The sequence below is a fragment of the Ischnura elegans genome, chromosome 3, assembly GCF_921293095.1.
Source record: "Ischnura elegans chromosome 3, ioIscEleg1.1, whole genome shotgun sequence".
Classification (NCBI taxonomy): domain Eukaryota; kingdom Metazoa; phylum Arthropoda; class Insecta; order Odonata; family Coenagrionidae; genus Ischnura; species Ischnura elegans.
In genome coordinates, this window is record NC_060248.1 from 8,329,354 (window position 1) to 8,617,711 (window position 288,358).

At 38.9% G+C, this 288,358-nt stretch overlaps 3 protein-coding genes and 1 long non-coding RNA gene across 7 annotated transcripts; 2 read left to right on the forward strand and 2 right to left on the reverse strand.

Moving 5' to 3' along the window:
• The first annotated feature begins 5,959 nt into the window (after positions 1–5,959).
• LOC124155415 lies at positions 5,960–14,559 on the forward strand. Of its 3 annotated transcripts, none has more exons than XR_006864184.1 (3): positions 5,960–6,222; positions 12,734–13,713; positions 13,794–14,559. It is a non-coding gene; the product is annotated as an uncharacterized LOC124155415 (long non-coding RNA). The 3 variants fall into 3 exon arrangements; XR_006864183.1 differs by having other exon boundaries at positions 5,994–6,222; positions 13,286–13,713; positions 13,794–14,556; XR_006864185.1 differs by lacking the exon at positions 5,960–6,222 and having other exon boundaries at positions 12,653–12,866; positions 13,286–13,713; positions 13,794–14,556.
• A 1,741-nt stretch (positions 14,560–16,300) lies between these two features.
• LOC124155417 lies at positions 16,301–143,329 on the reverse strand. Its single transcript, XM_046529211.1, has 5 exons — positions 143,041–143,329; positions 109,449–109,883; positions 28,402–28,518; positions 26,521–26,654; positions 16,301–24,100 (listed from the first exon to the last, which is right to left on the reverse strand). Exons 1-5 carry the CDS (start codon positions 143,057–143,059, stop codon positions 23,663–23,665), a joined length of 1,143 nt encoding a protein of 380 aa, XP_046385167.1. The 5' UTR covers positions 143,060–143,329; the 3' UTR covers positions 16,301–23,662.
• On the forward strand, positions 34,038–64,036 carry LOC124155416. 2 transcript variants are annotated; one of them, XM_046529209.1, is made up of 6 exons: positions 34,038–34,336; positions 34,573–34,671; positions 38,980–39,271; positions 46,104–46,244; positions 57,140–57,652; positions 62,740–64,036. In XM_046529209.1, exons 1-6 carry the CDS (start codon positions 34,222–34,224, stop codon positions 63,194–63,196), a joined length of 1,617 nt encoding a protein of 538 aa, XP_046385165.1. In that variant the 5' UTR covers positions 34,038–34,221; the 3' UTR covers positions 63,197–64,036. The 2 variants fall into 2 exon arrangements, with proteins under 2 accessions (XP_046385165.1, XP_046385166.1); XM_046529210.1 differs by lacking the exon at positions 46,104–46,244.
• A 78,331-nt stretch (positions 143,330–221,660) lies between the features above and the next one.
• Positions 221,661–236,060, reverse strand: LOC124155419. The gene is made up of 3 exons (XM_046529212.1): positions 235,807–236,060; positions 235,435–235,537; positions 221,661–228,777 (listed from the first exon to the last, which is right to left on the reverse strand). The coding sequence occupies exon 3, from the start codon at positions 228,765–228,767 to the stop codon at positions 223,164–223,166; it is 5,604 nt and encodes a 1,867-aa protein (XP_046385168.1). The 5' UTR covers positions 228,768–228,777; positions 235,435–235,537; positions 235,807–236,060; the 3' UTR covers positions 221,661–223,163.
• Between the last annotated feature and the right edge of the window lie 52,298 nt (positions 236,061–288,358).

The window sequence follows — 288,358 nt, forward strand, 5'->3', positions numbered from 1 at the left end:
TAGCAGACATATGGGTCATAGCTTAAGCTTCACCCCACAATTGTGGGGTGAATGTTTTGCATGACAGGTAAAAAGGATGTATGGAAGGAGGGAGAGAATTTAGGAGGGAGGAGAGGCGATATAAGGGTGAGCGCTTGGTCAGGGAAATTCTGGGAATAGGCAGATGGAGTAGGGAGAGCGAGCGGGTGGAACGAGTCGGTATTCTAAAATTTAACAGAGAGGAGTTCAGGGCAGTTAAAAGTCGAGTTCAAGATGTTGTGTAGAAAGTGGAAGTCAGTTTTAAGCCTGAGATTATGCAGATTAGACAGGGAAAGAGAAGACAGTACAGCATCAGAGATATATTATAGATCAGATCCCAAATTTTTTACCCTAGATCAAAATTTATTATCTAATATCCTAATTTTTTTTTACTTCAAATGCCAATTTTTCTAACCCAGATCCATATTTCTGATTCCTAGTTCTAAATTTTTATAGTGTATATGCCAGTTTTTTTAAGCCTGCAATAAATTTCTTATAACGTTGATGTTACATAATTTTGCCAAGGTCCTAATGTTTTATACCTGATCCCAATTTGTTAAACCGTTAAATTAAATGTTTTATACCATATCCATATTTTTAAGACCATATAGTCCAGGAAATGAAGCTCATAAAAGTGAAAAACCTTGCAATTTTTTCAAACTGAATCGATTTGCACAAAAATTTGGGATTATACTAATTATACCCCCTACTTCAAAATCTATACTATGCCGAAGGGAGCTTTTTATTTTTTAAGGGTGAAAACTACCCCTAAAAGCTAAAACTTATAAAATTATATTTTAAAGCTAAATACGTGTAAAATGTAGTTTAAATTATTTTTATTATTATTTTTTTATGTTTGGAAAATAATTTTAAGGTGTTTCAACCCATAATAATCAACCCTTATTTGGGGTTAATGTAAAAAAGAATTTTCAAACGGAATCGATTTGCATAAAAATTTGTGATTATACTAATCATACCTCCTTTAAAAATTTTTTTCAAACCGAATCGATTTGCATAAATATTTGGAATTAGACTAACCATAATCTATACTATACCGAAGGGTGCTTTTTATTTTTTAGGGGTGAAAACTACCCCTAAAACCTAAAACTTATAAAATTATATGTTAAAGCTAAATACGGGTAAAATTTAGTTTAAATTATTTGTATAATTATTTTTTTGTTTGGAAAATAATTTTAAGGCGTTCCAACTCATAATAATCAACCCTTATTGGGCGTTAATGTAAAAAAATATTTACCCTAAAAATATAAATTATTTATCACATTGTATCTTCTTATTCACTTTCTTACTCCTTTTATTATGTAATCACTTTTTTCTCTCATGATTTTAATCACTGCACAGAAAAGATATAAGAATAGGATAAACAGAACAAGCTTCGTCATGGTAACATAAACAAATAAATGTACATTTATGTAGACATTAGTGATGGGCAAAGTCGATCATTTTAGTGATTCAATCATTTTGATTCGAGTCACATAAATGATTCAATCAATTGATTCAATCATTATGATCGAAAAGACTCAAATGAATCAAGATCGAAAAGACTCAAAGGAATCAAGATCGAAAAGACTCAAAGGAGTCATGATTGAAAAGACTCAAAAGGAATCATGATCGAAAAGACTCAAAAGGAATCAAGATCGAAAAGACTCAATCAATGGATGTAATAAATCACTTTGAATAATCGAATAAATACTGCCTCATCTGCGAAGAGCATTGGTAACGCTGATTGCTATCCATATTATCATTTCATATACTATTTTAATTGTGAATTCCTAGATGAGTAAATTAGATTGAAAAAATGAAGGAAGCAGTGTCATGAAAATATTTGGGAAGGCGAAACTGCTACAGTTTCTTAACACTAATAAAATAATTTCTAACTATAGTTGATCAAAATATAACACAAAATACACCACACAATGCATGAATCTGATCTGCAGGATAATTTTATGAACGGCACAATAAAATATAACCAGCTTTAACTTCTACTTCTTAACGTTCTCCTACAGGAGTCATCTTAATATTTTCCTTTTACGTGTATTGGTGTTATTAATACTGATAACTGCTGGAAAACATTTAAGAAAAAGATTACACAAGTATTCAGTTCTTCATAACATAGTATTTAATTTTATCACAACTATTTCTGCCCTGACGAAAAGAGATTAAGCATCAGTCCATGAACATACGTATGTTCATGCATCGGTCGTTCCAAATTTTGAATCAAACCGGAAACCGAGATGATTGATATGAAACCGGAAGTCGGAGTGATTGATGATTGATGATCGACTTGTTTAACGAAATGAATCATGAGTCATTTGATTCACCTAGTGATTCAATCTTTTTGATCGAATCGTTCATGATCGACCCATCACTAGTAGACATTACATGAAACACAATCAAACGGAGACTGTATGGCTTCCAGCCTTCCCACCACATGCATGCACGCAGGTCACTGTAAGCGAGAGCACACATACTCTCATTTGTGTATGTTTATATACATCTTATGGGTATGTGTGTTTATTTTGTAGCAAATTTGAGTGTATCGTTAGCTTCGAACGTAAAGTACACAAAGTATATGCTGATTATAAGGAATGTTATGCTCTGAATTGTGGATTTCGAATTTTTGGGAAATAAATTTGATTGGTATTTCAAACATAGCTCCTTTATTTTTTATGATAGAAAGTTCATTTAAATTGTATCTAGTAGGGTTTTTACTGACTACGAGGTCATGTGAATTAAATTTTTTTCGAGTCCTTATTTTTGAAAGAGGAGGGATTTAAGGGTTTAAATAAGGCGGAGCTCCCTTGGAAATAAAGGTTTTAATTATCAATATCTCACCAAATATTTATTGTATATAAAATTAAAGCACACCAAAATATTTGAAAATAAAGAAGCTACAATTTATTACTCTAGAATTTTTTTCATATCTCCAGTTTTTTTGAAGTTATTTTGAAAAAAGAGCATTTTTAACGAAATTGTAGAAAATGGCTTTTCACTTTTTCCTACAATTTTTTCAAAATTTAGAATTGTAAATTATTCAAACTTCTAGGATCAATTAACAATACTTAAATAAAGAGAAATACTGAAGGGCATTGATTTAATTTATCTAGTGTGGTAATAAGGAGTTGTTTTCACTGATTTTTTCGTACAAAAAAGTAGGGACTGATCTTATTTTTAATCATAACTCGCTCAAATTTCATGATAAAATTTTTTTTTTTCTCATTTAAGAAAGTTTTTTAAAAACGCTTTTAAACAGATTGCATAAGTTTTCCTCGAAAAATACATTTTTCCCGCTATTTGGTATTGAATCTTTCAAATTAAGCGTATGACAAACAATAGATAACCATCAACAAGTTGTGGCTCGGTCCGAATTGGTCATAAAGGAAATATAAAATAAGATTTTTATCAAATTTTTTACAAGCTACAATTTTGTAACTAACAATTTCCTAATAAAATTAATACTTTTCAAGTTATTTGCCTTAAATCGGCTAAAGTCATTGATTTTTTCGTCAAAAAACTGTTACTTTCAATCGCAAATAACTCGGAAAATATTAATTTTACGCAAAAAATGTAAAGAACATTTTATTCTTAGAATTTACTTTTCTATCGATTCCTGTGGTCAAAATGTAATTAAAATTTTCCACCCCCGAGATGGGGTGGAAACCACCCCCAGGGTAAAAGCGCCCGTCGGCATGATATAGATTTTGATTCTTGGTATATTCTCTACTTATTGTGAAAACTTCAAGAAAATCGATTCAGTTTGAAAAAATTGCAAGCCAAAATGCTTCATTTCCTGGACTAATATCCAAACTTTTCAACCAGAACCCAAAGTCTATAGCACTTATCTCATTATTTTAGCCCCAATGCCAAAATTTAAAGACCAGATCCCAATTTTTTTAGCTCAAATGCAAATTCTTTTAACGCAGATGCCACTTTTTTCGCCTATGTCACAATTTTTTCCCACATCCCAATTTTTATTTCTCAGTTCCCAATTTTTGTTTATCAGAGATCCCAATTTTAATAGGCTATATTCCAATTTTTGTAGCCCAGATCACAATTTTTTTCACCCAAGAAGCCAATTTTTAAAAGCCCAGATGCCTCTTTTTAAAGCCCAAATCCAAATTATTGACCCAGATCCCAAAGTTTTTATCTAATATCACAATTTTTTAGCTCATATAGCTAATTTTTGCTCTGATTTTAATTTCTTAACAACGATGACAATTTTTTTGCTCTAGATCCACAATATTTTTTCCCAGATACAAATTCTTTTTGCCCATATCCCAATTACTATAGCCCAGATCCCAAATTTTTTATGATAGATCAAAATTTTTTTTCCAATATCCTAATTTTTTTGCCTCAGATGCATATTTTTTTGCCCAGATCCCATTTTCTGTAGCCTAGATCTAATTTTTTATAGTGTAGATGCCAGGTTTTTTAGTCTGCATTCAATTTCTCACAGCATTGAGGCTGAATATTTTTGCAGAGGTCGTAAAATTTATACCAGATCCCAATTTCTTAAACTGTATACAAATTTTTCACCCAGATCCCATTGTCTTTAACACAAATCTTAATATGTATGTATTTTGAGCCCAGATGCCAAAATTTAAAGACCAGATTCCTTTTTTTCAGCCCAGGTGCCAATTTTTTAACACAGATCCCAAGTCTTTACCCAGGACTCAATTTTTTTTCCAAAGTATCAATATCTTTAGCCCAGATCAAAATTGTTTATCCCAGATGCCAATTTTTTTAGCCAATAGCCCAATTTTTCAGCCCAGGTTCCAAATTATCTCTACCCCAATTCCCTATTTTGGTAGCTTGTCTCCCAATTTTTTATTCAGATTTATTCTTTAGGCAGGTGAAGTTTTTTTTCTAGATGCAAATTTTTTTAAGCAAGATATTTTATCACAGATCCTGATTTTCATAGACAATAAGAGTGCTATTTTTTGCCCAATGCCAATTATTTTTCGCACGATGGCAATTTTTTTAGCTCAGATCCTAATTTCTTTAGCCAAGATGTCAAGTTTTAGCCTTGTATACAATTGTTTTAAACCAGATAAAAATTTTTCAAATCATATGCAAATTTTTAACTGTGTGTGCAATTTTTTCCAGACGAAATCATAATTTTATTAACCCATATCTTAATTTTCATAGCCTAGATTTCGGTTTTCTAAGCCTGCATTGAATTTCTTATAGCATTGATGCTATATATTTTTGCCAATGTCCTAATTTTCATACCATATCCCTATTTTTAAGACCATATCCAAACTTTTCACCCAGAACCCAAAGTCTATAGCACTATAATCTAAGTATTTTAGCCCCAATGCCAAAATTTAAAGACCAGCAGGGGTATTCAGTAACTGTTATTAATAAAATAATAATATTCTTAAAGAAAGAATATCATCTGCGTCTTATACGTGAATCCATCGAGATAGCGAAAAGGCCTAACAACATTAATAAGGAGGATGGATATAAACCTCAGCCGTATATGGAGAGGGTTCCTGGCCCAATATAATGACCAACGGCTATCGCCTTCCGCGAAAATTCAAAATCGGGTCAACAATGGGTAACGAAACATTTATAAGCTCGGGACGAGAACGGTGATAACGCTCCCAGTAGGAGGAGTGAAACGTTGAGTGAAAATGTTACCTGCACAGCAATACCCGAGAACCACCACCAACATTGATAAAAGAAGCTGTGAAAATCTTCATACGAAAACTATTCAGGAACTGTTTACGCTGTCGCGAAGACGAAAGGTTTCGTGACGGGATCGCGAAAATCACATTGTTGCTATTCACTAAGCCATTTCGAACATTCCGCCGCGTAAAGTTTCGTGCCTCAGCGACGGGAGTTGCGCGAAAACTGTCAGCTGTTTCCGCGGTTTCCGCCGCATAAATCAGTAAATAGCTCATGGGGAATACATTATATGTGTGTATGTACATAATACATTATATTGTGTAATGTATTAATCATGAAATAGCTGACCGTTGTTCAAGAAGACGGAGTCACTTGCTGAGAATATATTTGCGCTGCCGTGTAAACAGCCGTGTTCATTGTAGTTGCCGAAGTTGTTTCGTTTCGTGCAAGCAATTTTATTTATATTTAACTGTTTATTTGATGTAATTTAAATTATTATTGTCTTGTATATGCTTCTCATAATCTCTGTTCGGAGCACACCTTTTGGAGTTGGAGGTAATGTTATCCGTCTTCGTGGAAATATTTTATTTTTTCATATTTATCGTTATCGCTCGCCTAATGTTATATCTCAATAGTACTCTATTTATTTTTAACCGTTATCAAAGTTAATACTTATGCTGAAAATGTGTGGACGCATCTTGTTTTTAAGCACGCGCATTGTCGTTAATTCGTATGATATAAATAAGTTTAAATGTGTTCTATTAGTATGATAGCCGTTGTATTTCTCAAATTTCGTGTTGAAAACTCTGTTATAACCTCATTGATTGTTTTGTTCTGGCTTAATGCAACCAATAAGATATCATTGGCATAAACTTGGTATGTAAGGCATACATGCAGTGTTACTCTATATGAATATTAGTGTTGATGCAAATGGTGAGTTTGTGGTAGGATTCAAGCACTTAGGATACAGTACAAATGTCACTTTCAGTATTTACATAGGAGGTAAACAACTTTTAGTATGTTCATCAACATTATTTTGTTGCTTGTGGTATGAAAGGGCTCAGGTGCAACATCAATGTTAAAATAAAATGAATGAATACTGAACTCTACCGTCTGTATATGTAGTTGTGTAATATACTTTAGGGTGGTGAAGTTGGAGTGACATTACTTGCAGAAAGAAAGCTTCCATGATGATTTCAGGCTGGCGATGTATAAATATTCACAATTGTTTCCGTAGAGTGGATGTAGATTCTTTTTATCCCTGTTGCGATAGCTACTGTTATAACTAATGAAATATAAGTGATGGACAGTGAAATGATATAGCTGACAGGTGACTTGGTTTTGTATGTTTACATTAGCTCCCATATGCAAATGAAATGTGCAGTTGTTATGGCTATGTTAAAAAAAATGTCTAAACTGTGGTAAAGTAGATGCTTGCATGACAGATAGACGTTTGGAGGCATATTCTTCATGTACATTGCACAGTGGGTACAACTTCAATTACTTTACCAAGTAGTCATTATGGAGAGTATATGTACTACTGTTTTCAGTGTCATCTGTCTTGTGACAAAATATGGCTGCAGGTAGATCGTGACAAAAGAGATCTGTTTTGTACAAAATGGTTATGAAATACATCAGTGGACGTGTGTTGTTTTTGTGATATCTATCATACATTGTTTCCTGTATATTATGGCATGGCTGTTATTTTAATGGAAGAGAGAGCGAGAGTATTTATTCAAAGGCCATTATTGTGAAGGTCCCAATTAAGGAATTGAGGAGACATTCATTTTATTTTCATTGATTGCGGATAGTGGTTAGGGGATACTGTCTGAAGAGATAGATACCTGTATGTGCATTGTGCATGCTGCAGTAGCAATAGGGAATGTAGGTACTCAGTCTAAGGGAATTGACTCCCACATTCTAGTCACTTAGAATCCAAGCGTAGGGATTCATGCTTTTTTGTGAAACCTATGAAATAAGACAGCCAATTACTTCATAATGTGCTAAAGATATGTGTTGTCCCATATGACATTCTTAGAACCTATATTATTTCTATAATTACAATGTTCTCATTAGATTAATGATATGGCTACCCAATTTCCATTGAATTGTGTAAAGTTATTTATTAGAGCAATTGAATCTCGTTGAAGATGGATGGTGTAAGAGCCATTGAAGTATTGAGGAGGAGATGGCTTCATATATAACATAGGCTTCGTCTAAAGGAACTGAGGGAAGTTTCAGACCCTTTTGCATTCCCTGAAGAATCATTTCAGGGGAGATATCGGCTTTCTAAAGAAATGACTTTGAACTTAATCAGTATTTTACGCCCTTACTCGCTTCAAACAGAAAGAGCTATGGCAGTGCCCATTCATTTGAAGGTATGTCTTTGAACCACATCAACTACTCTGTCACTTCAGTAATTTAGAGAGAAATGTATATTGAATAATCAAATCTAGGTTCTGTGTGCACTGCACTTTTATGGGCATGGTAGCTACCAGAAATCCACTGGTAGCGACTCCAATTTGGGGCTTAGTCAGCCCTCTGTGAGCAGAGCTATTGAGGAGGTGGCTCAAGCCTTGAATGCTCCCCTCATATTAACTGACTGGATAAAATTTCCGCCAACAGAACTTGGGTGGAGGCGAGTGATTTTTAAGTAAGTGTGAATTGCAACAGTGATATGTAGATGCCCATGTAGTTGAGAAAAAAATTTAATTGGCCCAATAATTTTTTATAGCACTAGTTCAAACAATTTAATACCTATGGAAGACAGCAAACTATATTTATGGTTTATTTTAATCAATTATTATGAGGTAGACATTGATTCCTAAAATTATTCTCTTGAATGATTTTAATACTTAATTACCTGATGTACCAGTTGTTCCCTTAATCCAAATGAATTGGTGGTGCTCAAGGTATTCCTAAATAGGCCTAACGTTAGTAACAGATCAGGGGAAAAATGAGATGTGGCTCGGGATGTTCCTGGACTTAGCCTTGATTTCATTCCATAAGTAAGGGATGAGAAAACTAGCACTCCCACTTGTGCCACTATACCATTCATATCACGTACTTATAGCACCTCACCCCACGTAGTTTAGTCATAGCTATATCATGGAACTTACTCTACATTGACTGGTCAAGTCTCTTTAAACTACTATCATCCTATGTGCCCACTCAGCATCATATTGTTAACATGCTTGTGAAACAAACTCTTAAATAAAATAAAATATTATTGTAACTGATATCAACTTCAGAACTATTTTTACATTTAGTTTTTCTATATGGTTACTTAATAATTATTGGATGCTCAAAGGAAATAAATAAATTCAGTATCATGTAGTATTTATGAAATATTTCATTTTGATACTAGTGTTGCATGAACAAACGAATAGGCACTGACAACAGTACGGTACAACTGCACGTAAATATACATAAGCACTTCAAAACAAAATTATTATATCAGAATAAATAAAATATTTTTAGAACAAATAGGTGACTACAATTTAAACAATAGGGAACTTGCATACATTTCAGAAACAGTTGTGAGCTCCAAAATCATGTAGAAATACATGTTTGCGTTTCACAGTGAAAAGGTTTTATTACTTTTTGATGTCGTTAGCGATATTTTATTCATTAAAGTTCAAGAGAATTTTCAAATACGAGTGGGACTCGAAAACGCCCGATGATTGGCTAGCGGCAAATTGACGTCATAGTTCAGTACGAGGAAGCGAAGGAATCAATCAATCAATCAATTTATTAGTCGTTAAATGATACAAATCACAATAGACATTGTCAAAAATAATACATATATATACAATATACACTTACAAACAATGAAAAGGATCACTACATGAAAAACAAAAAGATCACATATTAAAATAATAATTGGCCCATTAGTCACAAAGACCTGTGAAGTCCCCAGACATGTATTCTTCAAAAGAATATAGGGGTTTCCTACGCAACCATTTCTGGATCGTTTTTTTAAAATTATTAGTGTCTTTTAGTTTCACCTCTCTTGGCAGTATGTTGAATGCCTTAATAGCCATGTTTTTAAAACTGTTTTTGGACTTTGACAATCTATAGAAAGGTGTATCAAGGTCTTCTTTATGCCTGGTGTTGTGTGTGTGTACATCAGACCTACTAGTCATAATTGTAAGGTTGTCTTTGGCAAATTTTAAAAGCTCAAGTATATAAAGAGAATACATAGTCATAATTCCTGACTGGAGGAAAAAAGGCTTGCAGTGGTCCATATGCTTTAGATTGAAAAGTGACCTTATTGCTTTCTTTTGTAGCAATAGTACCTTATTTGCCTTGGGAGCATTACCCCACAATATAATCCCATAGCTTAAGGAAGCAGCATAGGCATTTGGACACAAGCGACGGCTTGGTTGTGAGGCATTTCTTAGTTCCAGTACAGTGAGTCCTCGTTTAACGTTCCTGAAAAATGTGACGATAAACGAAATGACGTTAATCGAAACATATATCCCATAAGAAACAATGTTAAAAGTGAATATCGGCTTCTATACGCGAAAAAAATTTAGCGTATCATATGTGGGGCATTTTTTACGATGGGAATTCGATATGGTGGTCGCCCGGGCAACATCGTCGCAATTAAAGGATCCAACCGATGTGCATCTGAAATGTTTTATAGTTCATAACAAAGTGAGACTTGCGTATAACATTGGCGAAAGCGTATACTCATGTGAAATGTGTATTCTTTTGGCAGTCCGGTAGAGAGTCTTACGGTGAACTTATTTCCACCTCGAAGCTGTCGATGATACTTTCAACTTAAAAATACCTTGCCTGGAGGGCGACAGGAAGCTCTGAGGAAGCCAGACTATTAATGTTTCAATTTAGTAGCGATAATATAGACGAACTTCCAACACAATCTACCATCTTGTAACTCAAAACCCCGAAACCACTTCCTATTCTGCAGAAAGAATCGGTCAATCGCATTTCGATTAATATAATAAATACAACGTCTTCAGGTGTTAATAAGTTACTTTTGTAATTAGAAGGCCTTCCTAAAGTAACATTAAAATTTTAATATTTTCCAAACAGAGTCTTTAATACATTTTGGGAGCTTTTCTCACGATATATCTGAAACCTACTCTAAAGGCGAGCTCATCGTCATTGCGATCGGTTGTCACTTAAAAATTCCGTATCGGAAATCCTAGAGGGATGACCTTCGACGATGACCATGATCACCTGCACTCTCACTATCACTGGAACCCGTGGTGAAAATATCATCCCAATCCAATTTCTATTTGGTTTTAACTGGGAAAGAGCAACATAGAACTGCACATTCTTTGGACAACTTTGGGTTTGACTTTCCCTCAAACATCCCATTTCCCCTGTGGTGCACATCAGTCCTATCTTTATACGATAGCCTAACAACCTTTAAATGGATCCTTGGTTTATCCTGACAACCAACTAAATGGAAATTGCTGATCCACACGTCTTCCTCTATCTCCACAGTTTCCAAATCAAGGGCCGCGGAACATTCCTCATTGTGACTCAACTTTTCCTGAAAAGCAAGCCGGCGTAGAATAAAATCAAAGAATGCTGCGATTCATTTTTTGTGACCACCTCTGGATTCCATTCTTTTTCCATCTACAACTTCCTTTATCTTTGGGACAAGACGATGTTTAAATATTTTCATTAATTTATAACAAAATATAAGTTCTAAAAATACCCAAAAGCCATTTTATTAATCCGCACTGACGAGTGTAAATTAATGTGGAAGATGAATGCTGTAGACGTAGTAGTTTTCCTTAGGTTGAGTTGCAAAGTTCATGAAGTTGACAAAACGGCTAATTTTTCGGTGCGCGGAGTCATTTATATTGCACTGGCCGTGTCTATACATTTTTCAATTTTTTTGTAATAAAATAAATCAGAATTTAGGATAAAATTTCCTTTAAAATGACATATAGTTCATTATTATAGCATGCAGTGAAGCCAGGGTATAAATTTGCAAAGTACTGCGGCACATCATTTTGACGCCGACAGTAGAAGAAAACGCTGTCTTCTTGGCTGGCACTCGAATGCATGAGGATCAACGTTTCTCTGTATTTTCATATTTCCTCTCTTGATTTTAAACATCATGGAATTTTCTATGTCCTTCCGTAACTGAAATTGAACAAGTGCCGTAAATAATTTGAGTCCATCATAACCATCGAGAAACACCTATCTCGATTTTTTTTGTGAAGTTGAGTTTTTATTCTACGGCGGCCGAATTATCGAAAAATCTCAGTTTCAAGTTATTCAGTCAATGAAATATGGAAATATTATTTATATTAAAGTTCTTCGCTCACATAGCGCACGGGTTTATCATTCCGATTATTATACTCTTATTTTTCCGTAACGCTTATCCCGACAGACGGCATGCATCGAGGCTTTTCTTCTAATTTCCTCCGTGGGAATGCAGACGAAAATTTTTTCTGGGGTGTTATTGCACAGAGGAACAATGCACCACTTGTAATTTTTCCTTATTTCACCCATGTTCTCCTTTAAACGCAACGTGGCTCTTCCAAACCTGCAGTTACTGGTCTTGGATCTTGGACTCGTACTGAACTATGACGTCACGGCCAAAGATTAGTGGGGGCTCAGAGTAAGGATGGGGGAGAGTGCGCTTTGGCTACTGCGCATGTAGTCAAGATCCCGCATATACAGCATATACATCCCACACTTCCCACAATTCTTCCCACAAGGGATTCCCGCACTTCTTCCCACGATCACGTGGTAACCATGTTGACTACAAGAATCTGCTACTGCGCAGCCTGAAAGCGCCCTCTACCCCAATCCTTACTCTGAGAGTGGGGGCGGTATTTTTTAGCCCGCGAAACTCGGGAGACTTTTGGGAGTCATTTTCTAGGGTAAAAACTGAATTTTAAGCGGAAAAAAGTATATTGCGGTACTAAGTGTTTACTGTAGTATATCAGCATACTGTTTATAAAAAGTATGCAATTTCCCTATTATTTGCCTCCTACAGCCTTGCAAATGCCTTCTGAAGAATCTGAAACAAAGGACACACATGAATTAATTAAGTCATTCTTATTTTATTCAACAGAAACTTCCAAGCAACAAGATTTCCAGGTGTTATAGGTGATGTTGATGGCACCCACATTGCAATTAAGGCCCCAGAGGAGAACGAATTTTTATGTTTAAACAGAAAATCTTTTCATTCTTTAAATGTTCAGTTAGTAAGTTGACATTGGCGGATAGTATTAACTCTATAATTCAAAATTAATATTTTTATTAATGCTATTTTACAATGTCTAGGTTTGTGATTCCTTTTTGAAAATTTTAAATTGTATTGCAAGATTTCCTGGCAGCACACTCGATGCTCACGCATGGAGTCAGTCTGCCGTATTTAGGAAAATGAAAGAAATATGGGAGAATGGAGAGCAGTGTTGATTGTTGGGTATTAATTTAAGAAAATAATTATTTGGAATATAATATAGCATATATTATATGATTTGTTTTATATGTTGGATGATTACAAAATATTAGCTTTTTTCAACTATACTCCTTAGATCCAAAAGGAATCTTTTTGATTATCATACATAAGTCATTCAGCACTGAATATATTTAAAAAAAAGTATTATGATTGATTTTATAGGTGACTCAGGTTACCCACACCAACCCTGGCTCCAGACCGCAATTCTGCATGCCATGGAAGGTACACCTGAAGCAAATTGCACAGAAGCAAATGTGCACTCTGGAAACTCCATTGAAAGGTGCATTGGAGTACTTGAGTGTCGATTCAGGTGTTTATTGAAGCACAGAGTTTTGGAGTGTACCCCTGTTAAATCTGGTTTAATCATCAATGCTTGTGCTCTACTGCATAATATGTGCGTAAGGGCTGGTTTGCCCATACCAGAGGAGGCAGAAAACGACGAAGAAATTAATGCACCAGCCCATGCAGAGCCTCTGATAAATGATGGACCAATACTTAATAAAGCTAGAACAGTAAGACAAACTATGATTAACTGGTTACAAAATGCATAGGTGAAATACAGAGCAAAAATCTTTCTTTGTTACATTAAGGTTGGTGAGGTATTCTTACTTGATTTTGACTAATACTAGTACGATCTCGTATGTTTTACTTATTCTCTCATTTCCACTAGTGTTTCCCGCAGCAACACTGACGTTTCATCAAAGCTGCAAGCCATCAATGTCATTGCTGCAGCCTGCGCCACGAGCTACTCGCTCCTCATATTGATCCCTTGGACCTATTCATTTAAGTTCTATTTTATTTTTTTATACCTAATAATAAACCATGTTTCATACGACCAATTTCATTTTTCCTTTTTACAAAAGCATTGCCAATACTGGGGTAACACAATCTCTAATTGCAAATTTCTATTTTTTTTTCTTACTTGAATTTCTGGATTTTTTCCTTCTCCAGTATTCGGGCCTCTGACGGCTATTGGGTGTGGATTTGGAGGTGGATGGGTGTATTGGGTGGTCGCATTCTTCTATTTTGGGCTAATCTGTATGGTGTTGAACTGTTGTTTTATTGGGATGTTGCTTTTTATTCTCTGGGTTGGAGGGGCTTTCACTTCATGAGGGTGTTATCTGGAAGGAAGGAGCAAGGAGTACAGGTGGTGGATTAATTAAGCTGTCGCATTTATTCTGCTCAAAACATCACATTAATCATGGTGATAAGTTTGAGTAAATGAATGAGCATATACGTCAAGAGGATTTGGGACCCCAGTTACACCATCCACTGCCTCTTCTCCCAATAAGATACCTAAAATCTTCTCCTCTTGAGGGGTCATGACAGATTTTGGGCATGGTCCTCCCTCTGTACCTTTTACATAGGTATGTAATTTCCCTGCCTTTTCTTTGCATATCCCCTCAAATCTTGCCGCACCTAATTCACATAAGAATGAGTTAACATCTACTAATAAAAATGAATAAATCCATCTAACTAGTCTCAGAATTGATCAAGCACTTACCTTAGCCCACCTTTCAGGGGTCTTACTGGCCCCAGTGGCAGAAGAATACCGGCAACATCTACAACTTTTGATGATTTGCTTCATTTTGAACCAGCAAGTACCCGATTCAATGCCAGTTTCGTCCTAAGGGCTCCTACCTGTACTCCAAAACCTAGGCATAGCGACTTGTTGTGCTCAATCTTTCGATGTTTTTGAGCATGTAGTACCCGGCAAGCTCAGTCCACAGCCGCTGCTTTGTGGCTGCTGCCTGTGGACCATTAATTTTGTTGGTGGCCAAACCAGGATTTTCCACCATGAAATCAACCAAAATATCCCTTTGTTGGAAGGATACCCTGGTTTGACCACCAACCTCCATTGCTTCATGATATTGGTCTTAAATGAAGAAATAGAAATAGCATATTACCATTAGTTTATCTGTTATCCAGGATTTGCTTAATGAATCTTACTGTTAGTGTCATGGGTCATCTAATTTCTTCAACCATGGAAGAATTTTCCCTTGAAAATTATCACTGTTTACTAATCTATTCCACTTTATTGCGGGGTATTTCAAAGTTAAGTTATAATAGATATCAATATACATACATGAGTTAATTTCTATTGCTGCTTCAACAGAGTACTTCAATTCCAATATTTGTTTAATCATTAACACACGTCCATCAAAGTGGTATCGTGCACAAGCAAATGCATTGTAATGCCAAATTCCCCTAGTTCACTGATTTATAACCCAATTATTCATTTTATTCTTTAGTAAAAAAATAGCATTTCCGACCAACTCACCTCCAACATTATTCAACACGTTGTTCCCTCACTTAAATTTAAAAGTGGATCATGTACTTTTCATTCGTTTACGTAATAATTCATAATAGCGTTCTATCTTAGAGTAAGTATAAATACTTACTTTACGATTCTACTTACATGCTGATTGCCGCTCCATTTTTGTATGCTATGAACAATTGCATGCCGATTTTCTCTGATTGGCTCGCGGTGACGTATTGCAGGAAAACTTCGGATGTCTTCGACTTCCCCCTCTACCGCGGAGGGGAAGGCACGAAAATTTTTTCGTAAAGCATACTGAATAGCAAATTACGCGCCTTCGAATGTTTACGCGGCGTAACTACGTAAACAAAATCTTTCGTCTTCGCGACCGTGTAAAGAGTTACTGAATAGCCCTGCTGATCCCAATTTTTGTAGCTCAAATGCAAATTTTTTTTGTGCAGATGCCACATTTTTGGCCTATGTCACAATTTTTTCCCAGATCCCAATTTATATTTCCCAGTTTCCTATTTGTTTATCAGAGATACCAATTACAATAGCCCATATTACAATTTTAGTAGCCCAGATCCAATTTTTGCAACCCCGATCCCAATTTTTTGCATCAAAAGAGCCAATTTTTAAAAGCCCAGATGCCTCTTTTTGAAGCCCAAATCCAAATTATTGACCCAGATCCCAAAGTTTTTATCTAATATCACAATTTTTTAGCTCATATAGCAAATTTTTGCTCTGATTTTAATTTCTTTAGAACGATGACAATTTTTTTGCTCCAGATCCACTATATTTTTTCCCAGATACAAATTCTTTTTGCCCATATCCCAATTATTATAGCCCAGATCCCAAATTTTTTATGATAGATCAAAATTTTTTTTCCAATATCCTAATTTTTTTGGCCTCAGATGCATATTTTTTGCCCGGATCCCATTTTCTGTAGCCTAGATCTAATTTTTTATAGTGTAGATGCCAGGTTTTTTAGTCTACATTCAATTTCTCACAGCATTGAGGCTAAATACTTTTGCCGAGGTCGTAAAATTTATACCAGATCCCAATTTCTTAAACTGTATACAAATTTTTCACCCAGATCCCATTGTATTTAACACAAATCTTAATATGTATTTTGAGCCCAGATGCCAAAATTTAAAGACCAGATTCCTTTTTTTCAGCCCAGGTGCCAATTTTTTTTAGCCCAGATCTTTACCCAGTCTTTACCCAGAACTCAATTTTTTTCCAAAGTATCAATTTCTTTAGCCAAGATAAAAATTGTTTATTCCAGATGCCAATTTTTTTAGCCAATATTCCAACACATCAGCCCAGGTGCCATATTTTTTCTAGCCGAAATCCCAATTTTTGTATCCAAAATGCTATTCTTTTTGCACAGATCTTATTTTTTGCACAGATTACAATTCCCAGTGGCGAAGTTTTTTAGCCCAGATATCAATTTTTTGTCCTAATACCAATTAATTAGCCAATTTTAGAGCAATTAATAATGCCAAAAAAGCAATATCTTTAGTACAGGTTCAATTTTTTAGCCTGAATGAAAAATTTATTTAGTTCGTATCCCAATTTTTTAGCCATGTTCCAATTTGAATACCCCAGATATAAATTTGTTATAGCCCAGATCCTAATTCTCTCAGCATTGATCACATTTTCTGTAGCCATATACCAATTTTTTTTTACGATGATTGTAGCCTTGATACCAATTTTGATTAGTCCAGATCCAAATTTCTTGGCATGTGTGCTTAAAAAATTGGCCTTAAAGCTACAAAAATTGGGATCTGTGCTAAAAAGTGCTCAAACCACATCGGACCTGGGTCATCAAAAATTAGGATCTGTGCTAAGAATTTGGTTATGTAGGCTAAAAAATTTTTTGCAATGCAATTTGCAAGATGCAATTTTATAGGCAATTTGCCAATTTGTTTTCCCCAAAGCCATTTTTTAGAGCCCAAATCCCAATTTTTTTTTGCCACGATACCAAATATTTTTGACTAAATGACAATTTTAAGACCAGCTGTAAATTATTATTCCCCAAATGCCAATGTTTTTTGGGCCCGGGACCCCATTTTTTTATCTTAGATGCCAATTTTTATATTGCCCAAATCCCAACTTTTTTCAGAACTCATTCTTCAATCAAATATCCCAATGTTCAACCTACATGCCAATTTTTTAGCCCATATCCCATTTTTTTTAGCTTGGATGAAAATATATTAGCCAAGATTCCAATGTTTGTTTTCCCATATCCCTATTTTTTTAGCCAATAGATACCATTAATGCTCTTATTTAACCCATATTCCAAATTTTTTGAGCTCGAATCCCAATTTATTAGCCCAGATCCCCATATTTGTAGCCCAGAATCGCATTATATACTCCCAGATGCAAATTATTTTTAGCACAGATGTCAATTCATTTAGCCCTGGTCCCAATTTTTCAGCCCACATGTCAATTTTTCTTAGCGGGAATCCCAATTTTTATAACCCGGATCCCAATTTTATAGCACAGACGCCAATTTTTTTTGGTGCAAATACAAATTTTTTTGGCCAAAAGCTTAATTTTTATAGCTTATTTACTAATTACTTTTGCCCAGATGACTTTTTTAATCCCAGATCCCAATTTATTTGGCCCATATATCAATTTTTTAACCCAGTAGCCAACTTTCTTTTGGTCAGACATTTTTAGCCCTGTTCCCAGTTTTTTTTTTAGCCAAAATGCTAATTTCTTTAGCCCAGATCTTATTTTTTTTGCACAGATTACTATTCTTTTAACCCAGGCACGAATTTTTTGTAGCTCAGATTTCAATTATTTAGTTAATTGAATAATTTTATTTTTTGTCCTGTTTGCCAATCTTTTAGACAAGATGTAAATTTGTCGTCCTATCCCCGATCCCAATTTGAATAGCCCAGGTCCCAATTTTTTGCCCAGATGCCAATTTTTTAGTCCAGATGCCAATAAATTTTAACACAATTTAAAATTTTTTCGCCCAGGACCCAATTTTAACAGCCACGTCCTAATTTTTTTTTACCCAAATCGGATGTTTGTACCAATTTTAATTAGTCCAGATCACAATTTCTTAGCACAGGTCCTGATTTTTGATTACTCAGATTCGATGTCGTTTGAGCACTTTATAGTGCAAATCCCAATTTTAACCCAAATCCCAATTTTTGTCGATCAAATGCCAATTTTTTTTAGCACAGATGCCATTTTTTAGCCTGGATAATATTTTTTTAAACCCATGCACCAATTTTTAATCCAGGACCCAATTTTTTAAGCCAAGATGTCAAATTTTTTAGCCCAGATGTCGATTTTTTAAAACATAGATTACAATTTTTTGGCCCAGATCCCGATTTCTTTAGCCCAGATCTTAATTTTTTTTGCTCATTAGCAAATGTTTTCAGCCCAGATCACAATTTTTAATCCAGGACATTAAGCTACAAAGATTGGGATCTGGGCAACAAAAAATGGAATCTGGGCTATTTAAATTGGGACATGGCTAAAAAATGGGGATCTGAGCTAAATAAATTTTCATTTTGGCTAAAAAAAATTGAATCTGGGCTCAAGAAATTGCGATTTTGGCAATAAATCGCAAAAAATATCCTTCCTTTATGTAACCTCATGCATTACGCTTCTACCCATGCAACTGCAGGTAATGTGCAGCCATATGGCACTCTGTGGATAATAATTATTCACAAATTTCATTGATGTGTATGACCTTAGATGACCTTGGACCTCTTGGAAAATCAAATCCTTGACATGACAATCATTTTTTTACACTCATTGGTGCAATTAGCCATGTCTTCGAACTATTCATTCATCCATTACTGACTTATTCTAACAACTCATGGTTTATTTTTTGTCTTTCTCTAACGTTAGAACCCTTTTTCCTAATGCTTTCCAAACCAACCACATACTATTTCACTTTTGAGGTGTCCTTCACACCTACATGCACATTTTTCAATTGATTATCTAGCACTCTGGCCCAGTGGCACAGTGAGGGGGGGGAAAAAACCCCCCAGAGCTCAGAGAAATATTTGAGTTTAATTCATTTTACTTAATTGGATTTGTATTACTAATAGACTAGCGTTATGATTAATAAAATATGCCTTAGAAAGCGGTAAAACTCACAATTTTGTACCATTTATCTTAAAATTCGGCAAATTGCTAATCTTGCACCTACAGCTTATCCTGGTGGGTATACCATACCCCCAAGCATTCACAAGCTACTAATTTGGGAGCTACTAATACCCAAGTATTAGTAGCTCCCAAAACTCCCCCAGCCTTTATTCCTGGCTGCACCCCTGCTCTGGACCACTTTTTCAAGTGTTTAATGTTCTGATTTGGACATTGTTTCATGTGGATAGTATTTTATTATGCTTACTAGTTTTTCAAATGGAATTTTTTCCATAACATTTTAATAAATTTTATCCATGCATACAGCCTTACATGAGCAATTCCTTCTCCCAAGAAAAGGATTTTCTATGGGCTAAATGAGCTAGATTAAAAAGAAAATGACTTCATCTTGGAGTGTCGGCTGCAACTTTCACCTGTTCCTAAAGGAGACTACATATTCATTGAATCTTATCCTCCCCTAACCTGTTCCGCATCATTTTTTTATTAATTACAATTTTTGAAATCTCATAAGAAGTCAATGTCCACAGAGGTGATTTTTAAATGATAAAGCCCTCATTCTTGATACGAATAATAATCATTTATTGTCAAAAATACAACGGCTTGGCCAATTTCTTGTAAGAATCAGGCTGGTGTATACACTATCATAAGTGGCTGACATTTACATGACATTTTAACAAATACATAAAACTCTATATTATCAGGCCATCATTTATACTCATAGGTAAAAATATAACGTAAAAGTAATATCATAGTAGTAAATTGGTAAAATACATATATTTGGCATTATAGATTCCTGTATTATGCGTTCTGCTATACTAAGCATACTTTGGAAGTGAAGATGTAGTTATATGATGATTACATGGATTCCATCTTTCGCCATATTTTTTTATGTATGCATTGCTAATGAGGTAAGTACAATGGTGTATCCAAATTTTAACAAAGTACATACATAGTTTTGTGCACAACAGGCAAATATTTCACAATAAAAGTTTACATAACTGTTACAATTAATTTAAAAAAAGCAAGGAGCTTGTAATTCCTAATTATTTATTTAATTGACCATGGTTACGATGTAGAATGTCATTATCAGGTAAAAACACTAGAAAACAAACTCACACGAATGCACAAAAACTGCATAGACCACTCCCAAACAGAGTAAGTACTAGGTTTAGAGGGGAAGTGACATAAGGTGGGTGGGGGAATTCACCTTGGAAATTGAAGACGTAAACTCCCCCCCCCCCTCTACGCTACCTAACGTCTCCCTATCAGTCAACTGCAACTGCGCCTCAACTATAAATTGGAAATGTTCAATGCCTTGTTTGCAAATGCCTGTGTGTTGGTTACCATAGTCATTTGCAACTGATGAGGATGTTCAAGGTCAAAACCATCATTGGTTAAATAAAGTATGAAAAATTAAAGTCTTTACTTGATTTTCACTCACAGCTTTAGAAAATTCCATGAAGTCACCCTGACGAGAAATACCTCCGCAATTGCTGACATTGGTTCCCCACATTCACAACCAAAGAATAAGACATGCAATGTCACAAATTCTTGAGCCTACCATCAATTATTGACCAGTCAATGAAGATAGTCCATTGCTGGACATGAGGAATTCAATCTGGCCAATCCAAAGATTGCAGCTTGGAGATCTTTTCACTTTGATCTTATTTTCCTCGTGTGCTTTAATACATATTTTTCAGAAATCCATAGTAGAAAGGTCAAATGGCTTTGAAAAATTTGGAACACGTAACTTTAAAAATAATGAAAACTGAACTACATGTGAATAGATAATACTAGTTTCCATAAGTAAATATATCTGTCATTATGGTTGATGAAAAATGAAAACTTTAAATTGTAAAAATATTTACAAACATAATAAAATTAATATTAGATTCTGAGTTAAATATGATGCTTGCAAATAAGAACATGATGATATTACTTCAAACCAACCTGTGGCTAAGTAATAGTTGCTTAAAACTTTAAAGCAAAGCCAGAATTATGTAGTGGAATGGGTCTATTGGATCAAAAACCCTCCTTGAAATCTTTGGTCTTCCAACTGATCCTCCTGCAAAATGAATCTCCTCTCCAAATGCACCCCATTCCCCAAATATTTCCTCTGGCAGCATCCTAAATGAATACCATTAAAGCAAATAATAAATGAAATTTAATGGCTCTGAACTCATTTAGGAACATGCATTCAATATTAGATAGCTTCCACCAATAAGAGGTGGAAATGAGTCTGCCATCAATGATTTTCCCCTGAACATTTTTTTCAGGATTTCTAATTATAAATCGTTGGTCAGAAATGGACAGTTTTATGTCCCTTCATCAGTCTTGAAATGCAAGCAAAGTGATATGCATAAAAAATAATTTGGTACAAAAATGTACCCTTTTCCCAGCAAAAGCTTACTAAATAGCACAGCAGAATGTTTTTGAGACTGGCAGAATCAATTTTACAAAAGCTGGTTTTTCAGGCTGCATATGATTCACGCTCCACATGGAGTCCTGGGCATCCCATTTCTGCTGCGCTTAGGCACAATGTGTTGGCCATTGCTTGTTCCACATGCTCTCACACACCCTCCATTTCTGCTCCCTGAAACCCCCTCCCCAGTGGCAAAGCTTAAAAGAAACATTAGCAGAGAGCCTAGGCCAAATTCCAATCCAAATATAGGTACATACCATGTACAAACTCAAGTACATCTTCGGGGCATATTACCAAACTAGAACGTACCCACGTATGACCAAAGTGCTCACACACTGATGCAGCTGTCAATGAACTATAAATCAAAGCAAATTGCTTAGCCCTACTTTGCACTTAAGGATATATATATGTATGTATAAAATATTTATGAATAAGAATGGTGATTTTTATACGACTGACTGTCTTAGGATGGCTTAGAGAATCATTGTGTCAATAAGAAGGTTGGAGGAGTTAATTCCACAGCAGATGAAATATTTCGACGAAGAGCTTTCTGATGTAGTATGTTATGTTGCATAGATCATTAGCCAATTACAAAAAAAGAACACAAAAGAAGATATCAAAAATTTAATTTTAAAATACCATTTCAAAATATCAGCAAAGCATAGGCACAAACAAGTGCATGAAATTCAATCAAAATGTCATACACATTTATGTACTGTCAAAATTACAAAACTACTTCATAGTAAATATATGAGTCAAAAATAAGGTAAAAGCCATATTAGTATAGCTTAGGTGGACAAAATAATACTTCAAGAACAAATAATATGGTAATAGGTTTAGCTTGTGTCTGCTGTTTCTTTAGTAAGGCTGGTATAGCTGTACCAGCCGTATTATTTCCTGTTATGCTCATGAAGTTTGCCCAAAGTAGAAAAACATGACATAACTTCCTAAAATTTAGGGAAATCTAAGTACGCCCAGCATAGCCCAAAAAGGACTGGAATTTGGCCTGTGTATTGAATTGGATACGAGTGTGGAGGGGCAAGTGGGTACTTTTAGATCCACCATGCTTCCAATAGCTACCAGTAGTCAGACTCCCAAAACCTGGACCAATTCAACACAACTCGTTTGGGCAAAATATTATTCTGCTCTGCTCTCTTGGAAAAAGAAAGAGATTGGTTAAGCATATAAACATTCAAAATGTTTCACTGAATTCATTTGCAGTGCTCTCATTCTCTTGCATTAGCTTCAAGCTTCACTCACTGCCCTCCTGCATATTTCACCCTTATGATATGTGCATTCAAAGCTGCATATGTGATACACTCACTCTGAATTTGAACGCTTCCTCCCGTTAGTTATGAGTTAGGTATAATGGGGAGACAGTCCCATGCTTCCTGAGAGAAGGCTGCTCACTCCACAATATGTCCAACTGCCCAATTTTAGGCATGTAGGCATTCCTTTTACATACTGACTTACAATGAGGCACAATATTGGTTATATGTATTCTGATTATACAGTATCTTCCTCCTTAAGATGGATATATTTAAATAGATATATATTCTGATTTATAAATTTCCATCCATTTTTAATGGATATACATTTTGATTGCCATGTGCTTCTGTTCCCTATCAGTTCCTCTCACACATTCCAATTTCTATTTCTGCGCATTTAAAGTCGTACCCTTTCTCAAAGATTGTGTTCTCCTCCCAGTAATGAAGAGATCTCATATCTCGACTTTTGGAGGGACCGAGTGCATTCCATTGAGTGCACGCAATTGCTGTTGCTGCCCTTTCCTGTGCGCGCTGCCCTTGCGTGGGGGTGATGGGACCAGTGAGAGGGGGGGGCAGACGTCCTCCCACACGGCGATCGGGGGCTGGGGAGGGGGTGATGGCGCAGGGGGCAGCAGACGCACGGGCCTGTACACCGAGATGTAGCCGTTCATCCTCTCGACCCTCATGCGCTGCGCAAAATCCAGGAGCCTCAGGTGGTGCTCGGGAGTGGCGGCTCCCATGCTGCACTCGGCCAGCACCACGTACATGAACAAGTGGGCCTCTGCACCCTGGCGAAGGAAGAAGCGGATGGAGGAGAGGCCGAGCGATGACGGGAGGTAGAGCTCAATGGACCTCACTCCCGTCCACTCCTTCCACGTGTCCACCATCAGCTGAAAGTGGGGATGGAAGAGAGCATTAAGGCACTGTTGATACGGGTATACATGAGGGGGGGAAGCTAAAGATATATGTATAATTGGTAATACATACTTTATGAGTGGATAACAACTGTAGAATAGCAGCTAATGTAAGAATGTAGCAATTGTTATGTACAAAAATGTCCTAAACGAAAACAAAACCTTGAAGATGTGAAAGAGGTTTGCTATCTAGAAAACCTTCATGATGGGTGGGGCAAGAAAGAAATTTTCAGTAGAAAGGCTGTTGTGTGGCAATGTGGAGATCAAGGATAAACCACCGCATTATTATCCCGAGGAGCCACTGCCACTCCAATCATTGGAGAGGAGGGCTGTACCAAACTGATTTTAGGACTGATGACCACTGATACCAACACAATCCATTCATTATCATAGTTCAAGTTCATATTATATGATAGGCATGTGGCACCAGGGGCGCAGCTAAGAATTACGCCTAGGGGGGGTTTTAGGCGCAAATAATACATAGGGGTTTGGGGGTATTGCATACCTTCCAGGGTAAGCGGGAGGTGTGGGGGCCCTCCTTCAGAAAAATTTTATGATTAATGGTTCAAAACGGCGAGTTTTAAGGCTTTAAGAGGGATATTTGATTAATCCTAACACTATTCTATAAGTAATACCTATCCAAGTAAGTAAAATGGATTAAACTTAAAAATTTCTCTGAGCTCTGGGGGGGTTTTATCCCGCAAAACCCCCCCTCGCTGCACTTCTGTGTGGCACAATGCAGTGGAAATTATCAATGGTAAATAAGGTGTTGCAATATTTCCGCATAATTTCCACTCATTAGGCATAAATGTTGTAATGTCTAATTTAACTAATTCTCTAAGTTGTTAAAACCGTAGGTGTTGGTGCAGATAGAGCAGGGCATGAGGAAGAAGGGAGCAGAAGCAACTTGCTCAGGTAATGGGCTAGAAAGAGAGGGGTACCTTACCAACCTTACAATTGCATCAATATGATTGAATAGCCTTCTGCTTTGATGTGGTTCTGTTGGTGCAGGAAGGTGAACCCTTTCACGCCTCCAGCCAAAATACTGGCAGTGAAAGAAAACGTGGGAAACAAAACTGACCCCCCTCACCTTGAATATGTACCCACAATTTGCCTGCAAGGGGTCAATAGTAGTCTGAGGTTAGCTCTTACTCTTTCTTATGGGTGCTCTCCCAACCTTTGGAGAGCTGCCAGAGTGAGTGGAGGATAACATTTGATAATGCAACAATTAACCCTTTCGCGCCGAATGCCTCACCTGTGCAGCGAGGATTTTCTTCCCTAAACAACGAATGCCACACCAGTGCGTCCTGAATGTTCTTACCCTAACCAACGAATGCCTACGCGCCTGTGCGGCACAGGTCGAAAAAAGTGACCGTCACGGACACAATAGACCCACGGATGCGGTCGCCCCTCACGATCCGCCTTAGCCCAGTCCCATCTTCGGCCGCTCAGGTCGACCCTTTCCTATCCTCTCCACGCGGTCAACTACTGTTATTTGCAGTGTGTTTTCCAAAAAAATATTTGTTTTTTGAAATTCAATGCTAGAAATGAATTCATCTTTTTTTGCTGACCACATGGAAATTTCAAACAAAATTCTAACATTAATCTCAAAGGAGTTATAGAACAACTAGTAAATACATTAAATCCGTCTAAATCAACATTAGAACTTTAAAATTTCTGCACGCTCAGAAAAAAACACAAAGTTCATTTTGAATGTAAAAAAATCGGTGCGAGCAACAAATATTTTCATTTTATATAAATATATTTTGCATTAACATTTTAGCCAGTTGACCGCAAACTCGTGCTAGGAAGGGGCTTTTAATCCTTCTAGGGTCTGGGACAGAGGCCGAGGAAAGGGATCGGCGCCCTCTGAGTTGGGTCCAAAAATGGTTAGGGAGGGAACTACTGCCTTCAGTTGACACGAAAATGCTTCGTTCAGGGAAGTAAAGAAAACTTTCAAGAGACTCGTATTGAGGAAGAATTTCCCTGAACCAAGGTCCGGCGCGAAAGGGTTAAGAAGTTGGTTTATTCAAAGTTGGAATAATTTTGAAAAAAGGCCTAAAAAATGTATAGAGGATGGCAAATTGCTAACTGGCATCTATTACTACCAATTAACCTGCCATAAGTATGTTTATGTGACATGATTAAAGGATTACTTATATTATTATTAGTAGTGGCTCTTATTGTTATTTTTTGAAAACTTCTTATTGATTAGTGATAGGCTATCCCTCTCCTTCATCACCTACATAATTAATTCCATTCACCTTCAAGATGCTTCATTGATCCAATGTAAAACCTCACTTTTCTCACTATTTACGGATAAATGTAATAAAAATGTGTAGAAAGCCAGCCTGCTTAAAACCTTGATAATATTCTGTCAAGAAATACATGCTCACCTGATCAAAACTCCTATCGAGACTCTTGAAGCCAATTAAAATATATCCTTTGGTATCAGAATTATCACTGGTGGCAGAGGTTGATGCTGAGGGCTCACGATCAACGTGAACTTTCCTCACTTCTTTGTAAAGCCCTGAAAGAAAGCATAAGTCTCTGATAATTAATTATCATTATTATTATCAGCAATAAGATTTGTCTACATGGCTTAATGGTATTGATATTACCATTGTTTCAAATGAAAGGTATGTATATATGTCATCCATGGTTAAAACTCACTAGTGATTGAGTGTAATTACTCCCCAGACGGCACAGAATCCTCCGTATCTAATTCGTATGCAGATAGTATCCATTGACAAAAAGCGACGGAGCGGTAGTCACGGAGGATTATCTGTGCCGTTTGGGTCTCTACTTCTATTATAAAAACTTCTACTTTGTTTTGATTGTTTACGTTTAAATTTCATGTTTGTTAGATACTTCATCACTATAAATTGGCAGAAATGCTGTGTGTGTGTGCAACTATTTAAATAAATAAATAATGACATCATAGTATACAAAAAACTATTGCAAAATCAAACATAAACATGGGTGGTCTTTTGAACATGACCTAGCTATTACCTGCATTTATATCAACATCGAAAGAATTACATTAAATCTATGAATTAGAGCAGACAATTCAGAGAAAAAGTCAAAGGCTATATGTTGAGAGACATTGGGACAATGAGCATTGGGAGATCTTGAGGGGAAGGGAGCAAAACCATTGACTTACAATTGAAATTGACTATTCTCAGGAGCGAATTGTGGAAAATGAATCAATATCCTTAAAGTCGAGAGAAAAATTATATACCTCAACCCAAAAGTTGCAAATTAACTGACATGCTCTGAATGATACCAATGTAACTAGCGGCAAAGTAGTCTAAACTCAATGTAGGTACATAGGTAGTTATCGAAGTAGGTAATGATTAAATAAGTTCTGTAACATAATGCAAAAATTATCTGGTAAAAGAATAATGACCTAGCTAACTTTTACATTAAAATTATACATCGAAAAAACTGAATTAAAACATTTTGGCAACATTGCTTTTTCAATGTTCTAATATATGTGTGTCTGCCCTTTATTTCAAGTGCCAGTAAATTAAAAAATCCACAAATTAAATCATACAGAAATCTGTGCTTTTGTTATAGGGTCCAAAATCTATCAATACTGGGATAAAAACAATCCCAGAAATTTTTATCCATCAAAAATCCTTTCTTATAGGTGTGCAAAATGCAAGAAATACACACTGAAAGTTTCACAGCTTGAGTAGTTTGGGCCCTGTGTTGATGGGTTAGAGAACATGTCACTCAGGACAATTTACTTTATATGCATTAGAGAAGAAATTAAATACATAATATGCTTTTTTCCATGGCTTCTCCACTGTCATTGGTGATGTTGATTTCTTAAGCAATAATATCATTGAACAAAGCGGAAATAAACATCATTCTGTGTCATATTATCATGGATAATGTGATTTTGAATCATTCCGATGGTGTGCCAGCTACATATCAACCATAAGAGTTGGAAAAGCGAAGCAGCAGTCCTATTATTTCATTTGAGTGACCCTCTATTTCTTAGCATCTCCCTCTAACCTGGCTCTGCACCCCACATAACCACTTCAAAACCTTGAACTCTGGAAATTGATTAGATTGTTAGGAGCTCTGAATTTTTCTCAATAATTCATGAATATCTGCTAAATGACCTTTTAAGCATCCATGAACATAGATTTAAAGATACACAGACTATAATAAAACTATGTATAGACTTTGTAATAAAACATATAAATAAATTAATGAACATATCAAATCAAAACCTCCTTAGATAGATCACTTTGTATGGAACATACCTTGATGTAATACAAATTCATCGCCTAAAGGGATGTCAACATTGTCCTTGAAGAGACGCTGCTGAATTCTACGAATAGCATCGGGATGGTCTGTAAGGTGGACAACTGGAAACAACACTGTAAAAAAAAAAATCAATTAGTGTCTTTGAATGACAAGATAAACGTTTAATTTAAAAAATGTATTTTTTCCTGTGGTATCCATAATGAAGAACACCAATGGTAATTTCCACTCTTTTTTAATTCATAACTCAACAACTGAAAACCAACCAAGGGCCTTGAAAATGACACAATGTGCTGAAACCATGGATGGCCAGTTGGTGAGCGTTGAATCAAAAAAGGGGGGAAATTACCATTAGTGTTCTTCATTATGGATATGGTGAACTTCCACAAAATCAAGCCTGAAACGATATTATACATTTTCCAGTCGTAATCATTGTGAATGGAGTGACTGCGTAAAAAGATTTCAAATTGATAGATTTTTCACATTATGATCTTCTATATTATTTCTACTGTATAGATTCCTTTTTCTCAACTTGTACACAACCAAACTTTACAAATAAGGTACCAAAATGCACAGAATTTATCAGAGAACATGCGAAGGCATATCTTACTTCCTAAATATTGCTATTGTTTCGTAGAATTGGTTTTTAAATAATTTAAAAAAACAAAAACAGGTAAATATTCCTGACGTTAACGGCGCACAAACTGATACATTTGTTCATTTGCAACAATATCTCGCATTCTTTAAACAACTTTTATCAAAATGCGGCTGATTCCACATTCAAGTCTCCTGTTGATACGTAAGTATGAGTCATCATGTGCGTTTGATAGATGATAGCGTAATTACTTCCAACAGGGGCGGATCCAGGATTTCTTTCTGGGAGGGGCACAAGCAAGGCCGTATCCAGGATTTTGTTCAGGGGGGGGGGGGGCACAAGGACACCTCGTCATACAAAACGAACGAAATGATAATGGGACCGTATTAAAAATCTAGCATATTTTTAAGGGTCTGGGGGGGGCACGTGCCCCCGTGCCCCCCCCCTGGATCCGCCTATGACTTCCAATGTTGTGTTTAAAGAGGTCCTCTGACCTCAATTTGTACATGAACATTCCAATTAAATTAGTACATAAGACCCTGCCTTTTTTTTTACATTTTAAAATTAGAAACGCGCCTATCCCTCTGTGGACCTGCATTGAAAAGAGCGGGGGAAGCCCACTGGGAGTGGGCGCAGCACGCTTGTTACAATGAATTAATAAATTCCTCCAGGAATAAACAGTAAAAAAAAGAGATCTGTCAAATTGAGTTCTAATGTTTTCCATAAATCCTACATCATCATAATTGCATTGTGTTGATTTTGGCACCCACTTAAATTTTAGTGGATTCAAAAAATTACCCTTTATGTTTGGCGGTCATATCTATGGAACAATCAAATCTGTAAATATCCACATTTGGTGGTGGATCCACCATCGCCTAGTGAATGCCCGCTTAATTTTTTGTTGATATTCACTATAAATTCAAGAAAATCCATTATTTTTACTCGTGCGTATGCCAAATCATCCACGACATCAAGTGTGGCTATCCACTCTTATTATCCATTCTTACATTCGTTGATAATGCATCCATGCATAGGCGGATCTAGGGGGGGGGGCACGTGCCCCCCCCCCCAGAACTGAGGGCTCCATATATCCATGAATGCTGATGGCCTCTGAGAAGCAGGCAGCCGTGGAAACTCTGGAGGTGTTAGGCCAGTATAATAAACTAGTTCTTTGAAAGCCACAAAAATCACATTTGACCATCTGCGTTTTTGTGTGAATACATAATTGTTAGTTAAGTTGCCTTAAAGTATAATTCATGATTCCAAAAACAAAAATGATTCAAACCATCTTGAAATTGGTCATTAATTATTACAAATATTTTACATAGATTCTGATTCTCCAATGCAGTATATGTAAACTTTTTTTGGCTGACAAGGAAGTGACCGGAAAAAATGTCTATTAGTGAGAAGTGTCCATTATTCAGAGGGGGCTGCCGTCCAACACACACACACACACTGTAAAGAACAGGAGGCTTGTAAAAAAGAAAGGAGCTCCAACTTTGGCGTTGACCAATAAAGTGTTTCTCCTTTACTGTTCAATGCATTTCATTCATTTGATTTCTCAGAGCAGGCTTTTAAGAAATAGTATTTTTTCTGTTTGGATACTGCAAAATCTTTAACTTTGGGGTCTGGGCGGCAGTGAATAATAATATCCGATTTTGAGAAACTTCGAATCTGAGCCCCTGATGTTAGTGGGCAACTTTCCTGCATAGGGCATATTTGATCCAGAAAAAAATCATTTTCTATACCACCCTAGGTTATATGGGCCTCCGAAAAGGGTTTTGCCAATAGAGGGACTGCTTGGCGGTTATGCAGCTGAATTTAGATAGAAGCACCTGCGGAAAATAAATCACTGCTACTAATTTTTTTGTAATAAACAGTGATAAATAAATCATTCAAGGTCAAATTACTAAGTTTAAAGTTTATCTATAGAATTTTATGGCTTTACGACGAGTGAGAATGATCAACAAATACTGAGCGCACCAAAAATGTTGCCTGAAGTGGCGCGCGCTCACTCTCGGTGCGATATCCCGGGAACCAAAGGGCAGAAATGAAAGAAATTTGAGGTGATACTCAACAAATGTGTAACGAGTCGTTGTAAAAAACGGAAAAGTGATAGAATAATCCGAGAGTGAAAACACCTTCATTTATGTCCGAAAAACACTCAAAAATGCCGAAATTTCAAAACTTTAAGTGCGATGCGGCACGTTTTCCCGGTATCGGATCACAAAAATAATTTTCGTGATCTATTTTCTGAACAAATGGAACAAATCTGTGGGGCGTTCCAAAAGAATTTCGAAAACTTTAAAATAAGGTTTCTTAAATACAAGTTTTCTTATTGCTTTTGGTAAATAATTTATAAACTAACAATTATTGTTACATAATTTAATTAGAAAAATTAAATAACAAACAAACTTTTTACAAACTTTTGAATTTTTTGCCGCCCCCTGAAATCTTTGCCCCCTCTGCTCCACCTTAAGGTTCTACCACGAATTAGTTTCGGGCCTGACGATACCCCTCGAAATACACCTGCAATACCCGCAGACACCTACAATAGATAGCGGACAGAGTTGTAGGTCTCAGCAGTTGAACATTGAACCTTACGGAATTAAAGACCTCACAATAGCGGACACTCTATTCGAGCCCCCTTGCCCCCGTGCCCGGCTGATTCATCTCTGATAGGAAGGACATTAACTCAGGCTAAATGGACCAATGCCATTCAACCGCAGCGTCTCCTTCTTTTGGAGTTACTCAAGCGATCAAATATGGAAGAAAACAGAAGCACCAGGTACGGATGAGATCGGACGTGGATGAGGAGAGAGATAGGTATGAACTCGCATCGAACCGTGACTCGAAACTTGTCCATTCAGCGATTGAGCTGCGGCAGCGCCAAGGGGTCAACAGTGCTGCCCTCTCACTATCTCCCTCGATGCGACCTTGACCCGGAAATGCGACGCTGCTCACAATGACAATCTCCCATGTCGCCTCTTTACCTTGGCCATGGTGCACGTAAATTTGTTCCAGCATATTCCAAAGTTAGGATTAATTTTTCCCCATTACGAGGACGTGGGATTTGTGAACCATTTCCTTGATGTAAGTTTAATAAGTCAACTTTTTCAAGTAAACAGAGCACTTTAGTATGGAAGTTATAGGAAATAAAGACCAATTAATTTAATCAACGTGTATGAGCATCTAGTATTCCATTAATATTTCATACATAACTTCAGAGCACCCGTTTCCTAATTCTTTTTAACGGATCCTAGTAATAACTGAGGAGAGACTACATGTGAATCTAAAACACAGAGTCACCCGAAAAGAAACAGAAATTTATGTATTCCACAGAGAAATAAATATTCGCCCTCTCTCGCGTACAAATCTATGTCCCCCTGATTTTCAAACAGTGTTGAGTAAGATTTGTCTCTCCAAAATTAACAAAAAAACTTGAATTGACCAAGTCCTAGAACCAAATTTAAGAATTTAGTCCAAGATTTCAGGCTCTCGGCAAAGGAATTGTCATTAATTATGAAAATGCGTTCAACCATTAGCAATTTCAGTGTCATCAGGAAAGAAAATTAATGTTTATTTTCTTCAATGAATTTTTCATTTAAACATTACCACAAATTACTAAAATATACATTCAACTGTTTCACGGGATTTTATTTCTTCGCCTAGGACGCTGATCTTCTTGAAATTACGATTTTTCCACAAAAACCGGTACATATGGAAACTGAAAATACCTAATATAATTCCAGAGGTCAAATATAGCTAACCACACTAGATTATAGCAGAATATAAAAAGTTTCCACCGAAAATAAGCGCTCCGAGTAACACACAGCGGTATATCTTGAGTGTACGACAAACCTTTTTATCTGAAGAAACTACCAAACTCTCTGGTTTCCACCAGTTGACAGATCCGGGAGATATATTATTGTATGCAATTAAAAATACGTGATTAATTGTAACTAAAACAGAAGGAAAGATAGATCCGTTCCTTTTTACTATCATGAATCCAAATAACTCTTTTACTACCAGAAATAACTTTCCCTAAACTTTATAGAGGTTTTCCTGTCTTAAAATCTTAATTTCTAACATCTGCTCATGAGATCGAGGTTCATACAAAAAGAATAAAAATCCAGTCAAGATACCCAGTAAATAGGAATCAAAGAATAATGTTTTTGAGTTTCACATGCTGAACATACATAACCAAATAAACTATGCAATCATCAATCATTCTTTTTCAATCGATTAAAACCCAGGGTATATACGGATCGCCGCGACAAGTGACGTACAATGATGGATCAATATTCATTACTTTCCTCGTATCCTAGGTGGTACGCAATACCTCTCAGCAGCATCGCGTTTGAGGTCACATATGCATCACCAACAACTCATCAATCATTCATTAACTATTTTTAAACAATATTTTCCAATTACCATCTTTTCCATTTTTCCAGAAATTATGGGGGAAGCTTAATTCGGCACTGATTCAACCGATCACTCCTTCGCTTACTCGTCTCAACATTTCTCACCTCATTCCTTGGACTCATATCCAACTTTTCTTCCTTAATTTCAAATTTTGAACTATGCGGTGTCTTTATGATCTTTTTATCGTAATTTCTATTAATTATGCAATTGCAATGCGATTGCAATTTCCCCCTCATATGCATATGGAATGAAAAAGCTGAAATTAAATATGCTTCGGAAGGGAAAAGATGCATTAGCATTCGACCAATTTCGTAATCAAAATTCAATATTTTATTACAATATGCTAAGAGTACCTACGGCTAAATTTTAGTTCATATTTAAAATATTAGTTGCTGAATGCAATTAGCAAGCATCCGAAATTAGTTCTTAACTACGGTCTGACTTAAATGCCTACCTCAACTGGACAGCCATGTAGGTAGAGCAGATATAAAGGAAGGAGAATGCCTCCTATAAATGACTGAAATGTGTATACACTTACTCAAATATGTTAAAATCACGATGCTTTATTCCAAGCCTCCATCACCGCATTATGATTGTTTTTGTTTGGATGTAATGAGTGACCATGGATACGTAATCAGCGAATGCTTTTAGGCCGCGGGGGCCTATTTGCGGCAAAAATGCCATGTTGTCTAAAAGTTCCCCAGCACAAGTTGGAAAAAGTTACCATGTAGTATGGACAACGATAGAAGCAAACTGGGGGCTGGAGAATAAGGAGTAGAGGACGTTTAAAGGCAGTGCAATGGGCGAGTATTATGGGACTCCCTTGAGGAGAACTTGTAAAACAACCTGTCCCGGCTCAGCAAATGGATATTGGCCACCATGCAACACCTCATACGGAAGAAATAACGCCACCGGTATGAGTAATAGGTCACTTCTTTAATTTTGTATTAATTTTCCTACAATGCTTTTTGTTTATTTTTGTTATTTATCACATCAACTATCGTTATTCGATTGTCTTTTATCCATTCATCAACGTGTAACCATAAGTCGCGCGGAAACAAATAGTGACTCGTGATTACCCGGTAAGCCATTAATGTTGAAGATACTCATCTACCGACTGCAATTTATTACATGCTATCTGCTGTTCAAGATGCAGTCGCTCATGAGAGAGACATCACGTACTGCTCGCGCTCAACATGCCCGTATCAATCCCGAATTGCTTCAACAAGATCTAGATCCGCTGGACCATGTAAGTTCTAGTCTAAACATCTACATTTTGTAATAAATTTGATATAATTGTCACCGTTTTGCATATTATTGTATTGTTTTGACATGGACTACTGTATCTTATAATTATTATATACCTGTTTCAAAATTATACCGTACTCTACAGTAATATTTCCACTAGTTTCGAGAAGGTATTCTTCTGTGACATGCAGACAGTTTTTCAAAGCTTGAATGCACCGTGTTCCCTCCTCACATTTAGTGAAAAGTTACGTTTTTTGTAGACCTTCATCTTAAATATATTCGTGAAGCTTATGACCTTAAATAATATGTGACGTCTGGATCCTGTCAATGGAAAATCGTATCGGTTCTACGCTGAAAGCAGCACAGGGAAGAAAAGTAACACTTTAAAAAAAATCACGGCCTTGCTCCCGCTAACTTAGCAAAATGCTTGAGGATTGAAACTTTGGTTTGGAATTACATTAGCGCTCACACATCCACAGCCCATAATTATAACCTGATAGCGAGTTAAAGATTATTTGTGTAATGCATGCTTAGTATGAATGTAATGTGCATAAACGAAGTCAAATGTGAATGTGATTCTGATTCACGAATAAATTTCTTAGACTTCATTTAGAATTGTTTTACTGAAAATTAAAATTTTTAGACATTTTGTGTTAACATTCAGTGCAAGTAAAAGAAATTGCATGTATTGAATTTATGTTAATCAACCAATGATCTAAGATAAAACTACTCCCGTCCTAACGCGAAGTCAGCTATACTTATTTTTAACGGGTCTTTGTGGTCAAGCGAGTGAAAAATGTTTGATTTCATGTTTTCTGTTCAGCTGTTTCTGTTTTTCTTTTACTAATAAGAAGGTGGTAAATGTGACAACTTTCATATGCAAAAGACACTTTGGAAAATTAAGGAAATTAAAGAAAAAATACATGATTGACAATGACGATAGTTCGAAATATTTAAAGGAGACGACAGTCTTTGGCCATACCATTCACTTTTTGCCATCGTGGTTCAAGTAGGAGGTTTTTTTTACTAATTTCAAGCAATCCATGTGTGGCCTCATCCCATCCTATTAAAATGAACATACGTCGTATGAGAAATCAGCTTGCTTATGAAATAAAGAGCGTTACTGAACTAAAAGCGAAGGAAAATGCGTTTAAAAGTGGATAAAGCCAAGTAAGAGGGAAAAAAAGAGGAACGAGTCATGAAATACAAAACATATAAATGCAGCCGGTAAAATAAAATTCAGTACAATAACTGGCCTTACTCTCAAGAAGACATTCGTATTTCCGCGCCACAGAGGCAACTACTTGCTCCACACTTCCACTGTTAATCCCATTGACTCACCCCTACCATGTTTTACCATGGCTAGTGTGTTACTTTGTACTTTTGTTTTCGTTGTCATTGTAGCTATGTGTTTGTAAGAATAGGAAACGTAAGTATAAACATACATTACCCATATTAATGACTAAACAAGCAGTATCTATCAATTTATTTTTAAAACCATGCAATCCCAGAATATTTTATTCATTTTTTAATTTTTACTATTATTAATTTTATTTGTTATTTTTTTAATCGAAGTACGCCCTTCTTTGACATCATTTTTTGTAGCCAAACAGGGCAAAATGTAATGATTCTATTTTGTATTGCAAATATTTATTCATTTCATTTTTTTCATTTTAATACCATTTTCATGAATTCCTTATGGAATTACTGAAACTAGAAGGAGGTAGAAGACCGGACAGACTTAGGATACACTCATGGAAGACTGCAACTTGCAAAACATTGTGCGTTGTTTGCATTATCACCGGCGAAATGTTTCTCTAAAAGTTCTTCTCTTACACTGCTCCCGTTAAGATTCGGCACATCGAAATTCGAGGAAACGATAAGCCACGGGTTCAGAGGATGAAAACAGGTGCTTAGACGGCCAAATCCAGTATCTCTTTCCTGGCACGCGAAACCGTGCCGCGCTTCTGAGACCAATCACGGAGTGTCCTTGCTTAATGAACGATTACATTGCCTCTCCGCGTCTTATATTCTTATCGTGTCCAAATGAGATTACACCAAATCGGGAATAAAGCTTCACCGCGCCCCTTTCTTCCTTGGTCCTTGACCTACCGCAGCAGGCACAATTCCACCATCTGTCGTCCCTCCGCGCTCAAATTACACAAAAAAACGTGCGGCCTACTTCAAAGATAAATGAACCTGCGCGATTGTTGTGAGACTTTCATATTATAGAGTTGATAGATATTGCGTAACTCTGTGTAACTTTTTTCTGCGAAAGAAATACATAAAACTTGCTCAGTCTTGAGATTTAGGGAATGCAAGGGAAAGCAATTAGCAATGAATACAGGAATTTAATTCAACTTTTACATCGTGAAAGAGAAAAATACATGTAAAGGATGGTTTCCTTGCCATATAAAGGGATAAAATTTCACGGGCGAATAGTTCAAGAACGCGCTCGAAATTCAAAGGGATAAAAGGTATTAAAGGGATTAAATCGATAATGACTAATTTATAGAATAGGAAATAAGAGTGGCAGGACATCCACGCGTATTCTAAGATGCACTTTTTTATCCTCGGAGATAATTCGCAGTTAAGAATTGATTGAGAATTTGCGGCATGCAAAACCATGCCAAACACCAAAAGTCTATCTTGAAGTCAACAAATTGTACGAGAGGCAGTCGGAGCGTGAGAAATGATTGTAATCTGTTGGTGGGAACCGATTTTCGGGCTGTTACTTTCATTTTTTCTGCCAGCGGAAAATTTTTTCCAATGAATTGTCTGGAGATATATTCTAGACTGTCCTTCAACTCAATCAATGAACTAAATAAAATACAAAGGAAAGAAGTGCGATTCGTCAAGAAATGTTATGAGGGAACAGACAGCGTTTCTAACTAATGGGAGCCACTGGAGACTCGAAGACTACGCGACAAGCTTACATTCATTGAGCAAATAAGAGAAGATATTCCGAGCGACTCGGAGAACATCATTTAAGAACCCCACTATATTTCCAGATCCTACAGAAGCGATAAACGTCCGATAGGAATGGGAATTCGTTTTTACCCTGAAAAATAAAGGATTTTAATAAATGATAGATGTAACTTTGTCAGAGCGTTTCTTTTTTGTTTACAGCTGGTGCCCTAACACCCTCTGCGACTCTCCTGTTGAGGCGATTTGCATGGTAGTATGTAGATAAGCATATGTATATCCGCCAAGAAAATGCAAGCCCGAATAACGAAATATCCGATGTGTTATTTGCAATTGTATCAGTAAGTCCATCCGAATTTGGTCCGCGACGTGCGCAACTGGTCGACAGGTATCATCTCCCACCAAATGGTATCGTTCACCAATTATTATCTCACTTCCGACGTGAAAGAGTTCGAGAAATTAAGCGGGTCGTCTTGTTTTCCTGTTTTTCGATGCTTCGTCTACTTCTCGAGCTATTCGAAATGAAATCACCCGTTCCAACTCTTTAGATGATAAATTGATGACAACACCAGCTCATGCCGGGTGGGTCACCGTCTCTAAAGCTATTTCTTGGTCCTGTGCATGGGTCTCAGCTTCAATGGTCTCATTTTATTGAACCGAATGCAGCCGACGAAATCTCTCATCTGCATAAGACTTGAACGATCCACCAAGAGGTTCAGTCCTGCGAGCTATTCCTTCCATCAAAATTTCACCCTGAACAAGTGATTAAAGTACAACTTTAATGACGAAACCAACTCATGAAAAGTGAGCGGCAACTTTGTTTGTATTACTTTAAAATTATGGCCGTATTCCCGAATCTTACTCAATATTGAGCGCTCACTCTACCTCGGTGGTTCAGATCTCAAACTCAATTTCAGTTTGAGTTGGAGTTCGTATTTTTGTGACTACTCCAACTCAACTCACTTGAAGTATCCGCAGTAAAAATTTTGAAAATGATGCATTTAAATGAACTTTTTTCATTCAGGGTCTCCTGCTCATCAGAAACTAGCATTACAGGAATAAAATATTACACGTGGAAATAGTTTTAGGAGAGATATTCATTTTAAAACATGAGGCCATGGCGGCGGACATCTTAGAACTTGGCGACTCAATTTGAGTGGAGACTCAAGTAGGGTCTTGTGATATCAATGTTCCAGTCGAGTTGAGTTTTAGTCGAGATCAAAACTTGAGTAACGTTCTGGAATATGGCCTTAATTGCTTGGGGAAGATTGTTTTCCCGCTTACTTATCCTTCCCTTCCATCCACCCAATTTTTTCAATGCATAGCGTGTGAACAACCCAACTCCCTTCACGGAGTAGGTACATATCAATTTGCATTTGTGCAGGGAGCGAGGATGCGAGGAGCGGCCTGCGTCTCCGGACGCGGCCCGCGGCGGATGTGAGGGCGCAGGGCGGGTGCAGGGGGGTGACCACCGCGGAGCGGGTGCCGGAGGTGGCGTCCAGGAGCGCGGGGGGCTCGCACGAAGACTGGGAGTTGCTGGTGTCGGAGGACTCGCGGGATCCGCCCATCTACGTGAGGAAGAGCCGCGGGGGCGTGTCCGACGTGAAGATCGAGTTCGACGACGGGCGAGGCTGCAGGTCTCGGGTGCGGCTCCACGCACCCACCTCCGCCACCAGGTGAGACGATTCTCTCATTTCAGCCATCTCATTCTGTCCCGCAAGCTGCGTGTGGTCGGGCTTATTCGAACGCCGATCGTTCAATGAAAAGAGTGCGCGTTGGTGTGATTTGCCGACAGAGGGCGTTTTGGAAAGCGCCAATGGTCAAGTTGGTTTGATTTGGAATGCAGTAGATACATAACGATCTCATATGACAGTTAAAAACGAACTATCATAACGAACTGTGCACATTTAAGCTACCTCCAAGGGAAGATTCATCCAAAGTTTTCCTGGATATCACACAATTACTTATACCACTTATTTTTTACAGAGCGCGACCCTGGTTTCAATGAATTATCATAATCTTCAGGCGCAAATTATTCAATTTTATTAAATAATTTAAATCAAAATTAATTTAGGTGATTGTGTGATATCCAGGAAAACTTATAATGAAATACCACAATGTTAATCAAAGAGTTAGTGAATTTTGAAGATACATCCACCCGCACCCACATCCACCCGCACCCCCGAGTTAAAAATAAAACCGGCATCGAATTTCCAATAGTACCTATAATACCGAAGTCATTAACGCGGCCATGGTCCTTGATATATTCATTCATTCGCGTTCTTCGTCCTATGTATGTAAGGACCATGAACGCGACGATGATCGCTAAATGTCTCTTCCATAGGAATTTAGTTCGTGAATATCCATATGTGATCGTTATCCAACGTCATCAAGTGAACGCTAAATCAAATTAAAATCAATAATATTGCTTTTGAACACGCTCTTATTCTCATCTATCATTTATTTTAGTCCTTAAATAAGTTAATATTCGTTAAATTCATTTGCCTGACGGAGCCTCAGTCAAGAGTTAGCCATCTTGTTACAGTATGCCCTTTGCTAGCCTTTACTGAAAATCTTATACTTATTTCCCTATGCTACAAACTATCCGGGCAATGAGAAAGGGAGCCCTAACGTTAACCCATTAAGTTGAGTTCTTGCCGACTATTGATCGTAAAGAGTAATCCTATCTAATTCCCCGTAACCTACCTAAATAGGCGTATGGCAGAAGGTTTTTGATTTAACAAAAAAAAAAGGTGCGCTTTGGAGATATTTCACTACTGAGTCACACCTTGTAATCATTTTACCGGGGAAAAACGAATTCCTAAGTCTATCCGTTCGGCAAAATATGTATCTTATTTTCTTATTTCATCGTTTCTGTCAGACCAGAGCAAAATGAGGTTCTAAGACGTTCTCCTTGTCGCTCTGAAAGATATAAATTCTCAATTGCTCAAGATATCTACACTTACATTAAGTACGTAGCCTCTGTATCTCTAGCGGCTCTCAGCCTTATTCATATGAAAGCTGTGTAACGCTCTGTGTTCACTCGTAGCAGTTTTCGGTGTCGGTGGTGAGAAAGTACGCATGCGCAACGTAAGGGAATGTGAACATAAGATCCCAAGTGGGGGAGACTTCCTGAAAGGGAAAGATCATTTTTCTTATCCTGGACTCGAACCAGGAACCCTGGGACTCGCGCCTAGTGCTCCGAACATTGAACTGTCGTCACTAAGCAGTCGCGACGGAATCCATTCCATTCAGCTCATCACCTTTCGCATTTTTTGTTAAATATCCATGTTTTGATAAAGTACATCCGTTTCTGCTAACAATAGAATAAGCGTATACGAAACGTGAACAATTCAACACTGTTCTGTATTTATCCAACTTGTTCAAGATTCATGAGCCAACCGCAGCGCATTTTTATGATACTAACTTTATTTCACTTCAATGACAGTATTTATTGCCAATAACTTCAGAAAATGGAACGGCAATGAGCCTAAATGCCTGCAGGCATTTAGGCTCATTGCCGTTCATTATTAGGCTCATTGCTACGTGTTTACTGGGTGGTTGCAGCAAACTTTAAAATTTAGTCCAAATAAACACGTAAATGCATGAACGGGAGAATGGACGAAAAAATGCACCGTGTAACTATTCAACTTATACGAATGAACATAGAAATAGAATAGAAAATGAAATTTATTATTCCGGGACAAGTTTGTCCCTTCGGAACATATTTGGTTATAAATATAATAGAGTCAGACATATTACAAGAATAAGTAGATTTACATTATACATCGATTTCACAGAATGCGACTAAATATATGACAGGGTAGAACAAAAAAAATACATATGTATATTATCAGCACGACAAACGTATGGACTCATAAATACATCTGATTTTATTGACTTTAGCACCAGCACAATAATCAGGTAACTTTAGCATTAGCACAATAATCAGTTAAGTTACAATATTCAATTTACATGCAGCAATATTCCATAATATTTATTTTTGAATTGTCTTACATTTTTAGATTTTTTAAAAATCGCATGGCAATTGATTCCATATTTCGCAGGAGGTAATATAAAAAGACCTAGCGTAAATGGATGCTCTATGGTATGGTATGTGAAGTTCTTCCATATGGCGTGTCGGGCGTTTATTTGTTTTAGCATTATATTGTATATTTTTGTATAAATATGTGGGAAGTTCAATCGTAATTAACTTGTACATAAATGTAGCCTTATAAAGTAGGCGCCTGTCTTGGATTTTTAACCATCTTAGTTTTTCAAAATATGGTGTTACATGTTCATAATATATGAAAAATATACCTTATACAGGAATTCTGAATCCTCTGCAGTTTCAGGTTTAGTTCATTTGTAAGGTCAGAATATACCACGCAGCAATAATCAATACGAGGGAAAATAAGAGATTGAACTAATTTTTGGCGAAGAGGGACGGGGATAAGGTGTCTAAATTGCTTTAACTGATATAAAGACCCTATGCGAAATGGATTTTATGTGTTCATTCCATGATAAGGTTTTATTTAGTGTAACTCCTAAGTTAGTAACACTATCAGAAAAATCAACTTCGACACCTTTAACAATTATCTTTGGCAGGGCATCAAGTATAATTCTATTAACATAAACATTACTACCAATGATGATTCTTTTGGTCTTGCTGGGATTTAGTTGCAGACAGCTTTCCTGTGACCACTTACATATATTTCGAATATCATCATTCACCTGATTAGTGGCTTCAGTCACATCAGAGGGGTAACAGTCAATGTAGATCTGAAGATCATCGGCGTAAATGTGGTATTTGCATCTTAAGATAACTTTAGAAAGATCATTGACATATATAGCAAACAGAAGGGGTCCAAGGATTGACCCCTGAACATATGTATTGAACAGAAAAAAGAACGTATCATAATTTGATCCATGCATTTTTAGGTAACATTTTCTGGTCAACCAAAATCGTTCATTCATTTAGATATCAACTTGACGTGTTAATGTGTCTTTTGGCCAGGCCGCAAATTTTATTTTTATGACAAATAAATATATTGCTGTCGTAATCAACATTTTTCCTGACATCGTCACGAGAGCCATTACTAAAAATCCTTATTTTCAAATGCATTTTGCAAAATTTAGAGCTTGGAAGCCTAATTATTTATCGTCTCTCGACACGTGCACTGGAAAATTCAAAAGAGTAATTACGTTACTGGAATTTTTATGAAGAACAGTTTCTGCGTTATGAAGAAATTTGGTTCCTTCACAAAGTAATCATTTCGTGGACAGGTAAGAACCCAACGGGGCAATGATTTCAGAGATGCAATCTGATAAATACGTTTCCAAGTATGTTTATGTTTCCAAGTTTATATTTTACAAAGAACAATAAAATTGCACTATTAAACTCTCAAGAAAGAGAAATAAATTAAATGTTACTCACAATTTTCCAAAAATACTTCAACTCCACTTCACAACCGGCTTCAATAAATTTTGTATTGACATGCCAGATATTGAAATATACAAAATTTGTTGAAACCGATCGTGAAGTGAAATTAAAATTATTAGTCCGTATTTGTAAAATATTTCTGGTAGCTTTAAACTTACTAATATGCTATTATTCCACCTGATTAAGCGTGTAACAACTCCCTGCACAGAAAACAGAGGCTGAATATTAGAAAAATGCCCACAGCATGGAAAGTATAACTCACAGTCCCTCTTGGGCAACCTAATCGCTTTTATTTTATTACCTACCAACTTTCTTCACAGAGCTAAAAAATAAACTTACGCAATTTCACTCCTTCAACACTGAAATAAAGGTTTCATCTCAAGAAGAGTATTTGTAAAATTTGTAAACTACAAATCGTAATCCAATGCCAAATTTTGTAGATGCTTTGAATTGGTTTGGAATTGAGGGAAATAAAACGCTAACAGCTGGCGAAAGCCACATTGGTGTCATCAGAATAGGATGATATTTCGAAGTAGGCTTTTATTAGTGCCCACAAAACTAGAAATGGAAACTGGATGTCATGGTGCATAGAACCGACGTGAAATGAGCTTAGGATCGCCACTAATCGTCCGACGTAGAAAATTTATTGCCGCGATGACGAAGCGAAAAACCTTTTATCTCCAGCCTTGTTTTCGAGAAATCATTTATTCGTCTCTTGCCTTGTAGTCCGTAGTTATCTCTGTCTATCCCATGTCCCAAAATGGATTACCTAGAACTTTAGATGTGAAAAGCAGGTTTGTTTTTTCATTTTATTATGAAATATCCCGCTTTTGAGTCACCGACTCACTAGTGATTAGAATGACTCCACAAAAAGAATACAATTTACAAAAGAATAAATTGTAGCCAAATCATTCTAAAAGATAACTCCACAAAATCTAGAAAATTTTCATAGATTAAATACAAAACTAGACACAAAACAAATAAAATACTTTGGTCACAAAACAAAGACTTTGGTCATGGTAGCCACTAAAACAATATCTTCGAGTCATATTGCGAAATCTCACTTCCTAGGCAAATCAGTTATAATATTTCACGGTCCCGGACACATAAATCTTACCACTTAGAAGTTTTTTCAAAGCCCCGAAAAGACGCGACGCCGAATTGGCAATGCCGCTGAACCACGCCTTCGCTGCCAAAAGCAACAAACCCTTTGAGGAGGGAGGGAGAGCCTTTTCTTCGGTACGGTCGGACAGGAGTAAGTATCTCATGGGAAAGGGAATTTGACCGGCAAAGTGATTTTTATGATGAGGTGACCACAAATCTTGACTTCCGAGCGAGAGTGAATTCCTAACGGAGTTGAGTTACGAGGTAGTCTAAATACCTCATTTCCTCTGCGCTATGCAGTTATTTGAGTATTGCTGGATAGGACATGGATACAATTGGAAAGCAATTTTATCGCAACCATTAGATATTTCGTATTAAATATGTACTATGAAATGCCGTTGTGATAGTGTTTATTTAGGTCGTGTGACTGCTATAAGTCCTTTTTCTCATAGTAACGTTTTAGCAATGGCGACTCCTTGGCAAGGACTTACTATGAGGTCATACATACGTGTCTAAGGTTCAGCTGATAATTTTCGACTGTTAAAATATACTAAGCCTAATCCTTTTCTTCATATATATATTTCTTAATATCGTTCTTATTAACTTTTCGGAACCTGAACTATGTAAATGAGCGCTAGTGAATGATAATGATATATCAATAAAATTGCATTATGAGAAAATTTATTTTACTCTAATATTTTTGTTAAGCATTTCTATTAACAAAACTATGCACACTTTTTGCAATATTTTAACGCAACTGTATACCTTTGAGGTGATCCAACCCCAATGATTTCAATCACAAATTCCAGCCTATATTTCTTGGATCCTTTTCTTGAACATATTAACTGAGATGGATCAATGGCGGTTCAAAGCCGTTCTCGATTTCCTGGTCGAGGCTCCTTTTTCTCATTTTCCTCCACATAACGTTAAATATCTCTTACATGTGCAGCTTGAGTGATGGATTAATGCCATACGCTACAGATTGAAATCGATTTTGATTCGAGGTATGATGATTCATCGGTTGGAATGTTTCTGTCCTAGCTTAGAGGGTCGCTACTTCTAAAATTTTCACGAAAAATCGTGAGTCCATCAACCGTGAGCTTCTGCTATCAAGAGGGTCTCTCCTTGGTTCTCATCATGCTTCACCTTCGGAGGATTGAATATGATACAGTTCAAATACCTTGGAAATCGATTGGCTACCTAAGATGTATCGCAGTAAGCAGCGGCCTTCCTTTCCAAATCAGACGCTTTGTTTGTTCTCCGATGCGGGGGCCTGGTTCAGCGCCTTTATCAATTCGGCGTCAATTCCGGACTAATAGGTAATATTTTCGGTTCCTCGGTCGTAAGATTTTTGTGCCCGGGACAGTACTCCGTTCAATGGAAATAAAATAACTTGCTACATCTCTCTTTCCCGTAAAATAATCGTGATATTCTACAATAACTTTTATTAGATACAAAAAAGCAATAAAAACCAAAGACAACAAAACAATACCACTGACCATCAAGCACCACTATTTGGGATTTTCTTTCTTTGTGTTTCTTCGCTTTACATAAATTATTAAAGTAGCGTTTGGTGCGCCCAAGAGATGGAGTGATGCAATGCCTCCAAAACGTCGGCCAGGTATGTGAACAGTGACAACTCGACGCGGCTTCACCCCAAAGACCGAGATGGTGCGGTATTTATTAAAGTAGTTTCGTCAGTCACAGAATCCTGAGTCTTAATGGAGGATGAAGTCATTAGGCGAACATTCTGAGTTATTTTATTCTTGGGCTGCTGATGTGAGCTTTTGACTAGCTGGAGATATAGCCTCCGAGCGCCATGACATATTCCTTCCTTGGCTTAAATGGGAGATTAATGCGCGGGTGTCAATGGGAATGGCAGAGAGCTAAACCTGCTGAATAGAAATATTTTTCCAGACAAACGCTAATGATGATCCCTCTCTTCCGTTGAATCTCCACAGAACAACCGAAGACCAGTCATGCGGGCAAAGCGAAATTAAATCCAGCGAGATGTTCGCGGACAGCTCGGAAGAGGCGCTGGAGCGGAACGAGTTCCACTCATTGAGAAGAAGATGGTCTCTGTGGGCCGTGCACCAGTGCTCGTAAGTCCTTTCGGAGTCCGCCGTTCATCAGCGTGGATGAAAGAGCGTAATTTGGAATAGCGGCTTCCACTAGTCACGCGACCACTCACCGCGCCGAACCGAAAAAGAATTCTAGTGAGCTAAATCGGCAACATAAGAGAGACCTTTCGCACGAGTAGTTCAAGCACCTTTACACTCACCGTAACTTCAGTCGCTTTTAAAATTATTTAATTTACCTTTAGTATTATTATATAAGTTTTTCTACCGTTTAACGTAGGTTTCCACGGTGCGAATTTCTTTGGTCTGTCTTGAATTTCCCTCTTCAATTTTACAATAGGGCCACTTAATTTATTTCCTTTTACTTTACATAAAAATCCTATTTTCTTCCTCCCATTCCTCCAAAGTTCTTCACTCTAAGCACGGTGTCCAGCATCCCTTCTCCACTCATTCTAGACCCTTTGTCCCCTCCGTATCTCCTCGACGAAATTACTCAAATCGCTCACCATTTACACAACTTCATCGTTTCCTTTTTCTGCCCGTCAACTTTACCTTCTCCATTCTTCTCTACAGCCATATCCCGAAGTATCTCTTCGTACTCCTTCCTAAGTTTCCATGTTTCTACACCGCAAAGTGCTTCAAAGCTTATCAGACCTGCTTTTTCTATTAACTCCAGCATTACGATCCTCTCATCAGCTCTTTACCAATCATGAGCGTCTCCTTTGCTAACACTTCTCTATCCCTCACTGCTCTATCCGTTTCCCTCACATCCGTAGCCCAAACTAGTAAAAATAATTCACTTTCTAAAGTTTATGTCATGCTACTTAAATGCTTAACCTCGTATTCTTTGCTCGCGATGCTTTACAAAATCACATAGCTTTGATTTTCTTGTGATGGAACAGAATAAAATGGGTGTTACTCGTTAAATAAAGATAAAATTTTTGAAATTCCCATATCAAGATCGAAAATTTGACATTTTCGTATAGTCTAGTTGAATTTGATATGGAAAATGTGAGCCCCAATGGTCGGAAAATAAGAGTACATATATTTTAGAGAAATTCAGATGCTTGGAATTTAATTTTTAAGTATAGTTAAAATTGTTAAATATTTACGAAGTCCTTTCTATAGTGGAGGAGGAGTTCCTTAGTACAACGATTGCTAACGTAATCGAGGGGAGAATTAAAATTGATCATTGTAAAATAATTGACAATTTAAAATTTAAACTACCCGAAAGGTAAGCGCTACCAGTAATTTCACTATTTTAACGTTATTGTTAGGAACCAAAGTATTTGCCACAATCATATGCTGTTCCGAAAAACTTTCATTTTCGTTTCACTAGTGTTGTTCAAGATTCATGATGATTAATTTCTAGCATTTCTCACAATTACAACGCCTCGAAATTGAACACTGCTGTCCTTGTTGCGGGATCGTTAACTTACTCTTATTTACGCGTTAGTCGCAATCTTGCAATTATTTGAAAGAATTCGGTAGATGGAAGGAAATACAAGTAATGACGAAAAAGTCTTCACAATTCAGCCTGTCTGTTTTAATTTTAAAATAAAAAAAGCGAAAGTTTTTGCCCACTTTTCATTAATTGGTGATGTCATTAGAGTTCTCGTTCATTTACTCGTTTAGGGGGAGAACCATTCACTGAGGGAATGAATCGCTCATGAGAGTGAAAACGGCAATAAACTACGCGAGACCCATGTACATTGTACATACAAGGCGGATAAGAGCTAACAAGCGGTGACCTGCGCTCTATCTTTCTCAAAAGTCTCTTTATTCTCAAATCGTATCACACTTGAAAGTAAAATAGAATTGGCGAACACGCTCATTTGGTCTCTAATTGCAGACGTTGCATATTTCAATCATTTATCTTATCAAGATGCAGTTTACTTCACACTGAGTTCCAATTCAATCCCCTCTGAATAGCAAAATGTTCGTGATTCCTCGGTCTGGACTAGATAGCACAAAACTACATAGCATACGTAACTGAACTGGTTCTTACTTTGGTGCCAAGAATCAATCTTAGAGGTGACACATTACACCTAAATTCGCCATCATATGGCAATACATGGGCGTTGGACACACTTTCTACGGTTTTGGTCGTAATGGGCTTCACACATCTTTCTCAACGAACCATTCTGGCCGATTTAATGTGGCACCATAAAATTAAATGTTTTGCAGTCAATTAAATTATTAACTCTCATAATTGGATTGGGCTCAAAGCAATAAAACGATTTGACGGATAAGACTGAGGTAAACTATCCTCCCCAATGCCTCCAAAATTTTGGTAACGCGACCAAAAGCTCCGTGTATCAATAAGGTCCCTAAATCTAAATCGACGCAAATGGCTCTTGGTCTACTTAATATGGGTTATATGTGCTTCTCATTGCATCGTCCAATAAAGTATCCATAAAAATATTATTAGCATTTATATCAGAATAAATACAGGGGAGAACTATGAATTGAAATTTTTAAACAATTTTATACTAAAAACATAATTTGAATCTAATAGTAAACATGACTTTAACCATTGCTTCATATCAGGTATACTGAAAGATACCTCATTATTTTGGCATTAAAAACTTTAAGGCCGTCATACACACCACATTGTAGGATATAACATAAGGAAACTATTTTAAGTTCCTAGGCGGAAAGGAATTTCTTAAGTTCATAGATAAAAGGTGATAAAATTAAAGGTGCTACACCACAAAAGTGCGGAAACTTGAGCAAGAAGAGACTGCATCTACATGATACCCCGCAAGCCGCCTAAAAGGCGTGTGGCAGGGGGTGTTAGGACACGAGCCGTTTACACATAAAAATGAAGTGCTCTAACGAGGTTGGGTCTAGCGTTTATTTAAGTTTTTTTATGGTTCGGGGGAAAAACGAATTCACATATCTATCCGTTCGGCAAAAAATCTGTCTTAATTTATCGCTTCTATCGGACCTGGAAATATAATGTGGCTCTAATACTATGTTCTCCGTGTCGCCCTTAAAAGTATCAATTCTCAATTGCTCTAGCAATCTAAGCCTAGCGTGCAGCCTCCAGCGGCTCCCAGCCTAATTCGCTTAACACCTGGGTAACGCTGTCTATACGCCCCTAGCAGTTTTTGACGAAACGCGCAGCCTTCCTTTGTATTTTATTCATTTCGCAGATTAAGTCTTTCTACATCGGATCCCATACGCTCGCTGCATAAGACTAGAAACATACTAGATGTGGGTCAGAATGAGGATGGAGAAGGTGTAGTGGATGTGGCGGAGGAGGAACGACGAAGTGCTGGACATGGTGGGTGAGGAGAGGAAGCTTTTAGATGAGATACGGAGGAGACGGTATGGATGGTGGGAGTACTTAGCGGGGAGGGGATGTTGAAAAGAGTGTTAGAGGGTAGAATGTTGGGTAAATAAGGGAGAGGAAGGAAGAGAATAGGATTTATAGCTATGGAATGAGTGAGCCTTGTTGTGAATGTAAGAGAGAAGTCCATGAAGGGAGGGAAGATTGGCCCGGGAAATTCGCAAATTGCTCCATGTAAACCCACCTTAACCGATATAATACCTTGATAAATAATAATTCATTGACCGACGATAGAAAAAAATTGGGTTTCCAATACCAGTCAGAATTTTGACAATACTTATTATGGCGATGCTACTCAAAGAATGTAAAAAATGTTGATCGTAATTCTGTTGTGACAAAAACAAAAGATTTAAAGTTTTTAAAACATATTCGCTAATAATAGCAATGAAAATAAGGTATAGACACCAAACTACTTTATGATATACTAATAGGTAACAAAATGCGGTAATTGCATTCATACCACGTTAGTTTAATGAAAATGGCTAAAATTGGCTCATTAAGTTTGAGAAAACATTCGTTTTAAAATACTAGCTTGCTGAGTAACAGAAAAATGATTTCAAATGATTCTGCAGAAGTGTGGTTTTGGAAAAAGGGTACAAGAATTAGCCGCACCAAAATAAATACTACGGAACAAGTACGAAGAGAACTACTGGAAAAAAAAGAGGGAATCCAGAAAAGCATAGCTCTTAAATCACTAAATCGGGCACGACAAGGTCACACAAAATACTATGGAAGGATCACCCCTTCGCGAAGCGCAGAGGACGGCAGAGATCTACGTGCTTAATGAAGTATTTGCGATGGAAATGGATTGCACCTCGAACACAGGAATGAGGAGGAAGATTGGGGGAATGAGTACGTCGATTATCTTTTCCGCAGCCTTTCAGAGGAGTAATGACATCGACGGCAACTCAACTTTTGCCAAACGAAATTGAGAAAAGAACTTGATTTAAGTCGTTCGGTGAGGGAGGAGTCTATTGAAAGGGACCTCCCGCTCAACCAGAACTAAATAATGCCTTCTGTGGTGTTGTATTACTGATCGGAAAAGTACACTATCACCTTGAAATGTTTGAGATGGATGTGGTGCATTTTTTCTACATTTTCCGGTACCACAAGGTAAAGGAGTATATGTTCATTTGAGAAAATACAAAGGTAAATTAGAGATGCAAGGAAATTTACGGCTAGAACGAAAGTCGCAACGAATTCTTTTTTGCCAAGGTCTAATGAAGCTCCATAAAAAATATTTGGTTAAAGGAATCATTTTCACTATAATTGCCAATGACAATTATCGCATCGATCTAAAAAAAACATAAACACAAAAATCTAAAAAAACATAAATAGCATTTTATAAATAATTATTTTTATAAAATAAATTGGTAGTTATAGTTTCAATAATTACTACAGTAATTTCCCAAAACCAATTTAAAAGTGTGTACCCAGCAAATTTCACACGTTTTAAGCGAGCAAACGGTGATTAAAAAAGACCAGTCGAGCAGAACTGATGCGCCCTCTTAAGTTAGTGGCAATGAATTTCATCGCACAGGGTGTGCATTTTAAGTAATAAGAACAAATTCATTTAAAAATGATTGGATACATCGCCACCAAACTCAAGTAGTTTCCAGCGTATGCTCCTTCTGCATCAATTAACTTCTGCTAGTGGGCTTTCCTCGCTTATTACACTCCCTGGAAGTAAATAACAGAGATATCCTTCAGAGTATGCGTGCAAGCCGCTTTAACAGCATCCATGGACCGTGGTTACCGAGCACCAGGCAAAAAAAGGTACTGTGAAGGTGCTCCGCCCCGATCTTGCACCAGCACATATTTTATTCTTCCCCAAAGTGAAAAACGCCCTCAAAGGATGCCTCCAAGAGACTCTGAATGCTGATAAAGCGCCTCTCTCGCATTCTCCAAAGGATGAATCGGACGTTCACTTCTGGGAAACGTACGAAGCGAGTAAAGCTCGCCTGCAAAATTAATAACAATAATGTATTATTGATTATAATGGCTTCGTTACACAAGCATAGAACTCGTCATTTACATGAATAAAATGTTACCAAGATTAGCTTGCAATTAAAGCTAAATCAGTTTGATATTTTATTAACAAAGTATCTACTCACAAATAATAATAACACAGAATAAAAACCATCTTTTAGTAAAAAAAAGTGTTGATGATGTAGGAATATACTGGGGAACCTACTACAGCATTGTTGCGATGCCTCTAACAAATATCTTTTAATGAATTTATTATCATTACTAATAATCACAATGAAATGCATGCATTCAAAGAGGGAATGTCGGAATTCGCGGCGAGTGTGTTTTCATTCTCCGCGATCGTTCGGTGACTTCGCCCTGATTTCTGGTGACGCAGGCGACAAACAATGCACGCCACCTATCACCACTTCTATCTCGTTCCGTCGAAATGCCAGTCGTCCTCAATCGGGGCTAATTGGACCACTTAACCTTCGTCTATAAACGAACCGAGCTGAATGATTTCACGCGGGCGGCTGTGACTTCAATTCAGTCTCCAGGGAGAAGTCCGACATTCGCAACCCGAGAAACACGTCCCTGCCTCTTTCCCTATCTTTATAATTCACATTGATGCGCTCTCTCTCATCACGGACCCCAACCACGAATATTACAATAGATGATTGACTAGTTAGCCTTTGGAAGTGCTGTCACCCACCACGCATTTAAATGGGCTCACAAAAATCGCCACTCGCGGCACTGAAGGCAGAGCGACCTGAATTTCACGAGTAAATAAACTATAATTAAGGCTGTGAACCGAAATTTATGCTGGATTCCATACATTTTCAGTATTATTTCCTGCGAGTGAATGTACTCCATAGCAAAATTTGGTAATAAAGGAATCGCTAAACACCTATTGCCGTGCTGCGGAAGTTTCTGAGAACTGATTAAAAAGCGAGCGAATTGGCACGATAAACAAGCTTCTGACGAACGGACTGGGACCTATTCTATGAGGTCTTCTTGTACATTATCACGAATTATTTAGAATGAAAATCATGTTTAAAATTTCATTTCTACATGAATTTCTCATCGCACCTCCGTAGACGTTGCGCGTGGTGAATGTTTTGAATCCGTTTAAATGCGCGGTGGGTGACAGCTCACTTAATGGCCGGCCAGAGAACCCTCTCTTCTTTAATATTCGTGTTCTCATAATTCAAATCACAGTTCAATACGAATGGCATGAGTCGAGGAAAATATTTCGTAATCGCATGAGATTCGCCACCTTTGCACCAAAATTGAGCGCAATGCTTGGGGGCCCTTCCCAAGATGGCCGTTTCACCTGGGTACCGTCATGTATTTCATCAGTATCCGCGAATGCATGTGAATTTCAATAGGATTTATTTCATTATTCGGGCTTACTAAATATTTTAGTACGAAGGACCAGAAGTAACGCTTTTAATTTAACTTCTTAAAACTATCTAATCGTAGATACTATTTCAGGTTCGTTTTTTCAATCCGCAACTGTACCTTAAGGCAAGGAATAATTTTTAAGTTCTATACATACCAAGTTTTAGGCCACTACTGCGATTAAAGCACTCCACCCATAGAAATTATGAACAAGCATTTCACTCTTATGCTTCCGATATTTCTTCAACAAGCGAAGGAAAAAGTTGGCTTCCAAAGCCCAATCATAATTTTTGCATAAGTTCTTCTGTCGATTGTAGTCTTAGTAAGAAATACTTGGCTTACCCGGGATAAAGCCTAAGTTGACTGCGTCAGTGTTTAGACCACTAGTGCGGTTTGAGCCAACCACTCATCAAAGGTATCATGAACAAGAATTTTTCTCTGGAGGCCCGCATACTCTTTTCGGTTGCCATTTTCAACCCAGTAGTAGAAATAGACAAGAGCAAAGATATGGTGCTTTTTTGGCAAATAGACTGCGTGGAGAGTCGCCATTAGAACTCCATTACTGCCGACGTTTCGATGTCCGACTCGGCCATCGTCCTCAGGGCCATGTTTCTCATTTTTCTCACTTCTCCTGCACATGCGACCAAGGTTGAAATCGAAAAATCTCAAAACACGTGATCCCTGATGGATGTGATTGGCTCATTCCGAAGATGGCGTTTGTTTGCATGTTTTTTATTTGGATTGAAAATTTTCGCTAAATTTAATACTCACTAAGAAGAAGAGGTATGAGGATTATGATAAATCTCTTTTTTTTTAGAATTGCATGGACTAACTTCGTCCATCTTCGATGTGTCGCGTCAGCGTTGGCCTCAACTGCCCCTTACTGCGCAGCCACCTTGAGCGTTGCAATTGTTTTACTCTTGAGTTTATAATCATCTCCCAGTTTCAGAGGTAAAATATAGTTGGAAAATCCAGTGTTCAATTACTGGTCATACTGCGGCGAAGAAAAGTAAATGACTACAATCCTGACTGTAAAAGGAATGGCGAACGAGTCGTTAATCCCGTCCCTGTACCTTACAGGAGTCTTAAGTGGGTGTGTTTGGCTGTTCCATTCCGGAGACGAAGGTCGCGATTGATAAGAGGGAGGGGGAGTTGTCCACTCACACTTGAAGATGCACTTCCACGAGGAATGAGCTCATGAAAGCATATTCGTCATCGACGTAACAGAAGCTTCACTTAAATTTTCACGGCACGAGGTGGATGTGTTTAAGGGGGGTATCTCATCACGATTCCAGCGTCAACCCTCACCGCTGAATCCATGACTCCTGAGTTTTCAGGATGAATACGAACGAGGGAATGATTACCGCAAGTGCGAGAACCATTACGTCCGATTTTTGTCCGACAATAACATCGGGTCGGTTGGGAATGCCGCTCAGAGGTGTGCCTCGAATGGACTGCATTTAAGGAGATCCTACTGCAGACAGATACGTTGATTCTTGATTCCCGCTTCCACTTCGCGAGTTTATTCAAATGTTTCCAAAAATGCCCACAGCGCGGTAATGAACAAAAGACGATTCGCTGATTCTCATGATTGTTACATATTTTCATAAGATTATTTACACTCCCGAAGGATAGCATTGTAAAGTTATGAATTTGATGGATTATATGATATTTAAAATTGCTGGAAAATTTCCGGAAACACTTTATATTTCTCAACGCTCATTGGCCTAAGGTCAACTGACGATAATACACAAAGTCTGGAAACTGGTTGTTTGAAGAAAATTAAAGTCAACAATAGGTTATCAATATAAATAGTTTTCAATGGTGAATCTTTCTGCAACATTTTGCCAACAGATTCAGTCGACCTACTATCTAATTTTCCTATTTTAGTTAATCCAATCTTTCACTATTATCTTGACTATAATTAGATGTCATTTTAATTGATATTTCAACATAATCTCACCATTAATTTAAAAATATTGAATGCATCCCCTGCTATTAAAAGTAGTGTATCTACATCATAGTTATTGGAGTAGAATTTTTAAATCCATATTTTAATGCAGGCTCTCATTCAAGCAAAAATAATAATTTAAGCTAGAGCATAATTTGATTTACAAATATATATTAATCAGAGATTTTTAAGATATAATCATATATTTTATCATAACTTCGCAAATTAATGCCTTTTCGGCAGGCAAAGTACAATTTTCCAAATGAAATACTATCGAGAAAGCTGTCGGTCAAAGCGTTACAATAAAAAATGTCAGAGGAAAAATGCTAAGTGACCCACTTTTAATTTTTCATATCAAAGGATTTTGCATGAAAAAGCTGTATATTTCATGCAATGTTTCTCGTGAAGTTCTATTTGAAATTTGCATATACTTTCAAAAAAAATTTTAAAGGCCACCACCCTTTCTAACTTAGTGCTGCTTCCAAGAAAATTTTAAGGTCGATAATTTAGAAACATTAGCATTTTTAGCTTAATAAAAGAATCATCATATGAAACACAGTTATTTTGTTCCGTAAAATTAATCGGTCAAACATGTAGCCCTAATGATGATTGGGACCTAGTTGAGAATTTACTCAATTTTTAGAGCAAAAACATTGAATTGATTGGTTTAGCAGTGACACTGGGATGTAAAAAATTTAAGTACTTTTTTATAATTTACGAGTGACTTCGTGAATTGAAAACCAGTGGGTTGCAAGGTCAAACTCCGCCAGAAACTCCTCCGCTTACCTGGGCGCGGAAGCTTTCCGATTCGAAAAAGAGAGCCCAATAAATCTCGTCAATAAATTACATTTCTGGAAGGACAAGTCTCCAATTCTGTGGTAACTTTTATTACATCGTGCACCTGGTTCGTTGGCGTGTCTCCTTTCCTAAAGAACTTCTTCCTCAATTGGATGCTACTTCCAACCCACGAATCAAGCAGAATAACGGGCCTTCTTAAAATTACCACACTGGCGAAGGGACTGGCTGTTTTCCTTTTTTCCCCTTAAATATTTTAGCCAACTAATATGGCCTCACGGGATTCTTAATGTTTCCGTGGAGTGGCGCTCCAAAAACGTTTGATTTACCTAGAGTCAAACATCCACGATGATAACTACAATAGAGGATTCTCGCCACTCGCGTTTGAGGCGGCAGAGTGATCAGAATTGGAGAGGAAAATGATCAATAATCAGGAGTGTCACGCAAAATTCATATTCGAGATGATATAATCTATTGAGTTGCTAACTTTCAACACTATTTCTCGATTAAAATGCGCCCAAAGTGACTGCAAAAATCAAGATTCTACGAGACGGATTGGGTTCTTCCCTATTTTATTTTTTTGATCATATCGAGAAATCTTCGAGTACCCCCTCAAAAACAGCATCAGGATCAATTAAAACGGAGATATCGAAATATAATTACGGAAGGGATTTTAATGTAATTAAAAAAAGTTGATACAGTAATATTATGGAATTGGGGTGCAGATCTAGTAAAAAACATGGAAATTTAATTTTTACAGAATAGGTACATTATTATCCCAAATAATCTGTATTAAGGTTTACGATCGCCAAGAAGAATTTGAACTTTCAACGAGGACGGAGTCGAGAGTTCTCGGTTTGAATTATCCCAAGCTTGCTAGAACCTTTGCATTTGCGAAAAAAATTTCCGCAAGATAATATTTTCTTTCCTTCTCATCCTATTATTTTTGTACACTTCTCTTCGCCTCGGCAATCCTCCATTAGATTTGTATCCTGAGATTTGATCGAAGGAAATAAGGCTACGCATTCATAAGCGCCTGGATAATTCGTACTGGAAGCCATAATACCAGGATAATAATACCAGGATTATATTTTAAATCCTTTAGTACTGGAATGTTAACCGTTAAAGGAAATTATTACTCCTTCCTCAAAAAGTCATCTTGGAGTAATAATAAGAATATTATCAGCAGGATTTTATTATTTTCTCTATCGCCTCAGACTGGACTCTCTGGAAGTTAATTTTGACGTTGTTGAAATGAAAAACTTTGCTGTATTCCACCAATTTATTTTAATGCAAGACTAGTACCTGAGGATGACGCCGCTGCGTCAAAACTAATTTTACGCACGTTAAAATAAGTTGGAGGAATACAACAAAGTTTGTCATTTCCACGTACGGATTTTATAGTTTGTCTTTCTCCGTCATTACTGATTCGCTCCCTCTGATCCGCAGGCCACAACGGAAGAGATCGGTGACGGTGACGATCGACAGTTGCGGCACCTCGGCCACGAGCCTCAGGGGATCGCAAGGGTCTTTCTCGTCGGAGTCGGACAACGACGAGGCCTCTTATAACCCGTGCCACCTGTCCACGGTCAGCATCCACTGGTCCGCTGGCCTGCAGTCCTCCAGCAGAGGCTGGGAGGAGGCGAAGTCGCAGACGGGGCGCTGGCAAATCGCGCACGCGAGCAGCGAAGACGAGGAGGACGAGAAGGAAGGCGTCAGACCCCGGAAAGTCTCCTGGGAAGGCCAGCGAGGCTACGCCGACAAACCACCGCCCATCTCCACACATGGGCGCGCCGAGTTCGAGTCCGCGGAGACCCAGCTGGCGTCAAAGGCCGGCGAGAGGACTGAGGAAGTCGAGGGCGTCTTCTTCGAGGCGGATGACGCAGTGTGCGACGCGGAACCCATCTGCAAAGACGTCAGAGCGGTGTCCGTCACAGAAGAGGAGAGCTGGGAGGACCCGAAGTAAGGCTAGCAACATTGATTTAGGACAAGTATAAAGCATAGCTTACACGTCGCAGTGCAAAACACTGAACTCTAACAAATTTAATGCTGATACCTCCTCCCCATGTGAAGCTAAGACGCTGCGCATCTGGCCAAACGTTGATTTACGCCAATGGCCAGATTCGCAACGTCTTAGCGATGCGATGCCAGTGGCTATCTCGAGAGAGACCTCTTACATCGCGCTCCATTTCAAACACATGGGAAATCGCGCATCATTGGATTTTTTCTCAGTTAATATAATTTGGGTGATATTGAGACTAGGAATAAATACAACTCGGATCCCAGGCGACAGTTTCGTGAAATCGAAATGCCCTATCTTCTCATTGTGTTGTGAATTTTCCTATTTTTAATAGTACATGGGATTTAGCCTTGTTTGGAAGACCCGAATGGACTTCAGCACGGCTTCAACAGCTCCCTAGCGTGGCGGTGCATATTGACCAGCATTGCATTGTTTTGAGTTTAATGTCAGTATTACTATTGCACATCAGTGTACTGCTGCGCTCGACTCGTACGTGTGGAGAGCGACTGCATTGCGAAGAGAATGCTGAGAACGTGAGAAATCTAGGTTCAATCTACTTGGGTCCTGAAAGCAGTTCAACTTTAAACGCAGTGAGGAACGCAGGCTATGAACACATTGAAAATGGAAAACGTTGATTTAACCACTCACGCATAGAAAAAAGTTACTGCTTCCTTTTTTCAATTTATTGCATGTGAGGACACGAAGGCGACCCTTAATTTTATTTTATTTTCTCAGAATGATGATGAGGTGAAAATATTATTCTTTCGCAACGTCATTTGTTTTGTTTGTCCACCTCTGCCAACACGAAGCGTAATGGCCCTCCTGGGGACACATATTTTGCAGATAATATCAGGGAAGAATTATTTCTGACTACAATCATGGTGGTCAACTCCGACATTTAAAACATGTTTTTCTACTATTAGTTAAATAAGACACCGTAATATTTCCGCTGAATTTACTTTTGTGCGATGCGTTTTATTTTCAAAACAACATTTTCAATTGCATTATGTGCAGCCAAGTCCTCCTAAAATGTCTCCTTCTCCTAATCCCGAGGTCCTATGAAAATACCCTTCGTCTCACAACCTTCAACCTGCTCTTACGTACCGATATTCAAACCTCATCCTTCCTCTTCCCCCTTTCCTTAGCAGTTGGACATATTTAAGGAAGAACTTGGCTACCCTTTATGCACTTGGGTAGGTTATTGTAACAACGAAACGCGACGTGATAAAATTAATTCAGTGAAAAGCAGTGGAAATATCATGGGAAAAATTGGTTAGCATCTCCTGTGATATGTGTAAACATACGCTCACATTTTGACCCACGATTGTACAACCACAGACAATAAATAAACCTATAGATACAATCTTTTCCAAGGTGGTTAATCGATGTTTCCCCATGCGATACATCCATAATTATCGATTCCTATTGCGTTCAAAAGTGAACTGCTTCAAAAATTCGTTTATGTATCGAATCAAGATTTGCCACGTCCTCCATCGATTCGCAATCTCTTCGTAATCACACGCACAAGTCGAGCAAAATTGTTGATCATAGTGGGCAACTACAAGTCAACTTCTATATAAGAATCATATTTAAACAGTCATCTTAAGAATCCCCTATTTGAATATTCAAATTCTTGCTTCAATTACTTATGGAGAGGAAAATTGATGATCCATTTATTTTATTTTTACTTCAAGAAAAACTTCAAGTTTGCGACACGGAGAAAATCATATTACTACCCCACCGTATATCCAAGTCCGACAGTTACGAAAAAATTAAGAGAGATACCCTAACGAACTGATAGGTATGGGAATTCGTTTTTCCCCGAACAATATAGGACTTTAATGAGCGCAAGGAGGAACTTCCCTAGAGCTTTTCCTTTTTTTTCGTCAGCGGCTGGTGTCCTTAAGCCCCCTGCCACACACGTATTTAGGCGGCTTGCGGGTTATTATGTAGATGTGGATAAAAAATTTGAGCAGTTCTCAACTGATGACTGTCCAAAGTCAAATTAAAAAAAAATTAAGTTGTTGTGAACCAAGAGTCTTTTTGAGTTTACAACTCCATAGTTACATACCGAGTTAAGATAAGTTGAGTTGTTGTTAGCAATCCGAGTTATAATTGCTGCCGATAAAAAACACTTGACGCTAGAGGCACAAGTAGACCCCTTTCATGGACTACAAAACAGGGGACATAAATAGGAAAGGCAACCATCCGTACCATAGAAGATTGATTTTTGTAGCTACTTAGGGCGCATTCAAATGGGTTTTCAAGGATGTCCGCTGGACGATCCATTTATTTTCAATATTTCTTTGTATTTTATTCGAATTCTCGTGGAATAGCATGGAAAATTTACGAATCCGATAGAATATATCATAGCGAATATAAATATCGACGAACAGCCCGAATGTCCGCGAGAAAATCGGATCTCTCTGTCATTAGCGGCGCGAGTGCCACCTTATGAAGCAAACCCATTTAAAATGCGCGGCGGGTGACATTGCACATTCAGTGTCTGACCGGAGAATCCTCACTATTGCAATGTAAACGCACGCTTTACGATATCAATCCCTAGCGGGGGACTGAACGTTAAGCGAAGTCCATGGCATTTTGAAATGGCATCATTTCTGGCCTAGTTTCAAGACCGTCAGTGCATGTAAATGCTGCTACTCTAAAAATGTTTTTCATTGAAAATTAAGGTTTAGAATTGAATAATTGATTATATTAATTTTGCGAGTGGAAACAAAACGTCGAAATTCGAAAATTTCAATTCGCAGGCAAAATCAGCTCATATTGACTGCCGAATCCGTTGTAAGTCGCACCCATCGTAGAGCAGGGCTCCACTGTGCTCGTGACTGCAATACTTTTACTTTGATTCGTGACTTTTTCCCCCTTTCTGAGCAAACGGTTTCTCAGGAAGTGGGTGATCTTTCGGCAAAACGTGCGACCGCAGCATCCGCGATACAAGTCGTAGACATTTTGTTCCACGAAAAACCGCATGTCTTGAGAGAAAACGATGCGTCCGATATCATCAGGAAGCGAAAAAAGACAGATGTGGTCTTTGGTTTAAAATGAGACAAGCGTGGACCGTTTTGTGGGAAACCTCGATAGCCAGTCACCACCACTAAGTGGGCCACACAAAAAGGTTTCCTCTCGCCTCTTCACAACGCGATCGAGACAAAAACATCACTCCATATTGTGATGTACCTCACACCTCTGAACTCCATCGTTCTATATTTTTTCCTCGGCATTTCCATGAACTTTTTGATCAAAATTTACGAATTTCAAAGACTTTTACCAAATGGTTTTATACAATCGGTATAGCTTGTGCAAAACGAGGATTTCAAAAATGGATTGCGAGAATCCATTTCAAAAATGGATTCTCGCACTTCCATTTCTACTCCTTCAACCACTGCTATTTTATTTTTGATTAAGAAATAATTTCTAATTCCGATGTTAGCTATCTCTAAGGCATACACATGAACTTTCCATAATATTATTCAGTCCTAAGAGTTTCATCCACCTTTATAAGCGATTTTAGACTACTATGCGACCACGGTTCTCCAGCGCTTTTACCGTCACTTCCACACTTGCTGACCACTGTTTGCCCTCTGCCCTAGCCTATTGTCGTTAGCAGCGTCGATGGACGGAGGAAAAAAACGAAAAGTGAGCTAAGATCGTCCCATACGGCTGTCACACGAAACGAAAACTCCTCCATTAAGGATTTTATCAAGGCACATCAGTTTTGGTTAAACATTGGCAGGCATTTAAATATCAAACTAGAATGAAATTACGCCACAACGCAACGCTAGAATAAAATTCAACCACAGTGTAGGTAATAAATCTTTGACATGCACGATGTACATCTCGAAGACTTAGGTATGTACAACCAAATATATAGAAGCATGAAAGAAAAGATAGGCCAGTGAGCGAGGATAATCCCCTATGGCTGATAGACAGCGAGAGCACATTCAATTTTTCCAAGACAAGCCAAAAATTTTCAGGAGTATCCATGTTTTCCAGGGTTGTGGCAATTTAAAGACACAATTGACATACGCCCATTTCATACGATCAAACTTGGCGAAAAAATGGTTTACGAACTGACTGTAACTAACTTTTTGCTTTTCTTCTTTGTAATGTCTTCCCGCATGCTATGAGATCTTCGAGGGAGATCGAGGGCCTTCCATGGAAAAAACTATTTGGATGGCATGTTTTGTACGTTGGTTGTCGTAGTTTTTCACCAGTTTCACAGGACTGACGTAAAGAAACATGGGAATCATTTCCACACGATGGCGCCTCCAGTCTTAATAAACAGCATCGAGACGTGGGCGGTTATTCTCTATTTCCGAATCTGGATTCACGTTCAGATGACTTCGGAGATTTTGCTGAATACGGGATTGTTTGGATATTCAATAAGTGACCGCCTACGGCGCGCGAGTAACGGTTCACTTCACGGGAGTGGTTCATTTTAATTGCGTGATACTTGCTGTCTTGAGGTATGAACGACCTATTGATCTGTTCATTTGAGGATCCAATATCCCTCCGAATGTGGTCATTTCATTCGGAAATACATTATAATCCCCCATCCCCTCGGCTGAGGAAGACATTAATCATTAAGTAGGTATTCCGGGGATAGAAACACTTCAGAAAATTTTTTGTTCGATAGGACTGAAACTGTAAAGGAGGATACGTCAGTAGATGAGTGGTACCCTTAAATCCTAAGGATTAAAAAATTCCGCCTAGATACGCCTGCAAAGCTCTGTCTGTGGAAGCTCTCACTTGGTACGAATGACAAGAAATTCAGCCATGTCCGCGATATTTAACTTTCCCGTGGGTATGCCCGACCCCTGAAATTGAATTTGAAACGTTGTCATGGTCGTCACGCTGCCAAAAATGAAGGTATAGGAGCGGAAGTAATGTTTTATTGGTGTGCGCGAGGTTGGCATTGAATAAATCAGAGTGATATTTGAATTTTGAGTTTTTATAAACGGGGTTAATAATTGTGCCATGTGCAACATTTCCCTTCCTCCTTTTTCAGTGCCTGCGTGGAAGATGAGGTGAAGTCAGTGGAGGTCATCGGCAGAGGTTTGACCGGTCTTCTGATGTCCGAGAAGATGGCCGAAGCGGCAGATGACGGGGATTGGACGGAGGAATGTGACCAGGTGACAACCATGAGGGCGTCATCAGTCGAAAGAATGACGGAGTGCGAAAGAATTTCAGCGTTAAATGAAACACCAGTGGCCGAAAAAACATCAGAGGCAGATGGAGCATCACTGTGCCATAGACCATCAGTGACAGGGAACGGACAGCGTGACATGCCGGAAGTGGCAGAAATGCCGGAAGGGGACGACATAACGGCGACTGAGGGCAGCGATTGTCACACGGTGAGGGTGGTAGCCGTGTTCACGTTCGTGCTCGCCGTCATCCTCTTCTACGTCATCTCGAGCATGATTTGCGCAATCAAGTCACGTGGACCAAGAATCAATCCATTCTGAGCCACAGCTGCCATAAACTACTGCGACGACTGAGAGTAAAACGCGCGCCGAACGGCTTTCGCTCTCAAAATAAAATACATGGCATTTTTCTGGAGCAATCGTTACAGTAGGAAACATACGGTCGTCATTGAAACGGGGTAAAATCTGCAGGCTATTGTTGCAAAACACAGTTTACCCCGGCATGCGTCTCGAAAATTGGCTACGAAGGACGGATAAAAGTATCATGAGTGATCGAACAAATAGGTCATAATCAGACGTGTGTGCTCATCAACATTCCCCAATCATCCTTCAAGAGAAAACAAAGTGGACAATTCTTAAGTTAATTAAAAAAAAACAGCACTAAATTGATGACATTGAACTTAACGTTTAATGTCATCAAATAATGAACTGATGAATTTAACATATTAAATGAAATATTACTATATGTTAAAAAATATACCCTATCCAAGCTGAACTTTGAATTATGGATATTAAATCTTACTTTATTCAACTATTTGATTATATAAAATAAAAAGGGAGCTTAAAATGGCTTTATCTTCAAAACTATTCCAATTGTTAAATTTAAATGAAGATCTCAAGAAACCAAAAACTGAGGAAGGGAATTTAGCGATGAGTTCACTACAGTTCTAAGCAAGGCTCGCAAAAAATTGTCGGCAGCACATCAGAAAAGCATACGATTCTAGTTAAAACACTTTATTCCTGTAGCATCTGACATCCAAAACTTTTTTGATTATTAGACTTATTTGAAAAAACTTATTTGAAAAAAATTAGATTTTTACGCTAGCAAATGGCACTTTTGGACTGATTTTGGTATCTTGAAAATAAATATTTTTAAGGAAAGGAATTCTTTTTGACAGTCTACTTCGATCCAATTTTCCGGTAAGTAAAACGAAATTTATCAAGATGGGACGAATGAAATTTTTTAATGCTTTCCCGGTGGATTGTAATGGCGAAGGTCTTTCGGGTAACTTCCCGCGTCAGTTGATCCATCTCCTCCTCCTTTCTTTTCTGGTCATTTGGTTTCCTCCTTAAATGATGAATAAGTCAAAGTCTTGGCAAATAGGCAGGTTGGAGAAAATGGATCAACTGACCTGAGAAGTTACCCGAGAGATCTATTCCTAGATACAAGGTGTGTTCAGAATATAACGGGAGTTTCAGGTTATTGGAAAAAAATAATTATTGTTTACGTTTATATTGTCCCCTTAAAAAATAGTCCCTATTAGATAATTAATGCACCTGTAATAGGGCATATTCCAATTCTCGAAACATCTCAAACTCTATCTTTTGGATAACCTTTTGCTCTGTCAGCAATTTCTTTTCATGTCATCTAACCGATGTCCCTTTAAGTTTCTCTTTATTTTTGGAAGTAGGAAAAAGTCACACGGAGCCATGTCTGATAAATATGGTGGCTGGGGCATCGTTACAGTATTGTACTTGGCCAAAATTTCACGAAAATGCAATGAGGCGTGAGAATTGCCGAGCTCATACTTCTCTTGCACTCCATGGAAACCTCCCTTAATCAATCGAATACTTTAAACCATAAATATAATCCTAATCGTTTGCTATCTTCTATGCTTGGTTCGCATCTGTTGGTCCAGTCCGTTTTCGAGGCATGGTTTTGGTTTCGTAACTACAGATTATTACAGAATGTTAGCTTCACTTCAAGCCCCCAACCTAACTTTGATTTTGGGGTGCTTACACAATGGTAACGAAACCCTTGGGTCGGGTTCGCGGGATACACTCCTGAGGCGAGGACTATAAGCGATTAGCTTTTTTCCTCTGCCCCCAGAAGGGGAAGGACGGGAGGGAACAAGGAAAGGAGGCGCCGCGGCGCCGCGATAGGAGCCCGACGACGCCTCCAAGGAAAGGACGGGGAAGGAAGGAAGGGACGAGGAATCCTGCACCGTCACAAGGCGGGCAGGTCCTACCATCAGCGAAACCATGCGTACGCAATTGATATTCTAACGACCTTAGAGGATTATTCTATGAGGAAGAATAATCCAACGATCAAATCGTTAGATGGGTGCTTACACAGATTGCCATCTCTTCGGCTCGTGCTAACCCTCCCAGTCTTTCAGTTCCACCTTCGCCACGGTCCCTCGCGAAAGATTACCTTCCGCCCCCTGCCAACAATAGGGTGCTGCTGCTCATTATCACCAGGGCTGTATGTATCAGCAGATAGTACGTAATTTTCTTAATGGTGATGCATTTAATGATTAGCTGCGATACGAGCAGTCAGTCAGCATGGAAAAAACAATAAAAAAATTGAGCTCACTCCGAATGTATATTTAAAGGTTGCACGACATTTGCCACCGAATAAAAATGAGCAATAGTGTTCAACCGAGGAAATTCAATAGGAAATTAATTCTCATGACTAGGGCCCTTAACATCTTCAACGCTCTGATAACAGGTTGAAACATGCATCGAAAATCCACGCATGAGTTTTTCGAACTTGGTGGGTGGGCGAGGATTAAACCTGCCTATAATGCAGGACCTTATTTATAATTTACACAAAATGACTGGAAAATTATTTGGGGAAAATTCACATGTCAGTAAAATAAGCAATTTTCAAAGAAAATGTATGATTATTCATTAATACTGTGGGGTAAACTATAGGAACAAATAAAATAAATTGCGTAACGTATTATTCTCGGAAAATTTTAAATTAAATAAAAAAATCAATAAGTGATATATAAAATATAATTTTTAGGTATTTCGTTTATTAAAAAAATTAATTCATTCTATCAAATTTTTTCCATCAAACTTATTGGCGAGGGACAGGAGGATTTTTAATTAAAAGCCGCGTTTTGAGTTCAATTCTAACTCTACAACTGGATACTTCTGATCGCATAACACAATAGTCATTTGATAATTATTCAGTTACTATTTTGATCAATCAAAATCAATCGCTCAGTTATGAACTACACGCCAATGATTAAGATACGCAACAATAAATCGTGATCACTAATCATATTACAATTCCTCTTTAGGTGCATGAAGTCGGCTCTTGACATATTATACATGGTTACATATATGACGATGAAATTTACACGATATAATTGATCATACTCTATGCAATTTCGAAAAGGCACTCTTTCAGGCTGTTGGTCATTCACGTGAGGTAATAAAAACAACAATATCGTACACCTATTTTCATGATTTTAGAGGATTTTCGCACGTATTTTTACATCTAGGATCGAACAGTGAAAGTCCAACGCATTAACTAGCCAAGCTTAGAATTCCTTCGCTTTCGCTACCTAAAAAGAAAAAGGTCACTAGAAGTTTAGCCAGTAATACCAACCAGCGAGACCAGTGGATTTGATAGCTGGACAAAAGGCTGTAATCCACCATAGTTATCTGTCAGTCTTCATGACGTTAACTTGAAAACACAAGTGCTAGGAATAACCAAAGTACCTATATGAAATAGTGAATTTCACTCCGAAGTCAGAGCATTCCATCGAATTCTCCGCACGTGATGAAACAGAAATTGCGTCGCAGTGATTATTATCCATGAGATTTGCGAAATATCGGTGTCTTTCATTGTGTTCGGTGGCATTTATGTGTGACGCGCCCAAGTTCCCTCATAACTTCCGGTCGGGCCCACGTGCCCTCCCGATTCGATGTGATTGGTTGATGTGCCTGGGGGTTCTAAAATTGTTATCAAATCGAATCGTTGCAAAATGATTGTTGAGAGAGCCTATAAAAGGAGTTCGCAAATGAAATAGCAGCCGGACCCGCGCTGTTGCACCAACACCAAACACCCACAGTGCCAGTGAATGCTGTCTCGCCCGATATGGTTTGGTGAGCGAGAGACGGGCATTCCATTGGCTGAAGAGCGCTAATGGGTGGTGAGATTACAACGCATAGTTTATGGAGTCGCTTTCAAAAGACTGCCGCAAAAAATCTTAGGGCAAATATAAACAAAAGCGCTTCGCTTTGCGGCGCAGAAATCGAAAGATGAGGCCAACCACGAGGTAGATACTCCGTGAGGCTTACATTGAAGCGATGACGAAAAATGCTGCACTCGAAAAAAGCTGGCTATAGTCTCATACACAGAGATTCAACAGGAAGGTTGGTTTGGTGAGGTGAGGGTAGAGCTCACCCCGAACTAGGTCGCAAGTAAGTCGACTTAACACATTCAGGATAGGATGGCCAATTCCTTTCCCTCGAACTTCGAGGATTATGTTTCGAGGTGTACGAAGGCTTTCCCTGGGGCCGGTTAAGCACCATTGGGCCTTGTGAGACGCCCAGAATATGGGTCCATTGTGTACTGACATTTTTGGACTAACATTTGGCTAAGCACTTGAGGTCTATTCTTTGTTTGGGCTCAAAATCGGATTACCTACGTAACATATTTACGTAATCCGATTTTTAGCCCAATATCATATTTACGCGATCCGACGTATATTAATTACGGGCATTGCTTGGAAGTTCAAGTGACCTACTAGGACGCGCGAGTAACGGCTCACTTCCTTGGGAACGGTTCATTTCCATCCTGTCATTGGTGTTACCTCGATCTACGAATGACTCATTGAATGATTGACACAAAGATCCGAAAGCTCCTGAGTCATTTTCATTCGGAAGTACAGAATAGCTCCCTTTATCGAGGATCTTCAGAGCCGAACATTGTCGAACGGCACATGCGAGGCGAGAAAGGCGAGTATAGGTACCTATTCCGGAATCGTGGCAGATCGATGTCAACACGCGCGTGGGGATTACATTGGCGTCCTCAACACGAGACGCAGCGGCTGGGAGGAGACAGAAAAAAAGAAAGAGATGAGTGGCGTGTTTGCTGTCCTACGCACGCCAACTTCCCCCAGGAATTCGAGGCGGAGCCGACCAAAGAAGGAGGACACGTAAATTATGCACAGCGCATTATTATTCCCACGGACAGAGAGAGAGAGAGAGAGAGAGAGAGAGAGAGAGAGAGAGAGAGAGAGAGAGAGAGGAGAGAGAAAGAGAGAGAGAGAGAGAGAGAGAGAGAAGGATAGGAGTTGGACAACACGGGCGTGTGTAACATCTCGTTTTCGACATCGAAGGCTGAAGCCACGTGCTACACTGAAGATAGGCAGGAAATCGGATCCGACTGTTAAGGCCTTAATCACACGATCATTTTCTTTCGTCGCGAAAAGTGATCAATAGAGCGATCGCTTTTCGCGACGGGAATTTAAATGATCGCTCTGGTGATCATTTTTCTGAATCACTCTGTCCCTCCCGCCGTCGCCTTTCGCGTCACTTCCTATATTACAGCTGGTAGTCATGGGACCCGTATCACGAAAACATACAGCGTGTTTGTTTATCTATGTAGTTCCCACGATTGTCAAACGTTGCGCTGTAATCGCTCCGTCCGGACATGCGTTCGGATTGGCTGATATGGGGTTTTAGTGACGGTTTCAGAGACGGAAAAAGCGACCATACGAGTGATTAAAAATAGTGATGGGAATCAGTGGCGTAGCCAGGAATTTCGTTTCGGGGGGGTGGGGGGGAGGCCAAAACCAGGGGGGGAAATTAAAAAAAAACCGGTCACTAAGTAATGGGTTTTTAACAATTTTAACACTTTTTATAATCGAAAAAACTTAATTTATTAAAGAAACATTTAGTAAATTCCTGAGTTTTCAATATTTTGTTTTCTTTTATGAAGGACAATGGTTGCGTGTTTATATTTCGGGGGGGGGGGGGGGGGGGGGTCCGGACCCCCCACTGGCTACGCCACTGATGGGAATCCTCATCATTAGAGTGATCGCGAAAAACAATTGCCGGCGACGATCATTTGCGAGTTATCACTCTAGTGATCGCGGTAGTGATCACTAGGAAATGACGGGTAAAATGAGCGATCATTCCTTTGGTCCTTTAAAACCTATTGCTTGAGCTATCATTCTAAGGGATGGAAAAAAATGATTCTGTGATTCAGGCTTAAATTTAACAGATGCCTATTTCCACACCTTAATCTGAACGCAGAATCCTTTATTATCAACGTAAGCTCAAATTCTGCCACTGTAGCTATTTATGTATGGCAATCACCGTCTTTTTTAATAGATAACAAACTATACATGCTGCTATAATTGGTATTCAAATGAAAGCACTGCATGAAACATTTACTTTGTACGCAGTCACGCGCACGGATGAAATTCGCAATGAAACAATCAATTGACTTAGCCAAGGTTCGAACCCGGATCTCCCGATGGCCGATCGACTATACTACCAGTTAAACTAGCAATCCCTGGCTTCCCTCATCCATAAGATATTGGGAATCCGGGTTCGGAACCAGTCTAATGCAAATATCGCTTCATAGCGAATTCCATCCTTGGTGTCCATGGCATATGAATGCTTTAAGGCGGCTTCTCACTCACTCATAGGTGCGTTAATTGGTCTATTATGTATTGAAAAACACGATCAGGAGAATTATTTAGGATTAGAAACGAAAATCCCTTCAGTGGAACGTGTGATTGCGTGCGACGCCGCAGGATATTCGTCACAGGAATTAAAAATTGGATCAATAACTCGAAGATCGTAAAACGACATGAATACTTCATTGTCGTCCTTATTATTATGAGATGAATTTCGACCAAGTTAACTCGCCGACCATTTACCAAGCATGAATTTGTCTGATACCGACTGATGCCGTTGGGGTTTCTACAATAACTTGTCCATCGTAATGATAAAGTACCTATATCTCAATAAAAGTAACAGAAGCAGGCGAAATGTAGTTGAATGACATCCTCTAAGTATTAAAAGAAAATAGAGACGGCACTTTTCCACAGGTTTATTTGATAGTGTTGTCATTCATTGTCATTCCCTATACTTGATAATGACCTAACGGTTGAAACGCGTCGTACTTCAAATAAACCTGTGGAAAAAAGCCATCTCTATTTTCTTTTAATACTTATACCTATATCTCCCTATTACTGCATCTAACCTTGGAATCAAATTATTGAACTCGATGTAAAGATTTTAACTAATTAAAAGAAGTTTGAAATTAAACAACGCACACTTTATTTCATCTTACAATGACAATATAACTATAAAAATACACTACATACTAATCTTATTGGCAAAATTGCAAGCGCAGCAACAATAGGTAACTGCAATTAATCTGAAACCCCCATCCCTAAAATATGAACGACGCTTAAACAATAAACGGATGTATGACTAAATAAATACGAAAATAAATGAACATAAAATCAAACGAGGATAGATTGAAATGCTTAGCTTGTATGATGCGTAGCACGAAGAGTTTGAAGTTATCTTTTATTATGAAGTTATTTCACAAGGAAACGACTCGTGAGGAAATGAATTCAGTGAAAATAATTCAATGCCTTTTTTAAATAATAAAATATTTAAGATTCATTAAGAATTTGGTACACAAATCATTTGAAAATTTTATTCCTCTTCGCATTATAATTTTCAAATAATGCATCGTCGTCATCGCGACGCGTGAGTTGCATTGTCGAGCGGGTCGTTATTAAAAACCGATGCGACGTTGAAGCATGGAGATGGACGGAGGAGGTCAAGGGAATACATCACGCGCGTCACTACGGTCACGCTTTTTCGCTACACCCACTTAGAATCCTCCCTTACTTAGTTTAACCGGGCGGGTACTGAAGTGGGATTCACATTCATAACGTGCAGGCATTACGTATTTGAGAACATGCCCCTGACCAGACGAGAAAGTTATAACCTCTTCAGGCGAAGGCTACGAAGCCTGTTGATGGTAAAGACTGTACTTCACTTCGCCGATTGCTTGCTCTGGTTTGCTCGTCCAAGACGAGGCACGTGGCCACGCAATAGCTTAGAGGGGTGAGGGGTACGGTGCTTTGGTGGCATGCGTGTTGCCTGTGACGATCTTTTTGTCGGCATTTCGCACGCATCGGAAAACCATACAATTCATGAAATAGGCGAATTATAATAAAAGCTTACTTGACGAGGTTTCGGGAATAAATTTTCCATTTTTAATGCTTATCATATGAAAAGATAAGATGTGCAATTTACACGAAAGTAGTCTGGTATTTAAAAGTTATTTTAAAAGGCATAAATATTCAATGAAACATTTTTGCAAAGAGACTTAAAAATTAAAGTATTAATTAGTAAAATTTATGTGACATACCTTTTTTCAGTTTCTTCGTTTAATTGTTAGTTTTAATGTTAAATCAATTTGTCAAAAAATTATGCTCACATAAAAAACATAAATATACCATTTTGTCACATGGCAACTTACAACCGAACTATGCCTCTACACAAAATTTGTGTGGCATCAATTTTTTTAAGTTGTGTCTTAAATTTTAAATCTATTCGTGAAAATGTTTTGCTGGATATTATTTCAATGTAAAGTTATTTTTTAATACTTCTGTCTTATTTTAATGAAGCGTATTTATTTATTACAATTAAGTTTGAACAACGCGAAAAGTTCATGTAATCGTTGGTTCTTATCAGACATGCTGAAATGCAACCATATCGAAATATAAAGTGTCATGGGATAGGTGTCCCTGGGCTGGTGGTCTCCTAAGCAGATGCATGACGGATATTCGCCACGAGGGAAATTTCTGGGGGGGAGGCCGAAACCCCCAAAGCCAACCCAAAAGTATCATTTTTGCCTTAACATAATTTGGATCATGTATGAGGCCGCCTTAATTCAACTATAGCTTTTCACTTTGAGTCAGATTTCGATGATCATTTCTGATTGTGTCTACATGCACTTCAAACTTCCATCCACCCCGAGACTGTTTTGCGAAAAACTGTTTTGTGCATTTTATGCGAATTTTAATTTTTTTGCATTTAGCAAAAAATTACATGGCTTGAATCATATGATTCCTTCCATTTCACCATAAACTATTATACTAAATAGCTTAAAGATCTGTAGGCTCTGAAGATGCAGGCGGTAGCCAAGGTTAGGGGGTCTTTGAGGGTTTCATAACCCCCCGGAAATTTTCTCCCTTGTGACTACTGCACACATCAACTGAGGAGACCACAAGCCCTGCGGCACTTATCACCTGACTCTCCATTTTCGATACAAAGTTGCTTATATTTCAAAATTTCAGCCTATAACCAACGATGAACTTGACTAGAAGCATTATGACGGAGCATTATGAACACAAAATGCATTGATATATGACAAGAAATATTATCCCGCAACCTGCATACCACCCAATCCTAGACGTCGGCAAATATGTTCTTTATAAATGGCCTTAATCTCAAGAGTTCATATTTAAATATAGCCAAGAGGTCAAGAAAAAATAAATATATCCATTGCATGAGCAATAAGTTAAGTTTAAATAATACGAAAAGTTTCGTTGGTTATAAGCAAATTTCTCGCTACGTACCAACTAAAGTGCTTACATAGATTTACGACACGTTCGCCCAAGAAAAATAATTTTTACCATTGACTTGCAAACAACTAGACGTTTTAGCAATCATAAATCAAGCCTAGAAGTAGAACAGTCAATTAAGAGTTCCTAATTTTAATGCCGCACGCTCGCACGGCAGTTGTTTTCGGCGATTACGAAATGGGAGCGTCTGACCCTTTCGTGCAAACTACGTGAGACGGGATCACTTACGAAGGAGAGAATTAATGGAATAATTACAATAATGAGACAAGAGACTGTCTGGATGCGCACCGTGCGAAGTGGCACTTTAATTAAGCAAATCGCCCGCTTCCCCTAATTGCGGTCTGGGCCGTAAGTGGAGCCACTGTGAGATTAAAAATGGATGACTAAGCCACTATACGAAAAACGACGAAAACTTTTGACATCTGGGAGGCGTGGCATTATGAGATACTTATCTATAGCATACATCATTGCATGTGAGCTGTTGTCTCAGCTTTAATTATACCGAGTTTATCTACGCGACACTATGAAAATTAAATTACTATCTATGATATCTCACTTGTCACCCTATTGTAATGGACACTGCTCTGACGAGACGATTATTATTCTTTTATCATTACTCTAATGTTATTTTTCGAAGGAAATTATTTAATTGTTCACGAAGACAATTTGAAGCACCATGATCAATCTATGTAGCATATCCTTTATATCGCGGATGAATGGAATTGAAAATCAAATAGGTAAATGCAATCATAGGTTGGTTTAGGGGGGTGGGGGGTCACTGGGGCACGTGCCCCCCCCAGACACTTAAATAATAGACAAGATTTTTAATAAGGTTGTCATGAAGTTCGTTTTATTTTATGTTACGAAACCTCAACCATTTAATTTAATATTAACGAATTTCATAACAAAATAAAGGGAATATGTTTTACGGTGGAAACGAGACTCCAGGGTGGGATCGCAAGGATACACTCGTGGGGCAGGGACTGTAAGCGCGAGCTTTTCGCCTCTGCACCCAGAAGGGCGGAGGACGGGGAGGAGAAAGGAAGGAGGCGCCGCCGCGATAGGAGCCCGACGACGCCTCCTGGGACGGGATAGGTAAGGAAGGGAAGGGACGAGGAATGCCGTACCGTCACAAAGGCGGGCGGGTCCTACCACCAGCGAAACCAGGCAACAGCCATTGCTATTCTAACGATTTTGGAGGATTATCCTATGAGGAAGAATAATCCAGCGATCAAATCGTTAGATAATATGTTTTACAGTAATTGCTATATTTTGTTTATAATCTCGAATATGAAAAGATCTATGAGACCCATGTGCACCCCTAGAAAAAAATTCCTGAATCCGTCCCTGACTGCAATCACGAAAAATATCAGATTTATCATTGTAATGTCCACTTTTTTGAGGGAAAATTCACTCAAATGTTGGCTCCCACATGAAAAAGTGGAAATAAATTCAGAATTTAGTTGTATTTTCCTCCCATCTGGTTGGAGAGAAAATGTAATTAAATTTTAGCAAACGATTGACTCCCTTATCAATATAAAATAAAAAATAAATCTGTAATTATAATCTCCACCTGTTCAGTTAAATCAACATTTTCCTCTCGCAATAAATCCACAGCTTCCTGCTGCATTCTATGTTGAGCTGCTTCGATTTCGGTAATAATCGGAAATGGATGATCGATCGATGGATTCGTATTCATTCATGAGGTCATTGTTCACACGCATGAGTCGACCGTAATCCTGCTAATATTCGAGTGCTTAAAAACTTCCTACTTCGACATGTAAAACCTAATTGAAAGCAATTACCACCACACGGAAGTATCAAATTCCAGTCGTGGAGAATGAATGTGTACCTTGACTTTCATTAATATGAGATCCCGCGACGCACGGATTTCCCAAAAGAGTCGTCTCCATGGAAACTTTCCAATATTTACTTTTCGTCGGCGGAAATCGCTCCTCCTACGCTCCTCGAGCTTTTTTTGTTTCTCTTTCCCGAGTGTCGTCGGCCGTTCAAACAAAACACGACCGCTTTTGGCCGAAAGGGAAGATGGTTCCCTGCCATTAAAAAACGGCCTCTCCGCATTAGGCGAGGGCCTAATAGGGTGGGTCTGCTCTTAACCTCCTATTCCGCCATCAACGAGAAATTATCCGTCTCCTTCGTACGAAGTACTACGAGTCTGTGTTCGGAAATGGAAACTTGCATTTACTCCCACAAGAAGACTTCTGGCGCCAGTATCAACGAAGCTCATCATACTAATCATGAATTTCTCAATGCTACTGAATTGGTGAGGGGAACTGCCGCAAACAAACAAGGCATTTAAATTGATACGAGTGGTTTCTTAGCTTCCACTATGTCTTTTTCCGAGTTTATTTCTCCATTCCGTACGACGAGTTTATCCATAATTTTTCCTCCCCAGTTATTTTCTTCCGTGATTCATGATTTGAGTCAACAGAGAAAGCATGAAAGCGAATGAAACAAATGACTACGACAAATGCGCGTTCCATTTTTAACGCTCGTTTTCCCCAAAGTGCAACCGGTGGCGGCGGGGTAAAGTCCTCGCCTGCCAACCCGAAGGTCGCGGGTTCGAGTCCCGCCTGGGTAGGTTGCCCCTATCCAGGGCATGGATGTTTGTGATTGTTAAATGTTATCAACCCCGATGTAAAGGCCGAACAGTGCTTTTTTCGGTGGTGTGTGAAATAAATAAATAAAATAAAACATTGACCAAAATCCACGCTTATTGTGTCATTAGCTTTGCCAGATTCGGCGATTTTTTTCCTGTGAATTAATAGGTATCATACCCTCAGTAATTCTAACAGGAGGTTACTTTGGTTAGGTGAGGGTAGAGCTCACCCCTGACTAGCGGCACACGGAATGGATGTCGTGCTTACTAAGCCACTGTCGGACGAATGACCCCTTCTTTTTCGCTATTCCGCGATGGACGTATTTCAAAGCACAGCATGGAGCAAGTGACTCAGTGCGCAGTAACGCGCGTGGCTGACTATCAAGGATGCCCACCACTATACTATGAGTGATTAGAGCGTTGGATATCGGATTAGAGCATTTATATGCATTGTACCCCAAGGAATGGAATTCGCCATGGAAAAATATTTGGCTTTGTTGGGATTCGAACACAGATTCCCAACATTTCATGAGTAGAGTGAATACGTGAAAATTGCACTTTAATTTTTATTTTACCGCACTTTCAATAACAGTTTATCGCATTTTGTAGCGTCTATTTTTTATTTTCATAATGAGGTAGATGGCGATAAAATGTAGTGAAACACAGTTATATGACAAAATACAGAATATTTTAAATACTTATGCTGTATAGCAATAATAAATTAAGGAATAAGACATATAGTGGGGGAGGTGTAGCTTGCCCGCGCCCACTTGTAGTTCGCGGCCACGGAGAGTCCCAGCCAACTAGCAGTTGGCCAGTCGCTCACATGCTTTAAGCGGTGAGTGTTTGCGGAGCATTTAAACTGCGCTCGGCACAAAATGCACGAATTTTGCCGTCGAAAAGGCAAATTTGCGTAAAAATATCATAGAAGTCCAGTCATCGCATCTATGTCGCATTTATTTGCTCACATCGCATTTATCGCATTTGCGATTTTCACGCAACTCTCATTAGGGTATCGAATACCAGGTTTTGGTGGTGTGACTGACTAGCACGCCTGACCGGCAATCGGGAAATCCGGGTTCGAATCCCGGCTAAAGTCAAATATATTTTCATGGCGAACTTCACCCTTGGTGTAAGTACATAAATTTACAACCGCGCGCTTGTCCGCGGGCAAAGTCACTTGTTTCATTCGGTGCTTTTATCTATGGGTGCTGGAATCTAATCTATGGTTAATTTGTGGCTAATTTAAAAAATAAATCGGCCTTAAGGCTGTCAAGCGACGGGCACATCTATTCTGTGAGATAATCGTCTTTGGATACGCGTTTAGTTTGGGAAGCTGGTTGCCTAGCAACGGTTTCAATCCGCGTGGGGGAGCTGCATTTTCGGCCGCGATGTTTAAATGCAGAATTGAAGGACGAACGGATGGAGAAAGAGGTCGTCACTGTCTCCTCTGGCGTGGGTTCAACATCAGGCGGTCCAAACAGCATCCAATGTCGAATGGAGAAATGCAAGACCCTTGTACAAGAGAGAGAGCAAATATTAGAGTGATGCTGCACCTGATTACTCATCAAAATATTCTGCACAAGATCAGCGAGGATTTGACCTGACTTATGCACGATAAATGCCTACTATATGGAGTACTCTATCCTTTGCCAATAGGATAGTTTCCTTCGTCAAAGAAAACGAAAGGCATTGATTGCGATTCGTTACCCATTACGCATTTGTGTATTCATAATATACAAATTATTTGGTTTTAGAAATCCCAGTTTAGACGAATGTTTATGGTCAATTTTAACCTCCAAACACTTTGTCGTATAGGAAAAATAAAAGGACAGAACTTACGGGGAATAGTTACTTCGCATTTCCGATGGGACGAAGCCCATCTTTCGCACTTGAGCTACCCGAAGGCAAGAAGAAGTTTAATTTATTCATTTATGATGCTCGTGAGAGAATTTTGTGAAATGTGTCAGAAGATGAAACAATGTATCCAAGCCGGTCGGTACCGTATAAATTGACGTTGAAGTGGCTAAGTTTAATTCTTTCCTGACAGCCATGCTAAATACATCAGAGTCGACCATGTTTTGATTTGTTTCAGCTTGACTCCAACTGCTCCCGTGGTTAGGCTTATAACAACCAGCTTTTCATAGTTTTCTCTTAGGAGCTGCTAACGTGAGAGTTTCCATCAGATAACACTGAGAGATATGTGATACCGCATTTCATAGCAAGTAAGGCCGTGGTGGGGTGGAGTGAGATTCTTATAAAGGCCGCGAGGAGGTGTGCGCGTAGTGTTACGCAACAGAACCTTCCGATGTCCTCTCCTCGCCAGCTGACTGACTGTGTATAGGAGAGTGTGTGGCTGGCTAGGAGTGCCTTCGTGTAGCGGCTGCCGATTCACGAGGCTTTCCCACAAACCGAGTCACGATCACGAAGAAACAGGGTCACCACTTTCGTCCGATGAAATTTGTCGCCGTTGGATTTTTAATCGCCTTCAGAGATTTATTTAAGGTCCGCGGTGGCAGCAGCATCGGCGGCTGCGGGTATTTCTCTGACGGGTGTAGGTCAACCAGCAGATGGCTCTCAAATCGGAGCGAGGAATGTTTTCGCCATGGGTGGGAAACCACGGTCGCAATCGAGAAGGACAGCAGCGGGAGATAAGAGGTGTGTGAAAGTCACGAATATTACAATCATTACATGTTATGTAGTATTGCATGGTATGGCAAGGCAAGGTACTGGGGCGGATCCGGAATTTCCTTCTGTGGGGGCACAAGGATACCCCGTAATACAAAACGAACGCAGTTATAACGGGACCGTATTGAAAATATAGTATATTTTTTAAGGGTCTAGGGGGGGGGGGGGGCGTGTGCGGACAGAAAAACACTCTGAAGTCGTATGATGAAAGTCTATGGATGAGATAACTTCTCCCGACCATAATTACATGGCCCACAGTTCCAGGGCCGGAATTAGAACCTTGAGACCCCAAAGCGAGATAGGCAAAGAGATATCCCCACCAACCCCCCCCCCCCAAACAAACTAACCTTTAACCCCTCCCTCACCCCATAATCCTGTGTTCCCAGGTAACTTATCGTAAAAAAAAATAATTTGACACTGTAACACTGAAATATAACACTGTAATATTTTTTACGTTTTAAAATAATATTTGTTTTTTAACTTCCTATGAGAACGAAAGAAATTGAAAATTCAAATTATTTTTCAATTCTTTTTCTTGAGCGTGCGAGGCCTCAAAGCGGCCGCTTACCCCTCCTAGTGCTAAATCAGGCAGTGCATGGTCCCATTGATACACTATCAACTCAGACCAAGTTATTGCTCTTTATTACAACATTATATTTTCACGAGCCTCACACAATATCTGAACCGAAGATTTTAATAATTTCAGTACGAACCGTAAGCTAGTAATACTTAATTTTAAATTTGGCTCATGCCTTAACAGTTAAGTAAAATATAAATTATTGATTCGATATTCGAATTCTGGATACAAATTATAGGCACTAACAAGGTGCTGAAAACAATCCGCACTATCTGAAAACCTCCGCCCGGTCCTCGACGAAACGAGCAAGGGGACTGCAGTAGAAGAGGCCCAATTTCATCTTCCACGCATTGCTGATTTCTGTCGCCACTTCGGCCGCATTTTAATCGGTTTTCAAAAATATCCGCGGCGCGTTAATGCGATCCACATTTGTCCAATATTTTGCAGTATAATGGTTGTAATTGCGAGGAATAGCATTGAAAAGTAATGCATTTGATCTATCACATCATTGTGCACGTAAATTTCTGTTAATACCCCTAATTATACCTTATTTCTCCGTGAATTTCAGATCAATACGTCCGTCAGCGACACGAGTGGTGACTTTTGTAAACAAATTTAAATGCGCGGTGAGTGACAACACATTTCGAAGCCGACTTGAGGATCCTCTTTTGTAATATTCGTGCAAAAGAGACGGAAGCGATAGTAGCGCTGCCGCTCGTGAGAAAGCGGCACTAAAATGAAAGGCGAACATTCAAACGAGTTACGGAGGAGGACACGAGAGTACTGTGAACGAGGAACGTCTGCCTCACTTCTATCCGCTAACGGAGTTAAGGAAATGTTAACGGAGAAAATATTCGGCACTGTTTCTTTAAATTAAAATTTGAAAATATCACTCCCCGGACATTAACATGTTGCTAACCGTTAGGGATTCGGCAATAATTAGGGCTAGCAATATTTTATATTGCGGGAAATGAAATGTAAAATTTTATAATAATTAGAGGCGACTACAGTCTTTGTGAGTAACTTCCTTGTTTGTTTGGCGAGGAATATAAATGTGAATTTGGCGAGGAAAGTTGTTAGAAAGTAGAAACAGTAGTTTTTTAGATATCTCTTAATGTGTTGGAATAAAAACGTGACTTTAGGAAGGAGATTCGATTATATATTTCGATTTGCAATATATATTGATGTGAGGGGATTGAATATTTCATTTTTAGAAACACAGGTAAATGTTTTTTTCGCCAGAAATTGCGTTCGGTCTGGGAATAAAAATGTGAATTTAACGGGCGAGTTGAGTGGTCAATTACGTCATCAATTTCTTTGCGAGATCGAATAAATATTTTTTTTGGAGTAGGGTAGAATATTCATTTTCGCTGGCAAATTTTAAGTGTACTTGAACGGAAATGTAAACATAAGAAGGAGAGTGAAATATCTATAACAGTTAGCAATATTTTAATGTCCGTTGACTGAAATTTTCATTTAACCCTTTCGCTGCTGTTCAATCTCCGATTACATTCTCCTCTAATGCGGCGGAAAGGTTAAAATGCCTTTCCTGTGACCATGGAGCAGGTACTACCAGGATGGGCATGGTACACCCTCCGAAGGGTCGCTAATCCGGGACCCTATCCTCGACGAACTCATCCACGCAACTCCCCGAAAAGTGAACGCTCTGACTTCATTTTAAAAACCTATCAATCAATCCGATCATAGAAAAATGATTGTTTTCATCGCACTCCTGCCGATCAAGCGATCAAGTGTGTCTTTGAACCGTGTTTCTGCGATGAAAATTAACGATTTTGTTAACTTTGCCAAAAAGCGTGGCTGCGGACCACCGGAAAATGGCCATTTTATTAAAGTTAAAAAAAAAATCGTTATTTTTCATCGCAGAAACACGATTCAAAAACGTACTTGATCGCTTGATCGGCAGGAGTGCAATGAAAACAATCATTTTGTGATGATCGGATCGATTGATAGATTTCAAATTGCAGTCAGAGCGATCACTTTTCCGGAGGTAGGGCCCCCGCTGGTAGGGCTGATGAGACGGTCCTACGTGGGTGAGTTCGTCGAGGAAAGGGTCCTTGATTAGTGGGTCTCTTCGAAGTGCTTCGGCGTAAGGGCTGAACGCATGGCAGGGAGGAAGAAAAAGTACGTCCACCGCAGTCTGCCGTGCGGACGTACTAGGTACGTACACAGCAGTGAAAGGGTTAAAGCAGCAGTGTCGAACATATTCAACGTTACCAATACCTAAACTCCGTGAGACAGCGATGTCAAGGTTCCTCGTTCCAATACTTTTGTGTCGTCCTTTTTAACTCGTTTGAATCGCCGCCTTTTATGCAGGGATGCCAACTTACAGAAAATATTCGGGGAGCCCAAACCGGGGAACTTACCCCAGGAAATTTTATAAGTAGTGAGTTTTAAGTTTTTCAAGCATTTCAGAAGAGCCATGTGATCAACTTTAGAACCCTGATAACTCGATTCTCGATATTTGGACACTCCAGGGAAAAATCGACAGGCCTGACACATTTTTCCGCACACCCATAACGAATTTTTGAGGGGGCTGAGGCCCCCCTACGCCCCCTGGAGTCGGCGCCACTGCATTTATGTTAGTACCGCTTCCTCGCGCTACTATCGCTTCCGTCTCCGAGGTCATTTTCCTGAAAATGTTAAGGAATGTTCCCGTTACGGAAAGTCACTTGCAAGAGCACCTACGCAGTCCATGGGGCTTTTTTCAATCAATTATGATATCAGTGGCAGAGGATAATGTTAATTGGCCATCGTAACGTAATTGCGGCCGCACGCTTGAATCTAGCCTGCACTATGTCAGTCAGTACCACTGAAAAACAATTAAAAAGGAATGGTACTTTTTCACAAAATTTATTTAAGACGACCGGTTTCGTCGCATTGGCGACATCTTCAGGTACAGAAATCTTTGTTTTTGTTGTTATTTTGTTGTTTATTTGGTTGCTATTACGCGTTGGTAGGGGAGGGTTGCGTTGGGGTTGGAGCGTTACTCCACTTTAGGGGAATTTCCAAGAGGGGGGGTATAGTTGATAAAAATATTTTCATTCGCTAAAATTCTATTCTTGATGTGCTTCCTAATCTCCAACTCCTCCAAGCAGTCCATCCTTCTTCCCTTTCTCTCAAGGTGGAGAATTTCCGGAACAAAATCGCTCCTGTGGTCACTCTCCCATATGTGCTTCGCGAAATGCCATAACTTTTTAATTGTTTACAATGGATTTTCAAAAAGTTAAGCCTGAAACAATCGAGTTAGTTTATCAGTACCACGGACTTACCAGAAGATAAGGCCAGCCGTAAGCACTAAAACCATGCATGCATGTACCAGTTTCCAATATATCAGTTAGCATCGGAGCAGAATGAATTCCGCGAGAAAAACTCAAATCGCCGAAAATGAATGAGGAGACAGGTAGGGGAAAACCGAACAACCTCCCCCTCCCCACTCATTCAAGAAACGAGTTTATAAAAAGACAACTTTCCTCATGATCATCATCATCTCCGACCCTCGGTTCGCGTCTAAAAATAGAACCCGCAGTCGGTCGGCAGTTTCCGATGAATATGCTTATTACTGCAGCAACAGCGGATGGGCGTAGATGCGTTCGAGACGGGACTAAGGCGATCGCGCAGAAATGGAGAAGAAACGATTTTGGGAGGACGAAGACATACGTGATAAAGGTGATAAGTTCACGACACATTCCATCGTGACGCCTTGCTCATGTCATACATATCTTAGAGTAGGATCATTATCATAGCTGCCCATTTGCCATTTTGTTTCATTTAATTTCAATGCCATTTGTTTCATTTACTGCATCATTGCCTATATACTTATCACTACTTTGTATTATTACCTCTAATCATAGGATAAATCATGTGAGGAGAAATAAAAAAAATGAGCTATCGTAAAAAAATACAGACATGTTTACGTATTTTATTTATATTACCAGCAAAAACGGCACAAAGGCTTTTTCATCGGTTGACCTCAATAAATAAATGACAATAATTATGATTTTATGCTTTCCCGGCGAATAATGTGGGTAAACCTTTCTCGGGATTCCCACCGGGTTAATGTTTTTATAACGGCCAACGTTTCAAGTACCGTCTCGGCACTCATCATCAGGAGTGGCATCATCAATTGTTCAAGCGGCATTTAGGGAGTATTTAAAAGTAGTGGTAGAGGAAAAAGGGTCCAGGGAAGGAATTTTTTAAAGACATGGAGTGACACGAGGAGGGGATTCGGCGGAAAAGAGAGCGTTGATGGATGGGAAGACGGAATCGGGGAATGTGAAACAGAGAGTTATTACGTACTTATGGGGCGAGGAGCGGGGCTGGAAAAATTTATTTCAAATAAAAGTATTTTAAAAGACGTATTTGTAATACATTTGTGATTTGTATTTTGTATTTCAAATACCGTATTTTGGTATTTCCCCATTCTTAAATAAAATACTTTTGAAGTATCTCTGATCACCCTTCCGTAACATTATGCTCCAGAGATTACCCCGTTTCCGTCAGAATCGTTTACTTCATGTTTGCAACTATCCACACAGCGCCTGAAAAAGTTATATTTTTAAAATATATCTTCGTTTCCATGCAAATGTATTTTGTAAATTGAAAGGTATTTAAATACTATTTAAAAGTAGACAAGATATTTAATACGGTTATCATTACGTTTGCTACGGAGCCACAATAATTTAATTTATTATTAATAACTGCCATATCAAGAGAATATTTTTTACAAAATTATTTTGTAAATTATTTGTTGTAATTTGTTTTTAATCTTAAGTATGAGAAGACCTATCTGACCTTTGTGCCCCCCACCTCTGAGAAACAAATCCTAGATCCACCCCTGCCTAGGCCTGTATACGTATAGGCTCCCCCAGCCCCAGCGACGAGGACCATGAAAACGGAGAAGAGGGAGAACTTCGTTGGTTCGGAGAGAACCGTTGATGGTTCTATGTAGGAACATCAAATATGATAAGACACGGCGGCTAGTTATTTTAGATATCCTGAGGAAGGAGAGGATAGAGTCACGGGTGTAATATCTGAGTGTGGGGAGCCAATGGCGAGCTAGAGCAAGAAAGAAGTTGACAGTGCGGTTGAGCAAGTTTTGAGCAGTGGGGCAGGCGGTAGACCAAACTGGTGAGCAATATTCCTGCATGGGGAGAATACAACCAAAAAACATAGTTCTTAGACCTTCACAATCTTCGTAATGTGTTCCTGAAATTTTTATCATCAAAGATCACTCTTAGTGGGAAGTTACAGGAAGGATAGGTTTGTTTACAAGCGAGTATGAATGTTTCAAGGGATTGGTTTATAATGAAAACTCATATAATATTTATCTCATAGTACGTCGCACTTGTTGCATCGAAGGAAAAGACTTTTATTTGACAAAAAAAAACAATATAAGAACAAAAACAAGTGAGCGTTCCCACGTTGATGGGATGGGAAGTGTTTGAGATGAGTGAGGGAACATCTCTCGTGGTGGAAAGGGGGGAAAAGGCACGGAAACCTGATTAATTAAGATGATTTATGCGTCGGGCTTCGAGCGCACGCTTTAACATATAACGTCGCGTTTATTTACGTCCTCCCCAATGGGTCGCTTTGCGTTCGCCGCCGAGGAGGGGTCACTCGGAAACCCGTCGGTGGGGTCAAGCGAACTTCAGTCGTCAGCCGCATGGAGGCGCTCCTTCCCGAACGATCGCATCAAATAATCCGCGTGGGATCCGAAAGCGAAAAAAAGCACGGAGGATGGAATGTAGCATGGGGGAGTCGAGGAGGTTCGTAGAAGGGACGTGAGCAGTGCTGAGCACCTGAGTCACTGAGCACCCCAGTGAGCAATTACACCGCTTCACGGAAATGAATTAATCATAGCGATCAGACTAATCTGTATACAGCTAAACTCTGAATCAAGCGGTCATTTTTCTCCGTTGCTCGGGGTAACAGCACCAGTGATAGGTTAGATAGGGGCCAAAAGAGAGACCATCCGTTCCCTCATTTTCTGAATCACAAAAAAATCTCAGTAATTAAAAGGCATGCTCTTTACCTTTTATAGATATTTCACCCGAGTATTACAACTTCGAGCCCATCGTGGGGAACACATATGAGAAATATCTTTGGAATAGCCCCGAAGAAGCTAGGATTCGTCAAGTGTGTCGTGGGAAGATTTTCGGATGAGAAAGTAAAAAAGAAAAGTGCTATTAAGCACTCGTACGACCGCACCTCGAATATGGAGCGAGACTATGGGACGCGTTGCAGAAAGACTTGATCCGTAAACTTAATGAAATATAAAGGCAAGCCACCCAAATCGTCAAAAACTGATACGGGTGTACAGAAAGGGTCACAGAGATTTCAAACGAATTAGACTGGGAAGCCCTAGCGACTCAGAGGATAGATTTAAAGGTTAGGCTTAGGTTGTGAGTAAGCAATTGAGAATAGATATCTTTCAGAAGGACACGGAGAATATCATATTGGGACCCCACTATATTTCCGGGTCCGACAGAAACGATAAATTAAGAGAGATGTATAGATACGGGAATTCGTTTTAAAGGACTTAAATTAATGCCAGCCAGAATTCCATTTGAGCATTCCCTTTTACTTGTGAACGGCTGGTGTCCTAACACCCCCTGCCACACGCCTATTGCTTCCAAAGTAGTATTTAGATGTGGATATACTGATCGTACGATTGTATGAGGCTCATTGCTAATTTTAGCCGTATTGTAGTGCATTAATTTCCCAATTCCTGTAATGCATATATTTCTACATGATTATTCACATGCTTTCCTCATGAGCAATAGTCAGCTATTATTAAAATTGATGGCATTTCTGTTTCATTAAATATAAGAATATTTTTTATTTTGATGGCGCGGAAAATGCGCTTTCGCATAATCGTATTTACTTAATTGCTTTAAAGTAAAACTTGATGTGAGCATTGAGGTTAAATTAATAGGGAATTTCCCTTGCAAACAGCTTTTTTTAAATTTCCAACAGCTTCTTTGTCCTAATTTTTTCGTAATAATCTTTATGTTTCATTTTCTTTCTTGATTTAAAATATATTGCCACCAGCAAAATTAACATAAACTCGACGCATAATTCCAATCTTACAACTTCATATCTCTATCTTAAGAGCATATAAACGCTATAAACCAATTAATATTTTTAACTTTCGAGTCACGAAATTGCGCATTTGGCCATCTTGTGAAGGAACTATAGAATTGCTCTCTGTTTAAATACCTATACATGGGAAATCGCGCAACTTTGAAATTTTTTTTCAGCTCTAAAATACTTGCCACTTTATTACTTGGATCCAATACTATTAAACTGGTTTTTACGCCTTAAAATCACGAATGGTATGAGGTCGGCCATGAGAGAAGGGCTCAGACGAGCTTCATCCTGGCCCCAATTGCTCTCGTTGCGTTGCTTAGCGACCAGCATTCCATTGTTTTAGCGTTCACTTTTCATCGGATCGATTCGATAAACCTTTCTTTGGTTCTTTTCGGTGGGCGATGGCTAGTCTAGAATCTCAAAGTCATCCAATTATATTCGGCCCACCGGTACACAAGCCTTGATCCAATTCCCTCTTTCTCCGATTCATCTGACGTCGGCATCTGATTAAAAGTGGCCCTCGGAAATGTTTGGGCCATTTATACACCTGTTAGACGTCCTCTTCCATCGGAGTGAGATAAGGAAAACATTCCTGGATATCAACAGAACATTTTGGTCCACTTGATTGTTCCAACTACTACATTATATTAAGGTTATTTTTCGCCATCATAATTGGGAAATCGCGGAACTTTGAACCATGTGTTTTCAGAGTTATCGCTCGGTTAGGACGGAAAATCTTCTCATGTTATTCAGGCTTTATGGAGCCTTTGGCAGGCTTTGTTAGGACATTTTTAAAGGGGTGCTATTCGGTGCAATCAGCATTCCTGATTCTCACAGTCCTGGTTTGAAGTTTTTGCCTCGCTAAGGAGATATCGATGGCTAAGTTCTAACAACACGTATCTCAAAAATAGCAGATTTTCAGGAGAGCAAAAAAACGGATAATATTTCTTAGAAGTACACTGAAATTTAATAAAATTGAGAAAGAAGCATTAATTTGCAAACAAAGGGTTGGTTTTTGCTTGTATTTTATTTTTCAATGTTATTACACTTTGTTTAAGATACCTGTCTCAAATCGGCCGAATTTGAGATAGGTGTTGTTAGAACTTAGCCGTCGATATGTAAGGTGCAGACTTAAATTGAAGCAGTTCATCGGTGAAGGGGCTAAGTTCGATATTGCGTAACTGTCGCCTTCAATGAAATGCAATTTTTCACATATGTTTAAAAATATATGATATTTCAAGACTATTTAGTTCGATATAGTAATAACTATTGAACTAAAAGCAATGGAAGTACATGCCGAAATGCTGTGCCGAATCGATTTCTGCGTTAGCTTCCTGCCCGTTATCATCTCGGCAAATGAGAAAAAGAAACGATTAAGTCTGTTGAACGGTCTCACATTATTCTAAGAAAAGGATATAAGTTAAAAAAGACATTGAAATATTTCCGCTGAGTTCGTTTTCGCACGACGCCTTTCGCTGTGAAAACAACATTTTCAGGTGCCACTTTGTTGTGACAACGAACCATACCGTACGGAAATAAATTTTGTGGTAATTTTACAGTATCTCATTAAAATAAAAACACAGTTTGTGATTCTCTTCACTCGGGTGCTGAATGCTGCTTAGGAATCTTTCGGGAGAATTTCCCACTCGTTATGGGTTAAAAAGGTTTTACACTTACTGATCTAAAAGTATTGAATGCGTTGCTGTGACTACGAGGCGCGTGGTGCGAAAATAAATTCAGGGAAAATATTGCAATGTTTTGTTTAATTAATACGAATAACTTTCACCGCATGGCGCCACATATCATGCAAGACTAAGGAGAGGAATTCATTTTTCAGTGATTGTGAGGTTTTCCACAATCGTGAAACTCCGCGTCGGAAAGATGCGAAGAGAGGCTCTCATTAGAGAGTAATAATAATAAGCACGTTTCTGTTTACCTCGACTCAAAAGCGCCGACGACGCCTCTCTCGTACATCAATGCGAGGTGCGTGTTGTTCAAACTCTCCTGCGTGCCGCAGTCCAGCCGCTACGCTGCGATTTCTTGCGCGGGTATTCTCAGCTTTATTTTTGCTCGCAATTGCAAGCATCTTATTAATTGATTTCCATTAGAAAAAAATATTTTGATTAGACTCCGGCGCGACTGGAGAAAAACATGTTATTCTACTAATTAATATAAGACACGGTCTCCGGCGTTACTTTGTCGAACTGCTTCATCATAAAATAAAATAAAATACTTTGTTCTATTCCACGCTTTATGTTAAATAGTACGACCCGGGTTTCTGTTGATAGCATAAGGTATAGCATGATATGCAGAAACCGGGGTCGTAATATTTAAAATAAAGTGTGAAATAGAAAAAAGTATTTTATTTTGTAATTCCACTAATTATTGTCAGCGGTTCAGAAGAAAATGACGAGTGGAAACACAAATCTACAATGTGCAGTGCAGTTCGAAATCGATGAGACTTTTAAATAAAAACGTTCGCATTCAACTTTTTAAATTTTCAAACACTCAGCCATGTTATATGGATTTTGAAGAAGGAAGTTGTTTATTTCATCGGTGCAGCGTAGTGGCGTGGAGAATACGAAATAGGGGAGTTTCCCTCATCAAAGAAAACGAAAGGCATTGATTGCGATTCGTTACCCACCATTAGTGTATTCATAATATACAAATTATTTGGTTTTAGAAATCCCACTTTAGACGAATGGCAATGGTCAATTTTAATCCTCATTTGAAAAGGCCAGATTGGCGCCCATGCGATGCCACTCCACGTGACGTCACAGGGACCTAGTTTCTATACGAGTAGATAGGAGTTTTACATCGTCTGAGATTACCAATGCATGCATGAGGCACAGAGCTCAGGGAAATATCTCTGAATAAACACCTATTAAAATTACTTATGGTCGGAAAGTTTTCTTCTTTGATGAGGTATTAATAATCCTTATGTAAGCCAAGCGCTACCTGCTAGCAGGGTACTCTAAGCTACCGCCATGCTCGGCAGCAAGCATCCTGCATCTTAGCAGCGTTCATAGCCTCGCACCCTGGTGGCCTCACACTGCAGCCGCCAGACGTCACACGGGCTTTTCCCAGCATTCATACTTAGCCGTCGCGTTTTCGCGCGCTTGAAAATTTTCACGTTTCATTTAATCGCGAAAAATAGATATCGTCATTTAAAAATCTAAAAGCGTGAAATGCGTACTTCAAGAGTATTAATCTTTCGATATAAGCAGTTAAAAAAAAATTATATTGAGGCACCCTACTGTTTAGACGACAACCGATAGCTTTCGGTGGCCATACGCTCCAAGGGAAGTAGAAAATATGTCGTCTCATTTGTTCACTACGATTTCCTGCGGCTGACGCGAGGAAAACTAACGTATGCGCCAATAGTCGCTTTTACGGCTTTAGATAATTCATAGATGTCGCGTTAAACGCACTGCTATAGCGACTAACATAGTAGCGCTTAGTTGATTACCGAAAAAGACATTTATAGGTGATTTTCATTAAGCCACCTAGTTAACGTACTATTGTCGATGCTGTTTTGGTAACAAAACTTGGCGACATTGTTCCTGAAAAATGTCACTTTTCTTAATAATAATGCCCTCAGCAACAAAAAATACAAAATATTCATGCACAAAGAATAAAGGAATGTATAGCTTACCGCTGAGTGGTTAAGAACTTATCAGCAGGAAAAATCATTCAAATATATAAATTTTAGCAACATTTTCCATTTTTCATACACGGTAGGTATCCCTTTCTGTAAATACAAATTTTTGTTAATTGGCCAGTTTTTTTACGTCATTTAATTTTCATGGACATACGTAATTCCATACCATCCTGTCTTATTTTTAATAAGAGGTGAATTTTTAATTTATTTTCCACACCAATGCAAATTAAGCCAAAATGGGCAGTGTATCCCGGAAGATATTGATTCTCGTTCCAATAAAGGCGTATTAAAATTAAAATCATCGTCACGTGGTTGCACTAAAGTTTTCTTATTCTACAAATGCACAAACGCCTGTTATATTTCTTTTGTTCTCGGTATTTTGTTTACATTTAACACATGAACTCTTTAGATCATTTTATAAAATATTTATGCAGTTGTTTTGTTTTAAAAATCTTGAATATTGGAAATGAAAATCAAAACGTGAATATTTTTTTCATAAATTGAATCAAACCTTACGAGTTCATACTTAAATAAAAAAAAACAAGGGCCCATTGTTGTGACGAGCTTGAAAATATTTTAATTCCCATTATCATTTTTAAAAATTACTTATTTCGTAATAAATTAGCGGTATATTAATTGTTGCCCCAATAAATCCGAATATTTTTTCAGGAAACGAAGTTTATGTATCCAGTGGCAAACCGTTATCACAAACAATGATGCAGATAAACATTCACCGGAAGCTTTTTTGAAGCATCCCATTCAGAAGGGATGAATTTAGACGAAGCCACTCAAGCAAGCGGGATGTTCGTTTACGTTACCAAGCGATAAACAAAAGAAGGGTGATCGGACGCAGAAGGAGTGAATCGAGGGCGTTGAAACGGAAGAGGCACTGGAGTGAAGATAATCAGAAGACGCGGAAAATTTCGCGCGAACGAGAGAGTCGTGAATGTTTGGGGCTTTTGGAGGTATTTTTGGAGCGGTAAAGATGTCAAGAAGAGTTGAAGGAATTGGAGTGGCCCGGAATTGAGGAAAGAAAGATTGTGAAAGAGAGAAATGGTTGAAGATCTGTCGAGGTTCACTATGGACGAAGACAAAGCGATGGAAGATGGAATGCCTGCGTCTTGTTGAGGATTTGATTGGTGGGAATGCGAAAAGGAAAAGCAGAGCCGGGCGGAAATAATTCGGATGCCAGACGATAGGGACGATTAAAGAGATAGTCCTCCTCATGGACCGTGTCGAAGAAAGCGAGATATAGTCGATAGAAATGAATAGGCGAGGAGAGCATTCTTAAAAAAGAATCTAGTTATAGTTGAAAGCGTGAGTATTATAGTGTGGAATCAATTCATCAGATGCTACACATGTTTCTCTTCGGAAGCGAGGGTTGGACGTGGACAGGTGCAGAGAAGTAAAGAGTGGAAGCATTCGAAGTGTGGTGCTACCGAAGAATGATGAAGATAAAATGGATCGACTGCGTAAGTGATGAGGACGTTCAAAGAAGATTAGGAGAAAAGAGAAGTCTTCTAAATACCTTAAGCAGAAGACGGGAGGACTTAGTTTGCCACATTGTGAGACGAGATGATGGCCTGTTGAAAACTATCGTTGAAGGACAAGTGGAATTGAAGAAGGGCAAGGGACGTCCCCGAATGAGTTACATTGGACAGGTTATAAAGGATTTTAAAAGGAAGAAATACGTCGCTATAAAAAGGCTAGTGGATAGGAGAGAGGAATGGAGAGCTGCGTCAAACCAATCTTAGGATTTTAGACTTATGATGACGATGATGGACCATGTGAAGCATCTAGAATCCGTCAATCGCGTTGTGGAAATATCTTCGTGCGAAATAGTGAAAGAGGGTTGCCACGTTGCAGTGGCGCAGCGAGGGGGGGAGAAAACCCCCTCCCCCAGAGCTCAGAGAAATTTTTAAGTTTAATCCATTTTACTTCATTGGATTAATATTACTTATAGAATAATGTAAAAAAATGAATACAATATCCCTCAGAAGGGCGTAAAACTCACCATTTGGAATCATTTACCTTAAACTTTTTCTGGGGGAGGGCCCCCGCCCCTCCCGCTTCCCCTGAAGGGTATTCTCCCCCTAACTCCCCAGTATTAGTTGCGCCTAAAACCCCCCCTAGACTTAATTCCTGGCTGCGCGCCTGCTACGTTGCACTCTTCCGGGTGCACTTTCAATAGATCCGGCAATTGAGACGGCTTGCGCGAAAGGCTGCAGATTAATAGGTATCAAACCAATTTCACGTCATTTGCGCTCTTTTTCTAGCCTGTTATCCGTATGGCATGCTGAGAAAAATTTAATCCTTAGTGCATACTGATTAGTATTTAATGTTTTCATTGAATCAGTGTTATATTTAACTTAAACTAAATCATTAATTAATTCGCCAAAAAATCAGAAGGTATAGTAAAATAGAAACACTATATTTATTTTTACTCTTTTAATAACTTTACGAACTAAACATTGTTTTTTGCCATAACGGCATTTAAAACTTGGGTCCAACCTACCGTCCTTTTAATCCCTCATGAGTATCGCCAGCGATTTTGAAAAAGCACGGTATTGGCATGAAAAAATATCTTTCAGAAAATGCTAATTACTTAGTCCAGGGTTATTCTGAAACTTTACGCATCAAATGGTTATGGCTCAATCACAAAACTTTGAAAACAATGTTGGCAAGATAGTTATCTTTACCAGATTATTGCTTACAACCGAATTTCCAAAAACCAACTAAACCACAACCAAATCAGTGTTTTAGTCTATTTTCTATTAGTCTAACTATTTTCAGTCGGTGAAAAGTTCGACGAATCCAGTTCTGCAATGGAATAGGAAGCATAGGTTTTTAAGTACATATCCAGCATTCATTATGTTCGCGGCATGTATGTAGCGCTAAATCTAGACAAAATACAATGCCTACATGACTTTATTTCATTTATGTGCATAATTAATAGCGTACAATTAGTAACAGCTAAAATAGAATAAAATTAGGCACTCCAGAAGGGCACATTTTTGGTGGGTTTGCCATCCAATACAATAACAAAAAGATAGAATTCATTATAGCAAACAGATTTATGGACAAGTGCTTAAATTGCTATCAAATTTATCCCTTGTCAAGAGTAGCGAAAAAACTTACAATATCCTACAATACAATATGCAATTAAAAGAGCAAACCTGAACTTACCTCTATAGCATTTTCTTCACTGGTCATTTAATAATCATGTTACTCTTTATTGCTCCCTTGTGGAACTAACTTATTAATTTTATATCTCTATACTAGAATCGCCAACCAATTTATGAATACGATAAGCAAGTAATTCATTCATGCAAACAGCGATGGATGAAGTTCACAGCCATTACAAAGCAAGCAAATTCCCTTTTACGTCCCTGTGCAACAAAGAGGAACTAAATAGCCAATGGTCCAACGTGTTTACTTCACGACAATTTTGTTTCCACGTATGGGTGGGGCCGGAAAGTGACGTCACTCGGAGGAGAGAGAGACGTAAATTTGTTGCGAAATGTGACAACAGGTGAGAGGAATGAAAAATAATGAAAAAAAATAAGCGAGGAACGAAAGCGTTGTCACGATGGGTCTGAAAATATGAGAGGCTCGCGAAGGTGAAGCGGAGAAGTCAAGGCTACGAGCGAAGACGATTCGCCTGTTACTCCAGTGGGGAACTCGCAGCCGCCCGCTTTGAAGAGACGGATTTGGCGTTCGGGATCTTTGGTGTTGCCGCGAGATGAAAACGATACTACTTACAGCCAGAACTATAGTCTGGGTCTCGTTTCCTGAACTCCATTCTCGTCTCGAAGGAGACTTTTGTGTCGGCCTTGAGTCTCATTTCCCTGATAATCTATTCAGTACATTTTAAAAAACCCGCTATTATTACTTATGAGATCGTTACATTACACACTCGATAGATCAATGAAATTAATGAATATTTTAAACATATGTTAAAAATTACACCAAAGACATCCAAATGTATTCAATATCAATGGTTGTAATCGATATTTAGCGAATAAACAGCAACAAAATACAAATAATTAATGAAAGATATTGAGACTAGAAGGGACCAATTTCCCTTCAGATCACCGTCGCTTTTTGTCGTTCTGTAGTGAAGTGTCTGATCTGGGGCCGTATTCTGTAACTCCATACCGATCGGTGCGGCACCGATTCGTCGGGTGCGACGTCACACCGACTCCCGGCAAGCAGTGGTGCGATTCTGTACGCACCCGATCGGTGCGGCACCGAGGTGAGGACGGGAGATCGTCGGTAGCCGTACCGACAGCAAAAAGGTGTCGGTACGGCCACCGACTAGTGGGTTTCATGAACTCCCCGGTGCGCATTGTACGCTTTATTTTGTTTTTACCTCATCACCGAGTAAATAATGAGGTTTGCTGCAATGTTATCTTTTTCTGCCCCTTCGAATACGCCTCTATAATTCACTGTGTCATCATCTATATTAATTACCTAGACAGAAATATAAGATATTGGTTAATAAACATGAGGTTAGCCAACATATAATGACTTTATCTCATTTATGTTACCACTTTCACTCGCTTGTAATAGGCTTTATTTCTCTCTATCATCATTTATTTGCTCCTTTGACATAAAAAAGATATTTTTGATTAAATATGAGTTTTGTCGCAATGTTATCACTTTATATCACTCTGAATAGGCGACTGTTATTTCACTCAATCATCAATTTGGCGTTTCTCTCGGCATAGAAATAAGATCTTTTTATTTAAGTAGTATGAAGTTTGCCACAACGGTATCAGTTTCTTTCATTTGTAACAGGCAACTATATTTCATTTTATCGTCTGCCATTGATTCCTTTGACGATAAAAGACGATATTTGTTAATAAGTATGAGGTTTGCCGCAATATTATCATTTTCTCTCACTTGGAATGCGCAACTTAAGCATATGTATTTCACCCAATCACAATTTATTTACTTCCTCCGTCATTACACTTCTTTTAATTACACCCAGCTACATATTTTTATAACAATTCCCTAACTTGTTCCTCTAATATGACATTTACATTTGCAATTGAATCCTACGTTCACGTTCCATGGTATGTTATTTTCGTCTGCTACGGTGCCAATGGCATAACCTTCCGTTGATAACATTTAAACGGAACTTACTTAATGACAACCATATTACCAAATCATGAATAAATTGCAATATACGGAACCAATATTTAAAAAAAGAAACTACGATCTCAAGGATAGTTTCAATAATTCATTCCAGCAACAACAAACTCCATCACATACAAACTTTATTGTGATGTTGAAATATTGTTTCCTTCGATTCTGTAGGTACAGCATTACTACCACACATTATATAAGCATTGTTAACAACTTATCCAATATCGATTATCTTAATCTAGCAATAAGTCGTAATTTCCGCAAATAAAAAGATTGAGAATGATGAAAACAAACTAAGCCAATGAGTCTTCACTTGTTTTTACCCTTCTTTCATTGGTGGTAACACGTTAGATGACTTCTAACTTCGCATATATTCGGATTTTCCCTGTTTGTGAAGGAAAGGGAACCATACCGACTGGTTTGAAACCGATGGCCTTACAGAATCGCTGAAAGTGCCGTCGTCGGTACGGAAACCGTTGTCGGTACGGAATGATGTCCAGTTGGTGGGCTTGAAAGGGAAACCGACCGGTGCGGTACCGACGAAATACAGAATACGGCCCCTGGAGTGTAGCGCTTTACAATGCGGAAACGTGGACACTTAGGAAGGAGGACGAGAGAATACTGGAGGCATTCGAGATGTGGGTGTGGCGAAGAATGGAGAAGGTGAAGTGGACGGAGAGGAGAAGGAACGACAAAGTGCTGGACATGGTGGGTGAGGAGAGGCAGCTTTTAGATGAGATACGGAGGAGACAGAAAGTATGGATGGAGGGAGAACTTAGCGGGGAGGGGATGTTGAAAACAGTATTAGAGGGAAGACTGTTGGATAAACGAGGGAGGGTAAGGAAGTGAATAGGATATATATGTACCACGGTATCATCAATCCAAATCCTACTGTTGAAGTCTTTGAACACACATATCAATATAATCCCCCTAAAAATTATCTTCGACTCCCTTAGGAAATGACAGAAATTTGGTGGGAATCCAGGTTTCTCGGCAAATTGAGAGTCTGGCTGTTTTTTCGGAAGAATATTGAAAGTGCTGGTAAAAACTCTCGGCCAGGGATTGATTTGATGAGCAATTTAAATATCCATAATTTTTTTGTAACTATGAATTCTATTTTATAGTTATTGTGCTGTGTATTTGATATTTTTGTAATAATGAACACTTTTCTGTGCATGACCCTGCATTGATGCTCGGATATTTTAGTTTGTGTATGTCCCACCAAGAGAGTGCTAATCAAACACGCCTTACTTGATTTTATTGTTTTCTGTGAATTATGGAAATGAATAAATTCATACATTACTATAATTATTATTATTACCGATTATTATATAGATTGTTATTGTATATATAAAATGGTATACAAATATAATACAATATAAAATAACAAAATAATAGCAAAATATAATACAATATAAAATGGGATATCCATATTCATTGTATTTGTAAAAAGTTAAGTAAAGCAATTTACATGTTGAGAAAACTGAAATCCCTGATTCCTATTGAGTATCTAAGATCTCTGTACATCTCATTCTTTCAGAGTCATATGAACTATGGCATTGAAATTTGAGGGCATGCTTCTTCTGTCAAACAAGTTTTACTGCTCCAAAAAAGAGCAATAAGGATTATTGGTAATGGTAACCCGCGTGATCAGTGTAAGCCACTTTTTTTCACAGCTGGGCATCATGTCTGTTTACAGCTTGTATGTTTTCAGAGCACTCTGCTTTGTCAAAGATAATATAGACAGTTATATGCACGGATCTAATGTTCACAACTATAGTACGAGGAACAGAAACATTTTGAACATTGAATATTGCCGGTTGTCTTTAAATTATAACTCCTTCCATAAAGTCAATATCAGGTTATTCAACAGGTTACCAACCTTTATTAGAGCTGAAAATGTTGCTATCTTTAAAAGGAGGCTAAGGGTTTGGTTTGTCCGATATCCCCTTTACTCTATAGATGAGTATTTTGAATGTAGTTTTAATGATATTTGATTGTGAAATGTGTTTGTACACAGAATGTATTTTTATATGTTTGTAATTTGTATTGAACGACACCTAAAATGGTTTACACCATTTCTCAAGGTGAATAAAATTATTATTATTATTGAGAGGGATTATGCCTTATCAGTGGCATAACTAGGAATATGCTTTTGGGGTTTGGGATGGCCTGGTGTGGCGACCCCCTTTCGGGAAAATTTTACATACCTGTGCATACATCTTTCTTCATTTTGGCAATAAAAATTCAACTTCAAGCAAATGCAGATATTGAATTTAAAAACTGGCCTATAGCTTCAATTAACTTTTTTATTTCTCTGAGGCTTTGGGGGGCGGGGGGGGGAGATACAACCCCTCACCCCCCTTCCCATAGTTACGCCACTGGGCCTTACTGTTAGTTGAAGGGAGAAATTGGGAGGAGGAAAGGCCTGGTTAATCTGCAGAATTTAAACCTTCAACTCCATTTGAAACATTTAAAACTCCATTTAAATCTTAACCCATAAAATACTTCTATAATAATAATCTCATTGAGACGAAAAGATAGGAGAGTGAAACTGATTGGTTTATGGCATCATCAAAGAGTCTCAGCCGGATATCGCGACGGAATAATATTACCGCGAACGTTTTAGATAGTAGATAAAAAAATAAGCAGTCATCGTTCGTAATGAATCAGCCTTAATTTTCCACCAAGAATTCGAATAGCATTTCATGAATATTGATCGCTTACCGAACACATAAATACCTGTCCGACGATATTCCGCTTCCAATTGGATCGTTATTTTTTCTCCACGGTCTGCGTACGAATAACCTCGCACCGTCCATTCACGCTGGAATGAGTTGAATCGCAAAGAGCGTCCAGACAAAAAATAACGCACCCGACAACCACCACCATAAAGATTTAAACCCATGCGCTCAATGTCAAAAAGAAAAACTCAAATCAATTCTCACCACGATATTTATATGACCAGCTCTTTTTTTTAATACGCGTTTATTTTTCCCGCGGGCATTCTGAGACGATGCGAGCGGCAATAAAATCGTGAACGGGAGAAAAGGAGCCGTGGAAAAATATTTACAATCGCTTCCCCCGAGGCGTTTACCACTTTGGCAATTGAAACGACCTTCGAGGGGTCGACCGCAGAGTTTGGGAAGCTGCGAAGAAACGTCTTCGGGAAGGTTCCGTTTTGTGGAGCACTTCTTTCCTTCGAATAGGTACTATTATGACGACAACGAAGCGGAAATCAGAACACTTCAAACGCGATCGACACATTCAACGAATGATATTCGAAACGGATGCTAAATTAATAATACTTAATAAGCAACACGTATTTATTTAACAATACACGGAAAAAAGTTTAGTTAGAACTATCGAATTCTGATGAAATTTATCAAACTTTTCGGTTCAATTGAAAAATTCAGTAATAATTACCAAACCAGTTTGATTAATTCTATAAAACTGGTTTGGTAATTGTTACCAAACTGGCCATAGTAGTTCGATAAAAACTACCAATATCAAAAGGATAATAAAACCGACGTAGCGTTCACATATGAAAGATTTCCCACCCAGAAAAACTATTTTATGATTAAAAATCATAAAATCAAGAGTATGGTAATAAGTAATAAAAGTTTCTGCAAAAGAAATACAAAATAAGTGGAGGAAAAAAAAAAACGCCGACACGAAGCATTATACGTGGGCCCCCGCAAGGTAGAAACGGACTCTTACAACTAGGCTAAATCGTTTGCCAAAGTGGTAGCTTACACAAACGTCCTAATAAACTATTATTAAAAATAATCAGCCTTTGTTTTGAAATGGGAATACGGTCTACAATTTCCCTTTGCAAACTTAAGAGGAATACTTGATGCACACAATTGCATTACGTAGGTACTCCTTATCAATATCTAGTGCAGATGCGCAAGAAAACTTTATTTGCAGGCTTTTTACATCGATGTAGAGATGAATTTAACTTGCTAAGTGATATCCTTAGCATGGATTGGGTCTAGTATAACAACTTGTATCATATTTTATTAAGCATGATCGCAAATGATTATACCTTAAGAATACCTCTAATTAAAGTTTTAATGTGTCGAAATACACAAACATCTCCTTACAGCTTTAATATCCATGATGATACGCTATTCAATCATAGTCTTAGATGCACCAGCTTACGGATAACATTACAATTTAAAGATTTAATTTTAATTTAAACAAACAGAAAAATAAACGCAAACAAAATTAAAACGTTATCGCTATCACAAGTAATGAAAACAATATCATTTCTACCAACCTGTCTTTTATATAAGGCCTACTTAAGAATCTTTTAACTGCAAATGTGTACTGGTATAAACAAAAGAGGAACGACAGACCGTTCGATATATGTAAATTCTATCAAACCAAATTTGCATAACAATGTATGGTCTGATAATTTTTACCAAACAAGCAAGCACCTTCGTAAAGTTAATCATAAATTCGATAAAAGTTACCAAACTCTGAATCGTATTGAGTTAATTCAGTTATTTTTACTAAACTCTTTCGTACAATTAACCAAATTATGAAATATCAAAATGTTTGATGAAATACATCAAGAACGTTTGGTAAAATAAATCAAGTGCTTACTAATTTACATCAAAGTTTAGGTATATTTTTATCAAAACAACTCCCTGTGACACCAGTTTGATAGTTTTAATCAAATCTTTGTTTTCCGTGCAATAAAACTGTGTGAAATTCGGATCGCACTGCATGTCAGCGTCGCGAGTGACGACCTTAAGAGATGAACCCATAAGAGATGATTCGAGCGATATTTTTCCCTGTTCAAAGTATGCACTGACGAAATTTATTATTTTTTCCCATGAGCTTTAAACAATATTAGGAGAAGAAATTTAAATCCAGTTATCATGAAAATCTCTACAAAAAACGCACGCAAAATATTTAAACCCCTGCGCACAATGTAAAAATAAAAACTCGATGCTACCATTTACCCAGGAGTATAACTAGATTCACAATAGAAATTTCCAACCGAAATATTTCAATACAATACTTCCAATCCAAAGAAATAATTTGTGTTCCTTCCGTATGTGATTATCGGGCAGCATTCTGAATGACGCAGCACAGCATTATGAAGGACGCTTGAAGCATGATAACAAATTTTTTCATAGACTTGAAACTTGCAAAAAAGGAAGATGTATTTGCAGCAACATCATCATTCTTTTCGGGTTTGTGCGGCGGTCGAGTTCAGCGACATCTACATACCAACCCGTAATCCGTCTCCATCAGCGTATGGCGGAAGATGTTAATGTTAGGTACTTATGGGTTCTCGAGTCGCGCCTTAATCCCTTAAAGCCACCTTCCCTACTTGGATAGACACGTCGACTGTGTATTTCTTTACAGTATGGAATAGGGTGGTTTCCTATAATTTTTTATTACCTAAATCGAAAGATTATTACTCCTGGAGAACGTATTTCACACTTTTAAATTTTTAAATGACAATATCTATTTTTCGCGATTAAATGAAAAGTGAAAATTTTCAAGCGCGCGAAAACGCGACACCTAAGTATGGATGCTGGGAAAAGCCCGTTGACGTCATTCTGGTTCCGGCTGCCGCCGTGTGAGGTGACCTTGGGGCGAGGATATATGCGCCGCAGCGAAGGTTGCTAACAGGTAGCAGAGTACCCTGCTAGCAGGTAGCGCTTGGCTTAAATAAGGATTATTATTTCCCTATCAAACGAAGGAAACTTTCCGACCATAGACAGTTTTAATAGGTGACTATTAAGACATGTTTCCCTGAAGTCTGTGCCTCATGCATGCATTGGTAATCTCAGGCGATGTAAAACTCCTATCTACTCGCATAGCAACTAGGTCCCTGTGACGTCACGTGGAGTGGCTTCGCATGGGCGCCAATCTGGCCTTTTTCAAATGCGGTTAAAATTGACCATTGCCATTCGTCTAAACCGGTATTTCTAAAACCAAATAATTTGTATATTGTGAATACACTAATGGTGGGTAAGGAATCGCAATAAATGCCATTCGTTTTCTTTAGTGAAGGAAACTACCCTATTACCCATCTTCACTGTTGAACCATTTCTAACTTTATCAAGTCTTCTCTTTCTGCAACTGCTCTTCATGTAATCTCTCGCAGTCGTCCACAACCTGTTTATTTTTTTCCAAAATATCCCTTACCTCTGCTTCACATGTTATCACACTCTCCATCATTGTTTCGCATAATCTTGCTTTCTTTTTTCTGCAAATATGTTATTCCATTAATAAAAATTCAGAGCTATTATGAGATTTCTTCCATGCGTAGCCCGGCTGTTGATCTCTTGATTGCTATTTCTGATTTTATCCAATTAACCCCATAAGTACTTCGCTGCGGCTACCCCCTTTTACGCACTCGTTTTATAGTGGTAGATATAGTATTTCATCACTTCCTACAGTCAAGTATTCTGTCTTGCTTTTTTCCATAGTATTTCTGTGATGATAGTGGCGAGAATATTGTTTCTGAGCGACTCGCTCACCTTCGCCGTGTAACCATGCTTCTTCAGCTTCCGTGATGAGTTTGGATGCTTATCTATCCTCACTCCTCCGTGCTCTGCGCACGCAAATGACTCCGCGGCCGTCCTTCACCCTGGACGCCTTCCAACACTCATTTATTTTCTCTTTTTTTCATTTGCCGTCAGCGAAGCGGCGGCGCTCTATTGACATCCGAAAGGCCTCTAGCGAGAGAGAGACCTTACAGTCCACAGCCAACCCTTTCCAATAAACTCACATTTGTTACGTAGACATCTGAAGGTTGCGATCCCGTCTGCGGGCCCTCCCTATCTCCATCGGCCACCTTAAAGCCTAGCTCAAGACAGTGGCGTAGCCAGGAATTTCGTTCGGGGGTCCAAAACCAGGGGGAAAAATTTTTGAAAAACCGGGCACTAAGTAATGGGTTTTAAACTTTTCATAATCGAAACTTAGTTTGTTAAAGAAACATTTTGTAACTTCCTGATTTTTCAATATTTTGTTTTCTTTTATGAAGGACAATAATTGTGTATTTATATTTCGGGGGGTTTTCGGACCCCCCGGACCCTCCCCCCTGGCTACGTCACTGGCTCACGACAACTTAAATTGGCGTAAAGGCCGATTTAGGGAAAGATTGAATGGGGGAAATTAACGAAAAAATTAGATTCGTGTCTCTGTCGATTTTACAAAAAATAAAAGAAATCTGCGGCGCAATTGAAATTTAAATGGAAATGCGTTGCTTCTTCTCATCTGCCTCGATCTCTTCTCCGGAGACTACTCCATCCATTACACATTATATATATCCATACTATTTCGTCTTTTTTCATAATTCACGATTTAAGTTAGCAAAGCACAGATGAGGAGCGCATGAAACAAACGACTACGGTACTGCGAGCTCAAAACTTTTACATTAATTCAAAATTTGACCAATCCCCCACACTAATTGCCCCGTAAATTAAACAAGTACATTTCGGTGCTATTTCTTAAAAAAAACGCCGCTGTTTGCATATGAGTACTGGAATTACACCCTAATTGTCCCTAGGGTTCATTTTTTGTAAATTTATTTAATTTATTTCGACCAACTGACCTTCACAATGGAGTTGAAATCTCAAACATTTTTGTTTGTCCCGAAATTAAATAGCGTTCTTCGCCATGGAATAGTTATAAGTTGATAAAATCTCCAATCGCTATTGGAAATGTGCAATAGCTCGGAAGATAGTTTAAAAAAATAAGATGTATCTGGCAAAGCCTCGTGGGATCAATAATTCACGTTGAACCAACAAAAATAACTTTGTAAACTTCCACGGGATGATTAGTTACATGTACTCTTAATTCTATATTTAAGGTATGTCACATCAAATTTTTGAATTTGTATCTTAAATTTTAAATTTATTATTTAAGATGCATTATTATAAATATATTGTACATTATCGTTTAAAAAAGTGATCTTGTAATAAATATTAATGCATCTCTCATCTTTTCAAACAATTAGCCTTGAAAGTGAAAACAAAAATTCCTGAACGACTGAAAATGTGTTTTATACGTGCGTGATCTTTACTTCAAGATTTCTTAATTAATAATAAACAAGAGGCCAACTTCAAAAGAAATGTATTAATACTTGATAGAATCAAAAATGAACTGCGCTATGTTTAAATTGTGCTACGTTCCTCAAAGTATTCATTAAAACCGTAAAACTGGATCGAGTTTTTTTATAACAAAGTCTATTTTTGTTTATATAATGTCGCTATTCCACGAAGTTAACTCGCGAACATTTGATATGACAGTAATAATTTTCATTTTTCGACTGCAATGGCAGTCAACTTCGACGTGAAAAGCCCGATCTCATCCCAGTTCTAATAAAGTAAACTTCCTTCAATGACAGCCAAAACCGCGAAGTAGCCGTGAAATCGATTTCAGAGGAAACGAAGGCGAGAAACGATGTTTTTTTCGCAGATAAAACATTACAACCCGATTAACAGCAGGAGTGTTCTCAAGTATAAATACCAGCGTGAAAAAAATACGACCTGGAATTTAACCTTTTAATGGCGGTCGAAGGGAAAATCCGGGCCATAATTCATTCGCCGAAATTGAATGCGTGCGGTCGGTTCCGGACCCTCAGCATCCACCGCTGGACTTCGTAAAGTGGCTGAGCGCCGGGGGTTATGGGAAAATTATGAATCGACTCTATGGGCTGTTATTAGGAGGGGGCTTCACTCCCGCCATGGGCTATTATTAAGAGGGGGCTACCAGCATCGCAAAGCGATTTTATAAATAGACGACATAGGCACATGAATATATTTCGGACAACGCAGTTCACTCGATTCTAATATGCATTCGAATTTTTACATTTCAAACGGCTATATCAGAAGGCTTTAATGACAATAGCAGACAAAAACCTTAGTTGATAATTGCTAAAAAGTTAGCTGAATATCAAAAGTTGAAATTATGTGCACGATAAAATACTTGGGTCACATAATAATTTGTGTGATTCAGGAATTTGCTGACTGTGGTCTACTATGCATGAATTGAACATTTCAAAATGATACCATAATGTGTATTGTTTCGATTCTGTCGCTTGACCGGCGGTGAAAACCTCAGGAATTGCCATGAAAATGAGAAGAAAAAAAAACTCCCTTGGACCGGGAATCAAACCACGGACCTTTGGATTTCGAACTTTTCCACTGGTGGCACTGCAGTGAATTCATCACTAATTCCTTTCTCCACTTATAAGTTTTTTGAAATCTTCATTTAAATTTAACAACTGGAATAATTGCGTGGACCAAATCTATTATTTTTGGCTTCCTTTTTTATTTTATCCCACTCCCTTTCATACTGAGTAAAAATCCTATTCTCCTCCTTCCCCTCCCTCGTTTACCTAACATTCTATCTACCCTCCAACACCGTTTTCAACATCCCCTCTCCGCTCAGCACCCCTTTCATCCATGCCTTCTGTCTCCTCCGTATCTCATCTAATTAGAAGCTGCCTCTCCTCACCCACCATGTCCAGCACTTCGTCGGTCCTCCTCCTCTCTGTCCACTTCTCCTTCTCCATTCCCACATCATGATCGTCTCCTTTCTACGGACTTAAGGAGGCATAATTCATTCGTGGAAATGGAATGCGTGTGGACCATTCTTGTTATTCATCATCCGAAACTGAACTTCATTAAGTGGTTGAGCGTCACGAGTTACGGGACAAACATTCGCCCGCGGCCATCACCAAAGATAACTACATAGTGGCGAAGCATTTCGGCACAGACTTCCTCTTTTGAGGCTGCCGTCATCTTCTTCCGTCATCGAGAGAGAAAGGTTCTCGGAGAAAGATTAGGTGAGAGTGATATGGCGTGCTAAGCGGTCGTTTTGGCTCCATCTAAATGGGAAAAGAAATTGCATCCGGGAATCGCACGGCCATTTCCGCGATAACGACACAATGAATGGAAATTATTATTTCTGCGTTGAGAGCGCCTTTTTCATTCCGTGCGCTCAATACATCATTCCTTTTCTTGGGAAGAAATTTCAAAAACTCGTGCTCTGCTCGTGCATGAAAATTGTAGATTGAAATTTAATAAAAGAGAGAGTTGAGAATACTTACGGGAGAAATAATTACTTGATTCGACGGCCTTCAATCCTCTGAGACCTTAAGCATAAGTCACACGATCATTTTATTCGTCATTTCCGAGTGATCACTATCGCGATCACCAGAGTGATCACTCGCAAATGATCGTCGCCGGCAATTGTTTTTCGCAATATCACGATCGCCGAAAAACAATTGAATTGCGATTAAATATGCCTCCAATGCCCTAAGTCCGTAGAAATGAGACGATCGTGATGTGGGTACGGATAAGGTGAAGTAGACGGAAAGGAGGAGGAACGACGAAGTGCTGGACATGGTGGGCGATGAGAAGCAGCGTCTATAATTTGATGAGGAGGAGAAAGAAGGTATGGATGGAGGGAGTACTTAGCGGGGAGGGGGTGATGAGGATTCCCATCATTATTTTTAATCACTCGTCCGGTCGCTTTTTCCGTCGCTAAAACCGTCACTAAAACCCCATATCAGCCAATCAGAAAGAATTCCCGTATAGAGCGATTGTAGCGCAACGTTTGACAATCGTGGGAACGACATAGGAAAACAAACACGCTATATATATTTTCGTGATGCGGGTCCTATGACAACGAGCTGTGATATCGGAAATGATGCGAAAAGCGACGGCGGGAGTGACCGTGTGATTCAGAAAAATGATCACTAGAGCTATCACGTGAATTCCCGTCGCGACTAGCGATCGCTCTAGCGATAACTTTTCACAACGAAAGAAAATGATCGTGTGATGCAGGCTTTAGCTTAATCCTGAATCAAAGGATATTTTTTTCCTAATTCATTGTTTTATCGACCTTGAAAATGTTACGCTGTAACGAAACCATGGCAATAATTTTCCGCTATGGCTCAAGGGATTATTCATCCCATCACTTTTTCGATCCCTAGGTACGTCCCTTTTTCCGTCTCTGAAGCCATCGCTGGTATCGTTTTTCGGCCAATCAGAACGCACGGCCCTCAATAGCGATTGTAACGCCACGCTTGGTGTTTAATTGAACGACAGTTGAAATCGCGGAAAGTGGAGGAATAAGCGATGGAGAAAGGGACCAAGGGCGGACCCAGGATCATAACTAGGGGGGGGGGGCAAGCCATGATCTAGGGAGGGGGGTCAAGACAAGTTGTGACATTTTAGCATGGAAGAGGTGAATGAAATTAACATTTTAAGAAAATTATAGCAGCGCTTTATTAGTCTACGAGATTATTTCTTTGAAAAAATAGTTTTATTTTAGTTACATATCTTATAAAAAATGCATATTATTTTTCGTGGGTTTAAAGAACATTTGTTGAATACTTTCGTTTCTATTCAGTACTGATTTTGATTAAAGACTATTGCGATGTTTGCTTCTAATGGGGCATCTACCCCTCGCTAGGTACGCCCATGAAAGGGACGGTATGTGGGATAGACCGTGTGATTCGTTATCATCAACATTGGGAATATGATGGGTCATTGAGTGGGCGACCATTCTTTAGGTCCCTGAAAACCTATCGTTGCAGCTATCACTCTGAGGGACGGAAAACGTGATAGTGGGACCCATGCTTCACACATGATATTTCATATTTTAACATACACATAATAATGCCAGAGAAAAAAAATTAATCAGCCTGATAATCGAATATTTTTTTGGATTCCAACCGACTGGAGGCGCTGGTGTACTAAAACGCGTTGGCGGAAAAATTTCAAGGAAATGTTGAAAGATTTCCAATTTCCAATTGAATAAGTCACCGATAATTCTTTCTCGTTACCTATCGCCGTGCAGGCACATTCAGAAGCTGTCCCGATTAACCATGTTCACACTAACCAGCCAGTAGACGATGCAATAGTTTTTTAATGCGCATTCGTCTGTGTTGTGGGAAGAGTGTGTTGTTTGAGTTGGCAGAAGCTTAAAAGTTAAACAATGAGGACATAAATCGAAGCGTTTTTAATGATTGTGCAATGCACATTCAGAATGCTATTTGCAAGGTATATATTTTTTACATTTCTATTATTTACCTTTTATTTATTATTTAGTGATATTATTTTCACTTTTTTGTAGCAAGTAGCAATTTTTATCATGCTCAGTGCTTTTTTGTATTTCAAATATAATAGCAATACTAAAAAATGGCATTATTTAAGTCACTAGTCCTCTTACTCCGCACAATATATTAAAGCCTAATCTGGTGAATAATACGTGCTGTTCCTGAAGCCACCGAACGTCAAACGCAAAACATCAGCCGATCAGACATCGAGGCATGATGATGAGGCAATCGATGTCAGGGGGAAATGTTGGACCTACTTGGTGAGCCATACGTATGATCCCCACCGCTCACCTGCGCGTTGCCATGGGAGACAAACAAAAAACGCACGTCGCCCGAATACTCAAATTCACGCATCGCATGGGTGGATCGTGCTGAGATGATCTCTTCCGAAAGAACAAAGCCTCGACGCGCGGCCGTGCGCATGGAATGCCAATGAAGATGACTGGTAAGTATTACATTGGCACCTGGCACGGAAATTCGGCACGAATATCACGCGGAATTCATGTGCCGTCGCCGAATACGAGGCGGATCGGGCATTGAAAGCTCCTCGGGGAATTCCGACTGAGTTTGGCGCGGTTGAGTTCCATTCCACCGAAAAAGGCACAGTTTATATTAGCCGTTTTACCTCGGGGTTTCGTAACTATCTAACAGTTCACAAAAATTAATGCCCTTAGTGGGGGAAACCTACCCGCGTGGGACTAGAACCCGCGATCTTCGGTTTTCAGAGGCGACAAAAACTCTAAATAGAGAGTGATCAATAAGTAAGAGGCTTGCAGGCGAGGTCTTACCGCCGCCCCCCTCCAGGCACGTTTAGCAATGGAAATATGTCGGTCAAATCGATTTTTCGAGCGATCGATTTTTAGTCGAAATGATGAGCTCGACTTTTCAACGAAAATAGAAATCTGAACCGAAAAATCCCTTAATGGAAAAAATCTACAGTTTTTTTCAGAAGCATGTTCATTATTCATTCAAAAACACTAAAAATACAATTTGAGTCGTAGAAAAAAGGTCTATTTAGAATACATGCTTGAATTATTAGCATTGAAATCTACAAATGCATGCAGATTAAACTTTTGGGATCACCTCTTGGAACCATATGGCTTCACTGAAATTTTTCAGAAACATCAACTGATAAGGATGCTTTCTTTGACTATCGAGGGCGTGCCTTTCCAATTTTACCAGCTTTAGAAAAAAGTCTTTCAAATTGGTCGGATGACTTCATCATAGGCCGATAGTGAGGCTGCCCAAATGGTCAAGATCGGAGATGCAAATCCAGTTTGGATCGAAAATCGAAGATCATGAATAGACTTCAATTTCCTCGATTTTCGATTTTACTCGTAATCGAATTTTCCATCCCTAGGCGCGTTACGAAATTCGCAAAGGCGGTACTGCAACTGCGAATCGAAACGGAAAACAGTACTGCCACAGTTAACAAAGCCGTTATTTTGGAACGGTCAACAGTAGCTGCCGTTGACAATCTCACGGGAAATTTTCAATCGTACAAGTACCACTTTCAAAGTAAATGGAAAATATATATGTTTTAAGAAAAAAAAAACTTAAAAATTGATGGGTTTCGGCCTAAAATAATACATTTTGATATCCATTGCAATCAAGGAGACTCACGTAAGAACTATAAACTTAAAAATACTTCAATCTAAGGTAGAAAATACCTCCAATTATAAGGTTTTCTGCGCGTATACGTGATAGAGAACGATTCACAGTGAATCATTAAGGGAATTAATTGGCTAACCCTCAATATTCATGGATGAAGTGACGTTAAACGCGATATACGTATTACTTTAGATTGAATTTCGTACTTGATGCACTGACACAATATAGGCATGTATCCTGAAACTTAAACATACGATAGCATGCATACACTTAGAACAGTGTAGAACAGTGTAATGGGAGACGAAGATCCTACTCGTAGTTAAAATGGCTTTTGCCACTTCCTAGAATTTATAATACTCCGCGATGTGCACGAATCGGAATAAGGCGGGAATCAAAATCGAAAATTATAACTTTTTCACGTCTATTGAATTCATGAGTACAGTATTCTAGAGTATTCATGTATAATATATTATAATATATATATTACATGCATAATATACGTGAATCCCACATCTCTCGGAAATCTAAGAGAACGTGCACTCCAGATGAATCAATGCTCAAGCATTAAACCTGGATGGCAGAACAAGAAAGTTTATGCATCGCAAATCTTCCTTTAGTTCAATACTTACAATTAGAGTAAACCACGTATACACATGCGTAAAAAACTTAATTATAATATTAGTTCCTTGCGTTGAATATTTCAGGAATGACTTCTTATTTACCCCTGGAATCTCCGATACATTTTTCAAGGCACTATCGGTAAATCTCACAAAGTTAGAAAACCAAATATTTCGTGTACTCATACATTTATTCGCACGCAATCTGCCATTTTCACATACGATACATATTTATAAGTATCAATTAGGGGCAGTTTTGCTCAGTGAACATGATTAACCGGCCAACTCAATATGTAATATTATTTAGGACAAGAAAAAATTAACTCAAGGTGGTTGAAACTGCTCCGAGCTACACATAAGTATCCAATAATACATAAAATATTATCAAAACAAAGTTGACACATCATCAATGGCGAACAACCAGTATTACACACCCATGCAGTATTTTGCATTCATAGGTTTTCGATAGTATCAGTATAGGGGGTTCGTACGAAGTTACCATTTTATCTAGTGTAAATTTGATACCCAAACTCTAGATCTACCCACTCTAGATCCACCACTGGGTCCCAGGAATAAGTAGCTTTGCTTAAATAACGCTGTTATAGGTCTAGGTATATGTACGCTGTTTATATTTATATTGCTTAGCTATGGTTAAAATAACTGGGGACAAAATCAGAAACAAGTGCTTGCATAAAAACAGTCCACAGCCAACATACTGGCCATGGAAGCCTATTTTTTCAACATCTCTCATCGATTAGCCGCAGATTATAATGAATGTAAATGTGTGGACTTACCGCCCCTTTCGCTCGTGTGCAGAAAGGTGCCCGTCCGAGGGTCCGCCAGTTCGGGTGCCGAGAGGAGCGCGGCGCTTATCCTGGCCGCCTGCTCCGAATAGGAGAGCCTTCGCTCGAGGCCATTGGCGGAGGCGGCGGGCAGGGCGAGGGTCAACACATACGGCCTGCCCGGCATCTCCCCCGATGACCCGTTGGCCACCAGGGGGCCGCTGTTGGTGCGGTGGTAGTCGTGCGCGGTGGCCACGCTGCTCCGCCTGGGCAGCACTCCGTCCGGGTGGTCGCTGCTCGACAAATGCATCTGCACCAAGGCAGAGGAGCGGCTTATCTCGCGGGTGCAGGCGTGGCTGGCCCTGCGACGGTAACTGCCGGCGCCCTCCGCTCCGCCATTGCTCCACTCCGCCTTGCCGCTCCTCCGAGGCGACTCCGAAGGGCCACCTGAGTGAGCAAAGGAAATTTTACACGATTACATATACATAATCACAATAACAGATAGAAATTGAAACAAAGAGACAGAAACATGAGTACAGGACGATGGCCCAGTGTGGCGAGGACATGGAATGAAGGCCGCAAACACTTGGAAAAATTTCATCAGAACCGGGAATTGAGCCAAGGACCATCTGCTTTCTGGGCAAATGCTCAGACCACCGAGCTATCCGGCGTATTGTATATTCGCCCGTGGCGACTTGTGTGAATGTGAATTTCAAATGTTTGTAACCTCTATGGTTTGTTTCTTCTTTTTGGGATCAGCGTTCCCCGAAACGCATGTGCTATGTGTATCGTACTGTTTGTGTGATCGTGACCATCTTCAATTCCATTTCCTCTTCTGTGTGCGTTGAATTCTTCGTTCGTGGCGGGTCCTACGCTCAGAGCCATCTCTTGGCCGACTCATTAGGGTACATATTGGGGTAATTGGTTGAATAAACCTCCGCCGAAAACATTGGAGATAAGATTAGCTTGGATAGCTCGTTGGTCTGAGCATCTGCCCGGAAAGCAGAAGGCCCGTGGTTCGATTCCCGAATGGGGTGAAAATTTTCCAAGTGTTTTAGGCCTTCATTCCATCATCTCCACGCCACACTGTGTCATCGTCCTGTGTTTATGTTTAACTGTGAGATTCCGAGGATGCGCCCAAGTCTTAGATTGCTTGAGAAATTGAGAATAGATACCTTTCATAGAGACACGGAGAGAACATCATCTTAGAACCCCGCTGTTTTTCCTGGTCCGGCAGAGATAATACGTCTTGAGCATGTATCTAACCACTTGGGACCAATCAGTTACTTTCTGAGAGTGAAGCGCTCTACTGAAATTGCATGCATGGTTAATGTCAAAACACAATTGTGTTCAGAAATAAAAACAGTGGAGCATCTTAATTGGTCTCTTCAATAAGAGAGCGACCCGGAGAACATCTTATTGGAACCCCACTCATATATTTCGAGGTCCGTCAAAAACGATCAATTAAGAGAGCCGAACCGATTTTTCAAAATTTCCCTACATCTGAATTACATTTTTTTCTCTGAGAAACTGTAGGGTTAAAAGATTCACATTTGAAATAAGACAAGGTTTGACCAGACTCTACCGAAAAAAAGAAACCGGACTCTGTCAAAGCATTTCAAGCAAGTTTGAAGCCACCAGATAATAAATGGCCTTCAAGAGCGTTGAATTGATTGGGAAGGATTATTTTCTCACCATTTCTCTACACAAATTTTCCTGGCCCACCATTTACCTGGATTCTCCGCGAATTGCTGCCAAAGGATCATGTGTACACAAGTAGCCCCACTTTTCCTCTATGAAGCGTTTATGCCAGTTATCTATGCACTATGCACTCATAAAGTCCACCTGGGCTAGTTCCTCCTCATGACGCATGAGGGCGGCCTGCGCGACATTGGGGCGATATTGAACGATTCGTGACGGCGGAACATTAATTCCATCCAGCACATAACTGATAGAAGCCATTAAGTAAAACACATAAACCATCTTCCACAGTTCATCTATTTTTTTCTTTTTTTGTGGATAGAATAAAAATCAATAGACACCTCACAGAACTGAAGAGAGGGATCTAGTTTTAGGAGTGGGGACAAGCGTGCTGGCATGATTGGAAAAAATGGTTTGGCGTATTTCTAGTGCACATAACTTGACCTGTAAAATATCTGTAATAGGATGATTTCCTATTATTTTTTTACTGCCGGGATTCGAAAGATTCTCCTGGAGTACGCATTTCACGCTTTTAGACTTTTAAATGACAATGTCTATTTTTCGCGGTTAAATGAAAAGTGAAAATTTTCAAGTGCGTGAAAACGCGACGGCTAAGTATGAATGCTGGGAAAAGCCCGTGTGACGTCATTCTGGTTCCAGTCGCCGCCGTGTGAGGCCACCTTGGTGCAAGGCTATGAGCGCCGCTACGATGCAGGCTGGCTATCAGGTAGCAGAGTACCCTGCTAGCAGTTTGCGCTTGGCTTAAATAAGGATTATTATTACCTTATCAAACGAGGAAAACTTTCCGACCTTAGGCAGTTTTAATAGGTGATTATTAAGACATGTTCCCTGAGCTCTGTGCCTCATGCATGCATTGGTAATCTCAGACGATGTAAAACTCCTATCTACTCGTATAGAAACTAGGTCCCTGTGACGTCACGTGGAGTGGCATCGCATGGGCGCCAATCTGGCCTTTTTCAAATGGGGATAAAATTGACCCTTGCCATTCGTCTAAACTGGGATTTCTAAAACCAAACAATTTGTACATTATGAATACACTAATGGTGGGTAACGAATCGCAATCAATGCCTTTCATTTTTTTTGATGAAGGAAACTACCCCATTATAATTATGAAAATATTGATTATGAAAGTTTCCTACTCACATAGTGTCTGTATGATTTGACGCTTTCCCGGCGATTAGAATCCTAATTCGCTAAACTTCTTTTCGCCTGTAGCAGTTTTGAGGAATCACGAGGCTTTCCTTTGTATTCTACTTTGTTCACAGATTAAGTCTTTCTGCTCCGGATCTCATATGCTCGCTGCATACTCAAGGTGTGGTCGGACTAGAGCGAAATAGCTGTTGAAGCTATCAATTTACAGCCTCCACACCAGCTACGTTCATTTAACCGAGCGATTTATCCCAAGCATTTAGTTGATCATTTCGGTTCGATCATCACACTGGTGTATCTTCCCACTCTGATCGAAAAACATTCTCGCATCCTGTTCCTTATGTTTCCAGTCATGCTCCATCAATAAATCAATCAATCTTATCGCCATTATCTATAATTATCATTCCTCGTTAACGATGACTGTTGCGATTCGAATCATTAGTGACGATGACCACTATTAGTTGGCACATTCATCCGATCTCTTCCCTAATAAGCCTTTATCTCCCCCTCTCCTCTTTTCTTATAGCATTCCTCCCTCTACTCTTTTTGTCATGTACCTAAAAATTAATAGTTAATTTTAAGGTACGTGACATAGTCATTTGTCTTTGACCTCTTTATTTATATTTAAATGTGAAATCTTGAAGTTTAGGTCACTAAAAATACACATTCGGCGACGATTCGGGAATTCACTTTCTATTTTCAAGGCTTATTGTATGAGAAAATGAGAGGCACGATAAAGACAGAAGTGATCAAGCATATAAAATTAATGTAACAGTGCAATAAATGTCCAATAAAACATTTTAGCAAAATTATATTTCAAATTTGAAAAAAACAATAACGGTAAATGACGTGACATACTTGTTACATAGTAATTTAGTTTGTCCTTTATTTGCTGCATTCGTTTTTGCTAAAACAAACAAATTTTTCATAATGCTTCCATTCTCCTAATGCTTCATCAACGTAATTTTGTCTATTCTAACGCAAACTGAACTTGATCGAGTCTTGAGGTTGACACCAAAAAAATGCATCGTTGAAATTTTTTTCATGCGTTCTTCGATCGAGATGTTATAAAAAAGGCTTAAACCTCGCTTGTTATTCTAATGGCGAGCGGTTTCCTGTCCTGTTTTCGTCACTCGCGTTTCTCTCTGGCGTCCGCATTCTGACCACATCGCGGCTTCCTCTCACACCTCGTTCTTCACTCGCTCAAGTCAGCCGCGAATTCCCTTCCCACTCCGCGCGTAAGAAATATAAATAATGCGTCCGCAAAGAGTTAGAAATTCTTCAACGCTGTGTTTAGTCCAGAAAGGGGTATTCTCAGAAGAATTCTCTTCTCTTTTGGAACCCCCCACCACCACCAGGGGCACAGCTAGGAATTAAGGGTAGGGAGGGTTTTTAGGCACAACTGATAGTGGGGGGTCGCAGGGTGTGGAATACCTGCCAGGGTAAAAACGGGAGACCTCCCCCAGAAATTTTTTCAGATAAATGGTTCCAAATATTGAGTTTTACGGCTTTCCGAGGGATATTTTATTAATCCTCACACTAAGTAATATTATTCCAATTAAGTGAAATGGATGAAACTTAGCTCTGGAGGGGGTGGTTAACCCCTAACCCCCCCCCTTGCTGCGCCACTGCCAACCACAACCATGGTTTAGCACAACACCAAATATGAATTGTTGCGAGAAGAAAAATCCTTCGTTCGGGGAATCGAACCACGGACCTTTGGCTTTCCGGCAACTTCGATCCAGGAGATTTTTTTTTCACATGGCAATTCATTTCAATATTCACCGCCGTTCACGCGGCAGGCTTTTAAATATTACACATTTCCGCTTTACGCAGCTTTAGCGCAGGTTTGAGGCTATCAACCGCTTGTGTCTTCATTGAAATCATTTCTCCCTCGCGTCGCCATAGTATAGGATGGACCGCGAGGTCTATTACAATAAGCCTCGGTACAACTGCCTCGGGAATTAAAGAACTCGCATAGCGTAGTGGTCTCCGCTATGGCCCGGAAATCCAAACGTTAGTTGTTCAATCTCCGGTCCAGGGGTTTTGTTTCTCATGGTAATCAATTTATATTTCTCGGCCGTTCACGCGGCAGGCTCGAAATATTACACAGAAAAGGCAATTTCTTACTCTTTTTGGTGGTATTTTCAAAACACACTGGGTCGAAGGCTGGATAATTAAATCAGCCACATCCTGAGACACGATGAACTCATGAAAAGTATCGTTGCAGGATAGATGGAAGAGAAGAATGGCAGAGGTACGTAGCGGATGGCATACTATACAGCAGGTGATGAAGGATGTATATCAAAAGAATTATGTAGGTATTACGATATTATCCTATTGGGGAATTGAGTCAAACAATGAGTATAATCGGCAATATCCCTTTATGAAGTAAATTTTTATTCTTCTTTCATAAAATTAAGGAATTATTTGACTCTGTAACTGACCCTACGGTTTTATTATCTTCCGAACAACCTTTAGAGAGACGAGAAGTAAAGAAGAAAAGCAAGCATCACAAAGCGTGCGAATTCTATCTTCCAATCACATGGACATGGCGGTGCTGATGACGTAACTATAGTAACCATGGCAACACGCGGTCTCGCCGTGAGCACACACGTGCTCTAATGATGGCGGGGCCTTCGGGACCATGATTTGGGGCCCATGATTAATGATTGGGCGATTCACAGCGAGCCAACTCCCTTCCTCTGCGATCGTGCAAGTCGAAAATAAAACTTGGCGTAAGAATTTCTTCTCCAGATGATCAAGTGCATGCTATTGAGACTCCCAAAGACGGATTGGTACGCCTCGATGCCTAGTTCGACCTTTGGCCGCGGGGTCGCCCTCAACCGCTGAGCAAAATTGCACGTCCCTTCCGTAATGAGACTGCTGATTGATTCCCTCAATAACATCTTCTATCCTTCGTCTCATTTTCTAACCACTCATCTCCTGAGCAGCCATTCACAAGACATTTATTTGTGAGGTGACCATCTCCCTCTAATATCAGTGACTAAATAACCGAACTATTCACGACTTCACATTCCACAACCTCTCCTCTTTCCTTCTCATGATACCCTCCAACTCAGCATGTGAAATCAGAGGTAATGAACCAGTTAAAGCAAGCAAGCATAGATAACGACTTAAGGCAAGTAAGCATAGAGAACGACATGCCAGTTTTTTCTCGTGATCACAGCATTTCTCCATTGAATTTCCTCCTTCAGCGCGGCATTACTCTCTTTTCCGCCCTGTCCCTCTTCTTCACTGTTTTCATCATCTATTCCTCCATTATTTCATGCCTTTTCTCTTCATCTTCACCCTCTGTCTCCTCCTCATCTCCCATTTCGCCATCTCCTCTCCTCATCCTTTCCGACCTTCTTCAACAGGACAGCGACTCTTTATCCTTTCATGAAGCCTATTCTATACTATATACTCTCAACTATACTCCTCTCTATATCGTGGTTTTCAGCTCCATCTTATTTCAAACGCTCAATCCAAACTGTCCGTCTCCTTCTCATCTCTTCACGATGAGATTTCTTCTCCGGACCCACCACCTCTGGCACTTCCTCTCCATCCACTTCGCCTTTTCTATTCCCTTTTGCGCCTGCACCCTCTTTTGTTTCTCCTTCCTCATCGTCCTCGTATCCGTTCCTCCGAGCGCTACACGCCACATTGGACTGTCATCAATCCTTCCTCTACTATTTTCCCAGTATCCTATCATTAACTCTTTCCAGTTCGTTAACACCTTCTGTACCAGATCTATTTTCTTACCGGAATCCTCGCTTCTGAATCCGATGTCCTCCAGTGTGATTCCCAAATCGTTAAATTGTTACAACAAATCAAGTTTTTCACCCACTTTTTTGGGCTGAGCCTCAAGTTCCGTAATCTCGAATTGTTACCTCATTACACGACTAACGCCTCCTGGCGATACATCTCAACGCAGCGTTATTCGCGATCCTAATTATGGCATCCACCAATCGAGGACATGATTACGTAGATCCTCATTCCTGTACCCCCTTTCATTTCACGCATACGTTCTGCACAACAAGCCGGCTCAAAAAGCGTGTGGCAGGGGGCGTTAGGATAACAGCCGTTAACAATTACAAACGAAACGCTCCAACGGAATTCCGCCTACCATTTATTATAGTCATATTATTCCTCGGAGAAAAACGAATTCTCACATCTATCCGAGCGAACACTCTTTCTGTCCCTGAAAACCCATCGCTGGAGCTATCTCTGAATAGGGACGGAAAAATGATCGGGTGAATCAGTCTTTATACGGGACGGACTGCGGACTCCTGCATGTATTACCAGTGCTGTATGTGGGCCGGTACGGCGTTCCCCCTAAAATCCAAACTCGTTAAAAGCGTACCGGTTAAACTACCTTTAAAAATCTGTAAAAAAAATAATCCTACTGCATTTGTCGAATGGATTTCAGAAAGAAAAATGATTATTTACTTGTTCAGAGTTATCTCGTGTCACAACTTGGAACTAATTGGAGTTTGACATTAAAATCGCAGCCGGATGCATAATACATGTTCAGATAATGGTAAATGTTGGTTGGTGTTTCCCAACTACAACACTGTGTATTACACTTGGTCGCGACAAGTTATCTCATTGGCTGCGTAACGTGCATGGAGTAACTATTGTTGCGAGGAGTTGGATAGTTTCCAGGTGTACGTGTAGAGGTCACCCACGACGCGACTGCGCGAGAGACGGAGTGCGATCGTCAGCCAATGAGTGCTTCGATTCGGAAATACGATCGCCCATCATGCAAAAGCTTCGGTGGAATTTCTTTCTTGAATGCGTGTACATACATGGGCAAGGACATTCCCGAGCGTTGTCATAAAATAAGTAACTTTTTCATGAAAACACCAAACTATAAACAATTGAATGTTGAAATATACACCGTATGTCGAAATATTTTCGACTCTGAGATGGTACTTAAGACATTGTATTACTCTTGTGTAAGAAGGAAGTTGGAATATGGCTCAGTTATTTGGAAACCCTATTTAAAGAAACATATTGTAATGCTAGAGCAGGTTCGAAAGAGATTTTTAAGATTTCTATATTTTGTATTATATAATGTGTATCCGCTTTTCGAAAATTATGTTTGTTATAGTAATTTGTTAAGAGTGTTTGGTCCCCATACCCTGCAAAATAGAAGAATCATAAACGAACTTTTGTTTCTGCATGATGCCATCAATAAGGGCCTATGTTATGAGTTACTGAAGGAAATAAAAATAATAGTTCCAAATGTTAATAGCCGGTTTAAAAGAACATTTTACATATCAAAGGTTAAAACAAATTATTGTTCCAATACGCCAACACGAATGATTTGTGTACTATATAACAAAAATTTCAACGATCTAGACTTGTATCAAAAGAAATACTGCTTTGTAAAAGATGTTAAGAATATGTTTCGCGACTGTGATAGTATTTAGTTAATATTTTTCAGCATTTGTCATCATGATTGTTACTATTTTGTGGCAGTGACCAATTTATTTTAAATTTTTTTGTAGTTATATTCTTGTATTGTTCGCCCTATAATTATGTATATGTTGGGCGAACATTAAACATAATAAATAAATAAATAAACCTTCTCCCCTAGTGAAGCCAATATATTGCGCATCTGGCCATCTTGATGAGAATCTCTTGAATTCACACCCACATCTGCATTTTCATGTTACAACGGCAAGTCACCTCAATAAGCGGGGCGCGGGGGTTGTTTAGACAAAAGCCGTTGATAGATAAAAAGGAAATGATCCTACGAAATTACACCTACCATTTTTACCAGCCCTTTATTGTTCGAGAAAAAAAACAATTCGCATACCTATCCTTTCGACACAATTTCTCTCCTAATTTATCGTTAATGTAGCATCTGGAAATATATTCGGATTCTGCTTAGTGATGCTCTTCGTGTCGCTATAAAAGATAGCTATTCTTAATTTCTAAAGCAATCAAAGCCTAGCGCGCAGCCTCGGAGTCTCCAGCGGCTCCCAGCCTAATTCGCTTAACATCTGGGTAATGCTTCCTGTACGCCCGTAGCAGTTTTTGACGAATCGTGCAGCTATCATTTGTATTTTCTTAAGTTCGCGAATGAAGTCTTTCTGCATTGGATTCCTTATTACTCACTGCATATTCAAGGTGCGGTCGGACGAGTGCGAAATAGCGCCTCTCCTTTACTTTTTTAACCGAAAACCTTCCCACATTTCGCTCCATTTAAATATGTCCACGGGAAATCGGGCCATTTAAAATAATTTTTCTTGGCCCTTATCTTTCGGATGAGGCTTCGACTTGTAAGGTAAAATACTCGGATCTCAGACCACAGTTTTTTTAATCCCAAACAGCACCATTCATTCAATAAAATGTTTCGCATTTAACGATATGAAGAAATACATGAGATATTTAAATAAATAAAAAATCGTAGCACTTTTTTTTTAATGCGTACAACGCGTTTTGGCTCACAGAGCCATCATCTGGCACAAGACACTTATTACAAGACACTTTCAAGACAAGGCATTTAAATATGTCGAACTCCTACTAATTGAAGCCTGAATCTGTTGAACTAAATACGTGGGAGTCGGCCATGTCTGGAAACGCGTTCGTCGATCAAAATAATTTTGTTGTAAAATATGTGGTTTTACCTTTTCATCGTGGATTTATGCACAATACTTCTACGGAGTTATACCATAGTTCATCATCGTATCAAAATTATAATTTTGTAAATAAAATCATGACTTATCGTTTTCCAAAACCCCGTACCGTGAATTTTATTTATGAAAACACTCATTCTCGTAAATATCGTATGGCTTACTCTTTTTTTAAAGGCGTTTGGTGATGTTGAAATATATTCTTATTTCCTAAAATTCTAAACATAATGTTTTTTAAAAACTGATGACTAACTTTTCCCCAGTACTCCACTTCATAATCGACCGTAATTTTTTCTACGATAAAAAAACTATTCTAAAAATAAAAATACATTAAATTGGAAAAAGTCATTCATACGGGCATCTTCTAATCGAGCGAATTTATTCCGTACGGATAGATTCAGATGCTTGCAAAAGTCCGTCAGCAAATACTATTCCTGGTTAGTCATAGGAATTCCTAAAATCCATTTTTCAATAGAGGCAATACATTCCGCTCGCATCAAATACGCTTCGATTCCATTTTGCTGCTGTAGGCACCCGTGGTTACCAAGGAGCTTAGAAGAACATGGAGGCGACATGGCTACCCCAGGTACACAGAGAAACGAGTGGCAGAAATGGGGGTTGATGGGAAGGACTGACCACGCCCACTACGCTCAAAACATTGAGCTTCTGAACGGGCGTATATGGCGAAAACTGATGAAATTGCGGCTAAATCACGGCTTTAAAATATCACCGGTTTATTCAACTTATTTTTTTTAAATAAGTTGAATAAACCGGTGATAATAACCGGCGATTATACGGCTTTAAAATATTATCTTCAACTTATTTTTGCCTTAAGTAATTAGCAAATTATACCGTCAAGCTGGCGTACCATACATATCATAATTACTAGACTCAGAATCATTTGATGCCGCGCTTCGTAACATTTTGAATTAATGCAATGTAAATACCTAATCAGGTTATCCAGTGAAGGAGTGTGCTAGGAAATATAAAAAAAATGACTTTTATCCGACACATAGGTACTTTAATCGTGCACATTTAGATTTTGTTGGGAATCATAACGTAAACATTTTTCTGTATTATATTGAAGCCAATTCTTCTCAGACTAATCACTCAGGGCCCCTGCGCACTGGCAACTTTTTCATGGCAGCTCTAAACGTGGCCCTATCCTGACGGCAACAGTTTACTCACCCTCAAAATACGCAATTATGTAGCTGCGGAAACTAAAACATCGCCAATGCGCGAAGCCAGTGAATGCCGTGTGTTTTATTGGAACTTCCTCAAAGCGACTAAATAATTGCTTTTTTTGAAGTTGCTAGTGCGCGGGGGCCCTTATTTAAGTTAAATGTTCTTGTAATAATTACAGTACCCTAATGCCTAAATCTAATGAAAAATTGTTGGATCTGCAAATATTATTTTAGGATCGGTGTTGTTAACAGGTTGGTGAGTCGTTAATAACTATTAAACAAAAACTCCAAGAGGGTCCACTGTGAATTGAAGATAACAGGCAACACTACCTCGCATTCATGGAAGAAATGGCGGAATTATTCAAGGAGACAAATGAAGGGGATGACGCGCACGAGCGTAGCAAGATGGCCGATATGTGCCACGGGAGGCGGGGGTCTCCAGCGACTCCATATTCTTCTAAGCTCTTTGGTGGTTACACTATCGATTGGGAATAAACGCTATAGCAACGGATAAACAACATAGCTGGATGATCGATGAAAGGTTCCCTATATCAGCTACGACTGCCTACCTAACCACTCCATACAATAGGACCAACGGTGCTTCAGTTTGTAGAGAGACAGCAGCTGCAAAAGAAACTTGACTAGCTCAAAGAAGGAGAAACTAAATTATCATGCTGGATGACTTCTACGAACTGCAGTCAAGTCATCTAGTATTTCCAACAAATCACAAAAAGGCGCGGACACAGATGCAGCATACAGAAAGAGTGTAGATTCTTAAGTGAGACTTGCCAGGAACCCACTTTGCACAACTTACCCTTGTTTCAAATAATTTATTTCGTACACGACATCGTCAGGTAAAAAGCAATATCTACGTAAATGGTGATGGTGATAATGACGTAAATGTTTCTTCAATAATATATTGAAAAGCTTTGGATTCCATTATAAAATACCAACGAGGTTACTTTATTTTATCCCTCAAATGAACGTTGCAATAAAAAAAAAGAAGAGGTTTTTTTCTTCTGTTGGCGAAGGCAAATTGAGCATCATCCAACATCATATACCTTACCGTCATTGTAAAATTCAATATCTACGATTTTATTATATTTTAAAAAAGCTTTCTGAGTGATTCTCTGTCACATTGATCACCTTATTGACCACATTATATAATCCGTTTTCTGGAATTTTGAACGACAAAAAACAATGAAACAAAAAATAATATTTAGATCATTTCAGCTCAAAAATTTAGTCCTGAGTATTGCACGAGATATTTGCATAAAAATTAAATTTCTATATTAAAAATAATACTCTCCAGAGAATTGAAAACGACATTTGATTTTGTTAAATACTGTAATAATTAACTAATAGCGTCAAATATCATATATTGACAAATAAAATGATAAGCCAATCGACCTTTTTGAAATTGATGAAATTCTGATGTGCTTCACTCTACTGTTGAGCTTGAATATGCCAAAACACGCCATTTCAGGAAATTATGAACAATTACGTTTTATAGTCGTAAAACTCTCATGCTCATATCACAATTATTGTTGGGGAAATACAATAACTTCATGCCTCTAGTGGGGAACACACATAAAAGAAATATTTGCGGTTGAGCCCTGAAGACGCTACGATTCGTCAAGCGTGCTGCTCACCTTGAGTATGCGGCGATAGTGTGGGATCCGGTGCAGAATGACTTAATCCGTGAACTAAATAAAATACAAGGGAAAACTGCGTTTTTAAAGGTATTAAGTGCATTCAGTTCGTCAGTTTAAGATGGTTTACAATGGGTTCTAGTTTTCAATGAATTAGCTCTATCCAGTCGAGTCAAACTTTCGCGCAGAATTTCTACTTCGTGGTCCACTGCAGAATGAAAACGAGTTTGATGAGTTTTGAGGGATCATGAAATCGCTGTTTTTCCCTGGTATATTTTCACGCCCGTTGACATTTCTCGTACTCCTATGAAACACTGGCTTTACACGCGGAGGATTCACCGCGTCGTATAAACCACGAAAGTTCAGGGCACGCGTGAGCAGTTCCAAATATAAACTTATTTCGCAACATGGGCCAAATGATAAACTTTCGTTTTGAAACACCGTGAGTGAGGATAATTTAAGTGCAGAATTTAAATAAATTATGCAAAATAGTTAACTTTATGTGTCTTTAGTGGACACAAAACCTTCATACTCGTTCTAAATATGTTGTTAGAAGTATCATTTCACTCTCTTTCCAATTCAGATAATGAGATTCGTTTAAACACTGTAAAAAATATTCGTGTGGGCATTAGCACACTATAGTCGCGTATCTGGATCATTTGAAAACGTGATCAAAAAAGAAAATAAGCTTTCGTGATGTGGCGTCGAAGGAGGACAGAGAGCATGAGGGTTCCGGGCGAACCCTTCGAAGGATACAACGCATCGGGGACGGGTATTGAAGGAGGACACTGAAGATAAAATGGACGGTTAAGGGTGAAAAGTGAGGTATATGTATCGAAGAAGACGCCGGATTGACATCGTAATGAGACTCGGCAGTTACTTTGGAAGCATAATGGAAGGAAAATTTTCCTTCCATTATGCTTCCAAAGTAACTGCCTCCCATTATGCTTCCATTTCCAAGAAAGTGACAAGTACGACAGACAGATGAAGAAGAATAGGAAGGGAAGCCGAGATTCTGGGAAGTTAAAGGTCTTGCTTGGGAGAGATGGAGAGAAATGGAGAGCTGCAGTACAAATACCAGCATTACATCATCGTTTAATGAGCGCAAAAACACTGCAGTGCCCTGATATCTGCATTCTCTTCGGGTATTCACCGCGTCCGTTGTGTTCTGGCGACAACAGTTTCGCTGACATTGCAGTCAGCGTCTTCAGGTCGAAGGGAAACTTTTGTCGAAACTATTGTCGCCAAAACACAACGGACGCGGTGAATACCGAAAGAAAATGCAGAGATCATCTGATCAACGCCGCGAAAATCTTCGAACCTACTGCAGTGCACTATTAATTGTCATACACATACACAGAGTGAAGAATAAATATATACATAAGATAGATTTAAATGCTAAATTTCTATATATGCATAGTTGGGATAAGTTACAGCAATTTAAGTCGCAAATGTCACATGCATATAATTCATCAATAGGATAAATAGCCATTTACATGTGCCAGGCTAGATCTAGGCGTTTCGGTTTAGAGAGGCTGGCATCACCTGCCTCAGGAGGCCACCTATTGAATAGGCTCATGATTGTCATCATTAGTCTAAAATCCTAAGATTGGTTTGACGCAGCTCTCCATTCCTCTCTCCCATCCGCTAACCCTTTCATACTTTCATGCATTTCTTCTCTCTTACATCCTTTATAACCTGTCCTATGTAGCTCATTCGGTGCCGTCCCTTGCCCTTCTTCCCTTCAACGATTGTCTTCGTCAGGCCATCGTGCCTCAAAATGTGGCCAACTAAGTTGCCCAGTCTTCTCCTTAATATTTTTGGAAGACTTCTTTTTTCTATCATTCTTCTTAGCACTATGCCTCGTACTGCCTCGTTACTTACACGGTCGAACCATTATATCTTCATCATTCTTCGGTAGCCCCACATTTCGAATGCTTCCACTCTTGACTTCTCTGCTGCTGTCAACGTCCAAGCCTCGCTTCCGTAGAGAAACATACTCCATATGTAGCATATGATGAATTGTATCCTTACTACTATGCATACTTGTATAAAATGTTAAAATAGTTGCTGGCCCTGGATAGCCGGAGTGGGGTGCCTCGAGAAAATAAGCCCTCTTTCTCGTGAGCTTGGAATGAACTCTGACGCTTGTCCACGGGGAATTTAAATTAGCCCTCACATCGAACAGCACATCAAGTTCGAATTTTCACTGAATTGGCACTACCCAGTCGTGCCAAAATTTCATGCAGAATCTCCACTTCGCAATCCACCCCAGAATGAAAACGAGTTGGATGAGTTTTGAGCGATCAGAAATCAGGAACCATGCTCAGGATAGTATTGCTATGACAGAAAAATTGACGGAAAAAACACCCAGAGGTAGACTAAGGAACAAGTAGCCAGGATAGATGAAGAAGGATAGCCTAAAGACCGCTATATACGGTGAATGATCGTGAGAATGATCATGCTGAATGATCACGTGATCGTTCACAGGATTCATGCGAGGAAAATAGAACATGTTCTAATTTTCACCGAATGATCATGCGTATGAAGGTTCATTCGCGAATGTTTCCGTTGTACGCGGCGAATGATTTTATTCGCATGATCATTCCGCATGATCATTCAGCATGATCATTTGCAAGATCATTCACCGTGTATGTTGGCCTTGGGAGGTAAAATGAATTTGCTTTAGAGAGATAGGGAGATGTATAGGATTTTAATATGCAAAATACCGATCCAATCTCAATACTGCTATTTCATCTAAGAAAAATTGATGAAAAATTCGTCAGAAGAAGCCCAAGGGAGAAGAACAGATATGACAGATTAATAAGGACATGAAAGTCCTCCGGCAGGCGAAAATAACTGGCACTGGAGAGTGTGACAGGGAGACAAACATTGGGGGCCTTCGGAATGCATAAAAATCTTAGGATTACAATGCTACGAATGAAGGAACAATGTCTGAGGATATTTGGGAGTTGTCTTTACAGCGCAGCCGCGTAAAGCGCATCGTTTATTATGTTTGCTCACGGGGATTGAAAGCCTTGGTCTTCATTTCTCTAGGGATTCCGTAATCGAGTGAGAAACACAAGGCCTACAGCTACTCATACACTCACGCGATCATTTTTCGATGCCAGTGCCCCAATGCTCTTCGGAACTCCTCTCTCTCCCTCGCTTTGTGCCAGTAAAGCAGCAACGCGTCGCTCCGATCTGGATCGCCCGCCTCGTCTATAAGGCACGTCCGAAGGACACGACTCCGCATTTGGACGCACTCTCGGAGTGGACGCGGTTAATTGGGACAGGCGACTTGGCGCCGACTTCACGCCGTCCACGCCCACCACCAACACCAATCAAAGAAGAGTCAACCTCCACCAATATTTGTATACCATTAGGAACAGTATGTAAGGATACATATGAGCAGTATTGGCTCACTGTTAACAAAAACAAGACAGAATACCGGGTTAATGAAGTGATGAAATACCAGATCTACCACTAGTAAACGGGTGCATAAAAGGAGTGACCATATCAAAGCACTAAAGAGTGATATTGGATGAAAACGGAAGTAGTAACGAAAAGATCTTCAATAGAATTTCGAAGGGAATTAATATCATAGTCTCTAAATTTTATGGGGCCAACATATTGGCAGAGAAACAAAAGTTACAATATATTTTTTTAATGGTAGGATGTGTTATAACATGTGGAGCAGAGGTAAGGGGCAATGCCATTGGAGAACTAAGGAAAAAAGAAATAGGTCATTGACGACTGCGAGAGATTATTGAGAAGGAGTTGTGGAGAGAGAGGGCTTGATGAAGTTAAAAATAATTCATGGATGAAGAAGATAGTATTGGAAAAAGTCATAGACGAGGTAGTAAGGAAGCGACTTCTATGGTATGGCTACTATGTTAATTGAAATGGATGGCACAAGATTGACCGAGAAAATATTGGATAGGAGATCTCCAGGAATAATGAAAAGACCGAGAGCGAATTGGAGAAATCAGGGAATGCGGAGAGCAATGGAAAGGAGAGGAATGAGAGAAGAGGAGTGTCATGACAACGGAAAGAAACGGATGCTGAGTACAGGAAAACGACGATTATCGTCAACAGCCTGATGTATAAAAAATATGTGCATTGGAATTTCTCCAGATCACCAATAAAAGTAGCAACAAAAGTGCGATCAGAATTTCACGTGGAAATAACAATTGCAATTAGGATCGTGTACCGATAATAACAGGAGCGTAGTAGCTTAGTGGGCAGAGCTCTCGGCTGCTGACCTAAGGGTCGAAAACTGGTTGAAACCCTGAAAAAAAATATCCTCGAAGTGCGTCATAGCCGAAGGAAAGGAACTGCTGCCCTCACCTTGTCTCTTACACTCCTGATGAGGCTCACGCAGAACACGAATACACTTTGGAGAGGGTATCCACCTACTAGGCGTATGTACTTAAATTTCCCGTTTCCGGAAGTGACGTCGCGTTTTCGACTTTGGGCGAACTTCACGACCAAAGCGAGGCGTGGTTACATCTGAGGGCGTATTATACGGAGCTGTAAAGGCCACACTAAAGAAAGAAGGCGGACACGGGCCGCCAAACGTACGACTATATTGTAATATGTCTGCATGTAGAAGGACTTTTACCCTTTTCCGGCGAATGGTGGCTGTGAATGCCTCTTGGAATTTCCACTGGGTTAGGCGCTTCATTTCTGGCGACGTTTCGATGAAACACTTTTTCATTGTCCTCAGGGCTGATTTAGCAATGGAAAATACAGGCACCATACCTGAGGACGATGAAAAAGTATTTCATCGAAACGTCGGCATCAGTGGCGAAGCGAGGGGGAGTTTTTTTTGGGGAAAAACCCCCCCTTAGAGGTCAGACAATTTTTTTAAATAAAAATATTTTCATTTCATTTTAATGGCAAATTTTGTAACTAATATTAGGGGGACAGATGACTCACAAACAAAACATATCAAACTATTCACACAGCCGTAAAACTCGCCATTTTGAACCATTTATCTTAAAAATTTCTGGGGGAGAGCATCTGCACCTCCCGCTGGCGGCTATTCCAGACCCCCTAGACCCAGTATTAGTTGCGCCCAAACCCTTTCCCCTAGCCTTAATTTCTAGCTGCGCGCCTGGTCGGCATAAATGAAATGCCTAACCCGGTGGAAAGCCCGAGAGGCATTCAAGCCAATACTTTATGTTCTTAATACCTTAATTTATCAACCTAAGCTAGACCTTCAGGTTAAAATTAGTTTTTAAACATATTACACTTATTTTTATACCCTCAACTAGGAAACTTATCACCTTATTTTTGACTCTTTTACCAGGTAAGTGCGCGAGCTACCAATATTTTCGACTATGTATGTGATGTTTTCAATTGAATTTAATGCATTTCATTACGTTTAAGCCTAACTGATAATTTAAAATAGAGTTTCGCAATTAAAATGGTGATAGTCTCCTTTACTATTTTTGTTTATAAATGTGTTAATATAACGTAACGTACGACATCAAAACTGAGAAAAAAATTCAATGCGAATGACGTCATATGTTTAGCAAAATATGGGCATTGTTTGCAAGTTTAATAAGTGGCCGCCAACGGCGCTTAAGTAACAGTTCACTAACAAAGGAACGGTTCATTTCAGTCATTTTCTTGTAGTTACCTCGAGCAATGAATAATTCATTAAACGCTTAATTAAAAGATTAAAAAACTCTCCAAATGTGGCCATTCCCATGCAGAAATATTGCTGTTGTTATCAATTTTATCGGGGTCGAATAATTAATATCTGGGAGCAAAAGTGAATTCAATTTTTGCTTTTGGGGATAGAAATCAACAATTGCATGCATGGCTGTAGACATGGGTGCTTAAAAGTCGTTAGTGGATTCTTTCCCATTTTTTATTCGGTGACAAAATAGTGAATGAGGTATTTATGAAACTACCCTTCATAAGTGTACTCAATGTCTGCTCGCTACATTGAACGAACGAAGCGATAGCAGCCTCGATAGGGCCAAAGGTTGAAGGCGAGCATTAGTTACCCTCGGTCACCTTCATCAATCTGTTGCCTGGCGACTCGTCAACAAACACAGGCGAAGTTGTGTCGATGGCCACTTTTTGTGTCCCTTTCCCACACCTTGAAATATTGCGGATGAGTTCGCGAATTCTTCTTCTTCTCCCATTTTCCTCAGAGCGACGCCTTTCATCACTCATCGCAAATGTTTGCGCATCCGACGACGTTTGGAATTTTTTTTTCGCGTTTTGAACAGTATGCAGATTTTTTTCGTGTAGGGGAGATCGAAGACGGTCTAATCTTTCGGGGAACATACACAAGAAATATTTGTGTCAGGGCTCGGATAAGCTACGATTCGTCAAGCGTGTCGTTGGAAGTTTTAACGGAATAATAAGAAAAAGAGGGGTGCTATTTCGAACTCTTCAGGACACATCTTTATTATGCAGCGAAGAGAAGGGATCTAGCTCAGAAATACGTAATCCGCAAACTTCATAAAATACTACATGGGAAATCTGCGCGATTCGTCAACTACTGCTACGGGCGTACAGACAAGCGTTGCACCGATGTTAGACGAATCAGACTGGGAGCCGCTATTAAGTGAAAGCCAAGTATTTACGATGATGTAATTTGAGCGTAATCTGGGTGGAGATTTCCTGTTTTACGGTTTGATGTTTTTGTGGCGGGAATTTCGTCCGCACGACGAGAAAATCGTCCCTAATCATGATCTTAAGCGATGTGCTGCAATGGAGGGCCTACCGCCAAGATGATTAAAACATTGTTCAAAAATATGCTTGCTTCGCATAAAGATCTTGCTGTTTCCTGTCTAAATACACCTGTTGTCATTATTCAAAAAAAGATGTGTGACTGTGTTTTTTGCATTTTTTTACTCATTTATGTGCTCATTTTTATCATTTTATATCCAAATATCTTTGATCAAATATGGTGGTTTCCTATTATTTTTTATTGCCTAAATCGAAAGATTATACTCCTGGAGTACTCATTTCTCGCTTTTACATTTTTAAATGACGGTATCTATTTTTCGGATTAAATGAAAAGTGAATATTTTCCAGCGCGCGAAAACGCGACGCCCAAGAATGAATGCTGGGAAAACCCCGTGTTACGTCATTCTGGTTCCCGCTGCCGCCTTGTGAGGTGACCTTGGGGCGAGGATATGTGCGCCGCTGCGATGCAGGCTGCTGGCATGTAGCAGAGTACCCTGCTAGCAGGTAGCGCATGGCTTAAATAATGATTATTAATACCCTATGAAACGAAGAAAACTTTCCGACCATAGCCAGTTTTAATAGGTGATTATTAAGACATGTTTCCCTGAGCACTGTGGCTCATGCATGCATTGGTAATCTTAGACCATGTAAAACTCCTATCTACTCGTGTAGAATCTACGTCCCTGTGACGTCACGTGGAGTGGCATCGAATGGGCGCCCATCTGGCCTTTTTCAAATGAGTTTAAAATTTAGCATTAGCATTCGTCAAAACTGGGATTTCTAAAAGCAAATAACTCGTATATTATGAATACACTAATGGTGGGTAACGAATCGCAATCAATGCCTTTCGTTTTCTTTGATGCAGGAAACTACCCTATTGTCACTAATTTTTCTTCTCTCCACTGAGATTGAGATCTTTACCTTTGATTTTTTCGCAAAATTTCAATGGGAACATTTGATTGTGAATTTTTTTATATTCATTTATTATTAAAGTTCATTAATTTTAGTAAATTGCATTATTATGTTTCTAATGCCGCAAGGGCCAGAATGACCCACGGAAATAAAGAGAATTGAATCGCTTGCAAGGAGAACGGAAAGTGTGCCTTCAAGAGATTTTCATTGATTGATCGTGACCTACCGTAACCTCGCCGACATCTGCGATTTAAGTTGGAAACCTCTTCTAAATTAGTCCAGCCGCATTCCATCGCTATACCGACTCACTTCGGTCAAAGAATTTGAGAGAAATATTCTCAATTACGCTTATCGGCACTCTTTTTTTCTGAGAGGCCTCAATTTTTTCACCCGAAACACTTTCTCAAATTCCCCGTAATTTGACGCTGCGCTCAAAGGCACGTAGTTATCGCTTTAAAATCAACAAACGCTTAGTGACGGGGCAATTTACCCCCCAACATCTTATTTCTTTAATTGGGATTTCAAATGTTAGCTGTAGGTTGGAGAATCCAACTCAAACATATGGCACTTCATAAAGAGAGAGCGGGTCATTTTTTTTTCGTTGATAGTCTTAGTGATCTGTGTCATGGACGAAGGAAGTGAGTTAGTTACGTTCTGTCTGATGAATTGGTACGATAAAATAATAAGTATTCAATTCAGAAATTTCAATATTCAATTCAATAGAAATAATAGAAATAATAATAGAAAATTCAATATTGAGGTGAATATATTCACCTTCATCAGGAGGATCACATAGAGAGCACATAGCTAATTTTGAAAGGGTAGTGGATAAAATATAATGTTTTTATAGGAGGAAGTACTCACGGCTCTGCTCGAAGCCACTGAGTGCGTCCACTGGGTTGCGGAAGGTGGGTCGAACTCTGGATATAGAAATTATCTGTGATATACTGAAGCGAGTATACTTGTCGAATAAGCAGTCGTGAACAAAAAGCGGCGGCATTCCGAGGTGGTATGGGTCTATCCCGCTCGTCGGAAGCTCGTGACGTCATCAACTTATCTTGCAATAAGATAGGATTAAAGCTGACGAAAGAGTGAAGTGGCCGGAGTGGAATCGGAACAACGAAGTGCTGGAGGTGGTTGGTGAGGAGGAAAAGATTCTCACTGAGATACAGAGGAGATAGAAGGTATGGATGGAGGGGGTAATCAGCGGGGAGGTAATGTTGAAAACAGTGTTAGGGGAAGAATGTTGGATGGGCGAGGGAAAGGAAGGAAAAGGATAGGATTTATGGATGCAGAACGGAAGGCTTTATTTGTGTGTTGACGAGGTAAGTCCACGTTGGGAGGAGAGGCAGGCTGGGGTAATCTGCAAAACACTCCATACAAACTTACCATAACCGGTAGGACTCCTTTAATAATATTGCAATTGTCGACTCAGAAAAACCGGGCGAACGGGGTGAAAATAAGTTTTAAAAATGGTGTGAGATTTTTTTGATAAAAAGAGGCTACCGGAAATACATGTAGTTCGAATTACATAGGTTTTCGTATAATCAAAGTAGTAAAAAAAAAAATCTTACCGCAAAGTATTTAAAAGGAGGGGCCTCATTCTTTACCTAAGTTGAACGTAAAAAACACAAAAACATTAGGTTCTCTGTCTCCCTTACAGGGTTCTGTACAACTGGAAAAATTATTCCTCTCCGCACCTCTGAATCCTATATTCATTCGAAAGGTATTTTTCACTTTCAGCGAAGTTCTAAAGAACAATAAAATCTACCCACAGATGTGACCGACTCAAATGGAAAAAAACCTCGCTATGAAATCATACCGGAGAGTACAATGGAAGTTTCTAAGTCGACCATTTTGAGCGCTGCTAAGTCATCCTTATTGACACGCGTCGCAGCTAATTATTTCCTCCGCATAGTGCCCGCATTCCAACGCTCCTGTGATTGGAACGAGACGGAATGAAGGTTACGGATGCGTGTGAGTGCGTTAGCGCAGGCGTATATTTAGAGGAATAAAAGGACAGAGAGGAGTTCTTCCCTCTCATCGGCCGACACGCGAAAGTGTAACGATTTCCGAAACGGTCGAAGCAGCGCCCATAAACAGACGAATCGCGAAACCCGTCTTGCGCGAAGGTGCAGCAGCGCCTCTCATCAAGAGCGAGCGGTCGCAGAAGCGATTCCAGTCGGAGACCTCCATTCGCTCCTTTACGCATTGCATCGCTTTATGACGTCTTCCGATTGCCTCCTTCTACACTTCTTCATCCAATCCTCTTTCAGCATTCATTTCTTCTTTCTTCTCCCCATTTAATTGATCCAGCTTTCCCATCGAGCTGCCTCTCCTTCGTCCTCCTCCTTCAGATATCAACTCCAACATTAGCTTCGGGATTGTTTTTCCATTTTCCATTCGTTACACGTACCACATCAACTGCTTTTCTCTTAATTTTTCATCCATTGCGTCACTTATATTCATCATTTCCACACTCTTAATTCCTAACTTTTCTTGATTTGTCCGGCAAGTCCTCGCCCCGAGTCCAATTCCGTGCTCAATCGTGGATTTTCTGATTTTTTTGCGTTTGTGTCCATATGTCATTGTTTTAAGTTGCCATGATTACATCTTCGGCCGATAACAGGGAAGTACACTTCCCTATTTTTTTTCCTTTATATGTACATACACACTCATACACATCCGTAACCTTCATTCCGTCTCGTTCCAATCATAGGAGCGAAGGAATGCGTGCACTATGTGAAGGAAATTATTAACTGTGACTCGTGTCGGTAAGGATGACTTAGCAATACTCAACATTGTTGAATAGGAAACTTCCTTCGTATTTTCCGGCATGATTTCAATAAGATTCATTGCCGTTACATCGCTGTAAGTTATTCGTACCGTGTTAAATACTCTCTTTTTATTTTCATTAAATATTTTCTCGTCCCATAACAAGTTATTCAAAAGTGAAATTTTCATTTTTCCTTTAATACAACTTTCCTTGATAGCTGCTTTCATCGTTGTATTTTCAGCTATTTACATTCCTAGGTATCTATATCCTCCACGGAATCCTGTTTGTTGCCCTTCTTACTGAAAATATATATACTAATTCATTCATTTACACGACGCCTTAATCGTAAATATTCAAACTAAATTCAGAAGGTAGGGAAAGAAAGGGATAGGAACATATGATAGAAAAAAGGACGAGGACGACGGTGAGTCATCAACCCGCATTTTTACCCCCTGATTTTCTGGCTTTTTCCATTTACCACAGCACCGTTGTCCTCGTCCTTTTTCTATTATATGTTCCTATCCCTTTCTTTCCTTACCTCTGAATTTATTTGAAACAAAAAATATTTTCTTATCTTCATAATCTTGGGGTAACAATGAGATATGTGTTATTCCATGTCAGTCGCTCATCGGTAACTTTTATCTTCAAAACACACATATTTGCGGGAGGGAGGATAGGACGTTGACAGCAGCAGAGAAGTAAAGAGTGGAAGCATTCGAAATGTGGTGCTACCGAAGAATGATGGAGATAAAATGGATCGACTGCGTAATTGATGAGGAATTACAAAGAGATTAGGAGAAAAGAGAAGTCTTCTAAATATCATAAGCAGAAGACAGGACAACTTAGTTTGCCACACCATAGCATGGTGGCCTGATGGAAGCAATCGTAACCTGCGTCAAACCAATCTTAGGATTGCTGACTTGTAATGATGATGATATCTGAAATCTTATTTACAGAATATTTTCAGATCTCTTCCTTAATTTTTCGCGTTCAAATTGTGCATATTTCGGAGTCGTTGACTCATTCATCACCAATCCAGACTTATTTTATCTCCATCCATATGCATCGTTGAAATTCGGTATTCATAAGTTCACCTCGCGCTGGATATTAAATATTAGGGTCATCAGATCGGGAGAAACCACACTCCGTAGAGCATGAAAAAGAGGCGAAGGAAAAAATTCACGCACATCGGTTGGAATGAAAAAAAAGTGGAAATAGTTGCGGTTGACGCTCAAACGCTTTCACGAAACGTTTGATTCTATAAAAAATGTAAATAATATCATCTGAATATTTTGTTTTAGATATATAGATGTTTGCTTCGTTCGTTTAATACAAAGAGCAAGAATACAACACAATTTAAAATTACCGAAAGAAAAAGCATTTCTGACACACTCCCCCTACTGGTTTCTACTTTCTGTGAGATCACTATCAAATTCTTATAACAGTAGTTTTCCATTGGAAAACGAAAAAATACTTTTTAATTAAGACTATATCTCCCTTAAATGTTATCACTTCGAAAGAAATATACTTCTTTTCCTTGAAAAATAAATCCACATCTTGCTAACCTATTGCCGTTTCTGCTGTTGATAGGTTTTTAGCAAAATGTTTCGATCACACGTACAAGTTTGGAACATGTTTGGCATCGAAGATTAAAAATTAATCGGTCTGCATCTTTCATAAGGTGAAATTTATGAATGAGAAGAACGTACTTAACACCAGTTCATTCAACGTTTACAGGTGTGAGATAATTTATTATTTGTCAATTCGACTAACAAATATGGCCCAGTATAATCTAACCAGATTATTCGGGATGCGAAATTTACATTTATCCCAAATGCGCTTGATTATTGAATGTATGAATAAATTATTGAATCTTCAACGATAGCAAGTTACTTCCGCAGCTCCGTTGCCTGTCCCTTGGGGGACAAAAAGGATCCATTTTCACGGCTCGATAGTGTAAGAAGGTAACGATTTATATAATATAGTATGTAATTATATAGCGGAAGGAAAGGTCCTAGGTGAAAGTAGAAAAAAAATTATGATAGTGCCATTGATTAGTCCGGAAGCCCTCTGTGCGGAAAAATGGTAATAATGCAAGTCTCTGGATGTAATGATTGCTCCAGATCATGGTAATATGTATAACCTGCAGATTCAACGATATGGTATCATCTCAGCCAGATTGTTGACTTATGGCGATGAAGTCAATATCGAATGCAAAGAAAAATCAAGGGGGTGGGGCGCAAAAGATATCTTGAATTACTTTTACTTTCATCGTAATAAATAATTATCAAGTCACATGCAGAGTATAATAAATTTTTAATGTAAGTAATTTTAAACATATTCAAGGCAACGGATGAGAGCGCAGGGGAGCCCTTAAGGGATACAACGCACCGGGGCCGGGAACCAAGCCAGTGGCTCATACTCCCGATCACCCTGGGAGGGGCTGGAGAGGAAGGAAAAAGGATAAAGGCACCGCCGCGATAGGAGCCCGACGATGACCCTTTCCCTGGGGTAGGATAGGGAAGGATGGAGCGGGACGGGGAAAACACCCCAACGCTATAGAAGCGAAGCTACTTTACTTTACTACCCTACTTTAAGCGAGACCCGGCAAGCCATTAATATTCTAACGATCTTGGAATATCATTCTATGAAGAAGAATGATCCAACGATAAAATCGTTAGATACATATTCAAGACAATGCCATCCTATAATAGAAAAAAGTTACAGTTGTGGTTCTGGAATGTTTGGCAATACGAGTGGCCTCGCAAGGGGGGGGCGCCTCCTGCACCCCTCGTCTGTGTCCTCCACTGTGTGAAGATGGTGAAATGTTTCCCCGAGTACTTCTAGGAGGATAACTGTGAATCGGTCGCGCATTAAGATGCATTTCAGATAGCGGAAGCGGACCAAATTAATGATTAGTCCTCGTGGATGGATGCTTCAATCAGGGTACGGACATAAAAATGAAGAAACCCTCTCTCTGAATATGATATACTTTGAGCAGGCGTGGGCATTACGATCACGTTCGCGGAGCAGTGCCCAGGGCCACTCAAAGGACCATTGATTAACTTGAGGGCTCTCGGTGACTATGGAGCGCGGAGAAGTTTATGACCCTATGCCTCACCATCGATGAATATATACGAGGCAAAAAAAATTAAGGACATCGAACTATATGTTCTTGTGACGTGGGCAATTTATTTGAATCCTAACAAGTCTTTGAATACATTTTCAAGTATCGCGTGCGTAGGTGCAGAAATCTTTTGAGGCATTGACTGAATTCTAATGGTCTTGTCCTCTAATTTTTTTTCTAATATTCGTTTGTGATAGAGTTCGGAAAATAAAAATACCAGTATTTTTTCTAGGGATGGTCGGATCGGATACCTCGGATCCAAATATCCGCGTGTATTGCCCTTCATCGGATACATCGGATCCAAAGTCGCGGAAGACATCGGATCTGGATCCGAAATTTTAAACAATAGCTTCAGTGAATGCAACGCCCCAAAAGGGTTGAAAGAGTTCCGATTCTCTCTTCGAATGCGCCGTCGCATGCAATTCTTGTCCTACTCATGAACCGTTTTGTTTGAAAGCTCTCGCAGAGGTTACTCAGGAGAATTTCAGCCGTGGAAAATAAAAATAGCAAAATACGACTGGCACATAGTGTGACTCTTCCCAAGAGATTGAACTATCATTGGGGGAATCTCGGCGTCAGGAATTTGAAAATGCAATCGGATCCGAAAATATCCGATCCGAAAGATCCGGCTCCGAAAATCAAGGATCCGATCCGAATCCGAAAAAATCCTGGATCCGTCCATCCTTAATTTTTTCTCTTCTCGAGGTGGAACATTGACGGCCTGCATCCCATCGCAGATAAGTTGATGACGTCACGAGTTTCTGCCGAGCGGGCGTCTCCGCTTCTCAAGTCACTCCTATGTCTCACGCATCGGCCTCACGTGGTTCACTGCTGTTTTTACGTACCTACTCGCGATCGAATCGAGTTTCCAATCCTGAGCGATGGTGATCGAAAGTGGGTTTCAACTTTGGCGTTTTTTTCTACCTAAATCTTATGAAAGAATGGCTGAAAAAATAATTCTTTTAAGCTACAACTTATCTTCCGCTTCCATCTACGTCTTTATTTCATTCTCTTATGAATGCTCTATACAATAAAGTCCCATGTTGGGTTTCAGTGAGCTACACCGTGGATAATATCCTAAGAAAAAGGACCCAAGCTGTTTTTTCCAGTTAAACAATAAAGTTAAAAAGCGATGGAAATCGTCCTTCGAGGAAAATTCTCCGGTTATCTCACGTGCCGCGCTTATAACGTCGAGGTGATTTCAACGCCAACGCAATGCATTTTCATTAAAAAACAGTTAACATTAACAAACAATTCACTCTTTCATTATACAGTGCAAGTGATGTAAATAGAACAGAGCGGAACAGACCATTTAATTATTTAGTAACATGACTGCGGTGAAATCGCAACATTATATTAAGATTACATTACGTTACACATTAATTATCATGATAAAATGAACAATAGACTCTACGTGACCGGATTAATTATAAAATTATCATTTTCCTTTCTAAATTATTTTTTTGTCGAATCATAAAATCAAGCACCGTGGAATGTGCAAGTAGGTACGGCAAATTTGAGGTTCATACAAGGCCGCTAACAGCGATACTAATTGGACCAGCGAATTTTTAACAGAGAATCAGGAAAAACTTCTAAGGAGGTAGATTAAATTACCGGGCGTAACGTTTAATTAACATGCTGTATCTACAAAATACCTTGACTGTTCGTCAAGAATAGATATTTAGAACTGCTCGTTTTTTTCTGGAAGAATGAAAAGAAACGGCTCATCAAAATGGAAAGTTTAACCCAACTTTAGTAATAACTGGATTCAGTCGCTAAGATAAGTAAAGATGCACTTACAAACACGGCTGCCTGCGCACCATTTCATTTTCAATAAAATTAAAAAAAAAAATGTTTTCCAATGGCTTTTCTAGCTTCACCCCCATCATAGTGTTCTATGATGAAGGCGAAGCCCTTCTCTATTACCTAAATCTAGTTAGTTGCCCTCATAGTGGCTAGAGCCTATTCCCCTTGTATCCTTCCTAAATCGCAGCTCTTATTGAGGGACAAGTTGAAAGAGGCCATGTAGTACTTTCATACCCGTCTCTTGGATGAAATGGTTACCAACTTTTTCTCGAGAAAAATAAGGAAAATTTTACCATTCATCCTAGATCAAAGCATGGTTGATTTGGAACATAACAAAACTTCACAAGAAAGGATGCGGTGCGGTGGAAAAAAGAATTATAACAACGTGCGGAAAGGAAAAAATTACACCACGGCCCTAGTGTGCAGGTTCTGACAGCCTATTACATGATCTGAAGATATATTACTAATGGTCAAAAATTATTTTGATAGCCCATGCTTGCAATCGCACTAAAAAGATAGAAAATAAACCCCTCGAGGCCGAAGGTACCACGTTTAAATTTTAAGGAAAAAAGACTTCATGTTCAAAGTCAAAATCGTGAGGTGCATTCGCTTTACACTTGACACTCGGGGTGACGAAAAGTCGTCATCATCTAGTTGACATTTTGATTGAAGTTCTCTAATGAATATCTACAGAGAAAGAATTAGATTTTACAATTGATTTTAGACGTAATAATATTGACCTTGATGCGCAACACGTTTTTGTTTTGAACATGTAATCTTATAACTGAAAAAATTTAAACGTTAGACTTCGGGCAAAGGTAGGATGGTTCATTTTCTCTATAGGGTTCGAAAATAAAAGTGCGTGTTTTATAATTTTTTAATTTATTGTAATATTTTCTTCTTGTTGTTTAAAAAAACGTGTTTTTAGGTTAACCTTTTCATCTGTTGTTATATAATTACTCTATTTATTTCGAGTCGGATTGCGTTATTAGTTGAAAAATCAACACTCTGCGGAAAAAAATGAACGGATGCTATATTCATTACTTACAAAGTGGTGATCATTGTGTAGCAATGGAAACACGTGTAGTACAATGTTATAATAATATCTATGGGTAATACGATATTTTCGTTGATCATTACCCATAAAGTTTGAGAATAGGGTAGTTTCCTTCACCAAAGAAAACGAAAGGCATTGATTGCGATTCGTTTTGATAAGGTATTAATAATCCTTATTTAAGCCAAGCGCTACCTGCTAGCAGGGTACTCTGCTACCTGCTAGCATCCTGCGTCGTATCAGCGCTCAAATCCTCGCCCCAAGATCACCTCACTATCGATTCGATCGAGTTGATCATAATCTACTAATCCATAAGATGGTGAAGCTTGGTTTCTCTTGTTCAGCTTTAAACTGGTTCTGCTCCTACCTAGGCAATAGATTTCAAGCAGTCTTAGGACCTGAAAATAACTTATCCGCATGGGCTCCAGTATCTTTCGGAGTTCCTCAAGGATCTGTCCTGGGACCTCTGCTATTTTCTATATTTGTCAATGACATTTCAATTGCGATTAAAAATTGTAAATATATGATATATGCAGATGACCTTCAAATATACATCCATACTTCGATTAAAAACATAGCTGATAGTATTAATCTAGTGAATCATGACGTGAGAGAAATCACAAAATGGGTGGGTAAAAACCACCTCATACTGAACTGTTTGAAGACGAAAGCAATAATCATCGGTAGCTCAAGGATCCTAAACAAAATAGATTATAATCACCTTCCTCCAGTTGTAGTTGGTGACCATCAAATACCGTTCAGTGACTCTGTTCGCACTCTTGGACTAACCCTCACAAAAAAATTGTCTTGGAACCAACATGTGAACGAAATCTGTAATAAAGTCAATATCACACTGTATCAACTAAAACTGCACAAGCACTTACTTCCTATATCCACCCGTAAAATGTTAATTTCTACCCTGGTATTCCCTTCCTTTGACTATTGTAGTCTTGTTTATAATGACATGCCTAAGGAGCTGGATAAAAAGTTACAAAGGCTACTTAATTCATGTGTAAGATATGTATTCAATTTAAGAAAGGATGTTCATGTATCACAGTACAGAATCAGCCTTGGTTGGCTAAATCTTTGTAATCGAAGGAAATATCTACTCGGTGCTCTTCTTTTTAAGATTTTCAGAGAGAGAATCCCTAATTATCTCCGGGAAATCTTTATGAACAGATCAGTAACCACCCATATGTCATCTCGCAAAAATGACTATTTATGTTATCCTACTCCACGTACTAATATCTACCAGAAATCATTTCTGATAACGGGATCAAAATTCTGGAATTCTCTCCCTGAGGATCTTAGACAGAGGGGCTCCATCCATGCTTTTAAAATTAAATTGTACATGGATTTACTCAGTGGAGAGCTAAAATAAACTCCCACGAAAATACAGCCTATTATGTATCATTATTATGTATTATGTACTATATTCCGTCTGCCTATGATGTCAAATTTCAATCCTTGTTACGTGTTATTTCTTTTTTATAGGTGCGTATCAAACAACTTTACTTGACATTTTTCATGAACTTTTTGCTTTGATGAGCCATTATTTTTGTAAATTGTGTTTTTTGCTCCAAGGGTTTTTTCCCAGAGCATAATAAATATCTATTCTATTCTATTCACTTGCGCCAGCGGGAACCAGAACGACGTCACACGGGGTTTTCCCAGCATTCATACTTAGCTTTCGCGTTTTCGCGCGCTTGAAAATTTTCACTTTTCATTTAATCGCGAAAAATAGATATCGTCATTAAAAAAAATTAAAAGTGTGAAATACGTACTCTAGGAGCAATAATCTTTCGATTTAGGCAATAAAAAACAGTAGGAAACCACCTTATTCTCTAATCGAAAGAAGTAAAAGCAATAGTTACCAACGAGACGCTTCTAAGGAGACTCTTGCTGCAGATAGCGCATATTAAGATGAGTAACCGCTCGCTGAAAAGATCCCGGACTGAAAAGACCATCCACAACTCCGGAGGAAAAAACCGTCTCACTTTCCAGCTGGCCCTCGCTAAATTTCAGCGAATATTTTTCAACTATTCGAAAACTAGGCTTTAAATTGTAAGAATGATTCCACAATACCGCATTGATACAGAAATCGGAACCAAGTAATTATGTATATTAAAAATTCGTCGTGTTGAGAAACAGAAATAAAATAATTCAAAGGAAGCTTCCTTGTGAAAAAATGGTGAAAAAATCAGTTGCCGCATATGCAAAAAAACAATATTCTCTTACAGAAATAATATTCTCGGTGAATACCATGAAAAAATTGTGAATAGTAGGCTTCGGAAAAATAAAAAAGTAGAAAGAAATTATGAAGAAAGTAAGGTAGTTGGGACTCGATTTTGGAACCGTAGTATGTGAGTAGTGCACCATAGGCAATGGACCAATGGACCATGGAAACATTCAGCGAGTTCAAAGCTTAGACTACTTATGCTTAGATACCTACCAATGCTTCCACTTGTGGCAAAAGTTTGAGCGCAGATCGGCTCTGCATTAGGACTGCTACCTAGTGGAGCCTCCTATAGTAATATATACTCTATGATTGGTACCGTCTTTCAGCCAACAGGAAGCATGGCCTCTTTCAGTCATTGTAACGCCAAGTTTATCATTTTATGTCATGACAATTGTAATTACGTAAGAAACGATGGAAAAGGGGTCGGAGGTAATGACCTGAGATGGGTGAATGGTATGATTCAGACAATGATAATTCAACTCTCTTTCTGTCGCTGAAAACCTAGTATCACTGGATCTATTACTCAATTGGGGAGGAGAGTCGCAACATTTTGCCTGGAAGGATTAACAGACAAACAAACAACAAACAGAAAAGGGAGTGGCTTTACAAAAACATGTCAAAAAGGCCATCATCCGAATTATCGGGCGAAATCAGCCAATCACACGTATCGAGTGATCTCTTTTTCACTTTTCCATTTTAAATTCGGTCGCATGAGCCGAAGGCGAGCATCGCTTTTGTTCACTTTCGTCGCCATGGCAGCCGAGCCAACGGGACCACAGAGACGAGTCCGTCCAGCCTTACGGAAGTTCCCACTCGGCGCGCTTTTAAATCGGTCTTTCTCTTATCCCGCATCGAGGCGTTGGGTACAGAGCGATCCGATTATTCTCAATGTGCACAAAAGAGTACTTTGACTCCCCAAGAGTAGCTATGGAAATTTTTTAAATACACACGATTCTCACATTAATTGTCATGAGAAAATATTTCCCTGGGGATCGAACTAAGGACCTTTGGATTTCCGAGCCAATGCTCAGAAAATGACACTATCCAGTGTCCAGGTAATTTAATTCCCGTAGTAATTTTACCATGATTCATAGTTCCTAGATGTTAGATGTCCATGCGATCCACTAAGGATGGCAACGCGAGAGAATATGGGCTTCCAAGAAGATACTTCCGAAAGATTGGATTGGGAATTAAAGATCCCGCATAGCGCAGGAGAAAATCCGATCAATTTAAATTTGGCGAAATTTATTTTTATTTTAGGCTAAATATTAGCCTAGTTACCATCAACAAACAAATAATATTCATAGCAAAAAAGGTCTGTCAAAATTCTTGTATATTTTTTAATCATCATGCAATTGAGTTTTTTTATTTTATTACCGAAAAAACAACATAATAACCTTCTATGATTTAATGTGCCAAATTAATGTGGACATATTAATTCATAGCCTTGATAAAGGTGTAAACATTTACCGAAACGTTGCCAAAAAATTTGCATCTAATTCTTAAAGGCCTACACACCAAGGCACGACAATCAGATCGCTTGGAGACGCGACAGGCAACTTTTATGAAGCCGTTAAAAAGCGCGATGGGCGACAAAGCAAACTTCGACTGGAAAATCTTCTCTCCTGCAACATTCGTGATTGTTCGTAAGGGTAGTTTGCACCTGCTTGTTATAATTAGTCTTTTGAGTAAAAATCTGAAGATTCGAGCGTGATGAGTGGAAGTTTTCCACATTAGAATGCAATTGCATTAGATTGAAATGTTCCGAGATCACGAAATATATAACGACGTAGGTTTCAATTTTACTGAATCATCTTCAAGTTTGCACGTGGCTTACTACAACTTTCACCCAGATAAACGACGTAGTTGGTTTATATGTAATTTTCTGCTTGCTCATCTGCCTTATAGCCATACTGTAAATGAAAGAGCAAAATTGGATGATTGATTGGTGAAACAAGATGACGGAGTGACTTTGAAATCTAGGTTTTGATGAATTTTAAAATCGTGGAAAAATTGCAAGTACAGTAAAATTCGCTTGCAACAAGCTTCAGAGGACCATCGTTCTAAAATACGAAATTAACATTAAAATAAATAACGAAATGTGTTATGCACACGATTTCGTTATTTTCATAATAAAGGATTTTTCTCAATGCATTATAGGATTGCCGGCTAACTTTCAGTACATTGTCTTTATTTAATCAAAAAATCCGTAACAATTCGTAACCATCTTCGGACCCTTTCCATCAAAGGGCTGTAAAGGGAAGGATTTTTAAGATCAACGGTAGAAAAATGTGATGATGGCCACGCGTAAGAATAATTGATAATAAGGTGAGGAGCAGTCAAGAAGCAAATAATGCCGTCATTTCTTTAAAAAAGATGATATAATTCCCCAGAGGACCAGGGAATAGTTCGTACTAGCGGGGATATCTTTCTTTCTCCGAACTCGTGACATGGGTAGAAATTAACATTGGCGATTGTGGGAAACTCCTAGGGGCCGGTGACTCACCTCGTTACAGGCGGCATTTAGTTGCATGCGTGATCGTTATAAGCGAGTTTTACTACATTTCTTTCATCATAGTCTTTCATCATAGAGCATCCGAGTTCCCGAAGAGTATCACTCACCGAGCGTGGCCATCTCCATTCCTGGGCCGCGACCCCGCCGGTCACCCGCCAACTCGCAACTGCTGGCCCTCGCACTCCTCTTTCAGATTCGGAGACGCACTGATCGCCGCTTGTATCTATCACAACTTCACGGAACACACAAACAACACAAGGACACGCCCCCCTCTCTCTCTTAGACTCGCCGCGCGCGGCTAAGGGATCGTAGCGAAGGCGAGGAGAAGGAGAAGCAGGCGCGCGGACGGAGTGTGGAAGACGCACTTCGGTTGTTCGTGGTCGCACCGTTTCGCGAATGCGATGAAATGGAAATGTTTTTAGGAGAGGCAGGCGGTCGACTCACTCTCGCCGGGAGAGAGGGGAAGTGCGTGTGGCGATGGAGGGGGTAGGGTAAGTAGGGGAGGGAGGGAGCCGTGACGCAGCGTGCATCATTGCGTGAGAGATCACGGCCGTCGAATGGAGTCACGCGCGGGGAACGATTCAATCTTCTCGCTGAAAATGTGAGGCCATTTCATGCACGTATGTTGTTACAATGCGCAGCCTCCAAGACGATACAGGCCGAAAGAATATTCAAATATCGATTGTCATCTGTTTTAAATTATTTGCTATCATTTTGCCGTTTTAAACTCGTCGCCCAAAGAAACACGTCGATGGAATTGATTTGGCAATTGCAATTTTTCTGATTTTTCCCCCAGAATTTCAGCCTCGAGAATACTTTAAGATTCGACGCAACTGTATATCCATTTCTGGGAATAAATACCTAAACTTCCTTGTTAAATAATGCTATTGGTTAGCATGGTGCATAAATATTTCAAAAGAAATTGAATTGGTATGTAAAAGGAGGCGTACGAGAGATTTTTTTCCGACCTGTACATCTCGGTACTGTATCTTCCCCACTTTTATTAGCACGGCACACGCGAATAGCGGGAAATGCAATTCGATTGTTAACATCATGGCAGAGTTCAATTATCTTTGACTTTTATTCGTTGCGGCACGCCTTATTTTATAAACCAAATCAATTTATTTTAGAATAGCTATGCACTATAGGAATTATTACTCGTAGTATTATTTCAGAGGGAATTTCATTCATTTTTACCAGAAAACAAGAAAGTGTTTATTCGCCTCCAATTGAATTTTCAAGGCAGAACCGCATGGCCATATCTCTCGTCGCAAGACTTATTCTGTGGGCCACTTCCCTTTCATTTAAAATATCAATGCATTAGAAATTACACCAGTACTATTCAAGCGGGTTATTAGGCCATTGTTACTAGCATTATTATAAGATTACGATCGACTTCTTTTGAACGATGTGTTAATATATTGGATAAAATAAATAAAAAGATTCATGACCTATCAGTACCAATTTCTCAATATGATAATTATTTCATACAGATTTACGGAACAAACCAATAATCAACATCCCAAATGAGGCTGCGTGAGATGTGTTCGTACTATATTCCCAATGCCGCACGTCTACAAAAGAGACAAACTAATGTCAAACAGATGACAATTGGACTGCGCATGATCCAGCCTTTAAGTCCGTCCCTGACCTCTTATTTCCCCTCGTGACATCTAAGTATGAATCCAAACTATATATTTTTTCCAATCCCATCAATAATTTTCAATGAATTTTAGCATTTAAAAATTTATTAACCAACACTTGCATCATCAATGTTCAGTTCCATCAGGCGAGGGGCGAGATCTTTCGACGTAAGTGGTAGTACGCAAGTGACACAACCTGTTTACCCTCAATTCTATGTACTATTCTAGTCTTGGCAGACCCGACTTCCCACCGTGGATATCCTGAGGAGATGTGATTGAACGCCTGGTAGAAATATAGGCCAATCTATTTTGCGAATGCCCGCATGGAGCTACGTCGAGTTTCCAGCGAAGTTGTAGCTCATTTTCCACGGAGATACTGTATGGTGAGGTGGTTGCAGAATTTGATTTACCATTATTTCACTTAGTACCATTGTTAGACATTCTTATTCGAGCATTTTCAAAAAGGGCTACTAAAATATTCGGGCTTGACGGGTATTTTGGTTCATAATTATTTTTATAGGCTTCATAAAAATAATTATGAACAAACTGCTTATAACTTGCGAGCGAAGAAAAACGCTCTAAAAAAAAATTCTGTCTTTGTAGAGGAATAAAACGAAGAAAATTCCAGAATGCTTCTCTTTTATTCCAAAAATGTGCTTTCAATTACGGTAAAAAAAACATACAGATGAAAAAAAAATTGGCCGCTGTCTCTCCCAGTGCACTCACAAAAATGATGAAAAAAACTAAAAACACAAAGTTTACTTAGGTACGAGGGTCGTTCAATTAAATACTTAGAATTCCCGGGAGATTGCACTTCCTTCCACATCAGCTTATTTTCTGGATATCTTATTCTTATCCTCCATTTATTTTTCTGTTGTTCTTTTTTAATGGAATTTGGTTCTGTAGTTTGTAGTCAACGAAGAGCATTATTATTATTAGAGTATTCTACCGATTAAGGTAGGTTTGCATGGAGTACTAAAGAAGTGATCTGGGAGCCTTCCTTTCCTTCCATTACCGCCTTCTTCAATTCACTATAAGGCCTACTCCCCTTCAATCTATCCAAAAATCCTACTCTTTTCCTTCCCCTCCCTCGTTTCCCTAACATTCTACCCTCTAACACCTTCTTCAACATCCCCTCCCCGCCGAGTACTCCCTCCATCCATACCTTCTGTCTCCTCCGTATCTCATCCAAAAGCTGCCTCTCCTCCCCCACCATGTCCAGCACTTCGTCGTTCCTTATCCTCTCCGTCCATTTCACCCTTTCCATTCTTCTCTATACCCACATCTCGAATGCCGCCAATCTTCTCTCGTCTTCTTTCCTCAGTGTCCATGTTTCGGCACCATGGAGAGCTACACTCATTGAAATACATAATTGATTTCTAAGTATTTCATATTGTAAAGTATCTATATGTATAAAGTATTGTATATGAAATATGAATTCTTTATATACGTTATGGATTTTTAAACGATGTTTAAATTTCAAAATATATAAATTGCTCCCTAAATAGTGCTAATATTATAAAAATGAGTTTCACTCTATCATGTCGCCATTTGGCATCGGAAGTTCATAGCGATGTAGACTCGTCATCTCAATGCAAAAGGGGTCAACATGAGGAATTAATATTTCCCAGAAAGCAGCGCTCTTGAATAGTAAGCCAATATAGTTTCAGCTGTATCCGCGCCTTAGTTACTCTGTCGTTACCGATTTTAATGAACAACTTTCATTTGTTTATAAAAAGGATGAAAGTGAGTTTCATGGGGTGATCAAAAACTTTTTTTGAAAGGGTTAACGCCGAAAGATATCAAAGCAGAGCTGTATTAAGTTCATGTCACATCTGCTCTCATTTCAGCATCTATTTACCATTGGGTAAATGAATTTAAACGTGGCCGTACATCCAAAAAAAAAGAACATCGTTCCGGATGCACTTTGGAGGTGTCTAACCCAGAAATGATTGACCAAGTCCACGATATGGTTTTAAATGATAGATGAATAAAAGTTCGCCATGTAGTTGAGGCCACAGGCGTATCGCTACGTCTAAAGAGTAGGTCTTCGCCTTAACTAATGCATATTTGGAGGAGAGCCCGAAATTCTCTTTATGGGTGGCTTAAAATGCTTAGAAAAATGTTAATAAAAATTTGAAGAGCAGAAAGGAGATAAAGCTGAAAGATATTGACCCATTACACCGTGTGTTTCTCTACCTTAATCAAAAGACTTATTGAACGGCCCTCGTGGCGCAGCGGGGACAGTCCGTCTGCAAAGCAACCATCAGGACTGCTAGTCATTCCATGAACCCTAGCTACCAATAACTGACCTCATTTTGACTCTTTCCGAGTAAATTATTCGTAACATTGGGCGCTTTCCCATTTCATCGGTTTATTTCGATCGCTCCCTTATTCATCCCAGTTCATTCCAAATATGCACAAATACACACATTCCGGGGATAATGTGATGAAATAGAGTAAGTATATTCTTACTCTATGGTGATAATCATGCGCCATGTAACCAAATAAGCTCAATCGCATTTTTAGCAGGCTCTAATTGTAGTACTTGTAAAAACAAAGGAAAAATACTGATTACAGCTGGAATATTTTCGCTATTTTCACAAAAGAAAAAGATGTCACCTTCGCTATGACATGAGAAGAATCATTTTTTAATTTTAGATAAATTACCGGATTATAAATCGAGTTTTTAACCTAAGAATGCAGTAAGTGAAATTTTAAGTAGCTGAGAAATTTCTTCAATTAAAAATATAAGCTTTGAGTTTTCTGTATTATCTATTCCCAAATTTAGGTTCTTAAACTTGATGGGCGTCGCCGAAGATGGAATATTTTTTTAAAATTGAGAGAGCAAAAAGTATTTGTTATGAATCGCGAATTTTATTTATGGATGTCGGTTCGCAGCTCCCAAATAAATACTTTTCTCGGCATTTCAGTCGACCGCAGCCTCTTTTTGATGTAACCAACGTGAATTAATTTCCGATATGTTTTCCTGGTGAAGCGAGAAATACGGGAGAAGAGCTCTCGGGTTTTACAGCGGGTAAGGTTTTCCATCTCTCATTCCGACGTTTCCACGAGCGACACGCCCATCGTCTTCAAGGATCCAAACGCCATTCCGTCCACAACGGCCGATAAATATACGCATTCTTCCTTCCTCGAGTAACAACTATATCTTTTCTCAGCGTCTCCTGATCCGCTGGCCGTCACCCCCTGACTTTTAGGTGATGTGCAACTGATGCTGTGGTCGTTGACTCTGTTCACGGTAGACGAATGCTGCTTCTCACCAACTCCTCGCCCTCCAATACTTCATAATACTTCCCATATTTTTGTGGCTCCAAATCGATGAATTGCATGAGTAGGTTTTCTTTAATTTTCGTGAAAGTGACATAAACAGTACCCCCTTAATATACTTAACCTGGTACTTCATTTTTCGGGCAGTAATCCAGCGTTTTTACACTGGCAGCTACCAATTAGGTTGTTCGGTAATTTCGAATAGTCCACCTCGCAGATGAGCCTATTCCCGTCCTGGTGAGCCTAGTTATTGTAGTTTTACTTTACGTTAACTTTTAAATTGCGTGTATGTACCAGAGGCGGATACAGATGGGGGGCGCAGGAGGAGCCCCCCCCCCTCTTGTGGGGCCGTCCGTATTGCAAAAAACATTGCTGAACCACAACTTTAACTTTTTTGTACTTGTCATAAAATGTCAATGTCTTGTATTTTAACATAATCATTTCAATTAAAACCTTCTTAAACTTTGCATGTGACTTGATTATTGTTTATTACGATAAAAGTAAAGGTAACTCAAAGTATATTTTGCCCCTCCCCCTTTGATTTTTTCTGTAAGTATCCGCTACTGGTATGTATTAATTTAGTGTATAATGCCTTACATAATGCACATACATGTATAAAATAAAACATAGATTCCATCGTTTAAATGCGTCATTACGAGTGATTTTCAGTATTCCGGCGTTTTCGGTATTCAGGGAGTGCTCTGGTCCGATTACCGAAAGTCCACCGTAAATCGTTTCCCGACTTCACCTCCTTCGGCGTGAGAACACTTAGGGCCGGTTTTATAATGTCTGGTTAAACTGGAGTTTAAGCTAAGCGTCGGTTAAGTCCCAAAATTCTGTTTTATAATCGATGGTTAAGTCAAATCTGAGCGTTAAAGTGGTAGTCAAGCTAAACCATGGATTTCCCTTGGGTAAAAGGTTAACGTGAAGTTTAAATTGTTGAAAATGGCGGATGTTTTGAAATGCTGAAGTACCCTACGATAATATACGGAAGAAATAATCGACCAAGCGCAGCATCCTCCGTTTTTATCCGTATCTACGATATCAGCAATCAATTTCCAATATTTTTAGCACCATACTAGCAATTTAATAAGTGAAATATTTCCATAAGACCGGTGATATATCCGGAACGGACCACTGTTTTCATGCTATTCGACGTATTCTACGGTATAGGCTACGAAATCCTTACAAACATCTCAAGTTTGATAATAATCACCATCCAATAAATAATATTGTCTATTCTATGGACTGCAGTCGGAGATCGTGTGCCAAACCCCTGAAAATGTTGAAGTTATGCAATATTTGTGCCGGTGTAGAAGTTTGTTATGATTTGTGCCAGCCCAGTGAGTTGATGAAAAATATTAGAATTACATATCGGAGAAAAAGAAGGAGGTGTAACAGGAGTGTAGGTATAGAAATCTGTTATTACCTGGTTTTGCTGACTTCATCAACGAATTTAAAATGTGTCGGTGTTTACAAAGACAGTTTGAATTAGAAGAACAGCCAAGTTTCGTATTTGGCAATCGAAAGAGAGAAAAAGATCGTACTTACTGATTGCATTCTGATTTACTAGCATTTGATGTCACTATAGAATTTATAATAAATTGTGAGGATATATGTTATGAGGTGAAAGTATTTTCGTATTTCCTTTTCCAAAATATATGTTTGTCAAAGTACTACAACAAAAATTGTAGGTAAGTCCATTAACAATATCTGGTGTACGGCTTGGTATTTCTTGGAGATAAATATGTAGGAATAAGTGAGGCAAGTGAAAGATTGCGTGAAAAAGAAAGGATTTTGCACGTTTCGTACGTAATGTATACAAGATACTGTTTGAGTTTTCTTTGGAAGCTGAGAAAGGCACATTGATGCAACCAATACAGCTCGTTTGGGTAAAAAAGTAAGAATGACTGATTTGCTCCTAAGATGGTATGACATATTAATGAATTTGTTAGGCAAATGAGTCTTTAGAGTGTGGAAGTTTACTAATTATTGTACTTTTTGTGACTAAGTAATGACCTCTCATTATTTTGATAGAAAAAGATTTGGAAAGGCACCGTAAGCAAGAGAAGTCTTCTCGTCTCTGAGTGTTCTAATGTGTAGCCTTCAACGGAAAAAATTGCGACTTTATTGCCTAAGTGCTGTTCGTAGCCAAACACAGGTTATGTACTATTAAAACCTCCTAGCAAATTATCTACCATCAAAAGTAGCTTCAGAGCTATAGAATCAGTGGTGCATCTACCATCAAAAGTTGTTTCAGAGCCATAGAATCAGTGGTGCCCATCTAGAACCTCATGTTAAAATATAAGAGTGCCAATTTGGTTACCAATACTTATCTTATTTCAGGTTTGAATATTTTAATATAGTGAAAGTTAACAATTCGATACCTTATCCTGAAAATGTTTGGTTTTATTCCACACATTTGAGTCTTAATTCAAGGAGAGAATTTGGACCCTTGCACCTGAAGACTCATGGAACATCAAAGCCAGATTAATCAAAGAAATATTATTTTAAGGTTCTTAAGCATTGCCTGCTAAGGGAATATATTTATTGAGGTTCTCAAGCATTGTCTGCTAAGGGAATGTTTGAAACAATCAGAGTCAGTTGTATTTCTTACAACATTGAGCCACCTGGGCTACTCTTGCTTGCTATTGGGGAAAGCTGTTGTCTGTGTACATATGTATTTGCTCATGAGGTTGAATTTACAGGAAATGACTGCGTTCACCACCATTCCATTCGTTATTTTCCATGCTTATCAGTGACCACTGAAATTTTTTCATCGATAAGCTCTTTCAAAGTATCTTGTATGATGTTGGGCTAGTTGGAAGTTCTTCATATTAGTAAAATTAGACATTGCAGTATTTCCACTGAGTTTTATTATAATAAAATCAGTGGAAATATTGCAATGTCTAATTTTACTAATAACTCTTTCAAAGCCTTAAGTGGAATCCTTGGTATGGTTTCTTCATAAAATATTAACCCTTACTACTAATTGTCGACGTTTAACTAACTAATATGTTTAATAAGTCTTCAAAGGATAAGTGAGGACATATTCCTATAACAGCCAATTTACATCACATATCTGGTACACTCATTAGTTTCTTGGGAGTTCGATCCCATACGTAGCTTTTATTTATTTTTTCATGCTCCATCCATTGAACTGTCACTAATGAGTACATACGTTCAAAAAATCAATTAGGTATAATATCATCAACACTTATAATCATGCATGACTAGATATCTCATTCCAATACTTACTGTTAGAAGTGATCTACTCATTAAGGTTGACGTAGTTCTTTGTAACATACATGGTTATTCCATTTATTCCAGAACCATTGTCTCCCTGCCCTTGCTTGTTACTCAAAATCCTTACCTTAATCACTGTTGTCAGCATTTCAAGCTTGATATACACTTCATCTACATCATTTATATCTAATTCATCTCCTGCAAAAATTCCCTCACCTCACTTAACAGGTCTAGCAATTCCTACTTCCTTTTCCTCTGTCAATATTATCTATACATTCCTGTATACCTCTATTCTTATCCTCCTTCTGGGTCAAAAATACCAGTTCCATGGCAAACCTTACTCCATGTATCTTAACCAGACTTCTATTTGCACTTTGGTATTATGATTTTCCCTTTAATTCTCCTCTTTTTATTTATTCCAAGGATTATCTCTGTCTCATCTATCTCGCTCCAATCTGCATCACTAGAGATATATTTTAACATGCATAGCTGCAACGTATGTAATGAGAAACAGTCTATGAGAATGTTCATGTCACAAAGGCAAATTTCTTAATAGATTTATGAAAGTGGAGTGGATGCAAGGGAAATTGCTTCTATAATCACTTCATATATAGAACATGGTATGATAAAATTCTGTGGGGAAGTGGTATTATTGCATTTATGATAATGGAAGCACATACGTTAATTATAAGTGAGTGATGTCAGTGTGGTGATTTAGAGATTACTTGGTACAGCATTCAAAAGGATATCCCCCAGAAGTAGGTAGTAAAAAAATAACTTAATAACTTACTGTGGCGCCATGTAACAACATAATTCCATTGAAAACCCATATCCCAAAAAGACAGTTGCAATGAAGGAGTCATCATGATGGAATCCTTATGCTTTGCATTTGATACAAATAAATTCTTTAAATGCTATATAAATAACAGTATATTTGTACAGTGACGGATACATGGGGGGGGGGGGCTAAGGAGGGTTTCCAATTTGCTCCCCTTGGGTATCATCCACTTTACACTAGATAGAATGGTGGTTTATTTCCAACCTCCACTACAGCTGGAATTTTAACCTCACCTAGCCCAACCCCCTTGTCCCTATCCTGGATCCACTACTGTCTTTGTATAATTTAGTACTCTGCTAAATATTTAAAACATGTTCAATGAAAGCTTCATATTTTGTGGGCTGAGAATAAAAGAAAATATCTATCACATGTATAGTATAGTATTCATAAACACCACTGAGAGTTGAAATTTAATGATTTCATTCTGATTAGATATGTTTTTTGACAGATTTTTTATAAATTGAACCCAGCAACTTTAATATCTTTGCACCCCATCTCTTTTCCTTAAATCTTAAATACAATACAAGCCTTTGCTGTTGATTAGATATGAAGTTAGTTATGTTAGCACTTAAAACTTATTCTTACACAAGGTTTGCAAAAATAGTATTAACATAAAGAATAGATCCCCCATCCCAAGCTATGAGCCAAAAAGAGTTGCAATATTTGTTACAGATGCATATTTTTATAACAACATGCAGCCTACTTGTAAAGTATGAAAGGTTTGCTGCAAACTGTACATTTATTTAATAATTGGATAGCAGGAGCCCTTGAAGTAACTGTGGTAGGGTTATGCATAAGTTATTCAAACTTTATTCATTCTTCTCTAATTATAATTTTTGACTGTGAAGCTATGTTCATAATCAGTGATTTCTGAACATCCATTCAATTTAAAATGGCAATGAATACATTCTCAATGGCATTACCATAAAGACTCACAGTCATCCCTATTACAATATCAACTACACTATTGACAGCCAGTATCAAAATATGTTTCACTTTATACTTCAATGGTAGTGGCTACTTGGTGTCATGCAATAGATTTTGGTATCTCTAATGAAGAAATTTAAACTTAGTTCTGTCCCTTATTGAAAATTTATTTGCCAGAGATTATGGATTTCATGAAACATATTGCTTCTTAACAGTATATGTATATATATAATCATAAAAAAGATGAGATAATTTAAAGTTATGAAATATCTGCTAGTAGCTGACAATTATATGGCTCAATTCTTTTCGTGTCTGTAACACGAGTGGCACATGGCTGAATATACCTCCTCATTGTGAAAATTTTAATAAAACTGAAAATGCTCTATAAAAACACAAAAATCATCAAAGGAATTACCATGAATTGATTATAACAATGACATCATTGTGACAGGAGCCTCGTTATCGTTTTGATGAACACTGATGAATTTTTCTATAAGACGGTGGTTGGTTATAAAGTCTGTTATTTAAATTATGGCCATGGTGAGTACTTTGAAAACGGGAAAGGCTTTGATTATTCACAACTAACAAGTTGTCCCTAATTCCGTAGGGAACGCAGAGATTATGATAAATTAGCGTAGGGGCCATACTAACGCTTAGAAGATATATCTTACTGCAAAAGTATGATTAAAATTTATCGTCATTATGATTACATTGTAGCCTCAAAATGTTCGTAAAATCGCTCTGGTGGCCTACTCAATAGAAAACCATTTCGATTGGTTTAACAATACAAATGACCCAGACGGCACAGGAAGTTTTCGTACCTAAATACGAGGGTGGACAATCAAGATACAAAAATCGCGCTTAGGAAGTTACTTAGAAGGTTTTGTTTCTTAATTTCCTTTAATGACGAAAAAAGATGCAAGAGGACTGGCAAATTCATATGCATCGATAAAATTGTATCTCATCGATAAAACTGTATTCGGTCTGGGACTATTTTCTTTCGCGGGTGGTGCCATCTGGTGCCATCGTGCCCTATCCTCCTAGAAAGATCACATGCCTTCACAAGCCGTTGGAGATCGCGTCGTTTACGTCACGTCTCACTACATTTCAGGGATTTTTGTGGTTAAGTTAGTGAAGAATAGAGTGTCTGGTAATGTGGAAGTTTCCCTTATTCTTTAATTTCATTCACTGGGCTTCAGAAACGTGTTTGTGAGATATTTTTGTTAGAAATGCCTTTCGTGTGTGTATTGTCGGGATGTAATGGAAACTCCGGGACATATGGTTCAAGTTTTTAGCTCTCCAAAAGATCCTGAGTTGAAGAAGAAGTGCATTTGGGCGATAAGAAGAAAACATTTCACCCCTACGAAAAACTGTGAGGTATGTACTCTTTCTCGCTGTAATTATTTGGATGTAATTTTAAGTCAGAAGTGGCTATTCAGTACTAAAAATGGTGATTCAAAATATTGTAGCAGCAATTCTTTTGAAAATTCTTGCATTTTAGTTGTCTTTTTTGTATTAATTCATTCGGTAAACGTGTGGTTAAAGGAGAAACTAGGAATAAGCTGCCAAGTTTATAGGATCGAATATTGCTTCTTAGCTTGCCCTATGGTGTATTACACGTCGGCTTTCATCATTTCAAATTATCTTATGCTATAGTTTAAAACAATAAAAATATCAGGCATACAAATATTTACTATATTTACGAGCCTAGTAATTTGATTTCTCATGCAGAAATACCAAAAATTGGAAATGATTTGACCTAATAAGTTACATGGTATTTTATTATTTATTAATTTTAGGTGTGTGAGCTTCACATTGCACCATTGTGATATCAGAAAGTAATCTGTGGCCTTGGACGAGAAGACGAGGAGAAAATTCTTGCTGAATGGAAGGTGCCCAGATTGGAGGAAGGTACCATTGCTTCACTGTTACCTGTCGCCAAGAAGACAGACATTGTGGCAGAAGTGACATATTTGTGGATGTGGATTTGATTTGTGCAAGTTGGTGCAGTGATAGTGGACGTTCATCGGAGAAAGTATTGACGATAGTTTGTATGTATCGACCAGTCCTCTTTTAAATAATTTTCTATTCGAAAGAGAATAAGAGTAATTGTTTCGCTAAATTAGATGTGGGATAGAAGAGAAAATTGGAAATATTATTGTGGTTGACAATAGAAAATACATAATATATGTATTGTATTTCTGTGGGTTTTTTCTTTCCTGCCTCTTTAAAATTTCTTGCGGTGGTGACTTCATGCAAAGTAAGTATAAAATCGGAGGTGTGATCTAAGAGATAACATGTTTTATTTTACAAGTGTTTATGCTGGTGATTTGGCAGGACTTTCATATTTTTAATAGGTTGATACATTTACTGCAGTTACCTAGGGACTTTTACTCATACCAAATAATTTTTCAAATACTTTAGCGCCTGATATGGGTAAGTTTTAGTAGCTGAGACTGAACTATACGTTAATTTTTGCTTGCATTTTGATGAATTCGATCATACTAATAGCAGATGTGTCAGCAATCCTGTTTCATCGGCAATTTTTATTTAAAAATCTTATTTCGTCAGGCTTTAGGGTAAGCTTTTTAATGCTCGTGGGCTATGTGATGTCTTATTTAGTGTCAAAATTAATAAGAATTTACTCTCATTAACATCTCAAGGTTTCCAAGTAAGTACGAGCCACTTAACAATGCTGGATGCTGGTGGTGCGTGAATTAGCCGTGAGAATCTCATTTTTCGCAGAGTTATTTAAGTGGCCGAGTAAGTTTTGTAAGTTCTCAATGGGTAAATAATACTATATCATGAATTCTAATTACCATGAAAAACTCACAACCGACAAAAACTTTGTCGGTCGTGAGTCTTTCATGGTAATTAGAATTCATGATATGGTGTTATTTACCTATTGAGAACTTACAATTCATTCGTATCAAGGTTCTCGCTACGGTCGGTAGTTATCGATTGTGTTGCGTTCGATACATTTTTCGATCGTGCGAGTTACGATATAACTAATTTCGACCTAATCGATTGAGATTAGCCTGAGTGCCGTGTTCCTGCGCGCTATGTATCCAATCGTACGTGCTTAGTAGCGGACATTCACATGCTGCGTACGCGCTTCGTCGACAGGCCGCGAATGGTATGTATCCATTGACGAAAAGCGACGGAGCGGCACAGTATCCCCTTAGTCAATGGGTACTATGTACATACGAATTAGATACGGAGGGTTCTGTGCCGTCTGGGGAGAGTCTTCGTTCTCGTTTAATAAGCACAAACAAGGTTAATTTACCACTATTTCTTGCAAAGGGACTCCACCTTAATTCAATCCATTAACAAATAGTAATTCATTATACAATTAACACTTGTACTTGCCAAATATTCACAAATCGAGGCGAGTATTTTTATTTTAACGACACACTGATGATTGACCATAAGATCGTCAACGATTAAAACCGAAAATATTGGCGTCATCTTCGTTTTCAAAGCTAACCATCACTTCAAAACAAACGTAAACAATTCTTTCACCACTCTCCAACTCGATTTTTTTCAATTTTGACTTTCGTCTGTTTCACTTTTCGCGATCAATTGTTGGTATGAGAATTACAGTAGCTGCGCTTTCCTCTCGTTAAAGTTCCCATCAGCCAACCGGCGGTAGGATTTGCTTTATAAAACACAACCTCTCGTTAAACTCCACGTTACCGTAATCTCCACGTCAACTTAACGTGAGGTTTAACCAGACATTATAAAACCGGCCCTTAGCCTGCGTCTCGCAAGGTGTCGCTAAGAGAAGCGGCCCAGTTGTTTGTCGAGGGGGGGCTCACGGGACGGGCCCCTGACTGACGCCCTTTTTTCTTGACGCGAAAGCGATTATGGCCGCCATTTCGGAGAACCGGTCGGCGCCATATTCCGCGAAGGACGCAAGAATTATGAATCTCGTTAACGCCAAAATTTTCCCCAGCGGGAGGATGAGGTAAACTGCTGACTCGTAATCGCAAACCGAACTCACGCCTTCTATAATTATACCTTCCGTTCCGTCACCTTCCTGGTCAACGGCGCCTCGTCTCAGGAAGGCTACCGCGAAGGTACGTATTTCAAAGTGGTTTGAAATGTCATTTAGTTAGTTTCATGTTTTGGCCACGCGATCGCGGAAAAACCTGTTCTCTTGGCCTAAATGAGCAACAACTTTTAATGCTTTCCGCCGCATATTCTTAAAGTAAACAATGTGAGTGATAAAATCTATATTTTCGCTGGTGAGGGAAGAATCAATGTAAAGCTAATTTAAGAATCACTGGCGATTTTTCACGAATATTTTAATTCCACTTCTCGATTCGTTGCAATAAATTTCGTATCAGACGTGAAGATAGTGCAAAATATATCGAAAGCGGTCGTGGAGTGAAATGACAGTATTTACGGAGAATATCCAGTAACGTTTAGTCTAATAATATGTTAGAATTCAGCATGATTAAGTCTGAAACAACTCACTATTAAGATCAATGCAATTTTACGCAAGATTATGAAAAAATTAATAGTTACGTCTAAGTTATACCATATGCGTTTAATGAATAACAATTCTATCTCCTAAGTTTCGAAGAAGATCTTCATCATCAGGCATATTGGACGCACATGACATTGATTAGTTACACAGACTTGTTTATATTTTGAATAACTATTAACAAGTCTGTGTTTATGAAGTAATAAATATAAGAGTCCAAAATTACCTTTACGATGACAATGCCGTAGATAAAAGTGCAAGTGGACAAAATTATTGTTTGCCTTGGGTGTATGTTGTGTAAGTTTTTTTAGCTATGAAATAACTCCCCTAAAATGAAATTTTATTTTTGCATTTAAGATGTCAACTGCCCATCACTTGAAATTGTCATAGTTCTTATTAACTCCCTTCCAGATATGTCGTATTTTCTTAATCTTTTTTATTTCGCATTTAATTTAAATGTTATATATTATTGGGTGAACTTTTGTAAACATTTTATCTAAGTTGATTCAAGGCTGAGTGTGTGTATATCACTAATCATAATGAAAAATAAATAATTCTAACTTCATTGCTCCACATATTACTCCAATACACAAATATTCTACGACCGTAGGTTTCGAGAAAGATCTTCATGATATGGCACACTGGACATTGAAGAAATGATTACTCAGATTTTTTTATAATTTGCTCCACTACATACAACTTGTGCAATCATTAATTTTGTCCCGAATGGCACTTTTATGCACCGCAGTTCCCGTACAGCGGCAATTTTCAACTCTTACCCCTATTTATTCATGTATGAAAAGGAAGCTTCAACGTAAAATCAATATAATTTTGCCCTGAAAAACTCAATCATGTATTCTATCACAATTTCCGAGTATTACTGATCCCGAAGCTCTGGTATTCTATCCTTCTATGTATTCTAAAACTTTTGCGCATTTTGGTGATATTGATTCCATAGTGTCAGAACGTAGTAATGTCTTCGTGGTCACCTTTTTATAAAGTTCATTGAAATAGTGTTCAGTGTAAAGGAATTTGTTATTTTTTATGTTTCCCTTACATTTCATTCAGTCCATGCTGTGTGTGGTGCATATGAGTCTCGCATTAACTAAAATGATCGATCAACGGATGGTATATATTTTATTCTATTTGTATTGAAACTTCACTCATGTGTACCCCTAAAAATTATATTAGGCGCACCGCAATCTCGGTGAGGTCTCACAAAGCAAGCGAAATGCAAAAATACCCGTCTACATAAAAATAATCAATTTTTTAGTGGAGTAGCAATTTCACTGCAGATAATCTGGAGGCAGTAAAATTATAGCATCAAATCATAGCAATCAAATATTTTTTATTTAAAAAAAGTCGTTATAAATTGCAATGCCTCGTATTCATTTACATCACCAGTTCTTTCTTTACTTGAGTAGGAATTTAGTATGTAGATTATATTTGGGGAGCACATAAGATGAAAACGAATACAGCAATAAGGAAGGATAAATGTAAGAGAATTTAGTCCGCATAAGAGGTAGGTATCAATGAAAATCCCGTTCAAATATATAAGTGCCGGCACAAAGCGATAAAATATCAATTAAATCCATTTTTCCCTCCGTTCATGCTTATGCTCAGGAATTTTAGTTAGAGATTGCATAAATGTTTAAAAGAGCGAGAAAAAAAGGCTGAATTGAGAACATTTTGTATGATCTAAGGCTATCCCGGCGCATCAGCTGCAGATACGTTTCTCGGGTTTTCCATGTCTCCCGACGTTTCGAGCGCTTTGCTGTTCAGGGGATATTCCGAATCGGAAGATCCCCTGACGATGAACAGCAAGTCGCTGCTCGAAACGTCGGGTTAAAAGGAGATAATTAACCGGTGGAAAACATGAAAAACTTTTCTGCACTTGAGAACGTTTTACTCACGTGGATTCTGTTGGATCTTCGGAAACTTCACCATAAATCCATTCGAGGCTAAAATTTGTGTAATATGCAGCGGAATAACTTTACGGAGGGACTTCAGGCATCCACCTGTTGCTTCCTTGCCTTCGGTCTCTTCACTGCACGACACCTGTCGACGCAGAAGCGATCCCTTATCGCTTTATGAAATATTTACGGAATTAGGTGCACCCCCCACAAATATACCACGCGCAAAAAGTCATCAATTCTCCTTATCTCCCGGACTGTCTATACAATACGGTAACCGCGGACGGCTGAGTATTTTATATCAAAGCTAGTGAAGAGTCTGATCGTGCGGAAACGTGGACACTGAAGAAGGAGGACGAGAGAAGACTGGAGGCGTTCGAAATGTGGGTGTGGAAATGGAGGTAAAAAAGACGGAGCGGAAGAGGAAAGACGAAGTGTTGAAAATGGTGGGTGAGGAGAGGATGCTTCTGGATGAGGTACGCTAATCAATACGAGACAGTGCTAATCAATTGCAATACATGAAGAACTTTTTTCGCTTTGGGTGGGACAAAACGTGTATCTCCGGAGTCATTTGCAACAATAGGGCAGTCTCCTTCACCAAAGAAAACGAAAGACATTGATTGCGATTCGTTACCCACCATTAGTGTATTCATGATATACATATTATTTGGTTTTAGAAATCCCAGTTTAGACGAATGGCAATGGTCAATTTTAACCGCATTTAAAAAAGTCCAGATTGACGCCCATGCGATGCCACTCAACGCGACGTCACAGGACCTAGTTTCTATACGAGTAGATAGGAGTTTTACATCGTCTACTAATCCATGCATGAGACACAGAGCTTAGGGAAACATCTCTTAATAATCACCTATTAAAACTGCCTAAAGTCAGAAAGTTTCCTTCGTTTGATAGGGTATTAATAGTCCTTATTTAAACCAAGCGCTACCTGCTAGCAGCCTGCATCGTATCAGCGCTCAAAGTCTCGCCCCAAGGTCACCTCACTTGCGGCAGCGGGAACCTAAACAACGTCACACGGGGTTTTCGCAGCATTCATACTTTCACTTTTTTCATTTAATCCCGAAAAATAGATATCGTCATTATAAAATCTAAAAGCGTGAAATACGTACTCCAGGAGTAATAATCTTTCGATTTAGGCAACAAAGAAACAGTAGGAAACCACCCTATCGTCTGTTTTTGGCATGAAAGTTCAATTCAACAGTTCTTTGCGCTAAAGTAAATCTTATCAAGTTACAAATATCAAAAATAAATCTTGGTTAAGCCAATCCCCCCTAGGAAGAGTTCATTATCGATACTTATAGTTCTTTCCCTGCAAACCACTTACATCAGTATTCTGATTTTTTCTAGTAATGCATATAATAATATAGTATCGATAAGTATGGAGCCAAATGAATGTTTTAGCTTTATTTTTTGGATAAACTTAAAGAGAATTATGGTGATTTAATCATGGCAATTATGATAGATTCTTCAAATTGCATTCCCAGCAATATATACATTTTCCCTTGTACCCCACCTAGTGCGGTGAGCTGTCCGTACTCAGAGAGGCTGATTAGAAGCCACGGAAAATTATAGGCAATTCGGACAAGGGAAAGAGATAAGACTACATGTTCAAATATTTTCTAATAGATGGTATAAATTTCAACATTAAACTCAAATGAAAATACTTGTAAAAATCCATGCTAATAACGTATAGAAAAGGGGTGAACTGGAGGGGGATGTTAGAGGGCGGAGGAGTGGTTTTTCTTTGGGAATGGATAGTAGCGACTTTGTGTTTAGCTTCATGTTGCCCTTTCGGATCTTATCCATGTATTTTTAGGGCTTTCAATTCCCAGATAAATACGTCTCGGAGAAGCTTCGTCGGTTAAGGGCGCAATATATATCTGGGGCCATGTCTTAGTTATAATAGCACCGATTAGGGTGTGGCCCATCCTCATAAGGGTCGCAACCCTTTCTCGAGTCTCTTACGTGTGCTGCCCTACTCCTTCCTCGGCCCTCATAGCGGGGGACTACCACCCAGTCATTAACTGACCGCAACGACTGCAATTTCAAATTTTGCGACCACGAAATGCAATAAACAAATAATGTATTTGCATAGTATTTCTGCCAATCGTACGAACAAGTACGCATTTGCGCCTTTTTTTGCGATAAAAATTAACGATTCCATGAACATTGCTAGCAGACCGCCGGAAACTGCAACGTAGCATAGAAGTGGGTGACTTAGCGGGGTATTTGTGTGGTTTTCGATGATATTATGGCCATCTCGCACTGTTCATTTCCCTGCATAGCCTCCAATGACTTTATTGGAAAAGCTAGGCCTCGGTGAGTGATTGATTAAATATAAATGTTTTCGTAATTAAAAAAATTAGTAATTAAAAAACCGATAAAAACCGATAAAGGCCCATTTTTGCGGACGTAACATAGCGAGGCACAGCAAGGGTCGCAATGCAAGAATAATATTATATTCGTTTATATTTTTGACATCAAGATCAAAATGATTTCTATTTTTCTTTCTCTAGTGTGGCACTACTTGAAGTGAAGTGCTAGGCTTAATGTTAAACTGTGGCCTCTGGGAGTAACTTGTGGTATCTACTGTGGATGTCCCCCTAACCCATAGTACTTATCCTGTCCTCAGGTTAGTAAATTATTTTCCGATAAATTAAAGTTTTTTTTTCTTATATATTTTCTCACCTCGTGCAGGTTCGCTGAATCTCCTTGCGCATTATCTTCGAGATTGCATTCTCCAGTCAGAAACATATGTGTAGGAGCTCTAATGGACTTTAAACTGATCTGCATCGAACCTGTGATCTACCCCTAAGGTGTTTCTCAGAGGGGTAATGGTCTATTTGCTCTATAGATTTTAGGGTTAGGGGTTAGATTCTCACATCACACTAAAATACACACTCACATGAAAACAAAACGACATGCTCTCATCATATTAAATCACATAACCTCATTCACACATAACATTATAATCCCATCTTACCAAACCATATCACACCAAACAACATGCTCACATTACACAACATTACATGCATTCAAACACAGAAATATAACTTGTTCAACCTAAACAACATACTCTCAACAAACGGTATTACATATTCTGGTTCACACTTAATTACATTTTAATAATTACAATTAACAACATACTCCAACCTCACATACAAAAATAAGTTATTAATAATTATTTCCGGCAGTAACAAATGGGCATAACAATCAATGAATATTATGTATGGGTGCATCACTATATTTAAATTCGAGTAAAAAGAATCGCGATTATGAGATACAAAAATAGCTTATTAAAAAATTATCTACCAACTACACATACACCACGAAAATATTTAAAATAAAAAATGATTTCTCTGAATTTTTTATTGATAATAACATGAAAAACTCTCAATATGAAGAGTACAAAGTACACTGGTTTTATCAGCTGATTATATAAAGATATTTTTAACCTGTGAAACCACAAATTAGCACATGAATTAATTACATAAGTATTCCACTCAAATACAACTGTATGGTTAAATTGCATTGAAAATTACAAGGTGCGCAGTTAAATAGAAAAATGAATAATTAATGTTTCTGTAAGAATTACAAAACATATATATAGGTATTGATTTTAATATGAATTCGCACGGTAGCACATGAACTAAGAAGAGACTTGAGTCAAATATTAGTCCATCATGCAATTTTAATGCAAACATCAAGGTATATGCTCAAAAATACAATTTATTGTAGAATGAATATACGGACAATTTAGAACAGGCTGATTTCACAGCATGAATTAATATAGGAATTAAGAGCAAACAAAGACTCTGATTAAAAGAAATTAAATCCGTGGAGATTTAAAAAGGCAATCAACATTCTGACAAATGGTTATACATTTTCACCATCTGCAATAAATACAAATACGATGAGTTACCAACTGCATTAGCCAGCGCAAAGTCATGTGTGGAATCTAATTCCCCAGTTTTGCATTTTAAAAACGAATCAGCAGTTTGCAAATTAATCCGCTAATGATGTGAAAAAAGCAAGAAAACCGGCGAACAAAATTCGGGTGTTTGTTATGCGTATCTCCTTGACAACCTCAGTGAAACATGACTGTGCTCTGTTACACCCCCTCTCCACGTTGAGGACGCAGTTGGATTTGAGGGGGACATGCACTACACTACTATCTACGCAACACTACAATGCAAACAAGCACTACTTATACCATTCAAACATTCATTCCAAGTCACATTCTCTCATTCAAACTTAAATACAATGCCAGATTCACCCACAGTCAAATTTTCTCATTCATACTTTTAAAAATTATTTTTATTTGTTACAAAAAATAGTTAAATTAGCGCAGAATACCACCGAAAATACACAAAAAAGCATCAAAATGTAAAGTAAACCACTTACTCTCATTCACACTAAATCACTTTTTCCAACTTCATCTAAACTACACTCTCTCCCTCTCCATCACATACAATCATATACCCACACACAGACATCTTAACACATTCATTCACCCTGAATTTCATACCGTCATTCACACTTTATATTATATTAACATTAGCAAAAAATAAAAGACCCTTCTGTACACAAAATAACATAATCTCGTTCACACTAAAGATGTTCACCTCTACAGCATTCACACCAATTAACATAACCACTCTAATTAACGCAAAATGAATACCTACATTCACAAAAAATATATTTAGTCGCATTCATACTAAAATGCACAGCCACTATCATTCACACAAAAATAAGTTCCCTCGTTCACACTAAATAAGATACACTCATTCACATTTACATAACATACTCCCATTCATACTAAATGACATAACCGCACTCATTAACTCTAAATAAATAACCTCATTCACACTAAATTAATACTTTCTCACACTATAGCAATACTCTCTTTCACACTAAATAGCACCACAACACTCATTCACACTAAATAATTACCCTCATTCACACTACGTAATATACTCACATTCATACTAAATAAATACCCTCATTTATACTTAATAGCATAACAACACTCATTCACACTCAATAAATACCCTTATTTATACTAAATAAATACACTCATTCACACTAAATAGCATAACCACACTCATTAACACTAAATAAATAACCTCATTCACACCACATAATGTACTCACATTCATGCTAAATACATTATCAATAACAACCACATCATTCACACTAAATAACATACCATCACTCACACTTAATAATATGCTTTCATTCACGGTAAGTAAATACTCTCAATCACAATAAATAAATATCCTCAATCACACTAAATAAATACCCTCATTCACGCTGCATAACATACATCCATACTAAATAACTTAACAATAGCCACACTCATTCGCACTAAATAATAAACACTCATTCACACTGCAAAACATAACAACTCATCAAAACTAAATTCATACCCACATTATCGATAAAGATTATAATCTCATTCACACGAAATTACATATCCTCTTTTACACTCAATAAACTACTCATTCACGCTAAAGTAATAGTCTCATTCACACTAACTGATATTCGTGTACGTAGTAAAAATCATTCAATCATTCACACGAAAATAAATACCCTTATTCACACCCATAACAGAACCACATTCATACGGAACAATATAATCACTCTAATTATCACTAAATCAATACCCTCATTCACACTTAGTGGCGGTCTCATTCACACTAAAAATCATACGTTCATTCATACCAAATTGCATACTCTCAATCATACCAAATTGCATACTCTCAATCACACTAAATCAAATCATGCCATTCACGCAAAATCATAGCCATCGAATGAATACAAAATTAAATATGCATTTGAAATAAACACAAAATAAAATGAAGATCTTCATATTGATGATTGCCATTCTTCATTCTTCTCTTGAGTCTTCAAATAGTTCCTCTTGCATCTTCAACTCTTGAGGCTTCAGCTCTTCACAACGCACTATTAATATATTCTGTTCCTTATATTACTTTGCTGAGACCCTGCGTAGCTGCACATAGTCGATGTAGAGGGAATCTACGTCCATTTAATTCCTGAGGATGTTGCTTCCAGTTATGTGATTGCAAGCTGTAGCACGCCCCCTATTTGAAGAACAACGTCTAATGTACTCTACAATAAGATTTAAAGGTCTCTATACTACACATATAACGACCAACACACAGCAACTTAGCGGAAATTGATTGAAAATAAATGAATGGAATTCGCTTAAATTATTACATTCTACTAGTAACGGCACTGGATATATCATAATTGAAGAAAGCTATTTACCTGCAGTACGTTAGATCCATTTTATATATTTTTCGTTTCTAAAATGAAAATAAAAAATATATCCTTCTTCAGAAGAAAATCAAAGCAAACAAGAGGTAAAAATAATTCTGATGAAATTTTTTTCGAACGTGTAATTGTATCTAATCGGACTTTTATGGTAAGGGTGAAATGACGTAAAAAATAACATTGCCACGATAAAATGACCATTCGAATGAGTTTTCTAACCGAAGTATTATGCAAATACGAAGGAAGGATTCTGGGATAACGTATATATCTAAGATCACTCAAATTTTGTAAAATAAGGTAGGAAAAAAATTTGGCGTACAAAATGACTAATTCATATTATTTTTAGATCTCGAGGAAATAAATTAGTTGCAAAATAGAAGAAAATGAAAACAATGAAAAACTAAGTTCGTCTAGAGAAAAATAACCTCTCAATATATATAAAACAAATGAAGAACTTCCTCATCGAATGAAGGTGTAAATGGAACCAGATAACAGCTGAAAAACAGCAGAATCATCTGATAACACGATAGAATCACCACCTAACTAAGCGCTATATCCCTGGAGAGTTGGTTAAACATATGCAATGATATTTATACAGAAAAGCATTATACTAAGAATTTCACTGGAAAGTCAGGAAAAGTGGCGGAAGTCTTATTAAATATTGCGAGATGCGCCGAAAAATTAGAAGGAACTATAAACAGGTGACCGAGCAATCTCTGATGTCACAACTTTACTATTTGAAAATGGAAGTGGTAGAAAGAAAAGATTTCTCTGGTTCGGCCATGTCAATGGGATAGATAACACCATGTACCCCAAAGAGACAAGGGAATGGAGATTTATAGAAAAGAATTAAACGCCAATAGTGAATTCAAGCCGGGAAACACAAGTAGCAATAGGAACAAAGGAGCTCTAAGCAGGAAAATGGCGACAGTCATAAAGACCCTGAAATACATAGCAATTTGACAAGAAAACCGGGGAAGTGGACAAGTAAATATTGGACCTCGAAGTACTAGTTTTATAGAAAATTTAACGCGAAAGCCCACAAAGACGAATGAAAATAGTATAAGAAAATGCATAGCGTTGATTTTAATTTTTTGTTGTGTTATTTTTTTTCATTGTTAATACATAACAACAAAGCGATCTCTTTCAAATTGTCGGTCAAAATGCATCTTCCACGATACAAACATTTCAGTTTATGTTATATCACTACCTTCGTTTGGTTAAAATCGAGGATTTATTTTATTGGTTACACCGTGAATTTAACAAAAAGGAAAGAGTTGAATGAAATGGACTGAAGGAGGAGACTGTTGGTATACAAAGCAAAGCATTTTACAGACACAGGCGATGGCTGACCTGATATAATGCTGAAAGATATTGCCCGACTTCGTGTACAAAACTTCTTGCAGTACTGTAGGAGGATGCCTATAGCAAGGATAGAAACTAAATCGGTAGATAGGTACCGTAGCGATACAGGTTTAAATACCAACGCCAGATAATGAAAATGAAGTTGAAGAAGGCGTAAACGATGACATCGCGGAAGAAATCAAACAGGTTAGTGGGTAAGAAAGTGTTATTCTTTCATGGGGCTGTAATTGTCGGAGAAAGCCAAGAAGGAAGAGTCGCGGGAAAATACGGATCAATAACTCTAAATGAAAGACGAAAAACGTATCTAGAGTACATGTAACCAACGCCATGTTAAAGAATCACATATGAAGAGGGTTTGTGTGGAAAATACCTATTTAACGAACAATATTTCAACTATTGAACATTTTAGCGAAGCATAGGTTTAAGAACTAGACGAAGGCCTTTACAAGCTACCCCGGATGTAGATATCGACAGTTTTCAATTGGTAATGAAGGAGAATATCCATCGTATATAATGATAGCCATTTAAATCCATCTCATGGAAGATAGCTGTAAAACTAATTAAATTTGACTACAGGAATAAAAAAATCGAAGTTATGAGGAGAAAAGAATTTGTCCACAAGGAGCCCTCGATCTCGGATGAAGTCTTATAGCTCGTGGGGGAAGTAAAATTCAAGAGTGTGATAACGGGAGGACAGAAGTGCTAGTCCATGAGAATAACGAGATTCGTGGAAAACCATGGAAGGATAAAGAAACGTGAATGAAAAGAACTCATGCGATGGTACTCAGTATAAACTATGCCATTGAAAAAATTAAGCCGCGAATAGAATTCCGAGGCGGGGAATGATTACTAGGAACGATACTCAAGATACAATGAAAAATGACAATAAGGGAAATATTACGATCAAAAACGAAGGCAACGTTAATACATGGAATGAATATCAGAGGGAATTAGGAGCGATACAACAAAATAGAAAATTGACAAAAGAGGGAGGTGTAGTAGCAAAGAATAGTATGGGTGCCAGTGCCTAAGGATCTGAATTGGACGCCGCAATATAAGACTTGCAAAATAATTATGAGGCATCCGGAGTAGACGACATTTTTGCCAAGCTAAAATGCAGGAGGCTTCAACCCAGATCTAAAAAATTAGCTCAACTGGAGATATACCAACTGCTTTTGAGAAGAACTTCATTAAGCTTATTCCAAAAAAAACTAAGGAGCATAGAAGTGTCAATAATTCAGTACCATGAGCCTGTGTAACAGTACCATGTCAACCAAATGTTTCAAGAATGGTTACGTATAACTCACAAGGAGCATATTTGTTTTTTTGGAAACGAGGCATATAAGTTTGCAGGAGCAGTTGCAATAAAGCATCCGAGAAAACAAGATTAAAAGTAAGGAAACATTTCACGAAATACTTCATGTGGGTCTTGTTTCTTTAAGTTAGTTTGACATTGACGTCGCGGCAACGGAGAATTCAAAAGTTCATTCGAAATGTGGTGCTAATGTAGAGTGATGAGAATTTAAATGGATTGACCGAAACATAATGTGGAAGTTACAGGAAAAGTTGGAACCAAGATAATTCATTTGAAAACCATAGACGGGAAAAGACGGGAAAATTAATTCCGTGCATCACTAGTCATATCGTCCTCATGGAGACAATCGCCGAAGGAGAGGTGGACGGAAAATAGGGTAAGGGATAGCTCCGAATGGACACGGGACATGTTATAAAGGATGCGAACAAGAAGTTATACTTAAAAATGAAAATATTAGCTGATGGGAGAGCGAAGTTTGTAGCTGCATCAAACCAATCTTCGGATTGATGGCATACGATGATAATTGTGATGAAATATTTTTAAAGCTGTGATTTATGACGGATTACACGTCATAGAAGTAGACAAAATAACATTCAAATAATTCCGTAACCTATACAGCTCTATTTCTTTTAATTTCTTAGGCTGAAAAACTAATCTCTTGACTGTACTATGATAGGATATCATTGAAGGTTATTCGGGATCTCCATCGCGTCATTTTCTCTTTCAAGCCCGGCGTTTCAATAAACAAGCCGTATATCGTTATGAGGAGATGATAGAAGAGTAAGGTGTACCAAAGGGATAGTGGTGTGAGGTGCAATAAAGAATGACATGGAAGCCAGCCTCTTAAGGTCGGAATTTGTTGCAGCAATTCAGAATCGACCTCCTGCCCTGATGAAGATGACGACTCGCTCATCAAAACTGACCGGATGCCTGACCCGATGGAAATCACGAATATACACTCCAGTAAAGTCTGCGAACATTCTTATAATTTACTACAATGCTCCATCAACAACGAGGGAAGAATATCTATAAAATCGCGTGCGACACTGGTTTTGTGAAAACATTGAAAAAGTTTCGAGATCGATGGACTGAAAATTTCAAGAAACAATTGAAGCATGCTGCGAACGCGATAGGAAATATTTAACGGGTGCCAATACTAAATTATGAAAAAAAATAATTTTGCCTAATTTTTCAGTTTAGTGAAATTTGTACTTTTCAAACGTACAGTGCTCATTACTCACTAGACACAAATGATTCAGCTGAAAGTATTTCTACGAACCATAGGATGAACTGAATTTCGAATATCAACATCGACTGAATTAAAAATAGTAAATTAATGGTAGCCACAAAGGATACAATAGAAGAGTTGGAGAGATGAAAATAATTTGTATATTTTTCGGACGTTATTTAACATACGTATATTTATTTAACGGCCTAATGCCAGGAAAATTTTCCTGCTCGTAGCAGCACAATCGCAAGAGACCTGCACAAAACAATTAGGAAAAGTAATAAAACTAAATTTTACGAAAATAAAATCTAATCGATCCATTTTCTTACAATTACAACACCCTTTTGAAAAAAATGAATGGACCGACTTAACGGACATAACAAAATGATTGTCTTACCGTTTGTCGTTGTCAGTGCTCCATCAGCATCTGGATGAGCGCGTTTTTTCCACCAGCTTCCTGCCCACCCCCGCCGAAATGGCCCTCGGCAAAAGAGAGATAAAGGACAGAAATTGAATTTCCATTGTCGATCTACATGCAATACAATTCATCGCTTTGGAGGCAAGAGGGTAAGTTTGATCTAAATGGACAAAGAGTATAAGTATTAAATGGACAAATAGAGATGGAATCTATGCCATTGGAAAGGTACTACAAAAATCCATTTTACTTATCAAATAAAGTTTTTATTTATGAATTAATAATTAAATGCATAATTCAAAACAAACACTATTCAACTTTCACTTTATGAACAAATAAGAACAGTAAAGAAATACACAATAACAATTTTGTCGTGGATAAGGTTTAACTAAATTATTTCTATTGCATTAACACAAATTGAACATGATCACACGAAATTTTTAGTTAAATAAATAAATTTAACACAATGCTACGGCAAAATGGTGATCACTGATATAAAATATTTAAGGAGTGCTTGAAAATTCTAAAAACGTTAAAAAAAAATGAAAAGAGACAGATTTCATAAACTGACCTCTGCCGATACGAGTGATGCAAGACAAACATCTTTATACCAAAGACAATAATCTAAACTTATTGTTAAGAACAGAATGACGTAGATGTTGCCTTTAGTAGTTGTATAAAGATTAAATGTATGCAATACATTCTAAAAGGCAGAAACACAATTCGACTTCAGTAAAAAGTATTAAACCCACTAAGTAATATAGCAAAAATTTAATTAAATGTTAAATAGGACATGGACAAAAAATAGACAATAAAATTGGTTGCCTTAAATTCATTTTAAGAATAATTCTATATAATTAAAATAAAAACGACGAATTATGTTAATAAGATGGGAAGATCGAATTCATGCTGCAAAGGACTCTATGCACCAAATTAGTACACGAAGTAATAATACTCTGACTTACTTCCTCAAGGGAAATTAAATCGCCTTCATGATGCGATTACATATTAAAATTAAATAAAAAACAAAAAAAAATGCAGAAAAAGATATTTAAAAAATTGGATTTTACCGTTCTCAATGGAAAGAGTTCTTGGCCAGTAACTTCCTTCCTAAGGTTTCTGACGGTCTCCTTTGAAACGCCTACATTCCTTACGCCAAGTGGATGTCTTGATTCTAGCGAGAAAACGGGTAAGTACATACAAGGAAAATAAATGACCCTTCCCCCGAGGAATTGCATACGCCCCACTACAATGCACGGGAAGTCACTCTGACACAAGGAGGAAATTACCACTTTTCCATCTCAGCGACAGTTCATCCCCGTGTACTGCAATGGTTTACAGCTCATGCAAAACCTTGGATCGACACAAACAAACTAAATTTAACGCAAGCTAAAAATCCTAGCCTTACTCGACGCAATGATCACGGCCCTAAGGGCCCAAAAGCTAACCTAGTTTTGAAGCTGGGGTCCTCTTCACGTGAAGTTCTGATGACCTAGATCCTGGGGAGAGAGGGAGAGAATACATACAAGGAAAATAAATGACTCTTCCCCCAAGGAATCGCATACGCCCCACTGCAATGCACGGGAAGTCACCGTGACACAAGGAGAAAATTACCACTTTTCCATCCAAGTGACAAAGTTTCAATCCTGTATACTGCAATGGTATGCAGCTCATGCAAAACCTTGGATCGACACAAAGAAACTAAAATCAACGCAATCCTAGCCTTACTCGACGCTATTATTCACAGCCCTAAGGGCCCAAAGTTAAGCTAAGTCACTCGGTTTCCTCCTGGTTTAGTCCTCTTGTCCTAAAGTCTTCTTTCTTCTCCTCCTAAATTTGGAGGACACACGAATCACACGCAGCCATTCGTCGTTCTTACGATCAAAAGGCAATTTCGCTCAATCACTCTACGCATCGGATAAATCGCAATGTTCGCACGCACATAGCTTTTTTCTTCTTTCTTCGAGTTCTAATTGTTATCTTCTTCCTGAAATAGAGGGGGTTAGTGCACACCAACTTAAAATACAATTTCGCAAGATCCCCAAAAATGCATCACAAAAATCAAAGAAATCACAATTGCCCACATACACAGTTGCACAATACACAAAATGATACCATTGTTCTTGCATACTCGAGTTCCTAATGCCGGCTTAAATTTTACTGTTGTAGGACTATTTTGTCCCCGTATTGGTACCATTGATGTTGTCGTCGACTTTTGGAATGCTGCAAGCATTCACTTTTTACTAATGTTTTTGTGAACTTATAATTCACGAGAGCTCTCATAACTAGACCCAATTATTGTTGAGTCTATACCATTTCAATTGTCACCATAACCTTTATCTCATGAGATCATCTCTTCTCCCTTGAAATACACATTTCAAAGAGAGATATACCTTTTTATACCTCCATACCTCGATATATACCATGCTCATGAGCTTTTCTTTCATGAGGAATCCTGTGTAGGAAAGCACAATATATTCAAGGCAAAAGCAGAAATCAATTATGAGATGAAAAAACCCTCAGTGACTGGCAGCGTCCTGCACATCACTGAAAACCCCTCTTTGATAGGACATCCATTTGCTGCAAACACGCCTTCCTTAGTTCTATGAACATCTTTCATCTCCATCATTGTGTTAGTATTCTTTATGCTTTGGAGAACGGCTTTCTACTCCTGGTGACGAGTTTTCATCATCTACTCCTAATTTACAGTTTTCTTAGTTCACCCTGAAAAAAATAAAAATAATTTTGTAATTTATTTAGTTTATTAATAAAAATTATATAGTAATTTATATAATATAGTTTATTCGTCAATTTAAAAAAGCCATGTATCACCATCAAAATTGTATAAAAAATGTCTTAGTTATATGATAATTCTTTATTGCAATTTCATCGTAGTAACTAAATTTTATTAAAATAATTTCTAAGTGTTCTCGTAATTTTAATTAACTAAATCTATTTCTGATGATGTCTCCGTGTTCCTGGGATTCACCGCGTGGATTTTTCTTTATGACGACAGTTTCTCCGGTATTCCAACCGGCGTCTTCAGGTCGATGTCGGGATTCAATTTTTGCTGACTTATATTGTTCAGTTTTGGCGCCAATTTTTCATGCTGGATGCTGATTGGTCCACCTTCTTTTCTCTCGTATGACCCTCTTCCACGAGCTGTGGAGAGGGTAGCCGTCTTCTCTATTCATGTTTTCCGGTGTCTTGAATACTTGAAACGCCTACAAGACTACCTCCGGCATCTAAACGCCCAACATCCTGCTATCAAGTTTACGATGGAAGTAGAGGACAACAACCAGCTCCCATTTTTGGACGTCCTAGTCAAAAAGAAGAAAAACGGAAAACTGGGACACGCTGTCTTTAGGAAGAAGACGCACACTCATCGCTATCTTCACGCAGCCTCCCATCATCATCCAGCTCAGAAACACTCAGTGATTTCCTCACTAATGCGACGAGCCTACGATATCTCCGACGCCAAGTCCATATCATCGGAGAAAAATCTGCTCTTAAAAACACTGAGACGGAATGGCTACAGTGGACAACTGGTCCTGAAAAGGGCCGCTGAAGCGGAACATCGAAGAAAGGAGTTAAACGAAGACGTTTTAACATCTAATCAAAACACCAATGAGAAGGAGGATCAGACGGAAGCAAGGGCACACGCAGTAATTCCGTTTGTATCTGGCACCTCAGAGAAGATTTCTAGGATTCTACGACAGCACAACGTCGTAACAAGATTCACTTGTGTCACCAAGACTGGCGATGTGCTACCGGGTCCAAAAGACGTTTTGCCGCACGACATTCAAGAAAGTGTCTATAAGGTGCCATGTTCATGCGGCAAAGACTACATAGGAGAGACGTGTAGATCAATGAAAGTGCGCATCCAGGAACACAGAAGGGCCACAAGAAATAAGCAATTTCAGCTCTCTGCCATTGCGGAGCATGCATGGAGCGAACCCGGACACCAGATACTGTTTGACGAAGCAACAGTTGTTGCAAAAGAAAATAGATATTAACCCAGGCTAATAAAGGAGGCTATCGAAATATTCAAGACACCGGAAAACATGAATAGAGAAGACGGCTACCCTCTCCACAGTCCGTGGAAGAGGGTCATACGAGAGAAAAGAAGGTGGACCAATCAGCATCCAGCATGAAAAATTGGCGCCAAAAATGAACTATATAAGTCAGCAAAAATTGAATCCCGACATCGACCTGAAGACGCCGGTTGGAATACCGGAGAAACTGTCGTCATAAAGAAAAATCCACGCGGTGAAGCCCAGGAACATGGAGACATCATCTAGACAACGCAGCGGAAAACTACGCATCAACTAAATCTATTTCTATAAGGAATCAAACAGTGGGAATAGTTATGAATACGATGGACGTGTTTAATTTCCCACAACATAATTTTTTCATGCATTGGTCCGTTTGCATTCAATTATCAAAGCTATAAATGACGCGTGGCACTAAAACGTTAATAATAAAAGTTTATTTAGAGTAATTGGAAAAGATTTCTAAAAAAGGAGAAACATGTGTATTTCTACGCTTTGTGAAAAAAATGGAGTAACAGAAAATAATTTTTGGGAAGAGATGCTTTATCTTTCCATTGCTAAAGAATAAAGGTGTGGATTGTAGCAAAGGTAGTAAATGACAACTAAACTCTTGATGAAATACTGTCACAATTATTACTTCAGAGGCGACGGAGAAACAGTGGGTAATAGTGATTTGATTTAGATTATCACAAAAGGGCAAATCGGAGGCTGAATCACGATTTCTTGTTCCTCTTTGCTGGTGATCTCACGCAGTAAGTTAACCGCTGAAAATATAGTCTTGAATAAGTTATATTTTTAATGCAATGACATTGGCCAATGGCTGACCCAACGATTCTCTATTTGTAAAAAGTTGGAAATTGGACAAAAAACTTTATTCCCGGGTTACCCTCCGAATAATTTTCTCACGATATACACACACAATTCCAAGTCAAGTTTTTGACCATGCCTATCCAGGAGTGGAGACATTAGAAATGTGGGGCTGCGCAATAATCGTGAAGACACAATGCATAGAACTTGTAAGTAACGAAAGAACAGTTCACACAGAAAGGGCAGCGCTAGAATGGTGAAGATAGAAAGTATAGACCTAGTAAGTAACGACGATGTGCACAGGAGAGTTGGAGAAGAGAGAAGTCTTCTAAAAACACTAGGAAAACAGGACAACATGGTCGGCCATATTAATAAAGCACGATGACCTTGCGAAGGCAACTGTGGAGGGTCCATTCGATGGAAAGAAAGGCCAAGGACGGCCCCGAAATACTTACGAAGGACAAGTCAAATCAAAGAGGAATAACAGAAGAAATACGTAAATGAGGGAAAGTTAGAACGTAGAAGAGTGGAATTGAGAGCAACGTCAGAGCAATCTTCGAATTGTTGAGTTATAATAATGGTGATGGTGTTTAACATTCAACTACTTGACAGAAATTAGTTGGAATAAGATATTTGTCATTATGTGAGATGCGCAATTGAGGGAAAAGTGAAAAAAAGTCCCTCAATGAAGGCCACGAGAGAAATACTAGCGGCAGATTGAAAATACTAGAGGGTGAAGAACCTCAGACAACTAGCAGAACTGGCTTGAGATTGGGAAGAAGATATTTATGCTGTGCACCAATCATAATTTCAAATACTATCAATACTGATAGTAAAGCATTATGTTTTAATCGATGCAATTACAAGCTAAGAATCCCATGGTTTTGGGAAAAAAGCAGGTAATACTGAAACCCTGGGTGGCAGGCCGGAAAAAATTGATGATATAAATTTATAAATGAAGGAGAGACTCTATATATTAAATGAGGGATGAATATGACGTCGTAGAGACGTCCAGAGAATTGTTAAACTACGGTTCCTTTTTGAGGAAGATTAGTACAAAGCAACGATGAGCAGAAGTCATAAACGTGGTCAATTAACAAGTAACCTCCGTAAAAAAAACTTCATCCCTGGTTAAATGACGAAGTAAGTTTTATTTAAGCGTGGAAAATTACAAAATCACGATTGAAAAATTCCAACAAATTAAACCCGAATGAATGCGACTCAAGGCGAAATAGGCTTTTATGAACCGGTAGACGCGCTTCTTAAGTTTTCAGCGCATTAATTCCCTTTGAATTAAGATCAGTTGTTGCCCTAACAAGGGCCAAAGAAAAGGTTTGGTCATTCATTTAAAGTTGAGATCGTTTGCCTAAGGAAGGAGTAAACAGGAAAAGGCTTATTCGGGCGGCTGATAATTTGTTGAGAAATGAAAGTCGTGGAAGGAAATAAATCAGCCTCGTCCCTGGGAAATTAGGGCGTGCGAATACAACGAAATCAAACAGCGTCACCAGCGATGGATGACACAAGAAAGAAATAGTTGAATAGCGAAGGCGAATCGGGCATTCTGCGTAAAGAAAGATCCACTTGCAGCCTAATATACAAGAATAGGAGCAAGGAAATGATGGATCAGTTATTACACTTGGAGAATTTTTCTGTATGGGTGGGAGGCATGGACATTGACAGCAGCAGAGAAGTTGGAATGATTCGTAATGTGGAGTTACAGGAGTTATGATGAAGGTCAAATGGATCGACTGCGTGAGCAATCGAACGCGCCCCCTGAGAGTTGAATAGATCAGTTTATTACGGATAAAATGCAGAAGATCTACGCAATTAGGAAAATAGTAGCTGAGCTTACAGGATAACGGCGTCTATAGTTTTGGCCTCGGTGGCGTCCTAGCCTACCACACCTAAGGTCGCGGGTTCGAGTCCCGCCTGGTTGGTTTCCCCTTTCAGGACATGGGTGTTTGTGATCGTCTATTGTTGATTGTATAAAATGCCGATGCAAAGTCCACATTGTGCTGCTTTCGGGGGTAATTGAGATAAATAAATTTTAAAAACCAATCCTCTGAATGATGGCTTATGATAGTGACGGTGGACAAAATAATGCAGGTTCTTATATTTTCATTCGATTGCGTCAGCGCAGAGGCATTTTCAAAAAGTTTAGGCTAAACATTTTGCGATTTTATAAATCATCAGTACATATACGTTTGGCAATATTTTATAGCAATAACTAAGCGTGAAACTAAATCATCAAAAGGGTAATTTTGGGACGAACTTAATTTTTTCAAGTGAAACTGAGACAAAAACACCGGGAAATGGATTTAATTAATGGCATTCCTCAAAAAGTGGAGTATCCAAGCAGCCAGTAATATGAGGGTTCGATTAGGTAGAAGTTCATCGTGATTTATAATTGGAGCATACTTCTTTATGGTTGCGACGTGTGAAGATGACAGCAGCTGAGAAATCTGGGTTTGAAGCTTTCAGGAAGTCCAAATGGATAGATTGTGCGTGTATTGAGTAATGAGGAAGTCTTAAGAAGAGTAAGAGAGAGCTCTTCCCAAAACCTAAGGAGGGTGAATGGATAATTGAATCGGCCTTGTCATGAGACACGTTGGTCTGACGTAAATAATCATTGAAGGACAGATAATGACAAAGAACTGTAAAGGAGGGCCTCGAATGAGGAGATGTCGAAGGGTGTAAAACAATAGAATTAAGTGAGATGGTGGTTGGCGTAACATGGTGAAACTCCTTCATGATGCACAAATGTTAAGAAAACACTTAGCTGTTTCACAAAATAAAATATACTGCGACCGGTTTCGATACAGCGTATCATCATCTGGCAATTACAAGTATCAGTACACAGAATTTATACCCTTGAAGGCGTTAGAGGGGAGGTAGAGTGGAGGTGGAGAAAGGGGGGGGGGGACTTCGGAGTACCCATTATTGGATGCAATTAGTTTGATTGTGTTTAGCTCCTTCATCCTGTTGTAATTCGACAATGGAATCAATCATAATCTGTGAAGCATACAATGTATTGCTGATAGTTTGTGAGAGAAGTGGTGTCTTGAATTGCGGTGTATTATTTGGTGGAGGGGGTAAGGGAAGGGAAGGTAGGTTTGGGAAGTACGTCGCTGATGGGTCACTGCACGGTGTAGCCGAGGGTTGGTGTATGATGACGAAATACCGGGAGGGGTGTTATGGAGTGGTGAGTGTCATCCGTAATGGTTTCTCAGAAAAAACATTGAAAAGTGGTGAATGGTGAGAATACAACTGCTCGTTAACTAATGTTATGTTAGGTGAGGTTTGGCCCACTAAAATTTCCAACTGCTCGAGTGCGTCAAGCCTTGGGCCGTTGTTTTCTTAATGTAGGATTATCGGTTCGAAATCGCTTGTGTGGTCGGAATCCAAGAGGTGTTTGGCAAAGTGTAAGGTTTCTTTGTTGTTAATAAAACATGAACGATGTTCCTTGGCCCGGATGTTGAAATTCCGTCCAGTTTTTCCTATGTAACAGGAATTGCAGTCATTGCAACGGAGTTTATATACTCCGCTGTGTTCTCCGGCACTAATTTTGTCCTTGGCACTGCCCAACAGTTTGCCCAGTGTATTTCTACTGTAGAAGGCAGCCTTCACTTGATCTTTAGGTAGTAATTTTCCAGTTTTGTTGGATATACGACCGAGATAGGGGATTCTACGCCATTTCGTGTCATCATCTTTCCCTCTATCTGTGAAAATAAGCTTGAGTGCGAGTCGTTTTTGTTTTTGGTGGTACAGTTTGTCAATGAGAACTTCGGAGTACCCATTATTGGATGCAATTAGTTTGATTGTGTTTAGCTCCTTCATCCTGTTGTAATTCGACAATGGAATCATACATAGTCTGTGAAGCATGCAATGTATTGCTGATAGTTTGTGAGAGAAGTGGTGTCGTGAATTGCGGTGTATTATTTGGTCAGTGTAACAATTTTTTCTGAAAATCGAGAATTCACATTTTTTGTTTACATTTTGAATGGTTAAATCTAAGTAATTCAACCTTCCTTCACATTCAACTTCACTAGTGATTTTGATGTTTTTGTCCAAAGAATTTAAAAATGACACGAAGTTGTCTAACTGTCTTAGTGAGCCGGTCCACACGCAGAAAATGTCGTCGACGTATCGATACCACCGAAAAACATTTTTCACAAGGGTGCTATTAGAATTGAAAACACATTCTTCGTAGCTGTCCATATATATGTCAGCAAGGAGTGGAGACAGCGGGGATCCCATGGCGAGGCCGTCAGGTTGTTCATATATCGTATTGTTGAATTGGAAATAGTTTTGGTTAACACACACTTTCAGTAGGTGGCACAACTCGGCAATTACAAGGGGTGGTGATTTGGCTTTCACTAGAGCAATTTCGGCTAGATGTAAGGCTGCAGATTTGGGAACGCTAGTGAACAGATTCACAACATCAAAGGACACTAGGAGACATTTAAGTGTTAAAAGTGTTTATTACTAATTAAGTGTTAAAAGAAATTATGATTGTAGAATCAGGTGGAGAGGTGCGACAAACCAATTACTATCTGGACGATGCCTTGCGACGTTGATGTTGAGGACGGTTTTATATATGGACTAAAGACATATTCCCCCACGAGATGTCATCCAATTAACCTTCAAAATCTATGCGCCCCAGCTTCCGAATGGTTCTGTTAAAATCAATTAACTAAATCGGCCCATTAGACAGATAGTGAGTCGTGGTGCACCGAGTCATCCATGGCCTGTATGTAGTACCACTTCACATTTGAACGTAAAAAATCGCCATTAAAAATTCGTTGGAATTCGTACCGAATTTGAAAGATATGTGAGTCCCTAAGACAATAAGATTAGCTTCCTCGACATAGCTTATTAGTTCAACGATTTACGTAAATTATTATAGGAATTATAAAATTCATTCCAAAGGCGATCCTTCAGTCAGCCTCTGGATGTGTTTTCACCCACCGCGCATTTAATTGGAGTTACAAAAGTCACCGCTCGCGTCGCTGACAGGCATAGCGATCCAAAATTCACGGAGAAGTAAGCTATCACCTGCAGTGGCGGATTTGGGATAAGGTTGTCCTAAGTGGGGTTCCGAACAAAATAACCACTTCATCTGTAGTGTAAATTGGATGTTAAGGAAGGGGCTGTAGCCATTCTCTGGATCCTCCACTTGCGCTGCTGACAGAAATTCATTTAGATAGTGATGCTAACTAACAAAATTCAAGTCTTTTCAGTATTGTATTCCTAGCGGTTGTAACTATCATATATTGAATACTGAGTATAAATGAAGCGCACTGGACTCAATCGCCGTGCTGCGGAATTTTATTTTCGGAAAACCGCTTTTAAATGCGTCCGAAGCGGCAAACGGCATAAATGGACTTTCTACGGGACGGAGTGAGACCTCCTCTTGGCAGTCCCATTGCATTCGACCCTTTGGCAAAAAGTGGACTTTGCTCTCTTCGGAACAGAGACTGTGATGTGTGGCATAAGGCAATGAATATAAGCATTCTGGTAAATGAAAACTTTCAAGCTATTTTAAAATTGGCGTCCAAGAAAGTAACATCCCTTATCCTCTAGTCATTTCCTTTCGCCCAATCCAGCACTTTCACATATTATAACAATCCACATCACATCCCCTAGATATTGCTTATGACTCCCTCAAACATTTTTCTCTCCTTCCCCAACCCCTGCATATGAATTTGCATTTAAGAGGGCTATGATTATTGTTAGAGCTCTTACAGAAGACAAATTATCGTTGGAACCTGAGCCATGTATCAGTCTCACAGTGGAATGCACCGACAAAATACAGTCCAGATCTGGGACAAATTTCATCAAACAATTATTAATAATGTAAGTAACCAAAATTAATGTTGTTGATAGTTTGGAATTGAAATGAAATTGGATTAAAATTAAAAGTGGTGAAGAATGGAATCAAATACATATCATTAATATTAAATGTCTTCATCGAAGACTAAACTTCAAATTGAGCAAAAATAAACCATTCCTCAAAGACAAGAATGTCAGAAATGCATGAAATAGACTTCCTGCGGAACAAAATAAGGGATAGTAATGGTAGGGATTGAGACTAAAAGAGATACCGTAGTGGTGCAGGTTTACATATCATCGTCAGATTACGAATATGAAGTGGTAGAAGAAGTAAACGATAATATCCCGGGAGAAATCAAACAGTTGAGAGGGTATTAAAATCTTATTATTTTATGGGATCGTAGGAGAAGGCCAAGATAGAAGAAAAACGGGAAAATATGGATCAATAAATGAAAGAGGATAATTGCACTTATAATTCTGTACAGAACACAAGTAAGTGGTTGTCATGAACGTATTTAAGAATCGCATGTGAATGTTATATTCGAAGAAAATACCTAAAAATATTTATCTAACAAAATATTCTTAATCTACTGCACATTTTAGCTTAGCAGAGATTTAAAAATCAGACGAAGGTCTGCAAGAGCTACTCTGGACCAGAAGTTGACAGTGATCGTGACGCAATTAGCATGAACATCCCTGCTTATTATAGGATATGTTTAAAAGTGGAGAATAGGGAGATGAAAATCGAGGTATCGATAGAAGAAAAGTGGTCGAGAAAAAGCGATGGATATCAGATGAAGTATTAGACATGGTGGAAAACAGATTCAAGAGTGTGAAAACGGAAGGACAGAAGTACTATTCCATGAGAATAACGAACGAGCTTTGTCGAAATCAGAGGAAAGATAAAGAAACGTGTGGGAAGAATCTATGTGATGGTACAGAAAATACCATTTCCCACGGTATTGTGGAAGCTGCCTATACAGCTGTAAAGAGCCATTTAAAGGCAATCTGCAAGTGACATGAATGTGTAGATTTTGATTGTAAACAAAGGCAAATCATAGAAATGGAAGAGGAAGGAAGCAAAAATGATCAAATAGGAAATTGAAGTAGAAAAGAATGAAATGAGTCCAACCATCTCAACATAAGACTTTAATGCAGCATTGTAAGACCTGAGAAAGAATATGGTTTCATTAATGGATGATATACCAGCAGAGCTAATAAAAATGCTAAAAAGATAACACTTTAAACAAGCTCTACGAAATATGTCAACTTAAGAACGTCCCACAGTCTATTTACAAGCTTACAAATATGTAGTCCTGATAAAATGTGAACCAAACTGTGCTTGTTTCTTAAAGCCTTAACATTAAATCGATATCAAATCCAGTCGAGAAATCAAAGAGAAGGCACCAGGAGAAGACGTCCACGGCGAAAGAGATAGCATGTTGCGAATTGCTGACGACAAAGCATCATAGAAGAGAAACAAGAAATGAAAACAATTTTTAAGCCACGTATGAAACTAAAAAATTGCCTCAGGAGTGTGGAGGACACAGCACCTTTCCAAGTAGGAGGCTAGAGGCAGAGATTTCCAATATACCGGCGAAACCGGGCGATATGTAAAAACAAGGGTGGAAGACCAAAGTCGTGCCATTCAACTGGCACAACCATTGAAGTCAGTCGTGGCGGAGCAAGTAGCCATGGGATATGCGATTGACTTACAAAATTTTAAATTAATCGCCAAGGCGACAAACTACAAACCACAGCCAATCCGAGAGGCGTTGTGGGGATAAAGAAATGCTTGCAGAACTTGTGTCTTATTTTTCAAACACAGATGGGACTGTGTTTCAACAATAAGCTACACGAGAGATCCTGATCTTAAATTATGCAAAATAAAATGACAACTCCTTCACTACCTGCCGTTTCAACCTCCTTCCATATAAATACCCTCCACAGAAAGAATATTCTTATTCCCTATAAGAAAAAGACTATCAAAAGCCACGAAACGCCGGGCAAAAACTGGATAATTAGACGAAGTACACCCGAAGAAACATCTCCAACAGCCACACGTACAGAGTTGCTTACCAACATAATTGAAGGAAAGCAGACGAATAATTGAAAATTTTATGTAGTCCTCCACACTTAGTGACTTGATTACCTTTCCTTGCAGTTATATTGCACATGATTATTTCATTTAAAAAAGTCCACGATACACTTCAGTGTTCTTCAAAAGCACTTAACGAAGGTAAATTTTCAGATATTCCTTGCAGGAATCTTCAATGCTTTGGGTCAGATAGAGGACTTTGTAAAAATTCAAATTTGAAGAAAGCAAAAGAAGACGCTTTGTAATGTTGAAAAAAGTCATCGGGTACAGTGCACAAAAGTTCAATGTTTTCGAAGTTTTTTATAATCATAGAATCCTCCAATGAAATTTTATCTCCTCATTTACCTCAGCAAATCACTTCCATAGGCATCGCATGCTGCATTACATTGCAGACAACATACGTACAACAGGAACTATTTATTGCTTTGTACTTATAGGGCCATAGTTTTTATCCTCAGTCAAACATCGTTTCATAAAATGATAATTATTCTTTCATTCCATACGGACTTTACCACTGATTTTTAGTACCCAAGTTGTAAATTACCCTCAATCACACATAAAAGGTGCAATGAAATGGGGACGGTTACTTTTGGTTTGAGAAAAAATGTAAATTTAGAGCTAGTTTTACATCACTTTGAACTTTCATAATACATAATCAAAGCGTTGGTAATGCTAAAGGCGTAGTACTTTAGTAGCGAACGAATGAGGCTATACGAACATTGTAAGGGAGGACATTTTTTGTCATTGCTTAAGGAAATCCCTCCGTTCTTCAAAGTCCTTTTAAAATTTACTTTGAGAATATTCCTTTATAACCTTAGATAATGGAAAAAAATCACTCCGTTCGATTCACAGAGGTCATACCTCAAGTGGTCATCGCAGAGAAGGAATTAAGCCGAATCCTTGAAATTCTAAGCAATATCTTATCAACACCAACAGTTTAAATTGTAACCATTGACATTTTATGTTGATGATTAATGTTGTTTGGGGGTTGTTGACGGAAGAATAAAAAGAGATTGTTCGAAGTATTGAGGCAAAAATAAATTGCATCTTGAAGAGAATAAAAAGGGTTTTGGAACAAAACAAACTTATGACTTACACCTAGAAAACGAAAATCTTGGGGATCGTGTTGGTGTGGTGGCTAGAGTGTTGGCTTCCCACCCGGCGGGCTCGGGTTCACATCCCGGCAGTGGCAGAGAATTTTCAAAAACTGCCCGATCCCTGCTTGAATGTTGTGTAGAGAACATTTCAAGCGCAACACTCCGTCCGTCCGATGGGACGTTAAGCCGTGGTCCCCTTGGCACCTTTCTTTAAGAGCAGGCTAATGCCGACGCCGGGTTTCTCTCCACCCTACCTTCTATACCCTACCCTCCTGGCGCAAATGACCTCAGCTGTCGGTCGCCTCCTCCAAATACCATACCATACGAAAATCATGGAGGTAGAAAGATGGAGAAGTGGAAATATAACGAAAATGTATGTGGGTGGAAAAGAAGTTAAAGAGTTATGTCACTCTGATAGTACCCTGGAGAACAATAAAAAATGTTTAATTGAAGTAAAAAAGTATAGCGTTGGCTAAGAAACCGTTAAATTGAAGAAAAGGCTCCTGGTAAACAACTGCGTTGGTGTTGGGGCAAGGAAAGAATTTATGATTCTTATGAGTGGAGTGTGTTGACACATGGATTTTAGACATGGAAACTGAGAGACGAAGGCGAGATATGACCAAACCACTGAGTATACTCTGTGGCAAAACTAATAGCAGAGATGTGGTGTTGTGAGATGGGTTCAAGAACATTGTGGACATAGAGTATATAATCTTTGCTGTGGACAGACAGTATTCTAATCGAGCACAATCCAAATTAATTCAACGCAGAAAAAGAACAATTGGAAAAAATAAAATTAGAAATTTAAGGTCGTCGGAAAATTACCCAAACAACACAACTTCATGCCGAATATTATGGAAGGAGAATATTTTTTTAAAGACAGAAAGGAAGACCGAGACCTTCATGAGCTATTAAGTATTGGCTTCGAAAATGGTATGCACCTCTAACGATGAAATGAAGAGAAAGGCTGAAGATAAGGTTAGTAGGAAGCCACGACCGTAGCAACGAGGACAACCTTTTTAAGAAGAAATGCCTCAAGAAAACAGTCTATTGGAATCGCCGAAGATTTGCGAAGGACTAAATTCAAGGAAATAACACTGATGATCAACGTTTATCTTCCGTAAAATTCCAGAAGTAGAGTTGAGGAGCAAGCAACCATGTTACAAATACTTGACCGTATTTTCAACCATATGTTTCATAACATTATGCTTTATTTTCTTGTCACGGAGCAAATCACAATGGAAGTAAGTGACTCAAATATTCCTGTTGGAATAAAGTTGGAAAAGAATAAAGTGACGGTAATATGTGTCCTATCAAGGGTAAAAAAACTGCTGAATTGGTTATTTAGTACTGATACGAGTAGTTACAGAAAGAACCTCCTAATAGTGCGGAATCTTTAACTGACTTTATAACTAAACGCATTCGGAAGAAGTGTAGAGAACATTTCAAGCGCAACACTCCGTCCGTCCGATGGGACGTTAAGCCGTGGTCCCCTTGGCACCTTTCTTTAAGAGCAGGCTAATGCCGACGCCGGGTTTCTCTCCACCCTACCTTCTATACCCTACCCTCCTGGCGCAAATGACCTCAGCTGTCGGTCGCCTCCTCCAAATACCATACCATACGAAAATCATGGAGGTAGAAAGATGGAGAAGTGGAAATATAACGAAAATGTATGTGGGTGGAAAAGAAGTTAAAGAGTTATGTCACTCTGATAGTACCCTGGAGAACAATAAAAAATGTTTAATTGAAGTAAAAAAGTATAGCGTTGGCTAAGAAACCGTTAAATTGAAGAAAAGGCTCCTGGTAAACAACTGCGTTGGTGTTGGGGCAAGGAAAGAATTTATGATTCTTATGAGTGGAGTGTGTTGACACATGGATTTTAGACATGGAAACTGAGAGACGAAGGCGAGATATGACCAAACCACTGAGTATACTCTGTGGCAAAACTAATAGCAGAGATGTGGTGTTGTGAGATGGGTTCAAGAACATTGTGGACATAGAGTATATAATCTTTGCTGTGGACAGACAGTATTCTAATCGAGCACAATCCAAATTAATTCAACGCAGAAAAAGAACAATTGGAAAAAATAAAATTAGAAATTTAAGGTCGTCGGAAAATTACCCAAACAACACAACTTCATGCCGAATATTATGGAAGGAGAATATTTTTTTAAAGACAGAAAGGAAGACCGAGACCTTCATGAGCTATTAAGTATTGGCTTCGAAAATGGTATGCACCTCTAACGATGAAATGAAGAGAAAGGCTGAAGATAAGGTTAGTAGGAAGCCACGACCGTAGCAACGAGGACAACCTTTTTAAGAAGAAATGCCTCAAGAAAACAGTCTATTGGAATCGCCGAAGATTTGCGAAGGACTAAATTCAAGGAAATAACACTGATGATCAACGTTTATCTTCCGTAAAATTCCAGAAGTAGAGTTGAGGAGCAAGCAACCATGTTACAAATACTTGACCGTATTTTCAACCATATGTTTCATAACATTATGCTTTATTTTCTTGTCACGGAGCAAATCACAATGGAAGTAAGTGACTCAAATATTCCTGTTGGAATAAAGTTGGAAAAGAATAAAGTGACGGTAATATGTGTCCTATCAAGGGTAAAAAAACTGCTGAATTGGTTATTTAGTACTGATACGAGTAGTTACAGAAAGAACCTCCTAATAGTGCGGAATCTTTAACTGACTTTATAACTAAACGCATTCGGAAGAAGTGAACAATTAAGTCAGGGGCATTTGCCATATCTTTTACCATCCTTAAGATACCAACGCAAGAACGTATAAAAATATGTTGGCATTGCGAAGAACAGAGCTCATGGAAGATTAATAGATTTTCAGTAAAACTGTACATGACTGCTAAGATTTCTTTATTGGTGTAAAATACTTTCGAATAACAGCAGGAGAATTGATAAAAAAACATTGATAAATAATGTTGATAATTTTACAAACGAATAAATCTACTGCCCCAAAAAAATGTCATGAACGAAATGAATGAGGCCAACCATTCACCAAGTGCAAATGCACACACAAGATCATTCGCCGAGTGTATTCAGAAGGTGCTAATATTCATGACGATTAATCAAGTTTAGATAAGATTGTAGATGCCACTAAGAGGACTAATGGTAAGTTTGAAACAAGTAAACTAAGAAAGGGAAAATAAACACAAAAATCCACCACAATATCCGCAACCATAAAACATAAACGCAAAAAGCTCCTTCTTGCATCTGATCTGGTATTCGAAAAATTTGAAAAGAATTCTAGGAGGAAAAGGCCAATCAAAAATACAACTGTTTGTCCGTACGCTTAAGTACATAACCACCCCATTTTTAGAAATCCTTCAATTTCTAGTAATTATTAAGGATTTGTAAACCAACGGCAACTTTTTGGCTCATAACATAATTAAATTTTGTAAAATATTGAAAGAAGAAATTGACTTACCATTCATTCCGCACGACCTCCTCCCAATGCATAGAAGAAAGAACTCGTCAAATGGCACAGCACTACTTTCACGCAGACTCCATTTGCTGAAAATAAGGAGAAAAGGACGTGTTAACACAATGCTGTCATCATGTACGAGCCGAGAGTCGAAAATCCATAAAAACTGAATTACGAAATGTTAACTCAGCAACATCCGTCTCCCACGATGACGGAAAACTTTAGATGGGCAGTAAAATTAGTGAAAAATAATATTTTATCCCCTAACTTAATCGATCACATTCCCTTAGGTATTGATTTCTAATGCCATGTGCGTCAACGACGAAGAAGAGAAAATCAAAGAAGAAAACTATAGGGCCTGGTTGAATTCAGATGCAATCCCCGAATAATCAGAAATAAGCGTTAAGTTTAAGCATTTAAAACCAATAGGGAAATTGCATACTTTTTAAAAATAGTATGCTGATACACTACAGTAAACACTTAGTACCGCAATATACTTTTTTCCGCTTAAAATTCAGTTTATACACTAGAAAATGACTCCCAAAAGTCTTCCGAGTTTCGCGGGCTAAAAAATACCGCCCCCACTAATCTTTGGCCGTGACGTCATAGTTCAGTAGGAGTCCAAGATCCAAGCCCAAACTGCAGGTTTGGAAGAGCCACGTTGCGTTTAAAGGAGAACATGGGTGAAATAAGGAAAAATTACAAGTGGTGCATTGTTCCTCTGTGCAATAACACCCCAGAAAAAATTTTCGTCTGCATTCCCACGGAGGAAATTAGAAGAAAAGCCTCGATGCATGCCGTCTGTCGGGATGAGCGTTACGGAAAAATAAGAGTATAATAAACGAAATGATAAACCCATGTGCTATGTGAGCGAAGATAACTTCAATAAATTTAATATTTCCATATTTCTTTGACTGAATAACTTGAAACTGAGATTTTTCGATCATTCGGCCGTCGTAGAATAAAAACTCAACTTCAGAACAAAAATCGAGATAGGTGCTTCTCGATAGTTACGATGGACTCAAATTTTTTACGGTACTTGTTCAATTTCAGTTACGGAAGGACATAGAAAATTCCATGATGTTTAAAATCAAGGGAGGAAATATGAAAATATAGAGCAACGTTGCTCTATATTTTAATATTTTGTACGTACGTTGATCCTCATGCATTCAAAGTGCCAGCCAAGAAGACAGCGTTTTCTTCTACTGTCGGCGTCAAAATGATGTGCCGCTGTACTTTGCAAATTTATACCCTGGCTTCACTGCATGCTATAATAATGAACTATACGTCATTTTAAAGGTAATTTTATCCTAAATTCTGCTTTTTTTTATTACAAAAAATTGAAAACTGTAGACACGGCCAGTGCAATAAATGACTCCGCGCACCGAAAAATTAGCCGTTTTGTCAACTTCATGAACTTTGCAACTCAACCTAAGGAAAACTACTACGTCTACAGCATTCATCTTCCACATTAATTTACACTCATTAGTGCGGATTAATAAAATGGCTTTTGGGTATATTTAGAACTTATATTTTGTTATAAATTAATGATATTATTTAAACTCTTGTCCCATAGTTTATCCCGAAAGATAAAGGAAGTTGTAGATGGAAAAAGAATGGAATCCAGAGGTGGTCACAAAAAATGAATCGCAGCATTCTTTGATTTTATTCTACGCCGGCTTGCTTTTCAGAAAAAGTTGAGTCATGAGAGGTATGTTCCGCGGCCCTTGATTTGGAAACTGTGGAGATAGAGGAAGACGTGTGGATCAGCAATTTCCATTTAATTGGTTGTCAGGATAAACCAAGGATCCATTTAAAGGTTGTCAGGCCATCGTAAAAAGATAGGACTGATGCACCACAGGGGAAATGGGGTGTTTGAGGGAAAGTCAAACCCAAAGTTGCCCAAAGAATGCGCAGTTCTATGTTGCTCTTTCCCCAGTTAAAATCAAATAAAAATTGGATTGGGATGATATTTTCACCACGGGTTCCATTGATAGTGAGAGTGCAGGTGATCATGGTCATCGTCGAAGATCATCCCTCTAGGATTTCCGATTCGGAATTTTTAAGTGACAACCGATCGCAATGACGATGAGCTCGCCTTTAGAGTTTCAGATATATCGTGAGAAAAGCTCCCAAAATGTAGATATTAGATTCTGTTTGGAAAACATTCACATTTTAATGCTAAATTAGGAAGGATTTACATTTTACACAAGTAACTTATTAACACCTAAAGACGTTGTGTTTATTATATTGATCGAAGAGCGATTGACCGATTCTTTCTGCAGAATAGGAAGTGGCTTCGGGGTTTTCAGTCACAAGGTGGTAGATTGTGTTGGAAGTTCGTCTATATTATCGCTACTAAATTGAAACATTGATAGTCTGACTTCCTCAGAGCTTCCTGTCGCCCTCCAGGCAAGGTATTTTTAAGTTGAAAGTATCATCGAGAGCATCGAGGTGGAAATAAGTTCACCATAAGACTCTCTACCGGACTGCCAAAAGAATACACATTTCAAATGAGTATACGCTTTCGCCAATATTATACGCAAGTCTCACTTTGTTATGAACTATAAAACATTTCAGATGCACATCAGCTACCTTTCCATTTCTCGGCATCGACTTTCGGCGCCGACGAAGTCTACAGTTTCACTAAAATATCCTGTTATCATGATGGAATCAGTAACAGGAAGCTTGCTAGGATCAGCCTAGGAATAACCATATTCCTTCATGCTTACGCAATCTATCGCTTTCAATGGAGGAGAAATAGATCAAATAATAGCCCTGAAGTCACAATGAACAACTCCGATACGTCTGCACTTCAATAAATGAACCATAACCACGCCGTCGCATGTATTCAATTATGCAACCTCTACTATGGCCGTGCCGCCGTGCCTCCTCGTACTGAACTATGACGTCACTTTTCTACCAGCCAATCATCGGGCGTTTTCGATTCTCACTAGCATTTGAAAATTCTCGTGAACTTTGATGCATTAAATATCGCAAACCACGTCATAAAATAATTAAAAAAAACTTTCACCGAGGTATGCAAACATATTTTTATATAATTTTGGAGCTATTGATTATATCTGAAATATATGCAAGTTCCCTATTCCCGAGTACATAAAGGGGAGGCGTCAATGTCAACTCTCAAGGCGAAATATTAAGAAATCAGACCTGGCGGTCCTATCCATGAAACCATGTGACTGATAACAGCAAGGCAATCTGCGGTCAAATGGCGCAGTCTTACAAAAATTCAATTATCTTGGTGACAAGGCCCCGAAAATTATTTCAGAATCTAATGCGGCAAGAGCTTCGAAGACATGAAAACTCGTTAACAATCGCTTTCAGCCAAAGATGGAAAACAAATCTTAAGCCTTATTCAAAACCATTTAGAAAACACCCGAGTAATACGTATGAAAGACCTTGGCTCTTCGTCCGAGATTCACAAATACTCAGAATCAGGGAAACTTAATCAGAATGACTTTGGTGACGAAATTATTGCAATGCGACCAATCGATCGTTGCGAGGGACGATTTACCATCATCTGATACGTGAGACATGCTGGCAACATAACAGAAACTATATTACAACGCATCGCACTCGTGGGTTTCAAAGTTAAGACTTCTCTTGTTTCACAATATCATTCGGATCCGTGGATAAAAAGTAGCGGTACCAAAAAAGGGACGGATTGGGAAAATTTCCCCACTTTCCTCGTATCTTTGGCAGAATAATACATACAAGGGAATCATGCAATCACTGGCGAAGATATCACGAAACGATAACAAGAATCACGAAAAAAATCAGAGAACTCATGAATAATAATCGGCATTTACCACAGTAGATTTACTGATGACTTAAACGCTATAATTAAACGGTAATGGCATAGATATGAGACGTGTAATCTATTAATCATTCATGGCCTGCCTACTTACCTCTTGACTCGGAGCCGGTTACAACCAAACAGAGAAAGATCGAAGATCCCGAAGATTCGACGGTTGAAGAGTCACGTGAGTGAAAAACGCCTCACGAATGACGTCACGAAAACAGAAGACAAGTATATTTTCGTAAAAAAAACAAAAATCAGAGTTTCAGTATTAAATTGATAAATATTATTTGATTAAAATTAATTTTACGATGCAATATTTTTCATTAATTCAATTAAAATAATTTAGTTTTCTTTTTGATTAATGCATCTGAGCTCTGATTGGCCCTCACCCTTCCTAACTTTCGCGGTATTTCTTCCCCCACCCCAGCTTAACGGTCTTGTAATCCGTCAGCAGACAATGACTCATCATCCGTCATTTCAAAATACTTCCACACCGATACAGTAACATTGTTACATCAACGGACCACCGTCCTTAACTTGATCGACATCGGTGTGACAGCCATAGGATTCAAGGATGCAGGGATATTTCTACACATGGGAATAATTAGAGACATTTTAAAAGAGTGAAACATGTGTGCGTGTGAGTTAGAAGATAGGCTGGCGGAAATTGCGGCTGATCGGACGGGTGTTCCAGTGAGTAAGTAAAATATTAACAATGTGGATTTTTATTGCTACCATTAGTTGCGTTCAATTGCTTAGTGGCCGGGTGTCAACTAAATTATGTACATTTAAAAATATCAGTATGCTCGTTGTTGGCATTTCATGATGAAATTTCGTTCGTGGTCAGTCCTTTTAATAAGTAGTTCGTCAAGAAGTGATATTGGTAAAAACTAGTATTTCTCATAACTTTATTATTCTCCGATAGATTTTCTGGATTACCGAAAACAGCCTTCTTAGCGTCTGTCATGTACACTTTTCAGCGAACTTCTTCATTACCCTTTTAATGGACAATGCCCCATATGAGGTCTGCTTTGCTGCTTACAGAAAGAGTATGTGAGTAGTACGGAGCGATGGGACGATTTTGAGCGGACGTGCGATAGGAGCGGAGATCCAGGGGGCGTGGTCGTCATCACGTGAGTGTGTTTAATTAAAATTCCTACGCATTAAGTTTCGTCATCACAGATCAGCATCCGCAAATGTTTTGACATAGCTCTTCAATCCCCTCTCCTATCAGCTATTCCTCACAAATTTACGTCAATCCGAACCAAACTTCGGGTTTAAGGCATTGAGTGAGCGATGATATTCATTACATTTTCACAAAGCCCTCAAGTATACTTCTAACAATAAGTCCCATCCCAAATGTTAAATGGCGCACTTTACGCCGCCATCAAAATGAACACCGCTCGTAAATATTCCCTCAACTGCAATCACATCGATAACATTAGGGATATAAACTGCAGAATCGATAAATTTAAGATGTCGTTTCTTTCCGCGTACAATGAGGGACCACAATACTTTAGAAAATTCAGCTCTCAGATAACCGGACTCGGACTAGATAAAATGGGCTCTGCATTTGCAGTTGATGACTTATTATGTTTGTAAAGACAAACTATCTGCATGAATTTTTGTCATGTTATATCCCATGCAAGAATCGCTTACAACGAATACTATTCGTTTATCTATTACTAGCCAGTAGTTTTATTTTCATGGCAACATGTTCTTGTCGTTAGCACTCTCCTTGTTTCTGGTCTGACCGCATCTCGCTGACCTGAGTTCTTTGTGGTCGCTTCATATTGTGGCCCTCCAGATGGGAATACACAGTATCGACGGTCCTGAGCTGTGACGTTTTTTTATCACGCAGTATTTGATTCTTTTTGTCACCTCATATTTTCGTGTGTAAATTATATTCACGTCAACATGTTTATCGGCAAATGCGAATCCGGATTTTCATCGTATGTATTAATGACGCTCTGGTCTACTGCAATACTAAATCATGGTTCACAATAAATTGAATCGCTAGATTATTTGAAGGGGTCGGGTCAAAACAGTTGCAAACCTCATTTTTCGCCAAACTGGATGGGCAAAAAAAATACAGGAGCCATATCAGTTTAGTTAGGATTAAACATAAAATATGATTTAAAATTTAAATAAGTATATAGACTTAATACCGTTGTGTTTGAAATAGGTTGTTAAATAATTACAAAGATATATGAATTTAACCAAAATTTAAAACGCGAATATCTCCAAACAATAGGAATGATGGTTGAAACTCATTTTACCCGATTCCTTTTATTATGGATCAGAAAATCCATTGACTCAAACTTTCAGTCAAAGAACAAACCGCGAATCAATCCTGAAATTGATTTTAGAGGACCTACGGTCGTTAAGATTTTCTTCACGTGGTAGATACAACTTAAAATCAGCTAAATTCAAGAGAAATTTTAAGCTCATTTAAGCTAATGAATGTCCTAATCAAAGTAACAAAATTTTATGTTGATGTGAGTCAACATCATTTCCTTCAGAATTTCATTCCATTACCAGTACAATGTGTGAAGGAGACTACGCCGGGATGATGAGTATAACATTCTATGCGAACCTACTTTAACCTTTTGAAAATCTTTACTAATTTTAATGAAATGTATTTCGCTATAATGTGCGCTTAATTTTTTTCTCCCGGACTCATTGGCGTTTAAATTTTCCTAGTCACGTGATTCATACGACAGGTCTATGAATTTTCTATGGAGTTGCCAAAACTGCGAATTATTTCTCTATGACGTAAAGGTAGCTTATTTAAATCGACTGCCAATCATTTACAAAACGATGGGAATAAAATAAGAAATCGATATCGCCTCTTGCGCAAATTCCATTGATAGTTAGGAAATTAAACCTGAAGTTGTATCTCTCAGAAAAATGCATTATTTTCGGATTCGTTCGTCTTTCTATGATCTAATGCTTCACCGTGAAGGTAAATAATTATAAATACACTCAGTGCGATTAATTAAGCCAACATTTATTTCTCGCTAGCGACTGCTTAGGTAAAGTCAATAATTAATTTTAAAAGGTGAAAATTGTTATTACTTGATCGTTACCTTGGATATGTAGCCATTTGACCCTTTCCTGGAGAATGAAGCCAAAATTTAAAGATCTATATATCGTTTGTTATGTATTCCTCTTCTATAACTTCCACTGTAACACAAAAAGCTGCACAATGTAACACGATAACTACAAGATGCCTTCACAAATATACCATCAAACACAACACTATGCCATGCGCTGACCAAATTATTTCTAAATTTAGATTTTTTCTCATTGCACACAAACCACTGCACTTCTTCACAATGCACGACGAACAATTCACTTGTATTGGTTATATTAATCACCTACTTCGTGTTATTGGAAGTTGCGGAAAATTACTTCACAAGACGGAAAAGGCACACCACTCAGAAATTAAATCCAACACTCTCATCACATGTTTATCCAGCAACTGAACTATATTCTGAGTGGCCATCGATGCCAAACTTTATCCACCCTCAACTCTGAATTGCGTCATGCCGACGGACTAAATACACGACCTTTTCCAGCGGTTTGTACGTGTAAGTTGTTCACAACTTGTTTTCGTCCGAAAGCAAATGCGACCGTTTAGCGAGAGAGATACCTCATGTTAACTACCCGTACGGAATGCTAGCAATTATTCACGGAATGCATTAGCATTATTCATGGCTTCTCACAGAATTCAGAGTTATAGTATTGCCTTTCGATAGCATTGCCAAACATAATATGTAGCAAGGGATAAAAGGTCATCCCTCACCGCGGCATACGATAAATTCTACTCGAAATTGGAAGGACAAGGTGAGACGATTACTCATGAATCCATACCATAGAAATACGATCATCAGCTGAAGCTAGTCGCCCGTGAGACGAACCATGGAGACTATGCAGCATGCGTAGGAATGACTTCGGCCCATTTATTTTTAACTTATTCGACAAATTCTCATGCAAGGGGAACGAATGTTACAAAATAAAGTATTATACATCCTGCTGCCCTTCACCATAATTTCACGTGGAAATACGGTAATATTAGGGATATAATAATAATATAGGGTAATGTATGCTCAGTTTGCATGCTATCACGAGATGTTTCATACGACAGAGGAATAACGATCAACGCTTCGGAGGTAGTATTATTTAGAATCATTAGATTATTACAGTTCATAGAATATGCCTTTTTTATATTCGAGTGCCAAGAAGCACTTCAAAATTACTAAAAGACTCGAGTAACTCATTGCTCTACCACAGATATGAATCTTGACGGCAATCACTTGGTACGATAACAATCCCGTCAAGAGCGTACCCAGTATCAAAACTGCGGGGGGGTGGGGGGAGGGGCAAGCGATGGTTGTTCAAGTTGTAGGTAAGATTTAAGCATGGAAAAGGTGAATGAAATCAACATTTTAAGGAAACTGTACCAGCTCTTTATTAGTTTTTAAAATCATTTGCTTGAAAAAATATTATTTTCCTTAAAGAAATTTGCGATTTTTGCTTCTAGGAGGGGGGGCAGCTGCCCCCTCCCGCCCCTCGCTGGGTACGCCCATGAATCCCGTAATGTTTTGCAATTCATCAGTGTAACGTTCAAACATGAAATCTGCTCACAGGAGGGCTACTTCCACGCGCTTCACTTTCCAGTATTCCGGGCTACACAGGAAGACGCAGGAGGCTTACTCGTGTTCGACAGTCTTGTTTAATTGGGTCGTGCGCCGCGTGAGCGAAGACTATTCGACTCCAGGGTGCGATGTTGTTGCCGCTTTCGTCTTCGAGTCCCGCGGTCAAGCGATTGTTATCAGTGGCGCAGCGAAGGGGGGTTTTGGGGGGATCAACCCCCCCCCCACTCTCAGAGCTCAGAGAAAATTTAAAAGTTTAATCCATTATACTTAATGGATTAGTATTACTTATAAAATAGTGTTAAGGTTAATCAAATATCTCTCATATAGCGGTAAAACTAGTAATTTTGAACCGTTAATCTTAAAATTTTTCTGGTTGAGAGCCAGCGCAACTCCCGCGTACCCTGGCTGGTATGCAACACCCCCAAACCCCAAAGTATTAGTTGCGCCTAAAACCTCCCCTAGCCTCGATTCCTAGATTGTTATCATCGCAGCACAGTCCCTGAGAAATTCACACTGTGTCTGAGTTGCAGGAGAGAATGGGGAAGAGGGTGATGAAGTGTTCGGAATTTGAAGCGAAAAGAGAGGGGGAAGAAGGAGACCAATGTGTACGGGATGTGCACTCCGACAGCTGGAGGGAAGAATTTTCAACTGCAACGCAGATTTCGTATCGTATACCGGATGATTATAGGCGGCAGGGGTGCGGAAATGAATTAAGGTTAGGGGGGGTTTTAGGCGCCACCAATACTAAGGGTGTGGGGGTATTGCATACCCGCCAGGATAAGAGGGATTTGCGGGATCCCTTCTCCAGAAATTTTTTTAAAATAATGGTTCAAAATGGAGAGTTTTACGGCTTTATGAGCTAATGTAATTATGAACCATGTTTTAAACTTAAATATTTCACTGAGCTCGGGGGGAGGTATTTATCCCCCATAACCCCCCCTCGCTGCGCCACTGATAGGCGGATCTAAAGGGGGCACGAGGACCCCTCCCACCCCCCCCTCCCAGATGCTTAAAAAATACACAAGATTTTTAATTCGGTTATCATTACGTTTATTTTCTTTTGTGTATTACGGTGCCTCAATAATTTAATGATAATTACTATAATATCAAAATAAAGAGTAATTGTTGTACAATGGTAGCCTTTAAAGTGTCTGGAATGAAGAAAACTATAAGAGGTACAATAAAGCAATTTCTTTTGTTTTTCAAAGTTAGGTAAGGTGGGGTAAGTGCGTCAATGATTAATATATGTGTGTGAATCACTGAAAAATATAATTAGATTATAAATTCTCTCTCTGTAAAGGTAATTTTTATAATTTTTTTCTTGCAATCTTGTCAAGGGATCGCACTTACCCCGTACATGGGGCAAGTGTGTCCCAAAGCTGGTGTGCAATATATTTCCACACTACGCGGCACATGGAGTAAGTGCTATTTGCCCAGAAATTCATCTGTACATTGTTTTTTAAATTACCAAACTTTGTTTAACTATTCTTGAGAAATCAACTTTTATCTTAGGTAATGTATGTAGATTTATTTTGCATTTTTTGGCTAATTATGACCAGTGCTGTAGTTGGAAAACAAAAATAGGCAGTACTCACCAAAAATTCCAACAGCTGAACATGTATTATACATCCGGCCACGAAGGTATTTTAACCGGTACGCTTATTACAAGTTTGGATTTAAGGGGGTACGCCATACTGGCTCAACTTCAGCACTGATTATGACACAATATGGAATTGTTGTTAAATGTGTTTTTTAAATGATAGTAACAGTATTCGACTGTTACACATTAATTCAAAAGTGTATTAAAAATAACTAGTGAGCATTGAAGCTGAATAATAAAAATAGTGTAAATCTTGCATATAACAACAAATCTGAATTCAAACTAGATGCTAATGAGCAAAGAATTACTTCTCTAATGTGACTTACATTATTAATATGAAAAGCAAAATGAAGAAAAACTCATTGTCTTCAACCAACTGAACATTGAATATGTATTTGTTCATTTTAAGTTGTACCCTGAGAAAGATAGGCAAAACCTTAACTTTCCTTGACGGCCGACAGAGGGCCTTGGTAATATTTTTACAACATCTTCCCTAGGTATTTCCCTGGAATCCTCATTCTGTGGATAGGTGAAACTAATTTCAGTACCAAAATATGTCCTCAAAAAAGCAACTACGGGATCATCTGATTCATTAATCTCCAGAATTTTCTCTACATAGTGAGTAACTGACTTTTTGCTGCTGAATCTAGCCAGAATCCAATCTCTGCTTTGAATGTTAGTCACCAAATTTGTTAAGCTTTTTCGACTCATGCTATCTTGTTTCAGGCATTAATACCATGTCATCTACGTCCTCCTCATCAGAAGATATGATATCCAATGACCTATCATAAACAATCAACAAACTTAAGAAAGCTATCTTTATCACTTAAACCATCAGAATAAAAGTTGATTGAGGACCCTAGTTTTATATACCTCGGTGTTTTGCATTTATACAAGAAAGTTTATCGCAAGAACTGCCAGACAGATACTAAACGTTCAACTCACAAATTGTTATGCAGAAACTAAAAATTTAATCCATACTATAATCTCGTAGCCTGAAGTGCCACCTGGTGGGGTAAGTGCGACAGGGGGTCGCAATTGCCCTGGCAGGTAGGAATGAATGGTTATGGCAAGGAAAGTGTGACCCCCCATCTAAACTAAACATAATGACCCAAGTTCCAAAATTTAAAGTAAAGCAAGGATAACCAATCCATGAAGAAGAGAAAAAAATATACATATACAGTGGAACTTGGTTATAACGTCATCAAAGGGACCAGAAAATTTTTAACGTTATATCCGAGAGATGCTATAAAAAAAGCAGCCATAAATCTGAGTGAAAGGACAAAGTAAAAACGCAAATGTTCTGCTATATATACAACACTGTTTATTGAAATCTACTCGTACATTGGAATATGTATAATAAAAAAACGTTAATAAAAAAATGATATTCACAATTAAATATTTTATAGCCTAATTAAAATCTTACTTTACTTTACTGTTGAAAAAAAGTATGATCTTCTTTAAACAAAAGAGTTGCATCACATCACCAGCTCAACGTCCAGCTTGTGACCTGTTTTTGCTTTTGATGTTTCCACACATGGTTTCTATGAACTTTGGGACATAATATTATCACACTACCACTTTTGCAACATAAGAATCGCAAAATTTTTGACGCCATACCCGAGTGTCACAATATTTATTGACGATATAAACGGGTTTTCGTACAACATAAAATGTTCAATTTTGGCTGGTCTGTATAAAATGTGACGTTAAACCCGAGTTGACGTTACAGCCGATGCTGTTATAACCAAGTTTCACTGTAGTTCTTACCTAACACCTCCGATGCCTTGATTCAGAGGGAACTGCAGTGTAGCCTCTCCGCACAACCAACTGAGACTACGAGGTGAACAGACGGGTGTATTCCATAACCATGTGGAATTTTCTTAAACGAGAACTTAAGGGATAAGTATTACAAAGTCGTTGGCTCTGGTTACATTACAATGTATGGAATATGTTGCACTACCACCACCTGTTTCGAGAACGGAAATACATACGATCTTCCTCAAGGGAGGTCACACTTACCCCTCCTCATCTTACTCTCCACAATTGTCAATTCACTTTTGCATTCGATAGAACCAGTAGTTATAACATTTAATCCATTCCAAAGTAGGTGTAGTCAAAATGGCAGTTTTGTAGCTATCGACCGCTTCATCAGACGTCTGGAAGCGCTTTCCTCGTAGCATATTCTTGATTCTGGGGAATGTGAACAAATCATTGGGGCTTAAGTCCGGGCTGTAAGGAGGATGATCAAGAATTTCTATATCTTTGAGCATCTTCTCAGCTGATTAGGTAGTCTGTCCGTCACAATGCAGGGCAACAAGAGAAAGAGGTTCTCACTGTCCATTTAAAAAGTAATTGATGTTCCATACACCCATAAAAAGCATTTCTGCAGTGGTTCCAATGCTGCCTTTAGCCAAGGGCATACCCAGGATTAAAAATAGGGGGGGGGGGGTGCAAGACATGGTTGTTCAAGTTATAGGTAAGATTTAATCATGGAAAAGGTGAATGAAACCAACATTTTAAGGAAACTGTAACAGCTCTTTATTAGATCTTAAAATCATTTCTTGAATAAATATTATTGTTTTCCTTTTGCAATTTGTGATTTTGACTGCCCCCTCCTGCCCCTTGCTGGGTATGCCCATGCCTCTAGCGATATCTATGCAGAAGATGAAGAAGGAGAGGGTATGGAGTGATTGCCCCCTATCCTCATGTGCTACTTTTTAAAGTCCGTAATCTTTATAATATGCCTCTCCAATCTGTTTTGAAAAATGAGCAATTCTGTCATTTGAAAAATTTACTGTCAAAGATTGTTGTCACTTATTTAAGTATACCGAGACTGGCCGCGGTGATAACTTTTACGGAGTCACCCGCAATGCACAAATAGCGTGAAATGTTGCCACTTGTTACTCCAATTCTCAATTTTGCTTAAATGCAGGATAATCAGTGATCCCACGACCAAGCATAGCTATTGACTGTTATAAATGGCTGATAAAAAACAATGGTGGAAGGACAAAAGTGGAAGGGAAGAAGGGCGGCAGATTGTAAAGGACGTCAAGAGATGAAATACGTCACCATGAAAAGGCTAGCGGATAGGAGAGAGGAATGGAGATCTGCATCGAACCAATCTTAGGATTGTTGACTTATGATGATGGTGATGACGGGATTAGTCCTTCCTCTGTCATCCCAACCTCTTCATCATTCACCTCATCTCTACTCTTCCACTTCTACCCTGATCAGTGGCGTAGCAATGGGGGGGAGGTCTGGGGGATCCCAACCACCCCTCCTACGGAAATATAAAAACACAATTACATTACTCCATAGAAGAAAACAAAATACTGAAAAATCATTAATTCACAAACGATTTCTTTGACAAAGGAAGTTTTTCAATAATGAAAAGTACTAAAATTAGTTTAAAACCCTGTACTTGGTACACTGAGTTTCAAAACTTTTTAACCCTGGTTTTGGACAACCTCCCTCACCCACCAAATTCCTGGCTACTCCACTGACCCTGCAAAATACAGTCTGAAATCAACCTCTTTCCTCCCGATTTCACCTCCCAATGTGTTGATTGACGATAAATTCAATGTTTTTTATTACCAACGTGACTACTGCGGTTGATCCTTGCTGTAACCTGGGTAATGAGGAAATTTTGTGATAAATCCATGTGAAAAAATAAACCATTTTCACTATTTAAAAAATAAAGTGTTCAGTGGAGGTTACGAAATAAAATAAAAAGTCTCCTTTTTCTATCAGGAATGCAAATGAGAGGAGATCCAAGTTCATTTCCATTGGCAGAAGGTTAAATATGTATTCAAGTTATACAGGATGTGAGGGAGGAGGAGTATGATGGCCTCCTAATGAGTAGAGTGTGCTTGAGTCCAGTGGCATAGCCAGGGGTAGTTCCGGGGGGGGGGGGTCCCGACCCCCTCGCCCCTCCGAAATATAAAAACACAATTATTTTCTCTAACAAATTAAGTTTTTTTGAACCATAAAAGTGTTAAAATTAGTTAAAAACGCATTACTTAGAACCCTGTTTTTTTTTTTTTTTTTTTTTTTCCTCCCTGGTTTTGGATCCCCCCTGAATGAAATTCCTGGCTTTGCCACTGCTTGAGTGCCTCTGAACGTGGGGTCCCAGGATCATATCCTGAGTGAAGTCTTAGGATGATGCAAACAAAAATTGTCCAAGTGTTACCTAACCTTTCGTCAGGCACAATGCTGAGGTCAGGCCCAATGTACCTGTCAGGCAGGGATGTGAAAAACATTATTAACTCTTACCATGTCTCAATGGTACACCATTAAAGTTTAAAGCCCATTATTAGTGTAGCCAAACACTTACTTGATATCGTTTGTGCTATGCATAGACATCTTTACATGCCGTTTTACGACCCCTGACCCATTTAGCAAGGTGTGATTTATCCCTTTCGTGCTGGAAGTCGAGTGAAGCCGACAGGCTTTTTCATAGACAGAACACCTGACATCGAGTATAACTGTCGCAAAGTTGCAAATGGTTGGACATCTGATGCATTCAGGCCCGGCCTGAGACACAGCTTAGCGAGTCCTTAGGGCCACTCCTTGTCAATTAAGCCCTATCCTCTTACACATTCAGGATCATCCTCACCGCAGGAATTCATTGTGAAAGGGCTATATTGTCAATTGTTTATTCAATGATATATTTTTTTATACATACTTTGAAATGAATTCTTTGTTTTGTTCTGTGCGCAAACAATTTGTTAACAAAATTCTATCATTAAAAGTAATGGACTTCTTGATTATAGTCTAAGTACCTTGTGTTCACTAACTTTGTTGGTATAAATGCTAGCAATCCGTTTAAAATTCCACTATGATTAAAAAAAAAGGTTCGTTTTTCCTTTAGAAGAGTAAATTATAGAAAATCAAATACAATATTTGGTTGAAAAAAACCATGGTTAAGCAATAAGTTGTGGAAGGCTACACGGGATTTCCACCAGGTCAGGTTCTCCAACTCAATCTCGGCCGACGTTTCGATGGGCGAGTTGTCACAGTTCAATACGCCGGGAAAGCCTACGATCAAAGCAATAAGTTGATTGTGGATTCGTGCTAAGATAAGGTTAAAGGGTCTAGACCAGTGGCCAGGGTAAGGGACGGGTGCCCCGGTGAGTTGGGTCCCACATCTGAGGGAGGAAAATATCAGGGTAACTCCACCCCAAGAAAGATCTCGGTACAGTGAGGTTTCAAACGTTCTTATGCTACTCTTAGCATGGAAAACATTTTCCAATTGTAGGCGCCCACGAGGGATGTTGACTAACAAAAAATACTGGGGGGGCCCAAACCGGAGATCTTGCCCCGGGAAATTTTATAATTAGTGAGTGTTTTTTTAACATTTTAGAAGAGCCATATGATCAACATTAGAGCCCTGATAACTTAAATCTCGATATCTGGACACTACGGGGAAAATCGACAAGCCTGACATATTTTTTCCTCACACCCATAACGTATTGAGGGGGCTTGGGCCCCCTCAGGCCCCATGATGCCAGTGCCACTGGTGCCGGCAGGAAGGGTTAACTTGCTCTATTGGCTACTACGCATTATTATATGTAATGTATTTTAGTATTTAAGTTCCATAAGTACAGTGTTTCTTTATTACGCCATCTCATTTAACTGATAATGCTTTTATTTTGCTTAAATGTGCCAATATTTTGCTTAATAATGCTGAATAGGTAATCCGCCACTGATCTGTTGGCATATATGCAAAAAGCTAAAGGCTGCATAGAGCATGTCAAAAGGAACAGCTACTAATAGTGTAAAGTGTCAATGCCTCCGAATGGTGTGGAGAAATCAAAAAACAGTGGTGATTTGCTTGTCAGATCCATTTCACCCCACAAAAGGTTAATAGCCCATGGGAAAGGGATGGGCTCTGAAGAACTTTCAGGTATTGCAGCAATATGTGTGATAAAACTTCTTTACTGTACCTTTTTACATATTCTTTTATACAAGCCCTTTAAGCCCCTGAGTTCATTTAGCATATGCTGCTTTTGCTTTACAATGATAATGAGCTCAAGTACTTTTTTCAATAATAGGGTAGTTTCCTTCATAAAAGAAAATGAAAGGCATTGATTGCAATTCATTACCCACCATTAGTGTATTCATAAGATACAAATTATTTGGTTTTAGAAATCTCAGATGAGACTGATGTTAATAGTTAATTTTAACCTCATTTAAAAAAGGCCAGATTGGCGTTCATGCGATGCCCCTCCACGTGATGTCACAGGGACCTAGATGCATCCTAGATGATATATGAGTGGTCAGGAGTTTTACATCGTCTGAGATTACCAATGCATGCATGAGGCACAGAGCTCAGGGAAACATCTTGTAATAATCACCTATTGAAATTGCCTAAGGTCAGAAAGTTTTCTTCGTATGATAGGGTTTCAATAATTCTTTTTTTGAACCAAGCGCTACCTGCAAGCAGGGTACTAATCTACCTGCTAGCAGCCTGCATTGTAGCAGTGCTCATAGCCTCGCACGAAGGTCACCTCACAATGCGGCAGTGGGAATCAGACTGATGTCACTCGGGGTGATCCCAGCATTCATTGTTGTAAATAGTTACTGGGGGGACGATGGTTTTAGATTCAGGAGGAGTGGTAAATGAACACGACCACACGTGTTGAATAACATGGCGAAACTGCAATTTATTAAAAGAACCACCTTCCGGTGAAGAACAGAAAAACAAATGAATACAGTAATACGATAGTTGGGAGATTACCAGCCATATTCAAACAAAAACAATCACAACACTCTCCCTTAATCTACCAACTTTACATTGCATTTTTACAATTAACCATACCCAGAGGAATAATGCACTTGCGGTGTGCAGTCACATTAAGTGCCTTAGTAAACACATCGGCAATCATTTTTTCAGATTCCATGTAATTGAGGACAACCTTCTTATGCTTAACAAGTTCCCTGATGTGATGAAACTTCACTTCTATATGCTGAGTGCGAGCATGCAATCCATTGTCAGAGGCTAATTTTAGTGCACTCTGGTTATCATTCCATAAAAGAATTGGCCCCTTCCTACCACATAACTCAGAGAGTAACCCCTTCAAGTAAGTGGCCTTCCTACCTGCAGAGTCAATGGCAATATACTCTGCCTCGGTTGAAGACAAGGCAGTTACACTTTGTTTTTTACTCTCCCAGCAGATTGGTCCACCAGCAGACACAAAAACATACCCAGTCACTGATTTTCTGTTGACGTCATTAGCAAATGACGCATCAACAAAACCACAAATATCCGGATTATTCTCAGTCCTTCGGAATTCTATTCCTGCATCAATTGTTCCTTTTAAATACCTTAACACTCTTTTCACACACTGCCAGTGTTCATTTCCATAGCAGTTGTTGAACTGGCTGAGGTAATTGGTAGCATAGGATATATCAGGCCTGGTACACACTGATAAATACAGTAAACTTCCAATCACTTGTTGGTAAGGTACACTATCACACGTTATCGATTCACCCTTGGTCAGTCGAGTGCCAGGAACCATAGGGGTTGACACAGATTTACATTCTGCCATCCCCACCTTACTCAGCAAGTTCAAAATTACCTGTTTTTGGTTCAACTTTACTTTACCATTACCCATTTCTACCCTCATTCCCAGGCAATCCACGACTGATCCTAAGTCTTTTACCTTAAAACAAGAGTGGAGCTTTTGTTTCAGTTTCTCAGCTTGAACTTCATCATTAAAGAATACAAAAAAGTCATCAACATAAACACATATTATAACCATGGATGCACCATCTCTCCAAAAATAAACACAAGGCTCATGTTGAGATTTCTTAAAACCAACACTTAATACGACTTCATCCATTCTCTCATACCAGGAACGCGAAGCCTGTTTCAGGCCATAAATGGCCTTCTTTAACTTATACACTTTACTTGCATCTGAAACAAAACCTTCCGGTTGGTACATGAAAATGTCTTCACTTAGTGAACCATTCAAAAAGGCTGTGGAAACATCCAAGTGATGTACATGCAAACCATGAGCAACAGCAATTGAAAAACACAATCGTAAGGTATCATGTCTCACCACAGGAGCAAAAGTGTCAAGATAATCAATACCATAACGCTGAGAGAAACCCTTAGCTACCAGGCGAGCCTTATACTTGTCCACTTCTCCCTCCCCATTCCGCTTCAATTTAAAAACCCATTTGCATTGCACTATATTTCCACCCTTAGGTCTGTCTACAAGATCCCACACATCGTTTTCCTGAAAAGAACTGATCTCTCTTTCCATAGCTTCTTTCCAATGAATTTTATCAGTACCATTTAATGCCTCGGTAACTGATGTAGGTTCTACCTTTTCATCACATGCTAAATATAACTCAAAACCAGGAAATTCCTTCCTTTGCCTTTCCCTCATAGGATACCTCCTTTCACCTTCATCGACATTATTTCCAGGATTTATTTGCACCTCATTTGCATCCGCAAAAGACAGATTTTCAATATCATTCTCTGCTCCATGAATGTGATTGACATTGGCATTTGTTTCACTCTGACAATGAACATCATCACTGACATTACACACTGAAGTAAATGGCAAATCATCATCTAAGTTTACAGGCACAGGCATACTGAAAGAACCCTTCTTCCCTTTACCAATAGCCTTAATTGCAGTGAAACTATTTTCAATGAATTTAACATCACGAGCAACAAGAATTTCTCTCGGGTTTTCAGGATTAAGCAAACGATACCCCTTGGAAGCTGAAGAGTAACCCACAAAGACCATTTTCTTGCTCCTAGGATTTAGTTTATCCCCCCTTATTTCCTCAGGGATTAGAGCATATGCATCAGAACCAAACACCCTGAGCTGATCATAGCTGACTTTCTTACCTGACCACAGGACCTCAGGGACATTGTCAGGGACACTCCTGTGGGGGCTTCTGTTTAATAAGTACACAGCAGTGTTAGCTGCTTCTGCCCACATCTCCTTAGGACTTCCTGCGTGAAAGAGCATGCATCGCACTTTCTCCAGAATGGTGCGATTCAGTCTCTCTGCTACACCATTTTGCTGTGGAGTATACCTTGCAGTTCTCTGATGTGTGATTCCTCTGCTTTTAAAGAAATTCTGTAACTCATCACTCAAGAACTCAGTTCCATTATCAGACCTGAAAATTTTCAACCTTTTACCAGTTACATTTTCAGCCATATTTACAAAATCAATCACTCTCTGCTTGGTTTCAGACTTGCTCTTTAAGAAATAAACAGTCGTTCTGCGAGAGAAATCATCTATCAAAGTAAGAATGTACCTTGACCCACTCCATGACTTTACATTAGAACCAAAATCACACAGATCAGAGTGAACAAGACCTAGTACCTCATCTGCCCTAGTACCTCCTTCCTTAGGAAAAGGATTTCTGTGCTGTTTTCCAAGAACACAAGCATTACAATCATCAGCAGGTTCATACTTGAAATCAATGCAATCACTTAATTTATCCCGCAACAATATCATATTTTGCATACCCAAATGACCCATTCTTTGATGCCACAATTCATAATCATTAATATTGCACACAAATGCCTGCTTTGATTTAACATCCAAACGGTATAACCCATTACTCGTTCTACTTGCAGTAGCTAGTTCTGTACCATTACAGACAAAGTCATCATCATACATTTTACAACCCTTTTTATCATAAACAACAGTGATCCCTTTGTCGGCAACTTGACTTACAGAAATCAAATTTTCTTTCAATCCAGGAACATGCACAACATGTTTAAGTTCACAAATGTGATCACTTACATTTAGGTTCACAGATCCAACACCTCTGCTTTTAAGCTTACCGTTATTTCCGACAGTAATCTCAATATGACTGTCAACGTCACGACAATAATCATGCATACGGTCTTCATGGGGTGACATATGCACGGATGCTCCGGAATCTACAAACCAATCTGAGTCACACGATGCAGCCGACAGGGCACACAGAAGACTTCTCAGCGGTTTCCTATTTTCTCCTTTCTTCTCTCCCTTAACCTCGGCTCTGTTCTCGTTCGGATCCCTCTTCTTCTGCGACTGCGGGCATTGTGTTTTAAGATGCCCCTTTTCACCACAGTTCCAGCACTTCCACGCCTTCACAACTGATGAACTCCCAGCCATGGTCGAAGAGTTGTACTTCTTGCCCTTGGAATACAGGGCAGTGGTTTCGGGAACACTCGCATTTTGACCGGCACTCACGCTCTTCCGGTAGCTTTCGTCTAGCAAAATCGTCTTCACACGATCCAAATTTAAGACATTCTCCCCACTCGTGATGGCCATGACAAGATTGTCATACGAATTTGGCAGCCCCTGAAGCAACATTGCTGCAACAAAGTTTTCCGCCATCGGCTCACCGATACCCTCGAGCTTGTGTGCCAACATTATCACCTCGCTGATATAAGTGTCCATGGTTTCAAACTTTTCGAGCCTCATTTGGCACATAGAACGAAGCAGGGATACATACCGCCACTTGCCTTTATCCTCATATGCCTTGGATAAAGCATTCCAGGCATCCTTTGCCGTTTTAGCTGGCCTTACATGGGGATATACCACAGGCTGCACCATAAGGCAAATGTCTGCTAAAGCTTTCTCGTCCCTACGTTCTTTACCTTCGCCATTATCACTTCCCTGGACACAACTCCACAATCCATTACGACGTAAATAGTTCGTCATCGCGAACGACCAGTCATAATAGTTTTCCCGCCCAACGAGTTTTTCGAAACCATACGCCTGCGAAGTGACCTGAGATTCTTGCATCTTTGCTACCACACGGTTTACCACAAAAATAAAGAAATCTGAATTCAGCAGCGCAGTGGAAAGTGCGATGGGCCCATAACCTGTTGTAAATAGTTACTGGGGGGACGATGGTTTTAGATTCAGGAGGAGTGGTAAATGAACACGACCACACGTGTTGAATAACATGGCGAAACTGCAATTTATTAAAAGAACCACCTTCCGGTGAAGAACAGAAAAACAAATGAATACAGTAATACGATAGTTGGGAGATTACCAGCCATATTCAAACAAAAACAATCACAACATTCATACTTAGCTATCACGTTTTCGCGTATTTGAAAATTTTCACTTTTCATTTACTCACAAGAAATATATATCCTCATTAAAAATCTAAAAGCATGAAATGCGTTCTCCAGGAGTAATAATCTTTCGATTTAGGCAATAAAAAATAATAGTTTGCACCAAGGTCAATATAGTTCCTTTTGTGTCTTAGCTTTGCTGTTTTACTCCCCCGACATGTACCTGCTAGCAGGGTACTCTGCTACCTGCTAGCAGCCTGCATTGTAGCAGCGCTCATAGCCTCGCACCAAGGTCACCTCACAATGCAACAGTGGAAATTAGACTGACGTCACTCGGGGTTTTCCCAGCATTCATACTTAGCCATCACGTTTTCGCGTATTTGAAAATTTTCACTTTTCATTTACTCACAAAAAATATATATCCTCATAAAAAATCTAAAAGCATGAAACGCGTTCTCCAGGAGGAATAATCTTTCGATTTTGGCAATAAAAAATAATAGGAAACCACCCTATTATTGTTTAGGCCTGAAGTATGAAATATCCTGTAATATAGTTTGTAAAAAGCTTTTTATTCAGTTTTGATAGAAGAATATTACAGTTTATTACAAATAAGTGCACTGGCTGATTGAAAGCTAAAAGCAAGTTGAACTGAAGGTAAACCATGCTGTTTGAAATACTACAGTCCTCTGTAGTTAAAATATATTGTGCATGAGAGTTTTTTAATTACAACTCGACACTCTAAAATGAACTTGTCTCACCCTGGCCAACAATATTCAAGCATTAATTCTTTATCAGAACAAAAAAACCATATTGCACCATCAGCATTGAATATTTACAACATATTTTACTCAAATACATATACAATTATGAAATCACTTTAATTATAGTCTAATTTTACATAATTGCATCCTGGGTAACTTTCATCCTCTCTTTACCATCATTATAAAATACAAATATTATTTGTATGTACACAATGAAATAATGTGACCATTACTTCCAGAACATTTGATTGGTTGAGAATGGTATGATATGGTGGCTAAAATACCCTACATAACGTGATTACATATGGTTATGAAAATATATTTCTTCAGAGTTAAATGGTCGATGAAAATGCTTCCAAACTTTTCCGTTGATTTCCATCTGATTTAACCCTGAAACCAATTGTACAGCCCTTGCTTAATTATGCTTCTTTCCTCTTACTCCTTTAATGATAGTTTATTCAATGCATACCTACCATCAAAAGTGTGCTAAATTCATACAAATTGCATTATTTCTATGGTTATATAATAAGGATTACATAGCACTTAAATTTATGGAGGTGCATATCTATATCCTTTTGTGTCTTAGCTTTGCTGTTTTACTCCTCCGACATGTAAATTCAATCCAATTAAGATAGCATTCTGACCAATCGTATCGAAGATGCCAATTCTTCGTACATGGTAAGAGAGATATTGTGACCAAAGCAAAGTCCCAGAGGCATGACACAGCAAGCTCAACAAGGCATTATTGATTCCCTTAGCTATCTTATAACATGTCTCTATAAATAGTTTTTTTCAAGGGAGGAATGTCTTTTATATTTAGATTTTTTTGGTTCATGTGTTAACATGTAGCCATTGGGATGTGCACTTGCATACAAAATGACTTTTAAAATCTCACGTTAGGGATTCCAGCATTATCTGAACCCACAGCGATAGAATTTGAAAGTGCTGCTAAGCATGGCCACGAAAACACTTGTGACCATGTGCCTCAAATGTAAAGTTGCTCTGGTAGCATGGTTGCAGGTATCGGCATCATCACACAGCTCTGGAGGCAGCCTCTGACGTAGCTGCAAAGCACAATTGGAGAGCATTAAAAATTTGCAATGGAACAACAATCACATGTACGTACTCCCTTCAATGGTATAAATTGAGATAAGATGGCAAAATGTTCTGGCAAAAGAGTATAACAGGAAATATTCTGACTGAAAAACGTGTGTATGGTCCACAGAATTTTATTATTAGATAACTGACCTAGGTTTTGATAATTTATGTCATTTTCAATGTTTCTTACGAATGCTAATAATTTCAATAAGTACCCTAAAACATACAAATGACTAATAGAAGGTTCTGGAAACATTGCTAACCACTACCACTTGTGTTTGTTGGTTTATGTAATAATCAATATGAATGTAATAGAGCAATATATAAGTATCTTTATGAAAACTTTTTTAAAAAACAATTGATAAATATTAGCAAGTCACTTGTGTTCTCATATACGAGGTGTGTTCAAAAAATATCGCGACTTTTGTGTTTTTTCAAAAATTATTTATTTATTCATGAATATCTATTTTGTCCCCTTCATAGTAATCCCCATGAGATATTATACACTTGTGCCAACGGTTTTTCCAATCTTCGAAGCACTTCAAAAAATCATTTTTTAAAATCTTGTTCAGCTCCTCCTTCGATGCCGTCTTTATCTCGTCAATCGTAGTGTAACGTCGTCCTTTCATGGGTCTCTTCAGTTTAGGGAACAAGAAAAAGTCACAGGGGGCCAGATCTGGGGAATACGGTGGCTGCGGCATCATTAGTGTGTTGTTTTTGGCCAAAATGTCGCGCGCAAGCAACGATGTGTGAGCAGGGGCATTATCGTGGTGCAAAAGCCAATTTTTGTTCTTCCACAAATCCGGGCGTTTCTGGTGGATTGCTTCGCGCAAATTGCGCATAACTTGCAGGTAATATTCCTTATTGACCGTTCTACCCTGTGGCAAGAACTCATAGATATTCATGAATAAGTAATTTTTGAAAAAACACAAAAGTCGCGATATTTTTTGAACACACCTCGTACTAGTCCTCAGATGAATTATCAAAGAGAGTTACTGCATGCCACCATGGTACTGTAGAAAGTAAAGATCACTGTTCTGCCCAAAACAGTAACCTTACTCCGCCATTTAGTCATTCCGTGCAGAAAATGAAATTAAAAAAACTACAACTTGACAAAATAAATAACTTGAATTTTAGATCCGAATACATACCTATAGAGGCTAGTATGACCATGAGTGAGTCTTGGATTTTTTCCCAAAGGTCATCACAGTACTAATGAGTGCTCCCCCAATAAATGTATTTTCTAATATGAATCACAGTGAAGCAACCCAAATGACTTCATGCTTTTGTGGCGGTGGAGTTCTCTCCTTAATTAGCATGACTGCTGTACTGAGCACTAATAGACTCTTCCGTCCCCTCTATAGGGAACATTGTTGCAGGACATTCTTTAAAAAGGGTCTCACGGATAATCACACACTCTCAGCAACAACCAACCTTTTTTGACCCATCCTAGCGAGGACTTGGCATTATCTCGGACTCGAAGGGTAGTTATTAGGCTCTTCTCTTTCTGGATTCATAACCCTACCAGTGGCATTGGTTCGCAGTCAACTTATAATTTGTTAATGTGAATTAATTACATGGATAATTGTTGTTTGCACGTTAATTGCTGCCTAAGAATTGAATTTCTCTTTTTTTCTAAGAATTTTCAAATTTTGAACGTAGCTCTACCATCAATATTGACAGATTTAATGCATCAACAATTTCTATGTTAATATTTTCATGCACTGCAATTGAAATACAAGTTGATATTTATGGTAGAATAGAGTTTCAAATACGTAAAAGCTGCTCAAAAGAAAAAGAATTTAATTCTTGGTTTAAATTTTTTTAGAAAGGAACAAATATGTCTTTCCCAGAATGACTGAATCAACAATATTATGAGCCTTACAGAAAAGAGGGGTAATATAAGATTAAGGGTTCGGGTACCTGCTCATGGATTTTGAGGGTAAGGCGTAAGTCCCACTGCATTATGCCCAAAAACTAATAGTACACATACCTATGACTATCATAAAAATGGGGAGAACAAGGAAAAGTATTTTTTTGGCATTAATGCACCTACTCTGTGTTTAATCTAATCAATAAGAAAGTAATTTTGGACTGTTGCAGCAAGATGGCCCAAACAATTTTTAACTGACTTATGGGTTGAATGTAATATTTTTGGGAACATTTTAACATATAACAAACCTTTGGACCATGTAAAGTTTAGTAGTTATTGCTTCAAATGAGTGCTAAATCACAGGAAAACGATTTATGTATTTGGAAAAAAACTATGAAGAAATATCAATTCATGTGGACACTAAATCAGCCGTACAAAAGTAAAAAAATGAGCTGAAAATTAGTGTAAAAGAAAACCAAATAGATTATTTGTTTCATGCTAAATAATTTGTCCTGTTATTCAGCTTAATAAAACCACTTGTCTGTTTCCACACACTTTTATTTAAACCAACCATGGTTCCGGCAACTGGTGCCAATGGCGTAGCCAGGGCGGGGTTCGGGGGGTCTGGACCCCCCCACCCCCCGAAATATAAAAACACAATCATCTCCCTTTATTAAAGAAAACAAAATATTGAAAAATCATGAATTAAAAAAATATTTCTTTGAAAAATTATGTTTTTTCGATTGTAAAAAGTGTTAAATTAGTTTAAAACCCATTACTTAGTACCCTGTTTTTCAAAAATTTTCCCCCCTGGTTTTTGACCCCCCCGAACGAAATTCCTGGCTACGCCACTATGACTGGTGCCATTATCAAGGTACTTACATATCATTGGGTGACAGCCTTTATATATCGGTAGAGTTTTTCAGGAGTGGGTGGAGGGGAGAGGGAGTGAGGGAAGGGGTTATTGGGGTGTTTTCATTCCAAGGTTAATGATGACGTCAATGGGCGATGGGTGGGAGGTAGGGTAATGTTCAGGAGGGGTGAGTGGAATGGGAACATATGGTCGTTACATAATTTAAAATTAGCAGGGCAATTAACAATTTCAACTGCTCTAAGAAATCCAGTTTCCGCCCCTTGTCATGTACATGTAAAATTTTTGCATCAAAATTGCAACAGTGGTTTTCATCATTCAAATGTCTCGCAATTCCTGATGAGTTGTCGCCATTTAAAAACATTGTCTATGATCTCTAGCTCTCTCGTTTTAAAACTCCTCCCTAAAAGTGTGTGGAAACAGACAAGTGGATTTACTGAGCTGAATATAAAAGATTTGTACCGTATCATGCCAGACACTGTACCTTTTGTCCTGTTATGCTTACTTTCCCAGAAATTATTTTCATATATTACCACCAGTGGATGAATCAAAAAAACACTTAAGTTTTGTGGTTTTGCTAAGCATCAGGGGTTAGAAATGTGAGATTCAATACACAAGTAGATGGTATCAAACTTGAGTGGGTGAAGTGGTTTAACTATTTGGGCAGCACATTGGAGAATAGCAGATGCAGCACTATGAACATTTGGAAGGAGGCATTATATCATTGAAGGAGGCATTCATGGACAGGGAAGAGCTGGCAAGAGGATTATCATGCAAGAAAGTAAAGAACAGGCTGTTGAAGAGTCTGATATGGAGAGTAGAAGCAGGAACATCTAGTAGTGAATAAGGAGAAAGAGGAGATGTGAGTGTGGAGAAGAAAGGAGAAGGTGAAGTGGATGAGGAGAAAAAGGAATGACAAAGTGCTGGATACAATGGGTGGGGTTATATGTATTGATAGGAGTCGATGGAAACTAAGAGTTTTGGATGAATTGAGTACTTAAATATTAACTTGTCTGTTAAGGCCATTTTTTACGGTGCACGGAATTGTACAGGTAAGTAGTGCATTAATTTCTAAATTGGCTTGGAATCTGCCAATGCAAGAACGAAATTAGAACATTGGCTATTTTGCCATCTTACGTCCACGCATTCTGGCGTGTGTTCTAGCAACACTTAACACGATGCAATGTTGACTGCGCCTTCGTATACACATCAGATTAAACAAGTACGTGCCCCGTATGAAACGTTCTTTATAGCAAAGACCATTGGAGAGCAAAGGAGAGTAAGGAAGAGAAGAGGTCTTATTGTTGATTTAAGAGGAGGTTAAAGTAAGGAGGGTAGTCAGGCAGAGCTAATTCACACAATGCTCCATATGGATATACTTTCAATTGCCACTCCACTTGACGTCACAGGGACCTAGTTTCTATACGAGTAGATTAGTTTTACATCGTCTGAGATTACTAATGCATGCATGAGGCACAAAGCTCAGGGAAACATGCCTTAATAACCACCTATTAAGAATGCCTAAGGTCGGAAAGTTTTCTTCGTTTGATAGGGGAATAATAAACCTTATTTAAGCCAAGCGCTACCTGCTGGCAGGGTACTCTGCTACCTGCTAGCAGCCTGCATCGTATCAGCGGACAAAGCCTCACCCAGGGTCACCTCACACGGCGACAACGGGAAATAGAATGACGTCACACGGTGTTTTCCCAGCATTCATAATGCAGGGAAATCACCGTGTGCCGTCAAATTTTCTCGTGCTTGAAATTTTCACTTTTCATTTAATCGCGAAAAATAGACATCGTCATTAAAAAATTTAAAAGCGTGAAATGCGTACTCCAGGAGTAATAATCTTTTGATTTAGGCAATAAAAAAATAATAGGAAACCACCCTATTTCTAGTCAAGGAGCCATGGAGCTAAATACGGTCCCCTATTGTGCATACGGGGAAAGAGCAACGTCTTAACTCTAATCGCTTCTTTATATATTTCCCTAATCTTATCCTTTTCAAAGTTTTTGCCACAATAATTAGGCTCTCTCAAAATATCTTGAACATTTGGCAAAAAGTATTCTGCTTGGAATTTCTGCAAACACATAATCTTAATTTTTCCATTTGAACGGCTAAACTTTCACATTCTAACTTCTATGTTTTTCTTATTGTTAGCAATTTTGATAACTCTCACTGCTCGCCTCTGAATTTTATCTATATTCAACGCCATCGTTTTTCATAGAGGCCCCACAAACTAGCGGCGTTCTCACTAGAGAATAATAAAATCTTTCTTTTACTGTACTCGTAGCATTTTATATGAATTTAAATATATTAATCCTTGTGCATGGAAATATACTACATTCTTGCTTTGGCAATAGGGTAGTTTTCTTTCCTTCATCAAAGAAAACGAAAGGCATTGATTGCGATTCGTTACCCACCATTAGTGTATTCATAATACACAAATTATTTGGTTTTAGAAATCCCAGTTTAGAATAATGTTAATGATCAATTTTAACCTCATTTTATAGACGTCAGATTGGCGACCATGCGATGCCACTCCACGTGACGTCACAGGGACCTAGTTTCTATACGAGTAGTCAGGAGTTTTACATCGTCTGAGATTACCACTGCATGCATGAGGCACAGATCTCTGGGAAACATCTTTTAATAATCACCTATTAAAATTGCCTAAGGTCAGAAAGTTTCCTTCGTTTGATAGGGTATTAATAATCCTTATTTGAGCCATGCGCTACCTGCTAGCAGGCTGTACTACGCTACCGCCATCGGTAGCAAGCAGCCTGGATCGTAGTGGCGTTCGTAGCCTCGCACCCAGGTGGCCTCAGCAGCAGCCTGACTCACACGGGATTTTCCCAGCATTCATAATTAGCCGTCGCGTTTTCGCGCGCTCGAAAATTTTCACTTTTCATTTAATCGCGAAAAATAGATATCGTCATTAAAAAATCTAAATGCGTGAAATGTGTACTCCAGGAGTAATAATATTTCGATTTGGGCAATAAAAATATTGTAGGATACCTCCGCATTGACGTGTGTGGATGAATAGTTGATTTGAAGAGAGATGATCTGGATTTGAATAAACATAACTAGGTAGTTATTATCGTAGATACGACTAAGGAAGAACTTGAATGGTTTAGTAATATTAATATTGTTCTTTTCAATGGATTTGCTCCATGATGTAAAAAATGACAGACGGCCAAAATACAAAGGTCGGTAAAGCAAATCATAAGCTGAAAACAATCCTCTTATTGTACACAACATCACGTTGATTACTAAATTCTAATTAAATACGTAGCAGTAATAAATGTTAATTAATCAATTTTAATGTTTATGAATTAATACAAGAACCTTATGCCTACGGTATACACAAATAATAATATTAAGCTTTAAAATAGTCTTTTTCTGAGCTTAATAAATTAATTCAGCTTCATCCATTTACGTTTTAATAAACTCGAAAGAAACTTTGGTAACTTCTCATTGGGCCATTTCGATATGAAGGTATGTTACGTATACTTTTTGTGATTGTTCAATTTTATTTACTTTAGTGACCGAGGGGGGGACTAGTTTACCTCCGGAATCATTTAACTTTTTCAAGGGAAATGAAAGTGACCAGCAGTCGGTCGCGAAACGTGGGGGCAATCTCCACTTAAACGACACGCGGCATACACCCGTATGTGACTTATTTTTAATCATCATGAGCCGTGAAAGCTTCAATCAAGAAACGCAATTGTAACTCTTTAATGTCATAAGATTTCAATGTCTAGCATGCGTCTATAATGAGTTTAAATAAGACTTTCTTAAACTTTGCATGCAACTTGATTATTTTACATTACGACGAAAGTGTAGGTGGCTCATAATATCTTTTGCCCCCCCCCTTGAGTGCTTTCTGTATCCGCTACTCTCCCTAGAAAGCACACACTCGACAGAGTAACCCTGTATGGCTTTTACTAATTGTAAACGTAGCCGCGAGCAGTGGCCTAGCGAGGGGGGGTTTTGGGGGACAAACCCCCTTCTCCCCCAGAGCTCAGAGAAATATTTAAGTTTAATCCATTTTACTTTATAAGATTGATATTACTCATAGAATAGGCTAAGGATAAATTAAAGATCCCACAGAAAGCCGTAAAAACTCACCATTTTGAACCATTTATCTTAAAATTCCGCAATTTATTAATCTCGCACCTACCGCTTATCCTGGTGGGTATTCCATACTCACAACTGTATGAGTTGCACCCCCCCCCCCCAGCCTTAATTCCCTGCGCTGCGTCCCTTGCCGCGAGAGATGCGATGTTTGTAATTGCGCCTTTTTCCTTGCAGTGCCTCAGGATCTGCAGCCGCTGTCGGTGGAGGTGACGGAATTCTACGTTCGCCAGAACGCTGCCTCCCACCACACGGAGGCTTACGAGTTGACGTCCATGTGTCCGGCAGGGGGGGAGACGAGCGGGCAGGGGTAGCAGGGCGGGTCCCTCAGGGGCTCGCCCGTCCTCCGCAGGGGGCAGGACTTTTTCTTCGCCGTGAGGTTCGACAGAGCGCCAGAATACAAGACGGACGCCATCCGACTCATCTTCTCCTTCGGTGAGCCAATTACACCCGGCATGCACCTACGGCATGCACGGCGAATACGCGCCAAGCGAATCATAACATTATTAAGCCTTCAAAATGTTAATCTATCATCTTAAGCTGCACCTTCGTGTTGAAAATCATCTTCAGCGCAACACTCTCTTGTTTACCACTACTACACGAAATTTGAAGACCTTCGTCCATAAATTGTATCGTCCACCATGCGGACAACGAATTAGTGCCCTCGAAAGCAGTTATCTATAGCCGAAGTGATTCTTTGAGTAGACCTCATGTTTGAAGGGCCATAACAGTAGAATCATAAGCTTATTTTTGTTGTGACCATATTACTCGTCCATAAAATATTAAGTTATACACCTAAGTTACACTATTAGGCTAAAATAGTTCCTTAAAAATAATGAACTTATGTTGAAAAGCCTCACATAATGAACTCATCTCCTTCTCCACATGGTGCGTGCGTGGGCTTCCAAAATTTTTGACGGGTGATCTGATGTTTCTATTTGAATTCCGTGCATCTATAAAGGTTCGCGACCTGCGGATAATTTTGCAAGTTATTCACAAATTAAAGTCAAGGTGTTCTCAAATGACAAAATTACTTCATTTTCTTCAACGGATTACTTTTTTGGGTACAACGTGTTTCATCCTCATGAGGTCATTTTCAAGTACCCTCTACGTTATAAGGTACTTGAAAATGAGGTTCAGACGTGTTGTACCAAAAAATATATCCGTGGAAGAAAATGAAGTCGTTTTGCCATTTATGAACTTCAACTTCCACAAAGTAGGTCCGGAAACAATTGACACTGATCTCTTTAAGTGTTTTCGTTTTCTAATGCATTAATAATGTATCCAATGTAATGCATTTCATAAAAACTTAAGCTCTTCGTACACGCATTACATCCCGCTACCAAATTAATTCCTCCAACATATCAACAGAAACAACTTTTCTTTAAGCATACTAATACGGTGCGTTATTTACAAATTACCTTTTTCGTCAACAGCAATTGTGTATTGGCTACGAAGCAGGAACGACAGTCCGTTCGATAGATTTCGCTAAACGATTAGTGAATTCGATCAAAGCAAACTATAGAGTTTGATAATTGTTACCAAACGCTGGAGCGTATAGAATTTATGCAGTAGTTTTTACCAAACCTTTTCGTACAATTGACCAAAAAATGAAATTTCAAAATGTACGATAATATTCAGCAAGAACGCTTGATAAAATAAATAAAGTGCTTTATTATTTGCATCAAAGTGTTAGTGTATTTAACAACAATAATAATCTATATCATACCTGTTTATAATTAATAGCAAATCTATTTTTCCGTGTATCCTTGAATTGGAATTCGACCTACATCTCTATGCAAACCAGGCTCTTTCAAAATCAATTGCGAAGTATCCAGCATTTCACCGTTACGGGAGTCACCCACAAAGGAACATAATGTGAAAAAATCCGCGAAAGGAAATGAAACACCCGGTTTCGGCGGCACTAGTGCCCCTCAGCTTCGATGATGGGTGCGCACTTAAAATCACTCGGTCAGTATTCGATTTTATCTTCACATCAGAAACAGTTGGCAACGCACATTGATTTCAGGACGAACTCAGAAAAAGGCCTTCTGGGATTTATAAAAGGTGGACAAACTAATATAAAGATAATTTTAAAGAGACCATGAAAACGAAATAATTTCTGAAAATTGTTTTGAATCAATGCATAGGATACCCATTGTCATGTTGTTATTAAAGTATTTAATCGATTAAGGTAGGTTTCCATGGAGTACTTGAGAAGCATTCTGGGATCCTCCCTCCCCATCAACCACTTCCCTCTTCAATTCTCAATAAGGCCTGTTCCCTTTCATTCTATATCAAAAAATCCTATTCTTTTCCTTCCCCTACCTCGTTTACCAGAACATTCTACCATATTACACTGTTTTCAACATCCCCTCCCTGCTAAGTACTCCCTCCATCCATATCTCCTCTGTTTTCGCAGGTTTTTCACGCCTCCCTTCTTGTGTGGGCGTTTTCCTGCAGTGGGATGTTTTTCCAATAAGGACGACAGTCAATATCCTTACGTTTTTCCCACGTTCACTAACACCTTTTTGCACTTGGTCAATGGTAATTTTGTTAACTTAAAATTTTATTCGTTGATTGAAAATGGAACTTATATTTATTTTTTTGTAATTTATCTGCATTTAATTTCATGAGCAACTTGACAATGTATTTAATTGCTGTAATGACTGCTCTGCATTTTCCCCACCTCTCGCCGACTTCCGTTCGTCGCTCGCTCGAAATCCCACGGTATGAGTGACGACCAATCACCTGTGGGGGTGGGGGTGATGTGTAGGCATGAACGAGGCGACGACGCACAGTGGTTCTCAGACCATGCATTGTTGGACAAAAGTCTAGAAAAATGTAAAATGTAAAATTTCGTCCATTTTTATTTTCCGCGCTTTCAGCAGTCAGAACATTGTTATAAACAGATATTTAAAAATAAGTACATCAGTTACTAGTACTTTGATATATTGGCTACGCATTGGTATTAGGGTCACTGGTTTAATTTATAAACGAAAAATTCCACTTTTGTCCATGAAAAGAGGATCTAGGAACCACAGTGCGACGGTTGGACGATCGGGGAGGCGCGTGGAGGAGGCGGCAGTCGGTTTGTAGAGCGGAATAAGGCATGTCTTAGAATGTATCCTTCGCCTATGAATGAACGCCTCCTTCGCTAATGCTATTCTCTTCCTGATGTCCTTACTACTGTATCCGTTTTCCTCTAACGTACTGCCTAAATAGTTGAATTGCTCAACCTGCTCAAGTTTTTCACCACCCACCTTTATCTTGAGTCTCACATTCCTCGCTCGTGATGCTTTACAAAACCGCATAACCTTAGTTTTCATATGATTAATCCTCATCCCATATTCCTCGCAACGGTCGTATAACGCATCCACTAGAGGCTGCAGTCCCCTCGCTGACTGGCTTATCAACGCCTGATCATCCGCAAACCTTACCGATTTCAACATCATTCCTCCCGCTTTTACTCCAGCTTCCAACTCGTCCCACGCTTTCCCTACCATCTCTTCAGCGTACACGTTAAAGAGCAGCGGCGATAGGGGACAGCCTTGCCTCACACCTCAGCCAATGCTTGCCCACTCAGATTCTCCGTCCGCTACCCTCACTTGCGCAGTCTGGGCCATATACAGATTGCGAATCAGTCACCTATCCCTCCAATCTACACCTATTCTTTTGAGAATATCCATTAACTTACCAGTTCACTATATCAAATGCTTAAACAAAATCCACGAAGCAGGCATACGCGTCCTGGTTATATTCTAAGTTCTTCTCCACCAGGGGCCTCATTATTCCTATTGCATCACGAGTTGACTTCCCTTTTCTGAAACCAAACAGATCTAATCCCGAATACTCGCTTGCCCTCGCCTCCATTCGTCTGTTAAAATATCCTCATAAAATAATTAAGTAATTTTCCATGAGCCTGACAGAGTCTCTAATTCATTTTTGAAAATTATCATATATATTACCTGTTACGTATAATTAATCAATTAATCTGTAAAACCAAGCTGTAAAATCTTGCTAGTTCCATTTTTTCTGTTTGGTATTAATTTAGTATTATAATGTTGAGTGTTATAGTGGAACATGATCGGCCCAATGTTTTTCGTTGTATACGAATCAAATAAATTAGTCTCTGTCAGGCTAATATAATTATTTTAGTTATTTAGAAAAACTTTGTTTTTTTATGAAAATTTATATTAACATCTAGGTACTCCTCACTTTTTTTTACAAGTGAAGGTGGAACTATTGCTTATTTATAATTTAGTCATTTGAATAAAACTGTCCTGAAGGAACAAGCGGTGTACAAAAATCGTAAATAAAACTCTGCAGTCCTTTTCCGAGAGTTTCTGGGGGATCATAGTCCCCCCCCCCCAACGAACGAACGTGAGTGAATCTTTAACTTGACACAGGAAATGTGAAACGCGAAAAAAATAAAAGTTAAAGTTAATTGAAGTCTGTAGTACTCATAGAACTAGAATGTATCGGTGGGGAGTAAATTTAAATGGCATAATTTCATAGAGGAAAACACAGTGACATAAAAATAACAAAAGTTTTTTTATATAAATAGTATTACATTTTGTTGACATATAAGTAACAATACATTAAATATAATTACACTCTGAGTGGCAAGCAATACAAAAAAATAAGAGACATTTCATGAAATTCGGTGAAGGGCGTTGACGAGGACAAGAAGAACATGGGAAAGAACAAAGGGTTCACTGGAAATATGTTCATCCAACACTCTCATTTCCTTCTAGTTCTTGCATTCACTAGCACACAGCACAGAATGGGGACCTACGGAATCAGAATGGTCACTTGTGGAGAATAGCACGTAATCTGTTGTGTCCAAGATTCCACCTGAAGAGTAAAGGAGGAACTATATCCGCCAAAGCAGACGACTGATAGGATGCGCTCAATGGCAGAAAACGGTTTGTCTTAGCTCCTAAAGTCTCCTTCCTTGGGGAAGGTATCTCATTTTCACATCTCATAGCGTTTTTATTAATTATCAGTCGTGGCTAACTTTTCACTTTCTGATAAGTATTGCCCAGCTCGAAGGTAATATAGCAAAGTTTTTTAATAATGCCAGGTTCTGGGTGTAAATACACGATTTAAATTTTAAATTACTGATAGGAATTTCGGTAGCATAAAACATCCCAATCTGCGAACGTTTGCGGATGTTTTAATCCCAGAAAACATCAAATCCAACCAGTTATAGGACGTTGTGATACGGAAAAACTACCCTCGAGTACATGCCTAGGTTCTGTTCTGATTAAGAATATCTATAATCTTGGGGAAACTAATTATCTAATATTTAGGCCTTTAGGATGTAGTCCAATCGTCTTGCTGATTGAGAATGTGGTGTCCTTCAGAAAAAATTACCAAAAGACCTGCGGTATTGGGATGAATCAGGTAACATTCCCTACTTTTTCATAAATTAGGAAATAGGTGCGTGCGTGATTGAGTGAAGGATTTAACATTTAAATACACTATTTTATGCATGCGTATGGATTTATCATTTTTCTAGGGGTCTTTGTTTATCTTAGTCCATGTTTACCTGATTGAAAAATCTGCTTTTGTGCTCGGCTGACGCAGCCTCCACAGCGGCAGAATGACTGCTGTCTGACGGAAAATGCACACTTGGGCCTGATTTAAGTGACTTCGGAAAGCTGGTATGAGTGCAAAGATCCTTACAGCTCAGAGTAGTATTCTTTTTTCTATCCTGAATTTATTTTCCATTACATCATTGCAACGATTTCGAAGACATGGTTACTCCAGGCGTTATCGTTTATATCCGCATAGGACCTAGTGCACCCGTTAGCGTATGGTTTGCCTATCAGAAATGAATCTTAGGGTCAAGGAGATGGTCCGTGACGTGTTTCGTTTGCTTTAATGCCTTTTTTAAAACCCTAAATTCGTCCCCCAGATGAATCGGCATTAGTGGACCATGGCTTCTATCTCCCTTGAGCATTCCTTCCAGTAACGGCAAGATTCTCGGAAAGAATGGAGCGAAAGGAGTTCACACCTGATTTTCGAGGTCCCTATTCCGTGCAAGTAATATTTAAATAAGATTGCAGCGAGTGAAACGGAAGCAGACCGATGGTCTCAACGGCGCGCAAGTCGGGGATATCACAAATGGACATCAATTGTCCTTCACTATTGATCAAACATGGGCATTCAGATGCCGCCAGTTTTTTTAATGTCTCGTATTGCCTATTGAAGGCATCACTAAGCGTATCCCCATGAATCAATCTTAATTTTATTGCGAGCGGCAGACCTTCTCGATCCGATCGCCACCTCTTGAATGAATTCTGCCTGTATGCTCCCAGGGGCGTGCGGTTGACCACGTTATAAAACTCCATGAAGAGCAAGTAGTCGATATGGCAATGAGTACTAGACTCATAGATTTTCATAGAGTCGAGGAGGTAAATTAGAACGTCCGCCACATCATCAAGAGGGAGGAGGTGCAAGAGTGCAGAGAAGAAAAGGGGAATGAGGAAAGGAAATGCCAATGTCTTTATCTCGACTCCTGGATCGAGTGTAACCGAAAGGTCAAATAAACGTGGAACAAACCACAAATTTTCTATTCTGTCTTTCAACTCAATTACCGAGAAATGTTTATGTTCTAGCTCCAGCTGTCTCAATATAATTACTAAACGTTCCACCAGAAAACGAGCAGAGACACCTTCATTAACAATAGGTAACTCCAAGCCGCATATGTGATATTGCTGGTCCAGTGTAATATCACGTACTAAACCAAATGGTATCAATTGACGCCAAATTTGATAAAATTCTCTCAGGAGTGGCTCTGGTGTCTTAAACATATCATAGTAAAATCTGAACAATCTAGGCATATAATTTGCGCCATTAAAAAAATGGAACTTATCTAATGGTGTACAATCATTATTATTGAATACTACATTCTTAAGGATTCTTTTGATTCTTTTTTTAACCTGTGGATTTCTTATCTCTCCAGCGTGGGATAATATCTTCTGCAATTTGAGCCAGGAGTGGTGGGAGGAGACAAGGGAGAAATCCAATATGTACCGTCTACCGCGTTTATCTCTACTTAGCAGTAATTGCAATGCATCATCAATCCGCAGACATTTATTTTCGACGGAACTCTCCAGCCAATCCATGAAATAGCCATTAGCAAACTTATCGGTTGCAGTTACAAATGTGAAGCTCTCGAATAAGTAATCATTCAAGACTTCTTCCCTCAACTCCCTCGTCAAAATGTCCCACACATAATGGATGACTTCCGTGTCCCTTGAGTTGGTACATGCCGCAAAAAGACTATTCCAACCATCCTCATCTCTCCTCCGAAGAAATGTCTCTCTCGCCTCCCCCGCTGTCAGCTTGCTTTCCAAATATTTCCAAACACATTTTACGTCTCCAATTAATCCATTTACCGCAACACTAGTCCATGCGATGACCAAATTTTGGTACATTTCAAAACTTAAAACAAGGAATTGCTGAAAATCCTTCTGCTCGAGTATCTCCTCCATTAGGGACTTCATTAAATCGAAATCATAGAATGAGGCGTAACGAAAGAAATACCTGCTTTCATTGTCCATCAAACATTGTCTCAATGGTATTTTGAGTCCTTCCTTGTGCTTTAAGAAGAATTTACTTATCCAACGCAGCTCTTCCAAACAGTCTTTCTCCCGCCAAACATATCTATCGTACGCACCAGTCCACCTGAGTCCTGTTGCCGAAATATATTTCCCTAGGCCTCCGATGAGATTATTTGCTTCTGCTTGTAATAGAAGAGTCCGGAGGATTCGCATGTGTTTGAGGTTTCTTGAACGTCTGTATAGCTCAAAGCATATGGCGATGGCACTCATGAATTTGATATCTCTTTCATTCTTTAATGAGCTTGAATTGACATATGAATCCATGAACATAACAGTAGGAAGATATTCCTTGAATATTTCCATAAGATATTGAAGTATTCCCTCACGGCACTCCGAAATTGCTTTGTTAAACAGCTGAAGAATCAAAGTCATCCCACACTCCTTTCCCTCATGCAGCAAGGATTGACGTATAGCAATTGCTCTTGTTCCATCCCTACATTCTGTATTCTCGTTGCTTCTCTCCGATAACATTATTGCATCACAAAAGTCCCTCACCTTGGAGAATCCGTCCTCCAGTAACACCCGCTGAAAAAGCACATCCCTTAGGTTTGCGCCTTCTTCCTCGAGGAGTAGACAACCAAAGAAGAACTCTCCAAACGTTCGATGGATAAACTCGATCGATAGTTCTTTCTTAACTAAAATTCCTATTTCTAGCATGTCTTCTTTGTCTTCGTCTGTTGGCTTGTAGGTGGATTCCTCGAGGAAAAACTTGACTGAGAATTTCTTCAAACTCTCTATCGTGGACGCTGCAACTCTTTTCCGCAAACGCTTATTCGTCTCAAATTCAGGAATCTTTGCTCTCCCTTTAAAGTATAATTCAATTTTTGTATCGACAAAGTTCTTGTACATAGAAGAAAGATTCAGTGAACCATCTGTAAACAAATCGTTCTCAAAGGACACGGTGGCCATCATGTGTGCGTGTAGAGGTATTTCAGAAAAATAGCCTTCGTCCTTTACAAGGGCCTTTCCTTTCTCTATCAGATCTTTCGCCGCCCTCTCAAAATTATAGGGATATAGAGCATCAGCATTCTGATTTGAGCCCCCGCCAACATTTTTCAATGCAATTATTTCATTTTCGTGATAACCTTGGGCTTTGTACTTTGCAGTGATGGATCTAATTTTCTCCTCACGTGACTCCTTCGGCATTAAATTGAGCATGCAATTCCACTGGCGGTTTAAGAAATGCACTTGTTCCTCCTTATCGAACGGAACAAAGGAGAGAGCGAAGGTGGAGAGGCGTTTCTCTAGGTCCGCCCTCTGATTTGTTCTTGTGGTCACGACAAATGACACCCTCGTATTTTCCAACATGTCCCCCAGGAAGGAAGAGAGAATATTCTTATACTTAGGGCATATTTCATCGAAACCATCGAAGAACACCTTCACCCTCTCCTTGGCGTGGCAAAATAGTGAGAAAATTGCCTTATCGAGAGAGAGATCTACATCATTGACTTTTCCCTTGTTCACAAGCTGGTACAGGAGATCTTCAACCGTTCCATTTAGCACAGTGCTGTTCTCTCCATCCGTTCTTCTGCTCATGTCGTTCCATTTTTTAATGACTTCCTCACACTCTGTTAGCTGGACAACTTCTATCCACTTATCCCTATGTCTTAGTTTCTCTTCCGTGGCTTCTGAATTAACAAACACAGATTTACCTGTGCCAGGCTCATCGGCCAGCAATTGACAGCGTTGGGCGTTGATGGGCTCTGAATGAATGTGGATGAAATCTTTCTGTTCTTGTTGAAAGAAGTGCGCATATATCCAAGCACCTGATTTGGGCGAACGTCGAAGTTCCGCGCATATCTTGTGGATGCAATCGAGTAGTTTATCCGCCTCAATATATCCCTCCAAGAAAAAGTGTCTTACATCATCAAATTGCGTCATTACTCCTTCCCACGGACGCGATTTGCTGACTTTCGCTTCTTTCAGTGAGTCCTCGGTGGTATTGAGAAAGAATACGGCGTCCATTGTGCGCTGTGTCATAAATTGCTCTTTAAAATCGACATGTCTGATTCTTGTTCGGCGGGGAACGAAGGATTGGATAAGGCCACCCAGCAGCTCCCCTTTCTTCTTGTCCAAGTCAGATATCACATCATTACCAAGGGAATACGTCCCTTTCTGGATAATCATTGATATATCCATAGGACTAATGATGGTGCTGAGTGTAGATTCTGCTTCGTTGTTGGACATCAAACCCTCCAATAGATCTTTCAGTCTCAAGTTGTTGCTCTGGAAATTGACGTGGTGGTTTAGTATCCAATCCTTAGTTCCCTCGGACAAGTTTTTCCACTTGTATTCAACACTTTCTTCCCCGTCGGATGACTTCAAATCCTTCGGAACAATTAATGTGACCCATTCTTTATGGCGTCGAAAAACCGATGCCGAGCAGGAACACGAAGGAGTATTATGACAAAGGTCAGTTTTTTTGTTCCAAACGACAACCAAGTTTAGCAAGTATCCTCTTCGCAGTTGGGTCTCGAAATATGTTCTGGATCTCTCAAAAACACTCAAGTCCACCGTCATGGCGCCCTTTCGTGATTTCTCCATATGGCTAACCCCGAGGGACAAATCGGATACAATTACATACTTGACTCCGTGGTGCAAAGACATCTTCGGTTGCTCCATTTCGCCGATCTGTGCGTGATTTTTCGTGTGCTTTGAAAGCAACTCGGGAAATGATGAAAGGTCTATAGCTGGAATAAAAGCCTTTTTCTTATTTGAAGCGACAAATTCATAGATATTCTTTTCCACATGGTTGTGGTAGTAATCATTGAGTTCTTGTTCAAATTCGTTCTTCCACATTCCTCCACCTTCATTATCAATCGTTCGCTTCGTTATAATTTCTGGAATGCGAACAATTAATTCATGCTGTTGTACCATTTTATCATATCCACCAACCAGTTGGATTATTGGATCGCATTTTTTAATGTTTTTCGGTGACATAATTTTGGAGAAAATCTTATTGTAAGCATTCATCATTTCAAGATCATTTGCTCTGTAGGGCAACCCATTGTTCATGAAGACATTGTACATCACGCGATGACAAAATTCGTGAATTAAAGTGCTGACAACTCGTGAATGAGACTCTTGGCCCGCAGACACGTAAACGCGATGTAAACGTGGATCCATGACACCTAGGACCTTATCAGTTGACTTTGAATATACATTTTTAATATCTGGCCGATCTAATTCAAATACAATTTCCAAATTAGAATCGTTTTCTAGGCACTGCATCAGCAGTTTGGCTTCCGCTACCTCGTTTGCTTCAAGGTAAATATCCTCGATTCTCAATCGTGTCTTCTCACTGCCCCCGCGAACTTTGCTTCTCGAAAGCAACTTGAGCAAATGAACATCTTCAAATTCAGCGAGATATTTCCCCATCGCTCGGTCGAAATTCTCATTCTTTAGGAATTCAATTTCAAATTCCTCCGTCCCTAAGGACTCAAACTTGCTGGAAAGCAGAAAGATCCACACATCGTGTTTGCCTCCCTTTGCCGCCGTGTACAAAGGTGACTGGCCGTCACTATTGACCCAGTACTTGGGGCCTGAAGTGTTCCTACCGTCCGTGATTTCCTTGACCTTAGTGATAACTCCTTTTCGAACCAACTCATGAAACTTGTCTCTTTCCTCGAAGAATTCCTTAATGCCTGCATCTTTTTCACGCATTGATCTCAATTTGTCTCTAAGCTCTTCTGAAGAGGAGTCTGGAATAATTGAGTCCCATTTGAGAAGAATTTCTACCACCCTTGGGTGATCTCTCTTGATGGCGAAGTCCAGCGCTCGTCGCTTCTCGTAGTCGATACTACGACTTTCGTTTACATCGGCGCCACACCTGAGGAGGAGTTCCACACAGTCAGCGGCGCCCTCTTTCGCCGCCTTCATAAGCAACGTGGTCCCGTCAGAATCCGTTTGCTCCGCCAGCCATTGCCACCTGTCTATTGGCAGCACCTGTCGCTCGCTGCAGGACGAGAGCTTCACCCCAAGGTGCTCCTCCAACCACGCCAGATCCATTCCCGGGTCACTGAAAGTTAACCATCGGAAGGAATTATAATTTCAACTTATCACCACGAAAATGACTCATGTATTTGCCTTAGTTAAAGAGCGGAATTATTGCCCCGGCACTTAGGGAGTTGTAACGCTAAAAAATTATTTCCACGAGATAATAAATACGATGAATTTATTTCAACTTAGGCAATACATTCACTTGCATGGATAAAAACAAGGTACATAAAATATTTTCAACCCTCTACCAAATAATATGAGGAGAGGAACATCAAAGCTCTCAATTTTCCGCACTTAAAATACGATTAATTAAAGATATTCAAAATTAAGTAGTCAGCAGGATTTACACGTTCGCGTTGTCCACTGCAATGTGGATTGATAGAGATAATAAAATATCCTCTGTATATTCTAAAACCTTGTAATAGCATTTAGTGGTCAGAAGAATTTTAGACTATTTTTAAGCACAGAAATTGAGGTGATGCTAGTGATGATATGTGATGTAGGGATGATATGTCATGTAACAAGATTATGTTAACATTTAATATATCTTAGAATACAATAAACGTTTATCTTTCCAATATGAGTAGCTTTAGGGTGCCAATTAGGAGAGCCTGAGCTGTAACTACCTTAAAGTCCCTATCCATGGATTTCCTTATGGCAGCACGGGTTCTTTTAATTTGGATGTTTTGCATTAGCTATGTGTTTACTTACGTAATTAAGCATGGGAATAGGTACTTTAAGATAATATACGTTTAGTGCCCCTTTATCAGAATTAAGATTTTCCGATAGTATTATGACACCGCAAAAATCGTCATTTATTTAACTACTAATGCAAAAGGCCTTTTGAGATGCCGATGACACCAAACGAGAACCCCAGATCAATAAATAACGATTTTTTCGGTAAGCAAAATGAATTTTCGCCAAAAAAAAATTTGTAACGAAAGCAGTGGAGTATAGATTGAAATGGATAAGGCAAGTATTATTTGTTGCCCTTTATGAGACTTTGAAAATATGTTTCTCATCGAAAACAAAAGTTCGAAACCACTTCCGCATATTCACGATGGATATCACGCTGCATTACCAAGACGCCAACTCACCCTCTCTAGAGCCTCGTTAGGAATTTTCTTAAGTCATTGCATGGGCATGCCCAGCGAGGAGGGGGCAGATTCCATTTCCCCCCCAGAAGCAAAAATCGCAAATTTATTTGAGGAAAATAACATTTTTTCCAAGCAAATAATTACAAACATAAATAAGAGCTGTTACAGTTTCCTTAAAACGCTGATTTCATTCACCTTTTCCATGCTTAAATCTTACCTACAACTTGAACCACCATTGACTTGCCCCCAACCCTAGTTTTGATCTTTAGTTCGCCCTTTCGTCATTACACGGGAACGAACCATCGAGCCATCTATCGTCACAAAATCAAACTGAACTTTTACATGCAGTGGAAATATTTGAAGTGATATTGCAGTAGATTTTTGGTATATTTTACGTTCTCTATGCCTCAGCATTAGACTGCTTCGTTAATACTAAGAAAATATACCTCGGAGGATCGGTCAACTTACGAGAGAAAGGAAACTGAAGTTTTGGTGGTGGATTTATTGTCTTCCACGAGCTGCCCAATTAATATAACATTGAGCATGAAACATACGCCGGATAAATTTCCCTTAATATTAATTAAGCGGTAATAAAAATACTGAGCGAGATGGGAATGTAATTACTCTCCCGTAGTTATCATGATTTCTCTCCTAACAGTACTATTGAAAATATCGAAACTCCATTTCCGAACTGCAGTGAAATTGGCGCCGTTTGATTCGTTGCCGTACCTATGAATTCGATTGCACATGAAATAGGAGATGGGATTTTTGAGATGGCTAAAGTGCTGTTTTCCCACTACGGGGGCCAGAGTAGAAATCCCGGCGGAAATTTATCGTTAACTGCGTGATCCATGCTGTGGTGTTTTGTGGAGCCAAAACTGAATACAAAGGACATGGTCCGTAGGATGGGACGTTAAACCGTTATAGTGTAGGAGGACGATGAAAAAAAAGGTTAAGTGATGAGGAAAACATAGATGTAGCCTTAATTATAGCTAGATCAATGAGAAATTGCATGTCGTGTAATTTATAGATGCAAAGAAATTTATTGAAAAACTTATTGATTCCACAATATTGTTTAGGAGGTCGATGAGAAAAATAAATAATGAAAAGTGATGCGGGAAACATAGCGGCCAGGGACAAGTCTAAAATTTTGATACGGTAATATCAACGGAAAGTTATCATTCCTTCCACTGATAACAACGTTAAAGCTATCAAATGGTTACGAAAAGGGTAAATAATGATTAAAATTTCCTAATGAGTGTTTAAACTAGATATTTTGGTAGTTGAAGCGAAATTATATAAAATATACAGGAGGAAATATTTTTAGGACTTAAAATCTTATTCTGAATCAGTGGATGAAGACTCCTATTATTACAGAGTATTATGTTCTCACCGGAAGAATTTTCAAGTCCTCTGTTAATATTTTACTCTGCGGTGGAGCCCCGCAGAACAAGAAATAATAGAATCAGATGTAAAAGGAGAAGCCAATGGTAAAGGCCATTGTTTAAAGAAATCCTGGGCACTTTTATGGCACGTTTTTCACTATGTCTTCTAATATCTTTGAGTCGGGCTTCCAATGTTCTCTAGAGAATGAATGTCATAATGCATACACTATTCCCACTCCATCTATTAACATTTTGTGAATATCCGGAGGGGTGTGATGCCATGGATAAAGTTTTCGTACAGTTTAGCTGTTTTAAGACAGTAAGCTGAGAAGATCGTACCATTTACTAGAAGTCCAGCCGATACAATTCTCAAAATTACTGAGAAGTAGATATTTAGGTCGTCCGAAATTCCTAGATAAGGATTTAACATTGCAGTCTAATAGGATTGTCGATTAATAGTTTTAACAACACGAAGATATTTTAACAGGAAGTATTAGTGACTTTTTAAACGAAATTTATTCAAGTTAAGAAATCTACTATTCACTCTGTAGAACTAATCCCTAATTTGAAAAAAAGAGTCGAAAAATATTTTAATGAGGGTACAAGCAAAGTTTTTAATTTATCGTCTCCTTACAAAAATAAGTTTTTTGTGTAAATACTCTAACACGGATGATTTCCTCTGATTCATGGATCCCCCTCCATTGGCCCCGACTTCTGTATGTAAATCTCGGCGAGTCATTTTCGTTGTAACCATAACAGAGCAGCTACCATGTGACTATCTTTCAACACAAACTTCGACAAGGAATACTAATGCTGAGCACTCGGCTAGAAACGAGCAAGTAGTAAAGACGGCAATTGAAGGGAAAACCCCATTTGTTGTTTGGAAAAATTTGCGCATGTACAAAGTAAAGGAACTAATCAGGGTACAATAAGTGGCAGTCGCCGAAGAGAAAGGGGAGCGCGCTAACCGTTAGGTTTACTGCCGTCCAACAGTGGCTTTCGCGCAAAGACTATAAATGGTAAAATCGTCAATATGGGGTGTATACCATAAATACGCCACAAATGATAATTAGGTGAGTGTAATGCACTCAAGATTTAGGGAGAATCCAGTCTCTCAAACGGACTGCTACGCATATAACCCAAAGCTCCCGAGTGCCTACCCCTTGTACTACGGGTCACTGGGCGCGAGAACCGCCCCACATCAGATTGCTTTATCACGAAAAAATCAGAGAGTTACCAATTTGCGCAGGATAATATTATTCTGTTGCATAGAATAAACGTCATTCAAACTATCGATGAAAATATCTCCGCGGAGATAAATAAGTTTATCTCTGATTTAGTTGAAATTTAAGCGAAAAACAGTGAATATTTGATTTATGCATAGTGGTCATTCGGAAAGTGATATTTTCAAACAATATTAGCTTAATACTATTCAATTAATTCATACTAGCGTCATATATTTGGCAAAAGAACAATATTTTCGTTTTTTCCGCTCAGCAGGGCAACATGCATCGAGATATTTTGCAAAAAATATAGTTTTTGACTTTCGTGATTTCTTTTTCCACTTTTAGAAGGATTATATAAATATAAATACACATAACGAATATAAATAAATAAAAATGAGTTGACGTTTTTGGGTATTTAGGACTTCCAGAACAACATTTAATGCTATTTCTGGATCAATACAAAGTGGTCAAAATTTTGGTTTGTCCTGCTTTTTTTTTCGATATCCGCCCACTGTGCGACGCCGGGTTTCCCTCCACATAACTTAACTTCTTCAATTGCCTTAAAGGTGGCGATCACCTCAGCTGTCGGACCTACCTACTTATACCATACCAAAAATATAACAAATACGGTTGACAACGCAAATATTTTGTTTGCGTTGTCATAGATTTAAACAATCTTTGAGCTTAATAAACGATAGTTTTTTTTAGTGAGTATCAACAATTGTTCTTTGTCTCCGATTTTGAGATAAATCAATTTGGACAGCTATAATTACTCATTTTTGTCCAACCTTAATCATTCAATGCCCTTAAAAAATCAGGAATGTTAAATAAAATTTTGAAAAGTCCGGTTACCCAAGAATATACAAAAACATCTGATGTGATGATTCAGGGTAATTCTGGGAGACATGCCTCGCATTTTGTAAAATAACTATATTTCGTCCTATTTTGCTTTTTCGATTAAACTAACAAGTGGTAAATGTGGTGACTAGTCATGTTTCTGCCTTACACATAAAAATGTTTACTTATATCATTCTTCTCTTAGCCGTAAGAGTTATTTTCGTAAAACATTACCTCGCGGCATCTATCCTGTATGTTGCAGGTGACACGCCGCATATCATTGAAACCGACTAAAACTGATTTCTGTACTCCGCAGCTCTATTAAATGAGAAAAATTGTCGCGCAATTGTAGTTTTAAGGAAAATAGTAAATGAAATTACTTTCGATATATATTTCTAACATTTTTCTAATTAATAGTGCATGTCTGCGGTATTAATGCAACTGTAATGCAGGTTTTAAAATTACAGCTATGCTTATGTCATTACTAGCTTACGCGGCGAACTTCGTACCACCTATTAATCACTGAACAGTTCAGTCACACCATTCATTAATCAAGAGAGGACAGTAGTGATTTTAATAATATTTAGATTACGGAAATAAAACAAAAAAATTTAAAAAATTATAAGTATAACAATGACTTGATAGAAATGTATTTTCTTTGTTGAAACAACAAGAAAGTATACCAAGGCATGTACATGCGGATTTTTTTCAATGAATTTCATGTATATTTTTTCACTTAGAAAATTTAAGACACTGTGGTCTTTCAAAGTAATTATTAATGTCAAACCCGTTTTTGGAGCAAGTGTACCGACCGATACTTGACTGGCGCTCATAATATCGTGAAAATAGCCCCTAGAGAGCAGCATTAATATGTCATACACTCGTGGCGCGTTAATTATAACTCGGTTCGGGGAAGTGCACTGCGTAAGCGTACCACGGCACCTACACATTCGGGTTTAATCTCTTAAGTCAAGCACTTTCTGATATATGACGGTTTTTTTTTTTACCAGGCGCAAGATAAAGCGGATTAATCGAAATAAATATAGGGAAGCGAAGAAAAAGATTAAGCGGATGGTTTACCTACTCGTGAAAATACTACATATAAAATCTTGGGTTTTTCATGAGCATATGAGCACAAAAACTCCCTGATTGACCTTGTGATTTGTTAATCATCATCACGAATGCAACACGAACTGACATTCGTTTATGCTCAAAAGGGCATATAAGTTGGGATCATGGAATCTTAGGAATGAGAACTTCCTCATCTTTGAATTTTCCTTTGAGTACAGTCGCTTGAATTACATTCATTATTAGTTTTTTTAAATCACCAAACGCGTTCCGTTACATAGTGTTGGTTAGTTTAGGTTTCGAAAGATCATGAAAACAGAGCCTACATTTAGCTGTAAACCTTGTTGTGGTAAGCCAGGTACGTTCAAGGACTTTAAATATTCAGATAGATAGTTGGTGACTTCGTCTTCGTTTGTCACACAGAAAAAAGATCTGAATTCATGCAGAGTACCAACTATAAGATCCTGATTTACCTAGTTGGAGTCATCCACGTCTTCGATCTAGGCCGTCAAAATTCCTCGCTCAATCAATCGTTTGTGATATTTTTTGGTTCACATACACTGCCACTCTTTTCTGATTGGCTAGAATAGAGGGTGGGTCTCGAGGGCGTTCAAGGTCACGCGCCATCAGTTGGGAAAAAGGGTATAGTTCAACGTCCGATTCTAATTTAGGAACATTTTGAAGGTATGATACCAGAATTATTTCAGTGTTTGCGCTTTAAAAACAGTAAAACTAATAAGTAACAAACGGGGCATCCTCACTTATTCCCCGGCACCTACTGCGCATCTTCATTGCGCATCTGCCCGCAATCTGTCCGGAAAAACCCGAAACTAAGGGGAGTGAGTACTCTATCCCGTTTGCGACGTCTCTTCCCGATTTACCCTATCTCATCTCCCGCTAGAGTGGGTCAAGATAGCAAAACATAGCGAAGGATAGATCAGAGTACATCTATCGAAGAAAGGTCTTACTTCAAATTGGAAAGTGATGCGTTTAAAACGGCAGAGTATCGTAACTCATTGTTAGATTGCCGAAAACCCGGAATACGGAGGCTGTACCTACTTACGTTTGGCAGCACGTTTTGAGTGTGGTCAGTAGCAGCAGCAGGTCGCTAGGGACGCTGAAACAGGGTCAAAGGTCATCGCAGGGCTGCGAAGGTCGCAGTCAACCTGTTGGGGAGAAGCAATGCCATCCATGTATTCAGGATAACGTAAATCCTAAACATATAGTTAGCTGGAATAATCAAATACTCTCATTAATAAATCGAAGACTGGACCATATTCACATTCGATATAAGAAAAGTGACAAAAAGGTAAATATTGTTTTTGTGAAAAGTGATTTACGTAATCTAAAATCATCATTAAGTACATACGAACAGTGATACGGTGAAATACTTTTAACGGGGGAGGGGGGTACTGTCCACATTTGTCATTGTTACCTCAGAGCGGGTAGAAATGACTCCACTCTATCCTGGAGAAATTCCTCGTCTCTCTTTCTAGACACTGCTGGGAAGTCCGTCGACCGAGGTGATTGTGCCCAGTAAGCGCTGGTCCGTGTTCCAGTTCATTCGGTCCGTGCGGAATTCGCTTCTGAGCAGTGAACGCAGGGCGCCCTTCTTTTATCCTGCCCAGTGGGTGTGGGGAATTACTAATCAGTGCGCACCATGAGATAAGTTCGGCTGTGCCCTTGGAAATTTGCTTCGAGTGGCACGTAGGCTCACGTAGCGTATGTCACCCATTTTCATAACTAAATGTCGCTGTATATCCTAATCTGTGGAAATTTTCGGGGCACTTAAATTATTTGCACGAGATAAGAAATTGACGAATCCAAGAGGCATCGGACTTTCCAATCTAATCGTCAGAAATCTAGAGATGTGATGACATCTTGAGGACAACCGTGGGAGGACTAGTAGATAATGTGAATTAGTGGCGGCGCGTGCATATGCGCACGTTGGCAACCGCACACCCAAAGATGAATGAATTATAAAAGAAAACTATATATTCCTTTACAACGAGAAGGATAAAAATCCTGTCCACAAAAAGATGGGATATGAAGTTCCGAACGCCACCGCTATCCCCTTGGCGAATTCCCCGCCCTACAAGTGTGCGATCCCGTGGCATCGCGCCGGGCGCATATTCGCGGTCTATGCCATCGCTTGTGGGTGCTCGGGCGGAAAAAGGTAAACGGGGGTAAGTATGTTTTGTTCAAATGGGCGATGGGTGCAGACACAACACGACGCGAGTGCGCACGCGCATATTTGGTGAGCAACTCGCGGGTAGTGTAGGCGGTGTAGCTGCCACCTACACTACCTGCGCTCAGTATCCTAATCCGTCAATGCATTCAGTGCCATTTATCAGCATTATTTTGAACTTTATGCCCTTTTTCATCATCGTATATGTTTTATAACGCACCCTGGATATGTAACTACCAGCCGCCTCTGGCGTGAATTCACATGAGAAGATCTTGAATAAAAGGTATGGAACAGGTAAAGGAGGTTGTGAAATAGAAAAAGAGATAGTGGGCGTGATAAGATTAGCTGACAGGAGAGTTGATTGGAGAGCTGCGTCAAACCAATCTTAAGGCTTTTGACCAAATATTAAGATCGTATCAGTGGCGGAACTCTTGGGGAGATGAGGGGATGTCCCCCGCCCCCTCAAAGCCTCAGAAAAATAAAAAAAATTTCTTGAAATCTTGTCTTGACTTGATACATAATAACTGCCTACGCTTAGAGTAAATTTTTTAGTGCCAAAATGATGTAAAATGCATTTTTAGTTTTGTAATTTTTCAAAACCTTTTCCTGAACTCCCCCCGTTTCCTGGGGGGGGGGGGAAGCCCCCATTAACCCTCCTAATCCCCCCCAAGACATACCTCTAGTTACTGTTGAGGAAATCAACGGTCTCCAGGTAAATAAAATAAATGGCGCCAGTTGCTAGGATGACTCATAGCTCGAGAAAAACAAAGAGGAAATAGATTACAAAACAGGGAAATATCATTCCAAATTTAAAATGTCATTCTCTCCTATTACAAGTAAGTGCATGTATTAATTTTCCCATTTTTCTAACCTTGGTTGGATTTACTCTAAGAATTACTGACCGTTGGTAAGTTTTGTTTCTTCATGAAAGTGCACGTATATTTTTAGTAGGGGAAATATTTTTATGACCATGTTGTGTGCATGTGGGAATGCTTTTATATGCTGCTGATTGGTAGCTCCCTGCCAAACACCTTAGAGGCAGGGGTGGCTAGTGAATCGAAACGAAAGTCAAAACCAGTAAACATTCAATAGTTACGTCACCGGGAGCGAAATTTGGAAACGAAATGAAATGCATTTAAACCGTTGGAGCTAAACGCTGCACAGTGGTCTGAAATCGGAAAAAGCAGAACAGAAGTCCAAAATGGCTTTTTTAAAGATAGGGACTTAAAACTTAGCATATATACTCATAAATGATGGCTAATTATGGATGTGTATGCCATTTTACATAAATTTGATCCGTTGCTGAGATACAGTAGCTCAGACATGACCAATTTTTCAAAAACGCGTGCCATCTCGTTTTTCTCCGAAATTCTTTGAAGTTAAGAAGGTGATGTTACAGTTGTCTGATTTTTATGGAATAAAAAACACAACATTCCTTTGATCAAATGCTTTGGTTACATTGTTCATGATTTGGAAATATTTTGGTTATTGGCTTATATATGCGTTTAATGATCTGATCTCCCATAGTATGTTGGCGTCCGTAAGATATGGTTAACTTCGTCAGAAAAGACACTGCTTTTGAGTTTATCTAATAGGTTTAGTCTATTTTTCAATCTACGGTCTGACAGAGATTCCCACCCGAGTTTATGTAAGAGGTGAGTTACACTAACAAGACTATCGTAACGACCTTTCACGTACATGGCAGCTCTTCTTTGCACCGCTATTATGTATATGTAGATTATAGATGGCGTCCAGTACATGCAAATGTTTCTCTATGAAGCTGTGGAGCTATTTTTTTGTTAATTCTAATTTATATCCATGGCAATAGGGTGGTTTCCTCTTATTTTTTTATTGCTTTAATAGAAAGATTATTACTCCTGGAGTACGTATTTCACGCTTTTAGATTTTTAAATGACAACATCTATTTTTCGCGATTAAATGAAAAGTGAAAATTTTCAAGCGCGCGAAAACGCGACGCTTAAGTATGAATGCCGGGAAATATCTCCGTACGTCGTATTTCTGGTTCCCCCTCCCGCCCGGTGAGGTGACCTTGAGGCGAGGCTTAGCGCTGATACGTCGCAGGATGCTAGCGGATAGCTGAGTACCTTGCTGGACGGTAGCGCTTGGCTTAAAAAAGGTTTATTAATACCTTATCAAACGAAGAAAACTTTCCGAACTTAGCCAGTTTTAATAAGTGATTATTAAGACATGTTTCCCTGAGCTCTGCGCCTCATGCATGCAATGGTAACCTCAGACGATGTATAACTCCTATCCTCTCGTGTAGAAACTAGGTCCCTGTGACGTCATGCGGAGTGGAATCGCATGGGCGCCAATCTGGCCTTTTTCAAATGAGGATAAAATTTGACCCTTGCCATTCGTCTAAACCGGTATTTCAAAAACCAAATAATTTGTGTATTATGAATACACTAATGGTGGGTAACGAATCGCAATCAATGCCTTTCGTTTTCTTTGATGAAGGAAACTACCCTATTATTTCTCTGCCAACCAGACTTGAAACTTCTGTAAGACTTAATCCGAGTGTTTGGTAATCGTGACAAAAGGATTGAAATGAAAGAGGTGAAATAAGCCATTAAAAATGGAACTGCGGATAATAATTAGCTCTCAACTGAGTGAGTATCTTTGCTTTCGTTCCATCATTTGCCCACTGTCCTTAGAATGGTTTGCTGCAGCTCTCCAAACACATCTACAGTCTATTTACCTCATCGTATTTATGAACATTCTTCTCTTTTACATCCTTTATAACTCATTGTCCTATGTAACTCATTCGGGGCCATTACTTGCCCTTCTTCCCTTCCACCTGTCCTTCGACGATTGTTTTAATCAGGACATCACGCCTCATTATGTAGCCAACTAAGTCGTCCCGTCTTCATCATAAGGCCTTTCGAAGTACCTCCTTTATCCCACTATTCATTGTGTGTCCTCGTTGCTTATTCGGGCGATCCGTTGTCATCTTCATCATTCTTCTGTATACACCACATTTTGAATGATTCCATTCTTGATTCTTTTTCTTTTGCTTTCGTGTGCAGGTCCTAATCCACAGTCTACCAAGGGGACCCGTGCCGTATTGCCCGTTCCGTTGGAGCCGCGGGCCAACGGGGGATCGAAGAAGGACTCCTGGGAGGCGAGCGTACAGCGCAAGGAAGGAAAGACACTGATACTCGAGGTAGGAGATTATCATTTGTGATAATCCTCTTGGATAATGGTCCTCAACGAACGAAAATTTTCGTATCTATAAGTGATTATGAATCGGTACAATGACGGAAGATATACGTCAAGAAATGGATCGCAACTTACTATTCTCCTCCTTTTTGACTTCTCGAAAGCTTTCGATTTTGCACGTTTATTGAAGAATCGAAGAAGTCACGTACCATAAAAAGCATTATCAAATGTTTGTTCGTACTTCAATGGGCGAACACAAGCAACTTGTTTAATAGACTGGAAATGAATTTAAGACACGGTCTCAGGCGTTACTTTGTGGATTTGCTTAATGTTAAATGAAATAAAATAACTATGTTTTATTCCACACTTTATTTTAAATCGTACGACCGGTTTCAACACTAAATGTTATCATCAGGTACAATTAGAGCGTGCCACCCATCTAATTGTACCTGATGATAACACAAAGTGTTGAAACCGGTCGTACGATTTAAAATAAAGTGCGGAATGAAACATAGTTATTTTATTTCATTTAACTGGAAATTAATTAATCAAATTGGTTGAATATAAAGGGAGGGATGGTGCAAGGTTCTGTCCTAAGTCCTGAGTGAGTATCTTTGCTTTCGTTCCGTCATTTGCCCACGGTCCTATATTTCTACGATATCGGGCAAAATTTCTAGGGTTTTGAGGAGGTATAACATCGTAACCATCCATCGACCTATGCCAAGTTTAAGAGACCGCCTTGCTTGTGTAATAGATCCGATTGGCCTTATGACTCCTGGAGTTTATAAAATCCCTTATGAATGTGGTGATGTCTGCGTGGGGAGACTGGGCGAACAATATCTACTCGTCTCAAAGAGCATCAAAGGCATTTCCGACAAGTTCAACCATAAAAATCAGCCATAGACCAGCATAGCCTGGATTATTATTACAGTATTCTACCGATTAAGGTATGTTTCCATGGAGCACTAAAGAAGTGATCTGGGAGCCTCCCTTTTCTTTCCAGCACTGCCTCCTTTAATTCACTGTAAGGCCTACTCTCTTTCAATCTATCTAAAAATCCTATTCTTTTCCTTCCCCTCCCTCGTTTCCCTAACATTCTACCCTCTAACACCACTTTCAACATCTCCTCCCCGCTAGGCACCAACTCCATCCATACTTTCTTTCTTCTGCGTATCTCATCTAAAAGCTGCCTCTCCTCACCCACCATGTCCAGCACTTCGTCGTTCCTTTTTCTCTCCGTCCATTTCACCCTCTCCATTCTTCTCCATACCCACACCTCGAATGCCTCCAATCTTCTCTCGTCTTCTTTCCTCAGTGTCCACGTTTCCGCACCGTAGAGCGCTACACTCCAGATCAAACTCTCCACTCACCTTTTCTTTAAACTCTAACATAACGATCCTATAGCCTAGATGAGGACCATAAAATAAGGTGGGATGACACCAAAGTTTTATGGCGATCAAGTCAATTTTGGGATCGTTTAACGAAAGAGGCTATTCAAATAAGACTTGATAATAAAAATGTCATACAGAGACACCGTGTATTCGATTAGCAGCTTTTGCAATAGAACTCTTAAAAGAATTAGGATTGCCAGAGCTAAGGCTACGCTGGTCCACGGTCCTCCGCGACAACAATCGGGACTCGACCAATCCGGCCCCTCCTAATGCTGGGCTTCAAGGGTCACTTCAAATATTCTGTCAGTAGCCGTGAGAATGGGTAGCGAGTCGGTACCCGAAACGTCGGCGCTCTTACATAATGTTATCCACGCGGTATGCCGATAATAGTTTATACAAGGTGTCATGACTGGCTTACAGACTGACTCACTTATCCACGTAGAGCCCAAACTAATGGTGAGAGGGAGAGCCATGAAATGTTCAGTATAGAGACATCATGGATGCCTCGTGTTAGTAACTGACCCTTTGCGCGAACATACGATTCTAAGGTCTGGTGACTAGATAGCGCTGAAAAATACTTTTAGAACAAATAATATGTCTCCGAGTAACTCACTCAGTAAATGTGATTTGAGCTGTTGAGTGAGAGCTCAGTTATTTTCTAAATATCCTCATTGCGTTTTATGTCAATACTCTGTTCCTTATATAGTATCTATTTCTAGAAGTAATTAAGCGTTATTTAAAGTGATAACAAAAGGAATAATCAATCCAAAAAAAGATGTGATTCCTTTATCAATGGTCCGCGAAAGTAAAAGAAAGGTGCTGTTTCCCACTCGTCCGACCGCACCTTGAATATGCGGCGAGCGTATGGGATCCGGTGCAGAAAGACTTAATCCGCGAACTGAATAAAATTCAAAGGAAGGCTGCGCGTTTCGTCAAAAACTGCTTCGGGCGTACAGACAGCGTCACCCAGACGTTAAGCGAATTAGGCTGGGAGCCGCTTGAGACTCGGAGGCTGCGCGCTAGGCTTAGACTGCTTGAACAATTGAGAATGGATGTCTTCAAGAGCGACACGGAGAACATAATATTAAAGCCACACTATATTTCCAGGTCCAATAGAAGCGGTAAATTAAGAGAGATATTTTTCCGAATGGGAATTCGTTTTTCCCCCGAACCATAAAGGACTTTAATAAACGCTAGTCCCAACTTCGTTAGAGCTCTTCATTTTTTTTTAGTTGTAAACGGCTGGTGTCCTAACACCCCCTGCCACACGCCTTTTAGGCGGCTTGCGGGGTTTTATGTAGATATGGAAAGATTGAATCACTCATGAGGTGCACGGACCGTGTGGTGTTCCATGGATACGTGATATAGCCGTTGCTTTATTTTAAAATACATATAATAATGTCAATAAACATTTTTTGTGATGGGCTCATCTGTACTTTAGACATTGATAAATGAACAACTAACTAAGTACAACTTAAAGATCGTGAAGAAATGTGCATGTAATGCTACATAGAGTGTCTGAAAATGCGAACATGTATGTTTTATATGTATTATATAATGTACTATTGTATATATGTTATAACGTATGTATTATTTAATATACTAGTTGACTCGGCGAACTTTGTACCGCCCAAAAATAAATGAACATTTAAGATACACCATTTCTAAATCGATAGAGTCTATACCGTTTTTATTCATATTTGAATTATTATCATAAAATAAGGAAATAAATTCAATAAAACTACGTAAATAAGTATAAAAATTGCTTTTCAGAAAGTCATTTTCTTTCGAAATGTACATAGGCACGTTTACGCGGATTTTTTTGCAATCAATTTTCTAATTTTTTCATGTTTCCAGTTAAGAAATGTTGGACATATTGGTTTTATGAAGCAGTTAATAAAGTAAAGATTATATTCACTCAGTTGTTGGCTATATGTGTTATTTTAACGATAAATCATATTTTTAAGTCTAAGGAACCAATTTTACGACTTGGTCCGTTCACGGCTTGACTGATGCTCAATATCTTGTAAGAAAAGCCCCTACGAATAGAAAGCAGCATCTGTACGATGGTTTGGAATGGTTTTGCCTCTGACTATTTTGCAAGTGCGGAAAAGGAAATATTATCGAGAGAAAAAATCTCGTCGTTTTCGTTTACCTGTACAAGGTTATCATTGTTCCTCTCTGCGGAGAAATGATTTTAAAGAATATCAGTGGGAAATGTTAGAAAATCATCTTTATTTGTTTTATATTAAGCCTAAACTTCATACATAATTCCACGTTTCCTTTTTACTCTGGTTTTCGGAGAAAAGGGTATTGTAATAATTACTTTTGGCCCTGATTGTAATTTTTTGGGATCTTCCTTCATTTTTTATAACAAGAAAAAATTTTTGTTTCCATGAATTTTAACTTATCCTTATATCTTTTTCTCTTCTTCATTAAGAAATTTCAATAATAATAATAATAAATAAATACCATCATTGAAAACGACCACTGTAAGATTTATTATGACAGATCAATTGTTACCGATAAACAGTCCATAGCAATAGACCTGATCCAGTAGTGCAAGATAAATTCACAATGAAACGTACTTGATAGACATTGCCGTGCCTAATTCGCATAATATCACGACAGCCTACACGAACAAAATGGAAAAGTAAAGAGCTTAGAGATGAAATTGAGAGATTATGAAAATCATATAAATGACACATAATACCAATAATTATTTCTTCCACAGGAGTAGTGCCTCATTCAATCCATCAAGGTCTTAAAACTGTTGGACTGCCGAAAAACTTGTTCATTACGATACAGAATTTTTAAATACTTGTCGGATTGCCCGAAAATTTTTCAACAGAGAGAAAAAAGACGAGTGATACCCGTACCTTGCCTAAAACCACCTTAAATACTGTGAAATCAAAGATATAATAATAATTTTTTTTAAATAATAGAGGAGAGTAGCCAAACCCGGGCCCCGGTCCCTAAGTCGGGCCCCCAGTGTTTTGGATCCTTGAGGTGCTGCAGACTAGCGGACGCACCTGAAACTAATAGTTCAGGCGTTTTCTGTTGCGTAGCGCTGCATTGCATGTTTCTGCAACCTAACCTCTAGACAGTATGAGACATGTTTGTGAAGTATGCTGAACAAAGTTTTTTCGGTGCTGCATTTAAGTGATTGAAACTCCCAGGAGTTTACCGGTAAGAACTTATTGTTAAACATCACGTTAATCCTTAATGAATAAGCTATCGTTTAGTATGGTTTATAAGTAGCTATCTTTATTTTATGTAGAGTAATGACATTTTTTATTTGCAACACGTGTGTGCCCTATGTCGGGCCCCCATAATGGTTCCAAAGATGGGCCCCCTTTTCATTTATGTTTTTTCATGAAAAAGGGGATTTAAAAAAAGTTAGATTCGTGTTGCTTTGTGTTTCAGATTCTGAAACAACAAAATGGCGAAGACTAAATCCAAAATGAAATCTTGGGACCCCGACAACATGGCGAAGGCCATAGATATGGTTCGGAAGAAAAAAATGGGTTTGAAAAAAGCCGTTAAGACTTTTAATGTTCCCAGATCTACCTTACAACGATTGTCGAAAGAGAAATATGGCGACCCCTTAATGGCTGCGGCAACGAAAATGGGTAGGCCTTCGGTTTTATGTCCAGAATTAGAAAATGAATTAGTAAAATACTGTCTTGCGATGGAAGCAGCTTACTTTGGATTAACTAGGTCTGACTTACGCAGAATGGCTTTACAGCTTGCTGTGAAGGACAACCTTAATCATCCTTTTAAAGACCAAATGGCAGGGAAAAAATTGTTAAAACTGTTCCTCAAAAGGCATAAGTCTACACTTGGTCAGCGAAAGCCAACTGGAACTTCGTATGCCAGAGCTTTGGGCTTTAGCAAAGAAAACGTAGACAAGTTCTTTGGTCTGCTTGAGAATTTGTTCGAGAAACACAAGTACACCCCAGACAGGATTTATAATGTAGATGAAAGTGGCATAGCTATTGTCCAAACCAAAATCCAGGAGGTAATAGGTTTGAGGGGTAAGAGGCAAATAGGCTCTCTCACTGCAGCAGAGCGAGGATCGCTCATAACTATTGTGGTTTCAATGAACGCCTCAGGCACCTTTGTGCCTCCCCTCGTCGTATTTCCTCGCAAAAATATGAACTCTCAATTGGAGAAAGGTGCTCCTCCTGGGACCGTCTTTGCAGTGCATCCGTCTGGATGGATCCAGACTCACTTATTCACGATGTGGTTCGAACATTTTGTAAAGTTTACCAAACCAACTGAAGAACACCCCGTACTCCTTGTACTAGACGGGCATTTCAGTCACACCAAGAACATTGATGTCATTTACTTGGCAAGAGCAAACCACATTACCATAGTCTTTTTGCCACCCCATTCTACCCACAGATTACAACCATTAGACAAAACATTCATGGGGCCTCTTAAGGCTCATTATAGTGAAGAGATCAGACTGTGGGTAAGGCAACATGAGAGACCCTTGAATGCCTATGGCGTTATGGAGCTCTTCGGAAGAGCGTACATCAGATGCCAAACTGCAGAAATAGCGATTAATGGCTTTAGAGTAACGGGAAATCATCCGTTGAACCGAAGGGTCTTCACTGATTCAGATTTTGTAGTTGAATCACAAAACCAGTTTAAATCTTCCTACTATGACACACCCTCCGAATCTCTCTACATGAGACAAGCTGCTAATATAAGTGGACAAGAAGATATTTCTACGGGACCTCTGTCATCATCATCCTCAGTTGGAAACCAACATTCAACATCACCATCCACATCGTCCTTAGCTGGCAACCGACCCTTAACATCATGCGCAGATGGTGATCAACCCTCAACACCACAGTTAGCTAGTGGAACTCCGTCTATCTCGGGAGCTGCTTACAAGAAGCCATTTGAAATGAGTCCGTTTCACCTTCTTCCTGTCCCAGAAATTAAAAAACGAACTTCAACCAGGGGAAGAAAAGCAAGTTCTTCTACAATCATAACATCTTCTCCCTACAAAAATGAACTGGTCAAGTCCCAGGAAAAAGATAAAGGGGGACAAAAATCTCGTAATCGTGATCGTGGCAGAGGTCGCGGCAGGGGGAGAGGATCTTCGAAACCCCGTGGGGGTTCATGTGGATCTAAAATGCCAAGGAAAGCACTGTTTCCTGAAAACCAGAAAAATGAAGAATCTGATGAGTCAGACCAACCTTCTGTAGCTTCTTCAATTTCTTCAACATTGGAAGTGCCTCCAGGAACACGTCCTTCTCAAGATGATGACGCCACTTGTATGTTTTGTGACATAAAATTTTCCAGTGACACTAGAGGTGAGCTCTGGGTACAATGTGTTATGTGCAGTTTATGGGGACACGTAGATTGTGCCGGTGCTGAGAAAGACATTTGGATCTGCGACTACTGCCAATAATCATGAACAATCTTCCAAATCACGGACAACTATTAATTTTCCAAATATTTTCAAGTTAATTTTGAACATTTTTTCATTTTTGTTGTTGTATGAAAATTAAATTCTCAGTTTTATGTGCCTTTTCATTTGGTTTTCTTAACATTAATGTCTTATAACCAGTTTATAATACATTAAATGATAGTTAAACATGTTTCCGGTTTGATTTAATTTATCCCCAAACTTTTAGTTATATATTATTTGCACTAACTTTCTATTGTGGTTGTTTTTCAGGGAGTTATTATCATTATTTTATCAAATTTTCAAGGGGGCCCACTTTTGGAACCTATTTTCTAAAAGTTGAAAAATGTAAACTTTCAGATTTTTTTTAAACATAGTTGTTTTAATTTTAAGAAGTTAATACTCTGGAATCTTATTAAGTACTTACCAAGGAATGTCATGAAACACATTTTGCTCCTTTAACTTAGTAGCTCTTTGCTAAAGTTGAAAAAATCAAAATGGGGACCCAACTTTGGGTACTTTCCTCTAATTGTATTTAATATCATGAAAAGTAACAATTATAACAGTAATTACAGTAAGAATCACGAAAATAACAAGTATTAGAGTAAAGACTACAATTGCAGAAAGTGAAAAAAACAAAATTTACCATAACTATCATTAACAACAATCGTAACAATAATTACATCAACATACCCGAAATACACAATATTTCCAGTATAAAGCTATTGTAATATTCGTGGTGGTAAGAATTCCGCCATCATGGTTTGACAATTTTCGGACTTTGTCTCAAACAGTGTGCGTATACAATCAAGTATTCTATTCATAATATCGCCCCTGATTCAGAAAATGAAAATGCAACAATGACTTCTTGATTGTCGTCGGAGTTTTCCGATCGTTCGTCATACTACTGTGTATTTTAAATTATCCATATAGTCATATCGTGGTGATAATATATCGTCGTGAACATACTTTCGAACTATTATTGCGACCGGTCCACTATCGTAAGATTAACATTGGCTGTAATCTTATTAAATGCGGTACGTATAAAATATACAAAGGGGATAAAGCATGGAGGGAATTAAGCAATGATGTGGGAAAACCTAATTTCATTGGTAGGAACGATCATCAGTTCAAAATCAAATGCCGGGCGCAGAGGACCAATGTTAAAAAATTTTCATACCTGAATAAAACAATTGAAGATTGAAACAGAATGCCTGCAGAGTTACTTGAGCCCTTTCCTAGTTATGTAAAAATATTTAAGAAAAAGCTGAAAAAGTATCAATATTTTAAGAAATTTTAATTTAATTTTAAAATTTGTACAACTGTCTAGTTGATATGTGACTTTGTGGGGATGTTGTGTTTTTCTTTTTTGTATATAGATGTTACCACCTGGCCAGTTGCCAAATTGTAACTTATGCAATAATAATAATAATTAATGACCAGTAGAAGTGCAGGGGAATGGATATTTCACACTTTTAAAATGTTATTTTCGGCTAAGCTATTTGAAACAGCGGAACCGTGGTGATTGACGATAATTTTTCCTTGGAAAAAGATATTCGAGGCATATTTTCACGAAGGCTTCCCATAATGATAGAAAAAAAGGTTTACTGTGTTCGTTTGCGAAGGTTTATATTAACGTAGCAACGATCATGACCGAATATTTCACGAAATAGTTAGCATTGACTATTAGGGGATTATTATCAATGTTTTGGTCATCAAAGTGGGCGTGGATTGTCCTACCCAAGCACCCCCATTCTTGCCACACTGCGCTCGACACTCGAAACCAGTGGTGCCCCCTCCAGTGTATTTACAACCTCCTTGCCTACACCCCTTGTTCCGCCATTAACTCACTTTCCCCCTCCCCTCCTTTGCCGACCACCTTTCCCTCCCTTCTACGCATTCGGTGGTCGTCTAGCTCTCGCGATTTATGCGAGCGAGATTCACTTCGCTATTGCGACAAACGAGTAATCGACGCACGGAATGCCTCCTCGATTGATAATATCTTTCTACTGGAACACACAGTCCAAATGCGATTGGCGAGTAATCACGTAATGGTATTTCAAATCCATTTAATGCGATTTTGATTGCATGTAAGTTAAGAAATCCATTTCTTAAATTACTTAAAAATCGAAAAAGCTTTGCTTTAAACCGTCAAATTGGTTAATTTAGAAGAGCGAGGAAGTTCCTAATGAATGCGACGCATGGGAGTCTATGGTTATATGAGAGGCAACGCATTAGTGGAGAGCGGAGTGAACCTTGGTCTATATCGCAACACAAATATATGAGGAAAATCTGCCCAAATTTTGAGTCCAAACGAAGGAAGCTTTTCAACGAAACCAACTTAATGGGAATTCGATGACTTTGTGCATGTCAGCCGGTTCTTACAAATGCGTGAGGCACGGATAGTAATTGCGATGGAAATGAAATGTACGTTTCAAATGAAAGGACATTACATTTTTAAATTTTATACGATTCTAGAGCCACGGCACATCGTGCAAAGAGTAGTATTAGGCGAAGCTATTTCTAACTCATTTCCTTCTCAGTTAAATTTATTTTCAAAGGGCCAAAGTTTTATCGGTTATTATGCATTTGGGGATCAGGTTGGTGTGGTGGCTAGATTGTTGGCTCCCCACCCAGTGGGATCGGGTTCAAATCCCGGTGGTGGCAGAGAATGTTTCAGAGAGTGCCCGATCTCTGCTTGAGTGTTGTGTGGAGGACATTTCAAGCGTAACACTCCGTCCGTCGGATAGGACGTTAAGCCGTGGTCCTCTTGGCGCCTTTCGTTAAGAACAAGCTAATGCCGACGCCGGGTTTCTTACCTACCCTTCCCTCATGGCGCAAATGGCCTCAGCTGTCGGTCGCCTCCTCCAAATACCATACCCATTATGCATTTATAGATTGCCTTTGAACATTCTTCGCAGAAATATTTGAATTGAGAGGTGGGCTAGGGAAAGGAAGTCTTTCAATGTGTGTTATTCACGTTCCCATGGCTTGCTCTCCCATGGGCTCAGTCAAAACTCCGAAGTTTTATATCAAAGTCTGTGAATCGATTGGATTTTGTCGTATCAGTGAATAACCTCGTGGACTTACACTCACTCGTTCGGTGCGTTCAACGTAATTTCGCGGTTTAGGGGGGAAACCGTTACGCTGACTTTTGTCTGAGTATATATTGAGAACATTCGTAGCCCCGCGGACTTATTTTCGCTAGCGGAAATTAGGAAGCAGCAAGCTTTGAGATAGCATTGGAGAAGAGAATCAGAATGCCGCAGCCCACTCATTCGGCAATAGAGCAGGGCCCTTCCTTTCTCACCTTCGCAGTACCTTTCTTCTCTTGCACAGGAATGACAGTTGTTCGACTGTTTTGTGGAGGCTGTGTACCCGACGGCACCCAAACTTAAAAACTCCTTGTCGACCACCTTTTGCCCTAGCAACGCTCTTCAATTATTATCAGCGCTTTTTATTTTCCGCTTTGACTGTTTGGCTCGGCGGCACTGACACTGCGACGTCGAGTCGGGACTTAAAAATTTCGTCTTCCTGGGAAGTATGATTTTTCTGTGTGAGGCTATGGGTATAGTAAGTTGATTTTGTTTGCTCCTGCTTTCTGATTAATTGAAAGGAATCCTTTTGCCATAATGTTCCGTTTTAATCTCACCCATATCTTTGTATATTAAGTCCTACCAAATTGGTATAACCAATGTAAAGTTATAATCAAGCTCAAATGTTAACGAAGTATTCCGTCATCTGCGTCAACTTTCAAAACAACTGCCGGTGGTCGGAAATATCAATGTACAATATCGCATCACTGCGTATCGTTCCTGAGCCAAGTAATAGTCACCTAATTCGATCGCCGAGTAAAGCAGGCGTTTCAAGCGATCATTCGCATGAATTTCATCTGCGTGATCATTTGAGTGATCATGCAAATGATCAATCATCGTGTAAAACGGCTTCTTAGAGTTTAAATATTTTCCTGGGGAAATTGGCGGGAAATTCCGGTTTTCAAGAATTTAGCGTTCAGGGCCTTCTATTGGCTATTGTTGCATCAAATTTCAACCCTCGACTTCACTTACAATTAGAAGCAGTCGAAAATGCATTGTAGAGTTGTTGTGTTGTGGGTTGTGTGCCCGAAGCTGATTATTCACGCGTTGAAATCTCCCGAAAGAGGCCGTTTTAACATATGAGGGCTTTTCGCAGAACGGTTGTCGGGTATAGAGAAATATGTGGCACATAGGATGACTTTTAGAATTATATAGTATTCAAATAGTTTATAAAATTCGAATTGAGTATAATATTTTTTGAGCTAGTGTCATTCAAGAGGAGAAATGAGGGAACAAAATAAATCGGAATTTCCACCATTTTGATATTTTTTGTGGGAAGGAGGCGGAAATTATGGGATTTTTAAAGGATATAGATTCACTTCAAATGAGTAAAATCGCCCAAAACTCCAAAATATTTGTAGAACAGGGGTCAATAATGGAATGGATTCGTTCAAAATGTTGAAATTGTTCCAAATTCAAAATGTTCGTAATGGTGCACAAAATGAGAGCATTAATCCATTTGAAATATGCGAATTCTCTCTGCCCACAGGTCCCACTTTCGCCGTCGCCCTCTTCCTCTGGGCCGTCTCCGGAGTCTCGGCTTCGATCCCCGTGCACGCGATGGCCCTGGAGCACGCCGTCACCTTCATCCGGTCCACGCTGAAATGGACCCGCCACACCATGCATGCCTTCGCACCCGAGATACACCTGCTCACCTGCGCGCTCAACCACCTCGGCGAGGGGCCCCACGCCGAGGCCCGCCTCGAGGGCCCCCCCGCCGTCCCACTCCTCCTCCTGGAGGCCCTCTCTGCCACTGGGACCACCGGCGAGGACTCCTCGTTCCTGCTCGGGGCCCTCGGCACCCTCTTCCCCCGGACCTTCCCGGCCCCCGTGAGGCGCAGGAAGGCGAGAGAAGATGGGCCCAGCGCGCGTAGCAGAGGCTTGGCAAGCGGCCCTGGAGGTGGGTGAAGGTGCACCTTGGGTAACGATGACCTCACATGATCATCTGCATTCAATGGACAAGCTCACCTATTTCTATGAGTTACACCATGCAACGGCGAGAGAAAAAAAAACCTTTCCTCGCGAATGTTGGAGGTTTTCATGTGTTTATGCCTCCTGGTTTCGAAAATTAAACTCAAAACATCGTATTACCCACAGTTTTGGCGTAAATTATGTACTCTGCCAATATTGATGACGCAACTGCAGGAGAACGGTACCTACCGACATGGAAAAACGAATCAAGTCGAAGTATAATGTAAGTTTAACCGAAAGGAATTTGTAATATGCACACAGAGAACAGATGCATGCAAGGTGCGCGGAACCTTAAAGGTTTCGCTCCATGATTTCCAAGTTTACGGAATATCAACGAAGCGTTTTCTCTGGTTCAATCGACGAATTTTTCTTATTATCATCCATATGTGTGCACTGGCGCAGCGAGGGGGGTTTTGGAGGTTAAACCCCCCCAGAGCTCAGAGAAATTTTAAGTTTAATCCATTTTTACTTAATTGGATTGATATTACTAATAGAATAGTGTAAGGATTAATAAAATATCCCTCACAAGGCCGTAAAAACTCACCATTTTGAACCGTTTATCTTATATATTCCGCAATTAATTAATCTCGCTCCTACCGCTTATCCTGCTGAATATTCCATACCCCCGCACCCCCCGGTATTTAGTTGCACCTACCCCCCCCCAGCTTTGATTCCTAACTGCACCCCTGTATGTATGTATTTTAATGGCCAAAGAGTTACATTTATCCGTTTGTTAATCGGTTGTCAAGCATTGCCTCAAATGAACGAAAACATATTCCAAATCAATGGTTATATTCGAAGACGCCGGTTTTGAAAAAGGAAAAAATTTTTGATTTTGACCTAAAAATTGAAATCTTTCATGAAATTATAATCGAAAAAATATGGAATGTTACGCGGGATTTCCACCGAGTCAAGTTCTCCATCGCGGCCGACGTTTCGATGGACGAGTCGTTCATCACCATTGGCCGCAATGGAGAACCTCACCCGGTGGAAATCCCGAGTAAACTTCGACGATACGCCGGGAAAGTCTGCCATCACTATTCGTCTTAGAAACAATTTGAGTGAAAGGACTAAAAACCTTACTTTTTCATTCACTCATTATGTGAAAATTACAAATGCCTCAAACTCAATTAGGGTCAATTATAAAAGGGAAAAATGCGACCTCTGCAAGACCCCCATCTTCTCTTCCAGGGCCGTCAAGTTTTTGCAATGAAAGGGCCCGCTCGAAGGGCCCCACGGCCGTTGTAGGCTGTAGGTGAATCGCTCATGCCTGAGACCATCCTCAGACAGACATTCAGACAGTTGTTTTAATTCCCAAATGCTTGCGATTTGCGCAATGACTGTGGCTGATGCGATGTTTTCAGAAATATTTCCATATTCATAAGGTGGAAATGCATGAAGTAGGTACATATCATCATTTTAAAAAGTATTTTTTATTTTATTTTAATAAAGTGGTACACATACAGTAAGACTGCAGGTAGGTACTGCAAGAAGTACACCTATAACAACATATATTAAATAATTAATTATTTATTATAAATTAAATAAAACAAAAAACGAAAACAAACATTTATTCAGCTATCTAGTCATCCATGCGATAAATATGTTGATACCAGGTGAGTAAAGTTTTTAATTGTTAGAGACAACGGATCAATATCACCCTGGAGAGTATTTATTAGAAAAGAAAGTCATTTTTTATGTCCTTGCAATTTACTGCAAATTATATCATTTGTAATAGTATTTGAAAGATTTCTAAAATTTTCCGTTTCTCGATCCGTCGCCTACTGAGAAGTAGCCATCTGCTCGAAAGAAAGGACTTTAATAAATGCTGGTCATAATTTCCTTAGACCGCTTCCTTTTTATTTGTAAACGGCTGGTGTCCTAACATCCCCTGCCACACGCCTTTCAGGCGGCTTGCGGGGTATTACGTAGATGAAATGACTTTGTGACGTCATCCACTCAATTGCGAAATGCTTAAAGCTGCCAATATTATTACCGTGAAAAGCGCGAGAAGTATGTAGCGGATCGAATCATACCTTTCTAATTTTCAAACATTCTATTAAAATCGACGTTAAAATAAATTTGGAGAACGAACCTATTGATTAATACATTATTTTAAGTTATTTTGCAATTATCAACATTAATTTATTTGCGTATTGGCGTTCTTTATAGTAGTTGTAATTTTTTGTGATACAAATGAAGGCCGGACGATAGGCTGTAGGCCGGAAGGCCGGAAGGCTAGTCGAGAAACAACGGACGATCATAATATTAGGGAAAATATGGAATCGAGAGGCTGGAATCCTTTTGAGTTTCTCACCGGGTCAGCCATTCCGATGGCTGATGTTCCGATTCTTGACTGCCGAATCGTTAACAGGCCTGACGAGGACCTCACTAATCTGCCCTCATAAACTAGCCGAGAATCAAAACCATGACCTTGTGGAGAATGGTATGGGTGTGGTACTTGGAGGAGGCGACCGACAGCTGAGGTCATTTTCGACATGAGGGCAGGGTAGGTAACAAACCCGGCGTCGGCATTAGCTTTTTCTTGACGAAAGGCGCCAAGGGGACCACGGCTTAACGTCCCATCTGACGGACGGAGTTGCTGGGCTTGAATTTTCTTCCACACAACATTCAAGCATGTATCGGGCATTCTCCGAACATTCTCTGACACCGCCGGGATTTGAACCCGAGCCCAATGGGTGGGAAGCCAACACTCTAGCAACCACACCAACCCGATCCCCCCCCTGGCTGTGGAGAAATCGAGAAGAATTCGTACTATTAGCTCTCCGGGAAAACCTTCAATCATGATTCAGATCCGAGTCTCAAATTATCAAAAAATTATTACAACCCAGATCGACACAATTACTCATCAGAATCCAAGTCGTTATTCCAATAGGCCATGTGTGTACGTAAAACAATTTACTAGTACATGTGTGTACGTAACTAGTAATTAGTAAATAGTAATTTACTAGTACAAGTTACGTATATGTGTGTACGTAAGTGTATGAGTTAATAACACCCATAATAGTTCTATTCGGTTTACGTGGTGTGTGTTTGGTTTTTTTCGCATGCCATAAATTTGTGATGGATGTCCATCGGGCAGACAACGCTACCTAGCGGAAATAAAGTTGCGCATATTATTTGCGAGTGATAATCCCATGCTGCGTGTTCGCTGGTGTAATTGTGGTGGCAATGCACATAGCTCGAAGTGCACGTCGGGGAAAAAATAGTCATCCCTGCCACACACCGTCGAAGTGATCCGCGGAGAATCGGGCGGTCAAAATACCGCCAGAAAAAGGTTTCGGTTTTGGGGGTGGGGTGGTTTGGAGAGTGCAGAGGGGTAAAGGAAGGGGAGAAGCGGCAATCAAATTGACATGGGCTCGTGACGTCATCAACTTATCTGAGAGAGAGCCATCCATTTTCCGCAACGAACACATTGAGATTCAAGCGACGAATCGATATACGCAGAAATGAATTTCGCTTCATTTTTTAAACTCTCTTTAAGCGATCGGGAAAAGGCACTCCAGGCGATCGTTCAGCTGTTAGTGTTCTGTTTAAAGTTGTAAATGAGACGGGTAGGGGGAGTAGAAGTTGTTTAATTACTCCATCATGATTTTTTTTAATTAATGGTGATGTTTGGTGGTGCTTCTACGTGGAATTAAATAACCTTCTTGCATTAACTAGTCAATGTTTTTCACAATTGTCCTTCGTGCGAGAACTAATTTTTATTTGAAAAAAATGACTGAAATAGTGAAGAGTACTTTTCACGCCATCCCAAGACTGGATCTACTAATAATTTCGGAGGGGGTTGGCTTAAACCCTTTGACCCCGCCCGCTATGGCCTCGATATTTTATGATTTATTTTTATTTCGTGATCGCCTTCACCGTGTTCATGTGAATTGAACATTTTGTTCATCACACAACACCTAAATATTCATCGACATGATACCCTGCGAGCTACCTCCGGTATGTGGCAGGGGGTGATATATTTTTTTCCAGCATGCACTCAGCTCGGTGCTACATGTGGTAGGTGCTACAATTACAATTACTATTACGTGACACGGAGTTAGCTCTCATCAAAAGGTGCACGATTCTTTCTCATTCCGACGAAAGGGTTTTGATCCAGATGGATATCGTGGCATATCCATCTGGATCAAATTATTAGTGGTTATTAGTGGTTATGGTAATTATTATTATAAAATTATTAGTGGTTCAAATCTCTGGAATTCCCTGTTGTTCTATATAAAAAAAAGTTCTCTTCTCTGTAATTTAATTAATAGTAGCGGGCGTAACTTGGTGGAAATCCATAATCGCACGAATAGAAGGATCAGAACTTTGTTATTTACACATGGTGATTTATTGAGACCGACCATGGTTTCTTTACAGAGTAACATTATCAAGGACCTAAATATTGTTACGCTGTAACTAAACCATGGTCAGTCTCAATAAATTACCACGCGGAAATAGCAAAGTTGTTGACCCTTCTATTCCTTCTCTTCTCTGCCTATTTTTAGATATAAACTGTTTAATTAGTACCTCAGCGAGCCCTATGGTCATAAGAATCAAAGTTAAATTAATGGTATACTATGTTACAAATTATTTGGGAAAATTTTGTCTGACTTTTCTCTTCCTCATTATTATTGCTGTATGTTCGCATTAATTTACTTACAATTAGTGTAATTTTACTCCCGCTTTATATGCTTCTTATTGCAAAGAGAATTGTGGTATATTCTCATGTATTTATTCTCATGTAGTAATTCTGGTATATTTTCATGTATTTGTTGTTTGAGCAGAAATCATTAAATGTATTTGCTTAAATGGGTAATAAGTAAATTTCATTCATCGCAGAATATGGACATGCTAGAATACTACATTGCTACGCTACATAGAGTTCTACCCTGCCTAAGATCACTGAGAAACTTTGGCTAGGATTTCAAAAGGATTAGGGAGTATTTGATCAGAATTTCAACATAATGAGGGTGACAAAAAGTATTTGCACAACAGTCGGAAACTACGCAGCAATGCTTACATTGAGAAGCACTGGGATTGACGAAAGAAATTCCTTGTGTGGTTTTTAGAGAGCCTCGACGAAATCCTCCCTGAATTACAAAAACAACTTTACAAAAACTGTCGAAAACCTCTCCATAGTATTAAGAAAATCTAGCCAGCACCCATTCATTACGAACGAAGGATATCCCCTACCTTCTTGGAAGCATTTAGATAACCCCTTCGTTTTGAAATCTGTTCTCTAACTTAGGATGTTTTCATTGAGATTCACGAAAACCTCTATATTGAGACATTCAGAACTCTCTTGAATCCTACATATTTTCTCCAGGAATTTGATTGCGCATATAATTCATCGAAATCAAGTAATTTATTTTTTTTAATCTAATAAACACTCTAACAAGACAACAGGAAAGAACAATTTTTGCGCAGAGCGACGAAATTATTTTAAGGTCTCCCATCATCGGGAAGACTAGATTTTTTTAACCATTCCGTTCTCGTATTCATTTCTCCTATCCACCTAAGAGCACCAATATTACCGATTGTTGTCAACATTGAAGGTGAGGAGTAATCTCATCCGAGCAATTCTCTTGACAGGCCGTCATAGTGTCCGTCACGGGGTCTCCACGCCCCCCTCAAGACCCATGGCATTGGCTACGCGTTCGCCGGCAATTCACTGGAGCATCTGCCGTACCGCCAGAGAGCAGACGCTGGACTTTGGTGCCTCTCCACGGTAAGTTAATTTAGAGTTAAGGGTTCATAAGTCAATTCAAGGCAAGGCATCTTTGAGAGCAATTCAACGTTTCGATCTCGACGCGACGGTCAAAGAAAAACTTGTCTTGATTGAGCTTGGTCATCAATTTCCGACTGCAGTTGAGTGAGTTTGTAAAATAAAGGCAAACTGATATGTATTTCCGTATTTATATCCGTCGCCTGCTTCTTAAGCTATCGAATGAGGAAAGCCAACGCTTCTCACCCTTTAGCAAATAAGTTGATGACGTCACGAACAAACGCCAGCTTGGTTTCCGCTTCTAAACTATCCCTAGGCCATTTGCACAGATCTAGTGTGGTTCGTTGCTGATTGCACTCCTATGTACTATTCCTTCCGCAATCAATGGTTTTTCCTCAACCACTGAACGACTTAAAAATATATTGACGTCACCAACTCATGAAAATAATTAAATTTTACTTTTGCGATTTCCTGAGTACCTATGAGTCCTCTACATTGCCTCATAGTCAAAGGTGTACCCAGGATCATAACTAGGAGGGGCAAGCCATGGTCTAAGGGGGGGGGGGGGGCAAGCTATGGTCTAGGGGAGGCAAACCATGTTGTGGCCTTATAGTTTATGAGATTATTTCTATGAAAATATAGTTTTGTATTAGTTGCATATCTTATACAAAAATACATATCAGTTTTCGTGGGTTTAAATAAAATTTGTTGAATGCTTTCGTTTTCGTTGAGTACTGATTTTTCTTAAAGACTTTGCCGATTTTTGCATCTAGAGGGGGTCTGCTGCCCCCCCCCTCCTTCCCTCGCTGGGTACGCCCATGCTCATAGTAACTACCTAGTGGGGGAGTCGTCAGTGACAAGCACTGTTTGCCACTTCTGTAATGGCGGGCTGTATTAAACCATTGGTTGGTTTATTTACTTTCAATTTTCCAATCGAAAATTAATAGAAATGGACTGTTTGTGAACAAAAGTAATATCCAATTACTCCATCAGCGAGTTTCAGTGGTTTCACTTTATTTCCGACGTTCCCGTAATCGTCTGTTTCAACTTTTTTGCAGTTTGATTCTTATAACTCTAGAACTTTGGCGGCAGTTGTTAATAGCATTGTACTTAGAATACATTTCGAATCTGAAACACTCTCTTCTAAAGCCTCAAACGCACGATCATTGTTTCTTATTGAATGGCAGCTCCATCGATAGGTCAAAAGAGAGATCGCTCAATGAACCATCATTTTCTTAATCTCACAGTCATTCCTACTCTGTCTATCGCTTACTCGGTCACTTCCCGTGTATACAAGCGCGGCGTCAAAATCGCTGTTAGCTGCTGTGCGTTCTGATTGACTGAAAGACGGTACCAACAATGGTTTAAGCGACGCCAAAAGGGACGAGCTGAGTATTGGAAAAAGGGATGGGATTCCCATCCCTGGAGACGTGGAAAATTATTGCGTGAAACAATCATTTTTCGGCCATCATTGGAGCGATCGCTGAAGAGATCTCTCGTGGAAGGGACGTAAAAAAAATTATGGCTTTGGTCTTCAATTTTCCGTACTTTTCGACTTACTCCCGTACTCTTCGAAAGGGATGTGCGGCGGGCAGTCGCCGTAAAAGGGGAATTATTTTTTAAAGGGGGTGGGGGGGCGAAGCAAACAAAACCCCACCCCCTCCCCACCTGGCAACCTGCCTCACTCTCTCCTGTCATAAAACATGCGATATTTGTGAAGTTCAGTTTCCATGAGTCAATTCAAATCAAAGGTTAATTATTATTCGATTTAATTAAAGGTTTGGGGCGTTACTTTGTGGAGCGTTTGATCGTTTGGACAATTGCGTATTTTTTTTTAATTTTCAAACGTGGGAAACTGTTTGGCTTGAAAATGTTCAAGTTAACGAATTAATCAGTTGATAATTTAAATTAAAATAAATAAATAAAAGGGTTGTCAAGGACCAAGAGTTGTTGATTAGTTACAGGATAAGATAAACGGTCAAAGAGGCAACAATGACTTGTATAAATGATATTATTAAAATCCTTATTTACATTAACACTGTGTCTAATAATTAAATTAAGAAAGAAGAACTTTGTACTTTCACATTAATATTTAATCACGACCATGGTTTCAACGTTAGACGTCATCATCAGGTGAACTCTACAGAGGTCCATCACATCCTTTTATACCAGGCTAGGATGTGATGAACCTCTGTAGAGTTGAGAGTAGATGTGGAAAGGATGTGATGGACCTCTGTAGAGTTCACCTGATGATGACGTCTAACGTTGAAACCATGGTCGTGATTAAATATTAATGTGAAAGTACAAAGTTCTTCTTTCTTAATTTAATTATGAATCGCTTTCACATAGTTACGCCTCAAACAATTAATTTTATCTGTGTCTAATAGTTATTCATGGATCAAAAGAAGAATTAGACTAAATTCACTGCTTGAAATGTCCATCTTTTGAATTCTTTTTCCCCGTCGGCATCTAGGTGGTGCAGGCGATGGTGCGGTGCTCCGGGTGCAGAGAGGAACGGTGTGGTGGCGCCGTCTGCGGCACGCGGCCGCTCGCTGGTGGCTGAAGGTCAAGGGCTGGGCGTGGCGCGGTGGACTGCGGCACTGCATCAAGGACTACTTGGTCGAGGTGCTTTGGAGGTGGGTGGAGCAAGGGTCTCGGGGATTGCAGAGATCGCTATCGACGAGGGCACGAACGACGGATCGCATTCATTCACGCATCCAACTCTAAAAACAATGGAGTGATGCCGACAGCCAACCCAAGTGAAGACAACAAATTGCGCATCCGACCATCTTGGGAAGGACGTACGCAAATACGCCATCAGTTGTTTTTAGGAGAGCTGTGACTGTGGAGGTGAAAAACAATCGATGGAGGAGCTGGTCGATTGCGGTTCGATACACCGGCGAAGTTGTGACGAATTTTATAGCTCGCCGAATTGCGTGGTAAAGTTTTCACTTGCAGATCTTAGCTCCTAACAATGGGACTCTGCTGATATATCTTCCCGCAGTGAGGCCGACAAATTGCGCATGTGGCCATCTTGAGAAGGACCTCTATAATTGCGCTTTGTCTTAAAATATTTTGAAAGTGCTGCAGTTTTGAAATTTTTATCTCAGATCTTTCCATTTGGATGAGAAGTGATTGATTAGTTGGTCCCCTGAGATAGATATTCCACTTCTAATTGTAAGTGCATTTCACACTTGAATACTACGCATTTTCTCATTCAAAGTACATGGAAGTTGGCCCTGTTTGCAAAATCCGGAGGACATAAGATTGGCTTCAACTGTTCCCTTGCGCTGCGACGAGCATACCGTTGTTTTTTTCATTCAATTGATTGATTTCATTTCAGATATATACGCCCAAGTTGGCTTCCGAGGTTAATTTTTTTCGACTCCTAAGTTTTTACAACTCACAGGACTGAAAACAAAGGAATGTGAGTCGCAGTGCACCATGGGAGCAGTTTAAGCCATGCTGAAGCTCTTCCGGACCCTCCAAATGTCTCCCACTTTTATTTTAACTCCGAAAATGTTTAAACTGCGATTTAAAGAATGGCGCATTTTGAGGTAAAAAATACCAGTCGTAAAAAACCAATTCGATGGGAAACATAAAGGGGATGAAACCTTTCCCATTCCGTTAAAATGTTTTGAATGTGTGTGAATATTGGCAGTGAAAACAAACAATATTATTTGGATACGTTCGCAAGGCGAATTCCCCGTTAAATGCATAGTGAGCTACTCCACCTTTTTATTCTGTGATACATGGATGATGTGCAATTTCTGTATGAATGTTTTTGATCCAGTCAGTGCATTTCTCTGTAGAGTAACTGTTAGGTCATCGGATCTCTTTTTCTTGAAGGATTAAGACACACTTTAAATGTTCACGAGGTGTGATCACTCTCTTAATGTTTGTGTGGTTTTCAATAAAATTACCAGTGATACTCTACTGACAAAAAATGTTGTAAATACCCACGAGTGTGGTTAAGTGACATAGATGGATGTAAGTACGGAGATGTTTCTAAAAATACTTGTGAAACCAATTGGAATTCTTTGTAGTTAATAATACCAGCCAATATTAAGTTATTAGAGTTACAGAGAATAAAATTATTTTAGTTTGATTTCTAACTTTATTTCATTAATAGTTTTTATGCTTTTATTCAATCTTAAATTTTACTTATTTTATAATTTTTTGCTCCCATTTAATTCAGTGTCAAGTGCAATTATCGATATCCCAGTTTCGCTTTTGTTTTCCTTATTGATTGGTGGGGATATGTAGGGACGGTCACTGTAATATGACACTTTTTCGTATTATAATCGTATTGATGCCTTTATTTATGGATTGAATGCAGTTGCTCCTTAAGACTGGCACGGGTTTGACTCTGTGGCGTAGCGATAGGGGAGGAGGTCCCGGGGGTCCGGACACCCCCCTCGAAATAGAAAGCACAATCAATTTTCTCCTTAAAAGAGAAATAAATACTAAAAAATCATGAATTTACCAAAAATATTTCTTTGAAAAATGAAGTTTTTCGATTATGAAAAGTGTTTAAATTAGTTGAAAACCCTTTAATTTGCACCCCGTTTTTTTATTTTTCCGGTTACTGCCGTGTTGATTAATGGGCAGAGCATTCAGACAAATTTAGTTTTTGCGATCCGTTTGTTGTGGAGCACAAAAATATTTATAAGCTCCTTCAAAGCTACCACACTGAGTACAGGAATCGGCATGGAAATCCTTCGCCATTCCGAAGGATAGACAAGTCGTACTTCGGTTGGTCGATGGAGTGCGCTGTTTGGTTCAATACATACATTGTTGATAAAAGTCACAAAAATAAACAATTACGTCTTTGGGGCGAATATAATGCAGGTAAATCTACTTTTGTGGAAACTCTTCTTGGGCGGGAAATGATGCATTTCGTATATTATCCAGATGTAGGCAAATTTGCATATCAAGGACTTATTCCGAATTTTCAAAAGGTAATATTGATTGATGATTTAACTTTACAATTTGCACGACTTAGTTTTTCTCCGGATGAAGTGGGTTGCGCAATCAAAACTTTACTTTTATTTTGCAACACCAGAGTGCATGAGAGCAGGAGAGTCCATTGATTAATTATGTCTCGTGGTTTCGCTTTCCAGATTAGAATACCCATCAATCAATTTTCAATCTCTTCTCGCATGTCGCTGGTCATTTTTCGGTATGGCTGGAGGGCGTGACGTCATCACAATCATCAGTTAATTCATTCTCTCGATTATTGTAGTTTTTTTTTTTGATAGGTGAGGGTATAGCTCTGCCAGAATAGGGTGCTTTCTAATAACTTTTTACTGCCTAAATCGAAAGATTATTATTCCTGGAGTGCGTATTTCACGCTTTTAGATTTTAAAATGACGATATCTATTTTTCGCGATTAAATGAAAAGTGAAAATTTTCAAGCGCGCAAAAACGCGACGGCTAAGCATGAATGCTGGGAAAAGCCCGTATGTCGTCATTCTGGTTCCGGCTGCCGCCGTGTGAGGCCACCTTGGTGGGAGGCTATGAGCGTCGCTACTATGCTGGCTGATAGCAGGTAACGGAATACCCCGCTAGCAGGTAGCGCTTGGCTTAAATTAGGATTATTAACCCTATCAAACGAAGGAAAATTTCCGACCATATGGAATTTTAACAGGTGATTATTATTCCCCTATCAAACGAAGAAAACTTTTCGACCTTAGCCAGTTTTAATAGGTGATTATTAAGAGATGTTCCCCTTAGCTCCGTGCCTCATGCGTGCATTGGTAATCTCAGACGATGTAAAACTCCTATCCATTCGTATAGAATCTAGGTCCCTGTGACGTCACGTGGAGTGGCATCGCATGGGCGCCAATCTGGCCTTTTTTCAAATGCGGTTAAAATTGACCATAAACATTCGTCTAAACTGGGATTTCTAAAACCAAATAATTTGTTTATTATGAATACACTAATGGTGGCTAACGAATCGCAATCAATACCTTTCGTATTCTTTAACGAAGTAAACTACCCTATTGAGCCACACACACACATCACATAAGGGACGTGGGGTCATTTTCTTTCCCTGATATGTCAACTCGCGCTCCTAGGATTTACTTTGATACTCACCCGGGAATTCAACCCGCGACTCATCGATCACAGTCAGCCCACTCCCTCTAGGCCTCTTTGTTGTCGATTTTCCCGTCACATTCGGAGGGCGCTGTCGTCTGTAACGCTAGCGGCGACTTAGTATTCCTTCCTCCAGCCACGAACGTTGCAAACGAGGATTTTTCCTTTCTGCCTCGAGTTTTGCTGTCGCGGATTTCAACGTCTCCACAGAAGTCGCCACTTGCGTCTCTGATGGGCATGGCGATCCGAATGTATTGGGGAAATAAGTTGCAATGAAGCCTCGTAACCGCAATTTATATTCCTGAGATGGGCGTAATCAGCGTGGGGCAGGGGCAGGGGGGGGGCAGCTGCCCCACCCTCCCTAGAAGCAAAAATCGCAAAAGTCTTTAAGAAAAAGCAGTACTGAATCGAAACGAAATCATTCAACAAATTTTCTTTAAACCCACGGAAAATGAAATTTATTAGTATAAAGTTTGTAACTAAAATAAAACTATTTTTTCAAGTAAATAATCTCATAAACTATGTCACTAATTGGGTTGTATGTCACAACTTGGGTTGTCACCCCTAGACCATGGCTTGCCCCCCCCCCCCCCCTAGTTATGATCCTGGTTACGCCCTTGATGCCTGACGATGTGGTCTATCAATTAATCTAACGCAATTCTTCGTGGTCGTAAGAATTTTGAAATGAATGTTTAGAATAAATGCATTGTTCCCACCTCGTAGCTACCTTGTGGACATTTTTGAAAAATCCGCGCCAAGTGGCAGCACCATAATTCAACCTCGAACGTGAGGGGCTGCAGTGTCGCCTTTTGCCTCGTTAACATTACGATTGCCCGAGCGATCGTCCTAACGATAGTTGGCCGAACTAGCCGTGAGAATGCATTTCCTGGCAATAGTTACTGTAGTTCCGAACGCTGCCCCTTTACGATGGTTAGGCGCTGGCAGACCGGAAGAGGAAGCGACAAGAGAAAGACAAAAAGTTCGCGAAGCTCTCTACGATCTATTTTTTTCATGTATTTCTCCAAGCAAGGAAGAATGTGGGCGGAAGAAAAAATATTCGTTAAATATACGTTGAAAACAGAAATATCTTGACCCTGCATACCTCAACCAATGGCGGCTTGCCCATAAGGACTCTCGGTCGCCGCCCCTACCAAAGATTTGAAATAGGAAAAAAAATACAAACACCCATTCAATTATAATTATACATCTAATTAACCAAAGTGTTTTTTCCAATCGCATACATTGAAAATGTAGGAAAAACACGCATAAATAGCGCGAGAAGTTCGCATTTGAAGCCTCGGGGCGCTGGCCAGAACGTCCCAATCCATTATCATGCAGTTATATGGAGAGTGGTAGTGGTGGGGGCTGCTGGTGCTATAACGCGTCTAAACTTGTGTCTTATGGGAGTCTTGGGATGCCGTCCGAGCATGCGCAATGTGACGTCCTATCAAGTGAGTTGACATCGCCGCGCCGCGCCGGCCGGTGGTTGTATAATCTTGGTGTTGCAGTGTTGCAGAATACCTTGTTTTGGTGACCAGTTGACTCATTATGTGTAACTTGTTTTAATATAAATAGGCATAGTTGTAGTTGATTTAATCGATTCAGTGATTTTTAGTGTTTTAGTGAGCCACAATGGTCTCTAGATTGCCTTAAAAACTCCTAACCATAACCAAAATATTAATAAATTTTACCCTCCCTCCCCCCGGTGGAGTGTGCCCCTCCCAGCATTTGACTCACGAGCCGCCACTGACCTCAAAAGCTTTGCTAACCGACAATATCTCGTTCATTTTAGATGTCAGCAGTAGAGGGCAGCACAGGTTTTAATCATCGTCGTGTGAATGCACGATAGTTCCGACAATCGTAATCTGAATGAGGCATTTATTTCTTCACATTGCCTCCGACCAAGAGGGCCTTCCACATTGAGGAGGCCCCTTTCCATCACGTACATACAAGGTTCATTTCTGTTTCCATTGGTATGGTATGGTATTTCGAGGAGGCGACCGACAGCTGAGGTCATTTGCGCCATGAGGGAAGGGTAGGTAAGTAAGAGTGGAGAGAAAAACCAGTAGGCATTAGCCTGCTCTTAACGAAAGGCGCCAAGGGGACCACGGTTTTACGTCCCATCCGACTCAGGGGCGCAGCTAGGAATTAAGGCTAGGGGAGGTTTTAGGCGCAAATCGACCTGAGGTGTGTGGTATCACCGCCAGGATAATCGGGAGGTGTGGGGGCCCTCCCCGAGAAATGTTTTAAGATAAATGGTTCAAAATGGTGAGTTTGATGGCTTTCTGAGGGATATTTTATTAATCCTAAACCTTTTCTATAAGTATATTAATCAAATGAAGTAAAATGGATTAAACTTAAAAGTTTCTCTCAGCTCTGGGGGGTTTAATCCCCCCAAACCCCCCCCCTCGCTGCGCCACTGATCCGATGGACGGAGTATTATACGATTGAAATGTCCTCCATACAACATTGCAGCGGGTATCGGGCAGTCTCTGAAAATTCTCCGCCACCGCCGGGATTTGAACCCGACCCCACTGGGTGGGGAGCCAACAATCTAGCCATCACACCAACTCGATCCCAATCTCTGCTTCCACTTCGGTAGCTTTTTAATCGGTTTTAAAAAATGTCCGCAGTGCGGCGCTGAGTACAAAGCGATCCACTTCGTTCCAATATTTTGAAGAAAATTATTTGTGAAAAATAGCGCCGGAAATTTCTGAATTTGTCAGGTCACATCATGAGAAATATAAATGTTGTTAAACCCGCGTCATTATAGCTTGTCTCTCCGCGAAATTCGGATCGCTTTGACCGTAAGCGAAGCGAGTGGCGACTTTTGTGAGCCCATTTATGAGTGCGATTGGTGAAAACATGAGCTGGAGGCCGACTTGAGTATCCTAGATATATCTAACTCACCTGTGCCTTTTCCAGCCCCCTCCAACTCGGCTGCTCCGCCGCTGGTTGGCTGGCCCCAAAATCCTCCCACGTTATTCAATTTTTTTATTTCGTATCGGTGGCGCTGGGAGCATGTCGCGCGTCAAGTATCGCGTTGCTGTTTCATTCATTTCAACGGTGAAGCAGTGAAGGTCGCGCCTTGGAAGATGTCTAACATTGCTAAAAAGCTATTAAGTTGAAGATGGTCCGTGCATCGCGCTTTTGTTATGTGCCTAATCGTTCTACAGGTTACAGGAAAACCAGGAAGGAAGTCTGAGCTTGGAATGAAAGCTTTTTCTAAACAGTGGTAAGCAATCAAAATGCGGTGAGTTACCAATGTTAGTTTAATGGCTCCTGATATCGTTAATTTACCAATTGTTTAATGATTTTAGATCTCAGTGACCTCGTTTTTTATTTGAAAATTTGTGTTATTCGCTAAGAATAAATTAGCGGTGGAAATATTATTTTTTATTAATACTTATTCCCTTAAATTTTCTCGTGGTAATTGTTTCACGCTAAAGGTTAAATTACGTTGCGTTTACTTCATGGTGGTACACCCTTCTTTCATTGGTGGTGACACGTTAGATGACTTATAACTTCGGATATATTCGGATTTTCCCTGTTTGAGAAGGAGGGGGAACCGTACCGACTGGTATGAAACCAACGACCTTACAGAATTGCTAAAAGTGCCGTTGCGTCGTCGGTGCGGAATGATGTCCAGCCGGTGGGCTTGCAAGGGAAACCGATCGGTGCGGTGCCGACGAAACACAGAATATGGCCCCTGGTTCGAAACTACGTGCACTATAATTGTCCGGACTTGCGTTCGCACCATTAGTTCCTCCCTCTTTCGTTAGGACGATCGCTGGTGCAATCGTAGTCAGAACGAGGCAAAAGTGGACATTGGGCGGCATTTTATCCGGCGTTCCTTATCTCTGCCTCAACCAACCCCATCGGACAGAGGCGAGGGGGCGACAGCCGTCTATTAGCGAAGGGAAGTTATTCTGCTGCCTGTGGACTGCTTGGCGGCCATGTGGCTAGTTCGCCGGCACTCGGTCTCCAAAGCAGTCGGAAATGTTCGTGAAATTGAGGGGGGAATATACGGGATGTATGCCATGTATTGCGCATTCGGAGAGGCAGTAAAGAGAGAGATATATATCTTCTTCGCGACTGCTTGCATGTGCCTAATCCAAGTGAGTTCAACCATCACTTCTTCCTCAGACTCTTCTAATCTCTTCCGTTGAAACTCTATCCGCAGTGCATGGGATTGGATGGGACAAATGCTTCCTTACCCTCCCTTCTTACTCATTCCTTTCTTTCTTACGCGGAGTTTATATTGTTAGAGGAAAAATCCTACTAGCTGGCAGAAGCAGTCCCTAATTTGAACACAGTTTCCGCGCTTTCAGTCGTACTCCAACGTTTGTCACTAGAGGAGCTAGGCTCGCCAGCTGTCTTATCCTATTCGCTAATCGTGAATGGCTGCTTATAAGTGAGCGAGGATAGTAATTCTTCACTTACTGCCGCGACACCAATTTAAGGTGAAATTGTAACAAAAAAATGGAAGGAGACAAAACTCAATAACAATGTAAAAGATGACGAAAAATTCGCCAGTGGAGAGAGAAAAACGTTCAATCAACTGAATGGGACGAGGCTTGTTTGATGCGATGTTCGATAATGGAAGATTGGATCACGATAAATTTAATGCGCTGCAATTCAAATCTCTGGATTCCACAAAACAAAGATTACGTTCGCAATGAGTCACCACTTGGGGAGGATGGCATCTGACGAAACTCTCCCTGCCACAGTTCAGGCGTGTGTTGACTCCCACCACTGTCTCGCGCCACACCAGCGCTACAAACGTCAAGAGTCGGAACAAGGATTGTACGGGGAAAATGTTGCATCTCAGGTAAAAATTTCTCCCTTGCAACTTGACTGAAACTGAGCTGAAACTACCTTGAAACTCACTGCGTTGCTTCTATGCTGAAACTGCATTGAAATTGAAACAAACAGTGGAGTTTGGGAGAGGGATGGCAGTGCAGTAGCAGTGCAATTAGGTACTCCAGCTACTCCCTTGAAACTCCCTTGGCCGACTGGGCTGGCTAAACTGAAACTCCCTTGCCTGCCAGACTGAAACTCCCTTGCCAACCAGACTGAAACTCCCTTGCCTACCAGACTGAAACTCCCTTGCCTACCAGACTGAAACTCCCTTGCCTGCAAGACTGAAACTCCCTTGCCTGCCAGACTGAAACTCCCTTGCCTGCCAGACTGAAACTCCCCTGCCCTTCTAGGCTGAAACTCCCTTGCTTGGCTGAATACAATTCTCCTGCCCAATCCATTGAAATTCCTTCATCAAATCACATGGAACATCATAAATCACCTAGCTTAACCTAGCGAACATTGGTTGATCACATAATTGGTTCCATCCACAATTTTGCATGCATGATGAAAGATAAAGGGTGTTTAGGTGATTTTGAGCAATACCTGTTACTGCAATGACCACAACAGTTTTCAAAAGACAATTTATTACAGCATGAGAAATACCAATTACATCAATTATGACAAATTACCAATTACATATAATGCACAAACAAAAACATCATAAATACATAAATAAATTATGGAAGCTGGGCACTCCTGCAATAGAGAAGAAAAATAACTGATGAGCCACAAATTACTTAATTGTTTGCAAAAAAAATTCAAATGACATTAAAACACAGAACCGTTGTTTCCCTTATTAATTACACTGGATTCATACCACCATCAAACAAAGGACATCTTACCATCAATTATTTCAAATGAGAAACGTACTGGTCATCTTAAAAAATCTGTGCTTTGCTTCGGTTATTTGTTACTAACAATTCAAGGAAGGGTAGTTCATGCTTGGTAGCTTCGAGACAAAACTTTTGGGTAGTGGTGCTTATTTAATTCACTAAAAAAATAGGTCCAACACTTTTGAATACTATTCATGGCTTATGCCTAATTTATAATCCAAATTAAATAAGCGATTTGGCATGCGCAATTCAATGTAATTGGTTCCAACATATGAAAGTTAGATAGCCTTTTGTTGCCTCATCTTTGTCACAGCCATGGAAAAAAATGAAACTTGGGTAAAACTTAACCTAGGGTAGTGTTTTTAGGGTACTTTGTGCATACATTTCTAAAACATTGTAGCCATTAATTTTCTATCTTGGATTGGACTCTTTTCATATTCACTGATTTGATATTGTCTCAACTATGTTTGGAACTAACTTCAGGAATGAAATAAGATTAATCTGAAATAGTGAATACCTCTCTTAGAAAACTTCATCATGTGGACATTGAGTGGCATATTGCATTTCTGAAGTAACCATTATTACCAAAGTAAGAACATTTTTATTACCAGTGGTTGCCTCTGGAACATACTTGAAAATCCAAACTTCATAACACAAAGGAAGAGGTATTTAAGGTAAAATAAGGGAAAATACTGAACTGTTTAACCACGCTTTAAAATACCCACATTTAACATTTTTCTGCAATGTACGTGATTTTCTTTGTGTCCACAGAACTTTTGAGAATTAGAATTTTCCTGTGATAAACAGATATTTCCTTCATCACTCTCAAGTATGTTAAAGTGAGGTTTCACGGTACTCACAAAGAGACGTCGCCAAAGTGATGTTCAGGATCTGGATACCGACGTTATTTTCTGTAACTATATAGGTAAGGTAGAAAAAGTGTCACGGCTTTCTTCCACAGTAGGGTTCGGGAGATATTTGCTTGTAAAGACTTCGCGCAACATGACATCCCTTGAGTAATCGCCGTAGTAAGGCACAATTCGGAGTTTCGTTTAAAATCCATAAATTGATATTAAATTTAAAAAATCGCGAAGTAACTAAATAAAACGGAGGGGGATAAAATGTAACAGTGATTTCAAAAATTAGAAGAGAGAAAAACAAGGCCGCAAGTAAGAGGGAGCGATTACTCAAGGGATGTCATGCTGCGTGAAAACTTTACAAGCAAATATCTATCGAACCCGGGCCTATGTGGAAGAAAGCCGTGAACTTTTTCTACCTTACCTATATAGTTTCAGAAAATAACATCCGCATGCAGATCCCGAACATCACTTCGGCGATGTCTCCTTGTCAGAATAATACCAATTTTAGATGAAAAAATCATGCTGCAAACATAGGATTGAAATGGATTTCACAATAAATCACAAATAGTTTAAGCTCAGGGATTGCATGATCATTGGGATTCACCCTTATCAGGAATAAAGATTTCCCCCAATCAGTATTGATCAACGGTTGAGGATTGGGCGAATCAAATGCCAACATCGCCTTCATCATTACCATGTTTTTTGTACTGAAATGTGTACATACTTAGAAATTTAAAGGGTAGGGTCTACGGGTGAAGTTATCTCATTACATATTTCAGCTAGGTTGAGATTCTCATTAAAAATAGGCTAAATGCAAAAATTTCAGCCTAGGTGCAAGTATTATCTTTAATTCTATTAATGAAGGGCACTTAGAACAGTTTCCATGATGACCAAAAAATTAAGACCTTCAGTCAACAAGCAGTTACTGACATTTTACATCAGTTAGTTAATGAATTTTTAGATATTTGTGCGTACAATATGTAAATTAATTTTTTGCCTATTACTACCTTACTTGAAATAGCCTGCAGCACATTTTTATCCGCTCCAAGGTTGCCATTGCACTCGATCCTTTGCTCTGTGGCGCAATGGCAACGAATGTACTCCTCACCGAAGACTTTGGTGAGGAGTAAGTTCTGCAGTTTTCTCGGATTGCCTCGGTCTCTCTCCAGGGTATCAATCTTGTCCCTCCTTTTGATCCAAACATTAGACCCCGCAAAAACCTCGACCTGACAGGAGAGAATGATTAAAAGATGTTAGCAATTCATTATAGGCCTTTTTTCCAAGAAATTTAAAACAGTGTACCACGTGAAGCAAACTGCAACTAAATACTCTTAATGGTTGCTTTATCTGCTCATCCCAGCCTGTCGGTTTTAGGCGCAGGAACAGCCGATACGTGGCGTCGGCCATGGCGTTTTGGTTTCCTGCAATAGTGAAATACCACATTTAAGTTAAATATTCATGCTGCTAGGCAACGTGGAATTTATTCCAATGAAAATACCGATCGCATATGGCATAGCAAACGTACATACAAACAAAAAATGAAGTTATTGGGGCATATATTTTCATGAAATGGGCATACATCTAAATGTAAATTGCACTAGCAAGGCACACCCGCGTTCCTAATTTCGTCGAAGGCTGTCTCCAGCTCGCTCTTGTCCCAAGGATGAGAGACCGATGGCGCAGGATTGATAATCGGTGCAGCATTCTCTTGCTCATCCATCATGCAGGAGAAATGCACAGCAGTCGCCACGGCGTTCAACGAATTCATTGTCGACGGCTTCAAGATCCTGGGATTTTCTTCACTCTTCTTCGTCATGGACATTGCGGGCTCCTCATTCATTAATTCTTCGAAATCTTTAACCCTGCCTGGAGTAAAACGCGAATTCAACGTCAAAATTCACAAAGCTGAACGTGGAAGGAAAATCCATGCCATCAGATATGTTAAAACGCTTACCTCCAATTTTCAGGGCCGTCACCTCCACCGACCTCGTTCTCCCCTTCACTTTAATGTCGATTTTGTATTTCCCGTTCACAACAGGTGAAGTATCCGGTAAATACCTACGATAATCATCCTCTAACATATATGTATCATCCTCTTCGCAGTGGAAGAGGATGCGATAATTCTCCCTCCCAGATCTCTGCGATTTCCTCTGGCAGCTCCCCACAGAATCCATGGAATCTTCGCTATACATAATTAAATCACGCGATATACTATTTGTATCTGCCTTCGGCCCTTCGGCTTAACGAGTCAAGAACGAACACGCCAGAACACGCGACCTCGTTCAACAAGAAGTAATGGCGTAATGGCGACGGGAGTCAACGAATAAAAGCGTTGAGCGGGAAAAGATATCCGTGCTGCCAAAATGGATTCCGTACTTATCCGGTAGATGAATACCGTATGTTGGCAAAACTTATGCTGGCTTTATGAGTCAAGTTGAAAATTCTCTCTCGTAAGATTGAAGTGTACAGAGCTCATCCCAAACCCTAATACTGGCTTAAAAATTTATAAATAAAATTAAGCGTATAATTAGCCACATATTGTTGTATATAAAATATGAAATCGCAAAAAATAATCGGTTAGTGCGAATATGACTTCCGGTCCTCGCGGTTCAGTGGCGGTGTATCAAACTTTGGGATTTGGTGGAATAGTATACTTGTGCTTAATAATGTCTACACGACTGTATTGTGGATTGTCGAGAACAACCGAGTGGAGAAGAAAGAAGAGGCAATATCAGAACTCCTCTGTGGACGGTGAGCAGTTGTACATGTCGGACGATGTTTACCGCGAAGAAGATGAAGTTTCGTACGTGTCTCACTTGCAGGATGACTTCTTTCATCATCTTCCTAAAGTTGCAGGTTTGCATTCGTAATTAGTTATTCCGTATATGCATTAATGCGTATCCATGCGTATATTAATTAATGGCGTTCCAGATAATTAGAATTTCCATCATAGTTTCCTAATATAATTCTTAAGATGCCGAAATAATTTAAGATCCAATTTCTTTCAGAACCTCCCTTGACCACTCCAAGAATGGTTGGGGATACCGAGCAAGCTCAGCGTGAAGAATGTGATAATATGGAAGAAGGTAATACGTTATTAATATTATTCCATAGAAGCCCGTTCAGATCAAGTTACCGATGTCATAATAATCCGTTGCATTGCCCACTCCAGCTAAAGAACTGCAGTAATTCTATTGGGAGGCCGACATTTGTCTTTGTTCGGATGAGGTTTCACTATTTCAGTGTCCTCTTGATTGCAGTATTAAAATTGGCACAAGTGACAAGTGGCACAGCAAGGGGGGGGGGGTTCCCCCCAGAGTTCAGAGAAATTTTTAAGTTTAATCCATTTTTCCTTAACTGGATTGATATTACTAATAGAACTGTGTAAGGGTTAATAAAATATCCCTCATAAAGCCGTAAAACTCACCATTTTGCTCAATTTATCTTAAAATTCCGCAAATTTATTTATCTCTCCCCTACCACTCATCCAGGTGGGTATACCATACCCCCACACACCCTGGTATTAATTGCACCGAAACCCCCCCCCAACCTTATTTCCTTGCTGTGCCTCTGCCCTGTAATTAAGTGATTTAAATGCTATTCCATCTACATACCCTATCATGAAATGTTTTAAGCTGAGTTTTCTCCATATCAGTTGCCTCATGAGACTTATGTTCTTTTACAAGTGTAATCCATATGACCGTCTTCGCTGTATATCCTGTATTTGCTGTTAGCCTCCCATGAGATGGCAATAGATTGAACACTGACTATGTGTATTGCATGGCATTTATAAGCTAAATTTTGGGTGAATAAGGTGACATTTACAGTCATGGCAGTCCATGTTAAGATGAAGTGGGTGATGCCTAACATCCAACATTAAAAAATTTCAGATTATGATGACTTCTTGGAGAATTCAGATGAAGAGTCTAATTGCAGTGAGACTTGCAGTTACTACTCCCTAGACGATGAAGCAAGCTTTGATGAAAACGACTACAAAGAATCACCTCCAGGGATCACAGTGAATGACAAACTGTATGAAGGTTCTGCGATTACTGTGTTGGAAAGCAGTATTATGCTGATTCCATTTTACCTGCATTTTAAGTTATCCAATGCCTGCATGGATAAGTTGCTTGAGCTACTTTCACTGCATTTGCCTTCTGGTAACAGAATGGTGACTTCCACATTTAAGCTGAAAAGTATTTTTAAAGGTAAAACTCCATCTTTCAGTAAGATGCAGTATTGTGCTCAGTGTTAGAAACTGGTCAGCAATAATGCTAGAGACTGTGACACCCATGTAAAAACAGCCAATGCACTTATTTTTGATGTAGTAGCCCAGATCAAGGAACTATTTCTCCAAAGTGATTTCTGTTCTGCTCTAACTCATCGATTTCACAGTAATAGGGCAGATGATGATAATTTGCAACTGTGTACTGATGGTAGATTGTATAAGCAGTTCAATAAGTACTTAAAGGGTGCTTATGATTTCACATTCATGGTTTATACTGATGGGATGCGATTATTTAACTCTTCCAAAATTACTTTATGGCCTATATTATTTGTGATAAATGAACTTCCTTATTCTAAAAGATTTTTGATGGAAAACATTGTGCTAGGTGGCTTATGGCATGGTTCCGCAAAACCTGATTTCAATGCTGTTTTGCACCATTTCATAGAAGTGTTTGAAACACTCAAGAATGGTATGTCAATGATTATTTGTGATAGGTCTTTGGAAACAGTGAGGAGCTTTGTGCTAAGTAGCATTGCTGATATGCCAGCCAAGGCGATTATGTATAATATGAAAAATTTCAATGGTTTTTTTGGCTGTATTAAGTGCCTTAATAAAGGCAAGTCTGTACTACTTTCATGCAAAAGTAGAGTTTTCTGTTATGAATACAATGAAATTGCACCCCTGCGAACTGCAAAAGCCTCAAAGAGGCACTGCCTTGAAGCTGAAAAGACGAGGAAGCCTGTTTTTGGTTTTAAAGGTGTGCCTCAACTATAAAAAATTATGCCAGATTTCATTTCTGGCTCTAAAATTGATTTCATGCACTGTGTTTTTGGTGTGTCAAAGCAATTGATGGAACTGTGGTTGAAACCCTGTTTCAGAGAGCTTAAATGTAATATAAGCCGTGAAGTTAAAGTCATTGACAAGAGACTAAGACAACTCAAACCCCCTATATTTATCACTCGCCCACCTAGGAGCATTGAAACATGTATGCCATTTTATAAAACTGCTGAGTATAAAAACTGGTTATATTACTTCTCCATCCCTGTTTTGCATGACATGCTTATTCCTGAAGTTTTTTTGTCATTATTTTCTGTCGGTTGAAGCTATGTACCTGCTCAACCAAAATGTTGTTCGGGCAGTAGATGTTGATGTTGCGGAGTTACGCATTAAGAAATTTGTCCAAGAGTTTTCTGCTATATATGGAGAAAGGTTTATGTCTGCTAATCTTCATGCCCTGACCCATTTGGCAGATAACGTACGTCTACATGGACCCGGCTATGAAAGTTCCTGCTTTCCCTTGGAGTCCCTACTGGGCCAAATTAAAGCCCAGGCCACAGGAACTCGATTAGCAGAAATAAAAATTGCTGAGTCTTTTCAGCTGCGTAAGTGCTTACCTGCAGCCATAAATGAACTTAGCTATGATTCCACTGCTAAGAATTATGTGACAAGGCTGCATCACGGCATAAGATTTACGGAAGAGATTGATGGTACAACATTTGTTTTGGGACCCTTAAGATCAGTATTTCAACCAAGTGCATTTTTAATGGAAACTATCGAAATGCTTATGGATATTTGTCATGTTGAAAATGTGCCAAAAGTTTGGATTTTTAATAAAATTAGAAAAGAAAATAGTATTATTGTTGGGAGGGACTATGTCTGCAATGGCGGCTTAAAAAATGATTCATCTCTGGTCCTTTTTGGTGATAATTCTTTTGCTATTGTGAAAATGTTTGTGAAGTATAAACTTTGTGATTGTGAGAGTACTTGCATCTGTGAATGCAAATATAAAGCAATTGTAAACAAGTGCTCCACTGTGTGTGTGAAAGGACTTCCAAAAAATGACTTTTTGTTTGAATTAATTGTAAGTCATGAATTTGAAAGTATTGATATAAATAACATTTTAGATGTGTGTGTATTATGTTCTGTAGAAGGGAAGTTTTTCTGCAGTAAAAGAGTAAATAAAATTGAATCAGAATGATCCTCATTTGTTCATTGCCATCTTATCTGGTCAACTATAAGAATCCTAAATTTCTCCGCGTCCATTCTTATTATTCTCAGCCTTACTATGAGAAATGTAAGTACAATAGATTTGTAATGTGATGTCACTCCAAATGAAAGTAAGGCTTATAACATTGTTTGGAGACTAAGAAATTTCGTAAGACTTTCCCTGCGATGTCCTCGTAACTTGCATCATTGAATCCTGTGCATTAGCCTTGCCAGCATTTATTTTTGCTCCAATGTAACTGATGCTCAGTTACTTATGGACTGAGAGAAGCAGTTCAAATTACTTAGGAATGAAGAGTACAAACATGATCCAGGTACTTTGAGGTAAGGCAGTAAACACATTTGACAAGTGAGAATCATTTTAACGTCCAAGAGACATATATGTCCCAATTTTTTTGATTTTCACAATATTAAATGAGTTGTATGAATGTAAGAATAAGTTATACTGAAAAATAGGCTTCCTTCGTCTAGTTTTAAATTCTTTTTGCGATATCCTTTAGATATTGTTGTTTTCACATAGTTAAGAACTTTCACTTGAAATGCTGTTTACGAGGCATGAATTTGATATTTAAGAACAAATCACTAAAAAGGTCAATTATAACGGAACTTGTGGTTTATCCTTTATTTGTATCTAGCCAATGGCATTTGTGCAAAACACTTTGCAGTTTTGCCTTTTAGTTTTGACAAAAATTAAGTGTTTATATGGCCTGGCCTCTGCTAACACTCCAGTTTACTGTCAGTGGAGAACATATGCAGCAAGGGAGAAGCAGTACAAATTCATTAGGGAGAGGGGATGCCCACATGCAGCAGCTCTGTGGCAGGGCAGTATAGATATTTGACAAGGTAGATGCAGTGGAGTCATAAAGCTTGCCTGGCCTGAGCCAATTGTCCAGTCGAGTGTCAGTGGAGCTCATGTGCAGCAAGGGAGAAGCAGTTCAAATTCATGAGGGAGAGGGGATACCCACATGCTGCAGCAGCTCTGTGGCAGGGCAGTGTAGATATTTGACAAGGTAGATGCAGTGGAGTCATAAAGCTTACCTGGCCTGAGGCAATTGTCCAGTCCAGTGTCAGTCGAGCACTCATGCAGCAAGGGAGAATCAATTCAAAAGCAATGGACTTGCAAGGGAGAATAGCATCAGAGTTTCAGTTGAGTGACCTTTTTCTTGTTGAGGCCAAGGCAGTGAAGTGCAGTAACAAGGTTGTTTCAAGGCAGTTTCCCCCCATTCAGTGGAGTTTCAGCCCAGAATCAGTTCTGTTTCAAAGGAAACATTTTTACTTGATCATATGATAAGTGAAAAAGACGCATAGAAAGAGTGGGTTTAGAAGGGAAAAGAGGGGATACATAAAAAAGTGAAGGGCGCTTGGTTTTAAAGAGAGATATGGAAAGAACAGGGAGATATCCTAAGTATATAGGAATGATAGGGAAATATAGCAAGAATAGGGAGAGCGAGCGGGAGTTGGCAGTCCTCAACAGATAAAGGAGTTCAGGGGAGTCAGACGTCGAATTCAGCGTGTTATGAATTCATTTTAGATCCATTTTAGGTCTAAGTTTCTGTAGGTTCGGTAAGGGGAGAGAGAAGCAGAACAGATGATCAGAGGACATGCTGCGTGAATGCGGGACTCTGTGCCTGACTATTTTGACGAAGAAGTGAGGGATGCAATGAAGGGATTTTAGATTACAACACCGAACACTCCCACGGAACGAGGGTAGGTAGCAAAGTAGAGGGTAGTATACTCTAGAAAGATGTGTATCTACGTGTTAAAAATGACGTAGCAAGTTTTGGCCGCCTACTCTAGCGCTATCCTACTTTTGCAGCGGCCAAAAAAGTAACTTCGGCTATGCTAGAGCGCGAAATTCAAATTGAATAGCCTTTTTCCCCGCCCCCCTTTCCTAGGGATTACCAATATTACTACTTATTGACAACTCGGGCCAATGACCCGTTATCATAGTTGATATCCATTACGGTTCGCTAGGGTGAAAACACTAAAAAAAATAATTGAGTAATACAAAGCACATTTATTAAGATTTCTTGCATATTACCTTGTGATCACACTGCAGTAGCCTTTGACACAGAACAATAAAATGATGCAAAACAACTATACAAAAAGATGGGATTATATGCACAAATGTGAAGTAACAATCAAATGTGCAACAGAAAATTTTGAGAACTGCACCTCAACATTAATAATGAAATGAATCCCTAAGGGTGCTATTCGTAGTCGGCACTTTAAGCTAAAGTATACATTAGCTGGGCTAAAGTATACTTTAGCCAGGCTAAAGTCTGCTTTCTCTGTTTCATAAACACCACTTTAGAAGAAAAATGGCAGAATTGTCAATTTAACGTAAAGTGCCCAACCGAAGCTCACTTAGGGTAAAGTGTTCTTTACGGATGAATAAATATGGCTGCTTTTGAAGTTGAAATATGAAGATATTTGGGTTACGGAAATTAATAGGAATTAATTCTTTGGTGTGACTCAGCAGAAGACAGGCATATTTCAAGAAATAACCAGACACGTAATGTGTCTCTCTTTCCGGAAAATATATCGAGTCAGTATTGCTGGAGACGACCCATTACTTCTGCAGTTGAACTCTATTACTCGTTATACTACCTAGGACATTTTTACGATTATGTGATAATTACAGCACAGTAAGTGGTTGAATAGGTTGGCATAATTTGTGTTGATTTTGAAAACAAGCTAATTATGTTCTTAGGTTATGCATGTGTTTATATTCTAGAATTTCCCCCCTAGAAATGATAGCAAATTTCTGTTTATATTGGAGCCAATGGTCCTCGTAAGCAGACTTGATTTTCATATCGTTTGGCAAACCAAATGCTATTTTCTAAACGTTTCATTGTATTTTAAGCGTTTTCATTCCATAATTGCTTTATGTACTCTTTCCACATGCCTCCATATTATGTTTAACATTTTCCTGTTTCTGTCATTTTGAAACTAGAGAGTTTGTTTTGTTTTTGTTTTGTTTTTTCGATTAGTCATTTGAATGTTTACAATGATGAAATAGTATCTTGCCATGAAAGGCAGCAATAAATAAGTAAAACATACTTTCCTTCATAGTCATATTATCTGCAGCTAAGCAATATTTTATCGAGGATGTAATACATACAGCCGCATACATCAACATCCCAAGAATTAAAATACTGGTAAGAACAAAAAAATTCAATAAACTCCAATACCTACTTCAAAATATGCGTCCACCTGAGACAACCACTGATTGGAAAATCTTCAAATTGATTACTACAGTTTCAAGTTAACGTGAGAGAATTTCACTATTTCACCCACCTTCAATGAACATATACCATCAAACTTCGACTAACATGTATTCCAAACAACCGTGTGCAGTTAAACAGGCAAGATTATCATAAAATTATGTGAAAATATCAGCATTTGTATCTTTACTTTGCTGAAAACATCGAAGTGCATTTCCAATGCAGGAAGCTAATTAAAAGTGAGCTTTTATTCACCTAACTCAGTCATTATCATACAAAAAAGTTAGTGGGGAAAAGCTTCGGACAACGAAGTATTAATTTACATCTGCACACAAAATGAGAGAACGAGAAAATGTAGCTTAATAAAATCTTTGCACAATACAAAATGGAAACCTAGTCCCCAAAAACCTGTAAACAACTTAGCAATTCATATCCTGAGTCAACTTTTTGTTAACCTTTACGAAGCGTTCATTGCCAACACTCAAAATTTCAATGCCTGATCGAGACTTTAGCAGCTAAAGTTCCACTTTATAAAGTGAGATCCTGGGGATGCCTTTGAAGTGAACTTTAGCTAAACTCTCACTTTACCGTAAAGAGACTTTGTAAAGTGAGCAATTTTAGTGTCTCTATGAATCGCACCCTTAAATGCTTTTTTACCCCAAAAAAACTTTGTATGGCACTGCATAACATAATAAATAAAAATGTAAATGAAATACAAAGATTTCTTAAAACTCTAATGGCACAATTAAGTGGTCATAATCCCAATTGGTTACGCATCATTGTAATTCCAAATACATACAGCTACTCCATTGATATAAAAACACTGACTATAAGATGGCCTGTAGGCAAAGTTAAGGAATACCTTAGATGTACACCATGGCAATGTCAAAAATTTTACTTTTGCATATTTTCCTATCAAGGTTATTAATTTGGTTAAGAGCAAAGCTTCATTTCCATGTCCATTACTACGGAAGAAATCCACAGGTTGAACCACTTCAGCAACTTCAGTTTCAAGATACTGTCAGAGCAAAAAAAAATATATATAAAAATATGCCACCCAATAAAAAGCAGGTACTCATAAAGATGAATGCGAAAGTACATTAGCAATCCCATCAAGTTGATTACATACCTCTAAGCTCCATGCCTTGGAATGTTAGAAATCCAATGGAATTTTTCAATATTCAATCCCATTCATCAGTTTAACTGCTCCATTATCCTGATCTAAGGTTTCACATTGTACTTGGGTGATGAATGACATCAATTCAGATGCTGTCAAGGTAAAAAAAAGATAAATGACAATATGTTACCTGGTAAAAGAGAGATGGCCATAGATATGAATATCAAAGTACATAGTCAATTCCATCAAGTTCAACACGAGCCTAAAGTGGGGGAACTTGAAAATTTAGAGTGAGATGTTTCAAATTTGATGACTCTCGACATTAAAACAATATTATTTTGACAGGTGGAACATCTAAATTAAGTCATAATTTAGGAGTTTGAGACATAATGCAACAGAACCTCTGATGATAAAATAGATGCACATGACTATGGGCCTATCTGAGGCTTTCTGAGTCCGTACTTCACAAGACTTAATCTACAACCAGATAATGAACGACTATCTTGTTTCTCTGTTGGTGAGACTTTTTCCTTACATTTTTATTGAAGATAAAATTAAGTACCACATGGCTAAGCTATTACATTATGTTATGATGATGATCAAATCTGTTGAGTGATTCATTTATTAGCTTAATTATTAAGCCGATGTCCCACGGTCAAATTTGCGCCAAAATATTTGCATCAAAATTTGATGCAACTGACGCGCACCCTGTCCCACGGTCAAAATTTTGTCCAACTGGCTTTTGGTCCTATCGTTTGTACAAATCACCGATTTGTACAAATGGATAGGACAGGTTCTAATTTTCCATCCAATTGGATGAAACCAACCAATCACAGGGCCTTTGACAAAAAAGCATCGCCAAGCGCTGACACACAGGCCAAATAGGTTAAACTTATTTATCGTCTGCATGAGTATTTTAATTAATAATTATGTATATTATGGACACAAAAATAAACTTTGTTGTATTCCACACAGTATGCATTAAAAACCCAACCGATTTCCACCTTTTCAGGTCGTTATCTTAATCGTAAACCTCTAGATAAACACCTGAAAAGATCGAAACCGGTTGAGTTTTTTCATTAGTATTGTATGGAATACTAAAAGGTTTAGTTTTAAATTTATAATATCACCATACCACGAAGTGACTTCACAAAACATTATTTCAAATATATATATACGTTCGTGATCGTCTATTTCATCGCCTGGTGTGGCCCTAAAGGTAAATATGAGCAAAAATTTGTCTTAGTGATAGGCGATGGAAGCTCTCAACTAGGAAATCCGTAATAATTAGTTGATCTTTAATAGAAAGGAAGCGATCTTTAGAATCGCAATACCAGGAGGGATGTTTTGGAAATAATAAAAGATTTACTTAATGTATCGAGGCCGAATTTTACGCTTTGTGGAAGGCATACAATGCGAGCGAGCAGCTGGAGAAATGACTAATATGAACTGACAATTGTACCTGTGGAACACTACAGCTGCCCGTTTCTATTACTATGATTATAGGATAAGGACCTTATTTTAGAAACTGCTAGATTAGGAGAGAAAAATGTGATTTAAATGCACGCTTACAGCACTATTCCTAACATCTCCTCAACCACAATGTCCATCATTTATTAATAACATTTTCCTCGCGGGAATAAACTGCCTCACGTTTGTATCCTGGCGTTTTATTCTGCCCTCAACCTTGCTGATAAGGGACATGAAAATATCCTCACTTGTCGTCAATTATTATCGATAATAAACGGGAACATCGGCGACCAACTCCTTCTCCAACATGTTTAGCATGCTTATTCCAACGCTTTCATACCCCCTTTCCAGGCAAGGCCAAGTTCAGCATTCCTTCTGTTTTCTTTTTTTCGCATCTTTAATGTTCAAGAGGCCTGTTCAGACAATTTCGCCTGCTAATAAAGAAAGAATCCTCCACCTCCTCAAGTTTCCTAATTGTTTACATAAATATCGTCTTTCGTTTGTTTTTGATCAAAATGAGATGCATCGTGGGACACCCCCAGTCCAGTTGGATCAAAATATTTGCATCAAAATATTTGGACAAACATTTTGATGCAAATATTTTGATGCAAATTTGACCGTGGGACATCGGCTTTAGCTGGACTGAGTGGCCACACCCCACTTGTGAATATTCAACTCAACAAATCATAAAATGAATGAGTGACAATGCCAAGCAAAATGTGGCATAGAAAATAACTTAAGTAATAACAAGCAATGCAGTGCAAAATAGCATTTCAACTGATCACCAATTGATTGAAACATACGTACATAATTCTGAATATTGCCCTTGAGAAACTGTTACACCTAAAACTTTGCAAGACTCCCTTGAAGTAAATTTAAATTTAACATGTTCCACTCTGACTGTAAAATTCAGTTCATTACTGTAACCTTACTCAGACTAGATCATTTAATGTGATCTGTAAAACTGGAATTAGCATAAAATAACCTGCAACATGGCCTCCATTAGGCCACCAGCTCTCTAGCTCCATTAGGACTGCCACAAGTATAGCTGAAACAACACCATTAATTTATGAGCCAGTTTTTCCAAACATAAGAATTCTTATTCCATAAAGAAACTTATATCAATTTTAAAATTTGGTAGATATTTAGTATCAGAACCAGCTATGGGTGTACCACTTTTGAACAATATTAAAATTACGATTTTTCAACAGTAAAGGGCACCCAACAGTTCAGAACCTCAATCATACAAATCCAATGTCTCACGATAGAAGAGGATAATGAATGAAACCATTGACTACACAGCGAAGAAAAAAAGTTCTACTAGAGAAAGACTCCAGTTCAGATCAAAGGGGATGTAATCGTAAAATTAAATTTCAAAGATCATTACCTATTCCATTGCGTTGAAATTTATCCAAAAATCGCACCCCAACATGATAGAAATCCAAGAGCATTTTACAACAGATCTTGCCAATATTCACTTAACCATGTCCAGCATACAAAGCCAATGTCTCATGCTATACGCGACTGATGAATTATAGCATAAATTTCACTGTGAAGAAAAAAAGCAAATGGGATAAGGTGCACAATCAAAGAGGTTCTAGTCATAGAATTTAATTAAAATAATTACCTATTCCATAGAGTTGACCACGTCCAACATTCACACCTCAACATGATAGAAATTCAATTCAAGGGCACATCCTTCCTTACTCAAATATCGAACATCCATAATTATTTCCACTTATTTTCATGTTTTAATTGTCCAGATAACAAGATAACTGAGTAATACTGGTAATACCTCGAGCAAAACGAATGTTTCTGTCAACAACAACATAGGCAAGTGAAGCTACTGCACAATGTTCGCATAGTACAGTGGCGTAGGTTACTTTTGCACAATATGCATTAATCCGTATAAAATATCGTTCATATATATCCGCAGATAACATTACACAATTTTAAAATATGTTTCTTCCGCTGCACTGCTCTTTATTTTGCCAATGAAAAGTAATTCACACTAAAAGGATTATGTTGGTAATAGCATGAAGGATATCGAATAGGATGCTGAACTTGATGAATTTTCACTAGCGCTCCAGGTCTTCACGCGGTGTCTTATCCACAACATTAGGTAAGCCGGCGGCCTATACTTCTTTCACGGCCTTGGTAGGTAGCATTCGTTCGGGTGACTCACCGCACGGAATATCACGATTAGGAGTGGAAAGCCAACAAAGAAGAATGCGAACCGATAATGGCCGATATCACCTTCTCATCGCATGAAGTCGCCGTCGACGTTGAATTGGAACGTTCATACCTTGAAGGCCTTAAGAAGTGATATAACGATCCAATGAATTCCGAAAAGAATGCAAAAAATACCCTAACGTTATTTCCGCGATTCACCGCGATGAATATAAATTTTATTTGTCAAAATCGTGGGTAGAAGTAGAAGTGTGTCACAGCTTTATTTAATTTTATGGACAAAATGAACATTCAAGGCATTAGGTTTGCTTTTAATTCTGCCAAATCAAAATTATGAAGGCCGCTATACACGGTGAATGATTCAGCATGATCATGCTGAATGATCACATGATCATTCACGGGATCATGCGAGCAAAATAGAACATGTTCTAATTTTCACTGAATGATCATGCGCATGACGGTAGATTCGCAATTTTTTTCCGTTATACAGTAGAACTTGGTTATAACGTCATCAAAGGGACCAGAAGATTTTTAACGTTATATCCGAGTGACGTTGTAAAAAAAAGCAGCCTCAAATCTGAGTGAAAGGACAAAACGCAAATGTTCTGCTATATATGGTTCTGCTATATACACATGGTTTCTATGAACTTTGGGACATAATACAGTCACAATACCACTTTTGCAACCTAAGAATCGCAAAAGTTTTGACACTGTACCCGAGCATCGCAATTTGAAATCTACTCGTTTATTGAAATACACTCGTACATTGGAATATGTATAGTAAAAAACGTTAATAAAAAAAGTATATTCACAATTTAATATTTTATAGCCTAATAAAAATCTTACTTTACTGCCGGAAAAAATCTGTGATCTTCTTTGAACAAAAGAGTTGTATCCCGTCACCAGCTCAACGTCCAGCTTGTGACTTGTTTTTGCTTTTGATGTTTCTACACATAGTTTCTATGCACTTTGGGACATAATACAATCACACTACCACTTTTTCAGCCTAAGAATCGCAAAAGTTTTGACGCTATACCCGAGAATCGCAATATTTATTGACGATATAAATGGGTTTTCGTACAACATAAAATGTTCAATTTTGGCTGGGCTGTAGAAAATGTGACGTTAAACCCGAGTTAACGTTACAGCCGATGCCGTTATAATCAAGTTCCACTGTATATGGCGAATGATTTCATTCGCATGATCATTCAAAATGATCTTTGCATGATCATTCTCCGTGCATAGCAGCCTTGAGAAACGCTACGGAATCGCTCTGCCTGTACCACGAGCCCTCCATGCTCCAAATGAGTGAAGCCCCTTTTACGCGAGGCACGAACTTGCACAGCTCGGAACTGCAGTTTTTCCGCAACCTGGCGTGCAACTTCTCGAATACATTAAATGAATGAGAAGAGGGGCCATTTTCCCATATCCCGTTTATGTATTCTCTCATCCATTCGTTCTAGCATTGCACACAAGGGCGGATCGGAAAAATCGATTTAAAAAAAAATCCATTTGGCTCAATGAAAAAAAGTGGTGGGCCTGATGAAAAATAAGGCCTGAAAAGGTGGGACTGGGAGAAGCGAGAGGGGAGTAGGCGGGATCGGCCTGCCGCTCTTGTATCCGCGACGATGCGTGGGCTTTGGAATATTTTCTTCGCGGACGCGGACTCCAATTTGGCATTTTGCGGCTAAACGGTGGCAGATACGTCAAAAGACACGAAATGTTTTGACTAGGAAGACACTAACCCGGCAAAATCTATAGGGAATGACCATAAAATATTAAATTTTTCGAATTTTGACATCCCCCCCCCCTAATGTGCATATGAGCGAGGGTCAGGTGTTCACCTAGTGGTCTAAACTTTTTCAGGCCTTTTTTTTTGACCGGTCCCACAACTTTTTTTCTTTGGGCCAGATGGATTTGAAGAAAATCGATTTTTCCGATCCGCCCTACTACACACGACGAAATTTCAAATGCGCCCTCGCGCGTATACTGCCATGCTCTATCCACAAGATGATTGAATTAAGGCGAAACATGGAAGAAGTCCGACGCGGTATACGGCTCGGCACAATATAAAAGGCGTGTGCGTTCGTCGCCTTTGCGTCAGGGGCGGTCGGGGGTAGTTGGATGCCGTCAGGGGTGGTTGGGGGCCGTCGGCTGGGGCTCATGATGGGGCCCCTCCTTACCTAGGAGGATTCGAAAGAAAATTTCAGGAAATTTATTGCACGAAAAGAATTTTGTCGCTATTGTGGCTCCTAATAACCAGATAAAAGTCAATAAAAATTACAATTTCGTGAGAAATAATATTATTTAAAGTGAGAATTTCACGGAATATAAAATTTAATAACATATTACGGTTTTATTATCTATTATTTAGTAAATTTGTTCCTTGACACTGCGCTGAAATCTTAAAAATAAACTTTGAAATAACCTTTTCGATTAACACTCTCAAAAAAGCATCAGGTTGCAAAATTATCTTCTGACACATTTATTTTATTTATGTTTTGTATCGTATTTATAAAGAGAGTATGCAAACGGTGGAACTAATGACAACGTAGAAATTTATAATTGCAAAAAAACTTTGGTTGAAGTAATCTGAGTTTTTTTTTAATTGCACCTTTCATCTACGCTTCACGATAGCGTTGTGGGGGCCCCATAAGGCCGGGGCCCACGGCGATCGCCGACCTGGACAGACCGCCTTTGCGTCGATGCAGCAGGTCCGGTGGTCTAAGGGCCCACCGGAAGGAAGGAATGCGCTGAAGATAACCCAGCGTCCACGCCAACCCTTAGGCATCCATTGCATCTGTCTCAGGGGTCTCTCTCTGCACTTACCTTTGGGCTCTGAGTTTACAGCGAAATGGAGACGACGGCAAGCCGGGGTCGTTATCGAAAATTAATTAGTCTACTTTGTAAACTTCGCTTAATATAATTAAAAGCAACACAACCGTGTTTTTTTAATATGATTACATCTTCAGGTTTGCTTTTCCACAATGGAAAGGTTTCACAAAATTATATCTGAAACCATCAGTTATGCCGACGTCGTAATGTTTATGAATACGCGAATGCTCTTTTACCGAATAACACGGGTTCGAGTCCAAGCGACAGCAATATTTTTCAACTTGTGATTCATGAATGCCTTGTTGTGCTAACGATTTTTTTATTTCTCCAGAAAAAAATGAATAGTGGTTTCTCATGGCGATTAAGGAAAATCATTTTTAATTTACCGCCAAAGATCAAAGTTTAATACGATAAATAGGTTGGCAAATATGTTAATAACAGTTACCCTCTACTTTTTTGGATCAGAAAATTAGTATCCTTTAATTTAATAAATGGAAACTTTGAAAAATAAACTTTCTGTGTACCGCATATGTCTACCTACTAATGATAGCGGAGAGCAGCCGTAAGTAAAGCGCTTTCGCAGTGAATGACCGCTTTGATAAACTTACGAGTCGGGAACGGAAATAAACTAATAATTATTGACATCATTTCAACAGATTCAGGCGTTATTTGGTGGATGTTAGACACATTTAAATACATACAAGCTGGTAGCACTTTACCACAATACTTTAATGCGTACATCAACCAAACGTGTTTGTATCAACCAAAAAAGAATATTTCCTACGAATATTAACAATAGACATTCATTCCATCTAGTTTCTTGCCTTTATTACATTCAGTGGACAGTTGAACAGTATGTTTATTCTTCGTTAAAACTTTCGCGGGTGCTCGTCATGTTGAATTAAAACTTTTGGGCTATGTCGCCGCGTCAGATTTTGGGTGGCCCCTCGCCAGGGGCCACCCAAAATCTGACGCGGCGACATAGCCCAAAAGTTTTAATTCAACAGTATGTTTATTATTCGAACGGAACTGAAAAGAAACTTCCAGTCTTGACTTTCATCGGAAATCAATGATTGGCTGGGCTCCATTGTTACGTCAGTACCTTGCTACTTGATTGGAAATGAAGTAAGAATGTCGGAACTGGGCAATTGTGGTGGATAGAATCGCGGCTTCCTCCAATTGGCTTGAATTTTGGCCTCCAAATGTCATATCAAACATGCCGTAATCTGCCATCCAGCATTGCCTTCTATTAAGTGATCTGCCTCTCTTTGCTTTAC

Coding starts and splice junctions, on each gene's coding strand:
- LOC124155416 (XM_046529209.1), top strand. CDS start 34,222: ATGGGCGAGTATTATGGGACTCCCTTGAGGAGAACTTGTAAAACAACC. Junction 34,337..34,572: donor CGGAAGAAATAACGCCACCG/GTATGAGTAATA, acceptor CTGCTGTTCAAG/ATGCAGTCGCTCATGAGAGA. Junction 46,245..57,139: donor TGGGCCGTGCACCAGTGCTC/GTAAGTCCTTTC, acceptor TCTGATCCGCAG/GCCACAACGGAAGAGATCGG.
- LOC124155417 (XM_046529211.1), bottom strand. Junction 28,519..109,448: donor GCACACGAGCGAAAGGGGCG/GTAAGTCCACAC, acceptor TTTTTTTTACAG/TGTTGTTTCCAGTTGTCCAC. Junction 26,655..28,401: donor TGAATTTGTATTACATCAAG/GTATGTTCCATA, acceptor GCTTTCTTTCAG/GGCTTTACAAAGAAGTGAGG.
- LOC124155419 (XM_046529212.1), bottom strand. CDS start 228,767: ATGGATCTGGCGTGGTTGGAGGAGCACCTTGGGGTGAAGCTCTCGTCC.